The sequence below is a fragment of the Corvus moneduloides genome, chromosome 3 (genome assembly GCF_009650955.1).
Source record: "Corvus moneduloides isolate bCorMon1 chromosome 3, bCorMon1.pri, whole genome shotgun sequence".
In the NCBI taxonomy this organism is placed as follows: Eukaryota; Metazoa; Chordata; class Aves; order Passeriformes; family Corvidae; genus Corvus; species Corvus moneduloides.
The window spans coordinates 69,287,222-69,517,370 of NC_045478.1; the positions used below are offsets into that span (position 1 = coordinate 69,287,222).

Sequence of the window (230,149 nt, forward strand, 5' to 3'; positions counted from 1 at the left end):
TGTAAGTATTTACCTATTTTGCCACAAATCTGCCTGCCAACAACACTCTGGAGGCTCAGTGCTGATAATGAAGGCAAAGAATTTACCACTCTCATATGTAAAGAGGAAACAATAAATATTTGCAATGGAGACAATTCCAAAGCTGTTTCTCTCAGTCTGTTGTCTATACAGATGTAGATTTACCAAAAGAAGTCGGGGAAGAAATCAGCAGATCTATAGCACTTTCACTACTGCTTGCTCCCGCTTTACATGTTGCAGTCTCAGGCAGATGATGAGTCTCACAGTCACTCAGTGCCTCAGCAGTACGGTATCCATTCACCTCCTGATAACTGAAAAGGCACAAAAGACTTTTGAAAAGAACAGAAGTAAGGATAAAACTAACATAGTCCAGAATGTGGGTAACAGGAAGCCTGTAGCTGGGGAACAAGTAAGCTTGATAGCTGTGTGAAAATGGTATTCCAAGTCCATCATTTACATGCATAGATTACAGGTGGGCTAGTCTGAGGAAAGCTATCCCATCCTCTGTGCAAGACCATGAGGCCTCATGAAAGAGGCTTCTGCCTGTGATCATCAGGGGTCTCTCCAGGCGTTTGCCAAAGACTGGTAAACATCACTGGTAAACATCGTTTGACACGACCTCTTCTCAGCTGGTTTCTCTCACTCTTCTGAACAGAAAGATCCCTCCATTACTTCACTTTTTACATCACCATTTTACTGGCTTTAAATAAAAATTAATAATTATTTTTCTTGATTTTCCAATATATATTTATGGTTGTCTAATAATAGTTTTGCATGCATGCATCTGAGATATATTTTACGACTGACACAGAAACAGTACTTCTGTATTTTTCCAACTACAAGTTTCAAGTATCAGTAGAACTCTCCTATATGCTGAGAATGTATTACAAGTTCACGCCTACATCGCTCAGTTAAATTTGTGGTCAGGAGACAAGAGTGTGTCGTATTGCCTGTCAGGAAGTGAAGCCCCAGGCAGGCTAATACTAACACATAATCTTAGCTTTCTGTTCATGCGTGCTCTCATACAGCTGATAGACAACATTTTAAGTGGGCAAAAAGTAGTCATACATTTGTAGACTGTGAACTCATATCTAAGTTTCAATTAACATTAATTCAGTCCTCTTGTGTATATGCTTTGTCGTCCAGTGATTTACTTGACCATAGAAGCATTTTTCCAAAATATCCCCAGCCTTCCATTCCTACCTTGGTCTCCACTGTATGTTACTATCACTAAAAGCAGTACTTTGGGACATTTCCCTCAAAATCCACTGTTAAATGAACACATTCAGTCACCTGTGCTGCTCCAGCAGTACACTCTGTCTGTGGTCACAGAATTCTCGTACCACGCAGATTTATTTTTGCCCTTGACTTTTGGGAAACACTACATGGAGCAGAGAAAGTGCTCTGTGCATCCCCCAGCAGATCAGAGAAGCACATAGAGATAGATATACATGGCATGCAAACCTGCTCAGTCATGGTGTCCAAGCAGCTCTGCATCCTCATATGCACACAGGGAAACTGTCCATGTGTTGTACTTCCACTTTTTCAACTACTCACACCAACCCTTCAGCTATGAATTTGACTTCTAATGCAACTGCAGAGTAAGTTAAATGCATCCCTCTGCTTCAGGCAAGAATGTGCCTCCTGCAGCTTTCCTGGTCTAACTGGCTGAACCTGCTGCTGTCCCTTTCTCACCACTGGCTGACAAGTAGAAACATGAAAAATATCTCATTCACTTCAGAGGAGAGAGAAAAAGCTCAGAAGAACAGGAACGTGAGATTGAAAGAAAGAAATCATGAAAAAAAAAAAAAGGTAAAAAAATTAAAGGCTTAAACTGATGTCAGGAGAAAAAAACATTCAAGGGAAATGGAAATAAAAACACAGGGGAAAAAAGCAAAGAAAAAGAAGGCAAAATGGGAAGTTGTTAAAGAATTACAGTTGGTATGATGAAAATAGAAGGGAGATAAGGCAAAATGGTGTTGTACAGGAAGTGGAGGATAGACTAACATGGGAAAGATTAGAAGAAGCAGTCTTGAAGGAAAAGAGATACAAAAGACATTATGGATCAGAAAAGAAAGGAAGCTACAGTGTTCTCTTACAAGCTAAACTATTTCACCAGTTCATTGTGTAACGATCATGAGGCTATTAAAATTTCTGTAGCATTTCCAGTGGCCAGCCAGTTCCTTAAACCCAGCTGCTGTTGGAAGCCAAAGTTCTGACATGTGGATAAACATTATTTAGCAAAGGAACCCAGTGGCTGGACAGGCTAATACCAACAAACAGCAACTGAAGAAAAAACCAAAACAAACCTATTCAGACCATATTCAGACCAAACTTCAACCTTTAGGATGAGAGGGTACCAAAAGCCTGTTTTGGAAGGTACACATTTCTCTTCCTCATTCCTGAGACCTCAGTGCACAGAAAGAAAAAAAACCCCATCAAAATCAAATGGCTTTTACTTCATATTTGAAATATGAAGTACACATCTTATTTAAAGGCAATCAACCAGATGAGCTAGGTAATATGGCCAAAAATAATCCCTTCCTGGTTTCCCAGTTCAGGCAACTGAAGGTAAAATTTAATGTTGTTATCCAGTTATTGTACCACAATGTCAACAGCCCTTGTTCAATAGCGTTTTTGTTGACATTCAAGTGACAAAGGGAAGTCAGTTAAAAAGTCGAATTACATGTAAAAGACCAAGTGACACAGAAATTTAGCTCACAATATGAAGATTACCTACTCTGCACTAGGTGGGTGTTGATTGTATTTTATTCTATAACCTCATGCATGATTGATTGCACTCCCCCAGAGTCACAGGACTGCAAATGACTGAATTTTTCCAAGCTGTTTCACACAGGTATCAGCCACGAAATTTATGTGGCTGATACTTGTGTGAAACAGCTTGGAGTTATATATTAATGAAATTAATATTAATGAAATTAAGGTAAATTATTAGTTTAGGCAAGATCTACTGCTATATGTTTGGCATTATATAATGTAATTAGCACTGATTAAGCCATTAATCGTGGCAAATTATCAGTAACATTTTGCCCTTGCTTTTTTATACTGACTCTTCTGTGAACAGATGATGACTTTTATTGACTTCTTTGGTTTTGATGTTGGTTCTAAGGGCTCAAAATCAGTATGTGAGAAAAAAAATTAAATTACAGGCTTCCTTTGTAGTGTTGACATAAAAATTAAGTATCCTGAAGTATTTGTATTCAGTTTACTACTACTAGTACAGTTAATAATAGCTCACTTAGTTGATATGATAACTCTATCCCAACCAAAAGCAGAATATCTGTCTTGCCTTGCTTGTACAAAGAAAAAAAAAAAAGTAGGAAGAATGGAGGAAGTAATGGGAACAATGGATTTCTATGACATGCAAGGAAAAACAATATATCTAATGTTATGAGAAGCCTGCAGTCAACATGCAAGCATTCCACAGCCTGGTATATAATTCCAGAATGCACCTAGTAATCAATTAATGTAACTCTCCCAGAAGGTAGGAAAGTAGGGTAATTACTGTCTCACAGGTGGGGAATAAAGGCTCAAAAACTCCACCTAAGCCTGAGGAACATGGCTTCTGCGTCCATCCCAGACCCCAGCCACATCCTTACATGAGCATGCGACAATTCATTTCCATCCCACTTTGGTTTTTGCAAGACAAAGGAAAACTTTGGCACCTATCTGGGGAGAAACTTCAGTGCATGCAGGGCAAATTCCCCATCTGAGTGGACCATAGTTGTGACCAAATAGACCTCAGTCTAGATACAGATAGAGAGGTTTACCAGAACCCATAGTGGTTAAAATACCTGTACCTGAAATAATAGTCTCACATCCACTTTCAACCTCCGAGATAAAGACAGTGGTACTTGCTTGTCTCATGTCTTGACAGGAACCTGTGCTGCCCTGTGCCTCCGTCCATCAAGAAAAAAAAAAAAAATCTAATTTCTAAGTTATAGTCTTCCCCCAGTTTATATTCTGGTATCATTGCTCCAGGTCCAGTAAATACTAATTACTAATTACAATTATCATGGAGTTAATAGTTAATATAGCATGACAAATCAACAAATTTAAACCAAAATCTTCAAACACAATTTTCCTCCAAGAATGCTGCCTTTTTTTGCCTTATTTTGTCCAACAGCTCTTCTTTTCACCTCCTCCCATCTACATTGCATGCACCATCTTTGTGTGACATGGAAGGACACATTCTCCAAAGGCCACATGAGAAAATCTGGATCATTTCACTGAAGCCACTAATTTAAAGCATAGCAAAGAAATTAGTATGTGCAAAAAAACTATTATAGTATCAGGAGCAACTGATGCTTGTTTGATGGATCAGTTACCATATATTTTAACCACTACTTTCTTTCCCAATGGGGGCAGCCCTCCACTGCTTATCAGGTCTTCTCATGGGTTACTTGCCTCTGTACACACATGCTGTCCCGACAACCATGTAACATTTCCCTTTTGGGGTGGTTGCCATTGCTCTCTGGCACAAAATAGTTCTGTTTAGGTATTTACAGGATAAACAAATGCTACAGCATGGAGACAGTACCACTGAGACGCATGACTTCATCCTCTTGTTGCAGGCACAGACACCTGAGGTTGTAAGCTCCACTTGGAGAGTATGTTAGCAAAGATTTTTTTTTTTTTTTCCTGGCACCTGTAGTCAGCACACATGATACTACATGGTCCCAAGGTCAGGAAACTTGTTTTATTATGTTGGTTTCTGACAATGTGTCTGTTTCAGAGAGGCTGTGAATGCCCCATCCCTGGACAGGTTCTAGGCCTGGCTGGATGGGGCTTTGAGCAATCTGGTCTAGTGGAAGGCGTCCCTGCCCATGTCAGAGGGGTTGGGACTGGATGATCTCTAAGTCCCTTCCAACCCAAATCATTCTCTGATTCTATTACTGTATAGTATAATTTTTAAAACAACTCGAGAGCAATAAAAAGTATTTTATTAGATCAATTTAGGATCAGGAGGGAACCAAATACAGCTGTAGGTATAATCCTGCTGATGAGGAGGCGATTTCTTCCCTGGTGACCCGAGCTTTTTCTGCAGAGCGACCATGGCTGCGTCACTGCTGCCGCCTGGGCGCGGCCCTGTTTGCCCCGGGCGGGCTGGGCACGGCGCTCCCCGCACTGCCGGCCCTGTTTGCCCCCGGCGGGCTGGGCACGGCGCTGCCCGCACTGCCGGCCCTGTTTGCCCCGGGCGGGCTGGGCACGGCGCTGCCCGCACTGCCGGCCCTGTTTGCCCCGGGCGGGCTGGGCACGGCGCTGCCCGCACGCACCCCGGGCCGCACTGCGGGGCGTGCGAGGGCGGGGAGGTGGCCGGGGCGCAGCACCCTGCGCCTACAGGTCCCCAACCTGGTTTCTAGGCATAGCGACTGGGAGCGATCACGGGCCACTGGAACCCTCCTATTGCCACGCATCCTGATAAGGCCCTCTGTCCTACGGACCCCTCTGCCATAAAACTCTCTTTGCCGGACGGTGGGGAGAGAACCCGGGTGCTTTCAGACTTCCCCGGGAGAAAACTTCGCTGCCGCCACCTCTAGAACGGAGCAGAGGATAGCACCTACAGGGAGCTGACACTTGCCCAGCCCAAGCCCTCTTCAGAGGCTCAACCCCCGGTACAGCGAGCCCGCTTTGCCCTGCCGCTCCCAGCCCGGCCCGCCCTAAGCAGCCACGAGGGAACTCGCTCCCGCGGCCGCCCTTTCCCGTTCCCGTTCCCACCCGGTGTCCCAGGGCGGCGGGGCGGGCCGAGTCCCTCCCCCCGCCCCTCCCGCCGCCCTCCCCCGGGCCGCTATAAGCCCGCGGAGTTTCCGTGTCCTGTGACTGGAGTCAGGTGGTGGCTGGGGTTGGTGGCTGGGGTTGGTTGCTTGCCGCCTACCGTCCACCCTGCTCCGTCTTCCCCGTCCGGCGAGGGCCGGCCCTGCGGGGAGCTGGCTGGAAAAAGTTGGAGGAAAGTTGCTGGCTGGGAAAGTTTAAAAGCGGGAGAGCCGCGGCCCCGGCAGCCCGGCCTCTCCGCCGCACTCCACGGGAGGGAGGGAGAGCCGAGGATGGCCGGCGGGGAAGGGGCGGGCTGCGGCGCGCCGGAGTGCCGGGAGCACCTCTTCAAGGTGCTGGTGATCGGGGAGCTGGGCGTGGGCAAAACCAGCATTATCAAGCGCTACGTGCACCAGCTATTCTCCCAGCACTACCGGGCCACCATCGGCGTGGATTTCGCGCTCAAAGTCATCAACTGGGACAGTAAGACCCTGGTGCGCCTGCAGCTCTGGGATATCGCAGGTACGGGTCGGGGCGGGCTGCTCCCGGCAAGGTGCGCGCCGAGGGCGCTGTGAACCCGCTGTCGGGGGCCCGGCGCACGGCCTCTGCGGAGGAAAGCGTGTTTTGGCTGTGACATCTGTCTTCTTGGTTTTCGTCTTACCCCCGTTATCAGCAACGTCTCATTCTTGCCTTTGAGGCGTAAGTAGAGGGAGTCTTGATGTGGCAATGGAGTTTTTCACATTTTACAAGCTACGTGCTCTCCCGTTAGCGGACTTGGTGGGGCTCTTGGCTTGGCCCAGGGTTTTGCAGCAGTCCTCAACCAGCTGCTCTGCTCTCACTGCTGCATCCAGGGCTTCCGGAGTGTTCCTGCTCATACTACGCCTCCTGTCTGGGTGGTGGTGGCCTTGGTTATGGCTACTGCTGAAACTAATTCAGGGTTACAGCCCTGTAATGCCTCATGCTTTACAGGTTAAAAGTAATTCAAATAGCGAATTGTCCTCAAAGGAAGAATGCTTAAACTTTTTGTGCTTGGAGTCACCTGGTTAATTTAAAAGTAGCTTGCATCCCTGCTGCGCCGATGAGGGAATGGAACTTCAGTTATGCTTAGTTCTACATTCAAATCACAAATTTGTATATTAGAAACATACTTGGAGCACATGGAAACAGAAAAGTCCTGTTAACTTGCTGAAACCATGCATTATTCCTTTCCTGTATATCATTCAAACCTGTTCTTTAACATTTCTCTTTCCAAGACTCCCAGCTGTATACCTGCCGTGGTTAACTATGCTTATGCTGTGCTATTGAATGCTACAAAACAATCTTTGTTTTGCTGTGGTCTTGTAAGAAGTCTGTCCCTCAGCTCTGTAATCACCTTGGCTGGTATTGCATTTCTAGTTTTGTGTGCAACTCAGGTCTTAGCCTGCAGCTCTCCTCATCTCTCTCTATCACCCTCAGTATACCCTCAGAATATGAGAAAGTAGACTTTATTTCAAATGCTGGTGTTTAAACTGGTGCTACTGGAAGACACAAGGGAAAAAACCTGGTAGTTACTGTTTCCATGAACTATATTCTTATCAGTGGAAGGTCAGAAATGAGGAAGTGTAACATGTGGCTGCTGTAACCCTGTGACAGACCAGCTGTACATCAGCTTGTGGTCTTTTTGCTCTAAAACACTTCAAATATGATTCCTCAAACTAAAAAGCCTTCTTATTGCCATATGCTGAAATACACCATGGATCTTTCTGTTGCTGGCCTGTAGGGCAAATGAAAATATTTTCTAATAGCTGTTTTGAAGAGCAAGCAAAATGTTGGCAGGCTTTCTCTTTTGATGTGTTCCTTTTGTGGATCAGCTTTAACTTTCTGTGACTCAATTAACAGTATCAGTACAAACTGCTGCAATCCTTTGGGTATATTTTAGCGAGCCTGGGATTCCAAAGACTGAAGAGGGGAGGCTGTTGGCAGGCTGCCGTGCTTGTGTTTGACTTCTCAGCCCTTCGTTGCTCAGACTTGGGTAGGCTGTGTGCTTTGCCAAAGCAATCTGTTTCAACAGGATAGGCAGAAACTTAGCTGTAACTTGTCACAAAGTTTGGACAGAACCTATTTACAGTTTGGGAAGTTCTATCAATACATCCATACATTAATGTCAAGATCCAAAAGACAGTATTTTTCATTCTTGGTTATTGCCCTCAGTGTATTTTTGATACTGCTAGGTGAAGACTGAGTTAAGAGCTGCTGATAAATCCCTGGAGGCTTGTGGTAAATTGATTGAAGAATTAAAATTTTTCCTGTCACTGAAATATTTTTCCTGTTTTATAAGACTTTTGTATGAAACCCCTGACTAGTCTTTTCCTAGCAGAAATGAAAAAGGAAGATACAACTGTTTTGCAGTTTGCACTCCAAACTCTTAGCCTAATCTGCTAGTTTAGGGTATTCTGCTTCCAAAGGGCTGAGGGAATCTTGCCCAATGAAAAAAAAAAAAACAAGCGGGGAAGTAATCTTGGTGATTTTTGATTGGGTTGTGTTTAGCCAGTGTGACAGCAACAATTTGGACTCTTACAGCACTTGACATTTGAGAGTTAATTAGTAAAATAAAGAGTATTTTGGTATCCATAGGGGTTATTTGATGGTCTTAAAGCTGCTGAAGTCCTCAGCCTGGGAGTGCAGCTGTTTATGTATACAATCAGGAATATTTCTAAATACCTGAGGATGTTAACAGGTTTATATTGCAGTTATTAGCTGAAGAACCAGGTTGAAGATGGCTTCTATAATCATAGGCAATATTCTCTAAAGCGCTTTATTGAAGTGTAGCACAGTGCCTGAGCATGTGATAGTCATTCCTTTTTAACTCATCAGCCCAGCTGTCTTTTGGCTTTCAACAACTCGTAGATAATTTTGCCTGCTGGTGTGTGCAGACAAACGGCTTTAGATCTCTTGAAGAGATCTGAATCTTATGGTAAGTAGTGTTACATGTGACTTCCCTGCAAGCAGTATGGTGCTGGCATTCTGAATTGATTTTGATGCATTTAAAAAGGCTGTTGAATTAAAATCTAACCCTTAAGCATAGAAAGGGATGCTATTTTCACTAGATAAAAGCTTGTACGTAACAGTTCATCATAAGAAGCTTTCCTTGAAGAGCCGGGTGCTGCAGTCTAAGATTTTGTACTTAAGTCAATGATACGAACTGACTATGTAGTTCATGCATCAGCTGAAGATCATAATGCAGATAGTGTGCTGGTTTCTGATGTGATTGTAGGCAAGATGATGAATGTTGCACTGTTTATTGCAATGCAGCAGGTTACTGGATGACTTCAAATTCTTGTGCTAGCTGAGGTTGTTTTGGTTTGGGTTTTTTTTTTTTGTGATTAGATAATTCTGTCAAATAGAGCATGACCGTGTTACATTGCTTATGCTTTTTCTTTTTCTGCTGAAAATAGCCCTCTTGTTGTAAGGTATAACGTAACGCAAATTCTTGCAGTGACATCAAAGGGGAGGGGACGTAAAATGATGAAGAGGGAGGAAGGTTACTGTTGTGCTTAGACTTTTGTATTTCAGAGATAGTCAGGCATTTTAGTTTTTAGACACATGTTGTAACTTCTGGAATGAAGGTGATGAAAAACCTTGAGAGTAGGACTGATCAGTCACTGTCAAATTATCTTGATTACAGCATAGACAAAGAAGCTGAACAGATTATATGCATGTTCATGCAGGAACTTTAGCTGCCCTTAGGCATTATTCTTGGGTTTTTTGTTTGGTTGGCTTTTGTGTTTTAATTGTTTTGGTTTTTTTTTTTTAATCTTGATGCATGAAGTAATGAAAAATATATCTTTCTGGATAAATTTTGAAAGTGTTAGAACCAGGTTGACCACCTTGATCAAAGGGCATAAATGATTGGCAAGGTAGGAAGGAGGTAGGAATGAATCATTGTGGTAAAGAGATGCAAAACAAAGAAATTGTAATGATAGGGAAGTGCTTTTATAGTCTATTTCAATACACTAGAGATTCCTGTTTGGCAAGTGTTGCCCCAAGACAGCACTGCACTGGCCACAGTGTGCTCAGGTGGTGTCTGTGGCATATTGGTGGAGCTGTCAGGTGATACTGAAAGAATGCTTAAAGGGTTTTCTGTATCATAGAATCCTTCAAGCTGATCTAATAAGACCAGCAACTGAGTAGTGTTAGCTGCTGCTTTTGTGCTCACATTGACTATCACTGTCACTCACATCAGCCTGTATGAACATGCAGTTTGCTGGAGGGCCAGAGTGGTAAACATCATAGATAGCTTCTCATGAAGACTGTCACTAATTGCAACTGGTAGACAAATTTGGTTTTAAAGCTTTTTCTGAGGAATTCTGAATTAACTTTGGTGTAACAGGATTCTTCTTCCAGGGTTTTAATTAGAATGTTTTTGTATAAATATTTATTAAAACTGAAGTAATGCTTTATCTGGCAGAGCATGACTGTGAAGTCGGCCAAACAGAAGAGGAATCATTGTACTTTGGTATTCTAAATATGCTCTACGGGCTTTCAAGGGTTGAATGATAAGACTTGTAGCAAGTATATTTGTTACTAAAACCTTGTGTGTCTCCTTGAGAGGAGCTGAACCCTAACTTGTTATAGGTATATACAAGTCCCCAACAGGATGGAGAAATCACATAAAATATTTTGGTTAAATACTAAGTTGAGGAAGAGCTGGAATAACCTGTCTTTTATATGAAGATAAATGAGTGTTAAGATATGTGAGTTGATGTTAAGAGCAAATTAACTTTCTAAATAACTTTTAGGCTTATCTATAGGAAGCCATGAGAAATGGGACAGAGTACAGGAAACCATGGATATGGTTGACTTTCAAAGGCATTCAGGCTGTTATAGTATGTGAGATAGTTTACTTCCATGTGAGAACTCTAGTTTCAAGCAGCTCTGTATACCAGTTAGTCTGCACTTGTGCCATTGGCATGTCATAAAGGCTGCCAAGTTGCTTCTATGTACTGGGGCATTAGCTTGTTTCTTGAATTATGGACTGATTTTATTTATTTTTAAATAAGGTCTAAAGCAAGTATTAAGTGATGTTAATACATCCCTGAAAGTCTATAGGGAAACAACCAGAAAACTTCTTCTGTTCCCTATCCATACCTGGCTCTGTGCCAGAGGCATGGGTGCTTCAGTTGCTTTGCAGAGAAGTCTCTCCTAAGTATGAAGAATTCAGAGGCAGCAGTCTCTAAAAGTAGTCAACGTATTCTTGTAACAACTTGTCCTTAGCCACAATGCATATTGAAGGCATTAAAATGGCAGCCCTAGTAAAGAAACCATGAAAAAATTGCTTAGCTGTGTGCCTGGTACAAGTGAGCATAAGGTGGAGGCAAGACAATCCAGGATAAGTTGCCCCCAAATGCGGGTATTTTTTTCTCAGCGCTATAAATACTCTTAATGAGTGAAGAATGTGCACATAAACAACTGCATCAGAAATGGATGCAGAACTTGGAGCTCAGAGCTTTTTCAGACACTGGTAAGTTTTTTTTGTTTTATATGGTGATGGAGGTTCCAAGAGCAGCTGCCTTCCTATGGAGGTAGGAATGCTATCATTTTGCTTACAGCTGAGGCAGGTCAGAAAACTCCCAGGCAGGGTTGGAGAACCTTCTATGTGATTATGTCTACACAGCCATGGAAATATGAAAGACTTGACTTAATTTCTGACTGCGTTCTGCTCACATGTTTAAATATAAATCTCATGAGAGAAAATTTACTTAAGGATTGTGCTTACTGAAAACATACAAGACTAGCAGATAAAGTTTGGGGAGGGGAAGTAGAAGGCTAGCTCATGTGGAAAGATTTTGAAGACAGAAGCAGTAGAGGCAAGAAACAGAACTGAAGGTATACTTTGTTTCCTTCTAGAAACCACCCCTCTGTGGGAAACCTTGTGTGGGTGTCCTTTCTTATTACTCTTGTGGAATAGCTGGATTAAGGTTATGAGCTTTCAGTTCAGAATGACTTGCTGTGCTTGGAGCTCTACAGCTAAATATCCAAATGAGTGCTGAATGTGTTAAACTTGGGGTTTTGGTGTTTTTCCAGCTTTCAGAAATCTGAGGTACCAAAGCATTCATAATGGCAAAGGTTCTTTTGCTTATCTTATGTACCCACTCAAAGTACTGTATATGTTATCTTGGACTAAACCTGTCATCATTGTGCTGATAGAATTCCTTAGGCGTATGGGAAATGCTACTGGCTTGATGTTGGTGTTGTAAGGTAGTTTAGTGTGGTAATTTTGATTATGCAAGGCTGGACTGTTCAGTAAAGTGGGAAAATTGAGACATATGTTCTTTGAATGTCTTGGAAATAAGCTTAGAATTTACCCGTAGGCCTTTCAAGGTGTTCTATGAGAAATGGGGTTAAATATGTGATCCTAAAAGACCACCCGATTTAGTACAGGCTTAAAAGAAAGTTCAGTGTATTTATCTTACAGGTGCTTTTAATTTCTACAATGGAAATGCACTTAGTGCTTGAGCTTCTATTGACTGTGGAATAGATGGTGCTTCAGCCTTATTTTCAAACAGATGTCACATAGCAGTTGCTTGGGAGTTTTATGCTTCCTACAAGATCACAATAAAAATGCTTTCCTAGTACTCTGATACAGAGAATAAGGGATGACTGGATGGATATACATGAAGTGGACAGGGGAAATCTACCTTAAAGGCAAACAATACCCAAATTCTTATGTGCAATACAGTGGACAGGGGGGAATATAATATATATATAGTGCTCAGTGTAGCTAAGTTTTGGAATAGTTTATGAAACAAACTAGAAAGCTTTGCAGAAATAATAATCTTACATGGATCACCCACTTTTCTGAAGGCAAGTATTAATTAAATTTTTGCCCTTCATGTAATACTTACTCAAGTAGTCAGAAATTAAGCTGGTTTGACAAGTCAAGCACATTGCCCTTCTGAGACAAACTGGCACAGACAATATTGAATATACACTTTCCTCTTATTGTATGGCATTTACATGAATGTAAATCAAGCTTTTTCAACTCTCCTTGCAGCTTCAGAAGCTGCAGCTTCAGAATCTTGAGGCTTAACCTTATTTACATCTCCACTTTGCCTCTTAACCAGTTTGGTTTTCTTTACATGTGCATTAGGACAGGGTGTTACCAAAGTGCATATCCACAAGTGCAATTTGAGTTGGCAAGTGCTATAAAGGGGCAATTCTCAATTTATAACATAAAGGAAAGAAAATAATCTTAGCTTCCTGGTTCCAGAAAAGACATTAGCATGCTGTAAAAAATAAGATTCTTCCCCTCAGTAGTGCCTGAGACCACTGGATTCAGTCTCACAGCTGTCAGAGATACCTTCCATGAATTCCAGTGGTAACCATTGCTTTGCTTTTGTAGTCTGCTGTGAATGGTTCCTTCCAAGTACTTGCTTCAGAGGTTCAGAAGTGTGATATGACATGTTAGAAAAGTGATTTGCAGGAAGGGAATGTCTGTTTATATTTTTGTATGAAAATACAGGAATACCTCTTGTGAAATTCCTGCAGGTGTTAAAGCTAGCATGACCAGGAGTGACAACAAAGCACAGCATGCTTCTCAAACTACTGTGGAACAATGTTCAATATCCAAAGATCTCTTCTGGCTATGGAGACACAAGAAGAGGATAAATGGAGTGAGAGTATGCTTTGAAAAATGGTGGGATTTCAGGGCTTTATAGAGCTTGCTTAGAAACAAATGTCTTAACTGTCTGGAGAAGGCTAGCAAACTGTCAGTAGCCATGGCTTCTACATTAGCAGGTAATGAAAATAAATATTCCTTATTGTATGGATTTCAACAGCTTTTCAAGTAAGAGATTGAGAATTAGCCTCTGAATGTCACTGCAAACAGCTTATGGGAGCTTGTTCTTTAAATGCTCCCAGTCTAGAGCGCTGGGCAGAGCAAAGTGGCAGCTTTTTGATACAAAATTCCAATCACACACAATATGCCATGACACATTGTCCATTTTAGAGATTAACATTTTTTCAGTCTTGTGATAAAGTTGTTCTGGAGACAAACTGACTTTAGAATTGTTCTCCCATGTGCTGTGAAATGCTGTAGTGCTGTGCAGCATCACTGTGAAGTACACAGTGCAGCTCTGGCCACATGGCACTGCACCAAAGGGTATGGATCAGAGGGTGTCAGGTGTGAAATAGCTTAACTCTGGCAGATTACTTGTGTGGGTAAGTCTTGTTAAAGCAAGGTAGGAAGTACCAATTCATGCTGTTGCTGGCACTAATTGGACTATGTCAGCTTTTTTAAATACTAATGCAGGAGAATTGTTCCATACATGCTGCATTTGACAGCTAGTTAGAAATTGTTTAGCTTGATTGCACTGTGATTTTTCTGGGGATTGAAATCTGGTGCTTAAACAGGGACTTTCTGTCTCACTTGCTGTTTAGCAAAGATGCAAAAAAAATAGGTGGTTTCTTATACAAACATGACTGTCATACTGCTGCATGAAATACAGATGATGTTGGACAAAACCCAGTGAACTCTTAAGTGCAGGGTATTGCCTCTAAACTTCTTAAAGACAGAACAGTAAGCTGGTAAAGTCAGTTCGGACAATTAAATAATTAGATTAGCCCAAGACTACAGGTAACAATGAAACGTTTCAGTCTTGCTGTAAAATTCCCAGTGAGAGCTTTGCAGTTTGAGAGAAAATTTTCTATCTTTGAGAGAATGACATGCCTTTTCTACTAGGTTGATAAATCATAGTTCCTGGCAGAAATCAGGTGTCTAACTTCTGAGCACTTGCCATTTCAGTGCTCTTGCTGTTTCCCTGGTAGTGAACAGGACTGTCCTGTGTTAAAGTATAATGATAGTAAACAGTGAATGGAAAGACTAGTCATGATTTTGAAATTTCACGTAGCTAACAAATTGTTAGGTTAGAAACTGGCTATGTTGTGCAATGGAACTATAAAGCAAACTGCTTCCTACCTTTTCAGAATGAAATAGTGACTTCTATGAACATGTGGAAATACTTTGTGATATATAAATAATCAAAATACTGCTGCACTTACTGATAATGTTCAGTAACTTTTCAATGACTACAGTGTGTCTTATACATTCTGTGTATGTACAGTATATTGTCAGTGTCATGCATCTGGCACTGCATCGTTCAACAGAACTGCTTCAGCTGCACTCTGCAACTTTCTAATATAGACATAACCAGAGGATCAAAGGTTGTCTTTTACAATAAATTGTGAGTCAGTCAAACAGGGATTTACTGGCTTTTGCCCTGAAGAGTGCTCTGAAGCATTTGGGAAAGGGTCAGCGTTGGGAAGAGATCCATCCAGTGGTTGGTTAACTTACCCATGCCAGCCTTAGTAAGAAAGGACACTAGCAGTTGTAATTGTCTGAGGCTTTTGTCTGTTAGAAACTCTAAGTACTGGAGTCAGTGAAGCTAGTTCAAGTATCTGTCTCATACAGGAAGACACAATATTCTAGTAATTCTCACTTCTTAACCTCTCTGTGTTTGTCACCAGAACCACAAATACCACTTTTTCAGAGTGGTGGAAAGTAAAAGCCAAGCTAGATGTACCGTAACACACACAGGTTTCTAACATCTAATAGAGCTGCTAATATAGGATCGCAGAATGGCTTGGGCTGGAAGGAACTGTAAAGATCATCCAGTTCCAACCCTGCTGCCATGGAAGTAGACCATAAGTTGCTCAGAGCCCCATCCAACCTGGCCTTTGAACATTTCCAGGGATGGGGCATCCGCAGCTTCTCTGGGCAACCTGTTCTGGTTCCCTACCACCCTCACAGTGAAGAATTTCTTCCTACTATCTTATCTAAACCTACTCTGTCTAAAACCATTTCCCCTTGTCCTGTCAGTACATGCTCTTGTAAATAGTCCCTCTCCATCTTTCCTGTAGGTCTCCCTCTAGGTACTGGAAGGCTTCAGGTCACCTTGAAGCTTTCTCTTCTCCAGGCTGAATAATCCCAACTTTCTCAGCCTGTCTTCAGAGGAGAGGTGGTCCAGCCCTCTGATCATCTATCTTCATGGCCCTCCTCTGGACTTGCTCCAACATGTCCTTCTTCTGTTGGGGGTCCCGGATGCTACACTCCAGGTGGGCTCTCACAAGGGCAGAGCAGAAGGGCAGAATCGCCTCCCTCACTCTGCTGGCCACGGTGCTTTGGATGCAGCCCAGGATACAGGTGATTTTTCTGGGTTGTGAGTGCATATTGCTGGGTGATGTCCAGCCTCTCATCCACCACCACCCAAGTCCTTCTTGGCCCAGCTGCTCTCAGTCTGTTCATCCCTTAGCCTGTGTTGGGACTCCAACCCAGTTGCAGCACCTTGCACCTGGTCTTGTTAAACCTCATGAGATTCCCGTGGGACCACTTCTCAAGTTTGTCCAGGTCCCTCTGGATGGCATTTCATCCTTCAGATGTGGCAGCTGCACTACTTGGCTTGGTGTCATCTGCAAATGTGTCTATGTCATTAAATAGTTCAACACCTCCATGTTTTTAACATGTGGCAGCTTTTCACTTACAGCTTAAATGGATAAGACTGAGGAATGGGGAGTCATCTGGTATTAACAATTTTGGAATCTGTCTACTCTCAATCTATGGCTGCTATCCATGGGAAAAAGCAGGTAGACGCACTTGAACGTGAGCTGTAATATTGATAGTGGTTTGGTTAACCTACTTCTTGCAGAATAACAGATCCAATCTAATTAGGTAAGACAGTTCTGGGGCAAGATGTGCTGGTTTGGGGAGATGGGGGATAGCTGTCAGCAGTGGTAACTTGCCAGTAACATGTTTATATATCTTTAAAAAGGAACTTCGGTCAACTCACACATGACCCTGGTAATACTAAAATGTACATTAGATGTCTGGAGAACTGGGAGATTCATCCTCAGGGCAGTTCTGGATATTTACTGTATTGTGCCAAACATCCAGCTGGCATTCAAAGTGTGGTCTTTTCCTGCCTGTGGCCCTTGAAGGGCCTAGGTGAGTTTTGAAAGTGATGGTAGTTCTAACTCAATTAGAGGATTGAACTATGTTCCCAGCCATTTTGGATGGTGCTTTAGCTTAAATCTATCCCACAGAATGACATTAACTTTACTGAGAGGTGGAATTGTAAATATGGAATTGTCACTCAGGTGTTCCTGGAAAAAAAAGAGCTTTCACTTATCGTTCAATTGGTCTTTTTTACCATCTACATTGAATAAAAGCACAAATGTCATATGGTCCTGGAAATTGATTGAATCAATTTAGTTTTGAAGCTTGGCACTGAAGTTTAAGTGCTGGAACTGTGCTTGTACGCTGATCAATAAAGTCAGAGTAGTTGATAGCAAGAACCTAAGAGCCATGGTGTTGGCAGTCAGAGTTAGTCTGACTGTTCTTGAGTTTTGGTGTGAGTGACTATTAGTGGTCATGGTAAATAGTTGGGCTGAGAACCCTTCTCACAATGCAAGGAGATTTTTCAAGTATTTCCAGACTAAAAAATGGTTTATTAGTTGGTCACTATAGCTTAACTAAGCCTTCTGTGATGCCTGTGATCACTGCAGTGTATAGTAACTGTTGATAGAAAAGCAGAATGAATGAAATGCACTGGTAGGAAGCTACTTCTACGCATTTTGAGCTAACTGAATTTGGTTCACTAGATCTGTTGATCATTTTCTTTACTACTGAAGTTGTTGCTGGATAGTTTTTTGGGTTGGTTTTACAAATAAAACTTTTCCTGTGTGGCTTATTCCATCTGTTGAACTTAAACTGCCTCTTCAACTATTTGAATTTTCATCTTCAGTGTTCTGTAGGACAAAATTGGTGAGAGACCCTTGAATCTATTCATAAACTGAGGACTTTTTGATACTTGCTAGACTTTTGGCAACTCTATTTTGTCCAGAAAAAAACCTGCAAAGTTTCATTTCAATGGTCTTCCAGCTAGCAGCAAACAACTTGGGAGTAAAGCTCTTCAGCTAGTTGTACACTGACTTTTGGGTGACTGCAGTCTAGACTATACAGCTACAGTTTAAGGTTTTTTGATGTGGAACTGCCAAAGTTGTTAAAATCATATTTTGAGCTCTGGCTACCCATTAAGCTGATTAGCCTGTTAAAGATGGCTTGAACTAATATTACTTTAATGGAAGAAACTACTTGCTCACTTTTGCAGTTGTCAGACTTTTATAACCTTGGTCATCTATCTCTTCCTCATTAATGACACAGCTTCTGGAGGATTTCAGAACTGTTAATCTCATCTGAAAGAGAAACTTTGAAGAGCTTTGTCCAGTTGTCAATCAGCATTCCTGATGAGATGTTAAGGTTTTAAATGCAACTAACACAAATCTCTTTTGAGTTGTGTGGCTTCAGGTAAGGTAAAGCTTTGGTTTTTACAAGATAGGGGAACTCTTGCTATACTGTTGGTATTGACAGGGGTAAGCCAACATTTACCTCCATAGCAAAAAAGAATAGCTGGAGGAACTTCTTCTAGATGGGCCCTTTTACTCTCTTTGAGTAAGTTCTTGTTAGTTGATATAAACTGCATATTAACTTGTGAATAGAGTAAGTAGTCTTACTTAGAGTAAGTAGTCAGGAGAAGGAAGCCTAACAAACTCATTATTGTGCATTATCCAGTGGTCATTTGTACATTTTCTAACCCCAATTCCCATCATGTAGGAAGAGCTAAGAGTTGAAATAATGAGAGTGAAATAACAGGAATGTAGGGTATCTTTCACTGAATACACACAAGAACTGCTACAATAAGTCACACTGCTGTGATAAACAGGACACTGGTGGTTTTCCCTTACACTGGGAAAGACTGCTGTAGAAACTCTTTCAAATGTACTTCAAGGCAAGGTTACAATGATAACTTATCTCTTGCAGTAAAGGACAAATATAAAGCTTCTAACGTCAAACCTGGCTATAATTTTTCGTGTAGATTTAAATTTGCAATTCACCCCCATTACAACATAAACTGGGGAGTGAGAATAGCTCCCAAGTTCTGATGTAGCTTTAAACTCAACTTTATTCCTGTAGGGTGCTGTTGTAGAGACCTGCATTACTTCCTGACGAATGTCATTGTGCAAATACTTCACTTAAGGTTGTTGCAATTACTGGAAAATATGGTAGCAATATGTGCTGAGTCATTTCAGTGTGAAGACTTTGTGGTTAGAGAATGCAGAACTTGCATTGTATGAAGTCACTTCCATACCCCCAAATTAAACTTCTGCTCCCTGTGAGTGTCCTGTATCTTAGCTCCTCATTTATACCTGAGCTACTAAAACACAAAATATACTTTTGTGGTACCGTCAGGTTTAGGCCTAGTCACTGGACCTACCAGAATGATTAAACTTGTGATGTCCTTTCTATTGCTGTACTAAGCAGTTAGTTATCTTCCTGCTCTCTTCCTAAGATTATACACACTGGGGATTTAAAGTCTAGTTTAATCTGATCACTTTTAGCCTTTTTCTCCTCTGGGGGTATGATCCACTTCCTGTACTGCTCAACACTATTGTCACACATGGAGAAATGACTATAGCAAATATCCTGCTGGACAGAGGAAGGGGCATGACAAATCTCTGAACTGTGCATGGCAAAAGTTGAGACATTTAGTTTTAAGAACAAAAAGAATGATGTTCAGCCTTGAATTTGGAGGAGTAGTGTTTTCTAGTTTAATTTTTCTGTATGAGGGTTTTGGGGGGTGTTTTTGTAAGCAGAAAAGTGCTTGCAAAAGATCTGCCTGAAAGTCCTGTTAAATTTTCAAAAGGCTGTCTAGAATGCTCTGCATCCCCCTACAAGAAGCTCAGCATGTGCTGTGTCAGTAATGACAGGATTGTACAGAAAATCCACTCAGTTGAAACTGAATTCTTTTCCTGCCTCATGTTGTATATGTTTCACCAAACAAAATTCTTACCTTTTGGTCAGGCCATGTTTTACTGTTCTGTCTCTGTATGAAATCCAGTATATCCGTCTTCATTAGGCCTCCAGACAGTTGTAATATTCAGGTCAGGTTTATTGTTAGTGGAGGTGAATTCTGGAGGTGAAAATAGCTCTGTAATAACCTAGTTTGAGGTTTGGGTTACTCTAGAAAAGGGCAGCAGTCATATTGGGCTGTAAAGGCATTAATTTCTAAGAATACAATGATGTTGAGCTTGTGTGGCTTCAAGGGTAAGAGATATCAAATCTTCCTAATATAAAGCTTAAATCTAGTAAGTAAAGATAGAAGCTTTTGTACTGATAGGCACATTAGTTTTCTACTTTCACCCAAATTAAAACTGTGGAAGAATATGTATTAATGTTTTTCTAAATCTAAAACTCATACTACAAGAGAAAGATTTGACTTCTATCAATAAAGCTTGCTGGAAATAAGATTTAAATGATTGTTGTGGACAGCCAAAGCCCATGGTTTATACTGTGGCTGCTATAGAGTACCAAGTAACATACAGTTCCATGCTGACTTCCATTCCTGCCAGAACTGCTGTCTTCTTACACTGTGAGAAGCCACTGTACAAGGCTAACCCTGGCATCTGCATTATTCCAAAACTCCTGAATCTTTGTGTTAGCAGCACAACCCCATTTACAGTGGCTTCTCCTGGTCAGGCCATGAAGGGATTCAGCTGGTCTGAGCCAGTTTTGCTGCAGAACTACAGTTGTTGCCTTTCTGGCACAGCCTATCTGGCAGATGGTTGCATGGTGTTAAAACTTCACACAGGCTGGAAGATACTGGGCATGAGAAGTCACCAGTGTCAAGGAATCGCCTGCCAGGCCACCTTGGCTATAACCAGTGCAGCTCTCCAGCTTATTGTGTGTAAAGATGTTGGGCCAGGTGGGTGAGTGCTATGGTAAAATGATGGACTTCTCTTGGAAATGGAATGGGAAGACTTATCTGAGTGATGATCAGAGTTTCTGGCCAAGGCTAGGTCCCTTGGTATTTCTTTAAGAAAAGCCATTTGATGGTGTTTCAACTCCTCAAGTTTGGTTCTGAGCTATGCTTTGTAACTTTTTTTGGAAGCTATATGTAATGCTGTACTAATTTCACCTTTATGTACACCTTAAATGTACTGTTGTGCATTTTTCAGGAATGGTTATTGCTATAGGAGGCTCATATGGCCACTTTGCCAACTGTTTTTTGCTTTAAAGCTTTTTTGGATGGGAGAGCAATAGGCAGGAAGGGATTCAATCAATGGTAATGCCCTTCACTGTGCTAAGTGAATACAGCCATGTTTACCTACAGTGTGCACTGCTGTCTGAGAAATGATAACTGCCTGATAACTTTTTCTGCAATTCCTAAATAACTGAGCTTTCATATGTAGCGATCATGCTGTGTCTACTCCTTCTAGTAACAGTCTAGCAACCCTTCCTACAACTAATCAATACAACTTAATTTTCTTATGTAGATGTTCATCGAGTGTTTGGAAAAACAGCCTTAAGTAAAGCCTGGAAACCTCCCAGCTCTCCAGCAACGAACAGGGAGGACTGATGGGACTGTTTCCTTTGCTGCTTCAGATTCATGTTCAGTCTCATGTAAATAATAGTGAATGGTGTTCAATTCTGGACCATTTCAGGGCTCAATTGAAGAGCTCTTTCTGTAGAAGACTGAGGCTGGTACAGGGTATTTTAGACCTTGAGATTACACTGTTTGTGTTGTGGGGCTGTCCTGTGGTGTGAAGGGATATCTGCCTGAACTGGACGCTGGAGTCAGTGCTTCAGCACAGTCCAAGATGTTCCTGTGTGGCAGGAATTGGTGGTGATACTGACAATTAAACAAATCGGGAAGCTGAGAAGGATCCTCTCAAAACTTGTGTGGTGCCCTATGCAGTGACTGGCTTAACGTGACTGAATTTGACAGTGTGGAACTCCATCAGAAAAAAAAACCAACCTCTCAAAATCAAAATCCCTGCATTCTAAGGGTAAAGCTTCTTCAAATATGACATCATTGACCTGCAGAAGTAGTGAAAGCCTTCTGATCTAACTCTTTCCTAATGGCACTTGATTTGTGGAAACAGTGGCCAGTGGTACAATTTGTAGTAAGGCTATACTAAAAACTGCTTTTATGCATGAGTCCAGGCAAAGGAGATGGTGTGAGTTACTTGTGTATTGTTTAGGAGAATTGTATTAGCAATTTTCAGATGCAGAGTCACAGAGATGCAGGCTTGGTGCCTGACTTTTTGCATGGCCTTAGAAGTCCATGGCATTAATGCTGCTTCAAAACTTGAGCTTTGAGTATGGAGATAAGACCTTTCTTCTTGGATCCTGCTTGTTCTTACACAAGATAATCGGCCAGTAGTGACAAAAATAATGTGTAATTTCCATTCTGAAGAGTATGCTGGATAGTGATGCTGTTTTCTGCAGCATCATAGTTTAAAGTGAATGGACAGAAATAAAGTCAGCTTCTTTATAGTTCTCTGGAACTTTACTGTGGCTGCTGCTGTTTTCAGGCAATTCTAACAGCTGCTTAGGCAACCTTTTCAGAAAGTGTCTGTAGGGAATGAGCTAATTGTACTGTGAAGTACTGACATTAAAATGAGGCAATTGAGCTAGAAATGCACACTGCTGAATGGGATCTCTTGTCAACTTCCTTCATCTATTGAATTTCTGTCTCTTTTAGAAGATAACACACACAGTTCTCCTTGTATCTGTTTGTCCTTGCTAATCAAAGGTGGACTTGAATGTTTATAAGCAGAGGACAACTAGGTTTCCAAATACAGCTCTTTTTGTATTCTAAAACCTCATATGCACTAAAGGATAAAAGCCAAAGTGATGATACACTGTAAAACTAAATGATAGAGTGCAGGGACTGCTTTTCCCAATGAAGACTTGCAAACAAAGCAGGAAGTTATTTTAGTAGCCCAGACTTCCTAAACAATGTGCTAAGACTTGATACTGCTATGCATACTCAAATGTAAACACATCATGATGATCTGACCAACGAAGAATAACTGAACTGACACACTCTAATTTTACATTTCGAGTATTATGGCTGCAGTAGTTGTACTTAATAAGAAAAGGCTTTTTTAGTTTCCTTTGCTTATGGGCAATTGATTTTTTTTTCTGGATTTTTGTTGTGAATAACTGTACTTTAACTATTCTTGTTTTAAATCTTGGGATTGCTGTAGAACTTCTATAGTTGAAAATTAATCCGGAGAAAATCTTTGACTTTAAAAATGAAGTCAGAGATAACAGGTTTAGCCAGAACTGTTAAGCTATAGCAGCTCCTTTTGAACTTTTCCCTAAGGAAAAATGTATAATATAGGTGACTTCTTCAGAAGATGCTTTGAAGGCTGTTAGCCTTGAAGCTTGCAAAAGCCCTTGTTGCTCACCATTCAGCGAAAGGCTGAGTTTGCTTAAGTCTTTAGCTGAAGTAACTAGATTTAGATATAAGCCTTAATATTCTTTGATGAAATAATGATTTGTGCATAGCTGCACTGGTAGTGTTTTTAGGCATTACTTCTACTCAATAAATAAGTTTAAGAAAAATTCCAGGTGGTAGTTGGGATTGCAAACTACTTCTAGCATGTGACTTGTCTTGTATAATATACATGATAGCTATTACAATGAATTTACATGAGATAAAGGAGGCAATGTTATATGAACTAGGTGACTAGACCCAAATGCCAAACTTTTATGAATTAAGCTGGTACAGTAGTCTATTTACATTGAATACAGTTCATGCTTCAATATAAGTATACTCTGTGACTGTCCTCTCTTTCAGGCCAGGAGCGCTTTGGAAATATGACCAGAGTATACTACAAAGAGGCAGTTGGTGCTTTTGTGGTCTTTGATGTCACAAGAGGCTCCACTTTTGAGGCTGTTTCAAAATGGAAGCATGATTTGGACAGTAAAGTACTACTTCCCAATGGCAGCCCCATCCCTGCTGTTCTACTTGCAAACAAGTGTGACCAGAAGAAAGATGGCAGCCAGAATCCCTCTCAAATGGACCAGTTCTGCAGAGAAGGTGGCTTTGTTGGATGGTTTGAAACATCTGCCAAGGTGAGCATAATAGAAAAATATTTTTAGTCTTTTGAGTATTGGCATAAGAAGAGATGAATACAATCGTGTAGGAAATAAAGTTACCAAGTATAGGAAGCGACAGTCAAATATCCAGTGTTCAGCAAATGAAGTCATGTGCAGGCTAGCTTCACTCCTGAGGAAGATGAGGCATATTTGGTTTAGATTAAAACTTATCTTAAATTCAGAGTACTTTGAAACTATCTGGAAACTTTGATTATCTGAGTTTGATAAGTTTTTTCATTTTGCATGCATGAGGATCCATCATTCTTTAGATGTTAATACTACTAAATGCTGATCAAGCTATCCAGAAGATACAGGTAATCTTTAGGTGCAGGTTTTTAAATGCACTTTCTGCCTTCACTGTTGTATGTAGAAATGGCAGGATTTGAAGCAAATGAGCTATTTGCTTACTCATTACTACCTACCCGTGGTGTTGCTAAAGCACTTTTCTATTTTCAGGCAATGTCAAGACTCAAGCAGAGAAAAACAAATTGTTCTGAATAGTAATTTAAGTTAAGAAAGACATCTAGTTTATTCAGTTAATGTTGAGTAATTTCATTTATTGTATAGTTTTAGTCTACAGACTTTTTGTCAATGCACAGATTAAACTGGCAGCATCTTAGTTGGAAGTGAAATCCAGTATTTCCTTAAAGCTCAACTGATTCTTAAAATGAAGGACTCCTCTAGATGAGGACACTGTGGCTGACAGACCAGATTACTGGTCTGGCTGATAAATCCTTCATAAAGTAAGATAAGCCTCAAGGTCCCACTTTTCCCTTGGCTTGCCTACTTCCTTTAAGTGCTGCTGCTGAAGTGTTACACAATGATGTTTAGACAACTCTTAAAAAGCAAAGAGTCTGGAAGAAGAACATAAGAAATAAAGTAACAAGTTGATCTTTGATTCCTTTAAGAGAAGGATACACAGTGAAAGGAATTAGTTAAATTAGCTAACAATTTATTTGCATTTGAAAAAATATTTCCAAACTCACCCATCTGTTGCTAAAAACTATTTCTAAGGCTCTTTATACTTAAAAAGAATACCAAGATTCTGCTTTGGTATAATCTTCCTGGGAGCTTTACCTGCCTGTAACACTGCCATATATAAAGTGTATTATGGCTTAAAAATAAATGAAAGTAACATTAGAACAAAATCTAATGTGAAATTCTAGTGACAACTTGCATTTTAGGTGGCATTTAAGATAGGACAAGGTATGAACAAGGTTCTTGGTGTAGAGAAAAATCCAGACAATAACAGTTATAGCTTAGATATTGACTTGTTTAGGACTCTGAAGAATTGTAGCTAAAATAGCAAAAATTTAGGACAGCTTGCTTGTTTTCTAAGCATACCAAAACAGTTCATGGTTTTAACTCCTGCCCACTTAAATATCCTATTAATCTGCTTTTGCCTTTCTATTGGAACTGATAAGTGGATCCTAAGACTAGTCATCAATAATACACTGGGCTGGTATTTCCTTTGGAACCAAAGATGAGCAATTCCAAACATGGCAGCCCTGTGCTAACAGATGGCCCAGCCGGGTCAAACCTGTGGCTGGAGACTCCTTGTCACTAGGCCAGCTTGGACCCTCAGAAACTGGGATGTTCTGACAAGTACATCTCTTAAGTATCCTGCACACATGCATTCTTTAGAGTGTATGTGAATGTACTTTTCAAAGTATGCACAAGAATATGTAGAGTGGCTAGATGAGGGACTTGGAAATAGTTGTGATTTTGAGGCTCATGGAAAAGATCCTTTTACATACATAAGTGCACCCAAACTCTATCAGAAACAGAAAAAAGCTCCAAAAGGTAGGACAATACTACAGATGGTGTAATTGCCTAGGATCTTTCCTGAGACAGAAATGCACTTTGGCATTTGTGAGTCTTCCAAATGCAGGTGACACTCATTCCCCTGACCGCCTACTAGATTAGAGTCAATATTCAGTTTGTAATATGGGTGAATAATTGTCTCAAACCTTTCTGCTAACTTTTTTCAAGAAAAAAAAAGTGTGAGCTATGACTTCTTGCACCTAAACTGTTTGTGTCCTGCCGATGAGACTTTTTCTTTTTGGACAGCTTTTTAATAGGAATATGTGACTGTTTCAAAAGAATCACTGACTTCTTGCCTTTCAACATTTTTAGGACAACATCAACATAGATGAAGCTGCTCGATTCTTGGTGGAAAACATCCTTGCCAATTACAAAACCTTTCCTAATGAAGAGAATGATGTGGGGAAACCAAAACTGGACCTAGACCCATTGAAAGCAGAGAGTAAATCACAGTGCTGCTAATGCTACCACCGTTCAGTAAATGTGATGGGATGAGCAGCAAGACTTTGCCTTAAATCAAAATGCTGCTATGGTGCTGTGTTGTGACAATCCATATGGGGTGTCTGGTACTATCTGAATTGGTGACTCATTTGGTTGTTTACATATTCTTGTTTATCATGAAACTGAGTATCTTGTGAGTTATCATTCCACTTGCTTGAGTGTCTGCATCTAAGTCTGATTAGTGTCTTCTTACTTGAGAACATAAGGTAGTGTTTACACTCCTAAAAAGGAACAAAGACAACATTCAGTGTCTAGTTTGCTTCTAGGGCATACGCTACATTCCAAATAGGACTCACTTTTAGCTGAATAGAATCTTGCACCTTTAAAGTAAATGTTTCCTTTGTCACCATTTATGTCCCACTTGAGCCTTCTCACTGGCACAATTGTCCCTATTTATTATCCCCCGCCATGAGGATCTGTCTCATTGCTAGTTCTTCTGGATCTAGACATCCCAGAAATCTTGAAGGGGCCAATGACAGATGGGAGGTATCTTTTGTAGTGTGATCACTAAGACTGAGTGGAGTAGATGGCTCTTACCACTGAGTAAAAACATGATGGTTAAATTATTGTGTTTAACAAGGGAAAGACATGGTTATAGAGATACTAACAAAAATGCAACTCCAGCAATTTAAGGCTGAATATTTTCAGCTAATACTTTACATATGAAACACATTCATGAATACAGTTGTACTGCTGGCACATAGTTATGGTAACCTCACTCCTATGCACATCCAGAAATAAACATCCACTAACTTTTTCATGCATTAACACTGAAAACTTTACCAAGAGTACAAAAAGTAAGTATCTTACTGTCCTGTGATGATGAACTTGCTTCTTTTTTCTTCTGTCTAGAGATGGTTCTGAATACCATGAGCAAGGAGAGAGGTCTTGAGGGAAATAGCTTAACTGGTTCATGCTAGTCTGTCAACCTTTCTGCCCCAAGCTCTGTCTTTGTCAGTTTTAGAATAGTGCTGTACTCTTTTTGACTGCTTTGAACTGATGAACTGGCTTACCAGTTTGTAAGTGTATATTGAGATGCCTATGTTTCTTTGTTATAAAACATGTCTTTTTGGCAGCAAATGAACTTCAAAAGGATTAGAGAGATTTCATGGGTCCTGAATGCATTCTGGAACTCAGCTCTGCTTGGCTCAAAGGCTTTGAAGTTCTTCTTTATTTTAAGGGTTTCTTCTGTCCTGGTACCTCATTGCTACTGACTTCAGAAGTCTCAGAAGTCTTATCTTGCTGGGTTTGATGGTGCTGATGTTTAAGTAAACGTCAGAATTAGGTATATGCAGGATTTGATATACTTTAATCGATATTGAGATTTCTTAGGCTTTCTTTTTTCTAAAGAGTAACATACTTTTTAAGAGTTAAATAAATATATTTGGGCATCTTATGTGTGTTGGTGTATGCTTTTGAGAACATGAATCCTGACATATGTTCCACCCTATACTCACATGCTTTCATTGTCATTTGAAAACAATGCTATGTTAAAGGCTTATTTAAAATTACCACAGTAAGGCTTGGCATAAACTAAAACTGGGCTTATTTAGCTTAGGATCCTAAGATAATTCAGCTGAAAGGGATCTTAGGATGTCTTCTATGCTAATGTCTTTCTCCAAGCAAGAAGATCATAGCACAATTCTTAGGTGTTCATGTGGTCTGGTCTTAACCTCCAACAGTGGAGACAGTATGGCCCTGGGAAAGTTGTTTCAATGCCTGACTGTCCTTAAGAGTTGAAAGTACCATAATCTTCCTATTCAATCACTTGAACAACTGCATTTGAATTGTAAACTCAGTTTTGATAAGATGTTTAATCTCCACTGTACTGTCTTTTTTTTAAGCTTTAATTAAAGCTGCACAAATGTAAATGCCTACTTTACCTCCATGGGCAGTTTCCCCAGCTATAGTGGATTGTGGATTTTTGTTTTTGTGTTTAGATTCAAGAGCAGAATGGAGACCAAACTCAAGCTTTGTGACTCTGATGCCTGAATGCATGAATCTCATCTGGGTCCTGTCACTGGTAATATAATCCTATGCAGGTTATTTTCAAGGATGTCTGTACATTTTTGCTAGAAGAGTTACTGCTGCTATATTTAAGCACTTTCCTTGTTCTGTACATAGCTTCTTCTAAACCTCTGCATGAATGTAGAAAGGCCAGGATTCTAAAACTGGTGGAATGTACTGGTTTTGATACAGGTTGTCACTACTGAGGCCAGTAGTATAAAAAGAATATTTTCTATCTGCATGCTGGAAGTTGGTCTTTCTCTTTTTTTTTTCTCAAATCTTCTTTCACTTTTCTGAGGAAAAGAATGTGAGCTGTAATAGGCTAGTCTTGTTTTGAGCTACAAACTGCATTTACTACCTCTCTGTGGAGAGGGAGCATTGTGATGTTTGAGCAGGTGGATCAAGAAAGCTGATCCAGTCAGAATAAGAAAAGTGTAAGAAAAGTCTGGCTGAGGAAGGAAATGGTAGCATCTCCCTGGTAGAGCGAAATGGGACTGCAGTTCATGGAGAAGTGTTTTAGGTCAGTTGAACTAGTCATGAAGCCCTATCCTAATTAACCCAAAAACTTTGATTTGGAAAAAATATGTGGAAGACAGACACAAACAGTGGATTTTTTTTTTTTTCAGTATAGGATTTTTTGGTATATCTTAACTGCAGTACTAGAAAAATATGAGCTATTCCAAGCTCCAGAGTTTTGTTTAAACTTTGTGTTAGGCATGTTGAGTTGTACTAGTGTTCAGTCTCCTTAGATTGAACAAATCTTTGTTTCTGTAAAACTATTCCCCAAAGATTAATTATTAAAGTCATTCCTAGAGACCCAGTACTTGATGTCACCACAGAACAGGTGGATGCCCAAAGGAGTCTGTGATCCTGTGGGAAGCCCATGCTGGAGCAGGCTCCTGGCAGAACCTGTGGCCCCATGGAAGGGCTCATGCTGAAGCAGGTTTTCTGACAGGCCTTGGGACCCTGGCAGGGAATCCATGCTGGAGCTGTCTGTTCTGAAGGACTGCACCCCGTGGAAGGAAACACTGGAGCAGTTCATGGAGCCTGGGGCAAGAACTCACATTGGAGAAGTTCAGAGGATTGTCTCCAATGGGCAGGGCCCCATGCTGGAGCAGGAGAAATGTGAGGAGAAGGAAGGAACAGCAGAGGCAATGTGATGAACTGACTGCAAACCCCCATTTCCACCACTGGGTGGAGGAGGTAGAGAAAATTTTGAGTAAAGATAAGCTCAAGAGGAAGGCAGAGGTTGGAAAAAGTGTTTTTAAGATTTAGTTTCTATTTCTCATTATCCTACTCCAGTCTGATTGTATTAAACTAAACTAATTTACCCCAGTCAAGTCTATTTACCCATGATAGTAACTCATGAGTGATTGCTGCCTGTTCTTATCTCAACCTATGAGCATTTTGTTATATTTCCTCTCATCCATCCAGCTCAGGAGGGGGGTGATAGAGTGGCTTTGGTTGGTACCTGGTGTCCAGCCAGGGTCAACCCACCACACAGGCAAACTACTTTGCTTGAAACTTAAAGAATTGCTGTTTTCAATGGCACTTTGCCACAAGATGCCCAAAATCACTGCCATCTAGTATTTAATAGTTTGAGGAGCAAGAACTTTCCATTAGATTGTCCACCAGGATGCCATTTTGTTTCCTTGGGTTATTGTTTTAAGCACAATGAGATGAGACCATAACTCAAATGGTTATGGTGGCACTTTGCATATGGATGATGGCATAAGTGTTGCAATAATTTATGTACTTTTTATGAGTTTCAGAAGTTAGAGAATGTAAACTGTTGTAGTTTGTTTTTTCTATTTAGAGAAGATGACATGCTTTTATTTGATAGATTCGAAAAACAAGTTTGAAGACATCTTACATCAGTCTATAGTCTTGTTTCTAACTTTCATGAAGAATGTTAATCACATTTATATTAAAACATATTTATCCAGCAATCTTACATTTTGCATTTTTTAAATAGGAAAGCTTTTTGCTTTTAGCCTGCATATACAACTGCAACCACACTTAAAACACATTAATTACTGTTAAAAAGGATTTGCTATGATCTGCAGCATGTCTTTACTTAGAACAAGAAGATGTAACTTTTTAAATCTCCTGCAAAAAGGTTACATTCATTTGGTAAAAACCAAAATACTGAAGTAAAACAGTATGCTAAGAGATTTAATAGGTTCTGCATTTCTGTAGTTTACACTACATTAAGATTGTGTATTCTCATTTTAAAAGCAAATACCCTTCTGTTCCTCAGGCTACAGTCACAATTTCATTGTATCTTTTAGCCAAATATCTAGAATTTTTTAAAGAGGTAATACTACTTCCTCTGTCCATATCCCAATTTTGTAACAGTTCCAGTAGTTAGAGTATCACAGTTATCTTTAACTCCAAACTTCAGACAGGGTTTTCACACTGTATCAAACACAGAAAGCCTTTCATTTTGACATAGAAAGATATTCCTGTTATGAATCATCAAATGTAAATTTACAAAAGAAAGGTAATGGCTCTGCATGGTTCTCTGAGCTGCTTTGCTTTCCCCCTGCTGCCTGCTCTTGGGGCCATACACTGTTTTATCCCTATATTTGAGTAAAGAGATGATCAAAGTTGTGGTGGTCCCCACTTCACACTTTGACCTAAATAAGTGCCCTGAGCAATCCCATGGGACTTGATGGTATTGCTGTATTTAAATTGAACAGCTGCTTGAGATTTGATAGAGTATTTTGGGTGTGTGTTTCTCCAAAATGAGATTATAGCATGAGAATGTGATAAAAAAGCGCTCTAGCAAATAAAGAACTTGGGAAAAAAAAGGTAAGTGGAAATAGTAACATAGGTGGGGTTCATCAGAATCCTTTCTGGCACCATGTCAAAGTCAAGAGAGGCCAGAATGTGGGAAAAACCAGGTCCGTGACAAGATCAGATGAGACATGGTACCGTAAGGTATTTTTGAAATGGCAGTGGGCAGAAAGTCCTGTGCCTTGGCAAAGACTATTTTGTATTATGCAGGTGGTTGTGATTTTTTTTTTTTTTTTCCCCCCTACCTGGTCTTATTTCATCAGTTTACCCAAGAAGGCTCTCACAATCCATTTCCCCACTTCACTCCCTAGCCTCATGTTAACAGAGTAGAGCTGCCTGTGCATGGTTTCAGTCCATCTATTTGAGGATGGTTTTGCTCAAATTCAGTTCCCTGGCCTGTGTCACCTCAGTGACTGACTGTTCCCAACTCAGTGCACAGACTGCTCCTCACAGGCTTTACCACATACTGCAGTGTTTTCATTTTCTCAGGCATTACCATTCTCCACTCACAATTGCTCTTTTTTTGATCCCCCTTCATGCTTTTCCTCATCCTTCACTGCCTGCTCTTGATGAAATGCCAATGCACTGTTGTCCTCCTCTGTTCACAATTTCCCACTGACCTGTACCTTCCTTACATTTCTTCCACCTACTCTTTCACTTAGCAAATAGATAAAAGAGAGTATTGGAAGTTAAGGGCAATGGGGTTTCTTATCTGTTAAATGCATTAATTTCAGAACCTAGATTTTCCTATCATTTGATAAAAAGACATGGGGAAAAAAGTCTCAAAAATACAACATCAAAATCCATTCTATTTCCCTTTAATCTCATGACTGTTGCAACCTCATGCTTGAAAATGCAGCATTTCCTCTTGCAGAAGCCTCTAGCTGATTTTGACCTTAACCCTTTTTTCAGGGAAAACTTCCCAGAACCACAGAAATGGGTAAGGTTGGAAGTGGCGTTGAAGATCATGTATTCCTACACCTCTGCTCAGACCTTGAGCAGGTTGCTCATGGTCATGTCCAGTTTGATAAAAACTCCAGTCTTGTTGGAAAACCTGTTCCAGTGTTTGACCACCTTCACTGTAATTAAAATCAAATTTTATTTTAAGGAGGAATTTCTTGTATTTTAATTCTCACATTGATTCTAATCCTGTCACTTGACACCTCTGGGAAGAATGTTTTGGTTTGCCCCTGTACCACGCTCTCTTAAGGCAAAAACTTTTACTGTCTTCTTCTGGAGTCCTTGTGCCCTCTGTAAAATCAGAGGAGAGTTAAGTCTAAGCTCCAAGACCCCTGAGGGGTTTTGGTAGTGTTCCTGTTCCTACTTACTCTTTTTCTGCTCTCTCCAACTAATGTGTGTTGCTATAAAAAAGTGCAAAATGTTCAAGATGAAAAGGCTAGTTTCCTACAAGTGACTTGCATGTGCTGTAGCTGTTGATACGATGCTTTCAGGGAAAAACAAGCTGGTGTTTTGAATGGTATCTTGGAAGAATGATGACCACCTGGTCATCCATCCAATGCTAACCAGTACGTGCTACCTTAGTATTTGTTTTGTGACATCTGAATGGGTTCCTAACACTTGTTTGGTTGTCTTGTGCGTTTATTCCACATTTTCTGTCAGGCTGCCTCTACTCTAACAATTTCTTCCCTTCAGGCAGTGTCTGTCAGATATACTTCATGGCTTGAGACATTAGGGCAGTGAAACAGCTGATGTGACCTTACAGATTCTTTGCCAGTTAGAAGACTACCCTGTTTGAAATTCAGATTAATTTCTCTTTCCAAACAAGCTGTCCTTGTCATTGCTGTTAGGTTATGGAATTCTAAATGAAGTTCTTGCATAAATAAAAAGATGTAACTTGATGGACGTAAAACCTGAGATCCCTTTTATTTTCCTTCACAAAACACCTCGATACATGCTTTTAATGCCATCACTCTTAGCAAACAAATTTGTTGTAGGATTTTATGGCAAAAGGTCAGGTCCATTCTGAACTTCCTATGTAGTAACTATCATTTTAACAGAGCAGAGAATTAAAGGCTCTGTATTAAATATGCTTTTCTGATTTCTGTTCTTCCTCTACCACCCAAAAATGCTTACAGATCCAGGCACTCAAATTTCAGTTACTTTTATGTTGTCTTTCACATAAATGTATTCTGGAAGTTTTATTTGCTGGGATGCTGCAAACCTCATTGGTCATCTGCAGTGGGATCAAGGAAATTTTCCTACTATGAAAACTTTTACAAGTGCCTCTTACATGTATACATATGTTTAATAGATACTTTTCCATACTATTTTCTCTGTCCAGTAAGTATAGGAAAGGAAAGGGGATTTGGAGAAATAGAAAGTTTGTAATTTCCATGGTACTTTTATCTGCATTCTGGGTCACAAACTGAATCCTGTCCCCAGTCTACGAGATGGCATCAACATGCAGCAAGGTGTGGAGGTGAGCAGCCCTGTGCTGGTATTGAAGAGGTGTAGCCAGGTGTTTGAACTCACCTCTGTCTCTGCTATTTTTTATCTGTTTGCCCTAATCAATATTTGATAGCATAATTGAATGAAGAGAAGATCAGCTGTTCAGTTTGGAAAGAAATAAATAAAATTGAAATGTTTATTTGGCTCTCAAGTGAGAAGTGTCCCTAAGTACCTTATTTAAAATGGATGCTGTTGGACATAATGCTGAAGGAAATGCCCAGATGTAGAAGAATTCTCCACTTTGAAATTTATGAGGGTATATCTGGCCACCTGTCATCTTGATATAAATCAACATCTGACATTTGTCTAAAATAAGCCTCTAGATGTAGCAACATCTGCATATTTTTCCTATTTTTCATCTACTCATGCCCTCCCTGATGTGACAAATTGATTTTCATTGATTTTTATATTTGAAAAAGTTTTAGCTTGAATAAGAATAAATGAAGAAGTATATTCTGTTTCACCAAGGATTTTTCATCATTACAGACTGGGAAACAGCAAATAGGTTAAGAGTTAGAAATAGGAGCTGTTGGCAATAATGCAGTCTCTAGAACGTACCTGAAAAAAGTCTGCTTATAAACCTAAGTTGAAGTCAACTGTCTGCTGAATTAAAAACGAGCAGATTAATGCTAATTTTATCTGACCTTGGTGGAACTGCATTCACTTTGGTAATCACAGGCTTCATATCAGGAATTAATTAGTTGCCTCAATTTGAAATTAAAAAGGAAAATAAAGACTTGCATAGTCTAGTTCTAAAATTTCTCTAGGCTGCCAGGGCAGAGCTGACTCATATTCAAGTTGCCATTGACCAAGCCCCCCAAGTCCCTTTCTGCAGTGCTGCTGTCCAGCCTGTTTCCCAGTCTGTCCGTACATCCAGGGTTGCTCCGTCCCAGGTGCAGAATCCAGCACTGGTCTCGGTCAAACTTACACAAGTGGTGATTGCCCACTCCCTTCACTTGTCCAGGTCTCTCTGCAGGGCCTCTCTGCCTTCGACGGAGTCGACGGCTTCTCACAACTGATTACCGCCGGCAAGAAGACAAACTGCGTTCTTTGGACATCTTCCTGACGCTGCGGCAGAAAATATCTGTTACCTTCGAAGCAAAATCTTGCCCTCAAAGGCACTTCACGCCATTTCTTTGGCTCCCCGAAAACGCAGCGGGTGCCGAGGGCCGTGTCCGGGCCGCCCCTCACCGGCCCGCGCGGCCCCTCCCGCGGCCCCGGGACAGCGGCGCGGCCCTCGGGGTCGCCTGGCAACGCGGCGGACGCGGCGGCAGCGACCGGCGGCCATGGCCGCCAAGGGGGGCAAGAAGAAGGAGCTCTCCAGCCGCACCAGCGCCTCATCCAAAACGTGAGAGCCCCGGGAGAGAGGGAGGGTGGGCGTGCCGGGAGACACCGCCCGACTTGGGCTGCTGCGGCCGCCTCCGGGGCCGGCTGGGACCTTTCCCCGAGGCTTCCCTGCCTCGGCCGGGGCGGCCGTCGAGGTCGGCAGGGCACCTGTGCGTGGCGGCCCTGTCGCCGAGGCACCGGCCGTAAACTCTGTGCGGGAAACAACTTGTGCTAAGAAAGTTCTCTTGCTCGTGTGGGTGCTTCGTTAAAAGTGGTTTCTAAAGACGAGGTGGGATTTGGTTGTTCTTGGGGTTTTGCTTGTTTGGAGGCCCAGCCCGTGTGGAAGTTGTAGTCCCTCGCTGCTGTGGTCCTTGGGACGCTCCTGTGTGGTAGCGCCATCCTTCCCCGCCGGTGCCGTGCGTGTCTTGGAGCACCCCTGGTCTGGCAGACAGACCTCGGACCTTGAGCACAGCAAGGACGACGAAGCCTTCAGCTGCTGCTCGGGAGCTGTCAGAAGTTAACTGCTCACTGAAGTGGTTTGGGGTTTAAAAGAACCACGAAGCTGCGAACCAGGACAATAATTTTGGGAGTGAGGGCTCTGTATTTTAACCAGGTAGAGCAGCTAAACTAGCTGCAGTTTCGGGGGCAAAATGATTAATGACTCTTATAGCACATCAGTGTCACTTACAGAAGGGAAAGACAATTCCAAGTGCTTGGAATGTTTGCTTTATGTTATAAAGAATCTGAGGGAAGAAAATATGATTAAAAAAAGAATTCTTCCTGGTAATTTCTTAAACATTTCTGTGTAAGTAGCATCTCTTCAGTTATTTTTAAGTGATTTGCTGTTTGCTGGATGTTTAGTGTGAATTTGTATATTTCTGTGTAAATGTCTATTTCTTCTTGCAAAGACAAATAAATAGAGTACATTGACATTCACTGTCACTGTTTTGACTTGTGAGTTCTGTTTCTATGGTGTCAGCAGCTTTCTTATCCTAATGTAAGCCTGAATGCATGGCACTGTCAGAATTCAAATGAAAAAGGTATCTGATGTATGTGCTTATGGCCTTTTCTTCTTTTTTTTTCTGCCATACATAAAGGTTTTACTTATTTCTCTCCTGAAATCAGTCTCAAATGCCTCTTTGTGCTTATTTCATATCTAGCTACACAGCCTTTACTACACAGTAGTTTCTTATTTTGTATTTTCATGTTTCTATTTTATATTTCACACCTTGATTCCCATTTTGCTAACTTTTCTGGTGCAGGCTGCCAGTATCTAGTTCCTTCTCCCCACTGCAACTTTTGCTTAGTAAATTTGTTGATGCTGTTTTGGCCATGCTGTCCTTCATATTTATTGCTTCAAACAGTTAATGAAACTTCTTCTAATGATGTTTAAGCTACCAGGGACAATTTTTGGTTTTTAGCTGTCAGAGAAAATAAAGGAAAATTATTTTACATAAGGCAGAGTAGCTTGTAGATATCCTAGTGGTGGCTTAGTGATTTGCTTCTTCTGTGGTCTAGTGACATGTTACAATAACCGGATGGCAGTGCAGAGCCATGATAACACAGAATAAATAGTTTGTATTGTTGTTTTTTTCATTAAGCCTATAGCTTTTGTTATAACTGTAGCATGTCTTTTGTGTTTATCTTGTGATAAACCATTGTGATGCAGAGTGCCCGTTGTAAACAGGAGTAACTCTCAGTAGTAAGCATCTACATCTTTCAGTGCCGTATACATTTCCATATGACATCCTAATGTCCTCAGTAGTATTCAGGCGACTGAATACTGTGACTTAAAAAAAAGAGAAAAATCTTAGTTGATGGAACAGCTCTTAGTATACAGAACTGTCTCCATTTGTATTTGAATCAATTAGTATTTATGTTATCAGAAATGCTGGTAGTGTAAGAGGGGAAAACAAGAAATCTGTGACACAAAAAATGCTAAAGTTACACCAGCTCTGATGCTAATTTCCTGATGAACCTATCCCTACTCTTTTTTTTTTTTTTTTTGTCATTCTGAAATATTACTTAAGCCTTTTGGATGAATGGATGAAAAAATGTTGGTTTAGGTCAATGCTTGTCTTTCTAAGTTCAGCAAATGACCTGATAGGTCTTCACTAAATTGTCAGGAAGGATTTTCCTGTAGCATCTGTTGAACTGTAGATAATTAATTTAGATCGAGGAAGGCTATTTACAGTTTATTAAATTTTTGTGTACATAATTTTTGTCTTGAAACAAAAATTTTACTGAAAAAGTAGCCCTATTTTCTCTTGAAGCTGCAGAGAATGGTGCTATAATATAGCTGAAAAATGGATTTCAGCACTTGTTATACTTTCAGTCATATTGTTTTACTGTTAGTTTTGAGTTGATTAAATGCTCTATTCTACTACAGTATTTAGTCTCAGTAAGATCTTTGTCCTACTGAAAACCCACATGCATCTTAGTACCCTCTTATCAAAGATCTGTGTGAAAATCCAGTGTTGCAGAATTCAGTGGAAATTGTTGGTAGTTGGGAACTGAACACAGTGGGACTAGAAGTTTTCCCTTGGAAACACTTCTAACATCTTGAATAGCCTTTCTTCTTTCTTGCCCTTGTTTCCTAGATGGATTGGAATTTATATGCCAAACTCAGAATCAGAAAGATATTTTACCTCTCTTAGTCCCTCTGAAAGGACTGAAACATTGAAAGATTCTTCTTTTCTTTAGTCATGCTATATGCCAATGGTCTCCAAACTTTTTTATTGCACATCCCAATTAGTGGAAAGTTTTTGAGTGCCAATATATGTGTATTTATTCCTTTATCAGTTCTATACATGCACTACTAAAGATCTAATATTTTTTTTCCTTCTGTGCACTGCCTGCTTTGGAGACCGCTGCAATAAACTACAGAATTTCTGTGGGAGAGAACAAGCAACTAGGCAGTTCAAGTCTTGATCTACAGCCTCCTAAAGTTTATAGGGAGCTTTTTCTTTGGATTAAGCTTATGGTCAAAACTTGGAACTACAGAATGTGGTGTTTTATGCAAAATGGAGGCTGTACGTCATTTTTCAATTTTTCACAATGTTCCTAGACTGCTTTCCCCTTCGTCAAAGGATTTGTGATGTCAGAATGGTGAGAATGCAATTGATAGCAGACAAATAGATATGTTATTTCTTTATTTGGAAATGGAAAGATGCTGTATAATGAGGAAAATCTGTATTACAGTAAAGATGTAATACAGATGTAATCTTGGACTACAAGAACAAAGTACAAACATCATTCATTTACTAGAAAGTACAGTTTTAGACCCAAATGCAGAGAACGTTTAATTTTCTGATATAAGGCTTAATATGTGTTGTCGTCAAGAACAATCAGAAGAGTATTGAGCTGGTTCTGCAGGAGTCTTCTCTGGGATAAAATGACTCATACTGATGCTGTCTATAATTGTTGAGAAAAACTGCTGAACATGGTGATAAAGCAATTTAATTGTGTAATTCTATGATTCATTCCTCATTTTGTTTGGTAAACCCTGTGTTGAACAGAGTGCTCTATGTTTCGTCAGGTAATTATTTTCTCCTAATACTGGGCAAGTGTTGGTAATGATTGTAAATGTTTTATCAAAGGCAATTTACCAAGTCTTTTTTTCATGGGTTGTGGGAATTAGAAGTAAATCTTACACATATACTGTGAGATTGCAGCTGTGTTCATGGGAGATATGACAATTACTTATTAGATATTTGGATTTCAGTAAAGCTTTTGATACTATCTTTCACAGGATCCTTCTGGACAAAATGTCCAGCACACAAGTTGGATAAACACATCATGGATGGGTGAGCAACTGGCTGATGGGTCAGGCATGAAGGGTGATAGTGAATGGGGTGACATCAGACTGGGGGACCTGTCACTAGTGGGGTTCCACAGGGCTCCATCCTTGGCCTTGTGTTCTTCAATATCTTTACAAACAACTTGGACTCAGGACTGGAAGGGACACTAAGCAAGTTCACAGATGATGTAGAATTGTGAGAAGCTGTTGACTCCCTCAGAGACAGAGAGGCCCTGCAGAGAGACCTCAACAAAATAGAGAGATGGGTAATCACCAACCACATGAAGTTGAACAAAGACCACTGCCAGATTCTGCACCTGGGATGGGACAACCCTGGATGTAGGGACAGACTGGGGAATGAGATGCTGGAGAGCAGTCCCTCAGAAATGGACCTGGGAGTCCTGGTCAATGGCACATTGAATATGAATACAAGGGTGCGGAGGGCCACCTGTGAGGAGAAGCCATATGAGGAGTGGCTGAGGTCACTAGGTTTGTTCAGCCTGGAGGAGACTGAGGGGAGACATTGCAGTCTGCAGCTTCCTCACAAGGGGAAGAGGAGGGGCAGGCACTGATCTCCAGTCTGGTGACTCATGACAGGACCCGAGGGAATCACATGAATCTTTGTCAGGAGAGGTTTACACCGGATATCAGGAAAAGGTTCTTCACCCAGAGGGTGGTTGGGGGCTGGAACAGGCTCCCCAGGGAACTGGTCACAGCACCAAGCCTGACAGAGTTCAAGAAGTGTTTGGACAATGCTCTCAGGCACATTGACAAGGTGTGACTCTTGGTGTGTCCTGTGCAGGGCCAGGAGTTGGGCTTTGATGATCCTAGTGGAATCCAACTCAGAATATTCTCTGATTCTATGATTGTCTTTGATACCTGTTTGTGTTCATTCTGTTACTCAGTTTGTTTGGGATGTTTTTGAGACAGAGACTACAGTAAAAATTTTGTGTAAATCTATGAGAACCTAAGTAACCTAACTACCCCTGTATTTGAAAGAGAAGTGGATGTTTGCAGGCTGCCTGAGAAAATGTTGCCTTGTAAGTTTAGTACTCTGTGGTAATTGCAAGATAGATTTTCTGTTTTGTTTTAGAATGAAGTTTGCAGTTGCAAGCTGCAAGAATAAAAATGTTAAAAATACCTTGTCTTTTGACTAATACTGTCTTTCTGATAGTAAATGCGACTTGTTTTTATGTCTCTAATGATCAAAATACTAAATAGAAGTATAAGTAATATGAAAAAGAAAATGGCTGGTTTGTGTTTGTTTTTTTTTTTTTAAATCCTGAAAGCTGTCAGTGCTTACCAAAAAGAAAAACAGTGTATAATTTCATCTGTTATGGATAAAATTAGTGCAGAAATCCTCTGAGAGTAATGTGTACAAACATCTGTGCAATATATTTTGATCACCTTAAAACTGCTTTTCTTGATTTCTAGTGAAATCAGGCTCCTTTTTTCCCCTACAAGTGTTTAGAACAGTCAGTACAGTAAATCTGCACTGTGGAAAATCAATCAGGATTGTTGGTGGATATATTGCATTGTTGGAGTGGGACCTCAGAAGCATATGGAGAAAGGCAGGAAAATTCCTTTGGACTTGCTAGCCAGACTTCCCTTGGGTCTTTGCAGGATGCTCCATTGGGTCTCTCTTCATTATTGCTTTCTAATTAGGTAGCAATTCACTTTAGGAGCTAGGCAGCTGCTAGACATGACAGGCTGAAGAGCTCAAAAGAACTGCTGCCTTATAGCTTTCCTTAATTGCACCATTAGAGGCTACAGAGAATCTGATCCTTCCCAGGTTTCAACAGCCATGGTGAATAGAAATTGATGTCTTTGGCAGCACTGAAAGATTCTGGCTAGTAAGAATGGGTAATGAATTAAAATGCTTTTCAAATTAATTTGATGAAGCTCTATGCCATCAAGCCCAATCTTCTGAATTAAACTTAAGCCATCAGCATCTATCTCAATTAGGGTTTGGGCCAAGAGAGGCAAGTGATTTAGGGGTAATTCTGGCACAGACAGCAGTCACCAGTGTATATAGGGGAAGGTCAGAGCAGTGCTGGAGTTCTTTTTAGAGAGCTCAGTAACTAAGAGCAATATTTACTGCTGATGTATCCCCAAGGACTAGCAGAAACAGGCTAAAGGCTGGAGTGGCTGAAAGAAATTTTTTAAGTTTAGCTATGTGCCAGGTTGATTGCAATGAGTAGCATGTTGCTGCACCAAAGCCTAGGATTACCAAATGTTTGTTATTAAGATTAAAGGATAGGACGATAAAAGCAGAAAAAAATAGTGGCATTGCTAGTTCATTCTTCAGTTCCCATATGCCTACGGTAAGGTTTCAGCCATGGCTTGTGACTGAGGTTTTATCCACTGCCAGCATGTGTTCTTTAGGTAAGTATACCTAAGGTTTGGTGGTTTAGAGAACATAGACTGACCAGATTATTTTTTTGATGTTTTGGCTTTGTTAGATAGGCTGAAGTTTGAGAATGGTAAGAACTAATGACTCGTGGATAAGAGTATGGTAGTTGAACTTGAAGCTGCTTTTAGTGTTGTGCTGGACATCTCACGTTGGTTAATGTAAGTTTTAATGGGCAGTAAAAATTTACAGGGAATCAGGGAACAAGGCTGCAGAAAAGAAACCCACTGAAGATTATATAAATGCATAGCAACTGCATCAAGCTCGGGAAGTGCTTGAGCACTATTATTAAAAATACTTAGAGACTGGCAAAGTATTTGACAAATATACTAGATATGCCTTTATACTCTTTGCAGGTTTTCAATTGCAGTATTGTTTGAGACGATGTTGGGCTACAGTTCACCCCGTCTCTCACTCAGTACTCCTGTCCTCCTGTTTGTGGTCAAAGGGGGTAGCCCAGTGGTACATCTTTGACTTGCAACATATGTTGCAACATGTTTTATTTGAGAGAAGGGTTGCTGTATTATTGTAAAAGCTAGTTACATTCATATGTAGGTGCTTATGCTTGCTTTTGGCTGTGCATGAGCTACAGTCAGAGATGAGTATGGCTTGGTGGTTATAACTAACTTTTGGTAGAGACTTGAAACAGAGTGAACATTTTGGACAAAAGACATTGAGGATAGCAGCCCTGATTTTGCAATTTTTGGATTAGGTGTACCCATGTTATGGTTAATTCTGCCCCATTTATTGGAAACTGGGCTGTCTTTAAAAATACAATTAGTTTCAAGTGTCGCGGTTTACCCCCATCTGGCAGCTCTGCCCCACAAAGCTGCTTGCTAGCTCCTCCCCCGCAGGATGAGGGAAGGAATCTGGGTAAAAATGCAAAAACTTGTGGATTGAGATAAAGACAGCTTAATAGGTAAACAGCAAAGCAAAAAAAAAGGAATTCATTCACTGCTTCCCATGGGCAGGCAGGTGTGCAACCATCACCAGGAAAGCAGGGATCCATCACATGTGACTTGGGAAGACAAATGTCATCACTCCAATCGTTTTTCACTTCCTCCTTCTTCCCCCAGATTTTATTGTTCAGCATGACAACATATGGCAAGGGAAGTCTCTTTGGTCAGTTGGGGTCAGGTGTCCAGGCTGTATCCCCTCTGGTCCCTTCTTGTGCACCCATTGCCTATGTACTGGCAGAGCCATGTGAGAAGTAGAAAAGGCCTTGACTCTGTGTATTCATTGCTCAGCAATAACTGAAACATTGCTGTGTTATCGACACTGTTTCCATCAGAAATCTAAAACATAGCCCTCCTACAAGCTGCTTTGAAGAAATTTACTTCAATCCTAACCAAACCAGCCACTCACTGGACTTCGAAAGGAAAAGTTTCATTTAAACCTTCACTGCATTCATAAGCTCCATTACAATTGTAACTGTTACATATTACAAGATTTTATACTCTTACTACAAAGCTGATTTTTGGTGAGTTGGGAGGCTCTTCTATCTCAAACAGCTCAGTTCAGATCCTTTCTAACCAAAGCCAGTTAAGGCTTCACATGACTCTGGAAGTGGTGTATCTTGAGCTACAGCAGTTGTTCATCTCCAGTTTGCAGCTACTTTTCTAACAAACCTGAGGATGCTTTGTCTCATTTAGCATGCTGTTAATTGCAATCCAAAGATAAACAATTATTTTTATTTGAATGGCTGTCTGGAGCCTTTTTGAAGGCATTTCCTGGTCTCTCAAATAATTCAGGCACAACATAAATCTATAATGGCCCAGGATTCCAGGACATCCAGCTGCAGAACTGAAGGGAAAAGTGTCCATGTACCTTGAAAGTTAACCTTCTGAAACACTGAGCAACTGGTACCATTCTGCACATATATACTTTCCCCAGATGTAGCAGTGTTAGTGAATAAATGTGTTGTGATCTTAGGTTCAATTTGGGTGAAATACTTTGGTTCATGATTGCTCTTCAGAAGTTAGTTATTGCATCACTGACCATCTCCAAGCTCTACTACTGTACTATGGTACTAATACCTAAATTCTAACCTAACTAAAGCTAGAGACGTTCCTGAAGAGTTTGCATTGTCTTTCTTAACCATGAAAGAACCACTTTTCATTTATTGTTTTTTATTGTATTTCTATTTGTTTCTAAGTAACTCATATTTCTGAGGGCAGTAATTTTGTTAGTATTTCTAAATTAGCCCAAGAATTTCTGACCACAAAGATGAAGCTCTTGCTTTCAGCACCTGTGCTTCATTAATTGAAATTTTTCAGTGTGTAAACGCAGTACAATGTAACACTAGGGAGCAGTGAGGAGTCCCCAGGCAGGCACAAAGGAGGACCTTTATTTACAGAAACCCGGCCTTTTTATGCCGTTAGTCAGTTGTTAGTTTACATCGTTTTAAGGCACAACAAACCCAATTTTACCAACCACCACACACCACGGTGCGGGCACGAGGCATTCCCGCAGCATTCCTCACTTCCTCTGTTCTAGCTGAGTCACTCTCCCACAGCCCATTTCTGCTTAGGCCAAGTAACAGGCCGGAGCCATGATTTTGCCAGGCCTTCCCTTTACAAAGCTCTACCTATCGGTACAACTTTACATAGTCAATTTGTTGGTACTTTTTTTTCCCTTCTACCTTAACTTTCTTTTTAGTTTCGTGCTGTGTCCTGAGATAATGTTTTTTTTTCCCCCAGGTAAATATGACAAGCGTACTAGAATAGCATATAAGATGACCAATAAGTTTAATTTTTTATTAACTAGATTACATGTTAATTAGAGAATTATGTATTCAAATTAATTTTCCTAGTTAATTCTAATTAAAACAATGAACCCTTGAGAGCTCAGCCTATTTGATCTGTAGATTTCAAACTTCATGGACTCATGGGCATGAAAATATTAATTAATATACTAGTGGCAATATCACACTAAATACTGTACTCCCTACTGATCTTGGTTTTAGGTTTTTTCTTTCCATGAAACTCAAAGCACTGTCAGAGGATCTTGCAGGCAAACATTCCATGAGCCCTTGGTTGGAGATTGTACAATCAGACCGTGCAAGAGGAGTTTTGCCTTCTGTTATGATGAGCAGTGTAATGAACAGTGTAATGCAGAAAAGCAGCTTTCAGCAGAACTGCATAGCAGAAAAAGTGCTGTGAAAATAAAAATACTAATAATTGTGCTTTGAAACTAGAAAGTGTTCTTAAAGTATCATGTTAGAGATTCTGTTTGCCAGGGATTATTCATCTACTTAAGCAGAATGGTCTTTATCTTCTGTGAACTCTCTGTAACCACCACAGAAAAAATGAGATTTCCTGGTTTTCTTAACAATGCATGCAAATTGCTTTTTAAATGAGTTGGCCTAAATCCACAGAAGTACTGGCATGCTCTGCCATGCAGAGACTTTTAGCTCTTAGTTAATTGTTCAGGTGCCATACAGAAGGCACAAGAAGTTTTTACAGAAGCCACCAAAGAGGCAATGCCAAATAAACGAGCAAATTGCAGTTCATATTCTTCAGATATACTTGAGTATCAAACTTTAGTGTCAAAAGATGGGCTGCAATCTTCTCAGCATTCTTACAGCTGAATATAAGGTCATCTTATAACCTTATAACCCCTAGTCATTTGCTGCTAGTTGGAAGAAGAGCACATTGATCAGACAGAAATTTGATCTGCAAATTGGATGTAGATGTTAGTTGCTTTCAAATCTGGGACTTCTTGGAGAACCGCAAGATGCGGCTTGAACCCCTTGTTGTCTATGGCAGTCTGTTCACTTGGCCTGTCACTGCCACCGTTTGAAACCAATTAACCTAAAGGATTTGGACCAGCTCACAATCCCACCTGGAGCACAACTCAGAGTCAACCTAAGCATTTTGGAAGATTCAGTCAGAGATCACTTCTTTTGGCTGAGATTAACACCTGAAAATCACCAGAAAAGATGCTCCTCTTTCCAGGCTCTTGCTATGACATTACCTAGGTATTGGTTTATCATATTTCCACCTGTAAAACTGGACATAAAGCCCATCTCTATAGACTATATTTGGTTTTGTAGGTTACAAGTGCTCACTTAAGAGCTAGATACTGTAGTGTTTCTGCCTTGGCAGGCATCTCTTGGAATTAATTTTCAATGTTCCACTCTTGGGTATGTAATTTAAAAAAATAAAATTTGAAGGATGTCTTTTAAAGGTCTAAGTGACCTCCAGTGTGGTAGAACATGAAAGACTGTCAAATTAATGACCTTTGGGCAATCTGATACCTTCAATTGTGAAGAATATTTTTCAAATAAGTAAAATAGTATTTTTTCTCCATTCTATATTCAAAGCTTTTTTATAGCAGATCTTTGGCTCCAAATCAGGAGCAGAGAATTTTCACTACAGCTGTCTCTCAGCACTGAAAATGGTAAGCTGAGTTTTCTGGAATTGCTCTTGCAGGCTACAGGGTTTTGGGCTGCTGTTTGAAAGCAGCACATCCATGATATTTTTTCTCAAGTATACAGCATCAGCTGATTTTACTTCTGTCTTTAAGCAGTTTACAAATGATAGTTTGTGCAATAAAAACTTTTCTTCTTGGAATGCAAAAATAGAAGGATAAGGGTCCAAAATTCTAACAGTGTGCATGAGCTTGCCATAAGAATGAAGGTTGAATTTTACAGTAATTCCTCCAAAAACACATGAAAAAATATTTTTTTTCTTTACATATATTTAGTCATACAAGCTAAACCGAATCCATTGTGATGTATATTAACTATTCAGTTGCTTATCAGTCTATTTGTCACCAGTTTTTTTAATGCATTTTCCTTTTTTTCCCCTAACCTATGACACAAGTCTATTACTCAATTCTGTGTTTTATATTTAATTTCTGACTTCAAGTTTTTATACAGCAAAATGGTTTAGTTGGAATTAATTGTTCAAAACAGCAAAAGATACTCAATTTTAGCTGGAATTCTAAAATAACAAGGACAAAAATTCAGACAATATTTATAGGGTAACAAATGGAATCAGGCTGAAAACAAAGAGAACAAACAAAAAATTAGTTTTAAAACCTACAATGCTTCTAGACCACTTTTTTCTATTAATTTTTCTTCTAAGTAATGTCCAAGGCACACTACTGTGTACAATTTGCACAAGGGATTTGGCATATAGGGTTTTTCTTCCCCCTCCTAGTATCTGGAAAGTAAACCAGGAGGTAACAACTTGGTTTCCATTAATATGAAGGCAAACAAAAATAAGAAAACACGTGGACTTCTAGCTGGCAAAGCTAAATGTGAGGCTAGGAGACCATCTCTCTTAGCAAATGTGTGTGTCTTCAAAACAGGCTCATTCTAGACAAGTTACTGAGCTCTATTAGTAGTTTGTCTGACACCTCTAAGGACATCAGCTATGTTTAGAAATGAGAATATCACACTTGAAAGCAGTGATCTAAATTACAGACCCTTTTAAAAGTAATATGTCTATAAAGAATAATCAGTTGGTGTTCATCTTTTCTTTCTATCTTCACTTTAATTTTCTACAGTTTGATCTTGCTTCACACAGAAAGCACTCTGTGCTTTTTGAGGAAGAAATCCTACCCCAGTACACAAAAGTGAAATGACAGTAAAACGTATTGTCATAGGCTTTGTAAGCAACTATGATTGCAACATAGATGGTTTACAATTATTTGTTCTGCTCATCATACCTGAACTGCATCTGTGACTTGAATCTCCCCAAATGAAAGAGCTCTGAGTACGTAGACTAGAGTATTTTGCTTCTGCAGAGAATCCTATAAGTTTTGGCTGCAGTATCCATGATAAGACTAATGGTAAGGTATTGTAAACATTCATATTTTGGTTTTATTTTGTAATTGCTGCTGACTATTCTAATAATAGTGAGAAAACTGTATCACCTTATTAGCTGTTTATTAAATCATCTGATTGTGACTCACTCTGTTTGTTCTGATGAATGGCACTAGGTATGAAGAAAAAGAGCAAATCATTTTGCCACAGAGTTACTGATACTTGGCCAAACTTTCTCTTATCCTTTAGAGATTCTTATGAACTTGAGCGTTACCATGGTTTCTGCTCTGCATTTCTAAGATATTCAGATGCTACTTTTTAAAAATCATTTCAGTGGTTATAATTTAAAAGAACTTTCTGCTATAAATAAGGTCTTCAAAGGAGCCTTTTGTCTTTGAGGTTGGAAGAGATTAGAGAAAAACTTAAGTAGCTTCCCTGCAGGGCAGATTTGGAGAAAAAGTTGAACCATCTGTTTGTTCTTTGCCCTCTTTTTCCTGATATAAAAGCTTTTACTGAGGACAGAAGTTATTCTTTTCCTGGCTGTTCAAACAATCCACAGAAAGGGACACTTTTTTTTACTGCCTCTTAGTGTCTTCCTGGATTCTAAAAAAAACCTGCATGGAGTCATGAAATTATTATTGTCTGATGATCCAGAATGACATGTGTACTGGGAAAGGAAGGTTGGAGTAGCCATGCTGTTCTGAAAGTAACTGCTAATATTTCTGTAATTCTCGAGAAGGCTCCCTTCAGTGTTGCTGGGTTCCCTCTGTAAGGATTGATCATGGATAATTTACAGGTAGATTTATCTATTTTAGGAAGAAAATATTTGCTTCCTAGCCTCTTAGACTCCACTGACCAAGGTGACAAGATCTTGCTTACAGAGTGCAGGAGTGTGTATGTCTACAGACTAAATGGCTGTATTTAACTCGAGAGAGCACACTTCCAGTACCTTGTGGGCTTGTTTTCTGTCTCTCTATTAAATCTGAAGTGTCTGAAAAACTTAGGTTGCAATCCGTCTGCATTTTCCCTGTTGTGCTTGTCTATCCTGCCGTCTTCTATTTCCCCTATTGGCACTGTATCAATTATAACAGTATTCTTGGAGAAGCTGCTTAAAAGGTCAGAGGTGAATTAGTGCCAACTTCATGGTATTTCATTTGGCAATTTATTCTTCCTTTTTCTCCTTTAGGGTTTAGCACAGGATTAAAAAGGTCTGCCAGTAAGTTGTCTTTTAAAATACTGTTACACAATGAAGCCATCCAGCCTGAGCATAAAATACCAGTAATTTGCATTGTCCTTCTGTTTTACAGTTCATTTCAAAGAATTCTCACAGTTATATTATTCAATTCTTGTAACAGAGAAATGTCTTAATTGCATTACTAAAATACAGTATTTTAATTAATTCAGCTGTCTTTTTTCATTTATTACTGTTTATTACTAGTATTTGGAGACCAATTAAATTGCAGTGATGTGTGAATTTTCCAGGTCGTATTGAATGATCCTTTTTGAGATGCAGTAGCATTAGACTTCCACAACTTAGTTTAGCCATCTCAGTCATAGGTAGCATTGTTTCCATGTCTTCCACATTGTTAATGCTGAGGGTATTCTGTTATGTCAAAATGTGGTGGAAAGTAGTTTTCTGTCTTAGTGTGATGGTAAGTAAATCTTCCATATCTCATTGCTGCGTTTTAAAATTATGCTTTTTTTTTATTATTCCATTTTTGTCCCAAAGCACTCAGAAATCTTATAGCAAGAAATGAAGAGGGGCTCTGAGTAACATGGTCTAGTGGAAGGTGTCCCTGCTCATGGCAGGAGGGGTGGAACTAGATGATCTCTAAGGTCCCTTCCAACCCAAACCATTCAATGGTTCTCTGAATTATTGCAATTATCATTAATTTTTTTTGTGAATGTCATTAGAATATCTTTATTGTTGTTCTCAGAAAGTGAAATTTCCATGCTTCACTATAAATACTTAAAAGAGAAAATCCAGATTTAGAAGTAGAAAAAAGATACAAAAAATTTAGGAGTAGTCCTTAAATATTTAAAATTGCTACATATGCCATTCATGTTTCATCTGAAGAAAAAACTACAAAAATGAGAATTTTAATTTTTTTTTATTTTTACTATATGTAAAAAGCTGCCAGGAGTTGTATTTAAATCAGTGTTAGAAGTGTTCAGGTTTTGAAATATCACAAATGTTGAATCTGTGATACAGCCAGCCTTTTGTTTTTCATTGTTCTTCATGCATTCGGTTAGTACAGATGCAACAGATTCTTTGAAACAAGTGGAAATGATACAGACATCCCTGGTAATCCATAGAAACTGATAAACACTTCAGGGTTTTTCAGTTGCTTTTAAAATATTATTGAATACAGAATGACGCATCATTTGAGTCCTCAAGAATACACTGGCGAAAATATTGTACCATTAATGTAAGATCAAACATAATAGGGTCAATTTACAGATAACTGAGGTGACAGAGATGAAAAAATAAAGCAAGTATTGCTCTACAGAATACATTTTCCTTTCAGTTAGAGAAGTAGGAGCTATGTTTGGGTGGTTTTTTGCACAGCAAAAGGCACAGATGGTATTGAATTTTAACAGCTGTCTTCCATTAAGAGTCACTGGTAGTGTGGATGAATGTAGTTAATGTCTAGACAGTGAGAAATCTTTATTTTTATCCATGTCTTTGCCCCTACTACTGCTAACAACTAAAGTATTATGGAATTATAGAAAAACATTGATTGAATGGTGCCTCTCAGAGCCATTTAGTCAAACTCCTACTCAAGCAGGACCAGTTTACATCAGGTTGCTTAGATCCATGTCTGTTTGAGTTTAAAGTGTCTCCAAGCACTGTAGTTACCAAGATCCAAATCAGACTCCAGTCAACTCCCTCAGTACCTTTGCTCACATCGCAGCTAGTCCCAGGGAGCTGTGTGTGTCCAGTTGGCTTAAGTTCTGCCCAGCTCCTTCCTCTACTGTAGATAATGCTTCACTCCCACAGACTCTGTAAATAGACTCTTGGGCTGGGAGGCCTGAGAGCCAAATCTGCCAACAAAACCCAAGACACAAAAATACATTGACTGTCTTGGTCTTTCCCATGTTCTTTGTCACCAAGTTGTTCCCCACCCCACTGAGCAGCAGACATGTGCTTCCTTATTTGTCTTTTGCTGCCAATATACTTATGGAAGCTTTTTTCCTTGTCCTTAACATCCTTTGATTATTTCTACTCCAGCTGAGCTTTTGCTTTTGTAGTTTCATTGCTCTACACTTGAGTAATGCCTCTGTTCCCCCAAGTCCCTGCTTCCACCTTCTGGGTGATGGCACTTAATAGTATTTTCAGGTGTCACTTGCTACACACCATTTTCCCTAGTCAGACTACTCATTTAAGTAGTCTGTGTTTGACTTTAGAATGTAGTCACACATTTTGGTGCACTTACATAGGAACAATGAGTGAATATTCTAGCTAATTCAGTTTTTCAGCCCTTTGTGTGCTCTGGAAAGATGAAGGTGCACTAGTGCTACTTTGTGGCTATGAACACATTGTGTATTAGTCTTGTGAAAATTCTTTCAGTCTCAGCAAAATTATTGCCAGAGTTGTGAAACCCATAAAGAAGGTAGTGAGAGTGGTGGTAGCACAAGAGGCCCTGAGAATGAAACTGCCTGGAGACAGCACTGGCTGGCCTAGCAGCTCACAGATGCCTAGAAATGAGAGCCCTTCTCCCCAGGACATCTTTTATCCATGGCAAGCTCCTTCTGGTTATTTAAAAAAAACAACTCAGAAAAAAGGAAAGAAAGCCTTTCAGATGGGTGAGTGAGTTGAACTGAGTGATGAATGGTAGGACTGGCACAGGAAAAGAAGGAGACCCATGTGGCTTGAAGCAGGGGAAAAGAAGAGGGAAGAAACTGTCCTCAAATTCTGGTTTTGTGCTTCAGCTATCCCATTTACTTCAGCAGAATTCCTCGTATAAATGCATTTAAGTATTTTATTGGTTTATACCTAGTAACAACATCAAGCACTTCTTTAGGTTTGCTTATCTTAGTGATAAAAAAGTTAACGTAGTTAAAAACACTAAAATTTCTATTACAGTACATTAAAAAATAATATTTAATAAGATAAAAGTCTTTCTACTACCCTTGTCTAATATGCTGTTCATTTTTATTTATGCCACTGTGTGTTTCCTAGGGTGTCTATGAATGCCAAGGTAGCTGCTGCCAATGAGAAGTGGGGATTTCCTGTTTGGCCAGAATGGCATGATGCAGATATCAATGCAGAAAAATGGGATAAAGCTGGAAAAGAAAAACCTGGAAAAGGTCAAATTTCAGTAAGTTGTGTAACACATATTATTTCCACTTCATTTTTTGTGCTTGTGTTTAATAGAGTATTTGTCACAACTTCAAAATAATGTGTTACTGATAAATATATTAATTTTCAATAATATATTTTCAGTATGTTTAAGTAGTTCCCTGCTAAACTACAGTAATAAACCAGAAGTATTGTGCATTGTTTATTTGCTGCTTTTATAATGAACTGTTAACATATCTGTGTGCATTAATGTGTGTGTAGTAATGGTTTAAAAAAAAACAACCTCAAAATCTGTTTCATAACATAACTAAAACTGGGGGATGTGGAAACAGCTGAACTGTTGTAGTATGTCAGGGCATGCCCTTCTCAGGGCACTGCAGTTTCTGTGGACTCAAAAGGTTTGATGCATCCATCTTTTTTATGGCAAAAATGGATGTTGAAGTCTTCTTTTTGTACACTGCAGTTTCTGGATATGTGAAATACTGCCTGCAGTTCTTGTATGTAGAGAATGATTTGAAGGAATATCATCATTTTGCAGAAAGTAAGCACCTGCCAGATGCAGAAAAATTCCTGTTTTCCAACTGTGGAATGAATTAAAAGTCTCATGGGTTTTTACTCCTTCAAACTGGTTATTGTTGCAGAATGCATGTCTTTCATGCAGAGTAGTAGTAAACTTATTTCTTAAAGAGTTTCTTATACTTAGCATTTGCTTTATCATCGATTTTATATGCAAATTTTGCCATATTCATATGTTTGTTCTGAATATGTCCTTGTGTACTATAAATATGCTACCATATATTTTTATAGACTATTTTTTTCTTATCCTTAACTAAATTATTATCCTATGGGGCTAAAGTACTACTTTGAGAGAAGGTGTAAGTTCTATACCGAATACTGCCATTAACTTGTCAAGTGAATAATTTTCCTTTGTGTCCTTCTTCTGTTCCATTACCACATTTGGTGTCTTTGGGCTGTACTCAACATTTATCTAGCATTAATTTTTTAGGTCTACCAGACATTATTATGATGCATAAACTTCAAAATAGCTATATATGAAAACCTTTCTTCTATTTTAGCACAAGAGGCATTCTGAGTTTTTTACTGGACTCTTCAGTTCTTCAGCTACAAACTATATGAAACATTGCTCCTTTTACATGTTTAAAGGAATTATGTGTCAGTCATGGCAGATGAATTTATAGATCTGACGTATTCTGTAATGTGGCCTCTTTCAGTCCAAGCAGATAACCAAAATTCAACATCGTATAGGATATTTCAGTTAGAAACAAAATTAGAAATGGCACCCAGGACCGTTGACTACACTTAGAACACAAATATAAACAGTCCTATTTTCTTGTGTGGGAAAAGAAATCAATCTGATCTCTTTCCTTGTAACACTGGAAGTCTTTTACCAAGCACCCCTACACAATGCCCTCTCTTAGAGCAGTGCACTGTGTTCCTGAGATTGTGCATTTGACCTTGTCTTTGTCTCTTGTGCCCATTTCTTCCACATCCTTCCTGCGGAACTTGTGGTTGAGATTCCTGTTCTTAGAGCATGAACCCCTGAGACTTGGCACTTGTCTCTTCTTATAGCTACCTTAAATAAAAGATAAGTTAAAACTTGATTTTTCAGCCAAATTTAGCTAAACCTACAATATTCTTCTTCAAAGCATTTTTTGTACTAGTTAGCTAAAGAAAGGTGTATCTTTCCAGGTTTGTTTTTTTGTTAGAGTTTCTTTGCCTGGTGTTGTGTCATTCTGCCTCCTCTGGTTTATCTAGTGTTTAAGTGCTAAACTTTCCTGTTATGCCATGAAGTCAGGGTTGGATGTCTCTGAAAGCAGAATATAAGCTGTTAATACAGTTTTGTATGGTCCAGACTCCAAAGCTTTCTTTAAGCTTTCAGAAAAAAAAAGTATTCCTAAAACATTCCTTCCCTCCCCTTCCCCCCAATTTATCTTTTTTCCTTTAGGTACTGAAATAGTTTGTTGCAGATCATTATGTTGAAGGAACTTACACGATCAAACAAATAAATAAAAAATGTGGGGAAAAGATTATTTGTGATTCTTTGGTTTGTATTTGGTTTTTATGCTTTTGTGATGTATTTTGTTTTGCCTTCCTTTAATCATTAAGTACTCAAAGTATCACAGATTTTTGTTCTCAGCAACTCTTTCTCTTATTTAGTCTGTAGAAGATAGAGTGCATCATGGACTGTGAAACACACACGAATGTGTAATATTCCTAAAAGCTGTTTAAAATCCAGGCACAAATAAAAGGCATTAACCATGTAACTGATTGGTTTCTCAGTCAGCACAACTTATCAGAGGCATGTCCTCATCCTACATTATGCTAGCAAGTAAACAGATACCATGTATCCTGACGCCTTCTGTGCACGTGGAGGATAAGCATCACTTCAGAAATGCAATTTTGAGAACTGTATGAGTTTCTTTCTCTAAGGGGCTAATTCATGCTGTATAATTATAGCTCTCTTTGGTTTCTGCAGCAGTGTTAAATGCATGGAACATGGGGTTTTTTTGTCTTAATATCGCTTTAGATATCGCTTTCAGTCTTCAACTTAAAAAGCTGTAGAAATAAGTGAGTTAGAAAAAGTACATAAGAATAACTTGGTAGAAGAGTACCTGATTTAAAAATTTAAGGGTTTTTTGGAGATCTTTCTGAAAGGGGAAAAGAAAAAAAATCATTTCATATGGACCTCTTAGAAAGTGCAGATCACATAAACTTCTCTGGACAGTATAGGTGGCTTTTGTGCTGCATCTTCAATTTGGGCTTTGGGCTCTTTTTGTTCAGTCGTAGATACTATTAGCTCTTTTTTATGCTATTTTGCTCCTTTAGTGAATTATCATGAACAATATATTATTTTAAATCTCATGGAAGATAGAATACTGTAATTAATAAAAAATGGTCCATTTTTGTTCATGTATATTTTATCTAGCCTGGATTTGACGATCCTGAAGGGAAAATAAGGTTGCCAGCATCCTTAAAAGTGCATTCATGGAAACGCCCACAAGAGTTTTTAACAAAAGAGGTAAGAAACAAACAAGATCATGATGAAAAAATGCTACTTGCCTAGCTTGTTAAAAGTAGGGTGAAATTAGCAGAGGAAATTAGTTCAACAGATAAAAGCCACTTTACCACACAGTCAATCCTGTCCCAGAGAGCAGTGATCCGTGTGACAACTGACCTGTACTGCACACACAGCTTGGCCCTGAGGCTGGACCTAAGTACAGGGTGAGCTCACGCTGCTGATGGTAATGGAGGAGCCTGCAGGCAGCTGCTGCTTGTTACTGGCAATTACATCACCTGCATCTCCTTGACTTTATGTAACCGCAGCAGCAACTTCTTATGTCAACATCCTTTCATTTTACAGCAGAAATTATGAGCAGTGTTGTTTTCTTGTAAGAAATACCCTTTCGTAGCTCAAGTTGTATCATAGCCCGGTAATACCAAAATGGATGGAATCTGCACAGAATGCTGCATAGATGAATCAGAGGCCTGCTTGATGCCACACAGCAGGGGTTTCCCAGTGTCTAAAAGGATGTAAGATTACCTATACTAACTGCTTTCTTTGCAGTTTGTTGTAATAATAGCATTCTCAATGATACTGTGCAGAATCTGACAGCCTTTATTAATGGGCTAAGACCACCATGGACCAGAACTTCCTAGTGCAAAACATCATGGTAGTGTATCTTCTCACATCTGCTTCACTTTTTGACTCCCATGTTCATTTGGAAGACAACTGGACAGAGAGATGCCTTTCTATTTTTCTTTGTGTTCTTTTTTTCTCATTTAAGAATTGCTGTCATGGCAGAAAAATCTCTGTATGTTGCAACTGAGGCTTCCCTCAAGCAGGTGTCTGAAGTACATATTTATCATGAAACCATAAACTAACTTTACCAGAACTACAGTACTTTTTTTTGCTTCAACTATCGTGTTTTTTCTGGGTTACATAGAGTGCATGTCCATATCTTTGACAGTACTTGTCTGCAAGGTAGCCATAGCATTTTAAAATTATGCATAGCTGTTATTCAGTTTATTTTTAAAATTAATTGCAGAGAAAATAAGCAGCCTCCCATTTCAAAGGTTAGTGTTCTCCAGTACTGTTACTAATCTAAGTTTTCAAGTGATTTACTTCAGATGAAATATTGAAGTTTTAAAGCACTTGGACCACCCTTCCAACTTTTTTCGGGCTTGTCAGTTTTCCTTTTGTCAGCTTGTCAGTTCCATTTTTTATTAACTAGACACTAAACAGGTCTAAGTTTAATTTTTAATGGAGAAAGGAGAGCGGGAGGTCAGAGGAGTAATTGACAAGACCAAAAGATTGGATAGAAAACGCTGCCAAAATGCATAAACTGAGTGGAGGTATCTGAAGGATGAGGGCAAGAGAGCTGGCAGCCCAGAAAGTCATGGAAACATGTATCTGTATTAAAAATAGCTTTTAAAATCCATCTTTAGAGTACTACGAAGAAAGCATTTGTTTTCTTTAAGATTTGATTAAAACTTTGATGTGTCTTTTGGTCGAATATGTATTTTGAATCAAGAAGCAACAATTACCAGAAAATTAATATAAAAACTGATATAAATGTCAAGTGATGAAAGGCTATTAAGAATGATACACATTGTTACCTGATATATTTGTAACTATAAAAAAAAGCATAAGCAAGCCTATTTAGTGTGGTAAGCAAAGAATCAAGCAACGAACACCAGTGTGTGATGAGAGGCACAGATACATTTAGTTCAATAAACTACAATCCCAGTGTGTTATTACTGAATTGCTTACAAAAAGAAAATGGGCTGTATAAGAAGGAAATAGTCATGAAAACTATGTAATGCAGCCAAAGGTTTGATAAAGTCGCTGTTCATACTGACAATACCGCTGTCTGACCGACCATGAGCAAATAACCCTGTGAACCCACGTGGGTGGCTAAGGGAATCTCAAAATATGAGATAGTGTTATGATCACGATTTAAATGCAGAACTGCAAATATCTTAAAAAATTGAGGGCATCTCAATTTACTTATGTGATTATTTAATTTAATACTGTTTAAGTCTCTTGGTAAAAATAATTATTATTTTTTAAGAATTCTGAACATTTACATTTTAAGAAAGTTTTATTATGAAATACCAAACCATCTACAAGATTTGCAAGCTGATCACTTCTAGTTTTCAAATGCGTAATGAATGTTTGCCAGATGTCCAACATTTGCATGTTCACTGCAGTTAAATGCTAATGTTCATTTAATTTTTTCCAGATAATTTAGCTATGGACCTAACTAATTTACTTTCTACCAGGTTCCTGTGATAGTCAAAAATGAAACTTCATTTGATCTTGTTTCAGCAAATGAACACATATTTTGTTCTGAGGTAGGTGGAAATACATTAATGTCCCTTTAAAAAAAAATTATTTCATTTTTCTTATCTTTCTTTAACTTTTTGAATTTTACTCCATATTCCTACCAAGAAGAAATAAGTTGTGACTTATTTTTCAAGTGGAAAAAGAATGATGGGAATAAAAGGGCAAGAAATTATCTAGATTATTGTAATTAGTGTTTACCTTTTTTAGAATTTGAAAAATTGGTAATGGTAAGAGATTTTCTAGACTTTTAAAAAAATATATGTATGCAATCTGTGAACTAAGGTAAATACTATTGGATAATTATGAAAGAAAAGAGTAAATAAAGGCTATGTTAGAAAGGATTTGTATTTTTTATTCAAACTGTCCGGATGTCCAATGGGCCTGCATGTCTGTGCAAATGTCTGCGGCCCAGACAGTCTTTTCTGTCTCTCCAGAGTTGGATGATTGTTTACTGAATTCCTGCAGGTTGTGGAAAAACATAAACCAGGTTGAACCAAGGCATCTGAGCACCTTACTGAATTTAATATTACTTAATAATTTCTATTTCATTTAGTACTTCAATGCAAATTCAAAATTCAGCACCAGAGATACATGGGAGGGAAGACTAGAAAACAGGTCATGTAAATTTTGAAGTTCACAAAACCACTGATTTATTTTAGGACAAGTTTCTTGGAGTGCCCATAGAACCACTAATTAATTTTAGGCCAAGTTTCTTGTAGTAAAAGCTCATTTTCATTGCCGTTTATATAAATCATTGTAACCGTTTGGTAATACTTGTGAAGGTATGGCATACATCAGAAATCTGCATATTATAAAACCATGCATAAAGCATGATTACTTAAAGCTGCTATTTTAAGTCTTAAAAATTCTAAGTATATAGGAGAAAGTTTCACGAAGGATGTCTGGACTTCAGGCGGCTCTCTTGAAAGCTGTTTATTGCATAGGCGAAGTTACAGCATTTCAGGGAGTGGGTATCCAGAGCCAGCCCTACAGCTGCCAGCTCCAGCTGTAGGCATACCTGAAGCCACCTTCTGTTCAAGTTACAAAGCATTATATACTTTTCTTTGCAGAGTATCTTAACACATAACAACCAATAAGCACCATACACAATACCTTTACATTTGCCTATAGCCTATCATAGCTACTACCATCACCATATTATACTCATTATTATCCAATCACAAGAGTAAGTAAGTTACAATTTAAGCTTACAGTGGAAAATTCTTAGACCTTTCTTCTTCTTGCTACATCAACATTTCTTGTTTGCCTGCCTTATCTTTCTTTTTGGTAAAGACATGTTTTCTATTGACTTACGCTCTTCTTGAGACTTACTTACTTGGTGAAAAACATGTCTTTGTTTGTAGTCACATACCTTTGTCCTAATGATAAAAATCTCCTTCCAACTCATCTCCAACCTTTGCCTTCTCAGGTACTCAGTGATCACTGGTTCAGCAAAACATCTTTTATTCTATATCAAAATTTGCTTTCATTTCTACCTCATCCCTAGCTTCTACATTCACAAACCTTTCTGCCAAGCCTACATACCTTACCAAACTTCCATCCTCCCCAACATAAGTACTTTTAATAATTTAGGATTTCGTTTACCTAGCACAAATACTGACTATTAAAGGGAATACTGATTTTTAGCAGCTGGCTTTTAATAAGCAATTAAACAAGTGACAGCTCACAAGTCTGTAACATAATTTATTTTAAGATCATGTTTCCTCATTTGTCTTTGTTAAATGGTAAATACCTTTATTAATAATGTGCCTTTACTTAGTTTCATAAAGTCTTGTGTTATTTTTGATAGGTATTATAATGATTTTAAGAGAAGTTGTAACTGTGAAATTAATTTTTCTGTTAATCCATTGGTATATTTTTGTGTCACTTTTTTATTTACAACAAGATCTGTTTAATTCTTTGATCATTATAATATAACTTGACTTTTTTTTTCAAAAATATGTTGCTTGTAAAGAATCTTTTTCTATTTTTTACTTGTTTTAGCTGATGAGATGGATTGTAAGTGAAATTTATGCTGTCTGGAGGATATATAATGAAAATTCCTTAAATAGTGAAACATCCACACTTGTTTGGAAACCTTGGGAACACATTTATGCCTTATGTAAAGCTACCCAGGAACACATACCACTGTACAATAAATTTGGAAAATATGTATTGAAACTTTATTGGATGGTGAGTAGTTTCCTCCAAAATGTATAAATTTGATGCAGCTAGCATGGCGAATTTTAATGGTTAGTGGGCACATATTTTATTATTGAAAATACGTAGATCTGTAGGAGTAGAAATATTGACAAATTGTTGATGCTTGTTAATTAAAATGCCTCTTACAGTTCATGTGATTTTCTTACAACTTACAGCTTGATAAAAGTGTTATTACTCGCAAAGACAATATTTTATTTTTGTAGTTTTGTAAGTTTGACACAAATGCTTAGTAGAGTCAGGCATGTGGCCCACATCTCTGGTGTATTAGGCTGAAAAATTTTTATTTTGATGTTTAAGTAATTCAGTTGGCTGACTTTACAGGGCTATTTGTATCTAAGTGTATTTAAAGATAACTAGAAGCTTCCAGTGTGAGGACCATTTTCTGCAGATGTACTGGTAATACTGAAACATCCCAAGGATTTCTAAAGATAACGAACAATAACTTCTTAACACATTTGGCAGTCAACAGGGAACACTTAATTGCATATTGAACCTCATTTTAATAAAGAAATAATGACATATAAAGGAACTGACATATGAAAGTTGTCTGTGTTGTTTGAGTTATTTCAGTTACATTTTTCTTTTGGAAACAGAAAACGTCACAACACACTAAGACCTATTACTAACCCTATTAAACTTCCAGTTGCTCAAAGTTGAAAATATTTTTGAGACAGTCAGTTGGAAACAAAAACTTGAGAGTGACCTTCCCTAAAAGGGGAACACTTTTACATGTCTGTGCTTTCCTCATCTCTTACTACTGCCTCCACATATGAAATAACTTATATTCATATAGAAATGAGTTGCATGAGTTTGAGAAGGCATAAATTGTGTTGCCCAAATTCCTCAGCAGAGGACATTATTCTCTGTGTGAATTTAATGCTGTAGATGTTATGTTGTCATGTGGTAAAAGACTACATTTTAAAGCATGTACATGAGTTACCAGGGTGTTTCATTTTCTTTGTCACTTTTGTGGATTTCTTTGGTTTGGGCCTGTGTATTTATTCAATTTTCTTTTCCTCTGGTTGTACAGATGTATTTTACAGACAGAAAGTCAGGGAAAAAAGAGATTCACATGTTGGAAGATTAAAGAAAATGTGCAAATGAGGAAAGACAAATATCAGTAGAGATAGAGGAGAAAGATTTCACAGGAGAAAATAGAATGTTAAATGAAAAAGGGGGCAAAAGATGGAATAAAAATGAACTGATTTCATTAATATTCTGCATTGAGTCCTGAAGGGATTGTTGTGCACGACAGCAAACCTATGAATGATATTTTTTTTCACATAATTGGCACAACATATGAATTCTACCCCACATTCTACTTCCACTTTGCATTCCTGAGGTTTATTGAATTTTTTTCTGTAGTTATATTTTTCTCGCCTTTTTCTATCCATGGACCTGCCCCACATTCTTTTTAATTTCTTTGGTTCCTTCTCCTTTACTTATCAATTTGTACTGTTCTCCCTATTAAACTTGAGGAATTTTTGGAAGAGGAGATGAATATGTGATCATTTCACTGACTAGGTCCTTTTCAAATTTGGGAAGTCTTACATATTTTGCTTTGGTTGTCACAAAATAGTTCTTAACCTAAAAAACAGTAGCTTCTTTTATGCTTTTTGCATATCTTTGCCCTCTGGCCTAAGTTTGCTTTCTCCTGAGACCTATAGAACTCAAAGAGTTAATCAGCTGTCATTTCAGCTTTAATCCATAGTCTAGTTGCAAGTAGAGAACAGTAATTTTGCACTGTCTGATAACACAGGGTGAGTACTTCAGTGATTTGGTCATTCTTCATCATTTTGTAGGTGAATTAACAGAAGTACTTGCTATTGGCCCACCAATTCTCTATTATATCTTCATCACTGTACAGAGACTTTAATTTGGACATTATTATTTTGTGGAATACTAGCTCAGTTTACTAATGAAATACCTGGTATTGGAGATATCAGTACTTTGTCTTACCTGTTTGTTTCTCATCCTGGAAATACAGATTTTTTTTTTTTTTTTTTTTTTTTAACATTTGATCATTTTGTGTTGTTTTGTATAGTGTTTTATAAAATACTATTGTAATGTTTAACAGGAGACTACCTGCAGTCAACATCCCCACGTAGTTTTTGGGAAGCAAGGGGCCAGCTTATATCACAAGTATTTTGCGGACTAAGACCTAAAGAGGCATTTATGAAGCTTCTATCTTGGTTTTAAGCCTTTTTTTTAATCATTACTGTTTCTCAGGCATCTGTCATGGCAGCTGAAGAAACAGGAATGCATGCACATGATGTATTACACATATGAGATTAAATATATTTGGAAATAGCTGCAATTAGATTATTCTCTGAAATAAATAAGTCAGAGCAGTAATAAAATGCTATGAATACTGTTTCCATGCTTTTCATGTATTATGTGAGAACTTTTTTTGAAGCCATCTGTGATGTAAATAAAAATACAATAGAATTGGGTTCTTGGGAAAGCATTAAAAGTTCTCTTACATACTGTTCACTTGCCAGGCCACAAACTAATTTTTTTCTTTCTGCTTTCCTCCCCCTTCCCTTGTCACAGGGGTGCTGGAGAAAGATCATTGTGGACGACACTATGCCTTTCAATGAAGAGGAGAATTTGTTATTACCAGCTACAGCCTGCCAAAATGAACTTTGGCCAATGTTGCTGTCCAAAGCTATCATTAAATTAGCAAATACTAGGTATGTTTTGTCATCTCACTTTTGGTTTGTTTTGTGAAGTCATGTGGAAATAGCAAAAAGTGGATTTAGTTGTCACTGTTGTACCAAGAAACGGCCAGAATCACGACACAAGTCCAAGGAGAAAATGGAATTCCTTTATTAAATACAAGCTAGGTTTATATACCTTTGTACATAAGAGAGCATATGATTGGTCGCTTGACCAGCCACCCCTTAGAGGGATTGGCTGAGGTTCTCTAACACCCATTCAAAATATTTTTTCCCAGAGTACCAAAACAAGGCTGGAAAACAAACCCAGGTGCAGAGATAGAGAATTAGTTTACAAAACCGTCTTTCACTGTTTCTCAGCTAAAGCATGAGAAAGAAAAACTTCACAAAATGCTTCAGCAGCTGGAAAATTCCTCTTTTAGCATTCACATTTAGTATACATGGGAAATATATTTTGCTAAAAATTTTATAATGACAATTATGCACTTTTAAAAGCTGGCACTGTAAATCACTAAAACAAAATCCTCTGTAGCTACAGAAGGTGCGGTTTCCTTTTTAGATGTGTTTGTAAATTTATGCACCAAAAACTTGCAAAGAAACTGGAGTATTCTCATTATTTGCTTTATTTGTTTGACATTATTCCTAAAAACTTCACATGTGGCTTTCTGCCAAACAGAAGCGTCCGTGAACTCTTAATGAAGTTGTAATTGTCAGCTTTGACCAGTATTGACTCAACCAATATTGAAAACAGAGTTTTGTGAGCTGCTTTTGATGCCTGTGCTGCAGTTGTGATGTTGTGTACAGTGATCTACGTCCCTAGAACTGACTGGAAAAGTATGATGCAGTGACTGACTATTATGGCTACAAGTTCCTATGAAATGAGCAATGAAATCCAAGAGTTTAAATGAATAAGCTTGAGAAAATAATTCAAAACAATCATCTGTGTAGGGAAGCTTCCCTGTTCTGGTCCTATCAAGTTACGTTTGTCAGAAGAGTCATCTAAAGTATGTCTACACAGGCTAGGGAGTTGCCTAGAGCTGCCTGTTAGGAAACTGTTTGCAGGAATGTGATTGAAATACTTCATTTCTCCAGAGCACAAGGGTTAGTCAGGCAAGTGCTCGCGTCTTTAGCCTTGGTCCTCCCAGGAAACCTCTCCAGAGAGTAGTAGAGCGTCAGTTTGAAACAGTGAAGTGCTAGAGTGGAAGTAGAACCAGATTGTTCAGAATAACCTGGGAGTTAGAGAAGCTGCTTAGGAAATGGAAGTCGTAGAATCATAACCCTGTTTTAGTGCAAGGAATTTCAAACCCACATCTCCCACCCTGCAACTGTGTGGATGTATACATAGTAGGCTTGCTAACAATTTTGAAAAAAAAGCCATTGTACGAGAGGGAACACTAAAATAATGGACCTGATGCAAAGGTATTGATGTTGTGGGGGAGTAGTCAGCAGTAGTTTGGAAAAACTCCTAAAACTGCAAGTAATGACTTGTTTTTCATCAGGCTATTCTGTGTATGGTCTTATTCTCACAGACAGCAATGTAGACTACAGAGTTTACTGTAGCTGGTTACATTACAGTTGTAAAATGTCTGCTTTTTTCTTATAGTATACATGAAACTGGAAAAAGAGAGATGGAGGAATTTACAGTTCTACATACACTGACTGGATGGATACCAGAAGTTATTCCTCTCCAGTAAGTTCTTTTATTAAACAATTTATGTGCTAATTGTTTAATATTTAATTCTTTAAGGCAGTATGAAAAATAAAGCTAAGCCCTAGAAGTCCTTCACCATCAGTTTTGGAAAGTGAATGGTTTATAATTCAGGCACTTGGGAAATGTACCTTTGAGAAATGCAATTTCATTGAGTTTTTCTTTGTCGGTCATACAATTTCTTGTAAAGCTATTTATCATGTATACTGATGCCTATTCCTTATAAAATTAATTTAACTAATGTTAAACAGTTTGATGAAAATAAGGTTAGAGAAATCTGTTTCATTTAGTATGCAGTTACAAAATGTCTGCCAATAATAATAACTTTATATCTGAATGTACCATAGAAAGTATATGTCATGAATTTGGAAGTAATCAATGTCAGCTTTAAATTGTAATTGTTGGTAGACTTTTAGTTTGAACCAAAAATAGTAATTCCTACCTACAATAACATTTTTCTTGTTTCCTGTGAGTTTCATGCTCATTTTGTATTTTTAAAGAAAGACATTCTGACCTTTCAGCTTGAGATTCTTTTTACTAAATGAATTACCAGGATACTGACACTAAACATTTAGACTTTTTCTTTTGAATTACACCTTTTTGCCTTTTGATATATACATTTAAATGAACATAGAGATAACAAATAGTATTGGTTTATGTATAATTTACTTATATATAATTGTTTATTTATAACCATATTTCACTATTAAATAATTTCAGTCAAACAATATTTTATTCCATTTTTCAGTAATTTTTATATCTCAAGCTATGCTTGCAATTTAGGTTTTTGATATATTTGTGTCCTACAGTAGTGTGTATGTAACTTATGGACTTAAAAATCTAAGTAACCTAAATTTTATTTCTTTCTGTAGTTAGTTGTACAACTGCAACAGCAAAAACAGTATTCACTTACTGCAAATATATCTTGAAAAATGAAAACATGAATACCATAGAGTCTTTGGAATAGTAGTATAAGATGACTTTAGCTCACTTTACAGTCACTTATTTTATTAAAAAAAAAAAAGTTGAATGCAGTTAGCTTGCATGAAACTTATGCATGACCCTGTTTGGGATTACTTCTGGAATCACTGAGTTTCTGTGAAAAACCAACATGACTGCAACTCTTATGTCATATCAAAAAGCTGTTTTTTCTGGTAGAATCAGTGGAAGTAGCATGCAATTGTCTGTGCTGAACATTTAGGAAAGCCCAGTTTGGAAGTACCTTTGAGAACCTTTTTAATATACAGAGCTAGAATCACTGTGTTGTATGGTGTAGTTGTAAAGTTGTCTGTGAGTTTCTCTGCCACATCTTGTATCTGCTAAAAATCTCGAGAAAGGATGCTTTACTTACATGCATCTCTAACCACCATCTCTTTTTTAATGGGTCTTTCCATAATCTGTCTCAACAAATATCTGTGATACAGAGTGTGTTCTATGTTACTAAAATAACCCAGTAGAGTATTTTAGAATTGGACTGTCAGTTGTGGTATAGTGCGGTCTAGATGAAAATCACACTTTCTTTTCTTATTGGAAATATCCCTGCCATTGACATATACATTTCTGTTTTCTCTTAAAGACCTGAATACTTGGACAAAGTTTGGGGCTTTTTGAAAGAGATTGTGCCAGAATTCAAGTTGCCAGAGAAGAAGGCTCCAGAGCCTGAGATTACTCAGGATGATACAAAACCTGAAGAGACCAAAGACTCAGAATTAAAAAATGAAGTTTCATCTATGAATAAGCTGCCAGATACAATTGAGAAAGCAGAGACAGCCACTAACGTTAGCAAAGGTCTGTAATTTTAGGCAGTGTTATCTTTGTATGCCAGGCATAAATAAGGCTAGCATAATTTCTGTTTCAAATAAGTATATTTTACATATATTGTCACATGCAACTCTGTGGGTTTGTTGTTTCACTGAACATGTTGCAATAATGTAAGTTCAAAATACTTTTGTTTTAGCTATAGATCTCATTAGAAGAAGTGCTAGACTTTTATTTTATAAAAAGAGCTTCACTTTATGGCAGAGACTTTTTCAGCTCCATGTCACAGCCATTTCTATAAAGACTAGTTCCTTGCAGAGAGATAACAATCAGAGAGGTTACAGTTTCTCCAAAGGCAACACTGCTCTGACCATCAATTAATTATACATTTCATTATGGATGCTGTAAAGTGTGATTACCTACGGAGTTCTGACAAATACAGTTCTAACGTCTACCTGTATTTTTATTTATTGCAACTTTTCTTTTATGCTACTAGGTATGGGCAAAAATTTTCTTCAAGAGCTGCTAATCCTATTTACATTTATATGAAAAAACTTAGATTTAGAAACTTGTTTGTTCCAGTATATTATTCTTCATTGTTTTTATTTGAGACTGAGTTTTCTTAGTTGCTGTTTTTAACTTGGAGGCATGGGTGCAATTTCACAGCACTTCTCATGCCTTTGTAGAGTACAAATCATATGCTAAAATGTCTATTTCTTCCTAGATTTTCAGAAAAACCTCTGACTTCCTTACTTTGAATCCCAAATATTATGTCCCAATGTAAAAAGTATAAAAGTCTTAGAAATTACCTGGCTGAGGTAGTATTCTCTCTTCTTAGGAAATCCTGCTATAATTTTGACCCGCCTATCAGTGTGGTAGCTATTTCAGAGTTTGGAATGGACATGCCACTGGGAACAGCACTGTCATTCATCCAAGAGGGTGTTGTAAATTTTTTTCCAGAAAACTAAGTAAATTTTATCCTGCCTAAGACTTAAAAATTCTATTAGTAACTGAAATGGCTAAGAATCAGGGAACTGTTGTGTCATGATACAGCTCTGTAATCTCCAACTCTGAGCCTAAAAGCTTTGTTCAGATGCTCTGTTAATGTTAGGGATTGTTTGGATGACATGAAGCCATCCACGTCACTGTGAGAGTAAAGGACCTGGGGGTCCTGGTGGACAACAAGCTGCCCCTTAGCCAGCTGTGTGCCCTGGGGGCCAAGAAGGCCAATAGAATCCTGGAATACATTAGGAAAACCATTGCCATCAGGTCGAGGCAGCTGATCCTGCCCCTTTACTCAGCCTGCATCTGGAATGCTGCGTCCAGGCCTGGGTTCTTCAGCACATTAGAGAGGTGGAGCTCCTGAGTGGATCCAACAGAGGGCAATGAAGATGATTGGGAAGCTGGAGAATCTCTCCTGAGGAAAGGCTGAGGAAGCTGGGCCTGTTCAGATTTGAGAAGAGACAACTGAGAGGGGACCTCATCAATGTGTATAAGTATCTAAAAGCTGGATTCCAAGAAGATGAAACCAGGCTCTGCTCCATGGTGCCGAGAAACAGTACAAGAGGCAATGGGCAGAAACTGGTGCACAGGAAGCGCCACCTGAACATGAGGAAGAACTTCACTGTTTGAGTGACCGAGCACTGGAATGGATTGCCTGGAGAAGTTGTAGATTCTCCCTCACTGGGAATGACTAAACTGGAGATATTCAAGAACTGTCTGGATGCAATCCTGTGCTATGTGCTCTAGTATGACCCTGGTGGAGCAGAGATGTTGGACCAGATGACCCACTGCAGTCCCTTTCAGCCTGAACCATTCTGTGATTCTGTGAAGCTGTGTGGTGAAGTTGACACAAAGGAAGGAATGAATGCCATCCAAATGGACTTGGACAAACTTGAGAACTGGGCCCATGAGAATCTAATGAGTGAATCTAATCTAATCAAAAAGTCCAAGTGCAAGGTGCTGCACCTGCACTGGGCATGAATACAGACTGGAAGAAGAACTGAGGGCAGCCCTGTGGAGAAGGACTTGCGGGATCTGTTGGATGAGAGGAAGGACATGAGCCAACAGTGTGTACTCACAGCCCAGAAAGGCAATTGTATCCTAGGCTGCATCAAAAGCAGTGTGGCCAGCAGGATGAGGAAGGTGAGTGTCCCCCTGTACTCTGCTCTTTTGAGACACCAACCTGAAGTGCAGCATCCAGCTCTGGGGTCCCCAGCACAAGAAAGACATGGACATGTTGGAATGAGTCCAGGGGAGGGCCACTAAGATGATCAGAGGGCTGGAGAACCTTTCTTGTGAAGGCAGGCTGAGAAAGTTGGGATTGTTCAGCCTAGAGAAGAGAAGGCTTCAGGGGAACTATGCAGCACTTTTCAGTACCTAAAGAGAGCCTACCAGAGAGCTGGAGAGGAACTTTTTATAAGGGCATGTAGTGACAGAACAAGAGTGAATGGCTTTAAAATGACAGAGGGCAGGTTTAGATTGAATATTAGAAAGAAATTCTTATCAAGGATAGTGAGCTCCTGATACACGTTCCCCAAAGAAGTTCTGGTTGCCCAATCCCTGGAAGTGGTCAAGGCCAGGATGGGACTTTGAGCAACCTGGTCTAATGGAAGGTGTCTCTGCCTGCAGCAGAGGGGTTGGAGCTAGATGATCTTTAAGATCCTTTCCAACCCAAACCATTCTATGGTTTGTTTTTTTTTTTTGGTTTTTTTTTTGCATTAAGAAGTACTTTCCTGTAGCCTAAATTCTAAGGCTTCAAAGAATGTGGGAGACTTTCTACTTCTAAGTCCATTGGGAATCTATGCATCATCTGTGTTAATTTTTTCTTGTAATTATTGATGCATGAGAGGAAGGAAATAAAGGAAATATTTGGCACAGTGCCAGAAATACAGTGACTTCTTATATTGTAATAAGGACATAAAAGTTGTGCAATAACTAAAAGGTGGGACCGAAGCCTTCCTGGCTCCTTCTCAGTAAATCTGCATTTACATCTCAAGAATTATGTTTTATTTTTATTTCTTTTAATTAAATTACATTAGTTTTTTATTGTATCTCAACTCTCAACTTCAAAGACTTTGTGGTTGCTTGTTTTTAAAATTTATCTAAAATCTTATTAAAGCATTTTCACTGTATGACATTTGATGAGTGGCAGTTTTTATCTGAAAAAGAAAAATATTTAATCTTTATTTTGCTTAATAGAAAAAGCAGAGCAGAAAGGAGTAGGAAAGAAAAAAAAAGGAGAGAAAGAAAAAAGAAAGGTAGTGCTTCAGTCTCCAGAAAAGTTGGCAAAAGCCCAAGACCTTCAGGACTTAACTGAAAGTAAGTCCTATTGTTTTGAAGCTAAACATACAGACAGGAGTTATATGTGAAGCAAAGGGCTTTGCTTTAATTTGGTGTTGAACTTAACTGGGGGGAGATTATATTTACTCTTTTTTATTTTCTTTAAATTGTAGTTATTTATAGCTCACAATACACACTGAAGTCATTCTAACCTAAGAAAATCTGTTACATAGATTAAGAATAGTATATTGCAGTACTTTGCTTTAGTGGTAAACTGTCTTGCAGTTGTTCCATATTTAAGAAACAACAACCCTTCCTCTTTAGTAATTTATTTGTTCAATATCCACTTTAGACAGTAAATCGCAATTGGGAAAAGCAAGAATGCTTCTTTGTCAAAGGGCAGGGGAGCTGGGGGGACAGAAATATTCGTTAGAATTCACTCCATGATGTAAATCTTTATTTTTTTTATCTTTGTCCGGGAAATACAGAGTGATGAATTTAATTCCTGTATTGATATATTCATAATAGCATAAAAATTAGGTAATTTCTTGCTTTTATATGTAATGTTTTAAAAAAAAAAACTCAACAAAATACATTTTAAATAAACCACAAGTAAATACTAATCAGACAACTAAGCAATCAATTGAGATATTTCATATTTACTAGCATAAACTATAGAAGATCTTCAAAAATTTACAATAAGCTGATATGCTCTTGGCTTTGCTTATGTTTGCATACATGTGGCATTTCCATGTGACTAGCAGCAAAAAACAATTATTAACTGGAAAAATTTGCAGTTGCAAATCAATAGGTGAGAACAGGTAGAATGTCTTTCTTTAGGGAAATAACTGCAAAGTAAAAATTATATAACAAGAATGAAATTTACTACATAAATGGGATTCTTGCTTCTTGATTTGAATCCTGATTAAAATTGGTGATTTAAATAATTTTCAACTACAGGAAACCAAGATTATGGTTTGCCATCAGCAAATATATTTATTTAAATTCCTACCTTACATACCACTAAATGACTTAAACAGCAATAAAATTTAAAATATATTGCAGGAATGTACTTTTCTTTAGTGTAGTAGGTGTGGAATAGGAAATAAGGTGTTTCATGTGAATATAAGTGATGCAACTAACTAGTACTCAAGCATGTTATGGGGAAAAGAAAGCAAAGGTGAAGCAAAAGGATCCAAGAGATGTATTCTAGAAATTGGGCAAAATGAGTGAAAGAACACTAAAAACAAAGAGGCAGTGCTTCCATGTGAAAAATGACATGATATTTAGGTCTTTATTCTGCCATTTAAAGCACAGTTTATGCTTTAGGACAGTTAATGTCCTGTGAAGAGGTTATTTAGAAAGATAAATAATTCAGGGCTCAAGTACAATGGTCAGAGAACTCATTAGTCCTAAATTTGAACCAGAAAAGACATTTGGAAAAGAGTAAGAGGTAGGTATCTCTACAGTAACAGCAAATTTAAGATTATTAGACTGCAAGGAAAAGAAAATAAGGAATTGCAGTTTGAAATAATACTGAATTACAATGCATATTTGTTGTGAGATTGTAGCCAAAAGAGGGAAATCTTGTAGGCTTTATGAGACACGGGGTCTGCCGAGTGGACCAGGACACTGTTGTGCATAAAGTAAGATCTGAAACTAGGTCTTGGTTCGAAGTCAGAGCCAGAGGCAGTAGTTGTAAAATGTTCCTGTCTTGTTCTGGGGAATTCTGTAAGAGTGACTTTATTTAATGCAGCAACTTTTTTCTTTTTCATTTTCATTTTAAGTGACTTCAAAATGGTTTAATTCCCAGAATGATAAAAGTGCTCATTTCCCTGCTGCAAGCTTTTGCTCTACCAATTAACTGTTGACTTCAACGAAATTTTTCTTCTTTCTGATAAATATGGACTATTTCTAAAGAGATACTTAACTACTCCAGATACTGTTTATATTTGACTTTTGAAATGGCAAAATCTTCTGTATTCATTGCATTGTATATTCATGACCTTGTTTAGTTTCATACACATTGACATACCAAGTTACTTCTAAATACTTGGAAACTTCTCTTACAGGCTTTTGATTTAGTGTGTGCTATAATGTTGTGGTGAGTTGATACTGTCTGGCAGCTAAGACCCCACCCATACACATGCTCACTCCCCACAGTGGGATGGGGCAGAGAATGAGAACTGAACCCTTTGCCCACCCCCAGAATACTTGGAGTGAGAAACAGAAGATTTAATGGTGTGTGAGCTCTGCTCTGCAGTTGCTGACATACTGGTGTGTTATCAACAGTGTTTTTGGTCACGTATCTCAAACAGGACCACACAGGCTGCCCTGATTAAAGCTCATTCCCAGCCAGATCCAGTACAAACATATGCAGTTCTGAATCACTTGCACACTCAGACCAATGCCTGCTGCACCCCACAAAAGCAGTATGAGTTGCAGGATCATTGAAGCATTGAACTTCTTTCTCTATTTATCCAGTTTTGTGGATCCAGCTGAATAAGAAGCCCTTGACATGGTCAGTCCGAACTCTTCCTGAGATCAACCAACTCTTTGGTCCTTTGGCTTATCAATCAGCCAGTTTTTGGGAAGTCTTTGCAGACAATTCTTATGTTCCTACTGACCCATTTTAGCATACAATCTGTGCTTTTCCACTCACCAGCTTTTTCTTCTAGTAACTAACCTTTCATACTTAGGGAGTTGCCTTGTTTTATGTACAGCTTTTACAATGATGAGATGAGATGAGATGAGATGAGATGAGATGAGATGAGATGAGATGAGATACTTAGTCGCCTTGTTCCTGTAACGTATCACCACTTTGCTTTTATTTAGGTTTCCAAACTACCGAGTCTTAATTTTTGAACTGCTGGAAAGGGAATACTATTCCATTTGAAAGGGCATTACCTAGGAATTTGGGAGTTTGTTCTACAAACCAACCATGTATTTTGATAATCACATTCTGCCTTGATACCAGCTTTGTAATTAAAGATATTTTCTATGTCGCAGAAGTGTTGAGAGATTATTATTATTATTATTATGCTAGGAAGTTTTTGAAATCAAACAAGTAGATCTGTAATTTTATCATCAGAGTCAATGAGATGTCACACAACTGTAAAGTTCTTATGATTTTTCTTTTACCTATTCAAGAGTTTTCACTTACAAGATGGATTGAAGCTTAATACCAGAGTATTTTGTTTTTTCAAGTGCATTTCATGATTCTGTGATATTTATGTCAATTCTGATTCTGCAATATTTCTGTCAATTCTGAAAAGCACATAGGTTATTCTTCTGAAGACTAAAAAAATACCTTCCAATAGGCAAAGCTAATCCATGCCTAACACAACAGCAAAAGTTAACATCTGAGCTGCACACCCCAAGATCAGTTATTGAAAGCCAACTGATGTGTTTTCACAGAATGGTTTGGGTTGGAAGAGACCTTAAAGATTGTCTAGTTCCAACCCCTCTGCCATGGGCAGGGATATCTTCCACTAGGACCAGATTACTCAGAGCCCCATGCAATCTGGCCTGGAACACATCCAGGGATGGGGCATCCAAAGCTTCTCTGAGCAACCTGTTCTGGTGCTTCAATCACCTCACAGTAAGCCAGGCCTCTTTCAGAGGGGTCAGTTAAAACAATTGCCCTTTGTTCTATCACTCCATGGCCTGAAGAATCTCTTTTCAGCTTTTTTGTAAGCTCCTCTTAGATACTGAAAGACTACTCTAAGATCTCCTTGGACCCTTATATTCTCCAGGCTGATCAATACAAAAATTTTCAGCTCTTCTTCACAGGAGAGCTTCTCCAGCCCTCAGATCATCTTTGTGGCTCTCCTCTGGCCTCATTACTCCTTGGAAAGTTAAACTACACCATCAGCTCTTGTTTGATAAATAAATATTTAAAAGAAACATTAAGAGTGAGAAAATTCTTGTCAAGTCTTCAAAATTTTGATAAACAAATAAAAACAGTTAAGATATATAAAACTAACAATTTTAATTCCTGGCCTTTTAAAGTGGCTGGATATGTATTTTACATGGATTAATTCAAATCTTACTTTCCCTTCTCCAAGGGACTGAAGCATTTGTTTGGGTTGTTTAGTACTTATTCTCTGAAAATGAATTTGCAAAGCTGCAAGTGTGAAATGTAAGTAGTACATGGATTCAGAATTTTCTAACAAAGCACTCCAGAATTCTCATATCCGCACTGAAGGATATAAATAATAGGCTCTGCTGAATCTGTTTTGTTGTACTGTATATTACAACATTTTTCATCTAATAATACAATTTTATCAAGGCTATCAGTCTTAACTAGTTTCCCCAGATGCTGAATTCACATTAATCATCATTACACCTGGTGCCAAATAATTTGCATACATCGTCCTTGTTTTTTGTACAGCGAAAAAAGATCAAAAAATATGTAATTTTTAAAGCTACTGGCATGATGTACTAGTATTGTAATAGTTTTAATAAAGTGGATACAATGTGCCTGGTTAATCATTTGCATGCTCTAATAATTTTTTCATTGCTGTTTATTGTCTGCCCTGCAGACATTTTATTTCACAACCCATCTGGACTGAGTATGACAGCTTTACATTCCACCTGGTATTTGATTAAATACTTTTATTTGAGAAATACGTCTCACAAGCAGTGACATCACTGTGCCTTGTGGCACATACTGTTCTGTACTGTAATGTGCAGGACACCATAGCTACTCTTGCTGTGTTTGTAACAGATCAGATATGTTGGTAGGGACTGAGATTAAAGCTAAATTATAGCCTTGGTTTTGAATAATTTGAAACCCACAACTAACACAAGAGCTGTGGTTAACACGGGAATCACAATCATGCAGTGAGAAATATTAAGAATCCATTGGAAAGTACCTCTTACTTACCTTTAGCTTATATTTAGTTGGGTAATTGAATTCCCAGAAGAATATTTAAGATGCAAAGATATTGTACTTCTTTAAGAATAAAATGTTGCATACCTTCTAAATAAATGGATTTTAAGTCTCATAAATCATATTTTCCAGGCATTTGCCTATTTATATGCAGATTGCATTGTTTTATATAATTTCACAGAAAATACCTATTCTTAGTGCAACTTCCAGTTGAATACTTACTAAACATAGGAAGCAATTATCCTATATTTGAGGTGAGGCTGAAGTGAGCAATGACAGACACAGATAATTTTACTGGAATGTTAGATGGGGATAGAATCATAGAATCATTTAGGTTGGAAAAAACCTCTAAGTTCATTGAATCCAGCTGTTAACCTGTACTGCCAAGCCCACCACTAAACCATGTTTCTAAGTGCCACATCTGCACATCTTTTAAATACCTCCAGGGATGGTGGCTCAACCTCTTCCTTGGGCAGCCTGTTCCAATGGTTACCAACTCTTTCTGTGAAGAAATTTGTCCTAAAAAAGCATTCTGTCCTAAAAAAGCACCTGAAAAACAGGTGTCACAGCCTGTGTACTGAAATCCTGTCTCCACATGTTTTCTGAGATGACTAAGGAAAAGTAGAGAGAAATAGATATCTTTCTTTTTCAGATGTCTTTTTGGTAAAACCAGAGACCCATATTTCAAGTATTATGTTTTAGACCTTTAATCTCCCTTCACCATGAAAGAAATGACTGTAAAACATCCTTGGCTTCTCTTCATCATTCAGGAATTAGCAATGGCTTCTTTCACAGATAAGAATAGGAGACGATCATATGGTTGTCTAGTGCAACAGATTTCTGGAGTTAACAAAGTGACTGTGCCCCTGTTTTTATTCCTTGCATATAGCAGAATTACAAGCTTCTCTAAGGTATGTGGGATAAGAGCTATGAGGTTGCCCCTTCATACTTTCTGAGGCAGCCATCATTACCTCCATTTTTTCATCTGCTTGACAGAAGTGAGAGGAGTAACTCTGGTTTACAGGCACTGTATTTCTCAAATTACTTATCTCAGTCTTCATATCCCTTGGCAGCAGTGGCCAGAGGTCTAGCTTTGGATCCTTTTGTTGGCAAGATCAAATTTTGCCTTCAGTGGTGAGAAGCATTTAACTAGTACTGACCAATCGGGATGTTTTTACTTCATCTACACGGATTATGTGTATTGTTTATACTAGTACTGGTTTTAAAATTTGAAGAACAAAAGAGCAATGTTGAAAGCTACCTCTGACCTGTCATATTTTTAAGTTGTATTTTCTGTTACTCATTTGTGTAAAATAAGTAAAATATGCAAAGGCTGTTGATTATTTAAATGAGGTGGTTTTTTCCATCCATGGCTTCTTTTTCAAGTACATTACAATGATCTCTTCTTTTGAATAAAACAGAGTCAGACAAAGAAAAGAGTAATAAAAATAAAGCAGAGAAGGCAGAATAATTTAGTGTGAGGTACAGCTGCAGTTTTTTACTGTTTACCTTGTTCTAAAGTGTTTTAATGTCTTCTTTGTAGAATCTCCCATACCAACCCAGCCAGAAATGGTCGTGTACGCTGGCTGTATACCGCTGAATTTGTTTGAAGAGGATATTTTTTTATTAATGAGAATGGTAAGGTTCTGTGCTCTCAGGACAGGAAAACATTACTTATTTTCTTATCAGAGTGTTTCATTTTGTTGTAACTACGTTGTAACAAAATACAATTAGCTCAGTGAAACAGTCACTAGATGATGGCTATCAGTTGAATTTATATTTTGGTACTTCTGTATTCTGAACATGCATTTTCCTGCCAAAGCCTGCTGATTTTATTCAGTTTTCCTCCACTTTCCTCAGGATCCCAAAAGCTGGAGTCTCCTGGGAGAGACTAGATGTGGACTAGAAAATGTGTCATGATGAGATACTTCTGAATGGAAAGTCTAATTACTTTAAGGGCTACTTGAAAAACATGAATTTTAATTTTTTTAAGACTACAGTTAAGACTCCTCTGATATATATTTTCCAATATGTTGTTTGTTGTTATATAAGAAATAGCATGTTTATATCAATTTCTATCATTAGTGTTTTAACTGGTGAAAGCAGCTGGAAAAAGTGTAGCACTTAATGCAGCTGGGGTAAAAACAACACTTAAATCTTCACTAGTCACTCACACTCCTCAGAAAGCTTTTTACAATGCAAGAGGTGGCTTTCTTGAGTTGATTATTAATTGCGTTTCCTTTTTTTCTACATTTAAATCATATCTATCATAATTAGATCATTAAATTTTAAGCTGCCTTCTCAGGAAACTGGTAAGCTTCATGGAATAAAGAAATTTCCAGAAATGGTTTGCAGGTGTTATGCTTTAGTGCACTTAATTCTTGCACTATTTTTTTTTTTTAATTGTGCTGTGTATTTTATGCAGTTTTGAAGATTACCTTGTTATCTTTGATTTTAATTTATTTTAATTTAAGATCTCATTCAATAGCGTAATTTTGCTAATAATAAGTAATGCTAGTCATCAAAAAGCAAAGTGGAAGGAGGAACATGGGATTATATCATTCCTGCCACCTAACACCCGGAGTCTCAAACTTGACTACAGTCTGTTGGGATATAGAGATTACTGAAAAAGAGGTATGGCAGACCAAATAGGAGGAGACAGAGGAATCTATATGTCTAAACCAGTATTTTAGTAAAGACTTGATAGAAAAATGGAAGTTGACAGAAGTTAAATATAGAAGTGTAGAGGATTTCTTATGGATAAAACCCCCACCATTTTCAAGCTTTATTCAAGGGCTGAGACAAACTACACTAATTGAAATAAAGTTTAGAAAATGGATTAACAGGGATAAGAGTTGTTCCCTAAACTTGGAGAAAATTTTGTCATTGACTGCAGCTGTACCAGAATTCCCCTCCAGAATTTTTGCAGTATCCCTTTTAACTTTGCTTTCTAGTATGGATTTCCTTGGATTGTTGTGGCTTAAATTTTCTCAAATAAAAAAAAATCAATATTTGAGTCATACAAGTGTGTAGTGTACTCAACAGCTAAGTTGTCCTTTATGGACTGGTTATCTTCAGAATCTTTTCTAATCTTGGATGTTTTAACTGGCATTTTTAATTTAATTCATTCCCTACTCTTCAAATAACTGACAACCACAACAATATTCTTCTCTCCAGAGTTCTTAAATACAGAACCTCAGGAACATTTTAAAATGAGTAGAAGCATAGAGACTTGCTGATGAGCGTGTTAAAGAAATAACTTATTGTTGATTTATTTAGCATGTAAAAGAAAGTGTGCTTTTAAAATTAAAAGGATGTACAAATCTTGTAACAGAACTTTCAGATGTGATGTTAAGTACTGGACCATTATTATTTTAATGGGAAGAGCACCACTCAATGTTGACATCTAAAATTGCTCTTAAGTCTGTTCCTAAGGGCTTTGGTATACAGGTCAACTAAAGTGTCTTTAATGTGTTTTATAAATTAGCCACCAAATAAAAAACTTAGCTTTAATGATATGTTGGTCCAAAGCAGTATGTTATGGAGATTTTACAAGTTATCTAAAAGACCAACTGATTTTAGAATTCTGCCACTTTATAAATTCAGCATGAAGTAAGGACTTTTTCCCTCAGAAAGTATTTTTAAATATGATTACTTGAAAGAAAATGTTGTGCCTATTGCTTTCTTACATATTCATTCTCTTCACTTGTATGTTATGATTATCTAAATAAGTTGAAAGAAGTGATGAATCTATTATGAAAAGTAAAATACATGTAAACACTTTTAAGTATACTTTTTGTGCTGAGTATCAGATTCTAATCAGCATGTTTTTGGGTAGTCTTGTCAGGTGAACTATATTCATTTCATTTGTTACAGAAGCTGTTAGATGCCTTTGTGTGCATACTGTTCTTGTTTGTTAGACATATCATGAGAAAGAAGATCTGACCCAGTCAGATTATCCTTTTGTGTTCCATAGGCTGATTCTTCAGAGAAGATGAGGCAATATGGGCTTTCCCATATACACAGCCATCCTGTCCTGATCACTCGAACTAGGTCTTGTCCTCTGGTAGCACCTCCAGAACCACCCCCACTTCCTTCTTGGAAGCTTATCCGTCCGAAAAAGAAAATTGTTGTGACATCTGAACCCCAAGGTTTGTCTACTAAAAACTCCAAAATGAATTTTTAATTACATTTTAATTATTTTAAACATTTTCAGGACCATACTTATTATCTGTTAGCTTAATTTCAATTGAACTCACTTTTGTATTACTTCCTCTTAGCAATATTTCCTACATGCTTTGAGAAGTGTCTCAATTCATGTTGAAAAAAGCATGCTAGTGGAGAAAATGAAGAGGGAATGTTATCAAAGTAACACAGAAGCTCTCTGATGGAGAGCCATTAAAGCTTCTGAACGCCTTTTAAAAATTTAAAGTATGTGACTAGTCCTGCTGCATCAACTCATGGTTTTAGAGTAAATTTTTTTCTAGGATTTGTCTGTACTGCATAATGGAGTTAAATGGATGATACGAGATAGCTTGAGTATGTTGAAAGTGTTACAGGCAGGCTAGCAAAATATGCTGGGATAAGAAATAGAGGAAATTGGCAAAGGCAAAAAGTGCTGCCATAGTTGTTTTGAGCTACCCTGGATAACCTTGCATATAAGTTAGGCACAATTTAATACTTTGCAGGCTGAGGATCAGAGTGTAAAGCATTTATTTTTTCATGATATGTCACCTAGAACCATCCCTCGTTTTTCTGTTCCATTCAAGTGCATGGGATGATACTTGGAAAATTATTTAGGGGTGATGAATCCCCATTGAAATTTATTTCTCAAAGTTAGTACTATTAAATATTTTTATGAATGTATATATTTAACAAGTTGCTTTTTTCCCAGAGCCTGTGGTAGAGAAATCTGAAGAACATATTGAGATTGCTAGCCTATTTTTGAATTACAAATTGAGTGTTATCACAATACCAACAGACATGTGAGTATATAAGGTAGTTTCAGCATTAGCATTGTGAAAGTGCACTGTGAAAGTGCACTGGCTTATTTTTGCTTGTGTCACAGGCAAAAACTGCTCAGATCATTTCTGAAGCACATCAGGACAAAGCACTCTGTTGATGTGTTGATGTCACGTAATTAATCAGCTATCAGTGAACTGCATTTAGGATCAATATCGGCAATACGACAGCTAAATTACTGTATTAGACACAAAAGGTTAATAAACACCTGAAAACTTCTGAACACCTTCCTGTAGCTAATCCCAAGAAGTTCTAATCTGGCACACAGAGGCATACGTATGCAATTACCCTCCCCCTCCTGTCACTGAGGTTTACAAACTCCTCCTGTTTTGGGACTGCAGCATATACTTCCTGTTGGAGATGCAAGTCTCTAGGCTTATCTGTTTCTGCCTACAATCTGCTCATATCTGCACTACTGAGAAAGCTTACCAGGGGGTGGACATGAACACACAGGTCCCCACTTGTCACACCCTGTACGGAGTATGGACAGTCCCCTAGGCAGGTACACACTTGTCAGGGCTTCTGGCATTGGAGAACAGGGAGTGCTGTCAGATGCTTTGCCAGATTCTCTGCCCAGTAGCCCCAAAGACATAGAGTATTCAATAGATCACTTCTGCCAGAAATATGAATATTCTTTGATGTATTTCAAATTTTTCCTCAAACTACTGGTCTTTTTTAATTCTTACACATAACAAGGAAAGAATTGACTAGCCAGTCAGTATTTTCACAGGCATCACATGTTTGATATGGAACACTTAATATTTTTGAATAAAAGAAGCTGTTCTCTGTTTATGATAGAACAAGCCTGAGAGCGCAGGTGAAGAAGCTCGTGGTCAAAACACAGCTTTGTATAAATGCCTTGTGTTAAAGACTGTTTGGAAGTCCTATAAACCCTTGAAAACCAGAGTCTTTATACAGGGTGTCTTAGAGAACTTTCAGAAATGGGTGTATACATGACTTCTAGTCAATGTGCCATGCTGAGTATAGTACTTGCTCCCTGACAAGAAAAGAAAGATTACCATAAAGTGTATCAGAGCCGTGGGTTTTTTTGCTATGACCCACTGCATAATACATTTCTCTCAGGCTCCAGCTGATGATGTGAACATATGCATTATGATTCAGTAGACAAGTTCTAGAATTATTAACCCTGTCTCTTTTATTCTGACTGAGCTTCTGTCATGAAGCATTGAATGTATCTTATAGCCAGTGTACACCAAAAGGTTTATGTCATTTTGGAGGATACGTCTTTTCTTGAGACTGAGTCCAACAACAGGCTGTAAATTGTTGGAGATTTATGTATTTTCTTAGGGTGTGTGCACCTTTTGTTAAGTACATCTCTAAGTAAACTGACTAAATTACATATGTGGAGGGTTGTGCATTTTGATCATCATAATTGCATGGACTGATAATAAACCAGTTAGGTATTTTTAATTTTTTTTTTTTTTAACAGCAGCATTTGTCTGTGTAAGAAGTGACCTTGGAATATTCTGGGAATGCAATTGTTTTGATGATACAGTTGCATTTTGATAGTTAAAAGTACTTAAATTACTGTTTGTTTTCAAACAGTAGGAGTAGAAATACATTATAATGTTCTAAGCAATTAACAGGCTATCAAAGGAATGAGAGATTAATAATGAAGATGTTGAAGTATTTGCATGTTAACAGATTTTATATTTTTTTTCATATTTGGTAGATTGCTTCATGGTCAAACTACCCCATTTGGGAAAGGATAGTTTATTTAATGCACTAAGTTTCCATGACAATTAGCTCATTTAATCTTTGTGATTTAATTAACAGGTAGTAGCCAAAAATATATAGCAGGTATTAACATTTCATTAAAGTAATATAACTGTGTAAATAAGATAAGGGACTGAGATACACAGTTGGGACTGAAAGCTTTTTATCTCTTCCTTCTATTCTAATAAAATATTTTGAAACACTCAAAGGCAAGATAATTGTGACTGTTACTGAAAAAGATCTTGATCTTTCATTATCTCAGTCCTTTAAAAGGGGGCTAGATAACACGTCTAGATTTTAATTTGTTATTTATTGCTGTAATAACACAATTACACACTTATGTCTAATTGGCATGTATGCAAAATTGGTTTGATCCTCTTCTTCTAGTTCACTTAACAATCAGAGAGTTACTTATATTTCTGTTAGTTTTTATTTCTACTTCCAGTGAAGTCAGCAACAGAGCTTTCTTTTACTAGAACCAGAATAGGCCTGCACAGGTTTCCTTGGTTATCCTGTATTTTAGCTGTCTGGTAGCTATGGAGACCCATTTGAGGGAAAAGACAAAAAGTATTCTGACACAAAACATTTTATATTTTGCCTTACCTTCATTCAAGTAGTAATTTTTGCTTGTCTAAGGGCCATAGTAATTTATTCACTTCTGGCATTGTCGTCTAGTTTTCAGCTGGCTTGGGTTTTGCTTTTTTGAGGGCTGGTTAAGATGTCTTTCTGTCATAGGTTTGTGTGTAGTGCCAAGTCAGTAATGACAAGAAATATAGGAAGATATGGATTCTGTGCTGCTCTAGGAATCTCTCAAAATAAAGGAGACACAAATTATTTTGACAAAATTCTGTTAAGAATAGTTATGAAGACTGTAATTTGAAAGAAAATGTATGGATTAAAGTGTTTTGAGTTTTCTTTTATTATTTAGCCACTTTCCACAGTCTACCCTCAAAAAAGGATTTCATTCTGTATCCAACCTCACTTCTGTTACTGAAACTGATGAAAATGAAAGTGACAGTAATGGGGACATGAATCAAAATAGGAGACACTCAAATGCAGAAGATTATTCTCAGGTAATAATATTTCTATGTTTTTTAACTTGACCCAGTTTTATATTACAAAGGATAGTGAAAGACAAAATAGAAAATATTTAATACTGAAATAAATGTTTTCAAAGACATTTCAGAAAGCTTTTTTTTTTTCCCCATTTCTATTTAAGTAACTTCCCTACCCTTTCCACTCTATAGTTACATTGATGTGTATTGGGTAGGAAATCTTTCTTAATACCTTTTCCTTTAACTTTCTTTTTTATGATTTTTCCTCAGATTCTAAAAGTTCTGTTGCTAACGCTGTCTTGGTTTTGCTCTTTAAAATGCTTTTGGTGGCAGCATCTTAAGAAGATAGTCTGCAGTCTTTTAAATAAATCTTAGTTTACATTATGATTAGTTTATTTTGGCTACAGTGAAAGCATGTGACTAGAAAAATGTGAACTTTATTAACACATGCCTTAAAATGGCATCCTTATCTAGGACTGAATGGAAAGACTCCTGGTGAGATCTAGAAAAAGAGTTAAGGCTTCACTGCTCAGTGGGCCTGCTCTTAAATTTGAGAAGCTCTGCCTTCTAAAGGAATCCTCGGCCATGATTAAGACCCTCAGGCTTCCTGTGCAACTCTGTGAGAGAAGGACATTCCTCCAAACAGGTTCCCTAGATGCAGCACTGACTAAGAGTTGGCTCAAACCACCCAAGCCAATGCTAGTTACTGCGTAGAAGTCTCCACTGAAATTTTCCGATATAGATAAGATGAATCTTACCTAAGTTTAATAAAACATTACTAGGATGACTTTGGGAAGTTGTAATTACTGATTTTTGTAATTACTGATTTTTTTTTAATGTATCTGTTTTTAAATTGGAATGTGTATATGCTACCAAAGTCTGCTTTTAGATAAATTTTAAACAGAATGCTCCTTCTAATGTTTAAATCTTACTTGCTTAACAGAGAAAAAATGATACTTTCAAAGAGTTTCTGAGCAATAGATTTCATGAAAAAAAATTCATATAGAGAAATAATTGGCAGCATAGAGGAATAGAGACTTAAATACTCACTTAAAAACAAACAAACAGAGCTCCACTGAAGTAATTTCATTTGCTCAATGCCTACAAAGAAACACAATGTAGCAGTGCCAGCATCTCTTCAATTTCATACTGACTGAAGCAAACACTACTCAGAAGACCATTTGATAGCATTTCTCTTTTGGCTTTAAGAAAATTGAGGGAAAAAGCAGTCTAGGCAACATACAAGTGCTTTCAATGATGTTATGCTCAAAATCTGGATCTGATTCAATAATCCAGTTATATTTTGGGGAAGGTGATGTTTCAATTTGTAAATGTTTGCTACAGTTCCTCTTGCTCTATTTGTTTTCTCTCCTAAGTAAAGAGTGAGTACTTCTTCCATATATGCTAAATTCCATGTCATTACAATATAGAAAATAACTTACAAAATATATTCATCCATAGTGCTGTGTAAAGGTAAAACACCAACGAAGTCCTTATCCATGCAGTCCAGCAGTAAAGATGACCTAATTTTTTTAAAATCTCTGTTGTCATTTTTTGAGAAAAACTGATTCATATACTTGGGGATAACATTTATTGTGTTTGGTTGATGAATAGTGACTGTCTGTAGGGCTAAAAAATTTATTTGAAGACAAATGACATACTATTAGGGATAGTTCATGACCTTCATGAACCAAAAAACCCAAATTTATTTTGGTAAATTTTGAAATGAATGGGAAGTAATTTTTAATGTAATTTTTGGAGTGCTGATTTCTATGTAATTTTTGGAGTGCCTCTGCAGAGTACACTCATACAATTTTTGTATTTCAGATCTATATCTATACTGTGTGTTTAGATAATGTACATGTGGATATCACTAGTGGATTTAGTGATTTTAAAATAAGGCAATTCTGCAGTGAAGAAGAATACTTTACAATAGAATATATCTGTGATCTGTGATTCTGTGATATCTTTAGCTATTTGGTATTTTGTGTACATTTTATAAACAATAGCCTAATTAGTACTTCAATAGTACTTTACCTTTAAAAATCTTTTTAATAATGGCATCATACTAAAATCATTACAAAAGCAACAGGGTGAAAAGGAGCTGTAAGTAGCATCTTTTAGTATATAATAATTATTGCTTTCATTACTTCAGTCTCTAGTTGTACAAATACAGAATTGGTTAGTTGCAAATTAATAGAAGTTTATGTGCTGGAAGCATCAAAGCAGTGTGAAACATCCCTTAGATTTTCTCCTCTAGTCCAAGAGTGTTTTAGAAGGCTGATTTATCACAGTAGGAGAGGCAGTCAAGGAAAGACAAGGGCAAGAATGAAAATACATGAAAGAGAGACTGATAAAACTGGAATGGTTGGAAGAAAACATGGATTGGACGTAGGCTGAGGGCAGTCTGATTCAGACATGAAACGTAAGAAGTTATGAGCAGCTAATTGACTTGTACATGATCTTTACTTTTTGCCTCAATTTAAACCTCAGCTGAAAAATGCTATGTCTGTTAATAGCTGAAGTATACAAGTAGAACTTTGTTTTTACAGATTGGAAAAGGAGATGGTTTTTAACTTGGAGAACAATTGTCTTTTTCACCTATTAAATCTTTTCATCAACAAAATTATGTGGATGCCTCTGTCAAGTTCATAATGGGAGAGCTTTCTTTCTGTAGTTTTAACACTTGAAATAACAATATATACTTTTTAAAAACAAATCAGTTAGTGATTAAAAAAACATTGAAAGAGAAGCTTTGGTATCCCCAATTCACTAGATTATTGCTAATTTTTAGAATTTTGTATTGTAATATAATGAATGTAAATAACTTTGTCTCCATTTTAAACTGTGTGATTGTTAGTCAAGAGACATCTGCTTTAAAACCTTTGATACAGATTTGGTAAATCTTTGGGATACAGCAGTTTTATGCTTTAAGCTGACTGAAATTCAGTCAGCTGCTGTGCCAGATGCTCGGCAAGTTTAAATTGGCATATTTCAATTCAGTCCAATACAAACTGCATGAAGTAACATTACTGAATATCTGATTCACTGTTCCTAAGGTCTGTTGTCACAGAAACGGAGACTAGTGATACATGAAAGACAAAATTCTGGGAGCTGGATGTACCTTCTTTGAAAAATACGAAGTTGAAAGACATGCCGTTATCCCTCGTGTCCCCAAAGTACTCATGCCAAAAAACAGAACTGCTTTATTATTGAATTTTTCAAACTTTTTTTTTTTTTGCTCTGACTTTCCCATTCACTGATTTTACAGTCCTGAAAGCTTTTGGGATTTGCATTAGGAAAAAATATTTTAAAATACCTAATTTTAGTAGTTAAAATGATCTTGAATCACTGGTTTTAAGAAAATGGATTTTGTTAATTTTTTGTTTAAAAACTCCATAACAGAGGGCCAAATTCTTTAATGGAGAAGCTCTCTTTTTTTCTTGTTCAGTAGGAAACTAAGTAATTTATAAGTGTAGGATACATTGAAATACATGTGAAAGTATTTTTGGCCAGGAAAAAAACCAAAACAGTCATCATATGTAAATTGCACAGTCTTGCAGTTTTATGCAACAGTAATTTTGTCAAATGCTTCTGACAAAAAGATTATCCTGGAGTAGTGTTTCCTTGTAGATCTGCCTTTCAAAAGCCTACTTGGATATGCTTCATTGTGATTAATTTCTTGATAGAAGTTATCTCCAATTCCATTGAGAATAAAGCTCTATGTGTTCTGTTTGAAGAAATGCAGAGCAAGAAAATCTAATCCAAATATGTTTACCATCAGTATGTGCAATGGCTACTAGATATTTTAATATACTGACCTGATTGCTATATTTATACATCCTAAGCAGAACACTCATATTTCTCTTTGTGGCTTCTTCAATGTCAAGCTCCCTGGCAATGCTGATTTCTAGAGTAAAAGTGTTAAAGTCTCCACTCTTTCCCAGTGACAAAAACACAAAAAACTTGTTCTTTAATGTTCATGATTCCTTCATTTTTCTTATTTCAGTCTGTCTATTTATATATTCAAACTCAATCTTACCTTCTGTTGTGCAACTGATACCAGTTTATTTAATTTGCATGCTGTGTTGTGTGCTCTTTTCATGTTCCCCATAAACATTACAGACTGTTCTGTCATAATAAGATTTTTCTTCTTTTCTCTCTAATCCTTCTTGTGTTACATTTCCTAAGTGCAGTGAATTGGTATTGAGTCAACAGGAGGGCTAGGGTCTATTTTCTTTACAGATTTTATCATTTTGAAAATTGCTTCAACCTGCATAAGATGGAAATTCTCTGCTTATTATTTTCAGGGAAAAATTACACATCACATATGAGGCACATGAATTAGAAGAGGGACTTGAGAAGAGGCATTTAGACATTTGTGGTATAGAGACACTTTGATGGGCCCACGGTCATCTACTTGCACATACGGATTGGGCAGCTTCAACATTAGAGACTGAATGAAAGAGATGCCGTTAGTAATCCAGTATTTTTAAGCTATTTCTTTAAGCTATTTCTATACCCAGTTTGTGCAAAACTTTGCAGATGTTAGTTCATTTGTAACATTGCCTTTTTTTCAAAATCCACCTCTGTTACCTTCACTCACATCACAGCTAAAATGACAACTGATACTCCATTTAGTGAACATAGTGACTGAGGAATAAAAAAAGACTGTGTCCAAATGACTGTAGAGGCAAAACCTTTTGATGATACAACTCTCAGGTCAACATCAAACCTTGAAATTTAATACAGGGTTGGATCTTAAGAAATATTTTAGTCATCTCTGTCATTTTGAAGTATTTGAAATGGATTTTTAATCTTAAAAATAGAGTACCTGAAACTTTATTCCTTCACCTGCAGTTATATCCAGAGAGCTTATTTTTTGAAGAAGACTTGTGTTTTTCACAGAAAAAATGGGGTGTTAAGTTTTGTCATACATCATTTCTACGGTAGAAAAGGCTACTCTTTTTATAAGAATACAAGATAAATTTTAAAACGTATTATTTGGTAGATTTGAATAGAATAAAAATATAGCTATAGGAGTTTAAAAATATGAATGAATCCTTGAAAGTAACAAGATAGCTACAAATATGTGAATTGCCATTATTTTTACAAATATGCATTAGTGATTATGAAACATAATAGATGATAAATTAGATTTTTAAGTTAACTACAGAATTTTCCTCACAATTTTCATTAAGATTTTCCAGTCATTGAGGGAAGAACAATAAGTATTTCTCCCAGAATCTGTGTGCATAATTCCATGTTTCACAGCTGGATCTAAGTCTTTTCTAATATTCTTCTGTATCAGATACTGTAGCAGGAAAGCTGACTTTTCAGGCAATGTGTGATCATTAAGGAGGAAAAATGCCTTTATTTTCTCTTTCTGTGCCAATGTCTTAGGCACAGTATATGAGGCAATAGTATAAAAGAATGGGAACTTTCTTGACACTCTGGTTGTCTTCAAATCAGTGAGGATTAGGTAGATGAACACATCCTGTACCATTAGAAAAGCAGGTTTTGACCATGTTGTGTTTGTGCTCCAAAAGCTGACTAAATGAGCCTATGGGAGTCTACACAGCTGTGGTTAGACTGGTTTCACAGCTCAGACTGGATGAAGTTACTAAGCATCCAGGTTTTCCAGGGCACGTTCTCCTTCTTTACTGGAAATTCTGTTGACTCAGTTTTTGAGGATTTTCTGTATCTCTCCAGGTTTTCCTGCTGCTGACTGTTAGTACTGACAAAGTAGCTCTATATTAAGCTACCTCATGTCCATACTGGAAGTATGGATCATGTGTACTGTCCATGAACAGTATATTGGGCAGAAATTGCTAGACTTGTAGTACAGATGTTGCAGTCTCCAAGGCTTATACAGTAAATCTCATACTTCTTATATTTTGGACATGCCCAGGATTTCTGAGAAGAAACCCAATAAATTGCACAGCTGACATATATCTGTTTGGTAAATCCTGGGACTCCTACAGGAAATTTGGCAATATTGGAATCTTGAAAGTTGTAGGCTCACATGCATGTGCATGTCACCGTGACAGCTCTGTGCATGTGTTCTTCTGAAGCCCCCCTCCCCGAGGAGCCTTCCCCTGGATGGTTCTATCTTAGTTTACAGAATGTGTTCTGGAGAGGACCTTGGGGTCTCGGGCACACTGATCCCTAACTAAGAAGCTTCTAAAATATTTAATCTCCTAGCTTGACAAACAAGTCCAAGAATGTAGGCAAAAAGCACTAAGAATACAGAAGTTGTAAAAAGGTATAAAAGGGGTTTAAAAGAAAAGGCAAAAAATCATCATGGCATCAGTTTAAAGGGAAGAGATAGTCTGTATGATTTTTTCAGACTCATATATTGAGGCATGACTGTCAATGTGACATGACAAGTGATCACAGTTTTGCTGGTTTTGAAGAGTTGTGTGTACAGAATTCTGGAAACAGGAGCTGAAGTACGTGGGTATTTGCAAGATCCTATAGTGCACCTTTTCAGCTCATTTGCTCTAGAAAAATAAGAAATTAATCGGAAAAAACCCTCTAAAATGCAATATATTTCAATTACTAAATTCTCAACCCAAGTGTTAATGATTTCAGCAGTCTTAATTTTTCCCTTAATTGCTCTTAGTAACAGGTCTGTCCCCAGCTTTGACTCATGAACATTTTTTAAAAAAACCATAACAGATTTGGAATAGAATTTCAGATTTGTGCTGTGCGAAAATAGGACTTCGAAATTCCCTTAATAAACAATATTACAGTTAAATTATGAGTATTAAATTATTTGCTGCCTCCAGTTTTGGGATAGAGACAAGTAAATCAGTAGTTTACTTGCTCAGCTCTTTCCTTTGTTAATTCAGAAAACATCAAACACCTAAAATTTTGCCAGAGGTGAGATTCCTGAACCTGTTCTCCTGTCCTGAGTCCATGGAGATTCTGTAAAATGCTGCAGGAAGACTTTTACTGCAGCTAGAAATTAAAGTAGAAAGCCATAAGATTTTCCTCTAAGGAAGTATTCACAGGTGCCTTCACATAATGTATGCAGGGTAGTCTGTAATAGGAGGGTTGAGGCAGACCTGGATTTCCAGCACAATGACCTTGTGCAAGATTTAGGTACTGTTGTGACCTGCCATCGAGTCTAACTCAGACTCTCTAAATTATGTCAGTCTGCCCCTCAAAATATATTTCTTGATTGTACTGAAAAAGCATAAAAGTAGCTCCAGGTCAGCACTGCTCCCACAGCTCTTCTTTGAAATGCAGAACAGAAAATTACCGTGTGTGTCCAGCTGCTGGCCAGGTCAATCCTACCAGCTTCAGCATCAGCACCTTTGACACATGTAAAGATCTATAAGGGTATATATGAGGAGTTTGGGTGGGGAGAAGGGTGACAAATCTAGGTAAAGGGAGACCTGGGATGAAAGGAAGCTTGCAAATTCGTTCGTAGTAGCCTTTTTAGGCTTTAATATTTATCTTTGAAAAGGCAAAGCTAGTCCAGCTAAGCCATTAATATCACTACATTCAAATAGGAAGTAAACTGGAAACTGCAATCTCTTTCTCCTGCTCAACCTCATTCAAGAAAAAAAAAGAGGTGGAAGTGACTCTTTTTCAGTGTATGTCATATTGCAGACTAGAGGACAGTCAGAAGGAAGGATGACTAGACACACATTTTTAAATCGAAGATTTTAACCTCTCAAAGACAAGGACCCTGTCTTTGTAAATTTGATGAGTGGACTTCCTGAAAGGCTGGCTAACTTCATTTGAAGTGTAAGCAGCAGTATATTGCATTCATATTAGTTCAGCAATTCTAGCTTGGAGCTGGGGTTGACCAGGATAAACTTCTTTGCCAAAAGCATTAAAGAAGAGGCTACTTTTTATTTATACAGTGATTGAAAACAAAAGATGCTGTTGTAACCAAGAATGCTGTTGCTAGTGACAGTTGTGTACAGTAAGAAATGCTTGTTGGAAAAGGAGCCCTCCATATATTTTTCAAGAATGGTAACAGATAAAAATGGAATTGTTTGTAGGAGTATTAGTTCTTAGAATAAAACTTACTTTTTTGTTAAAAAACAGGAGTATCAAAGAACATTGTTTTAATAGTGGAGTGGTAGGTATCTGAAACAGCTTTTATCTCAGACTCTAGATCACATATACTTCTCTAGAAAAACATCAATCTGTCTGTTGGTGATATGTATGTAGGTATTACAACGAAATTTGCTACTTTTAATTTTCATTTTAAAAACCCAGCCCAAACCTGTGCTGATAACTTCCCAGCTTGTTCCTCTGTCTCTGGAAGGACTGCCCCAAAATCAGGTATTTTCTCTAAGAAAATAATGGAAGATTATGATCACCATCATTACTTTTTCTTGTTTTGTTCTTTCACTATATAGGAGACCATTGCCTTGTGCCATCAAAATGCAGAGTTATCCAGTAAAGGTAAGTGTGTGTGAAGTTTATAGTCAGATGTTTGCCGTTCCCATGTTGTTCGACATCAGTGTTAATGCTCATGTACATCTATCAGCAGTCTTACTTATATATGGAAAAGATTTCAAAGAACTGGTAATGTATAATTACATAGAGTAAAATCTTCAGTTTGGTATTCAGAAAAATTCAAACACTTCTCACAAGTTACTCTCCAGGAAAATACAGTGGATTTTGTACACAGAGCTCTTTTTAAAGAACTGTGAATTATAGTCTTCTTTTCTTTTTTTCTGAAAAAATGGCAGAAAAATGAGCCAAAAACCAGCTTTCTTTTAATGAACGTTCCTTAGAAATGTGTTTTACATCACTGTTTAAAGAGTATTCAAAATCTTCCAAATGAATATCTCATTTTTTAAATTACTTTGAATGTTTGAAGGATTTGGTCAGAAAAAGAAAAGGCTCTTAAAAATAAGAGCACTGTGGTTATTTTACTGGAAGCCTAACACCTAAGTTAACTGAAATTGAAGCAAAAGCCTCGGTTTTTTGGCTTTCAGGTAGTTATTCCATAGTTGAAGGAAAGGTAAAAGGCCTTTGGTGCCTTTCCCTATATTGCATTTCTTTCAGTTCTTGAAAAATAGTTGCAAACTAATTTAGAGCCACACTTTAGCCACACATCAGCTCTGTGTGTCTTGGTGATAGTGAAATATTACAAAGCACATTTAAATATAAATTATGTATGTTTCTAATAGGTTTCTCATTTGTTATACCTTATATTTGAATATTACCTCATCTTTTTCCTCAGCAAGCATTCTAAATTAATATTCTAAATTAAGAGCTGTTCAGTTCTTCTATTCTCAGGTGTTGAGCTATTCTCAAAACTTTTTTCTGGGCCAAGTCAAACATTTTCAGTAACTATTTATATGAATCTCACAATAAATGCAGAGAAAGTTACATTACAACATAAAAAGTTATCAAGAGATCTCAAAATCTGTCTACATATGTCTGTGTCTATATTTTGGCATGAATCTGACCTTAGTTCTGATTTTCATTCAAGAAAATTTATGTAATCTAGTTCAAATCTGTTTCTGTTTAGAAGTAGACTGATTTGTGTGAGTAGCATCATAGCCGGTACTGAGTACTAGTGGCAAGGCTGGGTCTCGTGTCCTCCACATTTCTGTGTATTGTTTTCTGTTGGCTGGAATATTCTGCCTCATTAGCTTTTCACTGAATAGGCTCTTTGGACAAGGGGATGTATTTTTCTTTATATAGATGAATTTAGGTTTGCAGAATTCATATATATGTGTACCTAACAAACTGATATTGAAGATTCTAGGGCACGGATCAATATGTGGTAGTTTATTGAGGCAGACTACATAAGCAGGTGCAGGTGCAAGCACTAAATTTCATACAGAGTTGTTTCAGTCACCATTTAAGCTCTTTAGATTAGTGGGATAGCTTTTAGTTTTAAACTGTATGCGTAATAACTGATGTATGGATAATTTCCTTGTAATTTTAGCATAATTTTTAAGAATGATACTTTTAACTTGTATATTGTCTCTGTATTGGCTCTGTGTGTCTTTTTATCTTTGCAGAAGAGTTACCTGAGAATATCAGTTTAGATGCAAAACAAATGTCAGAAACAGCTGATACTGATATGAAGACCTACACAGGGACTAAATCAAAGGATGAAACAGAGTCAGAAAAGACTTCAGTTTCCAGGGAAACCTGGATGAGCTTTGAAGACTTCTGTGTGTGTTTCCAGTAAGGAATAGAGAGTTTGGGTTTTATTCCATATAATATACAGTATAACAATGGTAAATTCAAAACATGACTATATAAAAATTGTATCTTCTTAAGAGTATAACTGTCCTGCCTTTCAGGGTGGCTTCAAGGCTACTCTTCAGACCAGACTTACTGTCCCTGTTGACAGTGCGTCTGTAGCTGCAGCCCTGCTCTTTGCCTTGGGTGTGTCCTCCAGAACAGAGTGGAGAACGCCACCACCAGCTCCATAGAGCAGCTGTCAGACTGCTGCTGGGGTGGAAGATTGTAGGTCATGGAGTGTTGCGGCCATTAGGTCCTTTTAGAACTCGTGGGGCACTGGGCAGACACAGTCTGCGTCAGAACAACATGATTCTAAAGCGAAAAAAAGTTGTTGCCATCAGCATAGTTTTGCTTGATCAGCTAGGTGTTTTGTCTCACTCCCTTTTCAATATAATTTCAAGGCATTTGTGCCTCTGAAAACATAAAAAAAGCTAGTGTACTTGTAGCATCATACCTTTAGCTTCTGTCTTTCAGATTTAAGGAGCCTGGTACAATGCATATCCTTTAGAACATCTAAAAATGCTGAGGGAAGTAATTTTATCAGAGAAACTTCACTCAGTTCTTTTTTTGTTTGAATGTGTAACGGAGATTTCTTTTTGAAGCTTCTGTTTTCATAAATGAGTGTTTTCTTGAGCAGATATTAAACTCTGCTTACTCTCTAAAGGCGAATGTGTAATTTTTATACCAGCCAGCAGTACAGGAACTTTAGGAATAAAAAGTCATAGATCACTTTAGGCCTTGTTAAGATTTGCCTGCTATTTTTAGGTAGTCCCAGGTCCAGGAAGATATGGCATTCAGGAAAAAAAAGCATCACAAGCAATATAATTTCCTTTAAAAGTCTTTCTCACAGTGTCATACAGAGAGAATGTGAAATATGAACTTTCTAACTTGTTAGCCAAAGGTTAAAGTACTGTTGACCTTTTGTAGACCAATATTAATATTAATTAAGGTATAAAGTATTTGTCATTTTCTTATCTCTAAATGAGTGAGAGTTTATTTTCACAGTCAACTGGTAAAGCAGCTGTTAACAGAGCATCTTCGTTGACCTTTGAAGAATTTATCCCTCAGAAGAAATTAGGCACCTAAGACTTTCAGTTTACTTGTCTGTTCAGTTGAAAGCTTTTCCTTCTCTGACATACCTACATCTCAGATACAGTGAAAATAAGATTAATGTTCATAGTTCACATCAACTTTGAGAAGTGAGGAATATTTTAGTCATTGTAGGAATTGGTATGTCATCAGTAGATCAGGATCCCTGTGGAGTTTTCGAGTAATCAAAACATTGGCTCACATCTGATTCCATCCTCAATTAAAGCTGAAGCCAATTATGTCTCCCTTGGTGCCATCAAAATCAGAAAAAATTGTTGCCTGGAACTATGTAGCTCTCTGAAGGTCTGCAACAGCACAGAACTGAAAAAACCATTAATAAAATAGATAAAACAATCCTTCCTTACAGTTATACTTTATATAACACGTTATTACAGTAATTTTCAGGTGGGCATGGGAGTTTTAGAGTAATATTAGCATGTTACCATTTATAGATTAAAAATAAACAAATTAGTGGCCTGACCTCCAATGGAAAAGTGTAGAAATGCAGCAAATATACTAATTAATTTCAGCTGCTTTCTCTGGAGATTAATTTTATTCACCTTTTTTATAACTAAAAATGTTGAACTGTCTCTGAGAAATAGCTGGGAGTCTGACTTATGAAAGTAAAATTAATATCTTTTGCAATGAAATAGACATTAACTAAACAATGCAATTTATGCTGATTATTTTCTTACAATCATATATATCTTATATTTCAATTTTATTTTCTTCTTAGGAACCTGTATGTTTTCCACAAGCCACATACATATGCTTATAATTATCAGAAGACATGTTTTATGGTAAATTACTGTATTGTGCTTTTTTTTTGTCTAAGTCTTACATAATTAGGTAACACATATATCCTAAAGGATATTGGTGGATCATATAGAACTGCTATTACTGAAAAATAATAATGCATTAGGATTAATGTAGTCAATACAAATGTGTGTTTGCAAGCAAACATTCTGCATTATATGTATCTATCTATCTATCTATCTGTCTATCTATCTATCTATCTTTAAGGCAAGGAAAAAATGCTGAGGAATGCCACTGCACAATAACAGAAAAATGGCTTATGTAAAGAAAATTGATAGTGAATCAGATCTCTGCCCACTCTTTATTTTGATTTAAAACTACCTTTTAACGATTTGATGTCTGAATTGAGTTTAATGATGATTCATCTACAGAATCTGCCCTTCAATTCTCCTTCATCTTCACCTGTCACCTAAAACCCAAATTGTGAGTCTGTTTAGCATAACCTTCCATTTTCTCTTTAAATGCTAAGTCATTTTGCTGTTTACAGCATCCTGGTGCAGGGATTTAGAAATACTCCTTAGTTACATTAAAATAATGGAATTTCTTTAAACCTGTCATGCATATTATCAGAAGGTTATTCAACGTGCTTGAATATCCTGTTCCAGCTCTTATATTATAGTGTATCTGAAGTGTAATTGTAGAGCACTGAAATGTAAACTCCAGGCATGAACTTCATGTAAAATCCTGTACTGAGAAGGTTAACAACATGGATTATGCTTCATAATTGTAGTACACTTGCAATTTCCCACCTCTCTGTAATCACATCACAAGAAATTTTCCTAATGACTGCGTGATATACTTTCCTAAGCCATAATCAGCATTAAGACTATGTGAGGCTGTGTGCTCTTGAGCCAAACAAAACCTAACCCTTTGCTGTAAAATCGTTCTAATTTCTTACATTGAAAGAGATGAGATGTTTACAGTATGGGGTAAATTCTGTATTATGCTTATAAAAGAACTTTTTAATATTATGGTAAGAAGATAAAAATACCAAAAAAATGGCTTTATATGACTCTGGAATATCCAGGAAGACATGTACTGTAACAGTTCTGAAGAAAGAAGCTCATTCACCATTAGATTTTGAAGAATTTCTAGGAACAGTAGAATCATTCTATGGTTTCTAATATTGGCATAGGAATTATGTATTAAAGTTGAGAGTCAAAGATGTTGTCCCCATAGAGTTTTGTAGGAGAAGAACCCCTTTATGAGGGAGGATCACTCATATCTACCAATTAAAAAGTACTTATTTCTTTCAAGCTTTCTTTAATTAATTTGAATCAGAAAGTTGCAGCGTGAAACAAAATTTTTGGTCTTCTGTTGCTTGTACCTACACTGAGGTACATATGATGACTATAATATAAAAGTAGATATATTCTCATGCCAAAAAGCATTCTGTTTCCTTTTAGCTTTTAACTGAACATTATTATACATGCAGCATGAGGCTCTGGGCTTAAATGACATGTCTGAAATTTGGAAGAAGTAGTGACAATTAATTGCTTGCTTCCCAGATCATAACTAAGGTCACCATATCAGAAGTCTTAGTCCTATTTTGTATAAGGCCAGTCAGATAACATTCAATGGAAATGAAGGATGAACAAATGTCTGTTTTTCTATACAGTCTACTGATGACGAAGTCTTCTATTATTTACTTGTGGACAGTCTGATGCCCATTGAAATCCTGGTTAGCTTTTCTGCATTAGTACACTGGTATGTTACTGAAGGTAAGGCCAACACAAAAAATGTTAATGTTGTGTTTTCCCATTCTTGAATATGTTTGTGCTGTCGTGTTTGTCTGTTATGGACTTGGGCACAATTTGAGAGTTTAGCAAGAGTTTGAAATAGTCAAATTGATTTTAAGAAATACACTGATATTCAAGCAATACTTCGTCATTATTTCATATTGATGATGAACATTTTCATGAAAGGATCTCTCCCTTTACTGTTTATTATTATTTGCTGGAAGCTTTTCATTTGTATATTCCTGGAATGGATTTCCTTGTGTTTCTTGGAGTTTCTTTTCTACAGATTCCATTCTTGCAAGCTAACTTATGCCTTAGCTGATCATAATGCAGCAAAAACAGCAATATAACCAAAGTATATTTTTGAAATTATTTTTAAACTGGTTCACAATAAGCTCTCCAGTACATTTAAAGTTGGCTTTTTCAAGATCTAGCAACTTGAATGATTTAAATAGAAATCTCTTGTATTTAATGAAAAACATAGAATGGAATTCAAGAAAGCTAAGACTTTATGGTAATTGGCTTAGATTAATCAGTTATTTAAACATTGGACATGGATGTAATTTTAGTGCATCTGGAGTAGAGTAGAGAGAACCAAAAGAAAGTTTAAAAAACCAAACTGACCATTCTGTGTAGATAGTTAAACTATAAGATATAAATATAAATAAACATAAATAAATACGAGTTTTTTATGGCTGTTTGCTTCCTTTGCATGTGGACAGAAAGGGTTTCTATGGAGTTTTACAGCAGCCTTAAGTGCCTTGGAAGATGTCTGATGTATACATCTTAGTAATACATTCTTTTAACCATTATTTTCTAGCAAATGGTACAAGTAAGCCATGTTTTGTACCACCAGTACATTTTAAATGACTGGATTTTTCTGTGTTAGTGAAGGCCACAGGAAGACTTTAATAAGTGTCAAGTAGCTACAGATTCTGCATAGGTGTGTCTGAATGTGATTGTTATTCACCCTCCCCATATTGTGTGGGGTGTATTTTCTTGGGTTTTTTTCTTAATCTAGGTACTAAACAAGAATGTTCAATGGGTGTGCTGAGGGTTGAACGTTTCTCTTGGAAATCTGTGACTCCTGGGGAACTTGTGTTAAAGATGCGTACATCTGCAACCAAAGCTACTGTGATAAATCTTCCTGTTGGGTATGTATGAGGCTTCATTTCTGTCCTGACTCTTTAGCTAAGGCTTAAAATGATTGCTTACTTTACACAGTAACACAGTAAGAGTTTATTTCCTAAAACAAAAGTTTTTGGAGTATCAGACTAGTTGATAGGTAGGATTTGGTAAAACTGCCAAATTGCTGTGAATTTGCCGAAACTTTTATAAAGATTTTGAGTTCTTTACTCGTACTTAAGAGGATTTAACTAGAAAAATCACAGATTTGCTAAAAAAAAAAAAAAAATTTAAATTCTTACAAATTCCTACTTAGAAGTGTTTCTAACTAGAATGATTCAAAATGTTCCCTGGAGTAGCAAGAAAGATGTAAGAATTAGCATTTTAGTGGAACTGTAAAAGCATGATGATACCCTAGGAGGTTTCAATGCTTTTTCTGAAACAGGATTTATGAAACATGACAGGATAAATTCTAACATTATCCACGAAGTCTTGCATATCTTACTTCCCATTCACATACTGCTCAATATGATTTTTTTCTCTTTGCATGTAAAACTAAATATACAGTGTGGGGCATTGGCTGACAGAAATAGGTAAAAAGCAAGAGCGCTTGATATGTTATTTTCTGAAAATCCTTCTAGGGAAACCAGGAAAACAAAATCTTCATGTCTTGTCATAAGCATAACGTTCCTGACTAATTTACTGAGGCCTTCTACTTTTCCAAAAAGAGAAAATCACCAGTTTCATCTCAAAGAGATGAAACAAAATGTATTTTTAAAAGATTAAGTAAGATGTCAAATAAATAGGCATAGAAAGAAAATACCACAACACTAGCATGCTGAAATTAAATCAAAGATCTTTAATAGTGCTCTTTACTTGTTTTGGTTCAGACTAAAACTGGAATAGTTATATTTATAGACTGCATTCACATCTAGTTCTGCATTCACATCTAGTTCTGCATTCACGTGTATTTTCTTAGTGTAGCTTCTAAAAGTTGTCTCTCTGTACTGTAGGGAGGCCAAAAATGTGTATCTTTTTGCACCTGTGAATTTCAAAGCTAAGATATACCATCATCTCAAATTTATAAGCTTCCCACCTTTGATTCTCTCTACTCCAGTCAGAGACAGGAGGCTTTCAGTCAGATTTAATTTACAAAAGGTATGGGAGACAAATGGGCTTGTTGACCACTTCCCCATTTTATTCCAAAAGAGAAATCTCTTGGTAAGCATGGAAGGCATTCTCTTCCCACTGTCTGTTAGTGGCTAAGGGGCATTTAAATTTCTGTTGAAAGAAGATGGAATTAAAAAATGCCAGTGTGTGTGTGGGGCATTAACTCTCCTTTCTTACTCTCTCTGCTGAATCTCTGGTTAACACTTTGAAGCTGTGGCCTGGATAAGCTTCTCCAGCTAAATGCAATTCTGACAATGATACTACCAAATGTATGGAAAGAAAACTTAAGAATTGCTGGAATTAAAAAAAAAAGTTGGTTGGTTTGTTTTCTTCCTTATAGGCGACACATACTGCTCTTCACAGTAAATTGTCCCATAGGGCACCACATTCATCTGTGTACCATGGTGCCATGTGTCTTTGGAGAAGAGGATACTGTGATGCCAGCTCTTCAGAAGGTATGCATAATGACTAAGCAAACATTGGTATAACAGTTTTTTAAAATATTAATTAAAGTGAAGTAGTATCCGATTTCCATTTAGAGTTATTATACTCAATGGTATAGTATTAATTTTAGTTTGAAATTGATAAGGGCATTAAAGATACATGTTTTACAGCACAACAGGTACTGGGTGCATATTGCAAAAGTTATCTTACATAAATACATAAATTAGCACTGGGTAGTATTGTGGTTTACATAGAAGAGCAGCATAAAATATCAAAAATACTCTTGTTGAAATACATAAGTCAGAGTAGCACATAACTCACTTTTTGAAGCATGTCATAAAATACATGTATAAATATTAATTAATATTAAAAAATACCTGCCTATTAAATAAATTCTCACATCAGTAAAGTATGTTTTGTCCCACAAGATCGAATATTACTCACCAGGTCCCAGAGCAGCTTTTATATCTAAAATGAGCAATTTAATCAAACAACTTTTCATAGCTGAGATAAGAGGCCCAGAGGAGAAATTACTACAGCTTTTGTTCTTCATTGTCCATAATCCAGAGAGATAGCACTCTCATCCATATTTTCAAGGTTTCGTTAGCAAGCAGTAGGCTCAAATATTTGTTGAGGTCCCTGAGGGGAGGAAATATAGTTTCTAGAGAAAATTCGTGCAAAAATGTTTTAAAAGGTGAGTGTAACAGCAAATTTACATAGCAGTGTAGATTCTAGGTCCTAATAACAGAGCACTAGAACAGCTTGTGCAAATTTATCACAATTTATTGTAGTAAAGAAGTTTAAATATAAGAAATTGGGGCATTAAAAATATCTTGTGACTGTACTATCCGCTTGCCTTCAATTTTTGGATGAAAAGCTATTTATCATCAAGAAAATAAAGCAGAATTTTATCCTTGGGTCTTCTTCGCACTTCTTTTTGAAGACAGAAATTTCTCTGCAGACTTTCATTTTCAGGAAAGTGTCCATATTCTTGCACAGAAATCCTGATGAAGATTAACGATGCTTTAGGCAGCATGTACTTGATCATTGTTTTCAGCAGGATACAAATACTAATTTGTCCTTTTATAACAGAAGATGCTGAGCCCTACAGCTGACAGTCTTATTATCACTGCAGTACAAAGTCTCTATACGGATCTTACTTTTGATTAAATTTCTTCGGACTAGTAATACGGGAATAAATTTCCTAGGACTAATAATATGGGAATAAATAATGAATAGATATGGTGCCTGTTATTTATTTCACTAGCTAAAATCAGTGAGAAATTTATATGCTTTTGAATATCAGAGATGTAATTGATTTTACAGTTTATAATAACAACTGCATGAATTCAGGAAATTTTTTTACTTCATCACAGAAAGAAGGCTTGTATTCTGTCATAGTCCAGAAAGAAAAGAAAATCTTAAAGCAATCTTTCTAACGATGGTTGGTTTATTGTCTCCCCCCAGGAGAGCTCTCGATTTATGGAACAGGCTACAGCTATCCTGAAAGCTGTTGGAAATGTGATAAATAATTTCAGCAGTAAGGATGAACTTCCTAAAGCCTTGAAGGAATTGGAAGTAGCTCATTGTCCTCCTGGCCTCCATGGTACTAAAATGGCTGAAGAAAATGTCAAGGTGAACAAACAATTTTAATGAATGCCTATCTAAAAGCTACAGAAGCTGGACAACTGCTTAACATTCTCATTACTCTGTTCAAAACAATGCCTGTGCATTTAATAAGGACCACCTGCATGCTCTGAATGTGGCCTTCGTTATAAAGTGTAAGCCCAAATGGCATAACTTGCAACTGTATGATAATTACCTTCTTTTAATAAGAAAAATTTCAATGTGCACAGAGTAGCACATTCTAAATTGAGTCTATTCTTGTCAATCTAGTTTAGCATACTTTGGGGAAGAAAGCATGAGCTGTTTTTATATTACAACTTCCTTTTGAATTTAAAACATACTACCTGAAATGCAGAAAAGTCTAATGGCTCCTTTCTGTGCCTAATGTTGATGGAACAGGAAAACATTATTACAGCTTATATTTATGAAGGCAGTAATGAGTTCTTTCATTCACAGTATTTTTAGTTGGTTTTCTTTGTTTCTTGAAACTGCAGCATTCTTACTTAACTTTTCTGCTCTGTATGTATGATAAATTAAAGGTACATGATGAAAACATTACACTTTTCTGTAGATCTCTATGCTATAGTGTTCCGGTTTGGCCAAATTTAGAAATATATATATACTCTGAGAGAAGGCACAACCACCCCTCCCCCCACCAGGTTCGGGAAAAAAATAAATTTTCCTCGAAGGAAAGTGAAGAAGATAAAACTATTTATTTAACAAGCACACGGGAAAGGAAAATAATGTTAAATGGTAAAATCTTTCGCTGTAGAGGAAAAACCTGAGAAAGTGTTCGAGTCCTCCCTTTGGTCTCCTCGGAGCTGGGGCTTGGGCCGGGGCCAGGCCCTCTGTGCCCGGTGAAAAGTCCTCCCGATGTGCTCTGATGTTACAGCAATCAGGCAGTCCAGTAGAAAAGGGAGAAAATCCGAAATTCCAGAGAAGGAAAAGTTCAGCTCTCAGCCTCTCTCCAGAGAACAAGGAACTGCAAAAAAACTGGCCAAAAGCTGACTGGAAAAGCTGCCAGCCGGGTGCTTCCTCGCTCCCCCCTGCCCCAGCTGAAAAAAAAAACCTGCTATCTTTATGTGACCTTGAACAAGTTTCAAACTGCTTTGAGAAAGTTTTGCTCAGTTTTTTCTTCCCCCTCTCAGGCTCAGTTCAGAGGCATAGAAAGGCCAATAATTAATTTCTGGGCATAGGCAGCGATATGGGATACACATCATAAGGTCACCCCAAGACATTCCACCCCTTATCCCATATTGTTGGCTCAATGTCCAAACTAAGATATTCTAATTCTCCACACACATTAATACATATGTAAATATATATATGCAGCTATGTATAAACAGTGACAGTGACAATCAGCAAGCAGGGGTATACTGGCATTTCACACTACAGGTGGTTTTCACACAACAATCAGATCTCCCTGTGGTACACAACGTGTTGTTCCATCTTTCTGCATTACCCACCATGTGCAACCAGGTCCCTGAGCAAAGACAACCCCACGGATGGGTTTGTCTGTACTCGAGGCAGAATTAATCCAAACAGTCTTTCCTAACAGACCTCTGACATGCACTACTGGGACCTTATCTCCATCTACTGTATGCAGGGATTCAGACTGGGCTGGACCAGCTCTATTGGTGGAACCTCGGGTGTTAACTAACCAGGTGGCCTTTGCTAGATTCTGTTCCCAATTTTTGAAAGTTCCCCCACCCAGTGCCTTCAAAGTGGTTTTCAACAATCCATTGCACCGTTCCACTTTGCCTGCAGCTGGTGCATGGTAAGGGATGTGGTACACCCACTCAATGCCATGTTCTCTAGCCCAGGTATTAATAAGGCTATTCTTAAAATGAGTCCCATTGTCAGACTCGATTCTCTCAGGGGTGCCATGCCTCCAAAGGACTTGCTTTTCAAGGCCCAGGATGGTGTTCCGGGCAGTAGCGTGAGGCACAGGGTAGGTCTCCAGCCATCCAGTGGTGGCTTCTACCATTGTGAGCACATAGCGCTTGCCTTGGCGGGTTTGAGGCAGTGTGATGTAATCAATCTGCCAGGCCTCCCCATACTTGTATTTGGACCATCGCCCACCGTACCACAGGGGCTTCACCCGCTTGGCCTGCTTGATCGCAGCGCATGTCTCACAGTCATGGATAACCTGGGAGATACTGTCCATGGTTAGATCCACCCCTCGGTCTCGTGCCCACTTATAGGTGGCATCTCTGCCCTGATGGCCTGAGGCATCATGGGCCCATCGAGCTAGGAACAACTCTCCCTTGTGTTTCCAGTCCAAGTCTACCTGTGACACTTCTATCTTTGCAGCCTGATCTACCTGCTTGTTGTTTTGGTGTTCCTCATTAGCCCTGCTCTTGGGGACGTGAGCATCTACATGGCGGACTCTCACAACCAGCTTTCTTACTCGGGCAGCGATGTTTTTCCACTCTGCAGCAGCCCAGATTGGTTTTCCCCTACGCTGCCAATTAGCTTTTTCCCACTTTTCCAGCCATCCCCACAGAGCATTGGCTACCATCCATGAATCAGTGTAGAGGTAGAGCTTTGGCCACTTCTCCCTTTCAGCAATGTCCAGGGCTAGTTGAACAGCTTTGAGTTCAGCGAGTTGGCTTGATCCACCTTCTCCTTCAGTAGCTTCTGCAACCCGTCGTGTGGGGCTCCATACGGCTGCTTTCCACTTTCGTTTCATCCCTACGATGCGACAAGAACCATCGGTGAAAAGAGCGTAGCGTGTGTCTTCTGATGGCAGTTGGTTGTACGGTGGAGCTTCTTCAGCGCGTGTCACTTGTTCTTCATCAGCAAGACCAAAGTTTTCACCTTCAGGCCAGTTGGTAATTATTTCCAAAATCCCAGGGCGATTCAGTTTTCCGATTCGGGCGCGCTGTGTGATGAGAGCAATCCATTTGCTCCATGTGGCATTGGTGGCATGGTGGGTAGAGGGAACCTCTGCTTTGAACATCCACCCCAGCACCGGTAGTCGGGGTGCCAGGAGGAGTTGTGCCTCAGTGCCAATTACCTCTGAGACAGCTTGGATTCCTTCATAGGCTGCCAAGATCTCCTTTTCTGTTGGGGTGTAGTTGGCCTCAGACCCTCTGTAGCTTCGGCTCCAGAATCCCAGTGGTCGACCTCGAGTCTCACCAGGCACCTTCTGCCAGAGGCTCCAGGACAGGCCATGGCTTCCGGCTGCAGAATAGAGCACGTTCTTCACTTCGGGTCCTGTCCTAACTGGGCCAAGGGCTACCGCATGAGCGATTTCCTGCTTGATTTGGGCAAAAGCTTGTTGCTGTTCAGGGCCCCAGTGGAAATCGTTCTTCTTGCGGGTAACCAGGTAAAGAGGACTCACAATCTGGCTGTACTCGGGAATGTGCATCCTCCAGAAACCTATAGCGCCTAGGAAAGCTTGTGTTTCCTTCTTGTTGGTTGGTGGAGACATTACTGTGATCTTATTGATGACCTCAGTGGGAATCTGACGCCGTCCATCTTGCCACTTCACTCCTAGGAACTGGATCTCTCGGGCAGGTCCCTTGACTTTGCTCTTCTTAATGGCGAAACCAGCTTCCAGGAGAATCCGGATAACTTCCTCTCCTTTCTCAAACACTTCTGTTGCAGTGTTCCCCCACACAATGATGTCATCAATGTACTGCAAATGTTCTGGAGCCTCACCCTTTTCCAGTGCAGTCTGGATCAGTCCATGGCAGATGGTGGGACTGTGCTTCCACCCCTGAGGCAGTCGGTTCCAGGTGTACTGCACGCCCCTCCAGGTGAAGGCAAACTGAGGCCTGCACTCTGCTGCCAGAGGAATGGAGAAAAATGCATTGGCAATGTCAATAGTGGCATACCACTTCGCTGCTTTGGACTCCAGCTCATACTGGAGCTCCAACATGTCCGGCACAGCAGCGCTCAGCGGTGGAGTCACTTCATTCAGGGCACGATAGTCCACAGTCAATCTCCATTCTCCTTCCGATTTGCGCACAGGCCAGATGGGGCTGTTGAAGGGTGAGTGGGTCTTGCTGACCACCCCTTGGGTCTCCAGCTCACGGATCATCTTGTGGATGGGAATCACAGCATCTCGAGTTGTCCGGTACTGTCGGCGATGCACTGTCGAGGTAGCAATTGGTACTCTTTGTTCTTCCACCTTCAGAAGGCCGACTGCAGACGGGTTCTCTGATAGCCCAGGCAAAGTGTTCAATTGCTTAATGCCCTCTGTCTCCACAGCAGCTATTCCAAAAGCCCACCTGAGTCCCTTTGGGTCTCTAAAATACCCGTTCCGGAGGAAGTCTATGCCCAAAATGCACGGGGCCTCTGGGCCAGTCACAATGAGATGTCTCTTCCACTCATTTCCAGTCAGGCTCACCTCAGCTTCCACCAAGGTCAAATTTTGTGATCCACCTGTTACACCAGAAATAGAAACAGATTCTACCCCCACATGCTGCGATGGAATTATTGTACACTGCGCACCAGTGTCAACCAAGGCATCATATTTTTGTGGTTCTGATGTACCAGGCCAACGAATCCACACAGTCCAAAAAACACGGTTTTCCCTGACCTCTACCTGGCTAGAGGCAGGGCCCCTCTATGCCTGGTTATCCTTCTTTCCCTGGGCCTGTATCTTAGAAGTTCCTTCATGGGAATTGGACATGCCGTCGTCTTTTCCATCATTTCCGGCAATTTGGCTACAGGCAACTGGAGCTACTTCCTTTTTGGTAGATCCTCCTTTCTGAGACTTGCGCTCCTTCAATTCACTCACTCGTGCTGCCAGAGCAGAAGTGGGTTGTCCACCCCACTTCCTCATGTTTTCCCCACTGTCACACAGGAAATTCCACAGCTCACTTCGTGGGATGTACCTTCTCTCTGGGGAACGTCCGCGGAGAAGGCACTCTTTAATCTCCTGGTGATTCCTTTCCATCTTATCTTCCAATTTCTGCATACGTGTTTCCACAGCTGCAATTCTTGCATGTGTTGGGCCATGCACAGAGTCTGCATATGCTCGGAGCTTCACTGCCATATCTTTCACAGTCTCATTTGCACCGTAGTCTGGTTTCATTATTGCTAAAGCAGAAGCGTATTCTGGTGGCCCAAGCTGTATGAGTTTTCGCCACATGTATGGAATAACTCTGGCCCGGCTAGCTCAGTCGGTAGAGCATGAGACTCTTAATCCCAGGGTCGTGGGTTCGAGCCCCACGTTGGGCGCCACTAAATTTGTTCCGGTTTGGCCAAATTTAGAAATATATATATACTCTGAGAGAAGGCACAACCACCCCTCCCCCCACCAGGTTCGGGAAAAAAATAAATTTTCCTCGAAGGAAAGTGAAGAAGATAAAACTATTTATTTAACAAGCACACGGGAAAGGAAAATAATGTTAAATGGTAAAATCTTTCGCTGTAGAGGAAAAACCTGAGAAAGTGTTCGAGTCCTCCCTTTGGTCTCCTCGGAGCTGGGGCTTGGGCCGGGGCCAGGCCCTCTGTGCCCGGTGAAAAGTCCTCCCGATGTGCTCTGATGTTACAGCAATCAGGCAGTCCAGTAGAAAAGGGAGAAAATCCGAAATTCCAGAGAAGGAAAAGTTCAGCTCTCAGCCTCTCTCCAGAGAACAAGGAACTGCAAAAAAACTGGCCAAAAGCTGACTGGAAAAGCTGCCAGCCGGGTGCTTCCTCGCTCCCCCCTGCCCCAGCTGAAAAAAAAAAACCTGCTATCTTTATGTGACCTTGAACAAGTTTCAAACTGCTTTGAGAAAGTTTTGCTCAGTTTTTTCTTCCCCCTCTCAGGCTCAGTTCAGAGGCATAGAAAGGCCAATAATTAATTTCTGGGCATAGGCAGCGATATGGGATACACATCATAAGGTCACCCCAATTTCCAATATTGTAAAAAGATGGGAACAAAAAATTTTTTATAGAAACACTAATTTTTTATGTGTATGCAAATGTTGATAATATTGCTATAATTTGATTTTTCTACAGTCAGTAGCTTATATATTCCAGATTCATTTATTTTCATCAAAGTACTAGAAAGCTCACACAGTTTAGGCTGTATAGTTTAGAAGACTGAATAGAAGAAAGGGTTTAATATTTTTATAATCACTGCTATTAAAAATTAGAACACCTAAGGTAGCAGTTTTAAAGATGGGCTTGACACCAGGCTCAAATTCAGCAAAATAAAAAAATTAAAAGAGAATGATTACAGGTGCATCACTCATAAAAGAGGTAATTTTCATGCCAAGTCCACCAGGGAAAAAAAAATTGGTTTGAACTCAGGAATGGAATATACAAATTTTAAATGCATATGCTCGTATGAAATATGTGCAAAACTTAGAGACCTTAAGAAAAATTCAGGAGTCATAAACACAGATATCTCTTCATCTCTCCCCCTCTAAGAAAACCAATGTTTAGCTGAAAAAGAATAAAAAGACAGAAATTGGATAAATGAAAGGCACTGAGCTGACAGTGATTCAAGAATGAAAATATGGAAATTATCTGTCTTTAATACAAACAGAGAAAATATATTCTGAGTGCAAGAAAGAATCTACTATATTCTTTCTTCCCTAGTCTTACAAATTTAAAAATAAAGGATGTGTTTATTAGTATTAAAATACACAAGTTGTTTCCAGAAAGCAGAAAAGTATGAAACTAAGGACAATGAAAGAGAAAAATCATGTCTTTTCCAGTAAGTTGTTACTATGTTCTTCAAGTCAGATTATGAAACAAATTCTGAAAAACACTCTAAAATTCCCATCTACTAGGAGTGGGGGAGGAAGAGACTGGATTTCTGATCTTTAAAGAGCATCAATATGTCAAAGAAAAGAAATAGTGCCAAATCTTCCCATGATGTGGCACCTCCTAATCTAGAAAGCATTCCCGTTCGGTTATCAGTCTCTGTTCTCCAACCTTGGGTTTAGAAGTCCCATTGTCATGAGAGCAATTATAATATGTTCTTCTGTCTTCTGGTATGAGGCCATCAACCCCCTATGCATAAACTAGTAGGATGTTTTTGGGTGATAAACACACTGTAGAATAAGTAATATTTTCTTATTTTTATAAGCCAGACATGAAACAGGTTTTCTCTTGATTGTTGTCTTGAAGCATTGTAGTCCTGCAGTTGGGATTAATTTTCAGATACAGTATTTGTTAGAGGAAGTTAAATACTTCATTTATACATCATAACAGAAGAGGGGAACAGTTTTTGAAACAATAATGAGAAGCAGTATAAATCAGTCTTTAGAAATGAATCATTCTTTTAATGCTTTTCCTCTTTCTGATTTTAGGTTTTCAATAATGCATTTTGGTATTTGATCAAATCTGTATTAGACAAGAAGGATCTTTGCAGATATAAATTTGCCTTCAGATCCTTCACTTTGGATTTTAAAGACACTGATATTTCTGGGGACGACACTGTGTTTTCAGGTAACGTATTGATATTGCTAATCACTTCAAACATATCTGCCCACCCTTATTTTCAGGGAAGTCAGCTCTTCTCTGTTCTTGTTTGTTCTTGCTTAAGTAGGCACAGTTAATTTTTAAGCCTAGGACTTTTACTGCTGACAGCACATCTGAGGCTCGTCTCAGAATAGAAATGATCCTTTTCCTTGTTCTGGAAAGTATGTTTACCCTTTGTTAATTTATAAGACTGCCCTTTGTCTTCCTTGAGTTGCATTCGTCAGTATTGACAAACATTAACAAACATCTCCATTTTTTTACCTGATGTACTGCAGCTCCTCACTTTTGTTCATATTATCAGCTGAAAAGACCTTAAATGCATATATTGTTCACAAAATGAGAGTGAATGAAGACTCAAGTTAATACCTTCATTGAAAGTTCAACTATTTCTTAGTGATGGGTTGAGAGGTTTTTGTTTGGTTGCAGTGGGGAGGGGTATTTTAATTTTTTTTGTCCTGCTCGCTTGGTTGGTTGCTTGTTTCTTAAGTTTGCTGTTCGTGAAATTATTGTATTGCCTGGCTAATGTAGCATGGAACCAGCTACAGCACCATCTGCCTCTTCTCCAGCCTGTTGTTAGGGTGTCCTGTGTACCTGAACATAATCTGAGAGGAGCCATTGGAAAGCCAACATATTTATGAAAAGCAGGGATAATTCTCTTCCCTCTGTTTCTTTGCTTCATTTTTTATGCAGGCTGGAGGCATACGCGGTTACAGTTAAGTTTGCCTGGCAACCAAATATATGGCTCTTCTCCTTTTTAGGACCTATTTTTCAGTCTCTGTAACTTTTTAATCTATTAATATTAGCATTTAATTTATTAACAAAAGCCTTATGTATATGGTTTCACATCACAACAGAAAAATTATTTATCTGATTGGTGGGAAGAGACATGATCACCATTTGAAGGCTTTTTATGGGGACTTAGCTTTTCCTCTGTCTATTGTGAACTTACAGAATATAAAGTGTTTCTACTTGGTCAAACAAAATGGTACCAACTTCCTTTTGATTAGTCAGTTTATTATGGAAAATTAGTATAAAAAACTAAATTAAAATTTATACAAATATCTTTACTGACTACTGACACAATGTTGTAATACTTCTCTCCTTTAAAGAAAGCACTTATAAGTATGAATGCTTGTCTCTCTTTACTGGGAACTTTCCTCTGAATCTCCTCTCTTCTGAAGGTTATTCTCCTGTGAGACATCAGGTATTTTTCAGAGAATTGCATCCCATGACAAGAGTATATTACAAGGGTCAGCATATTGACATTTATCACACCACTTGAAGTAAACAACACCTGTCACATTTTTAAAGATAACTGTGCTACTGATTTCTGTATTCAAAAAAAAACCTTAAACACTTGTCAGCAATAGAAGACATTTTTAAAATAGATTTGAATAATTAGCACAGTTGACAGGTTGTAGCAAAGATCTCATATAAATTACTAAAGTATGAGATCCACTGTGACAGAATATTTTTTAGGAGTTGGGCAGTGAATCAAAAAAGTGGGATAAATATATGGAGAAAGTTCTGTTTCAGTTTTGTTTCCTCCAGTGTCCAAGATATCCTTTAAAATTATTTTCTTTTCTAGAATTAAATTGCAAGAGATCCCTTTGGGACCAGAAAGGTAATTGTTTCCCTTTGGGTTTATTGACACTGGACATTTTTTGACCTTTCTTGACTTTTTGCCCTGCTTAATAAATGTTGCTTTGGAGTAAATGCATGCTTTTGTCCAGGCTCCATCCAGAACCCTAAAGAAATAAAGCATAAACCAAGTGAAATGTCAAGGAAAGACAGGTAGATAGCAGGAAAAACCAGTTGAAAACTGCACTGTAGAAAGGCCTAGAAGGATTGGCATCAGCTTATTGCCCTGGCCCACGTTAGTACTGCTGCATTGTCAGGTTAGTTGCTCAAGTCTTGTCACAACTTGAGGTAGTTACTCTTTGGAACCTAATAGACACCAGTGTAAACTACCATAACAGATGACTGAAATATTTTTGTCATCTGTGTCTGCAAATATATCAGGTTAAATGTGAGCTTTTTTTGAAAGATCACCTCCATTTTATGTTGGCATATTCATTTTCCACTGTGTGCTGTATTAATCTCAGGGTTTACCAAGGGCAAGGATATTATGATTCACAGCAGTTAGTGGTCATGCCTGGTAAGGTTTCTGAGAAGCCACCCTGAAAATGGTCTAGTCATATTTATTTGTCTGCCAAGTATCCATCCCCATGGAGCAAATAGCAGAAGAGGCACAAGAAGCAAGTGGAAGATCATGCCATGTGAACGTACGAAAAAAAGATGGAAGTGTCTGAAGCTGAGTGCTTCACCATGGCATGGCTCTTCCTGTTGTATTCTGGAAAGAGAGTGAATAAAGGGGCCCTGCAGAACTTTGGGCAGTCATGAGGTGCTGAATTTACAGAGGTATGTGATGCTTCCTGGGAAAGGAAGCGCATATCAGGATGATGTTACACAAGAGACAGTGTTGGCAATTCAGTACTGCCTGCCTGCTCTCTGTTGCACATGTTCTTTGTTTACCTTGTCCTGGTTTCATTGGGCCCAGTAGTGAGCCAGTGGTCTGTGGCACTGATTTTCAGGAGTCTCAAACACTTGAGAGTCATTTAGACACATTTCAAGGGCTACATTTCTTTCTCATGGATAAATTCCAACTTTGAAGTTGGAAGTGAAGTGCTCTGTGCGTACCATTCTCTTAAAACCTTCTGGTCTGAATTTTTATCTAGAAGTCGAGCTGTTCTCTATAAACTTATCTGTGAAACTGTATTTGAGAAGTCCTGCTCCCGCTCAGTTCTTTTTCAGAACAAGCTTCTCTCTCCTCCAGAAGCATAGGTTCAGATGAGTGATTATACAGTTGTGTTGTGTGACTGAAAAGAGAATTCTTAACATTTGTTTCTTCTTGCACTTTGGATTTGAACTTGAGTTCCCCTAAGAGGTGAGGGGAAGTTGGACATTATTTGGTTGAATATGTGAAGTGCCTCTTGAGTACATGCAAAATACTCCTTTTTCAAAAAAATCATTGTTACATTGCCTCCAAGAAAACTGCAGTGATTTTATGGTGAACAAAGTCTTGCTAGGCTGCTTTGAAAGCTTCAGTTTTATTATTAGCAGGGTGTTTTCTGATTAACAGCTGAGGCGTGTCAGAGATTTTTGACAAATCTGTGTTCAATCATAATGTCAAATTTGAAACATGCACTAGTTCAATATTGATTGATTTAAAGCATTCTCTAGTTCAATAATGATTGATCCAAAGCATTTCAGAGTACACATTTCTCTGCTTATAAGAAAAAATAGTAAGAAAGGTTAAGTAAAAAAAAACCTTTGAAGAAAATATTGCAAAGAAAAATATTTTTGTTCCTATGACATTGTATAAAAAAATTAGAACAAAAAAGAAACTCCTTTGGAATATATACTTTAGGAGTATATACTCATACTTTTTGGGTTTTGGCCTGATCTGCAGTAATTTGTGACAGTTTCTATAAATGGAATTGATTTCTGTGTGACAGTCCATCCAAATTTTTTATATTTGTGTTTTCAGAAACAGTTTAACATTTAACTAACTGCGTGTATAGCCATATATTCTTTATCCTCACAAATGAAATGTTTTATTTATAGAGATATAGGTACTTATTTCTAGTTATGGAGGCCACTTGACATTCTCAGTGGATGAAGTTTTCAGCTGATTCATAGGGTAACACCAGACCAATACTTTTTGTGTGTACTTTTCTATATTATTGATTCCTGTTCCATGTTAGGATGTTCTTACTCATTAAGTCAATCTGTGTATGTGTGTGTTCATATATATACAACTTTTACTTTATAATACATTATTTTCCCTTATATGGGGAATGTAGGCTCTGCAGCAGAACTCATTCTTCCGAGCTAAAACATGTGCTGAAAATTGAAGTCTATTTCCCTTCTGTGAAAATAATGATTAGTGGGATCAGAAGTCATCTTGCCACTGTGTTATTTAGTTGTAAAATAGACAAGATTGTAGATCGGACAAATTCATTTTGAAATGTGTTACAGTGATGAATGAATGGGAGAGCCAAAACCTTTCCAGAGGTGCACAGACAGGACTCATCTTAGAACATGTTAAATTCCAGTTGAGTATTAGGAAGCCATTTTTCACCATAAGGCTAATCAAAAATTGGAAAAGAAAATTAAATTATGGTCTCCATGATTATGGAAGTATTAAATAATGGACTGGACATTTACTCAAGAACATGAGCAACCTATTCTAAATTCATCCCACTTTGGATGTGGGATCAGACCAGATGACCTTCAGGGGTCCCCTCCAGTCTGTATTATTTTGTGATTGATTATATGCTTCTCTTTTATAAAAGTGGTTGTGCCATTCATATTGTTGAGTTCTAATCTGGTTTATATTGAAGTGGGCTTGTGTAATCTTTCAGCCCTCAAGTATTAAAGAAGCTTTCTAGCATTTGCAAATGCAATAGTGATAAGAAATGATGGTTTGAGAGCACAGCCAGATTTAGCAATATTGAGTAAAAGTGATTAGATTGAAATGTGTGATCTGGCTGATGAAAGCAGTATCTTAAGATAGTTTGTTTGCCTGCAGTGTTGTCTACATTTTTCAAGCAGATTCCTCTTCTCCTTTTTGTTTGTTGGTACTTCCTTTTGCAGCACTTCTTCCTTCCTATCATGCTGTCTTGGTCCCGTTTGTTTCATATGTGTGCAGTTCCAAACTACCCCCAGGCACTGGCCTCTTGGAGTGTTGCTCCCCACACCCTTCCCTAAGTCCTGGTGCTGATGGCTCCCAGGATGCTAACTTTAGGCAAGAATGCCTTCAAAGAGCTCATTGCTAACCTCTCAGAACCTACTAATTATGTTCCACTTCAAAACTCTTTGGTAACAGAAAGTCAGTCAGATAAATGAACTCTCCCTTTATCATAGATCTTACCCTTATTCCATGGCTCCTTTGCAAAGGCTAAACAAAACGTTTCAAACAACTCTGGTGTTTAAATTATTATTTAATAAAATAATCAGATTGAGAGACAGAAGTACTTAAAATCTTGTGAAGCTCTTTTAAACTGTGTACAGAGTCAGACTTCAGTGTATCAAATCCTCTTGGTTCATGTTTGGAAGAATATTTTGAAATTACAGTAGGAAACATGATTCTAAAATGTGTCCTGCAATAGCTGTTCATGAAGAGAAAAATTAAATTATTTGGTGTTTGGAATTAGCAAAATAGCTTACATTTTGACTTTGTGTAATTACACAGTATATTTTCTCTGCTTTTATCATGATAAAAAAAATTCAAGAGTAATATTTTCATCATAAAAATTTTAAGCTTAAAATAACTCTCTTGCTATTTTGTGTTTATTTGGGTTTTTTTTTTCTTTTTAAATTCATTAAAGGCAGCTTTGTTGGTGTTGCTCATTCTCCCATTCCTTCAGAGAGCAGTGAGGAGAAATCCCTTAGTAGTTGGGAGAACCAAACTCCTACATCTGAAGAAGAAGCAGCAGCTGTCAAACTTCAAGCCATCTGGAGAGGGACCTATATTAGGAAAATACTGAAAAGCAGAGAACCAGGTGTGTCATTAAAAAATGCCTTTAAAAAATGTTTCATACTTCATCTTATTCAAATCTTTACTCTAAAGAGTTTTTTACTAATTAACATCTAGGTAAAAGTAACTGAAACTAATGAAATAGAACTTAGAGTTCTATTAAGTACACCTAACCACTTAGTTAGAACATATGATACTAAAAGTGTGTGAAAGATACACCCCCCCTAGATTTGCATAGATACTAAACCAGAATTTACATTAATGTAGATTTAGGTCAGAGCTGGGCTAAATGTTAGGGTTTTTTTCTGGAAATGTAAAGGAAATCATAAAAGAACCTAAGCATCATAATGGGTAATCAGTGGAGCACACGCAGTATTGAAGTCTGATGCTGTCCTCCAAAGATACTGTGCTGACACTATCCTTCATTCTTATGCATATAGATAGAGAAATCTTGCATAGCAGTTCAAGACTTGTAGCACATTTCCTATTCAGCAATTCTGTTATCTCAGCTGGAATACTGTGTCCAAGTGCAGTGTCCACAGTACAGGGAGAAAGATAGATAACAGCCGCAAAATTCTGAGTAGAGTTGTAAGGATCAGGATTAAATATATGCCTTGTACTTACAGGTTAGCTTGTAATGTCAGAAAGATCAGATGAAAAAAGACTTTGCTACAATCTTTAAATACGCACATGAGAAAAGGAATTTGATAGTAACAGGATCTTTAGGCTGAGATCCAAAGATTGTGACTTGAATCCGTACATACTCAAGTTAGAAAAAATGGCATTTATTTTTAAAAGTTTATTTGTTGGAATAAACCAAGATTTGTGTTGTACTACTGAAAACTTAAAAATCAGACAGTCTAGTCTTCATCTGTATTCCGTGTATAGAATTAGACACCTTGAGATGACAACACATCCTGTTATCTGAGTTACCCAACATGGGTGGGATGAATTACCCATTGGAGCTGTCCAATTCTTTTCCTTTTAGCTACACAGATAGTTTAGGTACATCCCTACCCCTTCCTGGTATCTGCCGATGAAAGTTGCTGGGAGTTAAATAGCCTATTCTCTGAGGCCAGAGATTGCCACATATCACTACAACATGTTACAGTGAAAAAACCTGTAAACTGGAGAAAATATTGATCGCATCATTTTTGCAGTTGTAGGAGTGCTGAAAAGTACAAAGATGATGATGAATGGAATATACTCTGTCAAAGGAGAAAACAGTTTTCAGCTCAGTGAGACTTCTGTAAAACTCCAAATAAATAAGGCAATTTACTTGTGCAAGTGGCATTTTTCAAAAGTATTTGGCAGGTGTAATTTAGAACAATAAAAAAATTGGATGTTATAATTTCTAACTTATTTTATTATCTCTAGGTACTAAAGAAAACACTGATGTTGAAGAAACTTTGAAAAACCTATGGACTGTGATTGAGTTAAATTTTGAACAGTGTGCTGTAACGTTGTTAAGGTAATCATGCAATAAACTATTTTATTGCAGGCAATTGTCATAAACTCCTATTTCACAAAATAAACATAGTAAGGGTATTATTAGTGTCAAAATTACAAAATCCTGATGGAAGGGATGAAATGTTTTTACCAAATATATGCTATGCTTTATTCCGTGTACTCTACATGAGTAAAATCTAATTTTTAGGTATGTTACAGATTTTTTCCTACAGTTTGAGATAGAATATTACCTTTTCCCTGTGTTTAATTTTTTTAGTATTTGGTAGGCTGTTCCATAAGGATAGATCTGATACTGATTCCTTAGTTAAACAGTTAACCAGTTGTTTTAAAGAAACTTTTTGATTTGTGCTATCTGTGAAGGAATTGTGGTTAACATAAGAAAGGAGATAGCTATACTATTTAACTGTAACCAGTTTATTATCTCATATGGGGACTTTTTTGTTGCATTTGCTTGAAGGCAAGTAGATGTATTTCTAGGTAGATTCTCTCCCTGGTATTTTATTACAGCTTTTGAAAAGACAGCTATTCTAATTTCAACAGTGTTCATTAAATCATTTGCAAGCATGACACCCTTTGGGGATCCCATATTTCCATTAAGTCCTTCAAAAATCTCTGTGCAAGTGTTCACACAACTGATCTAGCAGTAAATCAATTCTTCCAAAGATGAGGAGTGCAAACTGACAATAATTACTGCCTGTGGATATAAATCCTCACTCCTTATAAGCAGCAATTTGAGCAACACTCACACCAGGTATAATTTTATATCACTTTTTAGTGTTTCTAATCCTGTAAAATCTGTGTACATTGATGGTATCAGGACTTTGCAACCACAGCCTTGTTTTAAGTATTAGCCATGCATTTTAGATTTGCAGCATCTCTACCTCAGCAAGGATGAGATGCAGTTTTCAGTCTGCCTTCAGACTTTTGAAACTTACGGGGTTCATAGGCATTGTCCTGAGGGATACATTTGAGTGTTAAAATCATGCTAATGTACTTGTGCTTAATGTTGTTTTAGCAGCTGACAGATTTCCATTTAACATAACAATCTAGCGCCTTGGCCAATAAGTTTTGCTTTTATTCCTTTGTTGTTCCCAAAAGTTTTAAAACTAAATAAGGGCATTTTCATCTCCTAATGATTCCACAGCTTTAAGACGACAACTCAGTTATGCTAACTGATATTTATTAAAAAAAAAAAAAAAAAAAAAAAAAAAAAAAAGAAAAAGAAAGAGGTAAAGTTTTGTAGAAGCCATAACATTTTGGGGTATTAGAAGCAGTCAGAGTCATGGGTAGACTGATGAACAGGAATATGTGCATATATTTGCCATGAGGTCTGAAAGAGCTGATCCCTCCATTATTCTTTTTTTTTATTTAAGAGTGAACAGCTACTAGAGAAACATTAGTAACACATTTTATGTTGTTGTTTTACATTCATGTACAAAGTACTTATGCTTCATGATCAGCATAAGTAAAAGTCAGCATATATATAAATGCCATCCTGATTAGATTTAAGTCTTTGTTTTCTGCTTTCCAGAGAAATGTTTAAAAGAAACTGTAATTCAGTTGAAAAGTTTCCTTGTTATGAAGATGAATGGTGTAAGACATATTTCACTGACTATGCAGTAACATATGCTGATCAACCACCAAATGCATGGTTTCTGGTTTTCAGGTGAGTTTCACAGAGCCCTATACAACTCCTATGGGGAAGTAGTATTGATACACTGTGTTTTTACACTAACCTGCTTAAAAACTTACTTCTTATCTGTCTGCTTTCCTTAAATTCTGATGTATACTTGTTCTGGCTTTGGCAGGAACAAATTTCATTTTCTTCTTCATTTCTTCTTCATTTTCTTGTTAGTAGCTGGTACAGTGCTGTGTATTTGGATTCAGTGTGGGAATAATGTTGATAACACACAGATGTTTTGGTTGTTGAGTGCTTACCCCAGGTCAAGGACTTCAGTGTCTTATGCTCTGCCAATGAGGAGGTGGACAAAAATCTGGGAGAAGCACAGCCAGGACAACTGTCCTGAAGTGGCCAAAGGGATGCTCCATACCACAGAATGTCATGTTCAGTATATAAACTGGGGGAGAATTACCTGGAAGGGGGCTAATCACTGCTGAGGAGCAGGCTGGGCATTGGTCAGTGGGTGGCGACCAATTGTATTGTGCATCACTTTCTTCTGTTGGGTCCTGTTACTCTCTCTCCCTCTCCTTATCATTAAAAATATTAATATTATTAGTATATTTGTTAGTATATTTTGTTTGAATTGTTAAACTGTTCTTAACACATTAAATTTATATTTTCTTTCTGATTCTTTCCCTCGGGTGGGTTGGGTGTGGGGAGTGAGTGAGCAGCTGCATTGTACTTAATTGCTGGCTGGACTTAAACCATGACAATATTTTTGATTTGTGCTGCACATATCCTTTTATTTGTGAAAATAATTTTGATATAATTTAAATATTTTTTTAGAGAAATATTTATTGTCCCAGAAGACATGCTTGTATTGACAAAGGTGTTTACCACTATCCCTTCCTGTAGACTTCATGTTCTTGATAATGACACACAGGAGGAAATGCCACATGCCTTTTTCAAAGTCACACCTCATGTTTATCCCAAAAATAAGGTAAATGCAAGAAGTTGTTGTGAAAAGCATAATTTTAAAAATAGTAACAAGTGCCCAGATTCTGTGGAGATTTTTATCTGTTTCTTAGTGTTCTACTTAAAAGTACACCCTTATTTATCAGCGAATTCGAACAGAGACCATCACTGACCTGCTTCTGTGCTAAATATTTATTACTGAACTTTTGATTATTCTCTCCTCTGTCGTCTTTCCAGCTGCTATTATTATGGGGTTTTTTTCTCTTTTATCATGCGTAACAGTGAGTGAGCACAGTAAACTTTGAACCAATGTTTAACTTGTGGCCATAAAAATTTTGAACAAGGAATGATAAGTGTCCATCCTTTCTTCCCATGGGTACAGCACAGTAGCCTCAATGATTGTCAATTAGTAATGAAAATGGCCCTTATATTGGATTCCTGTTCTTCCCTATTGAAGAAGTCCCCTCCTAAAGCAACATTTCTGTTATTGTTTGCTAAACTAATGGTTTATATTTTGTAATATTAAATGTGGCTAATAGCAGTAAAGAGTGATTTTTAGAGTACTAAAACACAGTTGTGCAGGCATGCTGTATTTTTATACTTGTTCTTATTTCATTTCTCAATCAATGAGCTCCTGAGTTCCTCAGTAAGAATATAACCTTATACTCTACAATTTAGCTTGTCTTCTTCCTATTTCTTAATAGTTGATTATTGTTTCAGTGGACCTGCACAAGCTTCTGAAAGCTCTGTTGATACTTTGACAAGACATTTTGCAATTAGCAAACACAGAATACAATGGTATTATTTTAATCTGTTACATTTTTTTATTACAGTATTTTGTAAAAAACAGTCACCAATGTAATACATCAAGCAAGAAATTATACAGTATGCCTGAATTCTTAAATGTCAGTATTATTACATAAAAAGTCCCTTTTTTAAAAAAAATACACCTACCAGTTCTGCTTCAAAACTATGACTCAGCAGTTTACAACAGAGCTAAAAAGGAGTCCTGTCAACAGATACTGTTTCACTGCTGCAGAGACACTCCTGGAACACACTAAAGTTCATTTCAGAATGATTGACAATAAAGATTAAATCTGCACACTAGCACTAAAGTCTGTCTTCTTTTTGCAGACATTACAGCCTAAATAGAAACTGGCTACTTGCTTAGCATTTGGATTTTTTGGGGTTGCATTAAATTTTCTTATTTTATGGTGTTTTCTTTCCACTGCTAGATACAGTTGAATTTGGTTTAGTTCTTGGTGGTCTTTTTTTAATTCTATGCTTTTTATTATTCACAAGTCTTTTGAACTGATTGTAGAAAAGGATAGAGATAAGCACTCGAGCTGCAGCTGACCTACATAGATAAGTTTAAGAAATCATCACTACCACCATGTTTAGTCTAGAAAATAGAAGTCTGTTTGAGCAAGGACACTGCTCAGTTATTTGTCTTAACTAGTAGTAGAAGGACATAAGGGAATCATCTTACTTTGCCATAAAGCTAGTTTGGGTGGTATATTAGAAAGCAAATCTTTCTGATTCTAGAGACAGTGAATTGTAAAAAGATATCAAAGTAAGTAGTGAAACTTCTGGAAGGTTTTTTAAGAAAGAGACATAAATTTTTTTGGGGTTGTTGAGATCTATTTTCTTATTTCTTAGTAGTGACTTGATCTTCCTACCAGACACAAAATTCAGTTATTGTGCTAATTGCTTGTAGTACTCAGAAAGTGCTCACTCAAACTTTTGGTCCTAAGTCTAAATTTTCTGGATATTTATAGTGAGCATTAAGATTATATAACATTATCTTTATAAATAGGTATACAAGAGAAATTGTTCTTTTCATGCACCCCATGCTGTCACAAAGCAGTTGAATATCTGGCTAAATCCTTCTCAGTTTCCAGGTGTACTTGATAAGAACAGAGGGGCCTGTGACTCTATGCTTAACTAGATGTTTAAGTAGTGAGTTCTCCTGAATGGTTACTCTGAGTGATTGCTGTTACCTTGTGGTGATTAAAGGTTATAAAGTGCCTTACAGCTACAATTGCACAAATTGGAATAATGAATAATTTATTTTACTTTCATTCTAAATATTCAGTATTCCTGGAGTCCCAGCCCTGCATTATTGGATAGTCCTAAAATCACAACCCTATTTATTATAAGGATTTTTCAACAAAGCTGTTTTTGCTGGTAAATGCTGGTTTCTTTAAACTGAATTTAGAAGAGGACTAAAAGAGCTAAAACCTTTCAAAGAATTTTCATTTGGACTATTTCTTGGGTGGAACATGACATTTTAATGTTTGAAATAGGGAGTTAGTAGGACTATTCAGAGTACATGAAGAAGGGACTTAATTCTGAGTTCCCCTGTAACATTACAAGTGGCCATTGCACTCCTTATATCCCTTTTCCCTGCCCCTGCCTTTCAAGTAATCACATTCATATTACCTTCATTTTCACAAATACAAATCTATCAAAGTTTGAAACTTTTTGTGTTATATCCTGGCTCCTTATATTCCTATTCTCAGGATTCATAAAGAGCACCTATCTGCACCAGCCTTATTAATTGTGTGTTACATTTTGTGGGTTTTTTTACTTGCATTTTCTAAAACTAGAAATATTTTTTCTTAAATCAATACCTTCACAAAAATAAGAATAGTATCTTGGAATTTCATGCTTTACCTGCAATGGCATTATTGAATTAGGGTAAATGTTAATTTAACCTCAGATTTGAAGACCAAAGTAATCTCATCTCTAAGTTTCCATGCAGCAAACTCATCCACCTCTACTTTCGCACTGCCTAAGCATGAAGGAGCATTTTAGATCATCAAATAATTTGGTTAGAAAGTGACTGCAGGGCATTGGTTGTGTCTGCCCCTAAAAATACCTGCCAGCTTTGCAGTTAGATGAAATTGTATTTAACTTGCTATGTAACTTTCTGCAAAATAAAAATTGCTAAAATTAGAGACGCTTCATAGATTAGAATAGACTGGAGTTGTAATATTCTTGCTGATGAAGGACATCTTATTATATTAATAAGTGTAATGGACAAAAAGTGTATTGCCTGTAGTCATGGAGTGCATTTTGAGTAGTGTTATTGCCACATGAAAATGGCTTGTTTTCCCTTTTCAGAAAGGATACACTTTTGTGGCTGAAGCACACACTGGTGACCAACCTGTGGCAGCTGGAAAATGGAAGCTCCGCTTCATCAGTTCCCAGAGTCCACTTCCATTTCTCTCTCGTGAGGCTGTAAATAATATCTATTCTACTAAACAATTTAAGGAGTATTACATCCCCAACGATGAGTTTCTACTGTTTAGGTAAATACTGAGAGAAGAATGAACAAATTCTGGTTCTTATATGGGTCATCCTTTCCAGAAAAGTGTGTTCTTTCCTCTTTCTTAGAAGAGGAGAATATTGATGCAAGTATCGGAATTTTATGGGCTATGAAATTTAACATTTGATTAGTGAAAGTGTTATTTTGTGAAATATTGCCACTGCTTAATGAAGAACAGGTGTGAAGTACACAAACTTTAGCTTTAAAATCAAAATTCAATATTTTGCATTTCTATAAGATCAATCTTCTCCATATGCCAATTACTGAAATTCCATAGTACTTCTGGGGATTAAATATGTATTAAAATCAAGATTTTGCAAGTGCAGAAGAGACATAAAATTTGATTTTTTTCTCAACTACGGAGATAAAGCTTTAATTATTACAGGAATAAAACATTTTTTTCCTGATATATGAGACTAATTTCCATCTTGCAGTATTGGCAGAAAAATTTGTATATGTTTTATTTTAGCATGCTGATTCTTTTAGGAGAATACATTTAATAAAAATGTGAGTTGGTTTTTATTAATCCCTTTTTATTGATTAAAGTTCATTAAAATCCCTTCTGAGTTCAGAACTGACCATTACTAAATTGCTATACTGAAGTTTTTACACAAAGAACTACACACTGCACTACAACAAGCCCTGTGCTTAGAGCTGATTAAATGTGTATATTTTGAAGGTTAATTCTAAAATATTTTACATTGATTCCTGAAGGCTTTTTTCAATATTTCAAACCAATGGATTATTCTTGAGATAGAGGTCTCTTTAAGAGAAGGAATCACTTTCAGTATAAATGAAGAAAGCATGTAATGGAAATATAACAAATGCACTGAAATTTTGTAAAACTCTCTTTCTTGATGATTTTCATTCTTTTCTCCCTTCTGATGTTACCATTCTTTAAAAAATATTATTTTAAGATAGTTACATATTTTTAGCTCCAAATGTGCTGAAGTCAGGGTGATGGATTTTTTTCTTTGCTTGTTTGGTGACATTAGTCATAACAATTGGAATTTATGGACAAAAAGCATATAATGCATAAAGCAATGGGGCACAACAATTATTTAAATTTTGTCCTCAAACTCTTATTTTACAGGTTTTTAATGTCACAGTCTTTTAAGCTGACCAAAGTAGCTGCTGCTATCAAAGGAGATATCTCCACCCTTTTGAAAGCAAATAATTATTTTTTTTTCCTCAGGTACTTTTTTAATTATACAGTTCCCTAATGTGGCTAATGTTATTCAACAAATAAAAGTACAGTAGGAGGTTAAATGCCTATTTGGACATTTGATAAGGTAGTGGAAAAAAAATAGCTAGACCACCCCTTTTTTTCAGCAGCAGAAGTTGCTTTGTTTGTTGATTCACTGCACTAAACTTCACTACAGGAAGTGTAGCCCATCCTATTCCAGGAAAACAGTTGATTCAGGACTCAATTTTAATTGTCTGCTTCCAGTTCAGCACAACATTTAGGTACTTTCCTAAAAAAGAATGATCAGGTATAGTTGGTTATACTGCTATAATTTTTTTCTTCCTCTTTAGGTATTTTGTAAAAGTCACAGCACCACATACTGCTACATTGCAGGTACAAACCTCTAATTCAGATGTGTTCATTAAACTACAAGTCCTAGATAATGAGAAGGAAATTACAAGTGTCATTGGAAAGGGCAATGCAGTAATCCCAGTTTTTAATTTCTGGGGTAATCAATCACTTCCGAGCTCCTACTGTAAGTATTGTATGCTGTATTTGATAATTTTATTCACTGGATGATATACAGTCTTACAGAAACTTTTGATAATCACAGAAAACACTATTTTTTCCTGCTCTTTTCATTAATCTCTAATTGCTTTGACATTGAGTGAAATCAGCTACATTTTTGAGCAATGAACAGAAATCCTTGGCCCTCAACACTGAGAAAAGTTACTGAAATTATTGATTGAAATAAGATCTCCAGCCCCATTTTTTTCATCTGCCTTTTGGTCTTGTATTATAACTACGTAAAGAGTTTCGTGGATAGTGAAGTAGCTTTTCAGCTGAAAATTTGTATGCATATACTTGCCTTGTCCTCAAGAATTGAAATATCTTTTACTTTCAATATCTTGCAACTATTTGTTTGATCTTACAGTTCAAAAATTTGGCTGTTAGGAAAGTGATGCTCAGACCGTGAGGCATGGTAGATAATTCACAGATTGCACTGGGCCTTGTGGTCTAAATGCACCATCCTGAGCCTCAGTCCTTTGAGCAGAAGCACACATTTTATTGGTTTCTTATCCATCATAGGAGCCCCAGAGCACCAGGTAAAAGACTCTTTAATAAATGATGTAATATTTATCCTTAAGAAAAACTCTCAATTTTTCACTCTGCTACAGCTTGAAATGATACTCATGGAAATAGGAGACACTGAAGTAAGAGCCACTTGCCCCAGACTTGGAAAGTTGCAACAGAAGATATAAATGCCCATTATACTTTGTCAGTTCTTTACCATAGCAACTTAAATACTGAGAAAAAGTTAAAACTCTCAGTAACACTTGAATTTAAACAAAATTTCATTTGTAACAAATGTATTTGAAAACTACAGCAAACACTTTAGACACTTTTGGCTGAACAGTTGAATCTGAGAAGCCTATTTGCTCAAAGTCAGGCTATTTTATTTTATTTTATTTTTTAAATGTAATTTTATTTTATTTTATTTTATTTTATTTTATTTTATTGCCATTCATTACACTGCAGTCTTGTCAGCTCAGTTCTTAGTGATAAAAACCAGTGTGTGTTTAAAGGTCACCTTTCATAAGTATGCTAAAATCCATGTACTTTCTCTAAGTACTTTGAAACTAGTGATGGTACCTAACAAAAATCCAGCTGACATCAGTTAAAAGTGACCTTCTGTAGTCCAGAAAACTAACATTCTGAATCTACTGCATGCCCAAATCTGGCACCATGTAAATATTGGGCGAAGAGGCAAGAAAGAAATTGCAGCCAATCTCTTTTCAGCAGTGCCCAGTGACAAGACAAGAGGCAATAAGCAGAAACTGAAATATAGGAAATAAGTTTAAGCATTAGAAAAGGTGATTTGGAGTGCATGGTTGTTCAGTTTAGGGGGTTTTCTTTTCTTTTCCTTTTCTTTTTTCTTTTTTCTTTTTTCTTTTCTTTTCTTTTCTTTTCTTTTCTTTTCTTTTCTTTTCTTTTCTTTTCTTTTCTTTCTCCTTTCTTTTACTGTTCTTTTGGTTTTGGTTGCTTTTTTTTTTTTTTTTTAATAATTGTTTCATTTTTACTCTCAATGTGTCAATCACTGCCCAGAGAGTGGTTTTGGAGTCTTCATCCTTGGAGATTATTAAAACCCAACTGAATCTGGCTGTGAGGAGCCTGCCCTAACTACACCTGCTTTTAGCCACTGGATTGAACTAAATGATCTCCAGAGGTGTCTTCCAGCCTCTTCCAGGAGCATTCAGCCTCCAGTGATCCTGTGATATCAGTTAGTAGTTGTGGCTTATGTTTTGTGGGGTTTTTTTTCTTAATAATACAGAAATAGTCCAGTTTCCTTGGATGTGCTGTCCCACTAAGGAAGTATTGATTTACAAATGGACTTAGAGATCCTTCAGCTTGAGATTTTAGCAGTAGTCTGCCATCATCTCCCTCTGATGTAGTGTTAAAACTTCAGGTTCACTCCAGAGGGCAGTTAGGTTATCCAGACATCCTCTTTCATGCTTCATTTCCAGACTTTCAGAAGTTAGAGGTCTGCCAGACTCAGTACTCAAAAGAGTTACCATCAGACACTATTGGCCATTTGTTACTGGCATTTTTTATGATTTGATGAAATTGTGGATGGGCTGCTAAAAACTAGAACAAAACTGGAATGAAGGTTTTGTCATCTGAATGTACTCTCGGCCAGTGGATTGACATTTGATTTTGAAGTGCTGTTTAACTTTACTGTTCAAAACCAATAAGTACAGTTGAATGAGGTACATAATTCTTAGACATACTTTCAGCAATGGTCCCTGTAGTGCTCAGGTAACTTTAAACAAAAATTAAGTATCTTCTGCCTGCCTCCATTACACTTCTTATATGTAATAGATTTTAGAGGCTACAGCCATGCCATCTTCTTCGATAATCTTCATTTGTTTTCCTGTTTTCTATACACCTCATTTCTTAATCAAATGATTTCCAGTTTATTTGTGTACTATTTTGAATTATTCGTTGTAGCTATGTGTTTCAATTTTGAAATTAATTCTTCATAAGAATTACAAGTTTGCTTAAATGAAACAGATGTTTATAAGCAAACAAGTCTGCTGCTGTACTCTCAATGGACACTACTATACATAAGATATGTAAGATACTAAAGTCTTCAGTTCTTCTATGAAGACTCCTAAACAATAAATCTTCTGTAAACCTGAGTTTCCCTATTTGAGCATATTGAGAACCTGAGGCAAAGACAATATGCTGAAATACTGCATTATTGCTTTGCTAAAGCCCAAAATAGCATTATATTTCATCTGCTCACCTCCACTATTTTGAACTATGGAGTTTCCAAACATGATGCTTTAGAATAATGTATAATATGAAATTCAAATGCTTTATGGGAAAAAATAATTTATTTAATCATATTTATGAAACATCTTGATTTCTGTCTCAACTGCACCTTGTTATGACCAGAAATGTAAAATTTAGTCTTATGAAGACCATGCTTTAAAAATGTAATTCCTCAGATGAAAACATTAGGGTTTTAAAGGAAGTTATAGAGAAGCTGTCATGATTCTTTCTGAGTTACCAAGATCAGCTACCAAGTAGCTATTTTTGGTTACTGGTTTTTGAATATGGAAGTGGAATAGTAAATTTAATAGTACACTGGTGGAAATAGAAACAGGAAAGTATAAAATAGCTCATCTTAGGATCAGTATCACAATAGTGGCAGTGCCAAGTTACCCTCAGTAACGTGAAGGAGAAACTTACTTTCAGGAAACTGTCTTGCTGCAAAGATGATAATCTGAAGAACTGAAATAAGTTAAAAGGCACAATCAAGTGACAGAGAAGATAAATGGGTTCCAACAGATGCTGGAAGGGAGAGGATGGGGCAGAATAACTAAAAGGGGCATTTTGTCTTTGCCAGTCTACCAGGATGCGTATGTGAGAACTTTGCAAAATATCCTTAGAAATCAGACACACACATTCTAGCTCTAATGTGCTGTGATACAAATAATTTCTGCTAATTTAGAATTATTTTAATCCATCATGAATTATTCAGTGAAATACCTGTTACATTAACCTGATTGAAAATAGTGAGGTTTTTGTATCAGGGCCTATTCAGCAGTGGCAGCCATAAAATTGTGTTATGATTTTAGACTATATTTGAAGTTGAAATGAATATTCTGATGCTCTTTAAGTGTGTGTGAATATATAGAGAGTTACCATTGAATGAATGAATGACTGTGAAGCTGTCACTGTTTGTTGGTTTTTTACTATTACTTGTATTTTTATGATACTAGACCAACTGGCCTTAACACTGAAGTTCTTTTCCTATTAATATACATCCTGTATATCACAAAGAATATACTTTGTGTAGAATCTTTCATAGCATCCAAACAAAATGAAAATATTGTGAAATGTACTCAGTATAACCAATATGACAGTATTGTATTATGCAACCTACTGAGTGTCTCTAGGTTCAGTAGTGGTTCAGTTTATGGCATTGTAAAAGCATGGTTCTTTGCTGTTGTCAAAAGTGTTTTTATGGCCTGTACTATAACAGTATAGAAACACTCAGAAATACTGATGCCAAATTCAGGGGGAGATTTGTACAACTGACATTCAATACAACAAGATTCCTTCTTTGTTCTCTAAAAAAGTGTGTTTTCTCAGCATAGGAATAACCAGAAAACACTGCTGTACCATTGGCATCAAACTTGTTAGTTAAGACAGATACAGTCCCTACATTTGAGACTTATTCACTACCACACATGTTCTGCCTCTCATAGAATTGATCACTGTGTTGCCAGAAGTCCTCTTAAGTGACATTATTGTGCAAGCATCACCAATAAAACATTATCTCTCTTGCCCACCCACAGCCTGTTAATTCATCTCAAGTCACAGCTGTTCTATAAATGTCTTTCACAGCTCAAAACCTACATTAAACCTCTTGATTTTGAATATATTTACCTCTTTTGAGATGTAGCAGATGACTTTGACCTTGAAAATTTGCTTGACAATAAAGGAGTTACATATTGACACACACTGCAAGCACAATTCGTTTTGTTGATACAAGCACAGCAGTTGCATAAGCACAGATGGGCCAAGTGAATGTTCACAATCCTTTCATTTTCCACAGTAACAGTCTGATATAATCCTCTCACAAAGTATCAAAATATCTTTCAGATATTTGCTTGAATCTGGAAGCAACGTAGGTAGGAGTTCTTTCTAGTCAGAACTTAGGAAAACCAAGAGTGACATATACATATTTTTGTATGTAGTAAGAAAACTAATTTGGTGTTACAGCACTACCTGGTGACCATTGCAAGAATTGTTGGCTGTGTATGTATTTTGGGAAGCTTTTCCAAGTGATCCTTCCTGCAAGGGAAAGAGAATGAGTCTTAAGGGGGATTCCATCATTCTGAGATATCTTCATGGCAGGATCTCCCTCTGGGAAAATCATTATAGAACTTTTCAATACTCAAGCTCTTCAGGTTTAGGAGAGAGAGAAGAGGGGGATAGCGAGGCATTCCTGAAAGCCAGTTGTAGCCTAAGGAATACAGCCTCCCTTGAACTCCACCTATCTTGATAGGTAGAGGTAAACTCCTTCAGAGGGCAGTACACATCTCCTAAAACCCCGACACAACACCTGGAGCAGAGCTTACCTCTCTGTTGACTCCAAGGGAGTACATCTAGGTGGCGTCCCTGCTTTAAAGCTACCTTTTTGTAAATTATTTGCACTGGCCCTTGCTAACAGTGCTTGGACAGGCACTGAAGATCATTCCTGACTCGAAACCTTTATGCAAATATTGCAAATGGTAACCTAAAGGCAATTTACCCAATTAGAAAATGTCTTCATTTTCTTCCATCTGGAATACAAATTGTTTCTTTGCAGCAGGTTTTCTTGCAGATGTAGAATATTCAAGATTCTGCTCTTTGGATGTTGTTTCTTATTCATCCAAATGCACTTCTATTGAGTGAAAGCCTCGTGATTTTGGATCCTTCTGATGAAAGACCTAATAATCCAACCATTGTGAATTATGTCTACTTTCACCTTCACAGCATGGGAAGTTAACTGATTCCTGGAAAGCTCAGCAGCATCTGAGTGAGAAACTATTCCACAGTTACAGGCTTACTTAGGCATAATGCCTTTTACAAAATAACAGCCCTGGAGCTGCAGCACCTAAAAAATGGTTTAGAAGAAACCAAGTATTGTCTTTCTTCACATTTCTCTCACAGGCCTCCTTGCCACAGGGACAGCAAGAGGGATAGCTCTGATGCTAAAGATTCTGAATGCAATGCAGAAGAGCAACTCATAACTTGTGATTAGGAGTTTGAGACCTCTTTAAGAGACCATCTCAGTAAGGTCTTCCTTTGATTTCCTGACTTCTATTGCTTTTCTTAGGAACAAGGAAGCACTGACTTATGCAGAGGAAAGATGCAATAGGAAATAATCCATGGCATTTGACTTTCATAAGAAACAATATTTCTTGACTCCATTTGAGTTTCCAGGGGCACACTTAAACCTCTGATAGGGCATTTATATTTTGACATACCACAAGTAAATTTTGCTGAATCTGGTCTGATTGTCCTGCCACCTCCTGTGAATTTCCCAGGATGTTTCATCAACACACATGAAATTGTGCATTTTTCTTTTGAGGTGTTGCAATGACGAAGTATCATCCTTTGTTTATACAATAAACCCTGGGAAGAGTAAAGCCTCTTGTCCTCAGTGAAGTCAAAATGATATCTCATTCCCAGCTGATGGTCCAGCTGTTGTTAGGGTAACACAGGTGAAGCTGCTTCCCCAGAGGGGAATTATTATGAATGTCCTTATTCAATTTTCTATGAGATGTTCACTTTTAGAATTCTCTTTACTTTCTATGTAGACAAGCAGGCAAAAGAAATTTCAATGGCATTAGAAATGAAAACAAATTTATGTTTCCTGAGTTGATATTTCTGTGACAACCCTTCTTTAGAACATTCCTGTTTTCACAGTTTTTCCACATTAACATCTTCCTTAGGTGAAAATGATATACATTGATAAATGGCAGATCACAAATAGTTTTATGGCTCCTTTCAAGACTGGCTTTTTTTTAGCTCAAGTTAGCTATGATCTTTGTGTCAGGTTGACGCAAAGAGATTGGATAAGAGACTTCGGTAAGGGTAGGCACTGCCAGAACTGTGGCCAATGCACCTCTTCCCTTCATCCAGTTTTACACAATTTGTTAAATTAGGTTAGCCACAAAGGGATCCCATCGTGGGGAGCACAAGGCTATCCATATTCTGTAATATGGATATAGCACAGTGTTGTGGTGTCTGGTGCAGGAAAGAAGCATGGACTTTGAGGGGAAGAAATTATATGGTTTATAAACAGTAACAACACTCATATATACACAGTCTCAAATTTCTCATTATTTACTTTGAAGATATTTGTGATTTGCATGCAAAATGAAATCAGGGTAGTATTTGGAATAAGCATAATTTTAATTGGAACCTTGTGAGTACAATTCAGTACGAGAAAATGGACTATGTTAATTCTTTCTAATACTTTCTGGGAGCATCTGTTTACCTCATACCAGTAATTAATAGAATTTCTGGACCTTTTTTTGTCATTTTGCAGTAAAAAACCAAGAGATTATTCAAAGTAGTACAAGGAAGGGATCGGAAACTGGACAATTGAAAAAAGCAAGTAATAATTCATTAAAGAACAGCAAAAGTTCTTCCAAGTCAGACCTTGTACAGGAAGCTCCAGTGATAAAAATAGATAAATCTTTCATCTTGGAAAACTTTGAAAATAATGTTGGAAGCCCACAACAAGTAAGAGATTATTAATCACTGGGATTTGGGAAGAAAAAAAAAGCAAACAAACAGCAAACAAAGAGTGAAGGGTTATTGCTAATTCTTTTGGTACATGTGGAGATTTTCTATCCTGAGGCAAGAACAAGGAGTCCAAAATTAAGATTATTGGTAGCTTTTGAATGAGGTGATGAAAAAAGGATAATGTACATATATGAATGACTAAATAAGTAGGGAGTTTCATATCAAGGTGATTTACTCTATCTTTAAATGTTTTTCATTTGGCAAATCCAATACAAGTATAGTATAACTTTCACATAAGGATCAGAAACGGCCAGAAATCAAAGTTCTGATGCTTCAATATGAGCTTTCTTTGAAATATGATATTACAGAAGGCCATCTGTAATGGTTTGCATAGAGAAACACCTATTTCCAGTCAGCTGGAAACGTTAGTAACAGACACATAATATCTGCTACTCAAGCCAAGTTTGTCAGAGAGTAATGTCAAACAATGGGTTTTTCTTGATGTCATTTAGTATTGTTTATCTATTTTACAGAAATGAGGTATACTTTCTAAAACAGTTCTTGTTTTTCTATTTCCCCATGTTTTTCTGCTGTGATTTTTTCTTGATAGTTGAATTCAATTGCAACAAAATATCCTAAGAACAGCCCATGGACCCTGTCACCTCTGCCTCACATTAAGGCATTATTGAGTGCTAGTACTAGGGCTCAAAGCCCTGTAGTAGGTCTTAAAATCAGAGACAAATGTCTTTGTTTTAGTACATGGCATACATAGGAAAGTTGCATGAAAATCTTACAGGAATGTAGCTCCTTATTGTATAGCCCAGTTTAGTTTTACTTGATAAACACATGAGTAATTGTTTAATTTCACAGGAATTAAAATAAGATCTGTGGAATTAACATTAATTTTTTAAGCTCCTTGCGAATGCTGTTATGTGCAAGCTTAATAATTAATAACGTGTTTTATTTGCTGAATTCAATACCTGGCACTTTGCTAACCTGCAGGACTTGAATGCTTGCTGTAATTGTTATGACTTCAGCATGTTGCATTTTCTTTCACAGTCTCACCAGTATACAATAGAGGCATTGGTGTTGCATGATAGTTGGCTGCTTACTGAGAGTGAGTCTTTGCTTGTTCAGGAACTGAAAGAAATGCAGAAAAATGAAATCAAAGGTAGGTTAATCTAAGTACATATTTAGTTAAATGTACCATGTTACTGATTTAAAAAAATATATTGCTCCAAGCAACATTTTTTTCACTGTTTGAGTGAAATAACTAGGCAACAAAGATTTTTGTTCTGTAGTTCTTAGAAATGAAGCTTGATTGCATGAATCTACTTCTTCAGTTCACAAAATACAAGGAAATCAGAGAATACACGCAAAACTCACCTTCTTAGGGTTCAGCTTCAGGTAGAGATCTGGAACAGAAACATGCCTGCTGATAATCTAAGAAAATGGACTGAACAAGAGGGTGGAAAAAGGCCTGGTTTGGGAAATGTATTGCTTCTTACTGCTAGGAGAAGAATTTAGCAAGAGGAAGGACTAGGAAAGCTCCCAAGTACAGTCCGTATGTCTAAGTCAGGAAGGGGACAGAGAAATTAAAGGGTTTTGGGTTTTTTACAGATTATTGTAGGATTTCTTAAGGGACAGTAAAAACCAAGCCCAAGACACATTAAAAGCACTTAAGAATACTAGTCAATATTCTGTAAATCAGATAAATGTCTCATATTTTTTCTTCTTTTACCAGTAGGGTTGACACAAAATTATTTAGGTCTTAATTATGTTAAAGTTTATCACTCTGGACCCAACAGCCTGAGAGGCAAGGCTGCTGCTACTGCACATTCCCAGGTCCAACTATTTGTGAGGCTGAAGATGTCATCCCACCAAGCACATGCACATAGACACACATACACACGATGTATATATGTATGTGTATACATATATATATGCATATATACACACACACACACATTGCCAGCTTCACAGATCACAGACAGACACTCAAAGCACATACACAAACACAGACAGTACCACCTGCCTCATCCTGCTTTTCCCTCTTTGGCTGGAAAGAATGGAAGTCCCCTAGAGAGACTATATATTTCTATAAAGGTGGATCCCTCCACCAGCTGGACTTAGACACCTAGTGTGCCCAGTAGCTGGCCCCTGCATCCCCTATGAGCTCTGAGGCTGCAGCCCTACTCCAGCTGCTAGTGCAGAACATCACGCACACAGGCAGCTGATTCTCCTGTGTTCTCACCCCTAGGTTCCTGCAGAACCTAAAATATTACTTTCCACCATTCAGTAAATTTTCTGTATCATTAATACTAAAGTTCTATAACTCAATTTTTAAAAGAAGTGATAAGCAGAAAGTATTTGCTTCCTCATATATATACACTTGCTAATACCCTGTAACTTTTTAGGATGGATTGATTTTTATTTACTAGTGGTATGTCTCACTTCTTACTATATTTACATATTTCTCTTAAAATGTCTGGTCAAGTCTTTTTTTTGTAATATCTAGTACCCTGGACTGAACTGAGATTCAGCAGCGGTAATTACTGATGGATATGATATAATTTCTTGGGTTTGGGATGTATGCAATATTTGAGATTTTTTTCAGTATTTCTTCAGTTATTATTATGCAACTTTACAAATATGTATCTTCTTGATTTACTATAGTCTCTAGACAGTTTTAGTAGCAGTTGAGGAGCTATGTCATGTAGGCTTACAGGCCTGTACACAGCTCTTTTAGTGATTTCACCTGTTTGTAGTTTGTTGTGTTCTTCACAATATCATCTTTTCTTCCTAGATGATTCCATTTATTCTCTTAATTTTCCCTGTAGACTGCTTCTTACAATAGACATCCTGTTACATCCTCTTATCCTTCTGAGTCAGTTACATAGGGACACTTGCACTTGGCACACCTGCCACGCTACTGGTGTGTATCCTTTTATACAGCTTCACTGTGGCCTGTAGAGCTGCACGTCAAGGGAGGTCACTTCATCTCTTAAGCTTCTTCACTAGTTCTCAGCTCATATCACTGAACCTTGTCAATGTCATCAGTATTCTCATGTTGAATTCAAGGTAGCAGTATTCCAGTTCATAGCTCCCCTTCTCCATGGTAATTGATGCTCATTTGCATTCAAACATACTTAAGCTACAGTCAGTGATAACAAGCACTTTTTCTCTTGGGATTATTTTAAAATAGTGTCATTTTTGTGCCCTGTCATAATTGCTGCATTTTAGAGTAACCCAAATCCATTTCACAGTTCTTATTAACTGAGTATTTCTGTTCATACAAAGATACCAACAGATTGCCTAAGCCACCAACAGAGTTTAAAAACAACCTAGATCAAAAAGTTTAAACACCAATACACATTTAATCCTTAGTGTTTATGTACCCCTATTAACAGCAATATTTATCTGGAGTGCTTACTATAGTTAAGTATTTTGGGGAAAACCCAAACATTTAATCTTTTTTCTAATCTAGTCTTAAATCAGTTTGAAAACTGACCTTTACCATTTAAAATTGATGACACCAGTTGTCAGACACAAAATTCATATAATAATAATATTGGTGTATAACCAAAAAGGTATTGTCTCACCATGTGATTTTTAAGAATGCTGCAGTGAGCCAGTTGAAAAATTTCTGCAACAAATTTTCCCTGTTGCAAGTATCCCTTTTTCATGTAAGCCGACAGTGCCATCTGGAGTTAATTTTGTATTAAAGCTAATTTATCATGGCAAAACCATACTTCAACTTCGTATTAAGATCTGCTAAAGTCTTTTAAACTAGTCTCCCTTTAAATGACAACCCATGCTATTATACTGTTGATATTCACCAATATTATAAATACTTATTTCAAACATTTTTGAAGAAAATAAATTCTCTGGTATACAGATCCTATGATAATTTTGTATTTGTTGATGTTTGTACTTGTAAAAAGAACTGTGTTAGTGAAAGTTATTTTGTGAATAATACTTAGTCATATTTATTATATATGAAATCCCATTAAATGTTTCATTAAAGAGCCCATTGCACAAACAAAACATTAAAAAGGCATTAGGCAGGAAAACCTAAGTACACAGAAATTAGGAAGTTCCACATAGTTTATTTATGTGGTCTTCGTCTTTTCTCTCTTTTTTCTTGCTCTCTCTTTTTTTTTTTTTTTTGTCTCCTCCTTCTGAGAACTGTTGCAGAGCAAGTCTTCAATGGTAAAATATTTTTAAAAATGCAAGCTCAAGATCATAATTCTTGTGGAAAAGGGGAACAGTTAGCGGGCAATCTTGCAACTGCTAGTACTATTGTCAGTTGCTTGACTGTGTGAACAAAATCACTTTAAGGTTCATTTTGTGTATAGGATTTTCAGCTATTATGTTTTGGGGTTCTTTGGTTTTATTTTTTTGGTAATAAGATCACAAGTTTTATTGTGCAACTGTCACAACCCCTAGCTGAATCATCACTGTGTGCTGAATGCTAACTGCAGCATGTATTTTACATATTACCTTAAATTAACTTAGGAGTATAAGCTGTTGATAAGAGAAGGCTGTCTATCCAACTAGGAAAGCAGGGGAGATAGAGTGCCCAGCCCAGGTAGTAGAGGTAGGTTTGAAAAGGCAGGACAGAAAATATGCTTTGGAATATTCCTTTTTATCCTCCAAAGCTGTGAAAGTTTCTCCCACAGGTTTTCTTTTCCCAAAGGAGAATTTGCTGGCTTGTGCCAAGGGGAGGATTCCATGGGATGTTTCACAGGATGTTCAGATCTCTCTCTCTTTATCTCTTTCCCTGCTTGCCTGTCAGTAGTGATTAATCACCTGCCTGCTGTTCAGTGAACAAATAGTTCACAGAGGATACATGATGGTGCTGTAGATCTCTAAGCCACACTCTAACCCCACACTACTACTGTGACCATATTATTGGATTGCTTCTATCCTGGTGTATTTTTTCTGTTACTTTAGTGTATGGGTGAGCCCAATTTTGGAAAGATTTTTGATGTTGCCATCTGTGAGAATCCTCCTGACGGTCCAGTCAAAGACAGGAAAAGCAACATCTGAACTTCTCAATCTTTTCTTAACAAAATATGAAAGTCCCTCATGGGGCAACTTACAGTTATTGCTATCAACTACTGGATAATCCCACTAAATGCTCAGAGCCTATTTCATACAGGAGCATGATACCTTCTCAAAGAAAGCTTCAAAAGACTCCTCTGTATTATACCTATGAATAAGATAGAGTCTCTGTAATTTAAATTTCATAAACCAGGAGTTGCTGTCTATCTTGCCTAAAAAAAGAGAATTGATGTATCTCAATCTGAAGCTGAGTTTCATCTAGAAAGCATTTGGTGCAATTGTCAAGCTTGTCATAGGCAGGACATCAGACTGGATGATCACTTTGGTCACATTTGGCATTAGACTAAATGAATTTTTGTATAAATAATTGAAGAGCAGTAGAGAAGCTAATTTTAAAGTTGCTGTCAGCTGTGTGTCATCACTGACAGCCTGCGTGATGCCCAAGCTTTTCTTGGTGCCATACAGATACAAAAACTGCCACTGAGAGTTTGTGATGATTGATGCATAAGCTGTGAGCTGGAATGGCCTTTTACTTTCTGTATCATCTGCCTGCCTTTCTTCTTATCATATCCCATACAAAGCATTTGCCTGGCTTTGCCCTAAGAAAAGTCCCAAGTTGTTACTCGCATCTCCCTTTGAATCAGAGCGGGCAGCAAGCCGAAATGCAATCATTGCCCCCTCCAGGCATGTCTGGAGGATGATCCCAAAACTGGGGATACTTCTTGCTCTGCTGAGGGAGTGGGAAGGGCTGTGGGAACTTGAACAGGGCAGCTCATGGCAGAGCTTGGAGATCTCAACTTAATCTTGCCCTAAGCCTTCATATCTGGATTTAAAGTAGGTTACCTCATTCTAGCCCTATCATTTCTTATGCTTCCTTGTTCTTTGATAACTTATCAGGATATGCTATAAGTTCAGAACATCGAAATGTTATAATTCAGAGTCACTAAATATTTATAGAAACCAGACAAGCTTGTAGTATCCTATGACATAGAAATTCTTTGTCTGGAATCATTTAGCTAACTACACTGAATGTCTTTTGAGTGTTTGTGTAAACAATAAATAATTTGTCTCTAAAAATTAATAATTCCTTGAATAATGCATGTACACCAGCCTGATTTATGGTGCTACTATGTAATGATAATGTGAAATTAAAGGGAAAGCCATTTTTGTAATCATTTTATAACTTTGAATTATGTCATCATTATTTGTTTTAGTCTATTCAGTATTTGTGGAGACCACTTTAATTTTTACTTTCATTCTTTAATATATGCCTTGATAGCCCTGAATCAATTAAGTTTTACACTTTGGTGTCATTGGACATTTTTTAAAGTATCATGAGGAGATAAGAATAATACCATTTCCAGATAAACACATGTACAGTGTAATATGTATGATATTACTTATATACCATATAATATATATTTTTATGTGGAGCTATATGTGCATTATAAATATGTTTCTATATATTTAATATTTAGGATTTTATATATCCCTATAATCTTAGCCATGACATTGCAGATCTCATCCAAAGCTCATTAATCGTGCAGTACAATGATTTGTTCTCAGTGGAAAGAAATTGGAAAAGCACTAAGTAAAAGATATCTTATCTTGAAAGCATTAACTGAAAGATATCTTATTATTATCATCAGACTGTGAAACAGTCACTCATATCAACTTTTTTCTGAGAGAAGTCCCCTATTTTACCGTATTGGCTAAATCTAGGTTTCAGCACTTGTCTCAATGTTTAAGTAGGAAGGTGGAAGGAAATGGAGATTTCGGACTCAGGTCTTTAATCTTCCTCATAGTGTTTTGGATACATCCCTAGTTGTTTCAACTGATACACTCCTGATGCTATTGAAGTTAAATGCTATTACAGGCTTTATTTATTAATTTATTTCAACAAGAATATGACATGCAATAAGTCTTGTTTACAGCTCTCACCAGCTAAGACATTGCAAAATAGTGATGCAAATGTCAATTCTCAGTATCATTAATTCAAACATATAGTATACATATGTACTGATAATATAATTAATTAAAAATGTTCTCAGATAGTTGTGATAATGACAATTTTGCATTTCTTAAATATGCCTCGAGTCCCAAACATGTTTCTTTGCCTTAACTTCCTTGCATTTTTGGTGGGTTGTATCTACATTCTCTGTTCTAGACAGTCTTAGGATGTGAGATAATGAGAACATTGACTTTACCTATTTTGAGCTTCATACCTTCCTGGTGCATAACAAACACTGCCAGTGATTGTATGAGACTGTATAAGGGAAGTGAGTGTGAAGCTGTGATTCTTGTGCATTGAAGTCTTTATACCGACCCATACACAAGGCAGCAGTGCAGTGACTGATAGCAGGCACCGTGACAAACTCTCAGTTAAGCCCTGAGTAAAGTGCTATTTAGGACAGATAAGGCTGTCACAATACGTTCACCTTGTAAGTACGTTTTCAAAAGTTGTTTTGTCTTCACATTCTTTCTTGGTAGTACTTGAAAGTGTCAACTAATTAACTGGGTTCCCTTTGTCTCTCTTTATGATTGTTTTGTGCTGTTATTCCACCCTGGGTTTTGTATGGGGAACTATATTTATGGATAACAATGATATTCTCTAATTCGTCATGCATTATAACTACATCTGAGTAATACACAGGGGAAAGGACGAGGAGCACAACTTTCCCCTAACTCTCACTTCTTTCAAAGTAAAAAAGATTGCAAGTATTCCTGAGTCAACCATAAGATCAAAAGATAAAGTATTTGAGAAGACAGAAAAAGAGAAGTTCCAGAACGAAAGAGGATCACTTGAATCTCAGGTGAGAACAAGGCCAAAGCCTTGATTTGTTGAATGTGCCATCCTTGCACTGAATATAGAGATATTCTCAGGTCTGCAGATCAGTACTGCTAGGACTTCTAACATCCCTTGCATTTCTCTATACCCTGCTTTGCCACCATTTTAGCTTTACACCTGAGAAAGGCTGAATTAAAAAGGTTGAATGCAAAAAATGTGCCTCCTGGATTTAGAAATACCATTTGCTCATTTCTTTGTTTATGTATAAAGGAACTACTGGTTGTTCCTTTTGTTGGTGTAGTTTCCTGTCTCTGCTGAAGGCTTACTAAATTCCATGAATTCACCATATTTGTGTTCCATTAGTCCCTCATAGTGGCTTTCATAGGTTCCTAGGGAGATGAAATAGGTCTTTCCACTGTAGTCAGTTCCTGTCTCATATATCACAATTGTCATTAGCATGCAGACACACAGTGGCAGAAAAATTGGTACGTACTTGCTTACTTGGAAGTTCTTCTCCCCTGGGGTGGGATCATCTGAGTGTCCTGTGGCTGTCTGAAAAGCTATTGCCAGCCTTTATGCCTTAAAAGGAATAATTGACATTATTGGTTGCAAACAGATTAATGGAAAGCAATGAAGGAACTGACAGCACCTTGTTTAATGGTATTGCTTTTTCTGGGAATTTTGCTGCCTCATGGTGTGTAGTTCAAGGAGTGATCCATGGATTTTTCATGAAGAAATCTCTACTGGGTTTTTTTTTTGTTGACTAAACTTGCTGCACAGCAGACTTCCCTGTGATTCATATCCACACCTAGTTATACAGAGTTCTGGAATAGTGCCTTATACTAGAGGTGCTGGGACAATGGTTCTTGGGAGTCCACCACTAAAACAGATGCAAGTTTTGAGATGGAGCCCTTGCAGATAAAGAAGATGCCCACCTTTAGTCTCAAATAAGAGCTGAACTCCTCACCCTAGTTCTAAGTCTTAGGCTTAAAGCTTCTTCAGATGGTATGGTTTCCAGAAATATATGCAGCACAATATCTCATTGGTTCATCAGACAGCAGAATAGTCTCCTAGACTTCAGGGGCTACTTACCCTGTGATTCTGGAGAAGCCACGTGTTAAGGTGTTTTAGAGACTTTGGGAAGTGACTGGAAAAGAACTTTACAAGACAGAGCAAGGTTTATTTCTAAACAAAAATCCCACTTGAATATAATAAGGCTTCTAGTAAAGAAGGGAAGGGAAGGGAAGGGAAGGGAAGGGAAGGGAAGGGAAGGGAAGGGAAGGGAAGGGAAGGGAAGGGAAGGGAAGGGAAGGGAAGGGAAGGGAAGGGAAGGGAAGGGAAGGGAAGGGAAGGGAAGGGAAGGGAAGGGAAGGGAAGGGAAGGGAAGGGAAGGGAAGGGAAGGGAAGGGAAGGGAAGGGAAGGGAAGGGAAGGGAAAGGAAGGGAAGGGAAGGGAAAGGAAGGGAAGGGAAGGGAAAGGAAGGGAAAGGAAGGGAAGGGAAGGGAAAGGAAGGGAAGGGAAGGGAAAGGAAGGGAAGGGAAGGGAGATAAAACAATTGCATGAAAAATCACTGCAAAATACTCTGGTTCAGACAAACTGTTCAGAAGAACTGGGAGGGTGGAGCATGCTGTATGGGGGTGGGGGAAAACATGTGAACAAAATACCTGAAAGAGCTTCCAGGCATTGCAAAGTAATTTTTCTTTCCTTTGGCAGCCTCTATTTGTGTCATAATGCGTATCAGTCTGTCAATGTACAATGCATATCAGTCAGAAAAATTATCAGTATAGAAAAATATAACTTCATCCTAAAGAGTGATAATAGATGTGTACCAGTGACTACATTGTGTTTATGATACTTTCAGCCAGCAGATTCAAACACACCCTACTGGATTTTACGCATAGTTAGCGAACAGAAAGAGGCAGACTTTCTGGAGATGAAGAAAGACACCCGGCGAGCAGATGAGATCAGAGCCATGAAAGAAGCATGGGAGTCTGCAGAGCCAGGGAGAGCTGTCAAGGTAATACCAGTGTGCTATCTTTGCAGTGATGTTTCTTCACAAGTTCCAGGAGTTGTTGTGATGATAGAGCAGTTGTCACAACAGAAACCTGACTTCATGGGGTTGTCCTCTTCACCACTCTGTGGAAGACAAGAAATTTTACAGTTTAAAGAATTAAAAGTGATTATGTGCCTGAATTCCAGGCAGGAATCCAGATAATCTACTTCAGGCTTCTGTAGATCACTGAGATTTTAGGTTCTACTTTACAAAACATAGAAAAGTTTCTCCTTAGAAAGCCAACTACCTCTACACATTTGCAAAGCTGCTACTTGTGGCAAGTTTAATGTTTAGCATGAACAGATTCGATTGAGAAATACACTGCTATTGTCGCGGGTTCGGTTTGTAACCGGGCGGAAACACCAATTTAGTGTAGTGGTTTGGTCCAAAATACTCATTACTGTTTATCTGCTGTGAGATAAGAATTAGGAGAAATGCAAAACAGGCACCAAACTTGAAAGAATATAAAGAAGTTTATTAACAGACCTAAAAGAAGAAAAAAAAATTATACCACCTTCAGAACTCTCCTCCTCCCCCCACCTTCCTCCCTTCTCCCACTGACAATGTGAAAAGACAACCCTTAAGATGTTCAGTCTGTTTACCACTTCCATAATAACCTTGTTCAGTCCATTTAGAAAGAGAAGTCTCTTCTTGCTCATGCTATGAAAACATTATCACAACGAGACAGCCGCCCACTTCCAAATAACTTTGTTCAGTCCATTTAGGAAGAGGAGTCTCTCTGCCTGCGTGTGAGTCCTTTCCCCCGACTTGCAGCTTTTCCCACAACTGCTTTCGAGGGTCCACTCTTGAAGTTTTTTGGGGTACAATTTTAAGGTTGAGCCGTTCAGAAACAAAAACAGAGGCCCTTCTCCTTCCCTGGGAGCAAAGGGTCTTCATCATCTTCATCGTTAGGACTATCTCTGGGAGCATCTCTAGGAACTGAGGTTTTCTCCTTTCCTATTTGGAGCAAAAGTCCTCATCTGGTTCATCTCTACGGACTGAGGTTTTCTCCTTTCCCGTTTGGAGCAAAAGTCCTCATCTGGTTCATCTCTACGGACTGAGGTTTTCTCCTTTCCCGTTTGGAGCAAAAGTCCTCATCTGGTTCATCTCTACGGACTGAGGTTTTCTCCTTTCCCGTTTGGAGCAAAAGTCCTCATCTGGTTCATCTCTACGGACTGAGGTTTTCTCCTTTCCCGTTTGGAGCAAAAGTCCTCATCTCTCCCTGTCCAAACTTCTCATGAAATTACAGCTGCGTCAGCATCTGCCTATCTCAACGCAGGTGCTTTTGCTTACGAGTTGAACACTCCACCCCCCATATCTTCATGAAATTACAACAGGATACTCTGATATATCATAGCTTCACAACAGAATTTCAGCTTTAAGCATCTCCTCTCTCTCTTCCCTCAGGTTTTCAGCTCTTCACAGCAATAAAAGGGTTACTCTCACCTCGGCCTTGCAGCTTTGCAGCTGGAATGTTGAATGTTTCTTATCGCAGTGGAGAGGGGGGAGAGCCGAGCCGCTCCGGCTGCCCACGGCAAGGCAGTGGGGGGGGGGGGGGTTCCATGGCTGGAACAGGTCCATCGACCTAGGATGGCCGTGGCCCGGCCCGGCCTGGCCCAAGCAGGGCCTGGCCGGGCCCGCAGCCACCTGTCCCAGCGCCGGAAACGAGAGAGAGCTTGGAGAGGGAGTTTGCCTATTCTTAAATGTGGATCACAGAGGTGATCGCAACTTTAAGTGGCTTAGAGAATTGTCCATATTCAAACTGGCCAGCTGATAGGTTCTATCAGTTCCCAGAGGAAACTGTAAGCACCCCTTAGCAAGGACGTCCCTTCCGGGACTATGCTTGCTAACCTATGACATTCTCCACCCCTCACCTCTGTGAAGACACATTTAAGAATTATTATCAAAATTACATTCAACTTCTACCATATTCCACCCCTAGATAGTTCAATACAATTACAATATAAGTTTCTCACTATCATGCTACTTAACTTATGACTTAATACTTGCTTTGCCCAGTATTCCTCCTAATTAATCATTATCTCACAGTTCTCATCAATTGCCCGCATTCTCCACCATTTTGTCGCGGGTTCGGTTTGTAACCGGGCGGAGACACCAATTTAGTGTAGTGGTTTGGTCCAAAATACTCATTACTGTTTATCTGCTGTGAGATAAGAATTAGGAGAAATGCAAAACAGGCACCAAACTTGAAAGAATATAAAGAAGTTTATTAACAGACCTAAAAGAAGAAAAAAAATTATACCACCTTCAGAACTCTCCTCCTCCCCCCACCTTCCTCCCTTCTCCCACTGACAATGTGAAAAGACAACCCTTAAGATGTTCAGTCTGTTTACCACTTCCATAATAACCTTGTTCAGTCCATTTAGAAAGAGAAGTCTCTTCTTGCTCATGCTATGAAAACATTATCACAACGAGACAGCCGCCCACTTCCAAATATTGTTCAGTCCATTTAGGAAGAGGAGTCTCTCTGCCTGCGTGTGAGTCCTTTCCCCCGACTTGCAGCTTTTCCCGCAACTGCTTTCGAGGGTCCACTCTTGAAGTTTTTTGGGGTACAATTTTAAGGTTGAGCCGTTCAGAAACAAAAACAGAGGCCCTTCTCCTTCCCTGGGAGCAAAGGGTCTTCATCATCTTCATCGTTAGGACTATCTCTGGTTCATCTCTAGGAACTGAGGTTTTCTCCTTTCCTATTTGGAGCAAAAGTCCTCATCTGGTTCATCTCTACGGACTGAGGTTTTCTCCTTTCCCGTTTGGAGCAAAAGTCCTCATCTGGTTCATCTCTACGGACTGAGGTTTTCTCCTTTCCCGTTTGGAGCAAAAGTCCTCATCTGGTTCATCTCTACGGACTGAGGTTTTCTCCTTTCCCGTTTGGAGCAAAAGTCCTCATCTCTCCCTGTCCAAACTTCTCATGAAATTACAGCTGCGTCAGCATCTGCCTATCTCAACGCAGGTGCTTTTGCTTACGAGTTGAACACTCCACCCCCCATATCTTCATGAAATTACAACAGGATACTCTGATATATCATAGCTTCACAACAGAATTTCAGCTTTAAGCATCTCCTCTCTCTCTTCCCTCAGGTTTTCAGCTCTTCACAGCAATAAAAGGGTTACTCTCACCTCGGCCTTGCAGCTTTGCAGCTGGAATGTTGAATGTTTCTTATCGCAGTGGAGAGAGGGGAGAGCCGAGCCGCTCCGGCTGCCCACGGCAAGGCAGTGGGGGGGGGTTCCATGGCTGGAACAGGTCCATCGACCCAGGATGGCCGTGGCCCGGCCCGGCCTGGCCCAAGCAGGGCCTGGCCGGGCCCGCTGGCCCCCGCACGGGCCCTGCAGCCACCTGTCCCAGCGCCGGAAACGAGAGAGAGCTTGGAGGGGGAGTTTGCCTATTCTTAAATGTGGATCACAGAGGTGATCGCAACTTTAAGTGGCTTAGAGAATTGTCCATATTCAAACTGGCCAGCTGATAGGTTCTATCAGTTCCCAGAGGAAACTGTAAGCACCCCTTAGCAAGGACGTCCCTTCCGGGACTATGCTTGCTAACCTATGACAGCTATAAACATGCCAAAAATGATTCCTCCTGAAGAACTGGCATCTGGTCATATCAGTACTCAAATTGTCCCTTGCAGCCAGGATTCCAAATTCATTCTGCGTTGCAGGTTACCCATGGGCTGGTACACGCTCAGTATGAATTCACTGTTTTGGAGAAGCAATACTGATTTAGTTGCCGGCTGCATCTGGGTGCTTTTGACGTGACATATGCTTGAGGTGGAAAAATAATACATGCTCTTTCTAGCAAAGCAAAAAGTTGCAGTGCTGATTCAGAATTAGAAGCATCATTACCAAAGAAAAATAAAAGAACAAAGTGCAGTCTTCTAACTCACCTGAGAGTCATTCCCTATCACCACCAATACAATTTCCCATTAAGGAATATTCAGTCAGAATCCCAGATTTGTCTTTTTTATATTACCTTTCAGAAATGAACCTCAGACATGAGTCTTGCCAGTTAGAATCTCAGATTTTCTCAGTTCTTTTCAGTTTGTTCAAAAGCAGAACTTTTCCTGACACTACTCTGTTAAATTCTGAACTAAGGAGAGATGCAGCTCTGCAGCTTTGATTGGTTGTGCTGAGACTGAAAATGCAAGTACAGCCTCCTAAAGATTAGCTGGAAATGAATCCTCTTTGATGTGCAAAGACTCTTCAGAATCTGATTCTATCACTGTTGCCTTTTTTAATCAGAAAATCAACTGAATTGCAACTACGGGGTTCCATTTTTGAAGCCCCTTAGGTTTGTGACAATTTTTTAAAACAGCTGTCATTAAGACAATTGCAGCAACAACAGAATATGCTAAAACAAGGTCTAAATTGGGGGTGTGCTATCCAGATTAAGTAGTTTCCCCTTTCCTTTCTTCTTGACAACCCTGGCCCAATGTCTGCCCATTCCAGAGTCACAGACCCTCTGACTCTGGAAATTGAGTGCCTGACTCCGGGATGACCAAAAGCCAAAGGGCTTCTCTATCCATTCTGGCAACGTCAGCCCTTAAGAGAATGCCAAGTGAGTCAAAGTTGCCTTCTGAAAAAACAGAAGTGCTGATGTCTGGTTCTGGCATCAAAGGTAATTGAGTCTGAAAGGGTTTGCACCCAAAGGTCTCATTTTTCAGGAGGAAGTCTAAATCATCAGGCTATAGGAGCTCCTAGGATGAAGTGATAGTTCCCTAAGGAGGTGCAGTAGCCATACATTCAGCTATACAGCTTTTGTTTTATTTTTAATCCCAATACTATTTTAAACTGCCCAGAGATTAGTGATTTCCCACTATTTCATTGGACAGTGATCTTTAGTATAAGTGTGCAGTATCTTAGGACTGATTCAGTGGGATCCTGGCATCTTTTCTGATTCCAGCACCAGGCAGACTTGCACACTGCACCCTGGTGTTAGGTCTTATTGAAGACTTATAGAATCCTACTTTTGAAAATTCTTTGAGATTTAAAATATGCAGTAAAATTTTTCTTACCTGGACTATAAAACTTTGATCTCTAGGCTTTTCAGGAACGTGTGCGTTTTATTAATAAGTATGCTGTGAGAGATTCAGAGGAACCCATAGCTGGGGCTGAGACTGCCAACTTAACACCTAGCTCAGGAGAAACAGGTAAGGGTATAACTTTCTGTTCAGCATGTTCCACTCCTTAGAAAAGACTTCTGCATTAAATACTGGTAGTAGATGGATAGATCAGCTCCAATAAAGGTGTCCAAATGTGCAATGGCAAGCTTGCTCTCTATCCCCTCTTTATTTTAATTGTTTCACTGCTCTATTTACAGACACACAGCCCCACAGCTCTTGGAGGCTGCCAAGTTACCCTTAAGCAAACTTCAGGTAGTCCTTTTGTAGTAGAATTCTAATCCTGAATTAATCTGAAATTTTTGGAAGTTCAGCGGAAAATACCTTCTCCTTCAATTCCAAGTACCAGAGTTCATTAGTGTAGAAATGCTAAAAAAGTGTTTAGCAGCTAAAATAGCATGTCAGTAAGAGACTAATACACCTAAACTGCATTCTCTTCATGTTTATGTTCATGGAAATTGTTCATGAAGAGTGATCTAGAAGCGAGGTGTCAAAAAGTGCATTCTGAGTAGCATCAGCTTCCTGGAAGCTTCCATGAGTGCTGCCTAATGTTATTTAGTGATTACAACTTCTATGGGTTCTTCATATGTATTCCCTGCCAATTTCTGTACTCTGATGAAAAGTTGAACTGGGTGCAAGACTTCAAGCTGTTTGTTGGTTTTTTTCTTTTGTGAATATGCTGAGATCAGGCCATCATAAAAAGGACAGAATACTGCCCAGTCTGATTGTGACAATATCTGGTCATGACTCATGTTCATGGAACTAGAACCCGTGACCCATACTTAATTATAGGTTAGTGTTTTTCCATCCTGGTAAGTACACTTCACAGGAAAGGTTCAGAACTTAAGTAGAATTAATCCTCACCTACTGCCTTAAACATAATATTGGTTACTCAAAACAATATTATTTCCTCTAAGTTACTGGCTAAAGGACTTCAAAATTAATGGTTGTCTACCTAGAGCTTTGTTCTAAACTAAGCATTTAGAGTCTAATATAAAGCCTTATGAAGTAAAGAGTGACACCCCAATGACTTTAAGTTGTTGTGGTTCTATTCTGTTGCAGTGAGCCATGACCAACCCCAGGGCCAGCCCCAAAAGCCTTGAGCACCCCAAAGGCTGTGATCTGTGCCTTACCCTTTAGCTGCAAGTCTCCCTTCCCCATTTTTCTCGTATCTCTCTGCCTTTCCAGAGTGATCTAGGTTCTTTGGCAGCAGATTGGTCTCTGTTACTCCTCCCAGCCTCCCCCTTTCTTCATTGACTGTAATCCCTTCTCCCCACCTCTGTAACACCCGCTGGCCGAAGTATCATTGGTTACTGTGTGTTTTCCACGCCTGCTTGTCGGGCTACAAAACCGTCCCTCCAGGCATGTGGCTTATTCTACCCTGGAATAAACCCCTTTCCCACGAAGGGGAGTCCCTCCGCTTTATCCTACCTCCTTCACGCGCGCTGGCCATCGGGGTGCAAGGCGAACCCCAGCTGGGGATTCGCCCGTTCTCCCGCACGCCGCAATCGGACTCCATCTGTCCCTGCTCGGGGCAGGCAGAAGGCTGCTCGGTACCAGGACAACACGCTAGCCCGGCTGGTACTGCAGCACTGTTCCACAGAGTACAGCAATAGGCAATGATGGGATTGAACATCTCTGTAGTATGCAGTATCTTAATGAGGATTTTTGTATTCTGGAGAATTCTGTTCTGATGGGCAGTATCTAAGGCACTTCCAAAGATCCAAGTCACCCTTTGAGACCAGCAGAGAAGGCTGGTATATTTGTCCATGTATAGACAGTAAATATATAGACAGTAATTTTTTTAATGTTCAGAAACCTCTTCCTATTTTTTCATGAGAAAAGTCCAGTAATATTTTTAAAACATTTCAACTGGTTACTGCTATAGGTAAGGTAATAAAAGAGTTTTTATAAAAGAAAACTACTGCAGTCATCATTAAATCTCATCAAATTTCACAGGTATTTCACAAGCACATGGAGACAAATTGAAAGAAGGAAGCATTAAAATAATGACAAAGCAGCTCAGCCTGGTGCCAAGCTTAATATCAGATGTGTCATTGTATTGCAAGAATGCTACAATAAAACATAGCATGGTTATTATCCATGTGGTTAAAAAAAAAGTCTAAGATTTCAGAATACCAGTTTTACTATGTCATGGTTTTTCTTTAAACTGGTATTTCTTAAACTAAATATTTTCCCCAAAAGGGAATAAAATTTTTTAAAATTACAGCCAGGACTGAACAACCAGCTTGTTATTGATTTTTTTAAATAAAAGAATATGATTCCCAGAAGTTGTTTTTATATCTTTCAGGCACTGCAAATTCAATGTTCTTGCTTAGATTTACAAACTTTCTTGAGTAGAGGGGATTTAGCTAAAATATATATATTAGTGTAATTGTAGTATATGTGGGGGTTTTGCAGCATCTTTGATTGTATCCTACATGTTGGAAGTAAAAGGGCAGAAATATATCCTCTTCAGCCCATATTCTCATTTAATAATTTTGCTGAGCCAAAGGAAGAAAAATTTAGGTGGAGCCCCCTAGCATAACCAAATAACCAGTTTAATCTGTTCTATTTTATATTTTCTTACCACAGGAGAGAAAGCACCACAAACAGCTATTGGCTCAAGATTAAAAACACAGCAAAAGAAATGGGAGCTTATAGACCTTAGTCCTTACATGAGGTAAACTGCCCTAACATAATAAATGCCCAAGGAGTTGAATCACTGCACTGTATGTAATGAGTACGTGACATAGACTTTTGAAGACAATGAGCATTCAGGCAAATATATTTATTTCAGTGTTCATCTTGAAAGGAGCATGTATTTCCAGATCACAGGATATTCTGAATTGGAAGGGCCCCACGAGGATCATCAAGTCCTGCTCTTAAGTGAATGGCCCATACAGGGATTGAACCCACAATCTTGGTGGTATCAGCACCACACTCCAAACAGCTGAGCCAATCTCAGGATCATAAGAAATTTTTCAGGATGTTATGCTGGCTTAAGATAACATATTTAACAAACACAGTTCAGTTAATAATAGTTAATATCTGAAATAATTATATTAATTATATTTATTATTCAAAAGAACTTTATTCTTTATTACAAATGTTGACATGAACTTATCAAGCTAATTCACATGCACCTCCTTATTTGCTGTGCTGTGGCTAGAACCCACTTCATGCTTAAGTCCATTTGTATTCAATGTGGCATTTTTGTATTTCATTGATCTTCAAAAGACTTTAAAAAATGCTGAAAAAAATGCTCAAATTTCATTTTAAATTGAAAGGGAAATAGGCATTATATTGAAGTGAATAGCATTAAACCAGTAGAAAATATGGCAAAATACCTTCCAGAAGTTTGAATCTTGTAAGCATTTCATTTGTCTCCAACTCCTTGACTTTTACACTAGTCATTTAGGGCAAAATTTCAAAGTATATTATCCACTTACCTGCCATTATGCCAAAAGGAAAAAAAAAAAGAAATTGATTTTGTCTCAATGCATAATTATAATATAAAAAAACTTCTAAAAATATATTTCTTGCAAATTAAAAGTAAGTGTCACATGTAGGAGTTTTTCCTATGCTCGAAGATGAGCATGATTTTACAAATAGATTTAAAACAGACACTCAAATATATGGCCTCAGGAATGTATTTTCTTATTGGTGTTATATATAAACAGAAGAAAAGTGACTCCTTAACCATATCTAACCATACGATAGTGATGTTGCCAAATATAAGCCAAATACCTGCATATAGATGTTAAGCAAAATAGACAACAACCAAAACTGCATTTGATATGAGACAAATACCTGTTTTGTATTTCCTTCAGAAAAACAATGTCTGAATCTGTCCTGAGAAATGAATCTATCATTCAACAGCAACAGATGCGTAAAGAAGAAAAAATTAACCATTTTAGGCAACTCCGCAAGCTGGTATTGGAACAAAGACAAAAAGAAGAAAATGACAGAGTTTTATTGAAGCAAAATATACTTGAAATGTATGAGAACCTGCAGGTATGTTTTCAAGATTACTTTCCAGTTAATTACTACCGTGATGTCTGCCACTAGTCTGAATATCCTGATCAACCATTATCAAGAGTTTTGTATTCAGTACTAGTAATTAGAAGCAGTGAACAAGCTTGAAATTTCACTTGGGCAAAGGTTAAAACTAAAAGTTCTAAAGTAAAAAAATAGTACTGCATGACATCCTTAGTATGAATACCCTCTCTGCAAAAACACTATTTTATCAGCATAAAAGGATGGTTATAAGTCAGAATAAACTGACATGTGACATACATGGCCAGATGCTTATTAGGTAAAGCATCTCCAGTTTGGCTATTTTTTAGTTATAGAATTGAATAGAGCTTTTTGAAAAGGAATAAAAATTATACAGGGGGATAAGTTGCTCTTAATGTGTCTCAGAGAAAAGTTAGAGAACGCAGTTTTCTTGGAATATGCATGATGCCAGCAAACAAAGAATTTAGATTACTAATCTTCAGAAAACCATGTCTATAAGTAATAAATGTGGTAGCATTAGGGTAGGATCCATTGTGAGGATTAACTCAGCCAAGCATTGCACATGAAATTGGTACAAATATTTTACCAAATTGGCTTAAATGTTGAGCATCAACAGGAACAAAATGATGTGTTACAGTGGTGATACAATAACCACTATCAATCAGCTGGTGACTATTCAGAGCTCTTAAAACTGGGTAAGAGACAGTAAAAGCAATTTTACATCAAATCAACCTATTTACAGAAATCTTACTTGAAAACATCTCCTTAACTAGTTCCCAGACAGCCTGATTTATGTTACTCAAGTACTGGTCAGCAAGGAGCCACAGTTCTCCCTCCAGCAGCCTGATCCTATTAAGCCAGGTTTTCAGATGTTACTATGATTTTGGATGCCTAACATATTATATATTAGAAGGGCAAATTTTTCACAAGAGTAGATCCTCTACTCTTTCTGGAAAGTATTTCCTTTAAAAGTGTTTCACAGTATGAATTTAAAATGAGAGTTACTTGTGAATATGCACACTGTACTGATAAGCACTTTTGCAGTTCTTTCATCTGTAGACCATAAAGAACTATATAGACGTTTCCAGGTATCCCCATTTTTCAGGATGGAAATAGAAAAGGGAAAGTATTCAGAGGTGTCAAAGCCCCACTTGCCCTAGGTCTCATTGAAGGTCATTGTGATTTAGGCTCCTTTAGCCTCTTAAAAGGCTAGAACTCCTAAGCCATTTCAGCATTTCTGACACCTAGTTTTTAATAGACTTGTTTAAGACAGAAAAGCAAAGCAGTAACTGAAAAGGGACTAGATCCAGATGGGTAACTACTCTGTTGCCCTATTCTCCTTTCATACAACTAGCTTATTATTCCAGCAGTTTAAAAAGGATTTTTCTGAACTTTCTCTTCTTCATGGTGGAAAGATTGACATATAGCTGCTTCCTTTGAGAAATCAATAAACATCCATGTAAAAAGAAAAGGAGAGATACTCCCCCTGTACTTACAGAGTCGCAAAGTGAAACAGAAGAGCAAGGATACAGTTCCTTGTGATGAAATCAAGATTGATGTGCTGAGCATGGCAGTATTGCTGTTTGTTTTTGGCCAGGCATCCTTAGATGAAACACGAGGCAGAGTTTACAGCATTCGGGAAGCATACAGAAATCAGCTGCTGGAGGCTGAGCGCATAAAACAAGAAGAACTGGCAGCTCAGGAAGCAGCCCTGCAAGCAGAGCAAAAGAAGAGAATTGCAGACAGAAAGAAAAAACGGTAAAGGCTTAGGGAAAAAAAGCGTAGTTGCTATCACTAGTGAATTGTATTTAACAGTTTGGGAAAGAAAGTTCATATGCAAAGATGAGAAAGAATGTTTATTATTTTCAAGTATTTTTGGCAACTATATCACATTTTCTCTCTTTGCCTGTTGCTAGTCAAAAAATTGATCTAGTATTCTTTTTAGCAGTGTTTGGTATTTTGCTTCTCACAAAGCTACTCGCTACTATTAAAATTTTTGTGTTTTACTGAAATAACTTTTGCAATAAAATTCATATTCCATTTAGACTCTTCTCCCAAAATCACCATGTCTTTTGTCTTTTTTCCCAATCAAAACAGAACTAGTCAAGAATGAATCAGAGTTGAAACAGTAAATGTAACCAGTCAGTTTTGAAAGTCATTTGACCTGGCTCCTTCAGTGAATGACAATTTATGGAGTTTATCATAATTAAATAGCGGCAAACCACACTTTTCATATGCTGGCATTGGGAGGCTTACCAAAGCCTGACTGAGTAGGCACTCACAAGCTCTCTGTGTACTGTAATATTTTTCCCTTCCATCATTCTCTTACGTGTTTTGGAATCTCAGTAATGCTCTGTAGTGACAAACTCATGACACAACCTTCCAAGGCTTGTTAAATACTCCTTTATCCTTCCTAAGCTATATTTTGCCCATGCTGGCTTTGCTCAAAGTGACTAATTACAGTAGACTCTCATCTGGAATTTAAAATCATTTCTTAAAAGTAAACCAGTGAATGAGGTGGCAATCACAGGCTTTTTACACAAAGGGTGAAATGTTTCCTCTAAGCTCTTGTTTCCATTATCATAGAACTCCTGTATTTGTCATTTTGTCATCAAACACAAAAAAACTATCACCTCAAGCTGTTGCCCTATCCACCTTTCTTTCCCAAGAAACCACTCACAAGCTATCACTCTGTGCACAGAGACAATGATCAAAACTCTTACAATTGTGAGAGATCTCTAGAACGGACAAAGCTGTTTTAAATGGCTTAAAGTATTTTCCATGTATGCAGTTGCAAGCAGAAGCTTGGGAAGTTAGACTAAGTATATATTGTATACATGCAGTGTGTCCAGGATGTCCAAAAGCATTTTATTATCTAGTTAAGGTAAGAAACCGTGAGACTCACCCATTTGATGCAAATCACAGGAATTTTTGTGCTTTTCATTCTGGCCACTGGACAGGCTACCATTGCCTTTGAAACTAGCCTTTCCTCTGCATCTTAATGACCAGATGTTCAGCTTCAGCTGGTTTTACTCACCTCTGTTTTATCCATACATCACTATTTGGCTTGAACTTGACTCAGTCTTCTGTCAGTTCTATGATGTCTGTGCTTTGTACATCATCAAACCTACACACTTGCTGTGTGCCTCCATTCGGCCTCCTTCCTCCCATACATCACGAACTAAACTAACTAGCTTGAGTTTTTGTCTTTGAAAAGGAAGAATTGAAACCAGAGTCCTAAAACTGCACTGGTGAATTTTATTTCTAAGATCAGGAGCTAAGTTTTGCTTTGACCCATACAGGCTGCAAATAAAAAGCCTGTCAGTCTTTTGCTATAATTGCTCTTTGTCCTCTCTGTTTTGGAATATAGGATATACTGCTTCATAATATTCTATCTTGTTTCCATAGCAATAGCATGTGTTGGTTGTCTTCTTATGTGAATCTCTAATGAGCTTCTGTAGAGGAAGATCAAGTTGAAGTTCTGTTCTTCATGTCACTGCAAGCGTTATAACGACATTCTGTTGTAAAAATCAATCCAGTTCCAAAAGCCAGCATTATAAACATCTAAATGTAAAAAATTCAGCTAATAACTTTCATGATCACAACCCGTCCCCATGTGTAATCAGCTGTCAGCTGACAAACTCAGGCACAGTGTACTCAGATCTACATTATCAAATCTTGCTCTGATGTTAAACGTAATTCTAATTTTCATAATTTTCTCATTTTGAAAGGTAACGTGGCATCGTCAAAATCTGCTGTATGGTTTGTGAATGTCTCTATTGGCTCTTTTATGATTTCAACAATGCAGGTATGATGAGGGTGTGAATTACTGCCACACTGTTTAATTGCATATACTTTGGGGTGTGTAATGTTTTAAGAGAAGCACAGTAACAGTTTTACTAAATCCCTGTGCATGTTCTAGAAGAACAAAATATTCACTTACCTCATAATGGAGCATGGAAGAGAAAATGCCTTGTTTGGATTGTGCTAAAGAATTTACATACATTGGACCAGAAACAGATGACTGATGACATTTCATATGCATCAGTTTTACATCAGCAGAACAGCTTTTCACATGTTGCACTATATTACAGGCTAAGTTAGTGGGGAAAGATGTACAAAAACTAAAACAAAACTATTTCTAAACAGCCATTTGCAGTAAGTTAAAAAGCCATTGTGTTTAGCACTTTACTGTAAGAAAAACAAGAAAAACTGTATGTCGTGTTTTAATTGATTGTCACCTCCAGTTTGTAGTCAGGTTGCCCAATAGTCAAATTATGTGTTCACGTGGGTAAAACATGTTTATTCTTTTGCCCTCTAGGACTAATACAGCTCTCATGGTTTTGACACTGGCTAAGCGCCAAGTACTCACGATAAACTACTCACTCATTTTCCTCTGCTATAGCTAAGCAGAGGAGGGGAAATTAAAATGAAAACTTCATGACTTGAGATAAGGATTAGGGAAAAAAATTTTATGGGCAAAACAGGCTCAAAACTTGAACAGTATAAATAAAATTTATTATAAACAGAATTAAAAGTAAAAAGGGTATGAGAACACCTTTCTTTCCCAGTCCCTCCCTCTTTTCACCGACCACGCAAGGAGACAAAACATGGGGTTTTGTTTAGTCTTTCACTTCTTAAAAATCTTTCTTCAGTACACTTAAGGAAAAAAAGTTTCTTTCTTCTGCTGTGCTGTGGGATCCTTCCCACGGGAGATAGTTCTCTGTGAACTTTTCCAGCGTGGTTTTAACTTTCACGAACAGCAGCCCACCCGACCTGGTGTAACGTGAGTCCCTCCCATGAATGGTGCGGTCTTCCCAAAACTTGTGAGTCATTTTAGTTCATGGGGTTTAGTCTTTTAGCTGTCCTAGTTTGGAAGCAAGGGTTCTCTTTTTCTATCTCTGGAAGCAAGAGTCTTTTCTCTCTGTTCGAGTTCCTCACTGGATTACAGCTTTTCAGCATTCACGCGCTCCAGTTTGAGCACTATTCCTCACGGACTGTGTGTGGATCTCTGCATCCTGCCCATGCACCTCATGAATCACAGGGAAAGAGTTTGCTGTATTATAGTCCTCACCATGGCTTGCAGAAGAATCTCAGCTCTGACGTTTGGAGCACTTCCTCTCTCTCTTTTTCACTGACTTCAGTATCGCCATGTTGGTTCTCCTCACATGTCCCCACTTTGCCCTTGTCTCTGACTCGGGAGAAAATTGGTGTCCATAGGTTTCATTTAGTCTCAAGTTCTATCAATCAAAAAGCTCTTATAGAGCTTCACTGCGCTGAAAAGGTTGAGCTCGTCTGTGTTCCATGTAGGGGAATTGTTCGCCACGTTTTCATCGCTGGCCACATGGTCCCTGCCGACAGCACATGGGCTGCGCTGGCCGCTGGCTCCACTCAGCTCCTCTCCTCGTGTGGGGCACTGAAAAGGAGAAGTTGCTGCCGCCTCTGCCCTTTTGTCTGCAGCACAGGTGGTTAAAAGCAGCTAAGCAAGTAAAGTTCATTGGGAGCCATGCTGAGATGGCAGCAGCCACGCCGCCCCAGCTGCATGGGCGTTCCCGGCGCTGGTCCCAGCCGCATGGTCCCAGCTGCATGGCTGCTCGCAGTGCCAGGATGGCCCCCCACCCTGGCAGCACGACCCCGGCTGCCCTCTGGATGGGCCCCCCAATGGCCACCTCACCACCCCTCAGGAGAAGAAAAAGAGAGCTTCCGGTGCTTTTTTCCTTTCTTAAATATGTCATCGCAGAGGCGTTACCAACTTCTCTAATTGGGCTAGTAACTTGCCCATTGTCAGAGCCTTCAGCGATTGGCTCTGTGCTGGACATAGGAGAAGCTTCGAGCAGCTTCTCCCTCTCACTAAAACCAGGCTGTGTTAAACCAACACAAAGCTTTTAAGCATCATAATTTTATAAAATTTACTGTAATAAAAGCTCTGGGATTCGGATAGTCATGAGTCCTGCTTATACTTAGCTTGGCCATACAGGGCCATATTCAGTAAGAGCATAAGGACAAGCTTGAAATTACGTGCATTCTTGCTCAGTGAAGAACTTAAGAAAAGGACTCACACATGGAGTCAAGCCCTTTACAGAACAGAACAGATAGTGCAAACTTTTCTGAATCAAGACATGATTGCCTGATCTTTCAAGATGACACTCATTTTGGAGGTGCAATAGCAAAATGGCTGCATCAAAGCATACTATACCAGGTATCTTGTGGCATCACACCACAGAAGAGAGTTTAGGGAAGTGGGAGCAGGGGTTGAACAGTTGCCTTCTAACATTTCTTACAGAAAATCATATCTGAGAAAGCTGGCACAGTTTGTCACTTACACAGCCCCTCATTTTTTTCATGGAAGGACTCCGTGTGTGAAAAACAGCACGTGTATCTATGATGATCTCTAAAGGTTGCAGTTTAGCTGTCTTGTGACTTGAAGAGTTGCATACTTCTCCCCTGAAATTCCAAGTCTGACTCCTGAAGAAGAGCCTGGCAGAAGCCATTTCTTTACATAGATAAAAGGGAATTGGGTACCTCAGCAGTTCAAAAATCCTGATCTGTGTCTAGCAGAAAACTGTGTGCTTCTTAGAGATGGTCTCCATTATAATGGTAAGATTTCTTTTTATTTTTGTGTGATTCCCCCACATCTTTAAGTACCTCCAACTCATGAATCAAATACAAAACTGATTCCACTCTCTTCACTTAAAACACTGTTGAAGAGTCTGTTAGTATCTAAACATCAAGAAGAAGCAATTTCAAAAAGCAGCACAGTGGCATGTGAGAGACAAGCCTAGTTTTCCTCCTGTGAACCAGCTATGCAGTTTGAAACATCTAGTGAGCTCTGAGTTTAGGGCAATACTGGAAATGTTTTACAATTATACTTGGTGATCGGCTGGAATTTTGAACATTGATTTAGAATTTTATTAGAGCATAGGGCATCTTTCAGTATATCATTGAAGTTGAGTTGCATTTTTGTAGTAGTAAAACTAAAAGAATTTGTTTACTGTACTCTTTCCTGATACTCATTTCTCTTTCAATTGAAGTGTAGCCAGTTATACAAAGGAAAAATCCCGCTATTCAGTAGAAATTTGTAAAAGTTTGGGTGGAAACTGCAAAAGTCACAGGAGAATGAGAACATGTTAGATTGCATTGTGAATAATCCCTAAAGAATTTATCAGTTTGATTTCTTTACTTCTACATTTTAGGAAAAATGGTAGATTCACAGTGAGGTGCAGGTAGCTGAGAAAGAAATAAGTCTTTGACCTGATAATTCAATTTAATGGGGATTAAGTCCATAAAGACTTATTCACTTGTAATAACTCTTTGTAGGCATGTTCTGCTAAGCTTTAGCAGTTTTCACTGCTTGATCCTTTTCTTTTGACCAGCTATTCTGAATTAGAAAGGATCTTTTCCATTAAAATATGTATCTACAGTTACTTTTTAATGCAAGTAGCTTCATTAATCTTCATATTACTTGTCCCATCTGCTTTGCTTTAATTTGGCTGGCATTTACACAATGAGTTACAGATCAAAAAGCAGAGCAAGCCTGTTCCGTATTGCCTCACTACTGAGACAAGCAATGTGCTGTGAAACTAGGCTGGGTTCTGAGCTGCCAGTCTGCTCACCCCGGCAATGTGCAATTTACCCACTCTGTAAGGTCTCATTTTAATTCAAGGAAGAGACAGCATTTATACACATGCACAGCATATCCCCTCCAAAAGGCAAGAAAAGTGTCTACATATTTTGTCTGGCAGAAAACTTAAGAGAACAGCTTTGCATAATCACATGGCAGTTTACAGAATGAAGAAATCTCACTCTCTGAGCCCTTTTTTCCTCTTATTCATTTCTTGAATTAGTCCTAATAGATTCAAAGTCCAGGTAATATTCCAATGATTTAAATATTCTTGTTTGCAGAAAAACAAGAAGATGATGTCCTCCATCTCAGAGGAGTACAAAGACAGTAGAAAAGTAGAAAGCCAGGGAAGGAGAGGAAACTATTTGCATTGTATGAACTGAGACAACAGCACAAAAGGAAGGTGCAGTGAAGATGTCACTAGCCACAATAAGAGAAAATATTTGGGGGGGAGGGGGGATGGGGGGACACAGTTAGATAGGACTCAGGACTTTTGATCTTTGTGGCAACAAGAATGTGCTTAGGGTCAGTGGTTCAGGGGCTGGCAGGCTATTCTGAGAATGTGATAATGTACAGGCCCAAGTGTAGCCAGGATATGTCACTTCAGGTCACATCTCAGTGCACAGTCCTCTCTGAAACCTGAGCTTCCCTGCCCAACAACCGGGCTTTCTCCCTAAGGGCAAGTACCAACATGCTCAGTCTTCCATGGGTACATGGGAGGTGTTTGCCTTGCACATGGTAGCTCAGTGGATGCAGCACAACCCATGGAAAACAATACCCAGGCTTCTCTACTCTCTGCCTGAGAAAGCTGGATTCCATGGGTGTGTGCCCACAGACACATACATCTGGGATATATATCACAGATATCTTTCCCAGACACCATGGGGAACCCATTCTCACCAGACCCATGCTCACAAGACCAAGCATAGGGCAAGAGAGATCCTGACTCCATGTATAAGCCAGCTCATTGCAAAGCTGGAACAGAGAAGGAGGGATACAGCTGCTGCATGTTCATGGACTTCTGTAAGGTTTGACTTGCTAATAAGTCATATAAATGAAGTGTCTTGCTAAAAGGAGATTACTGTTTTGCAGCCTGTAGTGTGCTAGATTTGATTTCCATCCAATGTCTGGACATTCTACTCATGGCAAAAACCAGTAGATGTCAGCTACAGACAGGTACAGAGGCAGTCCAAGCACTCAGTGTTGGCACAGCTACGAGCAACCAGAACTGCTTCAGACATACAGAGGGGCAGTGAAAAAAAATTCATCCTTCCTTTTCTATACTCCACTCCTTCAGCTTTAAGACCACAATTATTATGGGGGTTTATTATTTATTTTTTTTACTACAGAGAAACCTTGACTTGGCTCTGGAGACAATCGTTGGCAGAGGCTAGAATCACAGATCCAAAAATTCAGGAAAGACTAAAACTACTCCACCCCTAGTCCACCAGGGTAGACAAAAGAATGAAAGGCTTTATATCACAGGACTTTACATACCCTATAAAAATTTTACTCTTGGGAACTGGAGAAAGATAAGGGACTAAAGATTAGTCACAAGTGCCTAAAGCCATGTTTGTACTCTTCTCTCTTACACTACAAAAACGTGGCATGAGAGAATGTGAGGTTCAGCTAATGCAGGAATGAGAAACTTCCTCATACCTTGTCCTTTCTCTTGATAGAATGACTTTCACAGCATTTCATCAAAAGCATTAGGAAAAGCAAGGGAATGATTTTCTATTGCTCTAGTGCAAAAGGTGAGTTTCCTAAAAGCACATTTCTCAGACTTGCCTAAATTGCTTTCACCTGAACTATTCAGTGTTACGAGTTTCAAAAACTTCATTGGTAACTTAGGTTTTTCAAGTGGTTTCTTTTTTTCTCCCATATATATTACTGGCTTAACACATTGCAGCTGTGATGTAGCAGATGGAAACTGTTTTGATAATTGATGCTTTGAAATACCATATGCATAGGCTGAGATATTTAAGTTCTGTTTAATGTGTTTGTCTGTCTATGTCCATATCTGCTTTCTCCAAAAGAGGATTTGTTTACCACAAAACAACAACAAAAAATCTGGTAACATGGCTAAGATGAGAAGATTGTAGATCCCTGTCACACCGTTTACAAATTGGATGCAGAGACAAACAAGTCCAGATGATCTGGAGGTCTATTATTGTTCCCCAGCTATCTATCAGCACATGTGTGCTGAGTATATCATTGCTATAATTTAACACACAGCCAGCACTGGTACAACAAAGCTGGTGTGCAGTGCAGAACGATTGCAAGCCAAGTGTGAGACATTTTATCAGATACGGTCCCTGCTCAGTGACATTCAGCTGGAGTTTTGCTAGAGGCTGGGAGTTCACCAGCGGGATGCACAGGGCAGAACATTGTGAGATAGCACTCTTGGCAGTCCACTTAAGTACGTTGCTTTCAGATGCAACATGATGCAGTCTCCTTGTTCCATCCTTTTTTACAGGTTCCACTGTACTCATTGCTGCTTTCATACTGTCACCCTGCTAGCAATGTGGCTGTATGGGGAATAATATGGAAATTACTTTAAATAGAAACCTACAGAAACGTTGTGCCACAGTCTTTTTTAATTATTTTATTTATTTATTTATTTATTTAATCAAAGATAGTGCAGATAGTATAGAGGGGACGCCTAATTCTGGCCATTTAAATCAGGAGGCTGAGTCATTTAGTCACCTTTAAAAATTCATAATCATGATTGTTGCCTGGAGGAATTTTTAAAACGCGATGTGAATCGTGTCAGTGCGAACAGGTAATACACACGGCGAATAAGGTAATTAAGAGGATGTTTATCTTAAAGGACTTGGGATTTTCTGTCTGATGTCCCGGCGCCGCCATTCCCTCCCGGCCGGGCCCACCAGGGGGCGCTGCGTCCGTGCTTGCTCCGGCCGGGATCGCGGTGCTGCTGCTGGGCCGTTCCTGCCCTCAGGGGCCGCTTCCAGCCCTGCCCGCACATCCCGCCGGGATCGCGGCGCTGCTGCTGGGCCGTTCCTGCCCTCAGGGGCCGCTTCCAGCCCTGCCCGCACATCCCGCCGGGATCGCGGTGCTGCTGCTGGGCCGTTCCTGCCCTCAGGGGCCGCTTCCAGCCCTGCCCGCACATCCCGCCGGGATCGCGGTGCTGCTGCTGGGCCGTTCCTGCCCTCAGGGGCCGCTTCCAGCCCTGCCCGCACATCCCGCCGGGATCGCGGTGCTGCTGCTGGGCCGTTCCTGCCCTCAGGGGCCGCTTCCAGCCCTGCCCGCACATCCCGCCGGGATCGCGGTGCTGCTGCTGGGCCGTTCCTGCCCTCAGGGGCCGCTTCCAGCCTTGCCCGCACATCCCGCCGGGATCGCGGCGCTGCTGCTGGGCCGTTCCTGCCCTCAGGGGCCGCTTCCAGCCCTGCCCGCACATCCCGCCGGGATCGCGGCGCTGCTGCTGGGCCGTTCCTGCCCTCAGGGGCCGCTTCCAGCCCTGCCCGCACATCCCGCCGGGATCGCGGCGCTGCTGCTGGGCCGTTCCTGCCCTCAGGGGCCGCTTCCAGCCCTGCCCGCACATCCCGCCGGGATCGCGGTGCTGCTGCTGGGCCGTTCCTGCCCTCAGGGGCCGCTTCCAGCCGTGCCCGCACATCCCGCCGGGATCGCGGTGCTGCTGCTGGGCCGTTCCTGCCCTCAGGGGCCGCTTCCAGCCCTGCCCGCACATCCCGCCGGGATCGCGGTGCTGCTGCTGGGCCGTTCCTGCCCTCAGGGGCCGCTTCCAGCCTTGCCCGCACATCCCGCCGGGATCGCGGCGCTGCTGCTGGGCCGTTCCTGCCCTCAGGGGCCGCTTCCAGCCCTGCCCGCACATCCCGCCGGGATCGCGGTGCTGCTGCTGGGCCGTTCCTGCCCTCAGGGGCCGCTTCCAGCCCTGCCCGCACATCCCGCCGGGATCGCGGTGCTGCTGCTGGGCCCTTCCTGCCCTCAGGGGCCGCTTCCAGCCTTGCCCGCACATCCCGCCGGGATCGCGGTGCTGCTGCTGGGCCCTTCCTGCCCTCAGGGGCCGCTTCCAGCCTTGCCCGCACATCCCGCCGGGATCGCGGTGCTGCTGCTGGGCCGTTCCTGCCCTCAGGGGCCGCTTCCAGCCTTGCCCGCACATCCCGCCGCCAGCGGGACACGCCCAGGGCAGCCCGGGGTGGGGGCTGCTGCGCCAAGCTGTGCCCTAGGACCAAACACGGTCTCTCAGCTAATTCGCGGCTGTAGAAGAGAAATGCTGAATTCTCGCTGACCTGGGCTAATTTCCGAGAGGCTGAAGGCAAGGATAGCTGTCTTTTTAGTCTTTTATTTCCCCCGTGGCAAAATGTGTACTCAGTTTTGAGTAGCGCTATAAATAACGTAAAAAATAATAATTGGGAGGCACTGGGTCTGCAGAGTAACAAAGCCCCGTGCTTTCATCTGGGCCCTGCAGAGCTGTGCCCTGTCTGCCCCTATTCCACTTGAAAGAGAAGGAATCTGTGTGAACTGGAAGGATTTTGTGTGGCTTTCAGCGTCTCTGCCCGCTTCCACACCGAGTGCGTGACCACTCCACGGCAAAGCGGAGCCCGGGTCAGCTGGCCCGCGCCTGAACCCTCACTGCTGCCAACCCCCGGGAACGCAGGCGCTGGCTGTGTCCAGCCTGCGTTGCCTTAAGCCTTAGAGCCCCGGAAGGCTTTTCCGCTTTTTGTTTTCAGGGTTTGTCTGCGGGCCAGCTGACGGCTTAACACGGCTGACCCTCCTCCCCAGCGAGGCTGACACCGGTGCACGGTATCGATCTCACTGCGGTACAGGAGGTGCAGCCAAAGCGCCGAGAGGCACTCACCTCGTACAGTGTAGTACAGTGAACTTTCCGAAAGTAAAAGTGCTTGGTCAGGAGGCTGATAGAGTAAATCATCAAAAATATCCGCTGTCCATTGTGCCTCTTGACATTCATTGTGCTGCAGCTGTGACTTGTTTTATTGACTCACTATAAGGATATAATGCATTGGGGAGTTAGAAACTTGCAAAGGGAAGTATCTGCTGTCCCATAAATTGTCCCTCTAATTTTGTAACACATTACATTTTAAAGGCAGGTCATAATGTTCCCAATCAGTTACCGAAAGGTAGGTCTCTAACTAGAAATTACTCAAGTGAGGAGCTGAGGAACTTGCTTCAAATTAGAGCACTGAAAATCAGGCCAGTTTGAATTAACTGCTGGTGGATACTAGCTTTGAAAACACGGGCTGCTGTCACCAAGTACAACACTTGCCTTTTGAAACAGATCCAGGGAATGAACAAGTACAGAAATATTCCAGACAACTTCAGGGTGCTATTCAGTGGTACTGACCGTGCCTGCACCACTGAGGGGGGCCTGACACAGCACAAGTGTCATCACCACTGGATATGCATCTGCTTGATTCTGGACAGGTTCTAAAGCTGGAACCAAATCCACACTCTGCATGTTGTGCAAGAGAAAAATGGGGGATTGGGATAAGCAAGGGTCTGGTTTTTCTCCTCCAAGTACTCTTGCTTGGACTAAGTGGGTAACTCTACAAGTAAGCTGGATCATAATGGGGGCTGCTTACATTTTTGAACAGCTGATTGAATTTTTTCTCCCATTTATTAATATTATACATATTAGTTTGATAATTTCTTTCAGCAAATTTTTGAGCTGCAGCATCGAGAGCTGCAGCAAACATCGTTTTGTTTATTGCTTATTTTTCAAATGTCATCATGCACTAGAGGGTCTGCAGGAGCTCATCACTTCCCAGGGACAAGAAGACTACAAGAACCTTCTGATGAGGAACAGTCCGTGCAGTCTTCTGCCTACAATAAACTTCTTTTCCCTGCATGTGGGCAAAAAGACAGAATATCACAGAAATTAAAAAACAGATTGAAGCTCTCATTGTGTTTAAGCTTCAGTATATATTAGGATATGGCATTTGTCTAATGATGAGTCTTATGGCTGAGGTGTTAAAAAAGAATTAGTCTAGGCAATTTAGCCACCAGATAGCTATTGATATTAACAGAAGCAGGCTGATTGACTTTGCACGTCTCCAATTATAATCCGTGCTATAATTATGATTATACTTCTCCATAGAGCACTGAGCCTCCACTTTTGACTCATACCAGATTCCCACTAAAGTCAGCAGGAGCTGTGCTAGAGATGGGGCTTTCATAGGCAGCAGTGTTTGTCCGAAAGTAAACAAGCTGTTTCTGTAAATTGCTTCCCTAAAATGGATTGTTTTCTCCTGTGTATGGTCATAGCTCTAATCAGGCATACAGCTTTTGCTTTGTTCTGACACAGGAGCAAAGTCAGGTTTAAGGCACTGGTAGTCTGGTGTATCTTCAGACTTGTCCAGCACTGTAAAAGTCTTAACTTTTACAAGTCTTAACTTAGGGGTTAGCTTGAGTCTCCATCCAATAATTCAGTATCAATAATACCCTGCTTGCCTGTAAATCTTATTCTCATTAGTTTTTGTGCAGACAAGTAAAATGTGTTTAATTGATTTCATCATGATTAAAAGGAGGCAAGTAGATTTACGCAAGAGGAGTAAATACTCAGGTTTACTGTGGAAAGCTTACACGGGGAAAATCTATCTTCATCTCCTTACCTACCTTATTATACTCTCAGGCAAACTCTACTTACTGATTGTGGGTGAAGTTGTTAGTTGCCTGGCCAGCACTATAGGTGAGGAAACATGTTTGGGAAGCAGCTTTCCATTTTTTGTAGAAAAAGAGGAAACAAAGACCATAAACTGGGGAAAACCTGAAACAGCAAAATTCATAAGACTATAGTTGTTCATGTTAAGATGCACAATGTGAGAAGAAGATCTTCATGTAGGAAGTTTCTGTAAATGCTAGCTTGGTGACAAATTGTCCCCATTATCTCTATAATCACTTGCTAAGCCATAAAAAATATAAATCTCTCATCTTGCAAGCAGCTCTGTAGAAGTACAATCCCGTGGGATTCTGCATGGCACTACGAGCCTGTTAAAGTCGATCAGAGGGTGGCATAGGGGTGGCATCTCAGGCTGTGTCTTATTTCTGGGAGAAATAGGATCTTCACCCCTTTGGTATTTGTCTGGGTACCAATGAGCATGTGTCAGAAGTATATGGACATTTCTTCATGGAGAGTTTTCAGAATTATAATTACAGCTGTCCTTAAACATCATGTTCTGCACTATATAGTGCCCTGATACATGATGGCTCTGTAACCTAAAACCATACTAGCATTTTAATCTTGGACTTTTTATTACTGGCTCCTTTAATCGCAGGCTTTTTTCTTTTACTGCCTCATCTTTCCAAAATTTGCATTATCAAATACTTAAAATCAATCGCTGCAGCAGAATGAAGAGTATCACTCAGAAAGTTCTCCACCACTGCAGTGGCTACAGCGTGTGACCCTGTGGTATTTGAGCACTTGCATACAGGAATTATTTCTGTCTCCTGAGAGGGTTGGGGCGCAAGGAGCTGTCCTGGTTTTTGCAGAGAGCCATAATACCATATAAGCCCTGTGGCTTTTTGAAAGTGGTGTTAGGAGTGAGGCACAGCATGGCCATGGTTTCATAGCGAGTTTGGGGTCTTGCAGGACCTGGGCCCTGAGCACACCATACTTTTGACAACCAGCTTCTGTGCTTCTCTTGCTAATCCACAGCCATGCTCCACAAGTCAGTAGGAGAAGCCCTCTTATTGAGCACATTATCTTGCTTCTGTTGCGAGGGAAACCAAAATTTCAGAAGTCGAGTCATCATTTTTTCTCTACCTTACTTTTGCAAAATAATAAGGTGAGGCTTCCTAATGTGCAACCACTTGCAATTAATCAGGCAGTGACTGCGTCTGAGAAGGGCTCAGGGAGCTCCCACCTGGCACCAGGTTAATCTGTTTTCAAAATTTCTGTGACCTGTAGCCACGGTGGGGGCGGCAGGAGCCTTTTCAAGAGACACGAGTGTCATCTAGTGGTGAAATAAACCCACTCGATCACACCCCAGGGGCCACCATCTGCCCACTGGTTTCCATACAGAACACTGGGTGACACAATTTGTTTCTGCTACACTTTAACAACCTAATGCAGAATGTATGCACTAATGCTTCTTTTAGCTTTCATCCTTGTGGGATTTCTTTTATGCAGGCTGATGGAAAATAATACGAGCCCATAGCTAAGCAGGCAGCAGACACTAATGGCTCTCCAGCTGAGGTTCTTCTGTCCCTGTGATGGGATACAGAAAGGATCTGTCTCCTTGGGAACAGTGACCACCAGCTCCCCAGGAGTTAAGTGAGAATTTTACAGGACAAAGAGCTGTTTAAAGTTGTATTTACTTGTATTGTGTGCTGTGTCCCTTGAAGGAATGGACATTGGTGTTTTAGAGTAGATTTTTTCCCAAGCTCCTTTGCCTTCTTTCACACATAAATCCAGATTTATTAGCAGAGCAGAGCATAAACATAGTCATTCTCTTGTACTGATCAAATATGAAAGGAGAAACATCTTCTCACCAGAAGCATCACTAGCAGAGGAACATGCAGGGACAGGTGGCTGAACTGGTAACGAGGTGAAGTGGAGAAATACTGGTTGGTTATGTATAATTTTCCTGATGTGACTTCCCAGCAGCTCATCACAGTAACTCTAATGGAATAAACCCAGCTCAGGGTGTTGTGCAGGTCTTCTGAGTGAAGACAGACTTTGAATCTAGTCACCTAGAACTCATCATGTAAAATTACTCCCAGCCATTGCTCAGTACACATTTTCAGGTGCAGAACTGGAAACCCATCATTTTCTTTGGAACAAAGGGTAACTTACCATATTTTCAGCTGATGCCAAGAAATGAGACTTTCGAAAAATCCCAAGTGCTTCCCAGTTGAGTAGGGGCTGGTGGATGGAGGATGTGGAGCTACACAGCCTTGGAGCTGTAGGCAGTGAAAATCTGAACATCCAGTCCCTCTTCTAGGGAGACAAACCAAGGTTATGCCTTGTTTTTCAAATGGTGCTTCACCTCCCACCATTTCCTGCTAGAGCAGGCCTTGGGCCATCATGCCATGCAGGTTTCATGATCCTAAGGGTGAATGCACGGGAAAAAAAACAACCAACAAAAAGTCTAATAAAAAGCACCTGAATCCCTTTGCAATGCTGCCAGCTGGCTGTGGAATAGGGCGCTGGGCAGGGCCCGGATCAGCCAGGTAGCCAGGGGCTCTTGGCAAGCCGAGGGCAGCGAAGCATATGGGTCTTTCCCCTGTGTCGCTCTGCGCCCGGAGCCACCGAGGGAAGGGGCTCGAGAGCCAGAGCCGCCAGCTCTCGCTCTTTGCCAGCCCGTCGGCTTCCATCTCCCGCTCCCGGGAAAGCGCACCCAGCGGGGCTCGCACTCGCGCTTTTCATTTGTCAGCCAGCCTGCGTCAGCACTAATACCGAGCTCAGCTGCTCATCATCCCAGCTGATAATGTCGCGGGAGGAATTAGGCAAGGCATGCTGGTAGGAGGGAGAGAGAGGGCTTGAGGGAGAGTAATCACTGGCACAGTGATGGGAAATAAATGAGATCAGAAAAAACAACCCTCAAACAGGCTATTCTCAGGCTAAAAGGGAGTGTATTTTTCGGAGATGGGGCTGTTTCAGTCCCAGCTGTGGGGAGCCACGGGATAGCAGCAGGTCTCCCTGGGATTTCAGCAGGGCTTGCCTCAAGGCTAAATGAGGGAGCTGCCACAGGGCGCTTGACATTCAGCTGAGTTGCAGAAAAGCTAAATGGGTGGGCTGAGAGGCTGGGTTGTCCCCTTGCCCACAGATGAGATGTGGCAAGAGGCAGGGGAGGGCTCGCAGATGCTGCCGCTTCTGCATGGGTGCAGTGCAGGCTTTCCCTCTTTAGAGAAAAGTGGAAAGCTTTTTGCTTGCACAGCTTCTGCCTGAGATTTGGAGCAGTTTTTCCTCATGAGAACAATGCTAATAAGAAGAGGACGTGCCACAGTCTCATGAAACCCATGGAGGTCCTGGACATGCAAGCAGCACTATTCGCTGTGCAGCAGCCAGCTGGAGTCCAGTCCCCCATATCTCCCTCAACAGCAGAGCAGAGTGCTCTATCAAAAGAAGGCATACACTTAATCAATTCCTGTGGTGCTGTAAAAAGTCAAATTTAATTTGAATTTTTTAATATACCTTTGCATTTTAACCACCGCTAGCACTAGACCAGCGTTTTACTCCTTCTTCTGGTTATTTCCCTACAAAATGTGTCTATTTCAACTGAAATCCAGCAAACATTTTGAAAACACTGTGGCAAGATCAAGGATGTTTTGCAAAATCTTTATCTGTGCAACCTAAATGGACCTGGCAACAGAACAGATTGTGTTCTGAACTTGGGGAAAAAGGTGAAATAGCTCATCCTCATCAGTTCTGCTCTTTGTATGTTGGCAGTAAATTCAGCGTGACTGTCTATCTCTAAATGCTGCATGGCATCTGGAGCTACAGTCCCTGGATTGTCTGGTTTTGTGCACCGTGTAGCTGCTTGGTTCTCCCAAAAGCCATGAAGTGACCCTTGGAAGAAAGTCGTGTATCCAGAGCACCAGTCTGGGCTGACCACAGAGCCACAGACCAGAATTCTCAGCTTAGAAAGCTGCCTTTCATGGGTACCAGAGAAGAAACAAGTATCACAGTGCAGAATGAGCTTTTTTTTATGAGTGTTGTGTCATGACTAGCACATCTGAACCAAATACTGTAATAATTTATGCCCATGTGTTGCTTTTTTTTTTGCACATGTGATTAATTTTGGACATACATTTCCACATCTCTAAGTGTTCTGCAAAGTTCAGCAGTAAATTATTACTTAACAACCAAAAAAGTTGCTTTCTCACACCTTTTATTTTCCTTTTTCTCCTTGCTTACTGGCCACCAGGAGAAACACCATTAGAGTGATGCTGAAATCAAAAGCTTTAGCTAAGATTTTCAGAGTGACTGAGGGAGAATTGTCAAGGAAAAGGTGTCTGTGTATCTGGCCTCAAAAGGTAAGCCCAAAAAGGAGACACCCTGGTGACTGAATTCTTGGCAAGTAGTTACATATGAACATTCAATTGCTGTGATGGCAAAGCCTCCCTCAAAATTATTTTTTTTGCTTGAAACCTAAGTTAAATGGCATTTAATTTCATATTCTTCCACAAAAGTTATTCCAAATTGTTTCCTTTTGAAACAGGCCTAAACTAGGCAGGCATCGTTTGCTAATGAGTCCAAGAGGAAAAGCCTAGATTGCACAAGTTAAAAAAGTTTGTGAAGGGCTGATAGTTTTGGCAGAAAGCACTTCATGGCCCCTGAGTGAGGATCATAAGATATCACCTGCCAGCTAGCTCATAAATCACCAGATCAGAGCAAGTCTGATTATTCTTCCACTTGTAAAAATATTAAAAATAAAATTAATCACCATGATTTTCATATTGTTTGTTATTCCTCTAATCGATTATGCACTGCAAAGCTTTTCTCCAAGCAGTGTTGCTCTTGGGTTCTCAGGTAGGGTTTAGGGAACAAAAACATTGGTGACAAAAGTGGGAAGAAAGTTTTGTTCATCAGAAACACCCCTTGCACTAGTGCCAGGCTCAGCTCCTGCTTTTGGACTCCAGCTGTGTGGTGTTTCTGCTGCCCCTGCGGTCTGGGCTCAGGAGACTCTCAGCAGGATAACCATCCTCCATGAACAGAAGTCTCTCAAATTATACAGCGAGGTCTACAAATAATCGCATCGGCTTAGCACTAACACTTAAACTCTGGGTTGTTTGTCCTTATTTTACTTCAGTTTTTGTTTGGAAAATTCAAAAGCTGGTCCCACTATAATCTTTCAGCTGAGCTTCACTTTATTAGTGCATTGTGGGGAGTCTTCTGAAATCCTAATCTCATCCCCACCTAGATTTACCTTGTTTCTTCATTCTGCCCAAAGGAAGAGCTTTGTGCTGCACAGTGCATACATGTCCAGCACAGCTTTTGATGCAACTGGGGAGCATCTTCCCTCTCTGCAGGTATTCCCTGCAAGAATTACCAATACTTTTCTTCTTCTTTCATTGAAGCTGAATTTTTTCCCCAAGGGCTTTGCTCACTGCAGTAACTGGATGCAAATGCAGGACCAGGGAGTAAGGCCCTTTGTTTTCAGTCAGACCCCACAGGGTTATCCAGAGACTTAATTCACCATATAACAATCTAATTCCCTTCCATAATTCAGCACATGCAGGTGCTTCTAGAGAAGCTGTAACCAGCAGCTTGCAGATGGAGCAGGATTTGGTGCTGCAGGGGTGGATTTCATGGCAGGCTGGTCCAAATACCGAGAGTCAGTTGAGGCTTAATGGTGACCTTACCCATCCTCAATACAAACCTGTGGTCCATTCGGCTGAGAAGGGACTCTTCTCTAAATACTTCCTTAGTTCCCTCTTCTGCCCCTGCTCTGCTTCTCTCGTGCTGCATGCCTGCTCTGGCCCATGCAGTGATGTGCCAGCCAGGAGGGAGAACCCCTCTAGGACCTCTGTCCTGACCTTACCTCAGAAAAGCTCAGTCCTTGGACATGCTAGGGCATTGCATGGAACCTGAGCCTTAGCAGGAGAAAGCTGAATGGAGAAAGTGAGTGAGGCCTGGCGAAGGGAACACATGAAAGTAAAACTTGCCTCAGGCCAGCCGGAAATAAAAAGTGGACCTCAGAGGCTTCTGCGTTGACATCAGAGTATATTTTGGCTGAAGAAAAAAATAGCTCTAGTTTAGCTTCTGTGAATAAAGGAATTGAGACCAGAGTTGAATGATGAGAGACTGTTGATGAAGGAAGAAAATGACGGGCTGCAGGCTGAAAGTCTGAAAAAACCCTCACACTTTTTCAGGATGGATGTGAGATGAGACAAGAAGCAGCTGGTATAGCATCCACAAGGACTGAAGCAATGCCTACCAAAAGGAATGATGATGTGACCACCTCCATTCTCCATGTCACAGAATGAAGATGTCCAACAGTAACCAGCACTGGGGCTTCTGCACCCAGGAAACAGTATGGGCAGGGTTGTGTGTGGGCTTTCCATCCCAGTAGCTAGGGACAACTAATAGTCTTGTTCCTCTCTAAGGAAACTTCAAATGCTTAAATATCCCAAGGTGCAAAACATCTTGAAACCTGTGCACTACACCTCTGCTACCTGTGGCACATCATGGCAACCAGTGCTTACAGGTCTAACTGATGTCCATTTTTAGACCAGTGGGTGAGTTAATGAATACTTGCTTCTTACTGAAAGCTGTTTATTCTCACTTTATAATACCAGCTAGAGGCCAGGAAAATCAGAGTCTGTATATTTCTCAGTATATATCTACCCACACACATAGAATAAACTGTATTGAAAATATGCAAGGTTAAAGACTAAGGGAGAAGAAGTGTTATCCACATTTTATAGGATGAGTTCCAGATCATACTCAATGTCTGTGATAGATCTGGAAACTCAGGTTTAAGGAGAAAACAATTCTTCCTTCCTGGAATGAAAAGAAGGGAGCTAATACACACCAGAAAGATGGGATTGTACCTTCTGTACAGTATTTGTACTGTTAAAATAACCTTAATTCCCTGCATGAGACAGTCTCCCTGCTTTTTCTTCATTTTGCATCCAGTAGTCTAAAGCAGGAAGTGTCCCACTTATTTGATTTTATTTTTTAAAATTTCTTCATTATTGCAGAAAAATCTACAATAAATCATGCTCAGAAGCTCTGGGAAGTTTGCAAAACCAAGCCCTACTCAGCTCCAGGCATTTATACATGACGCATACACTCATCAATGCTCACTGCTGTTGTTTCTCTGCCAGTCACCTTACCCAATGTGAAGATGTATCACAAAACTGAGCAAACATGGAAACAGCCACTTTAATCAACCATATTTTCCCCATCTGGTAACTTTCCTTTAACATGGTAGTCCAGTTTTCAAACAGATTTTATAGAGAGAAGTTTACAAGCAATAAAAATTAACAGCCAGTATATATGCAACAAACAAATCAACAATCCCCCCCTATAGTGTGTGCCTGAGTGGATCTAATTCAAACTGTGACTAAACTTTGATTGCATTTCTGTGAGGTATTTTGCCTAGGGATGTGCAGTGTACACAGTGCATGATTCATTTCAGTGAGAACCAGACCAGGGGTGACAGGAAGAAGTTCTGAGGATAAGCAGAGAGAAACAGCCATTACAGGAGAGGAAAGCCACACAATGATTGCATAGAGCAGTAACAGAGCAGGGCAGCGAGAGCCTTTCCTTCCCATGTACCTGTGAAGAACTTCACTGGCTCCCTTCATCTTCACCTGTTCCTCCCCATAAAGAAGAGAAAGCCCAGAGTAATGTGGTTGGATACTGGGATAGTTCATGTTTCCAAGCGCTCTCTCTGCCTCAGATTGCCTCACAGTTAGAGCTCTTCCTCCTCCACACACCTGAAGGACAGTTCTGGGAGCACGTCTTTCTCAGGAGATGTCCCACTAGGGCTGGAGGAGCAGGTGCCTTGCTAGAAGTAATCCTCACAGCTGTCTGGTTCCTGTGTTGTTAATACAAGCACATAATTTCCACTGGCGTAGATTAGGAGTATTAATGGCAACAGAACAATAAATATCTGTGCAATCAGAATCTGACGTCTTGTATTTGTCATGCCACAAAATAGCTTGTTTTCAAATTATAGAACAGTTTTGTGGTGAATGGAATTGGGCTGTGATAATTTATATGTATGAACGATATTTTAAGACCCACTTGTTTTTGCATCTTGTTCAAACAGTGCCAGGATGGATGCTGGGAGGATGGAGGAGCATACATACATTCTGTTTCGGAAAGGCTTCTCTTCCCATCCTGCAGTATGGCTGAGGGATCTGTCTCTCCTCTGGGTATTCATTTTCAGTAAGACTTGGAAAGGAGAAGACAAACCAAACACAACATAGCATCTGAGGACATAATGTTTTCAGAGTTGGCTGGCAGTGGCAGTCTGTTGTTCTGTCAAAACAAAGATGATGTGACAGCTCTGCCTGTCAGTCTTTGCCCAAATTTCTCCTTCCTTCCTTCCTTCCACTTGCCCTTCTCCTTTTCCATCAGCACCATCACCTCAGTCAAATTTGGCAAAGGAAGTGAGGGATAATATCACAGAGATACTAAACTCCTGCAGTTTTTGCCAAAATCAGAAAGAGACTCTGCTGGAGCCCACACTGGGGGAGTGTCCAGTCATTACATGCACGGCTCCCGGGTGCTTCAGTCATTTGCTGCTTTTGTCCAACGATTTCTGCTCTTTGTGCAGTTGAGAGGCCAAACACTGGTGTTGCCAGTGGGATGGAGTGGGACACAGGAAGGGCACAGAGGAATTACAGGGGTGCTGGATGCAGGAGGTAGAGCTCTGCAGCAGGGGTAGAAGTGGAGCTGGAGAACTGGAAACACTTCACGTTGGGCTGAGGATGTGTACAGTATGTGAGAGTACAGCACCTAAAGTTAGTGAAAAGGGAATCCAGAGAGCGAAACTTTGCCTATGATATTAACTCATCTTGTCTTTTTTTCTGTGTAGAAATCACTTAGAGTGATTTAAAAGCAGTAAGTCTAATTAGATGTTTCATAATTTATGTTTCACATAAACAGTTGTTTCTAGTGGGTGCAGTGGAAATATATTTTAAGAGAAATGAGGGAGAAGAGGAGGAAATATTTAAGTCTCAAAACCAAGGAAAGATAGGTATCTACATTTAAAATGTTCTCAATTTCCAATTCTTTATTCAACCACTTAACCATTTGCTTTGATAAAATACATTTGACTAACTGGCATCATTTTCTTTGTTAGTAACAGTGAAAGGTGATCTCGGACTCAGTTAAGAGATGCTTTGCAGCCTGTGGGGATTCCAGGATAAGGTGAACTTGCAGTAGCTAACGTGCAACTTGTGGTTTTGGTTTAGTGAGGATAGGAGAGTACTGTCTCCTCTTAGGTGCTTGGGCAGTTTTGAGAGCCAGTGATATCTAATGCCAAGTCAGCAGAGAGGAATGTCTTATGGGCAAATGCAAACAATTATCTCTAAGCATGAAAACAGTGGGAAAATATGTATGACCATAGGAAATATTTATGGTACATGATGGGAACAGTGTAAAGACATAGAAATCAAGAAACATTATGGCCAGAGCAGTCAGGGGTTACCTGACACCAATCTATGGGAACCTGAATTTTCCTAGTTCCATACAGGTAGAATTTCCCATTCTAGCAAAGTTTGCTGGCATGGTGACTGCTCTGTTCCATTGTATAGTGACCAGAGGGTGTGAAGACAGTAAAAAATAACTAAAATAAATTCTTAACTGAAGAGTTTTTCTGGTATGCACTTATATTTTTGTTCAATGTACTGAAATATACAATGTTGTTAAATGCAGAAATAAAATTAATTGATAAATTTGACTTAAATAATTTCATCTGTATTCTTCTCTGAAGACCAGTATGCAATGTATATGTGATCCAATATGAACTTCATCAATAGAAATTTAATTGCTAGCATATTATCATCTGAGAGTTTTCTTCATCCTGGAATACTTCAGTATTAATCTTTGCAGCCCAGCTCTGCACAGGCAAGATGCTGGATGAGGAATACACTTTAAACAGCTCCTCCAAATACAGTTGAATGTGCCCAATGATCATCTCCTGCAACTCCAGCGGCACACTTAATATGTCAGGACATTTCAGATCAGCTTTATCCTGTATGCTTCTGTTGCTGGCGGTGATAGGTGGTGGTTTAGGTGCAGCTGAAGCAGTTGTGCTATATCTGGACACAGGAAACCACAGCATTTTTGCAGGGCAAGCATGTCTCAGGAAGTTGTCTTATGTTCAGTTTTGGCATTAACTCCTAAATTCTCCCATTCACTTCTCTGATACAATTTTGTTTTAAAGCAATCTAACAAAACCAGGCTTCCTGAAAACCGATAAAGTTTTTCTTGCTCTTTTGACTGTAGTGGTGCTGTGCTGTTCGGTTTGGCTTATCAGCACAACCTTCATTAACTGCTAACCTTTCCAAAGATATCAAGGGGAGACCATAGTTTTTCTTTTCCTGATGAAAAAGATTTGTGAGGTCTACCAGAGTGATGAATTTCTCATTCTCTAAACCCTTTCTTTTCTGGTGGTTTTTTTTTTTTCTTTTTCACCTTGCTGGCAGGACTGAGAGCAGCTGGTATTTTTGGATGACAAGCATCCCACCCAACATGAGGACCCACTGCTATCAATTCACACAGGACCTCAGATTATTCTAGAGACCAATCAACTGAATAGGAGTAGTAGGGGTGATTATCACGTAAATAGCTAGCTCTTTCATAAATAAACCATTTATCCTAAGATCTGTTAATTAACTTTATCAAGACTGAAAGATGAATAAGTGCCTTAGTGTCTAGGTGCCAGTAAGATAATAATGTTTGCTTATAATATTACCAATCCTACATGAATCTCTACCTCAATTTTTTAACCTTAAGAGTTTTGTGTTTCTCCCTTGACTTTGCCCTGGTGCCTGACCTTTGAGCAGATACACAACAGCTGATGGAAATTTAGAGTTGCCTGCTTGCAAAGTCCTTTTCTGTAGGATGTAATTTCAAGTCCACCTAGTTCACAAAACTCCTGAGTTATCCTATGCCTGGGTGTCTGTCTGCAATATTCACCCAAAGTGTTGTGATCTCACAGGTGCTCTTGACTCAGTTTTGGAGCTTACCCCAATACCTGCACTGGGCAGAACATTTATTGAGTTTTTTGTGGAGAATAAGGCCTGCAGGTTGGCCATGACTTTTTCATTGTCTTGCCGATTTTGGCCAAATTTGCTGGAAACATGAAGGTCACAAAATTATTGTTGTTTTATGCTTTCAAAAATTGTCAGTCAGGGAGTCACTTGAACTGCTTACTGAAGGTACCATGTACTGGCAAGGGAAGATGCCTTTAGTTTTCTTTTGCATTGGTTCATTCTACTCATAAGCCATTAAATGAGAAGGAAGACATTAAGTCACAGTAAATTTTCATCTCCTGTCCTATTACATGCCACATGCCTGTCCTTCACATAGCTGTCGTTCCAAAGTCAAATCCTACAGCTCTCCCATCTTGCTTCGAAGCATGGGCTGAAAATGAGGCCCCTGCAATGGTTTCACTGTATGAAGGTTCTCAGCATTGCCATTATATATTTCCTTTGGATCCAAGTGGCAAAAAGTGCAGCAGTGTAGGGCCTGTTGCCTTTGCTTAACTGTTGTATTTCCTGAGCCTTTATCAGGACAAACAGCCATCAGCCTTTCTCCTTTTTCATGAGCTGCTGTGAAAATTGGTTCAGTCAGCTGCATGTGCAAGTCTTCCTGTGGTTTTAGAAACAGCAGCAGTGGAGCAACATTTAATTTGCAGCTTCATCTTCTTAACCTCAAAGGGAAAAGGTGGTAACTGTTAATTGCACCACAGCTGGCGAGCACAGTTTGCTCTGACTCCAGGTGTCCTGGGACCAGCAAACCTAACCAAACACAGATCCAAGGAACCACGGGTGCAAACCTAAGCCCAAACCACACTGCACAATGTCTGTGTTTATTGTTCCTGTGGATTTGGAGGCAAGAAATCATTAACCATCTCTCTGAGCTCCTGGCTAATGCACACAGATATGAAAGATTGCAGGAATGCTGACAGATTCACAGGTGAGGGCAATCACACGCTGAAGATGTGTATGTGGCAGTTCTTTCCAAAAGAGCTTGAGCTGTCCAGATCAGCCATGTTGCAAGAAATAGGTTGCAAAATCTGGTTTTGAGGCACCATTCTTTTATTCTGAAGTCATGCCGGACCTCAGGGATTTTGGTTTTTTTGAGGTTTGGTCTTTTTTTTTAATCTAATTCTGGCTGCAGTGTGGACAGTGGCTAAGTGGTTTTGTGTGAAAGGCTGCAGGGACAAGATTCCAGGGTAAATTCTGCAAGATTACAAACTCTTACTGTTGTTTCTGCCAAGAGTGACCACTCTCTCCCCTTCCCTCCTCCCTTCTCCCTGCTCATTCCTTGCCAAGACTAAAGCTGTCACTGTAAGAGGTAAGAGCTACAGAGGTCTGTGCTGCTTTCAAGCAGCTTGCAAGGAAGCTGTGATGATGGAAATACAATGAAAATTGGGCATATTCTAATTAACCTCGGGAATATTGCCATCAGGACTGCAGAGTATTCCCCTGGAAAAGTTGCTTTTAAGTGGCTGATTGTGCGTTTGTCCATGAAGCTGTTATCAGACCACATAACAGCTTTGGGGAAAGCTTGTGAAGACTGTTCTTGAATAGGCTTCCATCAGAAGAGGAGGGGTGGGAAGTCAGCTCGGGTGCTGAGAGGCAGTCTGTTGCTTTTAGGAAATACAGCAAACAGCCTTACAGGAGAGCAAAAGAAATGGAAAAAACCCAACATGGCTCTCTGTTTAATGGCTCACAAGCTATGGGGCACCTCACTGAGCAATACCCAGCAATTCCAGACTGATGATTCCTTAATCATCACACACAGATGAAAGCTTTTTTGCACCAGAACAAATATCAAACCCTACTGCCATGCACGGTGACAGATTCTGGTAAACTATTTCAGCCTAGCTACAAAATTAATCTGAAACAGACTGGCAACAGACAATAATAAGGTGTAACCCTGGAGCTTTACTGCTGTTCATTATTTTTTTATTATTGAGTTCAGAAGCTGCTTCTGTGTGATCTGGAAAGGTCCATTTCAAACAGCGTTGCAGGGTGGTGTGGGGCATTTTCCTGGACTCTCTTGCCTGCCTTAGGGCCTGAGATGCTTGTATTTAAAATAAGCCTCCCCTTCCCCCTCACCCCTTTCCAAACCTAGAGTTAATTCATTCCCACACCTCAGTTTCTGTGAACAGATGCCTCCATCTCTGAGCTCACAATTGCTGGCTGGGAAGTGATTCAGCTACTAAACAGTTGTAAGTGAGCAGGGGACTAATCTTTGGGTATTGCTGACATCTGAAAAAATTATCTTGTGTTCATGACTTTGCTAGCAAATGAAAAGGGACAAAAATAGAGGCCTGAGCTGCCGTGGAGCATGGCTCTATCTGAAGTCACCTGCAGCAAGGAGTTGTGCTTACCAGTTCCTTGCTACAGACAACTTCAGATGCAGCTGTGCTCCAAGAATGAGCCCCTCTGCATGCAGCACTGGACGTGAGCAGCTGGACAACATCCCTGCATGGACAATGCTGCTGATTTTCAGAGCAGGAAGAGCACTCAAAGAACAGGGTCAGTTTGGTAGCTATGGAGATTGCCTCCATGTCTTCTCACTGTCTTCTATCTTGCCCACAGTTCTCAGTTGGGAAGTTTGCTTATAAAGGAGCATTGCTAGCTCCATGGATGGTCACTATAATGGCAAATAGATGAAGGCACAAGGGATGTGGAGGTATGGTACTCCTGTACCTGGGGGAGATGCTGCAAAGCACTACATGCTGCCTTCAGTGCAGCCAAGCTTTGCCAAGGAAGATGCCGTGAAGAAACAAGAACAAACAAAAAATCCCAAACTCGTGGGTTGCAATGAGCCAACAGAGGGCTGCAAATGTGTCTGACTCACTTTCTTTTTTTTTTTTTTTTAAATCTCCACAATAAGCAGTTTGTTTTATAGTCTTGAGTAATTTTTTTGCATGCAGTAAATACATTGGATTCATCTTGAAGGTTGAGTAGTTTCTTAGTAAAAGTAGCTGAAATAGCTTTTCACGATTTATTAATCATTGTAGATGCCATTTTTTTCCTTTTTGATTAAATTGTGTTCAGTTTAGAAATAGAAATTTGGGGATTAAGCTCATACAGAGGTATTAGCAAAGAATGTCAGTTGGGCATTTTTTTGTATTGTGTAATCTGAAGTGCAAAAGGATGAATCCAGCAAACAGCCAAAAATAAAACAAAAAGGTTGTGCCAGAACAATAGCACCTCTGCAGCATATTGTCTGCAGCCTTGTCTTTTGTAATCTCTCCACTGTAATATTCTGCTAAAAAATAGACAATTTTTTGGGTGCCACAAAATAAGAAGGTTATAAAGCTATTAGAGAGCATACAGAGGAGGGCAACAAAAATGGTGAAGGGTCTGTAGGTGAAGCCATATAAGGAGTGGCTGAGGTCACTTGGTCTGTTCAGCTTGGACAAGAGGAGACTGAGGGAGACCTCATGGCAATTTCCTCATGAGAGGAAGCGGAAGGGCAGGCACTGATCTCTTCTCTGTGCTGACCAATGACAGGGCCTGAGGAAATAGCCTGAAGCTGTGCCAGGAGAGGTTTAGGTTGGATGTTAGGAAAAGGTGCTTCACCCAGAGGGTGGTTGGGCACTGGAACAGGCTCCCCAGGGCAGCGGTCACAACACTGAGCCTGACAGAGTTCAAGTAGCGTTTGGGCAATGCTCTTGGGCTCGTGGTGTGACTTCTTGGGCTGTTATGTACAAGGCCAGGAGCTGGACTCGAGGACCCTTGTTGGGTCCCTTCCAACTCAGAATATTTTATGATACTATAATAATTCCAGTTACTAGTTCAGGCATCTGTGGTCCTCTCAGGCTGATAAATCTAAATTTCAGTCAGTCATCAAAATAAAAATAATGGACAAAGACTGCAGATCTAGTCCTAAATTTCTTTATATCTAGATGGGCAAAACTATGATCCAGCATCAAAGAACTAATGTGTGATGGAACTGGAACCCCACATCTAAACCTCTTCAGACATCCAGACATTAGTGTTCCTATGTAGTGTGTGTGAAGTGACCACAATTGTGGAAGGAAATTCAAAGATCCACTCCTGGGTACAGCTGAGGCTTTCCAGGTGAGGATTGTATACTTAATACTATTTGTTTGCTTTGAAGATCCAAATCCATCATATAGATATTAGGGCTGACTTCTTCACTGAGTGCTTTTTTGCTTCCACATGGAGAAATGGATTGGCACAGATGTTACTCTGCTACAAAGGTTCCACAGAAAAATTCTCACTGTTTAGAGATAGTACTGAGTATTGCCACTCTTATTGCAGATAAGTATCTGCACAAGAGCCTGTTTTGTATGGCAGTACTAGAACTCATTGTACCACAACTAGGTTGATTTCACTCCTCATGCAAAGCAGCCAGTAGCAGTCCAGTCATCAGGTTAACAGGAGGTCCACAGGGTTCTATTTCTGGTTAAAAAATGATTATTAGTTTTCAAGTGATTATTAGTTTTCATCCTGATAAAATCCCATCTGTAATTCATTCAAGGCAAAAAAAATATTTCAACAAGTAAAAATTATTACCATTACCTAAAGCCATTGTGATTGCTCACCAGTTTCTTGCTAAAGTAAATAGTATACAATGATGTCCTGCAAGCCAACTTTGAACCAGGTGAATTAGCAGGAAAGAGTTTTCTGTGGGGAATTAAAAGGGTAGTTAAATCAACAAGGGTTTAACTCTGTCATCCTATCAAAATATATTAAAAAAATAATAATGAATGAGAGGCATCATATGCTCATCACAAAAATGAAGATGTTGTGATACACTCCATGCACTGACAAAGTCCTTGGGAGCCTCTGTGGGTACGTGGCCAGCCTCTGGGGCACACATGGAACCTTACATGTACAAATATAGCTGTAAGATCCACCCCACACCTGGCCCACACACACTCCTGCATGGTCCCAGGGTCACTGCTGAATAATAAAGAGCAGAATGATGTTTATATGTCTCATTAATAAGTCCAGACTGAATTTTATCAAAGTCCTGCATTCCTGGGAGGAACTCCAGAACCATTCTCCTGGATCTATCACAGATCAGCTGAGATGCCCTGCCACAGTTCCCAGCATGACCAGTATCTATCATATGGTCGTGTGGGCAGAACTGGATCCTACCCACTACTTCCTGCTGAACAGAACTCATTTCCCAGTCTGGCAGTCCAGGCTGGATCTTTGAAGTGCCAGCACAAAAGACATCTTGAGCAGCATCTTGTCAGAGGCAACATAACTGTAAGTATATTAAATTCACAGGTTGCACCAGACTGGGAAGAACTGTGGATATGCTGGAGGGCATGATTTTAAATCAAAACTAATCTGAAAAATTTTTTTAATTGAAGATCCCCTTCAAAATGACATAGAACATGGAAGAGTGAGGTGGACGAATGCAGAAATACAGGAATGTATATGAATTGCATGAATAGCAGCTTTCCAGGGATGAATTCTGCTAGCAATTTCAGAAGGTAACAAGTTGACCAGGAGTCAGAAACATCACACTGAAAATAAAATAGCATATTGCATGGTGGGATTTACACTGGAGCACAGCCTGAAGGGCACATGAAGTAACTCTTGGCTGGACTGGAAGTGGATGTTCAAGTAAGATTTACTCAGCTGGGCCTCTTCAAGCATCAAAACCCTCTTTCTTTTCCTTTCCTGTTTGAAAGAGCAAGAGAGATCCAGAGTAAAACTGATAAATTGGGATGAATTCTGTGAATAGCAACCAGTACCAAAAAGGGACAAAGTGAAGCCAGAGATCGTATTATGGACTCATTTACCAGTAAAATTATTATAACAGTTCAATCTACCTCCCAAGTTTGCTTTTCCAGTCTGAAAGGAAAAGCAGCCAGCCTCCTTTCCCGTTACCAGATGGAAGCAGCAATATACGCATGTGAATGTTGGCCTGATGGCAGTTTTGCCCTATGCCTGCTTAAAGAAATTCAGGAACTCTAACTTGAGTGGAGCAGACCTGGAAGAAGACATTGCTGCATAAACCTTCTCCAGTGTATTTGCAAGATACTGTGCACAGCTACAAAGGCCTCTCTTCAATGGGATTATTAATTTCAGTCTTCTCTTGTTTAATTAGTTCATATAAACTCTCTAACATCATCTCAGTCAGGGCTCAAAAAACCTCTGCCAAAGCCTTCAGTGAAATCCCTCCTTGGCAGACATAGGTCTCAGAAATTAGCTTTCACTTACCTTCCCACAATCACCTCTAGCATTGCTATGGTTCTTATAATCTCAGAATTTGGCTTATCACACAAAACCCAACACTGTACAAGCCCAAAACTTCTTAATCTTGATAGTAGATTTTGTATGCAGTTTTTGCATCTTATTTTCTGCATTTTTTTCTCAGCATTTTAATTTACATATGCTTAGCCCATCCAAGCTTTGTCATATTAACACAGAAGAAAGATTACATAAGTAAATCTGCCTTTCTTGCATTTCTGCCAGTTTGGGTCTAGAAAATGATATGATGTTATGATAATATCTTAGAATTGATGATAGCATTATATAGTGATGTCAGCCCCACAGGAAAGGTCTTTGTAGTGTTTAAGCTGCAGGCTCTACTCACTCATCTGGGGTGGCAGGAAAGGAATATCTAAGGGAGGAGCAAATCACATCTTCTGTTTTCCACCAGCCCGCATCAGCCTAGCAACAGCGGGCTGAAAAGCAAGTTCTGGACTGCTAAGAAATGTGTGATAAAGCATCATTTGCAGGAGGTTTTAGGTTGACTCGCCGGGTCTTGCAGCTATACTGTTTCCCCACACTAGGATGGTTTTTTTTCCCCCCTTACCTTGTGTTTTACTAAGGGGTTCATTTTTAACATCTTTTTTATGAAAAGCACAGTAGGGAAGAGAGTGGTGGACAAAAAGCTTTCCCCTGACAAGATCAAGGATGGTACAAGTATGGAAGTAATTTTCCTTATTTAGAAAGGATGTTCCATCAAGTGCATTTTGATTGAAAAGAAATGGACCACTATCTTAAAAGTCATAATAACAACAGCTAATATGCCTGAATGTGAAGAAGACTATGACCAGGATTTTGGAGACTGGTACCTAAAATGGATCTCATTAGTGTTAGTCACTGTTTTGTTGGATCCCTTGGGGCCCATGTTTGGGATTTAGGCTCCTGAGACTAGCAGATTCAGTGTACATAACAATGAGGAGTTGTTTGGGTTTTTTTTTTTCTAATTTTCCAAGAATCAACAGCTTCTCTTCCAAATAGCTGGAGCTCAGACACTGCTGCTTTGAGTTTTTCTGTAAACCTCAAGGGTCCTGCTTCCATCTGGAAAGTTAAGCACTCAGTTCATCAGGCCCAGAAAATAACTTAGAGAGGGGGAAAATCAGGGAGAGCTATGCAAATCTTTCTGATGCTTTGTGTAATATTGTAAAGTAATCCAAATATCCTACAGACGTCAGAGCAATATTTACTAAAAAACACTGATGTCTCTCAGGTCCATAGGAAAACAGCTGAGATTCCCTGACTTCAGAAGTCATACTGAAAATTATTTTTACCCCAGAATCCTTTAAGATGACTTAAAAAAATCCCTAACAACAGCTGTTTTCTATGAAAAGATATTGGATTTTGGAAAAATTTATTGCTTAATTATCTAATATGGAATCCTCCCAATATGGTTATAGTGGGAGTCAGCAGATGGCACTGTTACTCACAGTGATAAAACTTCTTTTTACAGCTGTGCAAAACTTGCTACGCTTTTGAGTAAGTTCTGCATTGCTGCTCATTTTCTAATGAAATGTCCTTGGCCAAAAAGTAGGCACTGGCTCCCCACCTCACCTTATCAAACCACAGAAAATACTTTAGATAGATCTGGCCTTAGAGAACTATTCAGATTCCCAAGAAAGGGGGTTGTTCACATGCTCTCTGAGTACCTCTGCTGAAAAACAAGGATTAAGTAAAGGAAATAGCGATCCTTGTCAGGGCCTGTCTGCTGGGAAGTTGATGCTTTCAAGGATGCTGGTGCATGAGCCATATGGAGTCCTTCTGGGAGGCTGTGAGCACTAACAGAGAGGGTGAAGGGGGCTGTTGTGGTAGAGCTGAGGCACTTTCGAGGACAGGAAGAAGGCCTTGGAAACAAGAGGAGACTCACCAGCAAGAAAACTGTGGAAGCACTTGAAAACCCGAGGTAGAAACAGAGAGCATTGCAGGGGCAGCAAGACTGGAAGTGTGCCCAAAGGCAAGGCCATGGGGCACTCAGTGATAGTTATTAATTCCCTGGGAAGACTCAGCATCTCTCAGGAGATTGCTGTTCCAATCTGAACTATTTGCCACACTGATCCCATGGATGGAAAGAAACAGTGCATAACACCCAGTAATTTTCTCAGTAACTGCATCTGTCTTCATTAAGGTTGCTTTTTCTCCTATGAGTCTTGTAAAACCTCTGTGAACAAATTCCACTTGTCAATATTTCACTGGTGTTTCTGGATTCTGTTATTAAGATTGTGACATCAGTCACTTCAATCTATCTGTTAATGATGAGCAGGCTCACAGATACAGACACACAGACACTTTTAGTCTCAGAATGACTGTTCGTAAGGTAAAAAGGGTTTTACTATTTGACTGAGACTGCATGATGCATAAATCATCAGCAGGGTCTGTACCTGGTAAGGACAACAGCTGGATTATAGGCATCTCACTGGTATGTTCCCATCTGGCTTCAATTCTTTTTACATGCAAATCTATAGTGATCCAGGTCCCACCAGAGACCATTTGAAATTCAGCCACAGCTGAGCCAGGTGCAGGGAACTCCAGGTGGGGGCACAAGGAGAGTTAATAGGGCTCCCTCTTCCTCTCCTTTCTCATTTAAAAATAGCCCTCTTGCTGTATTCCTGCTTCTGTCAGTTAATGTCAGCATCCCATCCACAAGATACAATACAGAGTCTCTATGCCCTGTGGAAATTGGGAGAATGCATTCTTTCATCAGTCTTCACAAAGTGCTCACAACTGGGTAAGTTTATAGGCAATTAAGAAACACAGTGTTCTAAAAATAACAGTCTATTTATAGTCTGTTTATAAGCTATTGTGTTGCTACCGTAGTGGTCATAGTTTTCTCTGGCTTGCAAGACGTGTTGTCTGGGGCTTTTTGTATTAAAAAAAGAGTAAATAAGGACTTCTGTAATGGTTGACTGGATTAATGTTATGCTTTAGGCTCTTGGTTTTCTCAAATTCTGCAGCCAAATTGTTTGTCAGTTATAAAATTTACTAAATGAAAGGCACTAAAAGTGACTTTTAAAACTGCAGGAGGAGCAGAGGCTATATTCTCAATGTGCTTGCAAAAATCTGTTGCTTGCTTGTGTCATCTGTCCTAGGTTTGCCTGCACTAATCATTATTTGCTCCATCATTGATTAGGGCAGCAGTGGATAATAGGAAAAACTGGTAACATGGACTGAGTTGCAATATACAAAAGGAAAGAAAAACACGAGTGTGTATCGGACTTCTATTTCTATTCATGGGGTTTTGTACCCAAACTAGTCTTTTCTCACACTAGCTTCTCTGTAAAGTTTCCTTTAACTACTGGCTGAATTAATGAGTGAAAACTCCATCCAGGTGATGAAGGAGTGGGAACTGGATTCTAGAGAGATCCCTATTTACAGATTGCTATATTATATGAGGAACACTGCTGTATAACATGCCGAGCATATGTTCAGTAAGAGTGGCAAGGTTGAAGACCTGCTAAAACCATTTGGAAACAAGTCACTTGCATGGCTTCCTTCATAGGCCTTTAGGCAATTATGTATTTAAACGCTCAGCATCTCTACCTTGTAGTTCAATGAACAAAGGGCCACAAAAGAAATCCTTTTAAAATCCTATTCAGTCAATGTCCAGTTCTGGGTTTGTATTCCTATTGAATTTTGGTAGGTTCAATAATTTTAGTTGAAAGAAATGCAGTCCTCCAATGCATAAATGAAGAGGCTGGAGGGGCAGGGGGAAAACACACTTTTTTACACTGAAGTGTTATTATAGATAATGATTCTTGTGTAATCATTTGGATGAAAATTGCAAGGTAATAATGCTTAAACCTTTCAGTCTATGTTTTGGAACCAGTTAAAAAAAAGGCAACACCTTATTGTCTAGCAGTCATTTGATATTATGTGGAGTATTATGAACTTGGAGACCACTCTTCTTGTTATGTTTGGTTTTTGGACTTGATTGTTTAGACTTTATAAGGGTTTCATTGATAGAAGCCAGCTCAACTAGTTACTTGGCCTTTTGCTACAGCTGCCTGCTTATACAGCAGTATCTTAGGGAATATCTGCTTGCAGGACAAGAGGAATGGCTGCATTACTTCGGTGAAAAAGTACTCATTTCTGGATTGTTATGTGCTGGGCAATAAAGATTTGGGACAAGTTATTGGCAAGGCTTTGTCTGAGTATGTATCAGATTATTTCTGGGTTAATGTGGATTTTCATGGCCAAAGCCAATTTTCAATTTAAAGGGGAGTTCTTAAACCATCTTGCCTTCTCCTCCCTCCCCACATTTAGAGAAGGAATTACAGAATTGTTTGGGTCAGAAAAAGCTTCTAAGACTATCAAGTCTGACTATTAGCTCATCACTGCCATGTCTACACTAAACCTAAGCACCACATCCTTTTAAGCATCTCCAGGGATGGTGACTCAACCACTACCCTGGGCAGCCTGTTTCAGTGCTTGACAACACTTTTGGTGAAGAAATTTTTCATAATACCCAATCTAAACTCCCCCTGGTGCAGCTCAAGGCCATTTCCTCTTGTCCTATTGCTTATTAGTTGGGAGAAGAGACATAATATGTATAAAAATGATTATTTAAGAGCTCAAGACAAAGCTCTGTGATGCAAGGGGATATAGATGTGAATCCAGTCCTTCAGCTGCAAGGGTTGCCTCTGCACTGAGCAATACCTGCTTGCCTGAGCAGTCTCAGTTAGGAAGTTGAACAGGGCTGATGATTTGGAACTTGGTTTTGCTGTTCTCCACCAATGTCCCTGGATAGCACACTGCAGCTGGCAGGAGCGGAAGTGTCACATATTGCCAGGATGCCTGTTGTCTCCTAGCCAGGGAGTAGTTTCTGGCCAGGCTCTGGGACACCACAGAAATGGTGTATGCAGGTCCCTATGTGAAGTGTGGAGACCTAGGTCTAGGATATGTAAAAGCCAGGGCAAAGCAAGCCCTTTATGGTTCTCCAGAAAGACTATTTTCATCAAAGATGTGCTGACAGAGACATCTGTTTAAGTACTGGTAGCCCTTTTTACAGGCCTGGCATGAGATTTGTCTCCTGTCAACACCTCTGATTGGGATTTCAAAATGTCATTATTTGGAACCAAGCAAAGTAGAGGGCTAGCTCATCCAAGGAGATGGCTCAGGAGCAGCCTTTCTGACTAAATCAGCCAGATCTCTCACAGTGGTATTCTGTAAATTTAGGATAAAGGCAGAGGGCTTCACTCCCATTTCTGTTGGTTTATGATACAGCCCCTTCCCAGGGAAGGTTCGTTCACAGCCATTCTGTTTGGCACAGCCTTGTATTATCAGATTTTTGCAAACCTCAGCCTAAAGCAGGTGGTCCTAAATCACTTCTTTTCTACTGAAATACTCAAGGATTATTTTAAACAAGAGCCTTAGCTTATAGTGTTTTTTATAGGAGAGGCAAGTAGGTGAGCTGTCCCAGGCCATATTTTGCTGCAGTGCTTGGTTCGTCTGTCTGTGTGATTTCAGAACTGCTGATTCATTTCCAGGCTTTGAAACTAGTGACCCCAAACACGGCCCTTTTCTAACCTGAGGAACATTTTTTAATGGTATGTAGACAAATGACATGTTAATGTAAATCATCAGACTTAAGCTAGAGTTAATCTGATTTGCTGCATGGAAGGCAAAACAAGCAAATTCCTTCAAGGCTGTTCCTCCGATTCAGACTCCAGTCAGAGCCTCTTTCTGGAGCTGCCAAAATGTGAGTGGTGGTCAGAAAATAATTGTGTGTCTGCTTACAGGAGCAATGTCTGACCCATCCCTCCTAAACCAGTGCACAAGGACAGTGCCAGAGCGCTTTCCAGACCTCTCTCCTTCTCCATTAATGCTTTTGAGTTGGGACATGTGCAGAATTCAGTGAGGCAGAAATATCACCACTTTTTCCTCCCAATACTTGTTCCCTCTGGGGCAGCTTGCTAATGGGGGGTGGGGGGGGAAGGGAGGGTGAGAGTGGCAAGGGAGTGGGGGGCTGGAAATCAAGCCTGTGAGTCATGGAGGGGAAGTTCATTACAGGTCACACAGCTGTGTACCCAGGCTGAAAAGAGCTGCTTGCTTGCTGATGAAACAGTCTCTCATCACTTGGGTTAACATGGTAACATGGGATTCTGTAGTTGCACAGGAGATATAGGTAGAGAGGCTGTGTTTCTGAAATCGGATTAGAAACAGGTGTGGGGTGCAGTAAAAGCATGGGATTGGTAAATTGCCTTAGAGGTATGGATATCTGAGCTAGTGCATGTGTGTGGGTTGCTTGCATGAGGAAAGGTTCAGCTAAGAATAAAGAAAATCCTTAGGAGATGTGTCCCTTTGGCTTTGTTTGAATTTCACTGCACTCTAGAACAATGCATAGGGACTCAGCTGCTTCCCTCGGGGATGTGAAGGGTACAGAGCCTACAGCTCTGCCTTTAGATATTTCTAATTACAGAGAGATCTTGCAGAATCACCTCTTGGCTTCCTACAGGTGAGCTTCTGGATGGATGCATCAAATGCTTGGTCTAAACACGGCTAAGTATCTGATTAAAAACAACATTTTGGAGAAGAGGAAAAAAACCTCCCAATTAATTAACATCTACTAGGAGTGCTGCTCTTCTAATTGCTAGGCGTGTATATTAACTACTAGTGAAGCGAGTGCTTGCAGCTAATTGTGATAAATCTGTCTTTGGAAAACAATCAATTAAGGTAATTTACATTTAAGCAAACTAAGACTGGACCTTGGCTCCAGGTATCAAATCTCATTTCCCTAAGCTTTTAGGTTGTTGTAATTTAATCCTCCAGGGTATATGTGATTTACCAGGCAAGAACACCTATACCTTTTACTGATATCTAAACTGTTGCTGTAGGGTACGGTTCATACTTTTCTGAAAACAAAATGTGTGCAATATATTCACTTTTGAACAGAAGAATACTTTTTTCACTCTTCCATAACCAGCCATGTTTAAAAGGATGGGAAAACACACAGGAAAAGTAGAGAGGATAAAAGTAGAGAGGTTACTGTTTTGGAGAGAGTATTCCTGCCACATGATTCAGAATTCAAGCTGCTGCTCACTTTGCAATGCAAGTGAAAGTCAAGTACCAGCGTCACTGATGTGAAAGAGGAGACTGGACTGGACTGGATTGAAATATATTGGCAAAAAACTGAGGTGGACTTGTTTAGTTGTCTACCAACATCCCATAATCTTTCTGGGCTTTCCTCCAAGAGATGCATACTGTAAAATAAAGATGGAGCAAGAAAAAAGGCATGCAGGGTCACTGCCTACAATTTTTAATAATGAAAAATAGTTTGAATGGTCTACTATCCATCTTCCATAGCCTGCAGTTAACTTAGAGCATTAAGCATTTATCTGAGAACTTAAGGGTTCTGCCTGGACTGCATGATGATGCCCTAAAAGGAAATAGTTCTTTTGACATTACTTCACATGAAATTCTTGTGAATCAACTAGGGAAATGTGGTCTTTAAGAAACTGGGTTGGATGAAAAATTTATTATTTCCAGATAAGCTGCTCTCTGGATGTGGTTATCAATGTTACAGCTTCAAAATTGAAGGAGATATCAAATTGGATTCTTTGTATGAAAGAATGTTTTCTTATTTTGTTGGTTGGTTTTTACATAGCACAAGGGAATAATATGATCTCAACACTTCAGAAATAGAGCAAAAACCTCTGAGTTCATGGAGCATTTTGCTCAGTGAGCTTTAAGTGCAGCAGCAGAGGTAGAGATCAGGTGCTAGGAAAATAACCCTAACTCAAACAAAGCAACAACCTAAAAGTAAAGGTAATGAGATATATTCTTATACTTCAGAAGCTGAGAAGGTCTTTAAGAACAGATTGGACAAACATTAATCAGAAATGACAAGACTGAAACTGAAGCTGGGCACACATTATGCCACTTCATAAAGTCCTTTCTAACCATCCCTTGCATTGTGCTCTAACTTATGATAAAGCTTGCATTTGCAAAGTACCCCACACATATTGTCTTCATGGAAAGGTTAACTTCTAAATGGCTGAACCAGAAGTGAGGACTTTTTCTCCTAAGAAATTGAAAAATGCTAAATTGATAATGATGTACTGAGTCATTCTTTCCACTGCACCATCAAATTACATGCTTGCATCTGTCAGCCATATGCCATTCCAGTCTTTCCTGTCTTGATTTCATTAATAGCACTGGGCCAAACCAGGCAGAATTCCTGTTTGTGTAGGCAGGTGACCTCTCTCATTAGTATCTTCTTGCTTTCTGTTTTAGTGAGTATAGCCCCAATAATATGACATTTTGAAATCACATACTTCATTAATAGATGCAACTTAGAGTTAGTTCCTAGATGGCAGAAATAAAAATGCCTTCTTTATTTTCAGTTTCCTGCTTCTTGCACCTTACAGGTACCCCATTTTTGCTGTATTTTTCCTGGGTTGCTTGTTCTGTACCTCATCCCATACAGTGGGACTGCAAATCTTAGGAGGAGCTTTGTAATACTGACAATGATTTTGTCTGACATGAATATGAACTGTATGCTTTGTCTGGAAATAATTATGCTACTGAATTGATTCTCTACTGAATTGATGCCTTGACCTCCCTACTCTGAGTTATTCCCTTAGAAAACTCTGTGGGACACCTGCGGGAGGCTGTTTTTGTAAGGCTGGATGACAGTTCAGAGATACGGGACGTAATCATTCTCTGGCAGAAAAAAAAATTCAATAGGACTGATATGCTAATAGACCTTTGCTGCTTTAATGAAAAGGCACCTAAATGTCTGCTGCTGTGCCCAGAAAGCTTTTGGAAGATAAAGCCCAGACTCTCTAATACAGATAAGCAACTTGGATATGATTGCAGATATGGGACTGGGGGTGGGAGTTGTTTTGTTTGTAATGGTGAATATCACTCCCCATTTTATCACCTTGCTAAGAAGGCACTGCAGTGGGGTTAATTCCTAAACTTCCTCCCAAATATTTCTCAAGCTTTTCTCTGTGCCCATAATTATCATCTGGAAACTGTCAGACTGCCTTGTGAAAACCCTTGTGATTCAGGTGGATGGTCAGTAACTGCCCCACTGGTGCTGTGAGCTCTTGGGGATGGACCAGCCACCAGTAGGTTTCTGGTTCTTAAATACTTGGAAGGTACTGGGAAGAGGTAAGAAGGACAAAAATCTTGACATGTACAAGAAGCAAAGTGGTGCACTGCTGCAAAAATTGGGGTGCAATGAGGAAGCTCTCTTTATTTATAACACTGTTCAGAGGTCTAAGTCACGCTACCCTAAGACACGTCCTCCACAGGTGGAAAAAAAGGGTTTGGATCTACTGATGTCATTTATCACAGAGGACTCCAAGTCAATGGGGTTTTTTTTCCTGTTTATGTTTAAATTGTTTTGTTTACTGAAGGGGCTGCTTTTTCCAAAATTATGGTTTCCCTGACCTGTCTTAATGTTCAACATAGTTCTGTGGTTTTATAGTCTCTTCACATTAACTTTACTGTAAAGTTAATATGATAGAATGACATTGTGCCAGAACCTCTCAACATTTTTTTTTGTTGTTTAAAAAAATATACTCAAATCACAAAACAAACCATGTTGCTCTCAAAAGAAAGAGGATGTTCAATCATTTCAAGACTCATCCAACTGATATGGAGGTCAGTTGTTTTGCTCTAGGAGTATTTTTTGAAAAGACCCAGTCCCCACTTAAAGCAATTTTTTATATCCTTTCTCAATCCTCAGTTTCACCACTGACAGTGTTTTTCCCTGGCATCAAGTCTTTGTCTAAGAGAGATTTACAGTTCTTTCCCAGAACAGAGTAGTTATTTGGCCCTCCTATCTGAGACTTTATTTACATACTGGCTACTTCTGATTTGGGAATCTTTAGGCTCTTTGAGAGGAAATGTTATTATTTTTTTCCCATTTATATCTCAATTTTATTTTTATCTCAGGTTTTATTCATCTTTATCCAGGGCTGTTTTGCCAGGAAGAAAATGTTGACTTTAAATTTCCGTTTGTTGCAGGAATGCACGTAAAAAAACACCCTTAACAACAAATGTCACTTCCTTTGAAATTATACTTCCCAACTGTTGTTTAATTTGCAAAAGGAGTAAAACCTCCAAAGGTAAATATAAAGGTTCATACGCTTACAGCAGAGCTAACAGATTTTGAAATCTGATGTAATGTGGTCAATTCTATTTGAATCAGTTCAATTTCAGCATTTCTACTTAATATAACCAAACTGACAGAAAAATATTTATTTGACTCTTGAGACCATAGATACAATCTTTTGTTTTTCCCACTGACAAACTGCATCTACAAAGAGCTCTCCTGCCTATTTGAGAAGAGATGATGCAGAATAGGGTGTAAAGACTGCCCTGAGATTGGCCAGGCTGCCTCTGAATTGGGAAGGTATTGACTGAGGTGTATTCTTCAGCTCTGATGCAGGGGAGAGGAAACAAATAAGCAACGTAATCCAAGGTGTTACTGGTAAATGTGCAAAGCAGTACCTCTGGCAGAAAAAGAATTCCCTTGGATTCCCTGCACACAAGGTTAGGAAGAGGCTTTGTGGGGCTATGTTGCTATCTTGACATGAGTCCCTGGACTCCGTTTTAGATACGGACCCACAGTCTTTGAAAGGTCTCAGTGCTCTTCTTGCTGCAGGGAATAGTGAGGGAATGGATTTGCTCAGAGCAGATTGCTCATGGTACTGGAGCAAGCAACTGGAGAGAGGTCTTGCCTACAGGTGGGATTATATTATTTGTGTATATTGACATATCTTGGAAGAGGATAAACCACTTTTACGCAGGCTAGTGTCACTTGTACAAGTGCCTATAGTGCAATCATTTAGGAGCAAGTCAGTAATTCATACTATTTCTGAGCTACCTCAAAAAGTGTGGATTTTCTGCATGACTTAGCTAGAATATTTGTATTCAAGTGCTGTGTAAAAGGGCCTTTCATCATGAACAAGTAAATGCCAGACTACATCATGTAAGAATTACAGAAAGTTCAACGCTCATAATGGCCTCATATGCTCATAAACTGAGTTATGTTAATTGGATGGAGTTTCCTAAGAAAAGAGAACAGGAGAGCTGGGAAGAATCTCAGCTGGGCTAGTACTGAGTCAATGTCCAAGTGGCTTCAATAGGTACTGAGATAACTGTGTTGGAAATAAGGGAAAGATTTCTAGCATCCTCTAATGAGATAAGAAAAAATTGTAGCATCTTCACACAGAATCTAAACCGGTTATTTTTTTAAGGAGAAATAAAGTTTTATTGGGATAATTTTCGTCTCATTTTATATCTGGAGACCGTATGTACTTCTTTACTTCAACTGTTTAGTGTGGAGTCGGTGGTGTGTGGTGTTATTCCTGAAGTTACTTGATTAGCTTGAACTGAACCCATCTTGCTGTCTTGTGTTCTATTTATGGAAGTACCTATGTTACTGTTTCACTGCAAAGTAGCCAACAGAAATATTAATAGCATAAACACTTCTGTCTCTATCGCAGTCAAGATTTAAGCTGGGTCAAATCTGTCACCAAAACCACTGGAGAATGTAAATCAAAGAAACACACCTCCACTCACCCCCAGCTTCTCACTGGTCTTGAAGGAGTCACACATTCCATGAATGGGATTTCAAGAGGATTGGGGAGGGTGGCAAGGGTACCAGACATCTCCTTTGAATCATTAGATCCTGTAATGCTCAGCTCTAATGAGAGGAAATGTCGTGGTCTCCAGCTTGACAGTGCCGGATGGTGAGGTGCTGCAACCTTCCTAAGAGCGTCTCCAAGGCAAAGCCGCTCGGCAGGACCACCACACACACACACACGTACACAGGTACACACACGTGGACAGCTCCTTAAAATAGGTTGATGGCAAAGATGTAGGAAGGGCATTCATATAGAATTCCACGGGAGAAGTTTAATGCAACCACACATGTGAAGGGTTCCAGGGACAAAGACAAAGAACATGAGAAGGTCCAGGTTTATATACGGGAGCAGGGAGAGCATCAGGGACCAATGATCTGAGGGCATGGGGTGGTACACAGGTGGGGCCAGGGTATGGGAACCAATGGGGAAACTCTGAGGGAGTGGCAATGGGGCAAGGGCCAATGGGAGAACAGGGAGTGGAGAACCTTCTAGAGCAGGGACTATAAGGTACAAAGGGGCAGGGAGGCCAAGAGGCCAACCGGGGAAGCAGAACTGGGATACATTAACATAACAGAACAGAGCATCCTGGGGGAAGCCTTTTCTGTCACCCTAACCTCAGGAGGATCTCTGATCTTAGGGACTGTCCTACCAGTGGACTCTTTTTGTTCCTTATTCCATAGGCTCACTGGCCTCCGCAGGGAAATGCACTTCAGAGTGCTGAGACTGGTCATGTCTTGTCTTTTTACTACGTACCAGTGACTTACTGTTCACAGCTGTCTCCTGAAAGGGGTGGGAGCTGTACATCCAGCTCTTCCCTGGACACATAAGCTTTGGACACACAACACGTGTGCAGCACATAGTCTCAGTTAAAACTTTTTCCACTTTCTAAGTTACAGAAAAGGGCAAGACAGAAATACACTCATTTGGATAAGGAAGTAGGCTGCATACATCTATACAGGTTACTAGAGAGTTCTGTACGTGCTACCTCAAATGCAAGGGACAGTAGGACATTGAAAATTTAGTTAACTGAATAGATATTCATCCTAGAAACATGGCTTCCTAAAATTTCATGTCTATAAAGACTGGAATATTCCTGAAATTTGCCAGCTTTTCTAGCATTTGCACAGGTAACACCAATGAAAAAAATTGGTCTTGTTTCATATACCCATAGCTTCTTCTCCACTGGGGAGGCTGCAGGTTATGAAGTAATGTGGAAAAGAGGAGGATTTTGGGGATTTCAAGAGGAGCATTACATGTGGGAAGGGATTCTGCCCTTAAACTAGTTAAAGAGAAAGACCAAAGTGTTTGAGCAACAGGGCTTGCCAGGATACTAAGGCAGGAAGCTAAGAGAAAAATCTGTGGGATGGAAATTGCAACAGTATGATGAAATTTGAGTACAGATTTTTGGCAATGGAAGAATATTAACCATCTCCTTCCCACATTCAATTCCCTTGTCCTTTCTTTCCTCACTCTTTCCTTTGGTGGAAAAGTCCTGTCTTCTCCCTTGATCTCAAACTAGCATGTCCACATGCAAACTGGCCCGGCAAGGGTCCCTGGAACATCTTCGGTTTAAAACTGCGCTCTGTGAGGTTTTGTATGGTGCTATTTGATAGGACCATGATAACAACAGTATAGACCATCACATCCCTATTCCCAGGAACAGTCTCAAGCATTATCTAATTGATGAGGACAGAGAGCAATGGTATTTATTTTCTAAGATTCTTTGCTGGTGTTCCTGGGGAGCTGCAGTGAAATGACAGAAGCTCTACTGATGTTTAGCAACTGAAAATCTGATTGTCAATTGCCAAGCGGAAAATGCAGTGAAATAATTACAAGAATGCCCTCTTTTAAAATCTCTTCATCTGTGACATGCCTGTTTTTGTAGAGATGGTATTCAAATTCATGATACCTCCTTCTTGAAAAGCTGTTGGTTGTGGTAAACAGTATTTATTCTGAAATCCAGATAAGCTGCTGTTCTGGATCTGTAGTTCAGATGTATCTGAATTAATCTGGAAGTGAGTTGCCATGCATATTAATATGACAGTAAAAAGAAGACTATAGGTCAGACTAAGGGCTTGGTTTACTATCCTAGCTACTGTAGTGGCCACAAATGGAGGCATGTGGAAAAGAGTAGAAACACTGGTAACCCTGAATATTTTCCCAGCTACAGCTATTATTGTCTTAAGGAATGTTGTAAAATGAACCTTTATCCTTTTGTTTGCTTGGAACCTGACTCCAAATTGCTTTCTTTAATTCCTCATTTATTTTATTGGCAAAGAGGGCAAACTAGTGATGAGTTTTTAACCCATTCATGAATGTCATGATTTTGTACACCTCTACCATAACCCCCTTTTGTCATCTCTTTTTGTGACTGAGCTGTCTAATCCTGTATCCTTACTCTTTGTTGCTTTCCACCTCTGAATCTTCCAGACTCCCACAAGAGATGTGGAGACTCCACTCTTTTTCTCATAATATTCATGAACCAAATGAACCCGGGCATCCTGTAGGTCTTATTTTTTTCTCTGTTTATCACCCGATAGTGCCTAAATTCAAGTTTTTAAGCACTGCAAAGAATTGAGCTGGTGTGTTCATGGAGCTTCCTATTACGTTTATATAGATATATCCTGTGTTCCTATTTCTGTCATAGTCTCAAGATACCACTTCTGAGTGGTAATGGTCAGCAAAATGGTAAGGACCATTGTTTATATGTGAAGCTGAAATTGTGCTTTGTCTTCTGTGCATGCTTTATTATCACCTACACTAAATTTCCCCTGCTCCTTTATTGTCCACTCAGCTCTTTGGCCCTGCTGTTTTTCTGTTGGCCCTCATCCTTAATAACTTAATATTAACAAAATAAGAAAACTTTCTCACTGCGTTTCTCACCCTCTCTCAGGTACTTCACAAGGATGGGCATTAGCATAAATTCAGGTAGAACCATTAGTCAGCAAGAAATGACCATTTACTTCCAACTTCAGTTTCTACTCCTTTCACCTGGTTATCTGTATATGCTAGCACATTCCTCCTTTATGCTGTACTTGCTTGTTTTTAGCACTTCAATAAGTTATCCTTTTGGAAATCAAAGTAGACATTTTCAGCTTTATCAGACTTACCTACAGAGTTTCTTGCCCCCTTCAAAATACAGTTTTGCAAGGCATAATTTTTCTTCAAAGCCCTGTTGACTCCTGAACTTGATCATTCAGATGCCTAGTATTTCTGTGGTTTTTTTATTTGAAGTTGCCGTTTCCTTGCCCACTACAGGTCAAGAGGCCTGAAGTTCCCTTGAAACTGTTCATTGAAAATTGGCATCACGTTTTTTGTGGTCCTCTGATACTGATGCAATGAGAGGCTGCACACTATCCTTGGTAATTCAGTTATTTCATCCTTGAGTTCCTTTAAAGCTCCTGGGTGAATACCATCTGGACTTGGCAATTTGTTAAGTTCATTTTGTGAATTTGTTTCATAACTTATTCTACAGTTAGTTCAATTTCAGACAGCTCCTCTGAGTCACTCACTTAAAAAAAAAAAAACAAAAACTCCCTCAAAAGACCCCCACCATTTTTTTTTGTTTTTCTTCTGACATGGGAATCTTCCCAGCTTCTCCCAGAGTGAAAAGCTGTGCAAGAAATGGCATGTCTTCTCTTCATGCATTCTGCCCTTACATTATTAGCATTTGAATTTGCAATCAATCTATATCTCAGTGCATGTGTTACTTCTATCAATTTTGCTTTGAAGTATTTATGTCTACCTCACTGTGTGTTTAGGTTTTACTCTGTAGGAGTTCATGATCTTTTTTACTCTGTTCATTTGGACACACATCTTCCACTTTCTAAGGGTTGCATCTGTTAAAGTATCCGGTAATAATATTGAACTCCTTTTGCTCCCTTTCTCAAGGATTTCTCAGTTGATGGCATTTGTTGCCCCCATGCTTTCAATATTGTGGCTTTACACAGTTTTGAGTGTGTGGATGTGATTCTTGTCTTTATGAAGTTTTTTGTTTATTTAGAAAGATGACTGGCTTTCTGCAAGTAATTTTTCTGTTATGAGGAAGAAGAGTTTTCATTTTTTCAGCTCTGAGTGACTGGGCCAGGGATTCCTTTTTATTTACCTGGAAGCTTATTCTAGGTATCAGCTATAGGTATGCACCCATTTAGATTCTCCATGTGCTCATTGAACATTGTAAAAACAAAAAACCAAAGAAAAACAAACCCCCCCTCCCCTCCCCCATATAATACACCCATATATGTATACACATGTATTTTATGTATATATGAAATATACATACGCAAGAATGAAAGGGAATTTGTGTTGTGTTCTGAATCCACAGAAGCACATGGGATGAACTGGCTAATTCTGGATCATTTTTGTGTCTTCATATAATAGAGTTCCCAATGTGCTTGTTCCATAACCTTTTAAATGTTTTTCTGTAAATCTCTCTCATTGGGTTGCAGTGACTGTAATGAACAGTTCAGATAGCTCATAGTTGCTAAGCACCAAGCAGACCTTCAGTAGAAAGGAAAAGATAAGTGTGCAAATTTTAAAATACACAAGAAATTATTTTGATCCCTAACTGCATGACTGCATGACTTGCTTTGAAATTATTTGATTTTGTCATTCTAAAACAGGCAATTAGGAAGAGTAGAAGTCTAACCTGCACTTTGCTTCCTTTGGTTGTATATGGCATGTCTTGGAGCATATCCTTACAGAGATCTTAACATAAAGGTAAGGTGACTCAGAGAGGCTTCCTCCTTATAAATTAACAATTTTTATCAGTTACTAAGAAACACAGGCAATATTATCTTCTGGTAGCAGCTCTCTGCATGTGGGCATCCTGAAATACTGACATCATTTGAACCATAAGGGTTCTGTGCAATTACATTTTTAAGGCTGATTAAAACACTAGCAGAGTTGCATATTAGTTTTAAATGTTATTAATAAAAGCAATTAAAACCCTTTCATTGCACATCTGCTTTCCTAATGCTGTGAGTCCAGTTGACTTGTGGGCACATCCCTGTGTACTATACATTATCCTTGTCTTCCTGGGAAAGATGAGAAAAATGCCTAGTAATGAGATGGGTAAAGGAAGACATGCTGCTACCTTCCTAGCAATGACAGATTTTACATCTAATGGTTGGATCTTACTGGCCCACTGCAGTGAGCTTTGAGCCCTGTCTGTGCACTAAAAGTGGTCAGAATGCATCACAAAAAAAAAATCCAAAAAGGTTCATTTTCCAAAAGCAACTTTTTTTTTTTTTTTTTTAAATTCAGATTCTGTTGAAAGGCTTAATCTGAGGAAGGTCAAAAGACAATTTGGTTGTGATAAGGTTGAGGCATTTTAGCTCAATTTTATCTAGCAATCTCGTCTCTTACACTCAATGTTAAAAGTTCTATTTTACTGTTTGATCCAGCTTTTAATGCCATGTTGTGCCGTGACCAGAATAGTAGGCAGGGTGTCATGCAGAGGACACCCGCTGCGGGCACCCCTCTGAGAGCAATGCCAAACCAAAGCAAATATGCCTGAGTCCCTCCAGCTACTGCTGTCATCTGAGAAGAAGGAATATGATTGTTCCCTGTAAATACATCTTGACACAATATGACCAGCACTTCCATATGCATACACTGTATTATATAATACACTGTGTAGACATTCACAGAAAACTTTGCTATCATTGTCATATTTTCTTTTCCTTGATCAGATGTTGATTTACAAGGACTTTCTGATCTCTTTCAGTAGTGGTAGAATCATAACATTTCTTCTGAGTTCTAATTTTAATGCCAGCATAAATGCTATTGCAAGTAATAGTTTATTTTTCAGTGAGGTTGTTTAATTTTGTGTTGCACGCCTTAATGGCTTGCAGCTGTTGATAGACCCGTGAGAAACCGCGATGGCATTTTCAGCCTCTCGAATGAGACTTTTAGTGAGGTTAAATTTGCCTGCTCATTTATAAGAAGCACTACATATGGTGAAATAGGATTTATTTTGCCTGAACCTTGTTCGCTGAAACAAGTCTAGGCGAGTTGGCTTGGACATATGTAGCTGATGCAGAGAGGAACATTCTTTCAATTCGTGAGGCCTCCCATGCATGGAGCCTGCCTCCTTTCAGATGTGACAGATTGTCCTGTGGAGCAGGCTTTGTTTTTTCATTGGCTACATATCCAGCTCATAAATGGCTTTAAGATGGGTGCATAAAATCAGAAGTGTAGTTGAAGGATTAGGACTTCAGCAATCCTCTGATAGGATTAATCTATGCAGGTAGGTCAAAAGACCTCTACTTCTTTCATTTGCTAGCCAAGCCATACTATTTGCCCAGGTGTGGGGTGATGCTATACCTTTTTTTTCCTTTGATCTGTGCAAAAACAGTGTTGCCCACTGCTCCCAGTATATAATCCACAACAAACTTCCTTATAAACTGCATCTTGGTGTGTCAGCCTTATCAACTGGCAAACAGTTATTACTTGCTGAATATAAAATGTCTACCCATGTTAATATGCCTGGCTTCTTTAAACACATCAGAGCTTTCCTGATGCATGACTGCACCATTTTTCTCTTTCTAAAATGCTAAACTGCTTCTGGAAGAAGGTTCTTCTCTCCAAATGAATGGTATTTCTGAGGCAATAACTTACAGTCTGAGTATTTATTTACTTGGATTACTAGGAAAAACTTTTCTCCCTTAGAAAGCAAAGGACTGGGAGTGTTCAGTGACAAATGGAAAATATGGGAGACACTCCAAACCTTGTATAACCTGAAGCAATCTCTCAAAATAGAGGGGCTGCATCTTGAGAAAAGAGGTCAAAGATGCTTCATATCCTTTTGGAGGCACTCTGGAGATAAAAACAAAAAGTACCTTAGGGAGTCACAGTCTCACCTTGTCTGCCATATAAGCTTCCCATACAAACACAACCTGGTATTGAATGACACTGCAATGTTAGCATTTGATAGTTTGCTTTCACAGTTATATTTTTGTCTCCTCTCCCTGTAGTTCTTGAGTTACTTAATGGTTAAATCATTGGTTTATGACTGTTGTTAAATTGCAGCAAATAAGCTTTGAGGTTAAAAGGGAAGGAGACAGAATATATCTAATATTTTTTGTCGCTTACACCTGTTTATGGAGAAATGTGAAAACATTTTCTACCTCTTCCCAGCAAGGATTTCTGTGCTCAAAGTGATTCCTGCTTCCCTCTTGATTTGGCACGAATATGTCCTTTAGGAAGGCCTGTGAACATCTGAAAGATGAAGGAAGTATTCTCCAGCACCTGCCAGCTCTGGAGTTTAGTGCTAGCTGTGGCTTGAAGTGGTAACAGAAGAAAGGAATCATTGACAGAAAATGCTTGCTACTTTGGTTTTTTTTTTTTTGTTTCCCCCCCCTTCATTTTAATCATCCCAGCTACAGAGCAAATGATCATTTCCAAGTAGTTCTGTTGGGTTAGGGCTGGAATGTCTGAGTGTGGTGGCACTGAGGTTAAAAACACCACCACCAAAACCCAAGACACCCTTTCCATCATCTGCTTTTGTACACAGCCATCTCAGAAATTAGGCAAATTAACTGGTGAGAAACCTCAAAAGCAGAAAGCTCAGTGTAAAATGCTGTGAGTTAAATTACTGTGCAGCAGATGATATAATTTCATATACTTGTACTGTCTGCAAGGCATGTCTAGCTAGCAGGATGATTTTTTTTTTAACCAAGTTGCTCTTAATTACAAAGAAAATATTGCTGACAAATTATTACTATTGAGTTTCTGAAAGAGGCATTTTCAGTTGCAAGTGGTAATTATAAAACATAATTATACTTAATATAAGTTACATGTAAATTAAATTGTATTTCAGTTGCAACTCAAGTCACTCTTTCAAGATTATTACTAAGTGGGAAGAATGAGTCAGACTTGAAAAGAGAATAGACTTCATGATCCAACAACAAAATTCTGAATTATATTTCAAAATTTCAATTTGAGCTAGGTAATTAGTGTCACAAATGCAACACAGTTGAGAAGACAGAAAAGATTTTGTAGGAAAAGCCTTTAATTTTCCATACACTACTTGGTGTATTAGATAGGAATAAAATCTGGCCCATTTAGTAACTTTTCACAAGTTATATGGAGGGTCTTTCTTGAAAAGGGTGAGAAAGATTTGCTGGTCTGAGTCCAGATACAGTATACAGCTAATTAACTTCATAGAACACCCAGCCACAAAATAATTTTTACATCAGGATCTAAAACTGCATTGTATTTAACATGCAAACTGGAAATATGCATTCTAAGGGAAATTAAGAGGCAGGGAAGCAATACACTTTTAGAGTTTTGGGCTCCTTCTCAGTCACTCTAATGAAACAGGAAACAGCGAGTTTTCTGGAGTGAGGCTGATGGGAACATTTCCAGTTTAAGGGTAGAACAAACATATCCCCATCAGCCAGGTACTTTTTTTTCTCCCAGATGTCTTTTGAATTAGAAACTGAAACAACCTCCTTCCTTCTTCTGTCTACAGTTACCTATTGAAGCAGCCTGGCACGCAAGCGCGTTTCCCATGTTCGCCTCCATGAGGGGATTGCTTGCCACAGACTTAATATATTACACTGCTGCACTGCAGCCGGGGCTGATCACTGCAGTGATGCATTGTTTCCACTGTGATGCATGGCAGCGTAGCAGTATCTCCTGTCAAACTGCCTCCTGGCCTGTAAAAGCAGCTCCAAAGCCGTTCGTTCCAAGGCAATGAAATGAAGTCGTACAAAGGATCTGATTGCTACCAGGCTCTTTGCTTACTAGGAAATTTTTTTTCTTGGAAAACTTAAAATCATAAACCCATTAAGGTTGGAAAAGTCCTCTAAGATCACCAAGTCCAGTCCTTAACTCAGCATTGCCAAGTCCATCACGAAACCTTGTTCACATCCTCACACCATTTGAACACCCCCAGGGATGGTGAATCTACTGGGCAGCCCACTGCTTGTCTACTGCTTCAGTGAAGAAGTTTTTTATAATATCCAATCTAAATCTTCCCTGGTGCAACTTGAGGCCCTTTCTTCTTGTCCTATTGCTTGTTACCCGGAAGAAGAGACCAAACCCCACCTTACTACAACCTCCTTTCAGGGAATTGTAGATTCCAGCTTGTAACTCATAGCACTTTTCTTCATCCTTTGACTTGCTTAGAGTCCCTATTAAATAACAGCTGTCTGTGGTCCTGGAAGACCCTGGCATAGCTGCTCTGTGGCAGAGACAAGAGGACCTGAAAGCCATAAAATAACTCTGTACAGAGAGAGACATATAGGTGTTCTGTCTCTTACCAGCTATAGTAGTGATCTGGTGGAGGGCACATTACTGATTTCAAAAAACAGGCTCTGTGTTGCCTGACAGAAGTCACTGGTCAGAAGTGGCCACAGCCAAGTTCTGGTACCCAGTTTAGAGGGTGTGAGGAGCCCAAGCCAAAAGAACTGGTTTTAAGAAATTCACATGAAAAAAAACGATGATCAAGTTAGTTTTTTCAGTAGTGTTTTGAAGTTGGCTCCTTTACACTAATCATAATTACACAATGCATATTACCTTTCTCACTTTTAGGGAAGAGGCCAACATATTTTTTGTCATATTGAACTCTGGTTTTTCCTAGTTTAACTTCCTTTATTGGTGCAATATAGATATAGCATATATAACTATGGTACTGTGTCAGGGTACTGAAGGTCCTTGAGCTTCTCTTCTGGATAACAGGTAGTGCAAGCACCCTGTTACTAGATGTACTTATTAAATTATGTACCATATAATGTATTTTAAAAATCTTTTTAAGTACTTATTCAAATTTATTTCAAATTATTTAAAATTTGAAATAGATAACCATGTGTTCTCAGTATGAAAAAAGGTGAAATGTGGATATGAATTAGAACATTTTAATGTGGAACTCTACAAAGCTGGTTTTGTAGCTTAAGTTTTTTCCTGGGTGGCTCAGTATGTACAGAATCAGAATTCGTTCGGCTGGCAAGACCTTGCTTTTAATCAATTAAAGAGAGGCAATATTTAGCTCTTCTCATATTTGAGCCTTCTAGATCCTGTGTTCTCACACTAAAATCGTTTTTCCTAATTGGAAGCAATCTGGGAGTTTGCTGGGATTAGCACTAGGACTGTGAGTCCTCAAGCTGAGTTTTGGAGCTAAGGTTCAGCACAGCTTCAGTCTTTGTGTTAACCACCAGTGCAGAGAAGATCAGAGAGTCTTCTGTGCAAGACGTCTGTCTGGGTTGGATTTCTGTTCCCCCTTCTCTTATGCATTAATTTTTTGTAACTCTTTATAACCTTATACAAAATGCCATACATTAATTTATTTGTCCAAAGGCTAGTTTAGAGTTGACTTTGTCTTGACCAGTTAAAGTCAAGAGGTAGACAGCTGGTGAAATCCTGACCCAGATGAAGATAATGGCTGTTTTGCTGTTGACATCGAGTGACAACATTTTCTTTCACCAGGCTTTAGCACAGGAAGGGACATCTGTGTAAGGGAAGGAGTAGAGATGAGTGTGCTGAGATGTGCTATCTACTGGTAATAAGCAATATAATCAGCCCAGCAGTTGTCAATACTAGCAACTGTCCTCTCTATCTAAAGAGAAGGGGGATTAAGAGGGATTGGGGTTTCTTTTCTTATTAATTTTTTAGGTTTGCATAACCAGTCTAATTTTTCACTAATCTTGCTTCAGTTGGTACATACAGGCTCACCAGTCCTCATTTTTCAGTATCTCCACTTTATTTTTCTTGTGAAGCCAGTTACAGGCAAAATTAATACATGTGTGGCTTTGGTAGTCCTACATGTTGTGTAAAACTGAAGCAGTGATGAATGATCCACTGCTCATTTGCAGGATCATATAAGCATACAATGTTCCTGTTTCTCTTTATTTACCAGAAATGTTCAGTCTTGGTCCTTCAATCTAAAAAGCAAAAGCAACTGCAAGAGCTTCAACTTCTGTCTAGTATCCTGTGCAACTGAAACAGATGTTCAATTGCCCTCCGCAGAAACGTTTTTGTAAGATAGACTGATCTTTAATGCCCCCTTCTCTCCGAGGGAATGCACTGACATTGGGCTGATGGAGAGGATGTCTGCAGCAGTGCAATTCTTCACAAGCACATCTTGCTTCCTTCTTCAGAAGTCCAAAAACAAAGCCAGGCCTCTTGAATTGAGGCCTCTAGAGTGATATTTCATTCTTTGTGTGCTACATGACACATCTACTTGGTTTCCTTTTGTCCAATCCAATAATAATTGATGAGCATAGCAAGTTCCTAAAAGCTAATGTTGTTACAATTGAAAACAATGAAATCTGTGGTTTTTTGAGAGAGACTTTTTTAAAGACAAACAACTCCTTTTTCAGTCAGGAAGTATGTGAAATGCATCCTCTGTTCCTCTTCACTTTATAGAGAACAAATTGAGATATAAAACCTTTCATAAGCATTTCCAGAAAATCTGTATTTCTCTTCCTCTGAAGTACCCATTCTCCTCCCACTTTTCTTTATAAACAGAAGAAAAATATTCTTAATAAAGATGGTTAAACATAATAACGCAATATCTGTGTTTTGGAAATGTGTACATTCTAATTGATACAGGTGATACTAAATGAACAGCACTATGATGCTATCACATTAGTCACTCCTAGAAGCTAAATTCCTTTGCTATTCACGAAGCTCTTTCCTTTGTGCAGAAAGCATTTTCTTTCTAAGACTATATGTGCCTGTACAAAACCTCCTAAGCAATGTCATACACTCAACTCTTAGTATGCAATAACATTACAGCTCTATGTAGATGTATTGCAAGTACTCAAAGGGCTACAGAAATGCCTATACACAAGTTTGACGTCCTCCAGCAGAGAGAAACTTTTGCAGTACTCCTTGGCACATGCTGTTTTACTACTACACTTCCTGTGGGGGGTGAGAGTCACAGCAGGATTTCAAATGTGCTTAGCTAAATCCCTTTGCCATCTCTCCTGCCATTTACTACTACTAAGGTGTGCTGGTTGTAAACTCGCCGAGTAGAGGCTGGATAGCTGTGTCAGTAATAGAAGCCTAAATGGCTGGTGTAGCTTCAGAACAGGTGTAAATTCAGGATGTAGAGATTTTCATGATCTTTTTCTGATTCTGCAAAGTGCACTGCCTTGAGAGAGCTGGGTGCTAACATGCTGGAGGCATATACTTTTTTTAGGGTTTATGCTGATATTTTTGTTTCAGTTCTCACTGTAGTGATACACCCAGAAAAGAACACTGTACAAATATGCAAGGTCCTTCTACCCTTGTACACTGATTTTGTCTTACATTTTATGATTTCTGTTTAAATCTAAAAAATTTAAAAATAAAATAAAAAAATTAGCAGGGCAGAAGAATTGCAATCTGTTGAAAGAGTTGCTACCCATTTTCTAACATATTCAGGTACTACCAAGGGACTTATCTATGAACTAGCAACCAAAATTTGAATGTGGTAGGACTCTGCATCTATTCAAGAAGAATAATTGAAGGGGGGGAATTATTTTAAATTTTTAAAATTATTTTATATTTTTAAAAATAACTGGTTTATGTTTGAACTAGCCCCAAAAGAGGTTGGACATTACTACTGTGTTACAACAGCAATATCAATGCTGAGGACTCCTGCAAGAAAAGTCCTGTTAGTTGCTGTGCATGGTGTACAGCCTTCCTTGTGTGTTAGAACTTCCATAAAGCACAGATTACTTCCAGTTTAACTAAGGAGTTGTCTAGCCTTCCCACCCCCTCCAAGAGTGTGGAAGAGAAGAAATAACTGTTTTCACACTCCACTTAGAAAAGAAGTTTGAACTAATGTATGCTAATGCTAAAGAATCTGGCTACTATGCATTGCAAATTTGCTTCCTGTAGACAACTACACAAAGGAATGTTCTACAATGAGACCAATATACAATCCTTAAAAAATACTGAGGTGGATAGGAAGAGGCGGGCAACTGAGAACACATCAAGTTACTAATGATATCCTTCAAATAAATGATTTACACACCAACCCTGTAGTTATAATCTCACTCATACAGTATAGGTCTCTGAGGGGAAAGAACAGAAATAAATTGTGTTTTGCATCACTTGGCATGTCAGTATAATCAAAGCCCCAGTTCCAGGTGAGTATGCTATTGAATTATAAAGTGTTCTTATCCTTTCCTAAAAACATCCATTCACATGTATGAACTTTGCAGTCCTTGTTCTGCTGCTTGAGCTCTACTGCTGAGCGACAGGGAAAATCAAAAGCTCAGTTCAAACCAGATGTGATCATAAATGGCAGTGATTCCAGGATTTTTGTGAAACTTGCAACAATGGGATTAGAAGGAAAGTCTGAATTTGTTAAGTGCTGCTGAAAGGCAAACTACTTGAGTTCCAAATGAGAGGCGGAGGTCAGAACTTTCCATCATGATGCTGTGTAGACTGGAAAGTAGATGCTAATCTGTGATCTTCAGAAGTTTTTGAGAAGCCTGGCTTCCTAAAATTAGCGTTTACTCATGGTGACTGTGGTGCTTTGTTCTGCATGTGGGCTGATGATAATTTGTATGTCTGTATATGAAATCAATACAACTGTCTCAGTTCTAGGTGTAAAGGAGCTCTTTCAGTATCTGTGACAGACAGGAGAAGATGATTATTGGCTCAAAACAGCTGACGTGTGTGTGAGGGAGAGTGGGCCAGAGCAAGTTCTGTGAAGGTGGGATGATGCACTGCTCACTCCCCATCCCACTGGAGCCTCTAGTCCAGCCCAGAATGGCTGTCAGTCACTGACACAAGGACAACAATGTCCCACACCCCACCCTGGAGCCCCAGCCGAGCTCCAGAGTAGACAGATGACTGGAAGCCCCACCTGGGGGAGAGATGGCCACAGGAGGCCAGAGCAGATAAAACTCGCTGCCCTGAGACACACATGGTCACGTCCCTGTTGTCTTTGGATCTAATGGCAGCTGACAGGAAGCTGGAGCCAAGGCAGTAGCTGTATCTTTCTTCTGTCTCTCTCTTTTTTTCTCTCTTTCTCTCATTTTTGTCTTCAAATTTCCTCTTCTTGAAATCTGGGTAATTTAAAGTTGGATGGGTTAGAGTTTGCCAAGTCAATGCTTTGTGAAATGCTTTATTTTGATGAAATGTTTGCTTTAAATTTTGCCAAGTTCCTGATCTTCTAGCTTGCCAAAAAATTTGGTTTTTAACGTCTTGGGAACTTTTGTCAATTCTCCTTTACATCACCTCAGGGAAAAGTAGTACCTTAAGCCCCTTCTAAATAAATTCACCGAGTGAGGACCAGGGCTTTACAGTATATTTTAGTTTTCAATGTGCTCCTTGAGATTTAAGCACTGATTTATCTTGTCTTTAATTATGGTTTTTAACATCCTTCTGATTAGAAGGTTAGCTCTGAGCTGGCTCATTTCAGTTTCATTCTGCACTACCCTTTACTGGTACAAATTGATAGTTTTTATAACTTGTACTGCCTTGCACAAATGTATGCTAGGCCATATTGCTGTTAGAGGCAGGGTCAGAGTCAGATATTGTATATAATCCCTTATTTTTGTTGGTGTTCAACTCTTATGTTTTACTCCAACTGCAGTTTTTCACTGACTTTTTCTCCTGATGGCCATGTGTAATGACCAGAAACTCTCTCATAATTGCACGACTATTGATAATGACTTGCAATTTTTTTTATTTTTGTAAACCTCAAGTCTTCCAGATGTCATTTTTCCCTAAGCTTGCAAGTTATGGTATGTACTATGTAAGTGAATAACCAAGAACAGAAGGAGTACCACAACTTAGGTATGTGACCTTAGAGATTGGCTGTATTTTCTTTCTCTATTTATATTGACCCAATGCATTCAAAATAGTAATGCAGTTGTGCTCAAATCAGAAGTGGTTCAGAGCCTAGATATACATAATCGGTCATAGGACCACAGCTAAATAATTTAACTCCTATATGACTGCAGCTTTGTACTAGTCCCCATGCTGCTTCTCTACTCTGGGAAGCCTCAGCAACAGTGACTTGGGCTCCAGAAGTCTTTCTGCTTCTGGAACTAAGCACTGCCACCAAGCTCAAAGAGGAGAAACTTCCTCACAGGAAATGGAAGTCTTGCCAATTGTCCTTCCTCAACCTTTCCAGTCATTTAAAGAATGCTTTTTGTTCTTGGTATATTGCTGTAAGACTGGTTCTTGTCCTATGTTTAATAGCTAGAAATACAAGGGGTTTTTTCCACCCTACAGGGCACCTAGGGAAACATGCCCTTCCTGCCCTGGAGCCCTACAGAGAGCAGCAATGGTTAGAGCTCTGAAACATTTTCTGACCCAAAGTGCACTCGCAGGAATACCTGAGATATTCATGACTGACCATGACACATCCTGCAGCCTTTGGCTACGACTCAGTCTCTCTCTATTGCTGAGTGTGTTCAGAAAGTCATGTCCCTCCCTTTGAAATACAGAAGGTCATTAAACTGTACCAACACTAGTCCTCAATACCAAACCCCGTAGGCTCTGCAGAGTTCAGTACTAGTTTGTACTTTTAGAAAGAGAAGGCAAAATTGAATTTTGCTTTCAGAAGGATATGGGGCAGGGACCAGGCTGCTGCTGCTGTAGGAAGAGAATGGGAAGGCAGGGGCTTAGAGAGGAGCAGGGCTGGGACGGAAGGTGGTTGTGAGAGGTTCTGGGAAATCTAGCCCAACTTCTTCCAAGGCTGAATAAGGAAGGGATGTGGGAAGTGCATTTTACTGTTGCTACAGACCTCAGCAACAGCCTGTTGCACAAGACCTGAGTCTTTCCTTGGCAATAGAGGGGATGCCAGCCCTGCCACCCGTTGCAATGACAAAGCAGGCAGTGAATGGTAAGCTGCTTTGCCACTCCAACAGCCTGTTGTCTGGAGATCTGTCCTAATCTGATACCCAGGGATGTCCCACTGTGACATCAGACAGAGCCACTGTGCAGCAGATAAAACAGAGCTCAGCTCCAGCCATGCCTGAGCAGCCATGCCTATTCAGATGTGCTAAAGTTGCAAAATTTGAACGTGCATCTGAGAAAAGTATGTCTAGTAGATAAACAGGTTTGCAATTAAACACTGTGGACATTCTCTAGCTGTTTCCTTCTCTTTTTTTAGAGAGTGTTTCTTACAAACCAGATCTTTCTGTTGATTGATCAGTTCACCAGATTCTGTCCCTTAGCAGATGTGGAGTGTTTTGAAACATGAAGTAATGCATGGGACATTTGTCAGGGTGTACCTGGGGTAGACAGAACTGGAGAACTTTTGATCCTTTGCTGTGGTGGAAGTATTTCCAATGAACTGTGTATTTGTCTGTTTGCCAGGGCTTCTCCTTGTCTTCTCGCAGACTTGGAGTGGAGCCATGCTCAGGGCCAGATGTCTGAGTCTGCAGGCCTACTTTCAATTTCGACAGCAGTCAGTACTCAGCTTCATTAATAATTCAGGTTTTTCCTTCTGTTAGGAAATCAAGAGCTTTTCCTCACTAATCTTTAAAAGATATTTTAGTAAATTTTATCCATTTTTTCATATTCTGCTAGGTGGCAATACTGTCTCTGGTTGGGTTCTGAAGGTTTTTTATTCTATAGCTTTCACTTTGAGGACTCTTTTAATAATGTATTATGCAATGTGATCATCCCTATTGAGTGTCTGCTTTTTTCCCCCACATCCTCTCTTGAGATACAAATGTGTTTAGGAAGCTTCTTATTTCAGAGGGATGGATCCTGTTCTGTTCTGAAGTGAAGGAAAAAGTTCTCTTACATTTTAGGGGTGTATTTTAGATTTACTTGAATTAATACTTGGATTACCATGTGATTGTGCTCTAGAAGACGAAGTTTGGGACGTACCTTCTATTTAGCTTGGAAACAAAATGTTCTTTTTTATTATTTTTTTGTAAGTTCATTTCAGAATAAATGCTTTCCCCAGTTTTAGACTGCTTCTTCATAAAGTTTAATGTGACAACTTTATAAGGTACAGAGACAGGATTTCTGCTGTGACATCCCTAATCTTTAATAATTTATGAAGACTTGTTCTGCAGTTTGGCTTTCTTTGACATTCTATGTTTTTATTTAAGCTGAATTTAAGTGGGACGAATGAAAAAAAAAAACTTAGGACCCTAGAAGAATTAGTTCCAAGGTAAGCATACTGTCCAGATGCATAAAATGTTTGGATATCATTTCATTGAAGGCTCACATTCAGCCGACCTAACACAGAATGACATACTGGCACTTCTTTCTCACTGACATCTTGTTCCTGAGAATCTGATTCCTTTCATTTTGAATAGTTTCTGACATGGCCACTGAGAAAGCTCTAAAAGCTGAATGTCACTGGTATAGTAGTGGCACTGGGGTGCTATGTCCACTGGCATTTTTGGGAACCTGAGAGAATGGCTTTGCTTTTCCATTCACCACAGTGCCCTGTGACAGGGTTATAAATGCCAGCCTCCTAATGTGCTCCTTCTCTGAGTGTACAGAAAAGGCCTTGTAGGGAAAATTCTGCCTTCTGCAAAGTTGGCTGACTGCAGCAGCCTTACAGAAATGCTTTTCCTGATCATCACAGTGAGAAGTGGCTATTCCACACTTGGAAACAATCAGATCTTTCTCCTCTCCCATCATTTCTAGTTGATATCCATGCCTTAAAGCAGATGATTTTGCTATCCATCCTGAAATGAACACGCTTTCTCTGTGGAATGACATTCACTTGTGCAATTTCTATTACTCCAGACTGCAAGGTCATCCATTTCTTCCAATACGATTGTCTAACCCTACTACACCTCCATAATGCCTCCCAACTTCATAGGATCGCTAACTTCACCAGCATGCTCCAAGTACTAACAGGAACATTATGTAAGATGAGACCAAAAGACCAACTGCCAAGGAGCTGCACACCTTTTTTTTTTCCTTCTGGCTTCATTACCCTTTTCCAAGCTACCCTCTTTATCCCTTTTCCTGGAGATTGATTCTCACAGGTATTCCCTATCTTCTCCAGTTTAATAGTTATCTATGTGGTAGTAACTTAAATATTTTCTGATGTTAGATCAACCATGTCCTTCCCTGTGTGAATACTAATTATCTCAGCAGAGAAGAAAATCAGTCTAATCTAATCTAACACTGGAAAATTCACATTGTGTCCTATCCTGTTTGCTGTTGCCTAATTCCTTCCATGTTTGTAACAATTCTTTTCTTTAAAATCCACTTCAGTTTTGGTAAAAGCACAGTAAAATAAGTGACTTCATTGCTGCCAACATATTTTATGGCACCTTTATTGGATTAAAGGCATTGTGTTTGCTGTTCTCCAGTAAGATAACATTGCTGACGCTCACTTCATATGTAAATGTGGCATATTGTCCATTGCTTTCCCAAAAACTCTGGGATGTAAATTATCCTGTGGCTTCATCTCAAGTGCATCACTTTTTCGAGTATTTTACTTGTACCTGGCTTGAGGGAATTTCATGTGTATACACTAGAGTGTCCCATTCTTGTTCTTTCTTAATGAAAATTTGAAGTAGTTCTTAGTGTTTTGGGACCGCAGTTGAAATGCCTTCACCCTAAATGTCCCTCTGTGGCAGAGTGGATGGGCTCTGAAAGGGCTCAGGAAAGCAGCTCTCCTCTGTAGGCACTGAGTCAGCTGAAGGGAGGACTCCCAGCTGGTGGATTTCAATTGTGTGTCTTGAGGAAGAATTCCAGAGGAAACTGAATTCAGTGAAAGCCTTTACAGGTGGAGGAGGTTCTCTTTCTCAACTCCAAGCTGAATGAAGATATTCAGCCCAAAACCTGGCATCAACTGCTGCTCTTACAGAGTTTTAAAGGAGTATCTATATGTGGCAAACATTGGTAGGCAGCAAGAGCCCATGTGCTGACCTTTCCCAGCCTTAAAAATAGTAAGGCAGTAGAGAAGAAAAAGGTCAATTTGTCTTAAAGAAGAAAAGCATTTGAGGATAGATAGCGTCTGTTTGGGGATGTGCCACTGTGTCTTTGTGCCAGTCTCAGTGAGAGACAGTAGATGCATCCGGGCCAGTAAAAATAAGTCTGCAGTTCACTTTCTCTCCACAACTGTATAAACAAAAGCTGAAATCTGTTCCAGAATATAACCAGTAGAGACTTTATCTTTTCTGGTGCTCTGAAGTCCCACGAATACAGACACAGTTCTGGGAAAAAGTCTGCAGTGTTTCAGAGTGAAAAGCCTTATATGAGTATGGCACAGTACCTTGAGAAGCTGTAAAACCTACTTCACATGGAATAATCTGATACATAAATTGAGCTTTTAGGCTACCTGTGATCGACTTAAAATGGTAAATGTAAATTCTTTCTATAAATAGAAGTTAGGAATTTTTTTGACCAATTTATTGGGGGAGAAGGATGTGGGGAGCAAACAGTCTCTCTGACATCCTCCTGGGAGGGCAAGACTGGGCTCATTTCCCATCAAGATGAGTACCAGCAGTGTGAATTTTTTTTCATGATACTGCAAGCACAACCAAACAACCCGTAGGCTCCTCCTGCAAACCTCTCTTTTGGAGAAGCAAAAAGCTTCAGTGTCACAGTAGCATGATATACAAGACAATAAGCACAGATTGCTCTGTTGATCTGCTGTGTCCCTTGCCTGAGGGGACTATGTTGCAATTGTTTAAGAGCCTAATTGCAGTACTAAAATGTAATTCAGGGTGGGCAGTGAAGACTGACTTTATTATAAAAAATGAATTAAAAACAGAATGGAAAAAAACCCAAACAGTAGCAGAGAGTCCAGGAAGTTGACCAAAGTGGTGAGGGGTAGCACCTTACTTCTCTAATACTGTGAGACTGATTTATTAGACTACAGTTCTGAATAAACTCTGGTTCCCCATGGAGAGCTTTGATTTTACTTAATAAGAGTTGCCCCTTGCATTTTATTTTTATTTTAACCTGGATCTGAAATATGAGAGGAAAAGGAAAGCATATACGTTCTTCCATGGGCAGACATCTGAATAGCAACAATTCAGTGTTTTCATTGCATACAAAGACTCTCAGCCATTACCTTCAAAAGAAATTATTCCAATTGCTCCCAAAGCAGTTTGGCCACCTTTTGGGCCTGCAGAATACAAAATTACTTGGTTTAGTGTTGAGTTAAAAGGTCAAGATTTAGAATAGATGCTAAATAACAAAATGCCAGCAAAGTGACCTTTTTGTCGGTGGTTATGAGAGCTTATACTGCTTGACTGAGTAGACTGGACAGTCAGAACACTCTTTCACTGGAGAAAGCTGGAATGAAAAATCTAATGGAAGTAGCAAAAGACTGCATTCCTGCATGGAGCATGTGCACAAGAACAAATTTGCAAAGGAGTGATCAGTGATATAAGATTGCTAGGGTTTTTCTGGGTTTGGGGGGAAAATACTCAGTAGACTTGAAATTTCTAGGCCAAACTGAACTCTGATGTGGTAAACATTTTTGTGCTACTCTTCTGCAAGGGTTTAATATATCAGCAGTTAACAACCTCACCTATGCTGTGATCCATGAGGTCTTCTCTTTATGACTGTGAAAGTAAAATAATCCACAAGAGGTAATACTTCAGGTGTAAATACAAGATTTGTGTCACAACAATTATGCACATGTAAGTACAGAGCAAGAGAGGTGAGCAGGATGCATACTGACAGTCTAACTTGTCCAGAGCATAGTTTTCCTTTATAAGACATAGCTACTTCACTGTTCGTTTCAAGTCATAATATTGCAGTATTCAAAACCTCAAACATCTTGACTTTCCTCTGTCTAATACATTTAGTTAATATTTATTCTCCTATTGTTCTGTGTGGCTCATTCTTTCTGAGGCCTTTTTTTAACTTGTCATCTGTGTCTCTGCTGAATGGTTATCAAGTGAGGTAGAAACGTTTTGTTGGAGATAGATGGAAAATGTTATTTTCCGTTGTGTGATGGAAGGGGCACTTGGCTCATTCTGATCCTTAGCACTTCAGAAGGCAGCCTGCCAATATTAGGTCTCTTTCATGTGCTACAACAAACAGCAGCTCCAGTAGAAATATTGTTGTCTCAGCTTTCAAGAAGCACTGAGCTTTTTAGTCTATACTGGGTTTTTAGAGTCCATTATGAAAACTCAGAAACTTGCATCAAAACTCAGCTATTACCAGCAATTCTTCCCAGTCATAAACCACAATCTTCCCAGAAATATATTGCCACAAACTCGGTCAAGCTTCACTGAAATTAAGTCCAGTCTTATCATCAAGCTGTGGCTCCTGGTGAATTGTAGCTGAACTGTGGAGCTGTGCTGGGACTGCCAGGCACATAAAGAAGAGCTTTGGAGATGCAATGTTTTATCTGTTTCTGAGCATGTGCTGCAACTGACTCTAAAAATTAACTGAAAAATGTTATTTCCAAATAGACTGAAGGGAGATAATGTCAACAGCTACTATGAATAAGATCAGGAGAGATTTCTGATAAGATTTGTCCCAAGCAGCTCCATTTGGGGGCAGATGTGAAAAGGGGTTTGCAAGTCCTGAGCAAATGCAGACAGCAATACTGTCATTCATGACAAACTGATGCTTTATTGACTGAGCTCCTGTTTGAGGATTAGTTGGGAAAGGATGTACATGCAGGTGCTTCTTATATCTGCCTTATAAAGGCAGACTTTCACAGCCGTGGAGACATATCTGGCTTGACATTCACAGGAAAATTATGACTGCATTTGTTTTCTTCACTTTCAGTAACCCCGATCTCATGTGCAGGGTGGGTGAGTGTACACAGGGGCAATGTAACACTTTGTGTCTAAAAGTGTAGGAGATTTGTTTTCTGAGTATACAAATCAGGGTGCTGATGAGTGCTTGAGGAGGAAGGTACTATTTGTTATTGACATTTGAACATATTAGTTATGAGGCTTTGTATTTAAAAAAAGCCATGTCATTTCTCTCTAGAGTCTGTGAGTTGCTCAGTTTCATTAGGTTGTCTCTAGCCCTGGCATTAAAATGACATCTCTTTTATCTTCAGCTGTTAGATTCTGCAAAAAATGCGTTTGCCCTAATGTGGTGCTGTTTCCAAAGGCCTGGTACTGGGTCTGCATTATAAAACATTTTCTTAAATATTAAGTTTCATAAAATAAAGTATTCCCCTTGACAATATCGGGATTTCAAAAGAGTTTAGAAACTCGCTTTTTCATTCAGTGCAAAACAGAAGTGTAGCTTTGTTGTTAAAGCCAGATAATAATTGACCTATATTTCACATACCTTCATTTCCAAAAGTTGACAAAGGCAATGTGTTCTTGAAGATGATAAGAGCTTGTACTGGAATTGGGTTTAAACTTTTTGTGGTGATCCTCTTTGCAGAGGTTTTGAAGATCAAATAACAGTGATAAAAACACACATTGAAAGAGTTAGTGTAATGAGCTGCAGTTTTAAAGAGGAGGAACAAAACATGTTCTTTATTACTGACAGGTTGCAGGATGCTGTCCTAGTTAATTTCCACAAGTAAACAAACAAACAAAAGCCTTCACTTTTCCTTAGCCAAGACATGATCTACCTAAAATAACAGGAAAACCGTAAGATTTCTGAATCTTTGTTGGTAGCAAGAATAGAGAGAGAAAATCAGAAGTGCACAGTGAATCAAAATAAGATGAAATCTTAAAAAAATAGTTTAGCAGTAGTCCAAGAATTAGCCTACCTTACCTTTTTGGCCTGTAGGGCTCATATTTTAACCTGACCTAAGTCTGCACAAATGCTTTAATAATTCCAGCCCATGAAAGATCAGAAAATCACATCTTTGTTTATAGTGAGAGTTAAAAAATTAACCTAACTTTAAAAAAACTTGGATATGTATCCAAATACATATCCAAACTTATTTATACATATCCAAACTTACTTATATTTGAGATAAGCAATTTGCTTACCTCAAACTTGAGCTCAAACTTATTTATATTTTTCATTCTTACCTTGCTCTTCTGTATCCTAAGTTAGGTTTTTCAGAATAGTAATGGTCTCCATCCTTTACAAATATCCTATTTTCTTGAAAATGCTATTGGTTTCGGGTGGTCATCTTGAGATCGGTGAACTGCATATATAGTTAAAACATAATAGAGTAAGGAAGGTCATCTGCATCCCAAACAAAACCCATGCTCTCCTGATGGTGTGTCTAGCGGCAGAAGTGAACTCAGCATGTGTGAGGATGGGCTCTTTCCTAAGGTTGGTGCTCCCTGACAGCCGGGGAAAAAAAACCCAACTGCAGAATCATGTCCAGTAAACAACAGCCTATGTTGTTAATTGCTATTAATATCTAGTCTGGAGTAAAAGCCTTGTTTTACAGAATGAATCAGACCTCCAGTGATTTTCTGGTGAGCTCCCTCTCTCAAGGTGTCACAGTCTGTCTGCAGGGTCTGTGTTGGAGTGAAAGCTCCTCTGGACTCAGGCCCAGAGGGAAGCCAAAGCACAGGGGTTGAATTAAAACCTTTGGACAAGCTGAGATACATGAGGTCACACCGAAGTGAAATAGAAATATAGATTTTTTAACTTTTACTAGAAATATATGCTAAATGCCTTAAACATTAAAAAGCTGCAGCAGAGACCTTAAACAAAGTTCTTGCTGCAGCAGTGTTCCCTTTTCACAGAATTCTTTACTTTAGACAAAATATAGATAAAACTATACTGTTCACATTTTTTAGATAGTGTTCACATAAACAATAAGAGCTGATAGAAACTGCACACGCAAATCTGTGTAATACCAATGTAACACTTGTGTGAGACTTACGACTGTTAGAATTAGACCAGGATAGGTTAAGAAAAGAAAACTAGAATCATGTGTTAATCTTATTGGTCAATTAACAAATATAATCCATACTTCGGTAAGAAAATATATAGAGCATATAGAAGAAAAAGCTATTTTTTTGCTTGCCATTTGCTGTTGCTGCTTGGCTTTATCATGTAACCCCCTTTGAGCTCTGCCTTCAAGAAAGCTATGAGACTATGAAATAAAGAACTTAGCAGAACAGCAGCCTCCTCTGCTCTCTTACCCTGGCCTGAGAAGGAAGGGTACCCCGTGAAAAGCTCAACAGGTCTGAGCTGATTATATGTGTAAGTAAGGTATGGCAGTAAAATCTCTAAGGACACATAAATTGAGTAAGGACTTCTATGGTCTTAAAAGCAATTACAAGTGGGAACTGGAGAAATGTTAAAAATAAGGAACCATAGAAACAATGTGCTTGATTGAATCACATTTTTCATTTTGTTTTTTTCTATTTGGGGTAATTGTACTATGTCATGAATTTCAGCTTGTGCTGTGAGAGAAGAAATACCTTGGGGTCTGTTGTTGTTAGAGGGAATTTTGCATTTATGTTTAATATCTCTGTCTTCAAATGAAGGTTTTACGGAAAGTAAGTCTTGTGATTTGAAAACTTTTTTCCCTCCAATTTCATTAAAACCCTGCCATCCAATAAAGGTCTAGGTTTGTTTTCTAAAGCTCTCTTCCCCTGCCTCACCACAACCCATATGGACTGCTGCATTCATATATTACTGCTAGACACCTAAGGGAGACTAACATTCCATAACAAGTAATGAAAGGAGAGCCAACTTGATGATGCTACATGAAGGGAACAGCCAGTTTTCTGAAAAGAAAAGGTAATGCTGAAATGAGCAATCTGCAGGTTGTCAGACACTTCTGGCCTCCTCCAGTTGTGCAGAGTCCTGAATTCCTCACACACAAGTGAAATCTCTTCTAAATGGATGTGTTATTTTCTTTAGTGCTTTTTCAACAGAATGTATTTTCTGTTTTGAGGTTGGGGTTGGGTTTGGGTTTGTTTGTTTCTTTTCTTTTTTGTTTATGGGATTTTTTTTAAATTAAATTTAAGTGAAATGTTCCCAATCTGGAAGAGAACATCGGATGCATGAAAGTGCAGGAGAAGGCTGCAGACAGATGTTCTTAAGGTGCCATACTTTATCACAAGACTTGTTGTTTTAATGTGTTAAAAACAAAATTCTTCCTCCCCTTAGTAAGTATTCCAGTCTAAGAATAAAACAAAGGTCCATTAATTAAGGCAACAAATAAGGAAGAACAAGAGTAAAATGATGGAGAGAAATTTGATCTAATTATCAGTCACAACTGCCTATTGAAACACAATGTGTGGGTAAAACCTGCTGGCAAGTTGGGGCTGGGATGCAAACACACTTGGAGTTTGCTTTGCCAGCCTGCTTTCCCTCATTAGGCACTTCCTGCTTAAAAACAGAGCAATTCCTATTCATCAAAGATAATAGCTGTATTCTTGATTAGGAGTACATATTCATTTGGATACCATGATGAGCTGTGAATACTCCAGATCATAATTCCTTTTTTTCCTTTAAAAATTTATGTTACAAAGCTTGGTTTATTACCAGGGAAGGGTTTTCAGGTTATTTTTCATTTCAAATGAAAGGGAAAACATTTTATATTCAGAATTGTCTGTAACTGATTGTTCTCTAGCAAACTTTCTGAGAACATCTGAAGACATTCAGTTTGTTGACATTATAGAAAAAGAAAAAAGGGAAGCTGGGAATTTAAAGTAGATCCAATTCAGAGATGCATGTATGTATATTGAACAGTTGCAAAATACTCATATTTTGGTGTGAACAGGTAAATGGTTAGTTAATGGTTACTGAAAGCATGGTTGAGATGGATCTAGAATTACTTAAAAGATCATTAAACTGTGGCCCAGAGGACCCCTTAGTATAGATGTAATGTGTTCTGCATTCAGAGGTCTAGGGGTGACAGTCATCTGGGCATTGGGAGCATCGTTACCTCTGCTCCTTGGTGAGGGCTTCTCCTGCCTCAACTCAGCACTTTGTCATTCAGATGAGGTGGAGGAAAGTGGCTGTTCTTCCAACTCCAGTGCCATATTCCAGGCATTATCAAGATAATTCCATCAAAGCAGCACAACTGGTAGCAGATCGTATCTGCTGAAAATACTGGATTTCCTGACAAGAATTCTCTCACCTTTGAAAAAAGCATATTCCATAAGAAAAACATAAGCCCTTTTTTTCAGAAAAATCTCTAGTGCTTTTTTTCAATTGTCTTTCTCAGTCCAGCAAGATTCCAGCTCTGACTCACATTCAGTTCTGCTTTAATGCTTGAAAGAATCTTGATGCTTGAAGGTCCTGAATGCTTGATCTTGAATGCTTGAAAGTCTTTGATCTCTTAGAAGGACATACTTCCCAGATAACAACAACATTGGAATAAAACTAGGAAAATAGGTTGTCATCAAGCCATTCTGGGTAACTGTTTTTTCACCAGGTCATTCATAGCAGGAGACTCTGTTTCTGAGGCAGCCCACCAGCCACATCTCCGAGCTTCTACCTTTCCACTCTGCATCTGACACAAATATAAATAAGAGAATGTATCATAAGAGTACTTCAACTGAAATAATCCTCTCCAATCCCATACCAAGTCGTGCTTTTCATAAGATTAACTCATAGGAAATAAGTTTTACTTCTTCCCCTAGCTTCAGTGGGAAAATTCCACTCAGTTTTGGGTTGGCTTAAGTCTACAAGAGCTCACTGCAAAAAAAACATGACTTACTCAGATACAAGTTCCTCTTCAAACAGATGTTGCATCTTTCCTTCTTGCTGATACCTTGAAAATTGTGTGTGTCTCAGCAAGTGCAGGTGGCCTCCTATTCCTTCACCAGGAACAAACACCAGCATCCTGGTGGTTTGGTGGTCACTGCAATGCTGCTCTGTGCAAGCAAGCTCATGATGGGAGTAAAGGACACTGGTTTCTCTGACACTGAATTGCAAGGTACAGCAGGAAAAAAGTTTGTAGGGGTAAGGATAGTACAGATTTCTCTTCTGGTCCCTAAACTCTTATGAGCACATTTATAGCACATCCCAGATCAGGAGCCAGCAGTAACACAGCTCTGCTGAACATCTTGAGTCAGCAGGATATGATCCTTCTCTGGCAAGTGATGTCAACAGCATTTGACTGTCCAGAGAAGGATGTCATGCCAGTGCAGCCCTGAGGGTGGCCCTGCCAAGCCAGAGGATGTGCAGAGCCCTTTCCTGCAGCGTGGCCAGGGCTGCCCTGCCTGGGCTGTGCCCATGGGGCAGTGCAGGCAAGCACATACCATGGCTAGGGGTCAGATGGCACTACACCTCCTCAAGAGTTGCTTTCCTAAAGCTAAGTTGTGTGTCTGAAGGGAAGAGTTGCTGTGCTATCAGCTACTCTGGCACCTGCCAGATGGGAGTGGTGTCATGAACTCTGGCTTATTTAATGTCCTGCATTGTGGGTCTTCTGCTACCCCCCAGCTGGAACTTGTGGGAGGGTTGGCCAGTAGCAAATATCCAGCAAAGGCTTACCGATATTCGTCTCACAATATTAGCAAGGGGAAAGGCTTTCTGCTGTCTCATGCTCATAGGTCATGCCCTATCTCCAGAAAACTGCCAAGAGGAGAAATTGTGAAGATGTTGAGGAAAGAGGAGAATTAATGAGATGTGAATCAGTGATAAATCTCTGGAGAGGTACAAGCTTCCTTTAAGTCATCTTCTCTAGGTACTAGGCTGTTCTGTCTTATTTTTGGCATGATCCAACTTCAAAAGTTTCCAGTGGCTTTTAAAATTCTTTTGCAGCAATTGTTTCTAAGATTTCTGGGCTACTGGCTCCCTGCCCTCTGCTCTGCTGAGTTGACTGCAGAAAAAATTGCTTCTCCAGACAGTGACCGACAGCACACTGCCCCAGGAGCAGCGGTGCCTCAGAGCTGGTTTATGTCAGTTGGCAGGGAATGTCAAGCCTTCCAGGTCCTGCTGCTCCTCCACATGTACAGGTAGCATAGCTGAAGAGGAAACCTCCTTCATGTCTCAGTACACAGGCAGCACAGGATGCCAAATTAGCAAGCCTTGGTGTTAGTGTTGTCAAAGTGCCTATGAAAAGAATAGAGTTTAAATAAGCTGCTGATCCCACAAAGAAAATGTCAAAAAGTCTATTTGTGTAACCCTGTTAAACAAGAACATGATGTGTCTTCTTCCGTTTGACACCTCTTGCAGCACAAGCTTTGTCTCTGTAGCTGGGGTGGTGTCTCTGTGTTTGGGGGACTGTAGAGTTGTAATATTCCAGGTCCTCAATGCCTATCTGGAGAAAAAATAATTTGCCTTCTTTAAGTTTTTATTTGTTCCAGCTGGTAGCTCTCCTGCCAAAATCATAGTACACCTGCAATGTCAGAGCTGTGTCCTCAGCGCTGAACCCTGCAGCAGGGTGCTATTATTGGGAGTGGTCCAGGGAAGATTGGATATGGGCACAACCAAGATCAGTACTTCTGTTCCTGTGTCCTGTGTGCAGCCACAGCATTCAAACTGTGCTGTGGACAGCATGGCAGTGTGGAAAGACAGGTCCTGTGCTGAAGAGCTTAAAATTGTTATAGATGCAAGAAGTGGAGGGAGGAGAGGAAAAAACAGACTTTGTATCAGATGTTTACTAAAATGAAAGAGAGCTCTGATACAGAACTGTAGGAGTGAGATCTTAATGCAAATAAGTTTTAAATATTCAAAATGTATTTAGAGGTTTTCTGGGTACTTGACTTCCTGAGAAGGGGTGAGTGTTTACAGTGGGGAAAACCAAGATTCCTTAATGTGACACATCATGACTGCAGAATTGTTGGCATCCCAATATTTGGTTTATTTCACGAATTTTCACTTATGTACAAAGATGTGGATTAAAATGCACCATATTCTTCCAAACATATAAGCAATGTTTTAAAATGATTCTCACTGGTTTTAGCAAGGGATTGTGGGCTTTTAACTAGAGATAGCAAGAAGTCAGTTCATGAACATCAGGGAGGGAAATATTTCAGACTTGGCAAAAAACAACAACAAAATGCCTTAAACTTAAACCCACAGGACCCGAACTTTAAACTCAGATCAGACCCGAAGCAGCAAATCCAACATGTGATGTAGGATGTAAGCCGAGCCAGCAGCCTGCTGAGCTGATGCCCTGCCTGGAGGGGAGGCCAGTGGTGCTCATGTCATGTAAAATATAGCCCAAGTAGGCTACAGCCTTCAAAATGGGTAGAATGCACTAACCTGCAGCAAATCAGACCACAGCGCTTTGCACCAGTTTGAACTGTCAAAGTCTTACTAGAATCTTCCCATAGAGTATCAGAAGCAGGGTAGCTCCCAGCCACAAATTCATAGCCAGCTGTGTATGTGGCCTGCATGGTAAAAGCGCTGGTGTATGCATGGCTGATAGGGAAGCAGTACAGCAGGAAGATACTTCAATACAACAGTGTCAAATGAAAAATCTTCAAGTGTTCAAGTTTAAAAAATATATGAAAGCAAACTAAGTATGTACACAAAGTGCAACCTGTTTAAAGCTCAGTGTAGCTCCATGACTGTTTTTAGAATAGAGCTTTCTCTTCTGCAGCTGCAGAGGAACCAGTTTGCTGCCTCTGCATCAGAGTGCAGCAAACTGGTCTAGGAAGAACAAATCATCCTTACTGGTGAGGGTGGGTGCCAGCCTGTATAGGAGCAAGGCCTGTGTCTTACAGCCCACTTACATGCCCTCATCTGGATTTGGTCTTTTTTCAGAAGAAGAGCTCAGCCTTAGGGTGGCAGCCACAGCTACAGGGCATCCCCTATAGCCCACGTACCTATGGATCCCCTGCAGCAAGCGTGCTCTGCAGGGCTCAGTGTGCGTGTGTGCAGTGGGGCAGAGACTTTTCCCGAATAAAGCACAAGGTTAGTTAGATCGAGCTGTGATACAGTTAGCCATGAATATGCTAACTTCTCCAGAGAGTTATCACCCCGAGCTGCTCCAAATGCTTTGTCACAGCCAATATTTACTTTACTTGTGCCTCCTACAGGGATCTCTTTTTTCAGAATTTCTGTGCCCAGTGCAAATGGTTTTTGGAAGTCTGGATCTTTCTAACAGTTGCTGCTGAGCCCAGAGTAGCTCTCAACAACTACCTGAAAGGAGGTTGTGGTGAGATGGGAGTCAGTCTCCTCCCAGGTAACCAGTGAGAGGAACAGATGAAATGGTCTCAAGCTGTGCCATGGGACACTTAGATTTGATATTAGAAAACATTTCTTCACTTAAAGAATGATCAGGGAAGTGGTGCGATCACTGTCCCTGGAAGTGTTCAAAAGGTCTGTGGATGTGGCACTTACAGATATGGTTCAGTGGTGCACTAGGCAGTGCTGGGTAACCAGTTGGACTTGTTTTCAGGAGTTTTATCCAAGCTTAATGATTCTATCAATCTGTAAAAGTAACCCAACTAACATATGCTCAGGCTCAAATAAAAACACTAGAAACAGGTTCCTGGGAAAGATCCTGTCTTAAGCCTACCCTTAGTCTTGTATCTATTTTTCTCTAAAATTTGTAGCTCTAGTATGGCTTCATTGTTAGAGCCCAAAATAATGAATTCACCTTTAGATTGAAGAGAAAACAAAACTCACTAAAAGCAGAAAAACAAAATTAGTTTACAAAAGACCTAGCTAAGCTTTAAAACTCAGTATTTACCACTTTAGGTAACTGCAGAAATTTGAAGTTTAATTTAGATGGAGATATTAGGGCACAACCACAGCTGCTGAGTGCCTGTTAAGGGAGTGTTTTTAAGGTAACAGCTTCTCTTTTTCCCCTCCTTCACAAAGAGAAACCACACACAGGACAAGAAGAAAATTGTTTGGTATTTTTTCACTAGGTGTTTGATGCTTTTAAAAGGTTATGGTAGGGTATTGCTTGTTAGATGTACCAAAAACTGCAAATTTTTTAAATTAGCTTACGTTCTCTGCATGCTTTTAAAATATCTGCTCAAGTGCTTTTGATGTTTTGCAATATTTCACAGAGTGCAAAACCTGAGAAGGTTAGAATTGACATACTTACTGGCTTGTACTTTCTTTCTGCTGCGGAAGGGATGATTTAAGACTCAAAAGATGGTGAAAGGTTTTCATTTGGAAAATAGTTGTACAGAAAACAAGTCACAGAAGCGACACTGAATGGACAGGATTAAAGGACATTCAGGATTGCTCAGAAATGCTATTTAAAAGATACTGATAACAGACTAATTAAAAGAGCAGCAAAGCCTTAAAGGATTAGGTAATCTAAAACTAAAAAATAATTATTGATTAAAAGAAAGAGGAGAAAGAAAAAAAACATCTTGTAAAGGAAGAGGAGAGTCTTTCAAGTAGTAACCAAATAAAATTGACATTTTGATTTCTGTATTTGCCATATGGTAATGCTTGTTGACTTTCAAACACACACCACCCACCAAAAAAAAACAAACCCAAAAAGCATTCCCAGCTTCCCAGCCTGGGTAAACATTGCTTCTGGTTACTCTTCCTCAAAGCAGTAATGACCACATGTAGTCCAGGCCATCAGTTGTCTTCCATAACTAATTTTCACTCCTTTCCCACCTGTTATATCTCATGGTGTGTGCACATATGTCATCCCTAATTCTCGCTTAAACGCATTAACCTTAAGTACTGACAAAATAATAATTTTACCAAAAGGTAGAGGAAAATGGACCTTCAGTATTTGTTTTAATTTGTTGTGAAGTCAGACCAGTACAGCCCTCAGAGTGCTGGCTGGTACTTGTGTTGATGAGATTTTTAATGAGCTGATAATGGTGATCTTTCACAAAAGAAGAGCTGGTGTTCTTTCTAAGGTCAAACCAAATCAATGTTTGCTTCTTAACTGTTATCTATTAAAAAAAGAAAATTACAGATTAGGGGCCATTCACTCTTTCCCAGGTTTTTTACCCTTATATCCCTGGATGACTTTAGTTCTTTCAGCTCCTTCCTATTCAAAATTGAATTATTTCCCTTGCTTATGGCCTGTGTTTTCCAACATCCCTACTATTTCTTCCATACAATTTCTATTGGGAATCCAGCTTTAAAATCAATCTGTGTTAGAAATACAGAATCTTTACTTGATATTGGCTTTCCTTGAGATATTCACCTATGAAAAATTCTAGCAATAACTTTAGATCTTTAATATTTCTGCTCTTTTTGTCTGGGTCAAAAACATTGCAGAGAAAAATTGCCACTTGAGATGTAAATTCATGAACATTTATCTTGTAAGTTAGAAGAGCTCAAAGAAAATGAGAAAACATCTTTTTTCAAAAAGGAAGAAAAATAACTTTTTTTTACTAAGAAGTACCACTGGGCAAAATATAAAAGTCTTTTTTTTAAACAGAAACCAGAGGAATTTGAAGTCCTTCTCTAAAAGCCAATTTAAAAGCAGACTTAATTATATAATTTTTCGCAAAACTGATTCTTTGCGTGGCCGAATAGCTGGCAGTGTAACCAAGCTTGTTCCTCTGATGTTTCACGCCTCAGGGAGTTATTTACAAAAAAGCAGACTCTTGTTTTCTCCTTGCAGTAAGTGGCTATAAATGTCAGACAGGTTTCCAACAATAGCAAAAATGCAAGTCTTCCTCACTAGTTTGATTTCAGACAACCTGGATGCTGGGAAGAAGTCAGTGACTATATATTTATGTGAAGTGAGGGTACATTCCTCATCTCTGTAGCTAAAAGACATCTGAACTCATGACAAAACACCCACATTGTCTCCGCTCCCAATCAGCTACTTTCTTCATGACAACCTTGGCTTTGCTGTGCCCACTAAACAGAGAATGGGTACAATGATCTTGCTGCACATTCTGTACTCTCAGAGTTTCTTTTAGGTCAAGTTCATAATTTGGTAGAAACTGAAATCTTCACAGAACTGGTCTGGAGGCCAAAAATAAAGAAAAATCTCAACTAGCAAAAAATCTCAATAAATATGGACATAAGTTTATTAAAAGGATGGAGAAAAACCTGCTAGCTAACATTTCATGGTTCATTTTATCATGCTGCAAAGGCAGGGGAAATGAGAATATTCCCATCTTAATCTGAAGGTACAGTGGAGTATCTCAGTGGTGCTGCAGACAGCTGATCTCATGGCTGTATCTCACTAACTTGTGCAGTGGGGGCAGAAACCTTGGCACACAGGAGGGAAGACATTGTGACTCTTCTGCATGAGGGCTGTTTGCGTTCCTTTCTGACTCACAGAGCCTGTTATCTAGATGTAATTAAGAGATAAAGTTACCTAATAATGGCCAGGAAAGCCAGGCCCCTGACCTAGAGCAATTCCCTAAACATAAACAGCATAAGGCTTGGCTTTTAGCCCTTCAGGACAGGCCAAGACTTTCCAACATGTTTTCTCATGTTGGTCTGCCACTGCTGAGCTCAGCACCAGGCTTCAGCTTTGCAAAGTTCAAGAGGAAGTTTAGATCTGACATTTTGGTTTGACTGCACCGTGAAAAGGAAGTCTGATTTTGAATGTTTAGAGTGGTCCAGCCAGCTATGGAAGCACTGACTGTTCAGCTAGTAGTACTTGTCATTTCCGTATGCTCTGAGTTTCAGCCAAGTACTGAGGAAAAAAAAAAAATGCTCTTGCTATGTGCCACACAAATATAGGTTTGGCTGCAGATTGGATGCTCTTTAAATCTAAACCATTTACTTGGGTTCTTACACGTATAGTCTTGTGGCAGAAATTAAAGAATGAAGGAAAAATCCCACCATGCTTCTCCAGGCTTGACTCCTTTCCTTTTGTTTTCCATTCAGTAGAGCTTCATGATAGAACTAACAAGGTGACATCACCCTCCTAGATAAATTAATTTAGATTCTCACCAGAAAGCTGGCAGTCAGAACCAAGGAAGAGAAAGGACTGCAGGAGAAGTGAGAAGGCCACCATCTGCACAGAGAGGTGGCAATTGCCAACTGGGCCCCAGTCTAAAGGATGGAGAAGGGGAGAGGATGACCACTGTTCTGTGTGGCTGGCTTTTGTTTTCCCAGCTACAGAGGAGACGTGCCCAGCATTTGGAAATTGCTGAAACTGCTAGGAAAGAAGAAAGATGGAGAACCTGATACTGCAAGCAGGAGTCTGGAGTACAGTTGTCTGGAGCACAATTTTTGGTGTCTAAACAAGCATGATGCCATAAACTACAGCAGTCCTGTCCTTTTCACTCTGTTTCTTTAGAGAGTTGGAGAGTTTAACGTTGCTAAATACTGAAGAAAGAGTTACTTCCTCATGCTTAACTTTCATCAATTTGTTATCTGTCACTTTTATCAAAGCAATATTTTCCTAGTCTGGAGAATTCAAGACTGTGATGATGTGTAAGAAACATCAGAATCTTCTCTCTGTATAACCCCATTCAGTCACTAGGAATCTGGTATCAGCTGGAGACTGCTACCGTTGCATCTTCAGTTCAGACACAGGCTGTTGCAGACGAGATGCAGACTGTGTTCTCCCACGGAGTATTTACTTTCAGCTTCTTTTGTTGTTCCTTTTTATGCAAAATAAGTGTTTTTGAATGTAAATACAAGATTAGGGCTTGTGTATGGAAAATGTGATTAGTGAATGCGTGCCTACTAGCATGCATATTATTTTCATTAATCAGTGGTGACAGTCATTTTGTTTTCATGGTTTTTGGCAATCCATTTGCTCTACTCTGAGAGACTCAGTATCTAAGGAGTTTGCTGGAAAACAGAATTTTGCAAGAAGTTGCTGGAAAAACACATTCTTTGAACCAGCTAAATGCTGTCACTGACAGTTGCTCTCACATTATAAGCAAACTATGTGTGAAAGCCCAACACAAGCCCTTCCTACCCTCCCATTTTTTCTGGTGAAGGCTCACAGAGGCATATTGCACATATTTCAAGCTTTACCTCCTAGCTCCCTAAACATTTTGTTGTCCTTTAATACTAAAAAAAAAAAAAAAAAAAAAAGCAGTGAGACCAGGTGCTATTACCTAACCTATTGCCACTTCTAAACTAAGGCTTGTTTCTTGCTAGGGGGATATCCCTTACTGGATGGCTGTGTCATTTGGCTCTTCACCTAAATAAGCATATCTGTGACTGATGTGTCAGGGGTAGTTTTCTTCTTGATGAAAAGCAGGTGTTTAACAGTATTGCCTTAGCATCTCTTCTTGATAATGTTAAACACAAAAAAATGGGATCTGTCCTTTCCAGATGTAGCCATCAAAAAGTTATTCCAGGTCATTCACCTAGGCTCTTACCATAAAACATTCAGATACTGCTTAAAAATAATTTGTTCAGCCTTTTTCTCTTCCCACCAGCTAAGGAGATATGTATATGACAAGGTCAGATGTCTAACTTTAGCATGGCTAACCATAAATGAGGTGATTCTCCCTTAGAGTGAACAGCTTAGGTCATTCTTAAAGCAGTAGTTTCTGTAGCTGGCATGTAGCCTTTCATTCAGTTTCCTACCCAGCTGGGACAGCTGAAAAGTCACCTAGGGCTAAAGCTGCAAAAGGACTCACCTTTCATTTTCCATGACTGTTTGAACTCGAAGTCTTGCATCTGGTACTTAACTGCAAAAACCTTGGATCACCTCTCTTCCAAAGGGAAGCTGGCACTTTGGTGGGGTGTTTCCAATAGCTTCAGCATTGAAGCTGTAAATAGGAAATGCTTCAGACAAAAGTTTGGCTCTTAAATCATGTTCTGAATCACATACAGCTTCATTTGATACAGGCCTTCAGGTGTTACTTGGAACACTTGGCTGGGTGATCTGGAGTAGCAGATCACTTCCCAGAGCTGGGAGCCTAAAAATCAGGAGGCATAATTCTTCTTCATTTTAAACATCCATCCCTGAGAGAGTCCTACCAGTATGAACTAATCTCAGCCAGGCATGTATTATTCATTCACTATTTGATGACAAATAATGAATGACTAGAAAGCATTAACAGGTCTTAGGGGACTGAATTCGAGTTATTGCTTGGTGATTTTGAAAGTTTAGATGTGTTCTTGATGCCCGGTGAATTCACATCTGTATACTGCAAGGCCGTGTTTGAAAGTCAGGATTGAGAGTATTATATTAGCTGAGGTCCAGTGGTTGGGAGGTTTTGTGTTTTCCAAGGCTACAGGCAGCAACTCCAACCTTAATATCTGAATTAACTCGTAATTAGGACACTCCTTGCTACTGGATGGAGTAAATATCCATGTGCTCATATGACGAGAAAGGGATACTCAATATCGTTCTCACCTTTTCTTCCCTTTATTTCTCTGTAACTTTAAACAACTGCAGCTTCCAACACTTATTTTTTGGTTGGGGTCAAATCTACTTGTGTATATGTTTTCTGCAGAGTATGCTGAGCATGGCTGCTAGGTCTGGTTCACTATGGCCAAGAAGCATTTAAGTGGAGGAGACTGTCCAATTTGGGGATTTAAATAAATTTTCTGAGCCTGTGAGATAAAGAACTTTCTCTGGAGTTAAAAAGCAGCAGTACTCCAGGGAGCTTATCTGTGAAAAAGCAAAAAAAAAATTTTTTTTTTAATTTCTGAAAGATATAAGAAGGAAATTTGAGGAGCACTTTCAGGACTCTAGGAGTCTAGAAGTAACTAGTTGTCACTTCTCATGGACTTGCTCCTTTAGCTCGCTAATACCATCTAAGTATTAGCAGAATAAATTCTTAAAGTGGCAAGTTCTAGGTCCTGCAGCAGTGGGAGCCCCATAAGCACTCAAGAAATTAAAGAGAAGAAGTCAAAAGCTCTCACTTTACCCACTCTCAAAACTGTTTTATCATATTAGGTATATAATTTATTGCAATTTTGAATGACTATTGAAAGGGTAGAATATTGTTTCTAAATTCAAAGTGGTTTTTGGCATCACACACATATTGAGGCCTTCTTCCACTTTGGAAGAGGAACAATAAAAGTGGCGTGAGACAGCGTAACAAAAAGAATAAAGTAACCAATTTCTTATTATTTGTCCTTTAAACTAATACTCTGTTTAGGTTCGTTCCTCATTCTACTTGTAATATACTTAGAAAGTTTAAGACAGAGGAATACTACTGTATTGCATTTCCTAGCATCCTGAGAGGAGTGGGCAATCTATTCCCTTTTCTTGCTGTAAATATATTTATCTCATACTATTCCACCATGCCACAGGAACTGTTATTTCATTGAGATCATATGTTTCAGTCCCTCTCCCTTTTTATTTTGTGACTTTGTACCACATGTCAGCGGTTACTGCCAGAGCCAGACTCAGTTTTCTCAACAGTCTTGCTTTAAATGTTCCTTGTTCAAAAAGGTATGTATTGTAGTTAGAGACTGAATCTGTGACCTTCCAAATGGCTTTTCAGGTATTCTTCAACCTTTTAAAATCACATGAGAGTCTTTTAGAAGACAAAATTGCAAACAACAATTTGCAAAATATACAATATGGTCATATACATAAAAATGTACAAAACCCACACCAACAGAGTGGCCCAGAATCCCAGTCTTAATACCTGCTAGGCTTATTGAGGGTCAAAACTCTACCCAGTAAAACATTCCTTTTACATCTGCAGCTTTCCTCGTGCAATCTGCTAGGCTGGGGCAGGCTGGCTGGTTGTTCTCCTTTTACGCGGAGTTATTACCTGAGTGCTTACACCCCCTCCAGTCCAAGACAACCCCAGTGCCCAGAGTCTTCTCAGCCTTCCACAACCACCTTGGTCTTGTTGAATATGGCCAGCACTGCTTAGTTTCTCTATTCTTGTCAAGAATTCCCAGAAAAAGGAAACTTTCTCAAACCTCTTGTTTTCCAGAGACAGCCCAGTTATTAAGTGGAATTTTTCTACAACAGGAACCTAAGTTCATCTGACTTTTAATTTAAAAAGCACTGTTGCTATAAAGTAATTCAAATGAACATTTCTCACCAGCTATAAAACAGTGGGTTTTTTTAATGAGTTCCTGGCAAGTGCTCTAGGCACACAGATAACAACTGCATCTCACTTCATAGCTGCCCTTAGCCTCTGCCTTGTTAATTCCTTCTGTCCTTAATGATTTTCCCTCATGTTCCCAGCCCAGATACAAAAAGAACAATTCCAAACCCACTAGTATGTTCAGATGCAAGTACCACACTTCCTACTGTGATTCTGTCCTTCCTCCTTGTAGGCAGGACCGAATTCACCTTTGGTGTAATTTTATCACAGTCAGTTGAGTTCCATAAGAAATGATTTTCAGGTAATTCCCAGTGAACAGCTCAGCAGGAGCTGCTTCGTTGATGCTGATTCCCAAAGCTGTCTCTGTTATTTTTAGGAGAAAAGCTGGAAAGAGGAGTTTTGATTTTTCAGTATGATGTTCCCAGCAAGTATTTCCCTTCTGAATAGAAAATAAAATAACTTTAAAATGTAAAAAAAGTGACATAAACTATATACAATCTCTTTTTATTGGGCTCCCATTACTGTTGAGAAGCTGTAAGAGACTGGGGATGTGACTGAGTTGATAATGTTATTGAGCTTCTCTGACAAGGGTATACCCATTAATAACTTCTGGTTTTACATTTTTATGTCCTCTAAAAATAGCTGCTTGTTTGCCTTATGTATTTTTTTTTTCCCTCAGAAACAGTTTGTGGAACAGCTCCCTTTAAGGAATAATTAGTTTTAGTTTAAACATTACAGAACTCCTTGAAGTTTCCCTCAATAGGTTTAGAAGATGACATAAATTGTTCTCTCTCCATTTCCCGTTCTCACGATTTTTGCATTGTTTATGGAGAAGGAGAAAACTTCCCTGCCAGTGTGGAACTGAGACTCAGTAAGGGAATCCGAGGTTGGCCCATGAGCCAGGAATTAGCAAAACTTGGCACTGCTGTGGAGGAACAGCCTACTCCCACCTACTCCCTGGTGACTGCAGGAATTTTACCAGGTCTTATGGAGGAGGTTTAGAACCCCTTTGGCTCATTCTGGCAAAAAGAAAGATATCACCACCAAACTCATAACACATATGAGAAACAGGTAGGCATACAGAAAACAACATACAGCTTCATCTCATTTCAAACAGCAACACCAGCTCCCATCAGGAATGTCCTCTGGGGATTAATATCTGCTAGCATTTAATGAGCCAAAGCACACTGTGGGCCATTAACTCCTCCCAGCTGGTTAGCAGCTCCCCAGGAAATGTCCTACACCTCACTCATGATTGTTCAATTACACCCACATTGCTGGGTCCTGCAGCCATGCTGTGTTATCACATATCTAACAGCTATGTCTGGCCAGCCACTAACTAAATGGCTGAATCCCAATTTGAAAGCCAGAGGAGGTAGGAGGACATGGGGGCTGGTTGATGAGCAGCTGTGGTCAGTCCTGCATGCCCTGGCTTTCCATCAGAGTGGAGCATACTGACAGATTCAAGTGGAGAGGAAAGAAAGCAATAGTCATGTTGGGTTCTCAGAGTAGCTGGGGACAGTGATCAAGCCCATGGAAATCAGGAGCCTCCTCCAAGCATCTGCCCTGCAGTACATGACAGCTTGGGTCAGTGGTTCCCATGCTCAGGTGCACAGGAACCTGACTAGCTGCATTACATAGGAGAATCTGATTTCTCTTTTTGTTTTTTAAAGCCTCATCTTTCAAACTTCATATGAATAGACTGTAGAATCTGCTAGCAAAAGGGTTGCATTGTGAAGCCTTTTTTATAAAGTTAAATCACTAGGTCACTGTAATGTGAGAATACTATCTATCTATATTATGTGTATGTAGCAACTCATTTAGTATTTAAATGCACAGTAAATCAAAATGGTAGAAGTTGAGATTCTCTGTTTTCATGGCAGAGAATTGAAATGAAAAGCCTCATTTTTCAAATGGGTGAAGTCCAAATGAATTAACTCTGTCATTCTTTTTTTGAAATGTGTCAATTTTAATAGAACTGTCTCTTTAGTGGAAACATTATTCTGTCAGAAATTTTCCAACCAGTCATATAGCCAGCAGCAACTGGTAAAAATGGCAGCACTGGGGCTTTGAAGGCTGTCCTAGTAGCCCA

At 39.1% G+C, this 230,149-nt stretch overlaps 2 protein-coding genes and 1 non-coding gene across 3 annotated transcripts; all 3 read left to right on the forward strand.

Moving 5' to 3' along the window:
- The first annotated feature begins 5,867 nt into the window (after positions 1-5,867).
- RAB32 (RAB32, member RAS oncogene family) lies at positions 5,868-27,494 on the forward strand. The gene is made up of 3 exons (XM_032102142.1): positions 5,868-6,312; positions 23,472-23,749; positions 25,910-27,494. The coding sequence occupies exons 1-3, from the start codon at positions 6,084-6,086 to the stop codon at positions 26,057-26,059; spliced, it is 657 nt and encodes a 218-aa protein (XP_031958033.1). The 5' UTR covers positions 5,868-6,083; the 3' UTR covers positions 26,060-27,494.
- A 3,364-nt stretch (positions 27,495-30,858) lies between these two features.
- ADGB (androglobin) lies at positions 30,859-149,240 on the forward strand. The gene is made up of 34 exons (XM_032102143.1): positions 30,859-34,721; positions 50,865-51,003; positions 53,932-54,024; positions 56,289-56,360; positions 58,357-58,545; positions 61,129-61,268; positions 62,857-62,943; positions 64,538-64,749; positions 74,439-74,533; positions 76,872-77,046; positions 77,790-77,880; positions 80,583-80,727; positions 89,091-89,136; positions 90,714-90,882; positions 92,768-92,831; positions 94,466-94,568; positions 95,608-95,740; positions 97,222-97,336; positions 98,793-98,960; positions 106,211-106,349; positions 111,815-111,949; positions 113,302-113,395; positions 114,926-115,060; positions 115,862-116,015; positions 119,117-119,304; positions 120,858-121,042; positions 128,120-128,316; positions 129,379-129,490; positions 136,090-136,199; positions 138,036-138,191; positions 143,278-143,386; positions 145,952-146,039; positions 147,190-147,373; positions 148,974-149,240. The coding sequence occupies exons 1-34, from the start codon at positions 34,660-34,662 to the stop codon at positions 149,136-149,138; spliced, it is 4,449 nt and encodes a 1,482-aa protein (XP_031958034.1). The 5' UTR covers positions 30,859-34,659; the 3' UTR covers positions 149,139-149,240.
- TRNAK-CUU lies at positions 104,072-104,144 on the forward strand. The gene has a single exon. It is a non-coding gene; the product is annotated as a tRNA-Lys (tRNA).
- Positions 149,241-230,149: the final 80,909 nt, after the last annotated feature.

Coding starts and splice junctions, on each gene's coding strand:
- RAB32 (XM_032102142.1), top strand. CDS start 6,084: ATGGCCGGCGGGGAAGGGGCGGGCTGCGGCGCGCCGGAGTGCCGGGAG. Junction 6,313..23,471: donor GCAGCTCTGGGATATCGCAG/GTACGGGTCGGG, acceptor CCTCTCTTTCAG/GCCAGGAGCGCTTTGGAAAT. Junction 23,750..25,909: donor GGTTTGAAACATCTGCCAAG/GTGAGCATAATA, acceptor CAACATTTTTAG/GACAACATCAACATAGATGA.
- ADGB (XM_032102143.1), top strand. CDS start 34,660: ATGGCCGCCAAGGGGGGCAAGAAGAAGGAGCTCTCCAGCCGCACCAGC. Junction 34,722..50,864: donor ACCAGCGCCTCATCCAAAAC/GTGAGAGCCCCG, acceptor TGTGTTTCCTAG/GGTGTCTATGAATGCCAAGG. Junction 121,043..128,119: donor ATCACTTCCGAGCTCCTACT/GTAAGTATTGTA, acceptor GTCATTTTGCAG/TAAAAAACCAAGAGATTATT.